The sequence below is a fragment of the Pongo pygmaeus genome, chromosome 16, assembly GCF_028885625.2.
Source record: "Pongo pygmaeus isolate AG05252 chromosome 16, NHGRI_mPonPyg2-v2.0_pri, whole genome shotgun sequence".
NCBI lineage: Eukaryota > Metazoa > Chordata > Mammalia > Primates > Hominidae > Pongo > Pongo pygmaeus.
In genome coordinates this window covers 74,595,136-74,822,038 of record NC_072389.2, presented here as the reverse complement: position 1 = coordinate 74,822,038, position 226,903 = coordinate 74,595,136, and the positions used below count along the sequence as shown (strand labels likewise).

The 226,903-nt window shown below is 40.8% G+C and overlaps 1 protein-coding gene and 1 pseudogene across 2 annotated transcripts; both read right to left on the bottom strand.

The window, feature by feature from the left end:
- Nucleotides 1-7,280: 7,280 nt before the first annotated feature.
- GLCE (glucuronic acid epimerase) lies at nucleotides 7,281-134,219 on the bottom strand. 2 transcript variants are annotated; one of them, XM_063652705.1, is made up of 6 exons: nucleotides 133,993-134,177; nucleotides 100,460-100,549; nucleotides 78,287-78,377; nucleotides 23,085-23,686; nucleotides 18,142-18,387; nucleotides 7,281-11,258 (listed from the first exon to the last, which is right to left on the bottom strand). In XM_063652705.1, exons 4-6 carry the CDS (start codon nucleotides 23,671-23,673, stop codon nucleotides 10,234-10,236), a joined length of 1,860 nt encoding a protein of 619 aa, XP_063508775.1. In that variant the 5' UTR covers nucleotides 23,674-23,686; nucleotides 78,287-78,377; nucleotides 100,460-100,549; nucleotides 133,993-134,177; the 3' UTR covers nucleotides 7,281-10,233. The 2 variants fall into 2 exon arrangements, with proteins under 2 accessions (XP_063508775.1, XP_054307562.1); XM_054451587.2 differs by lacking the exon at nucleotides 100,460-100,549 and having other exon boundaries at nucleotides 133,993-134,219.
- LOC129013861 (histone-lysine N-methyltransferase SETMAR-like) lies at nucleotides 97,487-134,123 on the bottom strand (annotated as a pseudogene).
- Nucleotides 134,220-226,903: the final 92,684 nt, after the last annotated feature.

Sequence of the window (226,903 nt, the reverse complement as noted above, 5' to 3'; positions counted from 1 at the left end):
AGTGTGCAGGCAAGTTTGAGAATCAGTGCTCCAGAGGAGCTTCTTAAACTTCACTGTGCACAGCAATTACCTGGGATCCTGGTGATGTGTTAAATGTTGATTCTGATTCAGCAGGTTTGGGATGGAGCTGGAGATTCTTCATTCCAACAAGCTCCCAGGCCATGCTGATACTGGAGAATGTAAAGAACATGGTCAAAGTGTTGTGAGGAGAACTCTAGCCCCCAGCCCCCTCTCCATTCTGTGGGATCTTTCATCCATCCATCCATCCATTCCCCCACGCATCCGTCCACCCATCCATCCAGTTAACCAACCAATATCTATTGATGTGCCAGGGCCTGTGCTAAGATGCTGGGTATGAGATGGAGACCAAGGAGTCAAGCCCCTGTCTTCAAGGTCACATTCCAGTGGGGGAAGAGAGGCAGTGTGCAGGTAAACCTGCATGGGAACAGGTCCTTAGAGCAAGCTATTATGATAAGGAGCACCTGGGTGTCCACCTTGGCTGGCTGGGCAGAGATGGCCACACCAAGGAGATGACATTGGAGCTGATGACTGAGTGAGGAGAAGCAGCCAGCCCCATGAAAACTCGAGAGCCAGGGTTCCAGGCAGGAGGAGCGTGGCAGTCCATGAAGCCCTCCGAGGGAGCCCAGTGGTGGATTGAGGAGGCTGAGAATGAGGGAGCGTAGGGGCAGGGGACAGCTCACTGAGGGCCTTGCAGGCCTGCTGAGGAATTTCAATTCCATTTTCAGGCATTGGGAAGCTATTGGAGAGTTTTGAACAGCTGATGTTATTTTCCAAAACAATGATTCTGCTGGCTACATGGACACAGGCTCACAGGGAGGGAGGCAGGGGCAGAAATCCCATTGGCAAACAAAGTGGCATCCGAAATGTCATACACACACACACACACACACACACACCCCAAATCCTGTTTCCTCCACATACCTTAAAATGGAAGCAGTGCCCTTGGAAGAAGCACTGCTCTCAGGCTCAGGAGAAGACCCAGTCTTTCAAAGACTCCTTTGGGAATGTCCAGACTTCCCACTTCAGACAGTGGCCCTTCTGCCATCCACAGCTGGACGTCCTTGATTCCCCATTACTCCTCACTCCATACAGCCAGCGCACTGGCTCTGCCGTGTGTCCTAGTCAACCCACCTCTCTCCACCCCTCCTCAGCCCTGGCCCCCCTTCCCTCTCACCACAGCTCCAGCATCCATCTCCTTAGGAGGCTTCCTACTTCCACTCCTGCCCCTGCAATCCTGTGTCCACACAGCTACGGAGTCACCAAGATGTGAAGAGGCAAAGTCACTGGCTCCACACCCCACAGCTGGCCAGCAGGGGGAAGTCGACCCCCGACAAGAAGCGGCTTTTCTCACAGCTACTCGAACGCGAATCGCAGGGAGGCACTCAGGGGTATTCCCCAGGAATAAAACATAACTATCTTAAAGTTTATGAAGTAATTGACACCTTAAGATGGAATATTTTTGGTCAGGTGTGGTGGCTCATGCCTGTAATCTTAGCACTTTGGGAGGCTGATGTGGGTGGATCACTTGAGGTCAGGAGTTCGAGACCTGCCTGGCCAACATGGTGAAACCCCGTCTCTACTGAAAATACAAAAATTAGCTGGGCACAATGGCACATGCCTGTAGTCCCAGCTACTTGGGAAGCATCTGTGTGCTGGTTCTATTGTCAGATCTGATTTTCTATACTTTTTTTTTTTTTTTTTTGAGACACAGTCTCACTTCGTCACCCAGGCTGGAGTGCAGGGGCCCCACCTCCCAAGTTCAAGCAATTCTCCTGCTTCAGCCTCCTGAGCAGCTGGGATTACAGGCTGCGCCACCATACCTGGCTAATTTTTGTATTTTTAGTAGAGATGGGGTTTTGCCATGTTGGCCAGGCTGTTCTCGAACCCCTGACCTCAAGTGATCCACCCGCCTTGGCCTCCCAAAGTGCTGGGATTACAGGCATGAGCCATCACACCCCACAAAAAATGTATTTTTAAAAATTAAAATACAGCTTTAAATAAGACAACCAGGCAACATGTAGACAGGCCTTTGGGTGGGTTCCTGTTGGTGAGAGCTCAAATGTAATGAGACAGAGAAGTGCTGACAGCCAAGGAGAAACAGAAACACAAGAGAATGGCCCCATTTCCCCTCTCCATTCATGCCAAGCCTAGGGCCAAAGAAGGCAAGGCATGGCCCTGCCTAAGTGCACACTGGGAAGCTCTTTTCCAGATTCCCATAGATGTGAAGGCACCAAGATGAAGAGAATCCAACTGCAAGTCTACAGACCTGGGTTTTACTCCAGCTCCATCACCAGGACGTTGACCCCGGACAGTCCTCACACACTCACACCGCTGCTCTGCCACTGAGAGGAGGTGCCCACTCGGCCAGTCTCTTAGGGCCATTCTGAGGATAAAATATTTCATTATTTTCATGAAATGAGCCTGAAAAGTGTAACGTAGGAAGGTTCTTTAGAAACTCATTAATTCAAACTCTAATTTGGAATTTGAAAAATTTTAAACGGTTTCATTTTTCACAGCAAAAAATAAAATTGTGTACCTCCCAAAGCTGTCACTTCATGGACTCACAGAGGGCAGATACTTCATCTCACTCATCACTGCATCCCTTGCAGCCAGCACAGTGCATGATAACTGTTTGCTGTGCATCTGTGTATTCACTTGAGTGTGTGTGTGTGCGTATTTGCATGTATTAAACACATGCTCTGTACATTTTAATTTGTAATAAAGGCAGATTTTTGAAAGTCCACTAGGGAAGACAGCAAATAGCAGGAGAGGGCTGGAGAGAGGCTAGAGGGGTTTTTATGTTGGATTATTCAAAAAATAACGTCAATGGAAGTTGAAGAAATGGGGGCACATGCTAAGAGACTCAATTGCTGAAAAAACTTCCTGTCTCTGCTTTTGGGCTTTTCTAATCATTTAGTGGAGCAAATACCAATTTCAGCAGATCTGATATAGAGTCCACAGATGAAATAGACTAATTTTCTTATCTGGCGAATGTGGGAGAGCTCTGGGGCTGAGATCTGCCTCCCTGGTTGAGCCCACTGTGTAGATGGTGGAGTCAGGAGATAGTGGATTGTAGTTACCGCCTGGGGACGATGGGTCAGAACATGGAATTTGGAGTCAGACATACCTGGGCTTGAGACCTTGTTTATCAAATAACTAAATGGTTTCTGGCAAGTTGTTAACTTCTCCGAGTTTGTTTTTTCATCCGTGAAGTTCACATACTTCCTCCCAAGGTTGTCAAAAGGATTAGAAAGAACACCCGTGGCGTCTTCTAGCAAGAGCCCGGCCCACTGTGGGAGCTTAGACACTCTGGCTCTTCATGTTGGCCCCACTGCTCTGCCGGTGATTTTGGAAAGGAAAGGCCATCCAAAGCTTATCCCAGGGAAGAACACTCCAGGCTAGTCAGCTGTGGACTCTGTTCTTTATGTTGACTGGTTATGACTCATGACAGGGACAGGTCTCATCTTTGCTTTTGGCAGGTAGCACAATCAGTAGGAAGGTGTTCAATAAATACATACTGAAAATAACTGCACGAGCTTCAGCAAGCTCCTTAACCCATTTATGCCAGGGGTTACAATTTTTTGAATTTTTGCATGAATGAAAAATCAGACCTTGGCGATGACCTTGAGCAGTAGGATATAAATAACTCCCACATGCTTAGCGTTCCGATAATGGAACACCAGGCAGCAGTGTTTCTTTTTCTCACCTACCAGGAGTCGGGCTTCCAGAGTCATGGTGAGCAGTTAATGAGAGTTAGTTAGAGGAGCACCTGTAATGGTGCCTATTTCCTCTTCCTATTCCTAAATGCTCGTTAGCAAGAAACACTAACCCAGGGCCATGGTTTCCTGTACCCCAGACACTGAAACCTACTAATTCAAGCTCACAAGAAGTTGCCTAGGTAATTTCTTCTGATGGATATTTCCAGATGGAGAGAGTGCCTCTCTCTGTTGCCTGCAGTAGCTGAGAAGACAGACAGACACTTTCCCTAAGACTACCTTGCCATGCCATTGATAGAGTTTGGGAATCTGTTTGGGGCCTCCCACTGTATTCAATTGAATTGCAGAGATTTAACTTCATTGGTGTTAAAAAGGAAAGATGACAGAATAACAGGCATTAAATTAAGATCATGCATCTTGCTATATGTTTGCTTAAAAACAAGACCTCTTCCTCACCCCACTTCAGAGATTTACTTCCTTTTCTAGTCCCCAGAGAGATGAACTCTCTTTACTAGATTTTCTGAACTGAAATGGAGCAGCCATTCTTATCTCAGTGATTTCACTAGGTGCTGACAGAACAGAGCAAAATCCCAGGGAGACACCAGCTCTTCTGACGTTAAGCTTAGATGCAATGAGCTTTGTGTTGCTTAAGAACATCTTATCTAGACTGTGTATTTAATACGTTGTCCACTGCTCTATTTCTGGTCCTTCACAGGACTTTTTTTCTGCCCCTTTTGCTGTTCTCTTTGCTACTGCTCTTTGATGGCTTGCTTTGCAGTCCTGTCATTTTGTCAAATCCTCCTAGAAAAGGATTAGCAAAATTACACAGTGTTGCTGCTACTTAACATTCAGGAAATGCAGCACACACATGCAAGTTATCAATCATTCTTACCAGATGGTAAATGTATCTCTTTTCACCAGAAATTGAGCAGCAAACATTCAAATTCATCACCAATACAACACTTACATTCACATCCATTTTCAGTTTGACATCCTTAATGAGCTGGTATGATAAAAATCAATATTTTATCCATATATTGTTGACTATTTGTAAGTTACAATAATGCAGACTTGGGATTAAAAAATTATCATCAAACAAAATCTCACCACTACTTGCACTTTTATATACTCTGTATCTATACTTCCCCACGCCCCCAACCCCCAGTACCCCAGAGTTCTGCATTCCAAATGAGCTAATACAATGGCATACAGGTAAGAAAAATAAAAACCTAGAAGTTGTTGTTGTTGTTTTTACCACTGCTTAAATTTAGTGGCTACCTTTTGTTAGTTTATTACAAATTTTGAGAGCAGAGTTCTCTATTTATTGGATTGTACCATGAGGCAACTGAAGTCTATGGAGTGAAAGAGTAAATTCTTCTTTTATTGAGATAGAGTCTCACTCTGTCACCCAGGCTGGAGTGCAGTGGCATGATCTCAGCTCACTGCAACCTCTCCCTGCCGGGTTCAAGTGATTCTCCTGGCTCACCCTCCTGAGTAGCTGGGATTATAGGCGCGCACCACCATGCCTGGCTAAGTTTTGTATTTTTAGTAGAGACGGGGTTTCACCGTGTTGCCCAGGCTGGTCTTGAACTCCTGACCTCAGGTGATCTGCCCACTTCGGCCTCCCAAAGTGCTAGGATTACAGGCATGAGACACCACACCTGGCCTGAGTAAATTCTTGATGCTCTAATGGCTGAGCCAGGGAGCCCTGTATTCTGAGTACCAAGTCTAGATTTCTGCCCAACTAATGTTCCCTAGAGATTTAAGTTTTGTCCTTCAATGATTATCATCAAATTAAATGGCAACCCTTTGAGTGGTTGCTACTGGCTGAATTGTGTCCCCCTCACCACTCACACATTAAGTCCTAACTCCCCAGCATCTCAGAACATGACTGCATTTAGAGACAGGCCTTTAAAGAGGTAATTAAGGTAAAATGAGGTCACATGAGTGGACCCTAGACACAGAGAACACAGTTGGAGAGACAACCTTGAGGATACAGCAAGAAGGCACCATCTGCAAGACATGGTGAGAGGTCTTGGAAGAAACCAAAGCTACCAACATCTTAATCTTGGACTTGAAGCCTCCAGAATTGTGAGAATAATAAATTTCTTGTGTAAGCCACCTGGTCTCTGGTATTTGTTAGAGCAGCTCTAGCAAGCTAATACACCAGGGTCCAGATTGGAGGAAAATGCAGAATTTACACTGTATTTTCCTCTATAATGGAGATACGTTATTAATTAGGGCTCATTTGTTGCAAGTAACAGAAACTAAATCCAGCCAACTTCAGCAAACATAAGAATTTATCCTAAGGATACAGTGGTACCTCGCGGAACCTGAAAGGAATACAGCTGGCCTCAGAAGGGCATTGGATCCAGGGCCTGGAGCATTGTCAAGATTCTGTTTCTCATCTCTGCGTTTCACTGTGTTTCTGCTTTAGTTTTTTAATCCATCCCATTTGGAATTCCTGGGGAAAAGACTGATTGGCCAGCCAGCTTGAGTAAGGGGGACTCGCCCCTCATCTAAGTCATGGCCAGAGAAGGCAGGGTCACATGGCATACAGCGGCCGCCAGAGCCTGAGGCTATGAAGGGAAGGAGCACTCATCAGACTACCAAGTAAGTTCTCTGGAGTATGGAGGGCCTACCCCTTCTCAAGGGCAATGGGGAGATGAATATGAGATGCTCAGTGCGCTAAGGCAGAAGAGCCAACATATTAACAGTTTGGCTACAAGCAGCAAAATCAAAGCAAGAGCAGCTGGAGAGCTCATTCAGCCCAAGACTTCTTGCAACCTTATGGCCATTTCCCAACTGAAGACGGTGGGGAAGGAAAAGCTGCCAAGAATGTTGATTAGTAGCCTGTCAAAATCTGTGCACCCATCAGCTGGAAAAAGTTGATTGGTGATCAGTTGTAATTCCATTATACAAATGGTGCAGAATGTTTATAATCCAAAAAATACTGTGCAATGAAACATAACATGAAGCCAGACTCCGGTCTCTGGTTTTATCTGTTTGGGAGGTTAAATCATTACTGTTTGAGAAGGGAGTAAACATTAAATAATGCTAATTGTTCTGGAGAGGCAAGTAGAGAAAATATATGAGGGACAAACTCAAATAAATCTAAATAAAAAATGGTTACCCAGTCTGAATGAGCATGGGAAAGGCCATCCTCTCACCTGGCATGGACACCTGTTTTTGTTCAGGTTACTCCCTCCTCTTCTTCCACCTGGACTCCACCCCTGGAACACCAGCCTAGGCTCTGTCTCTTCCCTAACACCTTCCCTGAGTACACAATTTAGCATTTTATTTTTCTTAAAGTGTTTAGTATACGTTGTGCTACCCCTTGTAGACTAAGGTTCCTCAGGATTAAAGCCCATGCATACTCTGTTCTCACACATTGTCTGACAGGGCTTGGTATGCCTTTGATGAACAACATTTGTTGCCTGACTTCTGGTCACAGGTTGAACAGGAAATGGTCAGAAATCTGCTTGCTGGGCTCAAATAACCTTAGAATAATTTGAGAAGAAAGAGAAATATCCAGGTATATTCTTTTTAAGAAAAAAACTTTATTTTACAGTTTTATAAAGCGGCTTTACATTAAGCACAAACAATCCATTTACTTTGTATAGAAACAAAATACCTTTCCATCTGCAAAAAATCAAGTTTTGCTGTATATAAAACTAACATGTGCACATTGTGCTTAAACTGCAAAGTCTGTACAGCTTTACAAAGGACTACCCTTCGGAAGGGCATCCTGTAAACACTTTATTGCATATTTAACATATGGTATATAACCCACATGTACGATGGAAGAGAAACAAAAGCAACCACGAGGAGGATGAAAATAGCAGCTTTCAGTGAGAGTCTGCACTGAGAAAGGAGAAGGAGCCACATCTGGAGAGTTGTGCTTGTGTCATTTTTGCATTTGCTTCTGTGCGCTGGATGGTTCTTGGATGAAGCCTTTATGTACAATAACTCCTAAAAGGTCAAACTTGACCTTCATCCAGAAACTTTTGGCTGGTTTTACAACTGAAGTAACATAGATTTAACATCAAAGTGAACTCAAGATAAGTGGAAAAACAAAAACAAACCTAATACCTATAATCTTAAAGCAAAGAAAAATTTAAAGAAACAAAACAATAAAATTTAAAAATACCCTCCCCATTCTCTCCAAGCTCAGAATAAGTAAACATTTCACATAATTTAAAACCCTAGAAAATTCTGTAGTTGTTTAGAGGCAAAAATGCAACGGATAGTCCAGGGCAGTGTTCCTCCCTGTATGCCCCCAGCTCACCTGCATCAGAATCAGTTGAATGCTCATTACAAATGCAGACTATCATACTTCACAGGCAGATTTACTGACTCTGGGATCTGCATTTTAATAAGCTCCCAAGTGATGCTGAGGCATTTTAAAGTTTGAGAACCACTGGTCTGTACTGACAATGCTGCTATAGGTTCAACTCATCCTCTTAGAAAATTCTGGGATCACAAGACAAATCGAGTTGCTGTTGCAATGTGGAAGGCAGTGTAAAACCAACAGCAAGGAAATCACAACGCTATTTCTAGATCAAAAAGTCTTTCCCTCTTCAGTGGAAAAGGACAGCCACATTGTTAAGGCACGATATTTGTCACAGAAGCAGAACCATACTGTTATCATTGAGTCTCATAATCTGAAGACCAGTATGCAAACAAAGCAGACGTATGAACCATTCTAAATAATAACAAATATGGGGAAGTAAAAAAGGTTCCCAGATTGAAGAAAGTTTATTTTGAACATTGGCACTGGGAATAAAAATTAGGGGAGACCAGATATTCTTGCTGAGACATCTAACATATATGAAACGCAAAGGTCAAAAGCTAGGGGTAAGCCTAATAACTCAAAAGTGTTTTTACTGTAAGCAAAATTAAGAAAAGTGTGGTCACATCAACTGGGAGTTCAAGCTTACTTTTCTATGGCCAGTTTAATGTCTTCAGTGCAGATCTGTATCTTCTTTGCTTCTGCCCCCTGTGATGCTAACATATATATGTTTTCCAGTTTCTAAGTAGTGCTTGGTAGTTTGAATTCCATTAAAATATAGTGTGTAAGCAGGTAACCTACCTGGCTCCTAAATGTGTACTTGATATAGGTCACAGATAAATGCATTGTGTTTGTCAGACTCGGTCCCCTGAAAGTGTAGGGTATCATATTTTCAAACTGTATAAGATATAGTATTGATTTAGTGTACTGTCACAGCAAAATCAACAACCCTCGGTTTTATTTAATGCCTGAAGCCCTATAGCAGACACTGCCCATTGTATGGGGCTCTGAAATCTATTTATGTGCAGTATAGGAGGATATGTATACCTAAATAAAGATCTGATTACACATAAGTGCAGTAACATCTCTTCTATCTAATAGCTGGAATAATTTAAAATTAAATTAAAAAAAAACCCAATGATGCACAGACTCACTAGTTTGGGAAGCTGATGATCAAGAATGATCTTGGTAGGAAAAAAAAACTTTGCTATGATTCTTGTATATAGTATTTGATCTAATATTTTTATTTAAAGGGGGAAAAATCCTAAAAAAGCAAAATATGGTGGTGGCCTTAAAGCTACTAGCTCCTTTCCAAATTTAGATTTGTAATAAGTTTCCAAAATAATGTCCCAAAAATATCTCTCTCAAAATATACAAAACTCCAAGGTATAGTCTGAAATAAAATACAAAATTCTAGATAGTGACAAAAAGAAACTGTCACAATGGGGGTTGGGGAGGGATATACTGATTATCAAACTTTTACTGATTGTAGATCAAGTTTCAAAACAGAAACATTTTTGTAATTTCTTGTGCAGTCAACAAGTTTCATTTTAGTTGTGCTTACATTATATAACTGTGAAGCCTGAACACTGATTGTTTTTAATTTACACGTTTCAAGAAAACCATAATTAAATATTCACCATATACAACAAATTGAACAAATGCAACAAATACTCATTTGCTCCCAAGAAATTAATCTATAGAAAGGAAACATCTTTTTTAAAAAGTTGAACACAGTCTGCTATCCAGGCTACAAGTACATATTTACTGTATTACAGCACATTATTTTTTTTAAAGTCCTCTTTCAACATAAATATAAATAATCACATTTTAAAAGAGCTCCATACTAAGTTTTCAGGTAAGTGCTAGACGGTTGGCCAGTAGCAACTACTTACCATTATCTTTCTCACATAGAGTGACTAGACTATCTGCGAAACTGTATAGGGTGATGGGCAAAGCAAAGTGAAGCATCTTTGTTCAGCCCATTGATTAAACATTGTGTTCTAAATGCCACCTACATTTCTAAATACCCAACCCATGGAATGCAATTATTTTAGAAGGCTGGTTTTAAGGATCACTTATCACTTTGATAGAATCCACAAAAACCTAGTACATAACCTTTTAAAATGTGCCTATGCTCTCCTGAGACAGAGCCTGTAGTTTCTGTGTACAGTAGAGGCTGAAGTATAATTTTGGTTGTGAGCTCTAGTTGTGCTTTGCCCTGCTGCCTTTAAGGTAGCTTTTCCACCTCTTGACAAATTCTTTTAAGATTGGGGACTCATCAATGGTACTGAGCAGCTGCAACTGATTGATGTGCGTGGTATGATAGTCCCAGCGAGCCAGGTTAGGAGCGATGCCAAGCATGAAGTGACGGAGGTCATAGATGGTTCCTGAGCCAGTGTCATACAAGGGCAGCATGGCTTTAAGAGATTCCATGCCACGCTCATACAAGGACCTTGCTTCTTTTCCGAGTTTTTCCCCTGCAGTTTCTTTTAAGTCATACAGCCCAATTAAAGCATACATAAAGCCATTTAAAACAAAAGAGCTAGGTGTGGTTGGATATTCTTCATACCAGTCATGTTTATTCATAAACACAGCTTTAACTCCATGCTGCTCAGATAGAAACTTATAAGGGGCTGTTGCCCTTAAAGCTGAATTGAGGAATATATGGTCTTTTGTTAACAGATAGGCCCTGACTAATGTAGAAATGGCTTGCCCTTGGGCCATGGCAGAATACCATCCTGGCTCTAAAGACTTGAACCCTTCCCCTAACTTACGGGTCACCATAATTGGCCAGCCACCTTTCTCATCCTGGTTCCTTACTAGCCAATCACTAGCAGCAAAAAATGCAGCCATGTGGGCTGTAGTAGAGATGGTAATGTTGTCGAGGAATCCCTTACCTTTTGCAATCAACCTAACCACCTTTTTGGGCATTATTTTGGTTGGCTTGACAGCTTTTGTGTTTGAAAGACCCACTCCTTTCCTGAGGTCAGTGACCAGGTCCCTGGTAACTGTGCTCCATGAAGTTCTGGGCCCAATGCCATAGTATATATCTCTTTCTTTAAAAGCAATTAGCTGAGCATTTGAGACATAATGTATAGTGAAGAGCTGATTCTTTTCTGTGGTCTCTAGAACCACGGACACACTTCCATTTGTCAGGAACTTGAGGTCGAATGAAATAATAAAATCTTTTGTGTTTCCCAGTTGCAAGGATACACCTTCACTGGTTTCTGTAGGGGAGAATATACCAACAAAGACTGGTTAGAATAAAAGCACTTTTGTATTTGAAATTGAATTGCAATTCATCCTTGAAAACCCTCACCGCACAAAATTAACACTTAAATATTTTTAGTATCAGATCATTTGTAATTTTATTTTTTACTAAATTAACCAAAAACAAATGACAGAATTGGTGAGTTCACGATGGCTTGTGAGCATCAGGCCAAAGCTCTTACCTTTTGCCCTGTCTAGGTTCTAGTAGAGGATTGAGAGCAAACGGCTAAGGTATTGTTGATCAAAAACTGCCTTTCCTAAATCTAGTACTAGCTGATCAGTAATCAATGACTATTCTAGTATACCCATTCTGCAAACAGGAAAAAAAAAAAAAGCCAAAAGCTGGCTCAGCACATAATATTGCAAGAAAGAGGCTACAAAAAATGGTTATACATATATTTTAAATTATTTAACATTTAATATGTACTTACTATGTTCTAAGGGCTTTACACCTATTTACTCATTTAATCCCCTGAACAATTACAAGGGTAGGTGCTATTACTATTCCTACTTTATGGATGAGGAACTGAGACACAAGGAAGTAACTTGCCCAAGGTACAAGACTTGAACCCAGGTTGCCTGGTCTCGCTCCACAACACATTATTAATTTGATTTTGAAAATGATAGATTTGCTTTCACATACTTGCTAGAAGTACTAATAAAATTTCTGGAAATTAAGCAATGGGCTCATGTATACAACAAAAAGTGAGAGAATGGTGGAGTGGGCAGGGTAAAGCACAGGCTTTGGAGTTTAAAAACCTCAGATTTGAATTTTTGTTCAACCACTAGCTTTGAGAAGTCTGGCAAGATGCACCTCTTTGAGCCTCAGTTTCTTCACATGTTAAATAGAGATAATATTACTTTGCAGGGTAATTGTGAGGATTTTAAAAAAGACAATGGAGTGGAATATAGTAATAAATGATGGTTATTATTCCAAAGCCACTGGCTTCAGAGGCTAAAAAGTTAAAGCTGTTTTATTTGACAAATTATTAAAGAGGAAATTTCTCTTGAATATTTATAGTATTAATGATGGCTAATTCCCAGAAAGATGACTTTTTGAATACTGCTCATCTACATCTACCAAGAAACTGAGCATATTAAAATAGCAGCAGCAAGAATAAGAACAACAAAAATATACGTAGTACAAATTTAAAAATATTAAAGGGAAATCTTCATATCTTGATCTTTTCACAGCTTAAATGTCCAAAACGCATTCACATGTATTATCTCATTTGATACTTAATCTTCTGAAGCTGGTAGGGAAGGAATTATTATATTACATCTCCATTTTAGAGGTGAAGATATGTGGGCTTTGCAAGGTTAAATGGTTTGCCCAATGCCAAAAGCTAATTACTGGTAGAGCAGGGACCAGAATCCAGGTTTCCCGGACTCAGGTTCAGACTGTGAAAAAGACAAATGATATTGGAGATGGTATTCTTACGAGAATATTCAATAGAAAGGTTCTCTTAGATGCAGCCATAGAAGCAGATCTCTGCTTTGCAGAATCCTTGAAAAAATCTTTAGTGTGTCACCAGGAGCAAAGATCAGAAATGTGAACTGGGCCGGGCACAACTGGTCACACTCAGCAGTTTGGGAGGCCAAGGCAGGAGGACCGCTTGAAGCAAGGAGCTTGAGACCAGTCTGGGCAAGAAAGCGAGACCCTAACTCTACAAAAAATACAATACAATAGCCAAGTGCAGTGGCATGTGTAGTCCTAGGTACTTGGGAGGCTAAGGTGGGAGGATTGCTTGAGCCCAGGAGTTTGAGGCTGAAGTAAGCTATGATCACACCACTCTTGCTCTGGGTGACAGAATGAGACTCTGTCTCTTAAAAAAAAAAAAAGAAAGGGAAAAAGAAATGTGAACTGATGATAGTGTATACTTGGAGGGTGTCAGTATGTTGAGTTGATCATTTAACTCTTGCAACACTGGACTCTAGCAGTATGGTTATATTTGTCCCAAGGCTCTTAATTACTTCATTGGATGGAACAGACAATTCTGAAAGTTGTATCAAGAATGAGAACATCCTCATAGACTTCTGCATCAAACAATGCTCTGAGTAATTTAATAGAAAAACTGATTTCAGAAGTAAACTTCTAATACAGTAAAAAATCCATTTTATCTGGCAAAATGTCAACATGTACTCTCTCTCTTAACTAGTATTTTTCTGCATCTATAGTAAAATGGGATGTGAAGTTCAGGACAACATCCCTGAAACATTGCAGGATTCTGAATTGACTTATGAATCACTCAAGATTAAATTATATTCAGTGGAGCAGACTATCTTGAGTGCTACTTATTTTTTCATTCTCATCAGATGGGATTATTAACTATGACATCTATTCTGGCCAAACTGGATAACAATGACCCATCTTTAGAAGTCCAAATGTGAGGAAGCTGGAAAAGTACCCATTTCCTCCCAGAATTTCAGAAGCTGGAAGAGTACCCATTTCCTCCCAGAATTTCAATTTTATTTACACAAATTTAATGAAATGACATGGTTTAATCAGTCACCTTATGTCTTCATATGACAAACCAGTCCAAAGAACTCAGTAATGAACGATGCCAAGGGATGTAACCTTTTAAAAAGCCAATGTATTAATTTCCCTAAGACCTTAACACCAGCAGAGGGGGTTACTGAGTCATCTAGGAGAAGTGACAGAAGTCACAATCCTCAATTTAAATTAACCAACCAACAATTATAATCTTCACAACAATCTTACAAATCGTTTAATTCCCATTTTACAGATATACAGAGGAGGTTAAATAACCTCCTGGCATCATTCACGAGGATCTGAATGGGAGCAAATGGGATGGTGGCAACCAGTTTGGCAATGTACCAGGTAAGGTTCTGAGCTCTACTGGAGGTACTAGGCTATCTGAAGATTCCTCCTTCAAATCTAATAGAAAGTTTTTTTTTTTTTATTGTTTGAAAGCCATGACCCATCCTCTCCTGACCAGTTATTCCCAGGAGTTACTATAACTGTTTATTTTTGGTATATGTGACACATATATATGCACTTTAGGCAATAAAGGATGATCAACATTTAAGAATACTTTTGACATTGGTCTTAGCAATGATTGTTTAGATTTGACATCAAATGTACAAGCAAAAGGGGCACAGACAAACAAGTGGGACTACATCAAACTAAAAAACTTTTGCACAGCAAGGGAAACAATCAACAAAATGAAAAGCAACCTATAGAAGAGGAGAGAATATGTACAAACATATATCTGATAAGAGGTTAATATCCAAAATCTATCAGGAACTTATACAAATAGTAAAAAAAAAAAAATCTGATTAAAAAATAAGCAAATGATCTGAATAGACACTTTTTCAAAGAAGATACATGAGTGGCCAAAAGGTATATAAAAAGGTGCTCAACATCATTAATCACCAGGGAAATAAATGCAAAGCAAAACCATAATGATATATCATCACTTTACACCTGTTGGGATGACTATCATAAAAAAGGGAAGAGATAAGAAGTACTGGTGAGGATATGGAGAAAGGGGTACCCTTGAGCACTTTGGGTGGGAATGTAAATTGGCATAGTCATTAGCAAACAGTATGGAGGTTCCTCAAAAAATTAAAAATAGAACTACCATATGATCCAGCAATCCCACTTCCTGGTATACAACCCAAGGAAATGAAATCAATGACCTCAAAAAGATACCTGCATTCCCATGTTCTTTGCAGCATTATTCACAATAGCCAAGGCATGGGAACAACCTAAGTGTCTAGTATAGATAAAGAAAATATGGTGTATATATATGTGTGTGTGTGTGCACACGTGTCTGTATACACACACACATACCTATAGAATAGAATATTAGCCATAACAAAGAAGGAAATCCTGCCATTTGTGACAACACAGACGAACCTTGAAGGCATTATGCTACATGTGACAAGTGAGAGAAAGATACTGTATGATCTCACTTATATGCGGACCCCAAACAACTGAACTCACAGAAACAGGAGAATGGTGGTTGTCGGGCTGAGGGGTGGGAAAAATGGGGAGATGTTGATCAAAGGGTACAAACTTCAGATATAAGATGAATAAGTTCTAGGGGTCTGATGTACAGCAATGGTGACTACAACTTATAATACTGTATTGTATGCCTGAAATGTGCTAAAATATCTCTTAAATGTTCTCACCACCATACAAAGAAAGGTAACTATGAGGTGATGGATGTGTTAACTAATTTAATTATGGCAATCATTTCACAACATATATGTACATCAAAGCATCACATTGTATACGTTTGCCAGTTATACCTCAATAAAGCTGGGAAAAAAAGAAGAGCCTTTAAATCAATGTTTCACATCCAACAAAAACTGTTATCAGTCCATTCATTTAATCAACAGATTTACTATATAGCATGAGAAGAGGCCCTATGCAAAATCTTAAAAAACACCAAGAGAAAGAAGAATCAGGCAGAAGAAGAGAAGCTCCCAAGAAGCCTGAGCAAGAATGGCTACAGAAATAGGAGAAAGTGAGGTCATGGAAATCAAATGAAGAGTGCTTGGGGAAAGGGAAAGCTAATTTAATTTAATAGAGTAGGACAGGCCTAAAGTTTCAATTCATTCAATTTTAAAATTAGAAAAAGGAATAAAACATTATTCAACAAATAAAACAACAAAAATATGCTGCAGAACCATATTATATGACTCTTTACTCATATTTGATTTTATCCCCTTTCAGAAAAAAAATTCAAGGCCAAGAAAGAAAAAAAAAAAAAGGCCAACAGCATTCAGCTTGTGGTCCTCCAGGGTCTCACCTCACTTGGGCCTATGCTTTTATGTACAAGTTCCAATTTCCTCTTAATGGTGATTCTCTGAATTTATCTCCCATGAGGTCTATATCCTCTAAAAAGCCTCATTTCTCATACCTATGCTTCAATAAAATAGTCTCACCTCTTTGATTCCCTTCTCCTGCTCTGTTCTGAGCAATAACTCCCACGTAACTCCAACTCACCTTCTCTCATACTCTTATAGCATGCAACTGGAGATGCAGCATCCTTAGTTCAAAAATCCGAAATCTGAAATGCTCCAAAATCCAAAACTTTTTCAGTGCTAACATGATGCCACAAGTGGAAAATTCCACATCTTCCCTCATGATGGGTCGCATATATTATTAAAAATATTATAAGAAGTTGCCCTTGGGTTATGTGTATAGCATATGAAATAGAAAAGAATTTTGTGTCTAGACTTGAGTCCCATCCCCAGGATATTTATGTATATGTAAATATTCCAAAATCTGAAACACTTCTAGTCCCAAGCATTTCAGATAAGGGATACTCAACCTGTACACGCACACACAGAATTCCATTCCCAGCTAGCACTCTTCCACCAACAGGGAGTTCCAACTTAGAACAGCTGTGTCCCACTCGCAGAGTGGCTGTTAGAGACAGAGTTCTCTCCTCTATATGCTTAAAACCATCTTAGGAAGTAGTTTTATCTCCAGCTACTGGCTACAGAATGAGGGGCTAAGGCGAGGATCCCTCACTTAAGATGTGGGGACCTATCTTTTGTATTACTCAGAGCACCCAAAAGTGCACAATGAAATCTGTTGCTCTAAACAGGACAGAGTTCAAAAGACTGTCCTAGAAAACCTTCCAAACACTCAAGGAGATCAAGGTGAGGGCTGCTGATTCCACCTAATCCAGACAACCATTATTAACTAGTGCAAAAATAAGTTTCTTGAGTGCACCCAAAAGTTCTTTTGCATAGTCTAATCATTTCCTGTTGCAATAACCTCTTCGGTATCACAAGCTAAATATTCTTAAACATTTAGTTGTACTTTCTCACTCAGCCAAACCTGTTGTTTACAATAAGCAAAGATGCTCTGTGTACCAGAATATCACAGAACGCCACGGGAGAAAAAGAGTTCTAGTGACAGAATAAAAATTAAAGGTCATCTATTATTTGCACTGCATTCAGTACTCATAAATTCATTACTTAAGGCTATCTAGAATGAGTAGGTTTGTATTGTGGCTTTCAGGGTCTGTAAATTACAGTCATCAATGAACAACAAGGAGAGAATACAGAAGAGGCCTTATAACCTTTCCTCTCTTTTTATTTACCAGCTGCAAGATTGGTGGGAGGGTGGAACAAGTTCTGTACTTGACAACATTCCCCCATAGAGAATTAAACCTGAGGTGCTAACTAAAATTATTTCATTGTCTTCTTAAGTAATGGACTCATTAATTCTCATTGATATTGATTAGTGCAGGAAAATGTATTACATTCTAATTAGTAAGACTGTCTTAGTAAAAGGGGAAATGTTGCATAAAGTTAATTTGATTTTGTTAATTATTTTATTAATGAAAATGACTTTACATGAAGTTTGAGATAATCTACTACATTAACAAAATCCAATATGGGAAACAAGCCTCTTTGGTAATGCTCTATTATCCTGAAAAAATTAAAAGCTATTGGCAAAAAATAGGCAAAGGAAAGAATGGCTGTCTCCTTAAAACCATTCTATTTACTGCAAAAGTTTAAAAATTAAACTATACTGTACTGAAATATTAAATGGAGGAACTTCATTCCTATCGGATATAGACCCCTGGAGGCAGGTACACATTGTGCAGTAACCTGGACCTAATTCAATCTATGGCTTGGCTCTTTACATAGTAAATATTCCTTTTTATAACCTTGACTTTTTAGCTGTATCTTTTTTAGAGATTTCATTGGGGTGACACCATTTGTTACTTTATATATGTAATATAAAGGGTCTGCTTATGTGTTTTTTTAAACCATATTAAAATTTTAAGGGAATATCAGGGTCCCATAAATCAACATAAAGTTAGCAGGCACATATAATACATAACTTACCTGGTGCAATAAACTGTTTGACATTGGTGAATCTAGACTTATCAGCCACATTAGCCATAAAGCAGCCCTTTGGCACAGTCCAGTCATTAGGCTTGTTGTTTTTGTCTCTGTCTTCTGCTGTTTCATATACCTCTATGTGAGGAGGTTTCTCAGTTAGATTCTTGCTGTAATGACTTAACCCATACTGTGCAATCTGGATTGGATAGAAATAGCCTTGAGGTCCCCATTGTGTAGATAATGGCACACCTATAAAATAGAGAAACAAAATGAATAATCATATCCAGACGTTACAAGCCTATTCCTAATACCATTCCTCACTGATTTACTTCTGGGGGATCTTACAGGGTTATCAGGAAGTTGTGGGCTTCCTTATAATACTGCTCTCATAATGACCAGATCTAGTACCAAATTAACCAGATGTGAAAAACAAAAATTAAGTATTCTTTCACTCTCATTCATTATTTGTTAACAAATAGTGCAACGCTATAAATTACCTTTTAAGGACTGGCTTTTTATGTGTGTTATTTTTGCTCATGGCTACAGATGTCATGTTTCATACTCCTGTTTCATACATTCAAATTCTGCACAATTTAGATGCATATAGTTAATGTCACCACAGTTTTATTTTCAATATTAATCCTGAAATTTTCTTAAACATTTATACTTAACGATCAAGTTACTACATACTCATCTTTCCCTCCAATGTCAAAGTGTGGTCTACTAATTAGGTATGTCATCTGATGGTTAACGTATTTGCTTTAAAAGCCAGTTGTGGCTGGGCACGGTGGCTCATGCCTGTAATCCTAGCACTTTGGGAGGCCGAGGTGGGTGGATTGCCCGAGCTCAGGATGAGACCAGCCTGGGCAACACGGTGAAACCCTGTCTCTACTAACATACAAAAAGTTAGCTGGGGGTGGTGGCAGGTGCCTGTAATCCCAGCTACTTGGGAGGCTGAGACAGGAGAATCGCTTGAACCCAGGAGGTGGGGGTTGCAGTGAGCCGAGATGGCACCACTGCCCTCCAGCCTGGATGATGGAGCAAGACTCTGTCTCAAAAAAAAAAAAAAAAAAAAAAAGCCAGTTGTGACTTGGCAATTTAAAATATAAACACAGCTTGAAATTCTTTTTCATATCTTTCCTGTTAAAATATAATTCTTAAGAATAAGAAGTGTTTTTTAAAACATGAATTTAGTTTATATATTTCACCACAGATTCTTGAAATAATTCATTAATAGATTACTTTTTGTAAAGTTCTAAGCACAACTTTTAAATGTTTGGTATTAGTGTTTATCTTAGTAATTACTACTTAGGAGCTACAAATCCTACATTTACATAATGTATTGTTGAATCACATATGTATTGAGAGATAAACTACTATCTGTAGTTCTAAAATTAATAAGAATCTGATGAGCACAGCAGAGACTGGGAATCTACAAAATTTCATGTGTTTTGTTGTAGATTCAAAACAATGTTTATGGAATTAGGTAGGCTACAGATAAGCTTTTTAACATTCGTACCTTTCCTCCAAGAGGGGGATCCCCTCTGTATTTCAAATAGAATTATTATCAATTAATAAAAGGTAGTTTATAAAACCTCATTAAACATGAGTGCTGACTACAATAATGTGCAACTGGCACAAGAACTGAGACTGATCAATGAAACCAAGTAGCAGTCCAGAAACACATTCTAGTACTCCTATGAATTTGGTATAATGATGAATATTCCGTCAAACTCAGTGGGAAAAGAGATGATTCAATACATATTGGGGAAAAACGTTTAAAATTAGGCTGTGACCTTGTACCATTTGCCAAAATATAAATCAATTTAGCAGAACTAAAAAAGTTACATGTAAAAAAATGAAACCATAAAACTATCAGAGAAACTAAAAGTGAAAAGCTGATCATAATGTGGTGTGGCAAGTGCCTTTCTAAGCATAAAAAGAAGAGATACAAAGACCAAAAACACCCCATAAGTTTAATAAATGGAACTAAAAACTTCTAAAACCAACAAATCATACGTAAAATGAAAAGACAACCAAAATGAAGAAATATCTTTAGCAAATATGAGTACTGCTACCCTTACTACGTAAGTTCACACAAATACATTTTTTAAAAAACCCACTTATCACATTCGAAAAAGGGGTAAAGAACATGAAAATATGGCAAAAAGCATAAGAAAAAGATATTGACCTCACTAGTTGTTAAAGAGAGAAAATTATAATATCCCTCTGTAACCAACAGACAAAAAAATAATGTTCCATGATGGCAAGAGTTGGGTGACAACGTCGCCCTCATACTCTGCTGCTGGAAGCATAAGCAAGTTCCACCTTTCTGGGAAACAGCTGGCAAAACAGTGCAAAGGTTTGGCAGGTTATTTGACATGGCAGTTAATTATATTCTCAGAACAGGAATACTCTACAATGAGAATAAAATTAAAATAGCAAATAAAGATTAACAATGAAAATCTGTAACATTTATAATAGCAAAAAAATGGAAATGTAGTCACCCTTTGTGCTACCAAATACCAGATTTTATTCACTCGATCTTAATTTATTATACATTTAAAAATAACTAAAAGAATATTACTGGATTGTCTGTAACACAAAGAAAGGATAAATGTTTGAGGTGATGGATACACCATTAACCCTGATGTGATGATTATTATACATTGCATGCCTGTATCAAAATATCTAATATACCCCATAAATACATACACCTATGTACCCACAAAAATTAAATATAAAACATTAATTAAAAAACATAAAAAACCTAGAAATGACCTAAGTGTACAACTAAAGAGAAGGGTCTCATACATTACATATATCATGGCATGTCCTTACTACGAATATTAGTTATTAAAATGTTCAATAAACATTCAGTGAGGGGAAACAGTCAAAACATGTTAAGTAGAAAACATCAGAATAAAAATTGACCGCACAGTATGATCTGAATTTTTTTTTAAAGATGCATTTCTACTAAGCAGCCATAAAAAAGAAAGAGATCACATTCTTTGTAGAAATATGGATGGAGCTAGGGGCCATTATATCCTTAGCAAACCAACACAGGAACAGAAAACCAAATACTGCATGTTCTCACTTCTAAATGGGAGCTAAATGATGAAAACACATGGACACATAGAGGGGAACAACACACACCGGGGCCTACTGGAGGGTGGAGGGTAGGTGGCGGGCGAGGATCAGAAAAATAACTGATGGGTCCTAGGCTTAATACCTGGTGACAAAATAATCTGTAAAACAAATCTCCATGACATGAGGTTACCTATGTAACAAACCTGCACATGTACCCCTGAACTTAAAAGTTAAAAATAAAATAACATAAAATAAAATAAAATAAAAAATATATTTCTACAACAACAAAAAGAATGGCGAAAAAAGTCAAAATATTAACAGAGGTTATGGGTACTTTTTACCTTTTTATTTTAGAATTGAGGTACCTATTAATTTCATGCATTTAAAAAATTGCTGGAAAAAAGGTTTGACTCTGAATATCTTTGAAATCTCTATTACTCTCCTGAATAACTGTATCGTAAACATCAATACGATTATGCTAAAACATATGTCTAAGTACAAAGGCCTCCAGAGAATATATAAAAATCATAATAATTATATTGAGGTGGTAAGAGTATAGGTGAATCTTGTTGCTTCTCTCTTCTAAACATTTGGTAAGGATATTGGCCAGACACAGTGCCTCATGTCTGTAATTCCAGCACTTTGGGAGTATAAGGCGGGAGGACTGCTTGAGTCCAGGAGTTTCAGACAAGCCTGGACAACACAGTGAGACACTGTTTTTACAAAAAATAAATTTTAAAAAATTAGCTGGGCATGGTGGAGCATGCCTATAGTCCCAGCTACTTGGGAGGCTGAGATGGGAGGATCACTTCAGCCTGGGAGATCGAGACTGCAGTGAGCCATGACAGTGTCACTGCACTCCAGGCCTGGGTGACAGAGTGAGATTCTGTCTCAAAATAAGAGAAAAAGATATTATAAAAAATTTATCTAAGTAGTAAAATCAAAGGAAAAAACTCCTGCATCAGATATGTAAACTCCAATTTCCAACTTGATGAATAAACACACCATTAACTTCACAGACATGGGTGGGCTGTAATCCTTCGGTCTGTGGGAGTCTGAAAACATCCACATGGTCACCAAGTGAGCAAAACTTCTTTCCAGAGCAAAAAAAATATATTTAGTTAGTTAAAAGCTTGTTTCAATACAGATTTTAAAATATCAAGATCTTAAAATCACTTTATAACACAATGAGGAAAGTAAAACCCAAAACAAGAAATCTCAAAACATATTAAGCTCTTTCCTCTGTTTAAGTGATATACTTTAAAGTCAAATTCAATTTGGCTTTCTGGTTTGAAAAGCAAATTCCAAAGCATATTAATTGTATCCACGAGGAACTCTTACTGCCCCAGGTTTTAAAGACAATGAAAAATGTAATAGACTAGGAATTCAGTATAAGTCCAGAGAAAAAGCATCTACGTATTGTCTTGTTCTGAAGACTTGAAACCTCCTTCCAGAGATGACACCTGACTAATTAGGTAACCAGACCGCACTGGTACACTGATGGGTCCACTGGATGGTCTCTCTCCTTTTTCCATCTCTCATAGGATTCTAGCTATATATTTTAATGCAAAATTCTGGAGAAGCAGTGCCTTTACCTTACTGGTGAGAATTTTAGATTCCGAGTTAGGTTAATAAAATAATTCTATTTGCCCAGATATGGTCTTACGGCAGCCCTTAAGTCATAGTATCTAGAAAGTTGCCCTAGGTTCAGACTTAACCTGTTCCTCCCTGCTAAATTAGAGTGATGAAAGGCCTTTTGACAGTAAGCTATGTACTTGATGTATAATTAACAACATTTTCTTATTCCTCAACACAATCATGCTTGAAAAATGCAAGTGAAGCAGACAGATACCAACCTTCAACCCCACTTATGCACTTGACTCTGTCTCGGACTTCCACATTGTAGCCTTCAAAAGACATAAACACACCATCGGGGTGATAGGGGGCTCTCTGTGCATAGACTTTGGAATAGCTATGAGAGAATTCAAACCGATCATAGCCATCATACTGAACCACCTTTCCATAAACATCAAAATATTTCTCAACCCAAGTGAATGGAAGAAAGACTTCGTTCCCCTCTCGTCTCCCTTTAATTGTGTGTTCATCATTTATGAGACAGTCAATTTCTTCATATTTGAGCCCTAACACCTTACTTCCCACATTGCTATTGAAGCCCCCAACAACAGGGGGTGCTTTCTGCTGTTCCTGAGGGAATGCTTCCTCAGACTGTTGTTTGGCCACATGGTTCATATAGTTGTTACTCTCAGATGCTGCTGCTGCTCTTTTTTCAAACCCATCCACTCTGAAGCCACTACTCAAACGCCGTGGAAACTGGATTGCTTTGTCACTGGAACACTTATTCCACAAAAGTACTGTGACCAAAGTGAAGAGTGCGCAGATAATAATCAAAGTCTTATAGTTGACCCGAGCTGCCAAGCAACGCATATTCAGACCATACCTACGGAGGCAAGAAGAAAAAAAATCATGCAAAGATGTACTACTGGCATTTCATAGGATAAAGTTTTCTTTGCTTTTTTTTTAATGTTGAACAACTGTATTAGAACAATTTTGGATCAGATTTAAAATTGCAAACTCAAACTTTTCAACACAAAAAAGGCAAGAGGTGCTGCCTCCTTTTGGTGAAATCCTTAGTTAGCACAAGCTTCTAAAGCAGAGATGTTCAAATTTTCTTAGTTTGTGGCTCCCTTGGTATCTCAGTAATTTTTCACAATGCCCCCTAGGCCAAAAGAAATACCTAATACAGTTTGAGTATGCTGTACCCAAAATGCTTGGGACCAGAAGGGTTTTGGATTTTGGATTTTTCTCAGATTTGGGAATATCTGCATTACACTTAACAGTTCAGCACCCCAGATCTAAAATCTGAAAAGCTTCACTGAGTATTTCTTTAGAGCATCATGCTGATGCTCAAAAAGTTCTTGATCTTGAAGCATTTTGTATTTTGGGTTTCTGAACTTGGGATGCTCAACATGCAGCATTTATTAAATAGTTAGGGCCAAATAACTACTTATGTACAAGTATTTATGTCCTAACACCTTAGTAGCTGTCTGAAAAAACATAGTAGACCTTTTCAAGGTAAACACCAACATCCATGTTGCTAAATCCAACAATGAATTTTTAGTGCTCATCCTACTTGACCTCCTAACAGCATAAAATAGGCAATGGCTCTTTCCTTCTTGAAACATTTTCTTCCCATGGTTTCTAGGGCACCATTCTCTTTTGGTTGTCTTAAAATCCCACTGGCTGTTCTTCTCTTCTTTGAGTCTTCCTTTTCATCTCCCTAATTCTTAAATGTTAGAGTACCTTAGGGTCCCAGTCTTTTGACTTTATCTCTATTCACTCTATTTACTTTGATCTCACCCAACCTCATGCCTTTAAATACAAGGCTGACTATCCCCAAATTCTCTTGCCAGGCCAGGCCTTTCTTCAGAGCTGCAGATACATATATCCAAATACACATATCTTTATTTGGAGGTCAAATAAATTTCTGAAATAACATCCAAAACTTAACTCCCAACCTTTTCCTCAGTCTGTTCCACCCTTCCTACTGCTCAGACTGAAAATCTTGATCCTTTCTTATTTACTCAATATCCCATAAGTCAGGAAATTCTGTTGGCTCTACCTTCAAATTATACCCAGAATCTGACCTCTTTTCGCCAACTACATTGTTACTACCATGTCAGAACCACTGTCATCTTTCACCTGGAACACAGCAGTGACATTCAAACTGGTCTCTCTCCTTCTACCCTTACCCTACTACTCCACCCTCAAGTCTATTCTCAACACAGCAGTCAGAATGATGCTCTTAAATTTAAGTCAGATCATGTCATTCCAGTACTGATGGGAGGAAAATGTGATGCTGTTGCTTCTTCTGGCCATATGGTGTATGAGCCTGTTGTGATTGCAATGCAAGTAGTCCTGGGTTACTTTTTGCTGGGATGATTGGGAAACATGGGAAATTATGGATAGTTATATGTATAACGTATGATACACTTCAGCCTGCTGAGAGTAAAGGAAGTAGTTTAACTGCCGTTTGCCGCAGGAGCTCTGTAATTTATTGTATGGTGTGAATCAACAACTAATTTTATTGTTTTTAATCCCCCCTTCTCATTTTCTCCTCAACTCTTTTGGCAGCAATGATATATTAAAAAAAAATCAAATGCTAAACTTCAGTTTCTCAAGAAGTTGATGGTGAATGTGTAATTCATTCATTTCTTTTACTTCCAAGGGAAGGCAAACTTTGTACCCTTCAGTGTCTGAAAACAACTGTATTCTGCTCTCACCCTTGATTAATAGTTTGGCAGGTTGTAGAATCCATGGTTGCATATTATTTTCTCTCTAAATGTTGTAGGCAATACTTTACTGTCTTAAATCATTAAGAGTTATTCATAAGGGGTTTGATTTCAGTCTCTTACTTGTTACTATGTGTGTGGTTTCTTTCTGGATCTTTGTTTATCCTAGGAATTCTGCAGTTTTGAGGTGTGTCACAGTACCATGTTTGATTCTCTATTTCAGCACTTGGTGTGCCCTTTCAATCTAAAAACTTGTGTCCTCCTATTCTTGTTTAATGGATATAGTATCTTCTTGGATCTCTGAATATATTACATGATTTATTCTTCTTTTTTTAAAATAAAGTTCTTTCTTATTAGTTTTACTTTTTCCACTGGCCATGTTCCTGGTTATTTAGTCTTTCATGCCATTAGTTTTTCCCACCATGCCTGGTGATCTTGGGTTACTCATTCACATTTAAGGGAGAATGACTCATTAGCCAACATAGATTTCCTGTGTTATTTTGAAGATAGTCTGATTTTGGCTAGATTGTTCCCCTGGTGGGGATAAAAAGAGGGAGCTCTGTGTGGGCTGGACATGAGCTGACTGGCACTGTTCCCACAGGGTGAGTGGGTGGTGAGCCAGCAGACCTTTCAAATGCCAGAAAGAAGATGGTGCTTTCTCTTTTGTTACACGAACACAGCACACACTTTAGAAGCCTTCGTCTTTCTCATGCTCTCTAAAGAAAATCTGCCTGGTGTTTGCCTGGGATTCTTGCCAGCTATCTGTATTCAAGTGTAGGGGTGAAAGAGGTATGAGGAGGGGAGAAGAGGGTATAGTTGGGCCTACTGGTACTCAACCAGAGATCCAGAAATCTGTTCAACTATCATCCTTGGGTAGTCCTCCTATTTACTGTTACTGCTTCTTCATTTCTCAATTTTAAACATTTTATTTTGGTGGGGCATCAGAAGGGAAAGGAAGTGAATACAGATTTTAAGAACTGGAAACCCAATAATACATTTTTAACCCTATTAACTGAGAATAATTCATTTCATCATCTGCATTATTACTATGAGAAACCAAAGTGTGTAACAAACAAAACTTTAGAAGTCATATAAATTGAGGATTTCCTTATATTGTAGTGGGGGCAAACTGATAACACTAAATGGTGTTTTGTTTTTTTTTAAATCCTTCATTAAAAACACTTATATGTCAACAGTGGAGTAATCTGTCAGCTATGCCTTACATTTTGACCAATTAATATAGAAATATAAAGCTTTTTATCCTATCTTTGAGAAGTGCCCTTCCTCCACTACTCGAATGCCTGTAACCCTGCTTATGGAACAAGGCTACTGATATAGTTTGGGTATTTGTCCCCACCCAAATCTCATGTTGAAATGTAATCTTCAGTGTTGGAGGTGGGGTCTGGGGGGAGGTGTTTGGATCATGGGGGTGCATCCCTCTTTAATGACTTAGCGCCATCCCCTTGATGATGAATGAGTTTGCGTGAGATCTGGTTGCTTAAAAGTATTGCCCACACTCCCTTGGCTCCTGCCCTGGCCATGTGACCTGCCTGCTCCAGTTTTGCCTTCTGCCATGAGTAAAAGCTCCCCGAGGCCTCCCCAGAAGCTGAGTGGATGCTGGCACCATGTTTGTATAGCCTGCAGAATTGTGAGCCAATTTTAAACCTCTTTTTTTTAAAAAAATAAATTACCCAGTCTCAGGTATTCCTTTACAGCAATGCAAGAACAGACTAACACAGCTACCAATATGTTGAAGCACACGATGGGAAAGTAAAGAAAAATCAAATTTAAAAACTTCCAATAATCCTTATGTCCAGGTTTTATTGTCTGATGTCATTCGTTACTAAAGACAATGAGGGCTTCTTAAAGAAATGAGTAATTCCAGGTCTAGGGATGGGATACCTTGCCACACCAGAAAACAAACTTTCAACTACCAATGAGATAAAAATCAAGGGTGTCAAAAAAGCAGCAGGAGACAGATAAAGCTAGAAAATTATTGCTAATTGCTAAAACTGAGAGTGATAGATATATTGGAAGTTCAGTATACCACTCACTATATACTTTTGTTTAAACATTTCCATAAATATATAACATCATGGCAAAAAGACACAGCAATCAGTCTAAAAGGTCCTCTTCCCTATTAGTCAAATTTGTAAGAATTATGACTGAAGTAGACTGAAACACAACGAAGCAATAAAAATCCATGAATCTGCAATAATATTTAAAAAGGAGAAAGCCAGCAAAAAACTTACCTAATCTTCTGAGCTGACAAAAATTGGCAACGGAGTGAAAAAAATTATTTACTTGTCTTTGTAGGAGCAACCATATTTCAGAACAAATCAATAACCCTAGTAAATAAAATACTCTGTTGTACAAAAGGCTATCTAATAATAATAAGTAAATTTTGTAAAAAAAATCAGAAAATTAGCATTATGTAATCCCTCATGATATTACAGATTCAGGCAAGTGTTAAATGCAGGTATATGTTTGCCATGATTCATACTGTGCAAAGTAACACCAAATACATTATTTTCTAGTTGAAAGAAGAAAAAGATTAAACTTGACAGTGAAAGGATCAGATAGTCATCATACCCTAATTCAGCGGTCAACTTTAGTCTCCTTAATTGTGACCCATCCAGAAGCTGTCTCCTGATAAGTCATAATAAGAAATATATCACTTACCATATATTCCAGCCCAAAATGTTTCACTTGGATCTCTCAGGACATAAAATTTAATCTCTGGTTAACAGGAAATACAAGGGATAGAGGAACAAGTTAAAGGAGGAAGCAACCAGACACTTCTGGAAGGTGAGACATCCTGCAGGACAGCTGGTCCTGTCTCCTCAACTCAATTAGTGATGTGAAAAGAAAAAAAGAGGGGGCTGTTTTGTGTGTGTGTGTTTAAGAGACTTAGGGACATAACAACCAGATGTGAAACTTGGTCCTAGACTGGGAAATTCAACAAGAGACTTGATAAAATGGAAAGATACCGAAATGAAGACTGTTAACTGAAAAAAATAGGTTACAAAACAGCACATTTAGTATTATCTTATTTTAAGTAAATAATGCATATATAGGTCTTTATTTTCTAATTTTCCATGATCACGCTTACTGGTTTTTTTTTTTAACTATAAAAAAATGGCATGTGCTTGCAGTCCCAGCTACTTGGGACTGGGGTAGGAGGATCACCTGAGCCCAGGAGTTCTGGGCTAGAGGGTGCTATGCCAATTGGGTGTCCACATTAAGTTTGCCATCAGTATGATGACCTCCTGGGAGTAGAGAACCACCAAGTTGCCTAAGGAGAGATGAACCAGCCCAGGCTGGAAATGGAGTGTGATGATCAGTAGTGGGATTGCGCCTGTGAAGAGCCACTGTATTCCAGCCTGGGCAACACAGTGAGATCCCGTCTCTTAAAAAAAATAATGAAAAACTAAGAAGGGCAAGGTTAACTTTGTTAAAATATTGAAAGAAAAAAATGTAAGTCAGTTAAAAATTTGTAGAAAAATTTAGCTTTCAAACGGGCACGGGGTTTTTTCAGGGGGGCGGGGGATGATAAGGGAGATGGAAGGAAGATGAAGAGAAGGAAATCTCTGAGTGTTGACATACAGTATTAACTAAAAAATAGGCTCATCTAAAGAGAAACTCAGTAATTTCATTATAATGTTGCCAAATTATAGAAAACTGATACAGATACTCTGAAATTTCAAGAAGTAGATTGCACTGACATTCTGCTAGGTATAAATGATGGCAAATTTGAGTGGTGAGAGGCTTCCTACTTATTTTGAAGCTTTTGCCACATCTACAAAATAGATTGATGTTTTAGGTAAAACAAACAAATGAAAAACTCATAAATAAAAAAAAAAATCTTGAAACCTCACCTACTGCTGACCCTAAAGATTTATTTCATTAGAAATAGAATCCAGTAAAAATCAGGTCTTATAATGCTGGAGATCTAAAACAGAAAATGTCATGCAGTAAGTATCATAAAGAAACTGTGAAAAAACTTCTTTGTAGAAATAGTTAAAAATTAGGGAAAGTAAAATATAACTTTTAGGATTTTTTTGGAAAGCAAATTGTTCTATTCTAAAGTGATTTGCAATTCAAATATCTTTTCTGTGATACTTTACTTTTCAGATTTATTTTCCTAGTTACGTCAAGTAACTATTAGAGTAATTCACTAAATATCAGGAACTATGGATAGCATCATGAGCTTTCAAAATATGAAGGTTATATTTCAGTAAAGAACAACCTTTGAATAGGTTTTTTAAATATTCACTTACATCGTTATTGGCTTTTTTTCCTCTGAATAATGTAGGCCAAGGTTTCCCTGCTTATTATTTCTCTTATCTACTTACACATCTATTTATGTTTCCTATAATTCCTTGATTGAGAAGAATGCTTACTCTTATTAAAAAAAATAATTTATTGATACTAAGTAGACGAAATAGTAATTGCTCAACAAATAATCAAACTCACTGATTGTTTTGATCAATATTTGTTCAGCAGCTACTATGTGGCAGGTAAGGCATTATCCATGTCTCTAAAGGACAGATTAGCAGGCAGAAAAAATAATAATGCTAAGATTTAAGAACTGTAAAAAAAAGTTGTGTAGACTATGCTATAAAACACCTTAACCTTTTAAGGTGTTAAGAAAAGCTTCCAGGTAGAATGAATTGAAGATTGACAGTTAAGCATGCTCCCAAGTCAGGGTATTTGCACTTGTCATTCCCCATGCCTAGCACTCTGTTTCCCCAGATATCCATTTGGATGGCTCTCTCACTTCATTCGGGTCACCGCTTAAATGTCAATGTATTAGAAAGGGCTTCCCTGGCCACCTTATCTAAAATACCAGTTCTCGCCCCATCATTCTCTAGGTCCTTACTCAGTTTTATTTTTCTTCATAGCATTTATCACCATTTGACATATTATACATTTAAATTATTCATCCCCAATCCACTAGAATGCAAATTTCATGAGGGCTGGGATTTTGCTTCTCCTGGTCACTGTTTTATCCCCAGTACTTAGAAATGTGCCTAGCTTGCCTCATGCCTGTAATCCCAGCACTTTGGGAGGCCGAGGTGGGAGGATCACTTAACAAGGTCAGGAGTTTGAGACCAGCCTGGTCAACATGGTGAAACCCCATCTCTACTAAAAATACAAAAAATTAGCTGGGCGTGGTGGTGTGCACCTGTTGTCCCAGCTACTTGGGAGGCTGAGGCAGGAGAATTGCTTGAACCTGGGAGGTGGAGGTTGCCGTGAGCTGAGATTGCCGTTGCACTCCAGCCTGGGTGACAGAGTGAGACTCTGTCTCGGGGGGCAAAAAAAAATGTCTACTCTGTGCCTAGCTCAGAGTAGACATTCATTAAAGGTTTGTTGAATAAATGAACATTGTTAAATATTCTTTCTTCTCTGTTGCTCCCTCCTTTCCTTCCTTTCTTGAAAGGAAGCAAGCAAGCAAGCAAGCACTTGGCCTATATAATTAAAAAAAATAAAAAGCAGACATTTGAACCAGACAACTTTGTTTTCTTTCCAATATTTGGGTATTCAGAAATTGTAATCCAAATAAAAATGAATATAACTGACATAACAGAATATGGACTGTGATGCTGTATATTGGCCAATTTTAAAACAGATTTACAATTTAATTACTGCTGTTAGTAATGTTCCATCTGTTTACTGCTTAATAGACCAAGATTTAAATTATACAGTCAAATCGTTAAATATCCAGTGACAGATGTAACTCAAAGGAGAACTGCCTAATATTTTTGGTTGTTAGGATCCTTCTAGTAATATAAACAAGTAGAATTCTCTGGTAGCTACTCACAATAAGGCAAAACAGGAAGGAAATTTTGCAAGTCCCTTTTATTTTTTAGTAACAAAATTGAAATGATCTGTGACACAAGTGCTCATAATACTTCAAATAAGATTGTATTTCTAGGAAAAAATCCCAAAGAAACTGAGTAGGGGATATATATATGGACATGCTTTATGTTACTGAATTCTCACAATATTTCTAATATTTTCTCATAATTATATCTGTTATGGTGATCCGTGATCAGTGATCTTCAATGTTGCTATTGTAATTGTTTTGGGGTACTATTAACTGTACTCATATAAGATGGCAACCTTTATTGATAAATGCTGTGTGTGTTCTGACTGCTCCAATGACCAGCTGTTCCCCGATTCCCTGTTTCTGACCTTCTCCTTGGGCCTTGCTATTTTCTGAGACAAAACAATATGGACATAAGGCCAATTAATAACTCTACAATGACCAGTAACTATTCAAGTGAAAGGAAGAGCCACTGTCTCTCACTTTAAAACAAAAGCTAGAAATGATTAAGCTCAGTGAGGAGGGCATGTCGAAAGCCAAAACAGGCTAAAAGCTAGGTCTCTTGTACCAAACAGCCAAGCTGTGATAGCAATGGAAAAGTTCCTGATGGAAGTTAAAATTGCTACTCCAGTGAACACATGAATGAAAAGAAAGTGAAACAGCCTTATTGCTGATACGGAGAAAATTTTGGTGGTCTTAAGGTCAAACCAGCCCCAATATTCCCTGAAGCCAAAGCCTAATAATCCACAGCAAAGCCCTAACCCTCTTCAATTTTATGAAGGCTGAGAGAGGTGAGGAAGCTGCAGAAGAAAAGTTGGAAGCTAGCAGAGGCTGGTTTATCAGGTACAAGGTAAAGCAGCAAGTGCTGATGTAGAAGCTACAGCAAGTTATTCAGAAGCTCTAGCTAAGATCATTGACGAAAGCAGCCACACTAAACAGATTTTCAATGTAGACAAAGCAGTCTTCTATTAGAAGAAGATGCCATCTAGGACTTTCATAGCTAGAGAGAAGTCAATGCCTGGCTTCAAAGCACCAGCTGACTCTCATTAAGGGCTAATGCAACTGGTGACTTTAAGTTGAGGCCAATGCTCCTTTATAATTCTGAAAATACTAGAGCCCTTAAGAATTATGCTAAATCTACTCTTCCTGCACTCTATAAATGCAACAACAAAGCCTGGATGACAGCACATCTGTTCACGACATGGTTTACTGAATATCTGAAGCCCACTGTTGAGACCTACTGCTCAGAAAAAAAGATTCCTTTCAAAATGTTACTGCCCATTGACGATGCACCTGGTCACCCAAGAGCTCTGATGGAGATGTACAAGGAGATTAATGCTGTACCCATGCCTGCTAACACAACACCCATTCTGCAGCCCATAGATCAAAAAGCAATTTGACTATCATTTTTTTTTTTTTTTTTTTTGAGATGGAGTCTCACTCTATCGCCCAGGCTGGAGTGCAGTGGCATGATCTCGGCTCACTGCAACCTCTGCCTCCCAGATTCAAGCGATTCTTCTGCCTCAGCCTCCTGAGTAGCTGGAATTAGAGGCATGTGCCACTATGGCTGGCTAATTTTTATATTTTTAGTAGAGACAGGGTTTCACTATGTCGGCCAGGCTGGTCTCAAACTCCTGAACTCGTGATCCACCCACCTCGCCTCCCAAAGTGCTGGGATTACAGGCGTGAGCCACCACACCCAGCCAACTTTCAGGTCTTAGTATTTAATAAATACATTTTGTAACGCTATAGCTGGCCACAGATGGTGATTCCTCTGATGGATCTAGGTAAAATAAATTGAAAACATGCTGGAAAGGATCCACCATTCTAGATGCCATTAAGAATATTCATGACTCATGGGAGGAGGTCACAATATCAACATGAACAGAGTTTGTAAGTTGATTCCCACCTTCACGGATGACTCTGAGGGGTTCAAAACTTCAGTGGAGGAAGTAACTACAGATGTGGTGAAAACAGCAAGAGAACCAGAATTAGAAGTAGAGTCTGAAGAGGGGGCTGAATTGTTGCAATCTCATGCATGAGCAAAGAAAGTGGTTTCTTGAGATGGAATCTACACCTGGTGAAGATGCCATGAACATTGTTGAAATGACTGGCCGGGCGCGGTGGCTCACGCCTGTAATCCCAGTACTTTAGGAGGCCGAGGCGGGCAGATTACCTGAGGTAAGGAGTTCGAGAGCAGCCTGGCCAACGTGGTGAAACTCTGTCTCTACTAAAAATATAAAAATTAGCCGGGCGTGGTGGTGGGCACCTGTAATCCCAGCTACTTGGGAGGCTGAGGCAGAAGAATTGCTTGAACCCAGGAGAAGGAGGTTGCAGTGAGCTCACACGGTGCCCCTGCACTCCAGCCTAGATGACAGAGTGAGACTCTGTCTCAAAAAACAAAAAAGAAAAGAAAAATAAATGGCAACAAAGGATTTGGAATATCACATAAACTTAGTCAATAAAGCAACAGCAGGGTTTGGGAGGATTGACTCCAATTTTGAAAGAAGTTCTATTGTGGATAAAATGCTATCAAATGGCATGGAATGATACAGATAAATCTTTCATGAAAGGAAGAGTCATTCTGTGTGGCAAACTTCATCGTTGTCTTATTTTAAGAAATTCCCACCGCTACCACAATCTTCAGCAACCACCACCCTGAGCATTTAGCAGCCATCAACATCAAGGGAAGACCCTCCACCAGTAAAAAGATTATGACTTGCTAAAGGCTCAGATAATCTCTAACAATTTGTAAGCAATAAAGTATTTTTAAATTAAGGTATGTACTTTTTTTTTTTTGAGACGGAGTCTTGCTCTGTCTCCCAGGCTGGAGTGCAGTGACGTGGTCTCGGCTCACTGAAACCTCTACCTCCCGGGTTCAAGCGATTCTTGTGCCTCAGCCTCCCGAGTAGCTGGGATTACGGGCATATGCCACCACGCCTGGCTAATTTTTGCATTTTTAGTAGAGATAGGGTTTCACCATGTTGGCCAGGCTGATCTTGAACTCCTGACCTCAAGTGATCCTCCCCACCTTGGCCTCCCAAAGTGCTGGGATTACAGCCGTGAGTCACTGCACCCGGCCAGGTATGTGTATTTTTTAGACATAATGCTATTCTACACTTAACAGACTACAGTACAGAATAAACATAACTTTTATAAGCACTGGGAAACCAAAAAATGTGTGTGAGTCACTTTATTGTGATATTCACATTACAGAGGTCTGGAACTGAATCTGCAGTATCTCCAATGTATTCCTATAGTAAATTATATTATTTGAATTTCATAGATGAAAAGACTAAGGCATAAGAACCCACAAAAAGATTTACTAAAGGAAAAGGACAGGAACAAAGCCAAGACGAGAACTTAAATCTGATAAAAAATTTTGTGCATTCCCTACTTACAGATGATGAAACTGAGGCATTGTGATGTTAAGTAATTTACCTGAAGCCACATGATTATTTGATGGTTCACATATCTAGAATTAAGAATGGTATTTTAACTCCAGTTTTTCAGTCTGACTCCAAAGCCCGTGCTCTGATATGTCACAGGGTATCTTAGAACAGGTATACAAATATTATATTTCAGAAGCTGAATACTCCCCTTCCCCAGAAGATTTCAACTTGTAACAGGTTACGAGATTGCGAACTGAATTCAGACATTCACAGGTCTTGTTTTGGTTAAAGTTTAATTTTACCATAAATCAACAGTTCACACAGGTAAACATAATTTTAGGAAAAGTTATCTAGTTGTTCTAAAAATGTATTAGCATTTCTGAATGAAGCTACTGAAATTTTTGAATTTTCCTTAAATCTAACAGTATAATTAAATGCCATATTAATACTAGAAAGGGACAGAAATGAGAGTCATGATTGTGAATGTTATGTATATATTCTAAGAAAGCTACCTGGTCCCCAGGTGGTTTAGAATAATTAAGCTCTTGACAACAGGATACTCACTGGCCCCAAAAATCCAGCAATAGCTTACAAATGCATTATAATACCTTATTTCTGTTAATAATTATTATGATGTTCTGGTATAGCTCGTTGAAGCCAAACCTTCTCCATGTTAATCTGAGGCTTTGAAAATGCACTCATGTTCTAAAAGCCCCAAGGTGGCAGTATATATGAGTAACTAACATTAGTACAAGAAATTAGGGTGTAAAAAGGAAGAATCTAAAGATAAAGCTATTTTTTGGGCTGGGCATGGTGGCTCACACCTGTCATCCCAGCACTTTGGGAAACCAAGGTGGGAGGATGACTTGAAACCAGGAGTTCGAGACCAGCCTGGGTGACCTGAGACCCTGTCTTTTTTTTTTTTTTAATTATTTTATTCTATGACTTTTTATTAGCCATAGCAAAAATAAAAATAATTTTTTAAAAAAGGCAAGAAGTCAAGGGGAATAAAAAGCTTTAACTTTTTTTTTCTACTTAGTTTAATTTCCGGCAAGAACATATAATCTTGAATACAGACTGTAATTACCCTTAGAATGAAAATCACCAGTGACACCAAAGGTCAAATCTATTTGCTCGTGTCATGCAACACAAATTGGCTTTTTTTTTTTTTTGAGATGGGGGCGGTCGCATTAGTTACCCAGCCTGGTCTTGAACTCCCGGGCTCAAGTGATCCTTTTAGCCTCCCAAAGTGCTGGGATTACAGGTGTGAGCCACTGAGCCGAGCCAATAAATCGGCTTTGAAGCTATGAAAGGAAAAAGCAAAACAACAAAATAAAAATTTCAACACTATGGAGATAAAGGAGAACCATCTAAGGAAAGCTAATTTTATTAGCCTTTAAAGATAATGTATAAATAAAAATGCAAAACAGAACTAGAAGTTGGGGGAAGACACATTCATGGTTATTGCGCTTTACTCATAAGGAGACCTGAGACCACCTGGTGGCTTCTATTAGCTCAGGTGTGGAAATTCATATTCTAAGCCTACTGGGCCTCCTACCTGACATACTTTTGCAGGAAAATCTTAGTCTTACCCCTAACAGGAAACCAAAGCAATTCCAGTTTTCTTTTTTTCTTTCCTTTCTCCTTTCTTTTCATTTCTTTCTTTTTTTTGGACAGGATCTCTCACTCTGTCACCCAGGCTGGAGTGCAGTGCCATGCTCATAGCGCACTGTAGCTGCAATCTCTCGGGCTCAAGTGATCTTCCTGCCTTAGCCTCCTGGGTAGCTGGGACTACAGGTGCACACCATCATGCTTGGCTAATTTTTATTTTTAGTAGAGATGAAGTCTCACTATGTTTCCCAGACTGGTCTTGAACTTCTGAACTCAAGCAACACCCCCTGCCTTGGCTTCCCAAAGTGCTAGGATTACAGGCATGAGCTACCACACCTAGTTACAGTTTTCTTAACTTCAGCAACCATAAACTAGGCAGAAAGAATAATATGATGAACCTTTAAAAAATAATTTTAAGAAGTACAGATGTTGACTGGTTCCAGACCAACCACATTTTCATACTACTAGAAGGAAAGTTGTTTGCATCAAAGCACTATATTAATGAAATAGAAAAAGAAAATCCTCATCAATTCCTACAATAGTTAATGACAATGAGCTAATGAATAGATTAAATTCAATGAATGAAGCATTTTACTTAGTATTACTATATATGTATAGTATATAGATATATAGATATATAGCTTAGCTTAAGATCTGATACTGAGGAAAATAAAAATATATATAGAAACGATTTCTGCTCTCAAATAACTTAGAACCTTGAAGATACAAGACTTGAACATACAGAAAGCAATTGAAAAAAATCCACATTGAAAAGGTGGTAAAATAAATATAATAATTGAATTTGAAAATCAAATAAAAAGTAGTGTGGCAGGTAGTTAAGTTAGGAAAGGGAAAGATACTAGAAAGAGCTGCATGGGGAGAACACTTTACTGAAGCCCAACACAGATGGTATATACTGGTCTCCAAGAGAATATTAACAACCATTAAGTGAGGCCCTTTTCAAACACAGGATAATGAACTTGTAGCTATGGATTTCCTTAACTACACTGCAAAAGTACTTTTACATTCATTTCTTCATTTAATTTCTGCAACAATCCAATGAAATGGTCAGGAAAATGAGTGCTATTTCACAATAGAAAATACTAAGGCTCAGAAATTGATAAGGTGGTCTTTTGGTTCTAAGCTTTATCAGACCAGTGATTTCCAAATCCAGATAATTAAGTCTCATCCAGACTGGGAAAAGATGTTTCAAAGTCTTACACAAGTGATTCTGATGATTAATTTGGTCTGAGAACCAATACACCTGGCTCTAAATTTCACTGGGCATGAGAATTACCTAGAAGGTTTGTTCAAACACAGATTGCTGTTCCCAAACCCCACAGTTTCTGATTTACTACATCTAGGTAGAGACCTAAAAACCTGCTTTTCTACCAACTTCCAGGTGAAACCTATGCTTCTGGTCAGGGATCACACTTTGAGAACCACTGTAATATACCATATGCATAAAGTAGGTACTATGTGCAAGTGGAAATACGTATGCTGCCCAAACTCAGAACTATCTTAGGCAATTCTGAAAATTAGGGTCACTAGCATATTGATTTTTGCAGAATAATTAGTTTGTGCTCCAGTGAGAATGACTTTAGTTAACTCTTGAATCAATTTACAAAGCAGTGATTCAAGAGTTAGCTAAGCCCTAAAGTCATGCTTGGAAAAAATTTCTAAGTTTTGGCTTTTGCCTGTATGTTGCAGAATCTTCTCAGCTACAGTATGTTTTGAAATAATTCTTTTAGAAGGGTAGGTGGGTGGTATATATTTTGAAGTCTTGCAGAATTGAAAATATGTGTTGCTTCTTCATCAAACAACTTGGCTGAATAAAGAATTTTAGGGTCCAAATTGCCTACAGAACCCTGTATACACTGCTCAACTGTTTAATGGTAAGAACAAGCCAATGTTTAATGATAAGAACAATCAATCTAAAGCTAGTCCACCTTTTCTTTCCTTGTGAACAACTTGTATGTTTTCTTGTTTTTCTCCCTTCCTCGATGCCTGATGATCATGATGATGATGATGACAACGACGATGATGATTTTAACAAGAGAAAGTACAAAGTTTCACCAGAATAGCTTTAGTTGTTAGGCTGTTTTCATTAATTTTTCCTGGTGTTTGGCAACAAGCCTCTTTGAATTGCAGGCTCAGGTCATCCTTCATCTCAGAAAAGTTTTTATCCCATAGTGTGTTTAATAATTGTTCCTGTTGAATTTGTTCTGGTCTCTTCCAAAATGTCAATTGTATATATTGGATCTCTGTACTCTATCCTTTATGTCAGTCATCTTTTTCTTCAAATTTTCTTTTTTCATCTCTTCTCCCCCTTTTCCTCTGCATTTTGGGAGAGCTTCTTAAACTTGTAGTCTGTATCACTAATACAATTTTCTAATCCACTCTCTGTTGCTTCTGGTGCAGTTTAATCTAACACTGCCTATTTAGTTTCTGTTTTATTGTTTCTTATTTGGATACTGCATGTTTTAGTTTCCATCCCATAGGCCTTACTTATTAATATCCAACACCCTTTTAATGTATGCCTCCCCTTTAGCTAGCCCCCATTTTCATCCCAGCCTGCTGCCTTATGAACTTATTTTCTACGTCTCACTCCAAAGACTCCACAATTTAAAAAACTTACAAGCATACAAAAATGTTTTCTACAATTTTCTTGTTACAGAAGTAAACTTTTATATCAAGAGTATGTGCTTTTGCCCTGGTATTGAGTGCAACATTCCTGTATTTTTAAGGTTGCAGAATCTTATTTCAGAGTCTGTCTCCTCAATATTTCTTATATATCAGTTACTAGATATCTAGAGGTTTGATAAAAGTAGGGTTTGATTTTTCACAAGGATACTTCATGATAGAGATGTGAACTTTCATCAGGAAGTATATAATGTTCAATTGTCTCTCTTTTTATGATGTTAAGATTAATCCCTATTTTCAGCCTAATCCATTATAAAGCCATTATATGACCCAAGAAAGCTACTGAAGCCTCAGCCATGTCTGTGTTGTAGCCCAAAAAGAAGAGGAAAGCCATTATAAAGTTATCCTTTAGCAGTTCACCCAATATTACTTTTAGCAATCACTGATGATTGTTTCATTAAAAGTTGCAAAATGGGTGATATTCTATCAGCCCTTCTTAATGTATAGTTAAAATATTTCTATAAAGAAAATCTTGCTCTTGCCAACTACTTGGTTACCCTGAGATACACAGTTTGTATAGGAAGGGCAGAATTAATGATTAAATCTTTATCAATTTTCAAAATAACAAACTGGCACCCTAGTCTCCAAACATAACGAGCTTTAAAAAAAAGTAACATATGAACTCACAGATTTTTAACATATCTGATACATTTCAATCTACTGCAGTTATTTCTTTTTCTTGGGATGTTGGTATTTCAGGTATGTGAACACTTCCTTTTCGGTGTTTTCAATGCTGGTACACTCTATTTAGATATATTTATAGTCATTTTAGTGGTAACTAGATGTGGGGTTAGAAGGAGTCAGATGCTTGTACCACACTGCTATCTGTACCTGTGAGGAACAGGTCTTGCTATTAGTAACAGACACCAGAAATAAACCATCTTATGTTCCAGCTGGGTTTTCACTCATATAAAATATACCTAGAAATAGGCAGTCTGGAGCATACATGCAGCTACGTGCTCATCAAGGACGTAGGTGCTTTCTATCTTTCTACATCACCTTATGCCCCAAGAAAGCTACTGAAGCCTCAGCCATCATGTCTGTGTTGTATCCCAGAAAGAAAAACAAAGGCAGAAGGGCAAAACAGCACATCTCTCAGTAGAACTAATTCACACTAATGAGACTTTCCTCAAGCTTCACACAACATTTCCAACATTTCATTAGTCAAATCTTAGTCACATGGCCACCTCTAGCTGCAAGGGAAGCTAGGAGGCACCTCTGTTCTAGGCAGCCACATGCCAAGTGGAAAAAACAGGGTTCTATTATTAAGGAGAAAACAGACCCAGGGAGGAAACCCACAGTCTCTGTCATACCATCTTACCAGAAAGTTTCTCAATGTACAAATTAATCACTCTCTCCCCATGTAGCCCTTTATCTCAATTACACAAATTCTTCAAGTCTGGTTTGCAAGTAATTATGAATCTGTAGGTATTTTTCTCTAGATTGAATTCCTTGAAGATGCAGGGCATTTTTTATTTATATATATATTTCCCTCTATCAATGCCTATTCAGGCATTCAACTCAAACGTGCCTTATTCAGACACACTGAAGGCATGTATTTTGTCACCATGTTTACAGTTATGTATGTTCATTTTCAAACTATTCTATTGGGTTGTGTTACCTGTATGGCAACCTATTCTTCCCACAATCCAGAGCTTGTGCTGAATAAAAATCATCATCAGCACTCCATAAGTAGGTCAACCCTGCTACTCTCATTTATCCTCAAACCTTAATAAAACATATTTAGGCTAAAAAAAATCTTCATTTCAATGAGAAAGGAAGTTGTTCCTTTTTGGGAGGGTGGGGAAGGACACAGAAAAAGGAAAGGTTTAACGAGAGTTTTACCATATATGCTAAGCATTAGATATACTTTTGGTATTGAAATCAAACCTGAAGAAGATTTTTTTTTTTATCACCCACATATGGTTGAAGAAACTGAGTAGTTCTTAACTCTGCTGAAGAAAAATTAGTAGTGAGCACATAGTGGGATTTAAACCTAGATTAATCTGGCTTTGAAGTGTAAGTTCTTTACATCAGACCATAGTATCATATTATGGCTCCAAGTCACCATATACTTTCACATCAACTAGATAAGAGCAGAAAGATTTACCCTTGGTTGTGCAGACACAATCTTAAACTACTAGCATTATGCATCAGCTTCTGAAACTAAAATATGTTTTTAAAAAGAGCTTTTAAATACATTCAGCTTACTTTTCTCTAGCATTGAAAGCCATAACATAACAAAGTGGGACAGGAATGTTTTTTTAACAGCAAAGAGATGCTTTGTATCCAGAAAAGCTGAACAATTACAGTGTAGCTAAAATGTTCTTTGAAGTACTGTATAGCACTTAACTTTAAAAGCTCTCTGCTTGCTTCTAAGCAATGTGTCAAACTAAGCATATGCTATGTAAATAAATCAGTTCAGAAAGGAGTTCCAGGCTTCTCCAGCTGTGTTAAGATTTCTCCACTCATTAGGAAAGCCAAGAAAAAAGAAAACTTAATGATGTGTTTACTCTGCATGGTCAAACACAGGTTCTATAGAATAGTTGTTGACAATAAGTTTTTATGAAATATCTTTTACCAAGTTTGGTGCCATCCTGCAAACTGAAATGTCTAAAGGAGAAAGGTTCATCAAGAAACCTGCTTATAGTAATTTTAAAAATCATAAGATACAGAGTATTAGCTATGCAGAAGAAATTATATGTGGAAGAAATCAGTGCCCAATTTTTTTTTTTTTTTAATTTTTTTGGAGACAGAGTCTTGTCAGTCACCTGGGCTGGAGTACAGTGGCACAATCTCAGCTCACTGCAACCTCTGCCTCCTGGGTTCAAGTGATTTTCCTGCCTCAGCCTCACAAGGAGCTGGGATTACAGGCGTGCGCCACCATGCTTGGCTGATTTTTTTTGTATTTTTAGTAGAGACGGGGTTTCACCATGTTGACCAGGCTGGTCTCGAACTCCTGACCTCAGGTGATCCACCTGCCTCGGCCTCCCAAAGTGCTGGGATTACAGGCATAAGCCACCGCACCCAGCCCCAAGTTGGTTTTTAAATGAGTTATTATTAGGATAATTTTTTATATAGAATGCAGTTTTGAGCTACTTCACAAAGCAATGCAGAAAGCATGATATCAGAAAAAATGATTGAGAGAATATGCTAATGGAAACATGTGAGGATAATCTGGTAGAATAAACAATACTGCAAATTCTACTTGCAATTTGACGTAATGTTTTTTCTAATGTTTATGATAAAAAGAAACATTTAATATATAGCCTTCAGACACTGCATAATCTTTTGCAATTTTAAAGATACATAATAGTATCCATATTATAAATTTCTCTTACTGATTAATAGTTAACAGAATGGCAGGTCAAGAGACTGGGAAGTGGGGACCTTTATAAAAAGCGGGGTAGAGGTAGAGACTAGCAGCAGTTTTGAGTCCTTATTAATGTAATCCCACTTAATTCTCATAACTACAAAGTGGTATTACCTTCGTTTTTCAGATAAGGAAACTGATATAGAGGCAACTGTTGACTCAATCACTTACTAGCTTTTCTTCCACTGCCAGTTATTTCACTTCTCTGAATCATGGTTTTCTCATTAGTACACTAGCACTAGTACTATCTAGTGCACAGGTACCTCACAGGTGTCTTGAGGACTAAATGAGATAAGTGTATATACTCAAGAATGTGGAAATATAAGTTCCATTTTTCTTTCAGAGAGGTTACTAGTTTTTTCAAGTCTCAACTTGTCCAAAATCTATTAAGAGATACAGCTGGAAAATGAAACCAGATTATAGGCTCAGAACCCAAATTTATCTTAGTCCAGTGTTTGCCATTCTACTACATTTCCCTGCACTTTTCATATTATTTATTTCCTACTACTACTACTACATGCTAATTTTTTTTAAAGGCGTGTCTCAAATGTCATCTCCAAATTTTGAAAGTAATCAACAAATCCATCTCCAATTTCTAACAAAGGGCTCACAGCCTTCAATGATGTATCTCATATCTAAAACTAAGGAATCTATGAACGCATTGGAAGGCCATATGACTCCAGAGAATGCCATAATAATCCAGAAATTTTAAAACTAAACAGGTTATGAACATGTATGGTTACAGCAGTTTATTAATGATAATTCCAAGCTGGAAACAACCTAAATGTCCACCAAATGGTGACTGGATAAACTGTGGTTCATCCATACAATGGAACACAATACAGCAATGCACTGATACTGATACCTGCCACAACATAGATGAATCTCAAAAGCATTTCACTAAGTGAAAGAAGTCAGACACAAAAGCATACTTACTATATAATTTCATTTATGTGACATTCTGGAAAAAGAAAATCATAGGGATAAAAGTTAATCAGCAGTGGCAGGAAGGGAGTGACTTATAATGGGACATAGATGAGGGGCTTTTGAGGATGATGGAAATGTTCTAGAATTTGATTGTTGTGGTGGTAGTTAAATGACTGTATTCATCCGACAAAACTCATCCAACTATAAATTTTAAAGGGGCACATTTTATTTTATGTAAACTATACCTTAGTAAAATTAATCTATAATGGGTTTCTAGAGTTTTGTTTTTGAGCAATAAATGCTATGAAAATATAGAAGAAACTAATTAAATAGGTTATATAAACAAAGGGAGAAGGTATATTTTTGGGACAACCTGAGCTTTTTAGTCTGATAGGCCTAAATTTGAATCCTGGTAAGCTTGACAATCTTGGACAAGTTAGTTGACCTTTCCAAACTTCGGTTTCCTCATCTGTTAAGCTGATATCATACTTCCTGCTTTATAAAGTAGTTTTAAGATTAAGTGAACACTTAATTTAGTGCCTACCACACAGTAGACACTCATAATAGGCAAATAAAGGAAAATGTTTATGGATGAAGTGATATCTAAGTCAATTAGAAAAATAATAATCTTCAGGCTGGGCACAGTGGCTCATACCTGTAATCTCAGCATTTTCGGAGGCTGAGGTGGGCAGATTACATGAGGTCAGGAGTTTGAGACTAGCCTGGCCAACATGGCGAAACCCCGTCTTTACTAAAAATACAAAAATTAGCAGGGCGTGGTGGCATAAGCCTGTAATCTCAGCTACTTGTGAGGCTGAGGCAGGAGAATCGCTTGAACCTAGGAGGCAGAGGTTGCAGTAAGCTGAGATCGTGCCACTGCACTCCAGCCTGGGTGACAAAGCGAGACTCTATCTCAAAAAAAAAAAAAAAAAAAAAAAAGAATAATCTTCATCTATCTGTATCAGTTCATTTAATCAACAAATATTTGTTAAACATCTGTTATAAGGTATGTTAACATTTTCCCAAATAAGCAATCAGTAAAACCAGAGTACATATTCCCCTGAAAAAATCACCTTTCTCTAAGCTTCTGTAATTTTTATTATCTCATAAAAGTTGATAAGAATAGCAATCAAGAAACAAATACAATCTGCCTTTCCACAAAATGATATATTGGTAGGCAACATAAATTTTATCAGCAATAAATGTGAATTAAATAAGATTTAAACTAAGATTTCCCAGCTGCACAATTTTCTAAGCAAATAAGAAGGTTACCAAATTGAATTAACTTCAGCACTGCAAGAACTTTCATTAACCTCCTGCTTAAGACCTTACTTCATGCTGATCAAAGGGTATAGATACTTTCTGTTGGTTTTTAAATTTGAGGTGAATGCAACTTGCAGCACAGAAACAGCATTTACCTAAAAAAATAAGGTGGTGAAGCAGAAATGAAATTTTACCTAAGATTATTTCTTAATGCATATAAATATATTCCATATACATATACACATCTCAATACATTTTCTAAGGGGTGAAACTAAGTTTTCACTGACATTTATATAAATAACCTAAAATCTTGGCACTAGGATTATTTACAAAGGTAAAACCTGAATTACAAATATTTGGCAAGGAGAAAATTATACTTCCTGTCTTTCTTCCCAAATGAAAATCATCTTCTATGGGGTGGCATCCCCACCTCGGCTGTGGGAACGGTGGCCCCAGAAAAAATAAGGTCAAAAAAATTTTTAAAAAATAATCTTCTGGCCGGGAGCGATGGCTCATGCCCGTAATCCCAGCACTTTGGGAGGCTGAGGCGGGCGGATTACCTGAGGTCAGAAGTTCGAGACCAGTCTGGCCAACATGGTAAAACCTCCTCTCTACTAAAAATACAAAAATTAGCCGGGCGTGGTGGCGTGTGCCTGTAATGCCAGCTACTGAGGAGGCTGAGGCAGGAGAATCGCTTGAACCTAGGAGGCGGAGGTTGCAGTGAGCCGAGATCACGCCATTGCACTCCAGCCTGGGCAACAAGAGCAAAACTCTGTTTCAAAAAAAAAAAAAAAAATTCTTCTCCATATATGTATGTATATGTGCATCACATATATTTCATATGTACATATGTATGTGTTTTCTTCCTGCAACAAGCTGTACCGTGTAGCCTACACACTGCTTCATGTTTTAAAAATTGCTTCCTTAAGACAGAATTTAAATTATTACTCACGCATCATAATAAACTCTAGATTTCAAATTGTGGCAAATGTTGATTAAGAAATTAAGATGTTATACAAATCTTTCCTTCTCTATTAAGCCAACCACAAAGTAACTATGGTCTCTAAACAGTCTAATAGGGTACCTGGGTTATAAACTGAGCTTCTTATCATACCCTACAATGCACATACGTAATAAGGATAGAGACTGTTCTTTTTCCTTAGTGCTGAAACTCCACCTCTAGGAAGCAAAGTGACTTTAAACAGAAGTTTAACATATACTGAATTTGAAGACTCATATGACATCAATGTTTCCCCCCATTACTAGTGCCTGGGGTGGGGAGGGAGAAAGCATTCAAGTATGTTATTGATGTCTATTTCTTGACTTAAAATGTAATTTTTCTAGCAGTTTCTTGGTATAAATTTACAGAGCCTGAATGTAGAGATAAAACAAGGGGAATTTATAAACTAAAAACAAACATGAAGTCAATAAAATTTTGATTTCTCTTTTCTCCATGTCAGTCACAAGAAGTGACTGAGGAGGTCAAACTTCAAGACTTTTGGGGGCTTTATGGAATTTTTTACATGTTTTTCACATACTTTACACCTAAATCCTTAGAGGTTATAGAGCACCCAAAAGTTAAATATGTCCACCTTGAACATATTTTTCTGAAAGGAACCCCTTAAGATAACTATGAAATTTTAAGCCAGTATGCCCTCTTTCAGCCTTTCTGGGAAAATGAGAAACTATCCTAAAATGCCCAAATATGAGTATTCTACAGTCTTTAATAATTAATGTCAAGTAAGTCATCTTACATTGTTAGAAAACTGTTTCTCAATTGTGTATTCTTGGCTCCTTTCCTACTGTCTGCTGCTCCTCCCGAAACAGCATATTCTCCACCCAAACAGAAATACTCTCATTTAGTCTATGACATTAGACTAATCAAAAGCTTACTCCCAAGGATAAATGTCTTACACGTCCTTGCTGTTGCATTTATGTCAAAAATAAACTCCTTGAGAGAAGAAGCCATGTGTGAATAGATTTTTCCCCCTTGTTTTCTATTTAATTGTCTAATTGTTTCTAGTATACATATAAACAAATTATGTGAATATAATTCCCCCCTCAAATTCTACTCTGCTATTCTAAACACTTATTTTTTCCCTGTAAGAAGCCGCAGCTAGTTTAGGAAGTATAATGGTTCCAAGCTCTGCAACAATAAAAACTAGAAAGCAATGGGATCTAATTAAACTAAAGAGCTTCTGCACAGCAAAGGAAACTACCATCAGAGTGAACAGGCAACCTACAAAATGGGAGAAAATTTTCGCAACCTACTCATCTGACAAAGGGCTAATATCCAGAATCTACAATGAACTCCAACAAATTTACAAGAAAAAAACAAACAACCCCATCAAAAAGTGGGCGAAGGACATGAACAGACACTTCTCAAAAGAAGACATTTATGCAGCCAAAAGACACATGAAAAAATGCTCACCATCACTGGCCATCAGAGAAATGCAAATCAAAACCACAATGAGATACCATCTCACACCAGTTAGAATGGCGATCATTAAAAAGTCAGGAAACAACAGGTGCTGGAGAGGATGTGGAGAAATAGGAACACTTTTACACTGTTGGTGGGACTGTAAACTAGTTCAACCCTTGTGGAAGTCAGTGTGGCGATTCCTCAGGGATCTAGAACTAGAAATTCCATTCGACCCAGCCATCCCATTACTGGGTATATACCCAAAGGACTATAAATCATGCTGCTATAAAGACACATGCACACGTATGTTTATTGCCGCATTATTCACAATAGCAAAGACTTGGAACCAACCCAAATGTCCAACAATGATAGACTGGATTAAGAAAATGTGGCACATATACACCATGGAATACTATGCAGCCATAAGAAAGGATGAGTTCATGTCCTTTGTAGGGACATGGATGAAATTGGAAATCATCATTCTCAGTAAACTATCGCAAGAACAAAAAACCAAACACCGCATATTCTCACTCATAGGTGGGAATTGAACAATGAGAACACATGGACACAGGAAGGGGAACATCACACTTCAGGGACTGTTGTGGGTTGGGGGGAGGGGGGAGGGATAACATTGGGAGATATACCTAATGCTAGATGACGAGTTGGTGGGTGCAGTGCACCAGCATGGCACATGTATACATATGTAACTTACTGCACATTGGGCACATGTACCATAAAACCTAAAGTATAATAATAATAATAATAATAATAATTACAATAAAAGAAAAAAAAAAAAAAACTAGAAAGCAAAGCATCAATTTTTTAAAAAGTACTTGAAATATTTTAGACAACTGGGAAAATAAAGGCATAACTCAATGATTTCTATTTTCATGACAACTCAGGAGTAAGAACATATGGACATATTAATATACATACACACACACACACGATTCATGTAGTCATATCAATCCCATAAAACCAAGTGACTAATCAAGACTTTTGTTCCTAGGAAGACATTTCGTAATATAACACAATATGTATCTCAGGAGCCATTGCCTGAAGTATCACTGATTACTAAGAACATAATATTAGTCCTAGATTAGCACTAGATGTTAGAAAGGCATTAATGACTATTCTACTATACTCTCCTACCAGACTGACACTATAGCTTCACTCATTAACATACCAGACACAGGAAGTTGTCCATTCTCAAATAATTAAAATTATGTTATTTTCTTGCAAATAAAAGGAAACTACAATCACTCAGACAATAGCCTACTTTACTCCATCCAAACGTATATATAAAAATCTGAGGCCAGGGGTGGTGGCTCGGGCCTGTAATCCCAGCACTTTGGGAGGCCGAGGCAGGTGGATCACAAGGTTAGGAGTTCGAGACCAGCCTGGCCAATATGGTGAAACCCTGTCTGTACTAAAAATATAAAAATTAGCCAGGCGTGGTGGTGTGCACCTGTAATCCCAGCTACTTGGGAGGCTCAGGCAGGAGAATTGCTTGAACCCAAGAGGCGGAGGCTGCAGTGAGCAGAGATCATGCCATTGCACACCAGCCTCAGTGACAGGGCAATACTCCGTCTCAGAAAAAAAAAAAAAAGATAGATATCTGAATCACATGTATATCCTAAATGGGAAAAGCTCATAGGCATATATAAAGATATCAAAAAGTCCTTTAAGATCTAGAGAACAAACAACAACAACAAAATGAAATGAGGGCATTTGCTGAGGATGTTGCCAAGTGCTCAGGGAATAGTCCATCAACTCACTTAACATGTGATTTTTAAGAATGACTGGACAAGGCCGGGTGGCTCACGCCTGTAATCCCAGCACTTTGGGAGGCCGAGGCGGGCGGATCACGAGATCAGGAGATTGAGACCATCCTGGCTAACACGATGAAACCCTGTCTCTACTAAAACAACAAAAAATTCGCCAGGCATGGTGGCAGGCGCCTGTAGTTCCAGCAACTCAGGAGGCTAAGGCAGAAGAATGGCGTGAACCTGGGAGGCGGAGTTTACAGTGAGCCGAGATCAGGCCACTGCACTCCAGCCTGGGCGACAGAGCGAGACTCTGTCTCAAAAAAAAAAAATGACTGGACAAAAAACACTAGGTAGCAAAGGCAAAATCACTGGCTGCTTATAAAAACTTGGTAAAATTAGATATTTTGTCTTCAAAAGTCTAAAGTATAATAAAATCTGTCTCACCCCTGCTTACCCATACCTAAGCAGAGCACCAGGAGAAAAACTGTCGTCAGAATTGCAAAGGGGATTCGAATTGAAAATTTGTTTTCTTTTTCAAAACTTTACTTTCATGGTCTTGTGTCAATAAACCAAAAAAGTGGTTTTATCTACTTGATGGATTACACAGATCAAGTATTCCATCTGAAATACACGCCTTTTTACTTCTTTAGAAGGGAGCCATGAGCCACGGAATGCAGACAGCCTCTAGGAGTTAGAAAATGCAAGGAGCAGATCCCCACCACAGCTTCCAGAAGGAACATAATCCTACTGGCCCCTTGATTTTAGCCCAGTGATATGCATTTTGAACTTCTGATCTCCAGAACTATAAAATAAATCTGTGTTGTTATAAGCAGCTAAGGTTGTGGTAATTTGCTATAATAACAACAGGACACAAATACATCTAGAAATTAGTAAGCCCCAATAAGTATTTGCTATTTTTACTGATCTCTGGTTGTTGATACTTAGAATAGAATGTGCACTTTAACACTACTTTGATAATCAGGGTTAGCAGGAATAATCTTTTGGCTAATGAGAGAGCAGCTTCCAATTAGAATGGAAACATTAAAACTAATGTAACAAGGATAAATCATGCCTCTTGTGGTAGACTACAGTTCAACTGAATCAATTATTGAGAAATAATGTTGCAGATCCCAATTATAATTGTATATTTGTCTATTTCTCCTTTGAATTCTATTAATTTTCCTTCATCTATTTTAATGCTCCATTATTAGGGGCCTACATGTTTAAGACCACTATATACTCTTGGTAAACTGACCCCTTTTATATTATCAAATGTCCTTCATACTTCTTGCTCTAAAATCTACTTTATCTGATACTAATTGTGGAACTCCTGTTTTCTTTTTATTAGTGTCTACATGCTATATCTTTATTCATCTGTTTACGTTTTTTTTTTTTTTTTTTTTAAATCGAGATGGAGTCTCTCTCTGTCACCCAGGCTGGAGTACAGTGGCGTGATCTCGGCTCACCGTAACCTCTGCCTTCTGGGTTCAAGCGATTCTCCTGCCTCAACCTCCTGAGTAGCTGGGATTAAAGGTGCCCACCACCATGCCCAGCTAATTTTAATTTTTCATAAAGATGGGGTTTCACTATGTTGGCCAGGCTAGTCTCAACCTCCTGACCTCAAGTGATCCACCCTCCTCTGCCTCCCAAAGTGCTGGAATTACATACATGAGCCACCGCACCCAGCCTCATCTGTTTACTATTAACCTGTGTTTTTATATTCAATGTGAGTTTTTGTAGACAATATGTAAATGAAATTTTTTTTTAATCAAATTAGATAATCTCCACTTTTTAACGGTATTTAGACCATTTACATTTAATGTCATTATTGCTATGATTGGGTATGTATCTGCTATCTAGCTATTGGTTTACTATGTCTCATCTTTGTCACTTTTTTTTCTTTTTGTCATTGTTCGGTAAGTAATTTTCATAATTCCATTTTATCTCCACTACTGGTATATTAACTATACTGCTTTAAAAAAACAAAAAAACCTCTACTTATGTGAAAAATTCCATAACATATTATTATTCTTGTTTTAAGCAATTATCTTTAAGAAAAAAGTTTCTTAAATGAGAGAAAAAAGACTTTTATATCTATTCATATACACTCACCATTTCCAGGGCTCTTCATTTATTTTTGTAGATGCAAATTTCCATCTGATATAATTTTCATTCCTTGTCATCTCTGAACCCCAAACTCAAACCTGTGTAATTCCTGAGCTGTTTGGGTTCCCCCTCCCTGTGCTATGCCCTGGAAACATTGTGGGCTCACTTCATTTGTTCTAAATCACACAGCTAGACTCTCTGGTTTAGCTTCTAGAGAAATGAAATTTGTGGCCACACTCATTTTAGCTCTGTCATATTTTGCTTTATATCTTTAAAGCCAAATTATTATGAATTTATGAATGAATTTAGAATTATGTCTTTCCAGTGTATGGACCTTTTATATTATTATGAAATGACCTTCTTTATGTCTAGTATTGCTTTTTGCCTTAATGTCTACTTTGCCTGATATTAGCATAGCTTCATCAGCTTTCCTTTAATTAGCATTTGCATGGTATATTTTAATCCTTTTACTTTCAACCTTTTTGTGTTCTTATACGTAACATGTATCCCTTGAAAATGAAATATATTTTCGTTTTAAAGAAATTTATAATCCCAGCACTTTGGGAAGCCAAGGTGGGCAAATCGCTTGAGCTCAGGAGCTTGAGACCAGCCTGGGCAACACGGCAAAACTCTGTCTCTACAAAAAATAAAGAAAATTAGCTAGGTGTGGTGGCATGCATCTGTAGTCCCAGCTACTTGGGAGGCTGAGGTGGGAGGATTGCTTGAGCCGAGGAGGCAGAGGTTGCAGGGAGCCGAGATTGTGCCACTCCAGCAGGGTAACACAGCAAGATTCTGACTCAAAAGAAAAAGAAAGAAATTTAGTCTTCCAAATTTTTCAAACAAATTTGTCTTTTACTAGAATATTTAAACCATTTACATTTTATGTCATTAATATATTTTAAATTTTATCCATTAGCCTATTGTTTCTTCCAATTAACCTGTTTTATATTCTTTCTCTTCTCTCTTGCCTTCTTTTGATTTTATCAAGTAGTTTTCATTATTCAATTTCTTTTGCTAGCTAATAATTCTTTTACTGTCTCAATCATGGTTACCCTAATGATTAAAACCATCCTTGCTAATTACAGTCTAATACAAATCAGTACTTCTATCACTTTATAGCTAACTCTAAGACCTTAAAACACTTCATGTATACCCTTCCCACTTTTTGAGTTGCTAGTATCATGAGTTTTAGTTCCACATACATTTTAGAACTCATAAAAATTGTTTGATACAATTAATATAGTTCATCTATATATTTACCCTTTCTGTCACTCTTCAATCCATACATACTGGTTTTGACAACTTATAGTTTCTCACAGTGCTATAAAATACAAAGAAGATACGTAGAAAATAAAAATGTTATCAGACAGATTATGGGAAGGAAAAGCATAATACTTCAGTACAAAAGAACATAATGCCTTGGAGAAGAAAAACTTTCCTCCTAGCTTTCTCTGCTATTTTAAGAGTAGGCTTAAATGTCAAATGCTAGCTTTCAATGCATCTATTAGCAGATCAACTGAAAATACTTTATGTGACAATTTTCGGTACTCTAATAACTCTTCCTAGATAACATACAACTTACCTATATTTACTTCTACTAGCAGTCATATTCTTACGTATCATTGTTTACCTTACCCAGTTTCCACATAAGCTCATAAAAATAAAAGCAGAATTTTCTCATGTACAAAAATACAAAAGGGATTGATACTACCATACTAAACCTATATTCCTTAATGTGCTTTTATAACCATACAGATTAGTCAGTCATATTTAACTCTATCATGGACAACCAACAAAGGGTGAGAACAAAATTGAAATTATCAGTATAAGGTCAGCATATATGCCCAAGTTTGCTGCACACAAAGACTGTTTTTTAAATGATGGTTTAGCATACTTGCAGATCTTGCTGCTTCTTGCAAGGTTTATGTTTGGCTCACAGCGTTTACTCAGAAAAGATTATCTAATTTTTTTTCTGTCATATGAAAAAAGAAAGTTCATGACTCTCCTGATTTAGTTATCTAACAGTTCATTCTAACAAATACTGTGTTTTTGTGCATACTTAAAAAGCTTTCTCTGACACACCTACTCTAGTATCAGCTCTACATTGAACAAATCATATTTAAGACTAGTGACTTGAGTTATCACAGGGCTTCACTAATACTGATGTTCTCTCTCCAATACAAATAGGGGTCTCTAATGATTATCTAGATACCCTTTCTATAGGGTATTAATTAGTCAGGATAATCTAGGCCTAGGGCTGTAACAAATATTCCCCATAATCTTAGAGACTTAGCAAAAATTTCTCTCTTACACATGGTCCACTGACTCAAATTACATTTAAACAATAAATCATCCTTGATTTAGTTAGGCAATAATTATATATATTTTATACACATACACATTTTTCCCTACTAACATCCGACTCAAGAATATACTAATTAGAAAGCTCACTCTTGGCTGTGCACGGTGGCTCACGACTATAATTCCAGCACTTCGGGAGGCCGAGGTGGGTGGATCATCTGAGGTCAGGAGGTTGAGACCAGCCTGGCCAACATGGCGAAACCCTATCGCTACTAAAAGTACAAAAATTAGCTGAGTGTGGTGGTGGGCGCCTGTAATCCCAGCTACTCAGGAGGCTGAGGCAGGAAAATCGCTTGAACCTGGGAGGCGGAGGTTGCAGTGAGCCGAGATCGCGCCACTGCACTCCAGCCTGGGTGACAAGAGCAAGATTAGGTCTCAAAAAAAAAAAAAAAAAAAAAAGCAAGCAAGCAAGCTCACTCTGGCTGAAGATATGAAATCTATATTAAAAGTCCTGATTTATGGATTAGGGATGTGCATGAACATGAAATTCTTATACTTTCTATAAAATCAAGTTTTGATTTTCCCTAAGAAATTGGAATCCATTTTAGTATAAGCTTTCCTATTTGGCAACTGAGCATTACTCTTAAGACTCCATTATTCCTATGCTGTTTTGCAATAAACACTATGGACAAAGTAAAAACGCTACATTTTAGGAGTGACTAATTGACTATAACATTTCTCAGATTTTGCTATCTTCTACATTTGTACACTTGTAGGACAGACAGGGTTTATACAGACCAGAAGGCTTATCAGATCTTTATAAAAATATTCCTTTGTCAGTATCTATTTAACTTAATAAAGTACTCAGAATTCTATCTAGCCTAACACTTCCAACAACAGCAGTGTTTGGAATATTGCCAAAATCATGTTTATTACTCATGAAATAGAGTTTCGAAATGTTCATAATCTGGAATAGAAGTAATATTTGTGTCAAATACTCAATTCTAACTCAATTCACCTAAAGGTAGGTAGTATAAGTTACAGAAAATGCCATGATCCCAAGATGGTCTAATAACTGTATCTAATAACAAAGGATTAAAATAGGGGTGTGTGTGTGTGTGTGTGTGTGTGTGTGTGTGTGTGTGTGTGTGCGCGTGCGTGTGTGTGTGCACGTGCGTGTGCGTGTGCGTGTGCGTGCGTGCGTGCATGCGCGCGTGCGCGTGCGTATGTGTTTAGAGGAGTGAGGTTTGATGAATTTAGGCCCTTAAGTCCAATAAAAATTGGAAATGTCATATATGTAACACTGGGAGGCAGTATAACATAGAAGTTAAGGATGTAGGCTTTTAGCTGTTTTTTTCTGGGTTTGAATCCTGGCTCTATCACTTATTAACTCTGTGTATTTAAGAAAAAGTTTAACTTGTTTATATCTTAGTTTCCTCATATACCATATGGATTTAAAGAATACTTCATAAGGTAGTATTAAATGAGTTAATGTATGTAAATTGTTTAGATCGATGCCAGGCACAGAGAGAGTACTCAGTAAATGTTAGGAAATACCAGCACTACCACTCTGAAAACAGTAATAGAATCCTTAGTATGCAAGTCAAAGTTCAAATCTATAAATTTACACACAATTCAACAGGAAGTTGTGCATACTTTCAGTCTAATGTCTACTCAAGTTTCAAGACCTTCACTATTCCACAAAAAAATTATTGCTTATACATGATAACCTAATCAACAAGTGTTTACTGAATACCTACCAGGCACTGTGTACAAACAAGAGGCATAACAACTGCCCCTCAAAACCTTATAATTATTAACAAATTATTTAGACTATGATATAAGACCATATTTAATTGAATGCTGAACTCTGTGGTACAGAATATAAGTTCTGGTATATCCTAATGTTTACTGAAGACTAAGAGGACAGGGACTTCTATGACAGCCGACACAAGGATGCCTAGCTTACTGCATACATTCCCAAAACTAAGGGCTTACTCTTTATTATGCCAACTGTAGGGCAGATGAAATAATCTAACCCCTCTCCACCTCTGCCCTGAAAAAAAGAAAGAAAAAAAAAGCTTTAAAATATTTGGCTAATGAAGCTTTTATTTCTAATACCAATAATCATACCTTTTTAGACATATTATATCACTATGGGTATATGTAGCACCATAAGCCATAAAACCACCAGCATAGTTACCTTGGGCTGCCATTCTAAACACAAAAAACAAAAATCTGATTTATTAAGAACCAAAAAACTATATCACTTATGTTGAGTTTACTATTAATATAATTTCTGCCATAAGAAATCACAGAGGGATTCAAGAAAGATGACAAAGTAGGAACCACCAGGAATCTTGTCTCCCAACTTAGACAACAACTGCACTGGCAGAATCTGTCTAAAGTAACTATCTTGGAACTCTGTAGTCCACCAAAGGCTTGCAACTTCCAAGAGAAGGACTAAATGATAAAGTGCATTAATCTGGGTCATTTTCAGCTCTTAACACTGTTGCAGCAAGCCATCCTCCACTCCTAGCTCCCTAGCAGGCAGCTGTGCATGTGCTCCTGGAGCAGTTTGTACTCAGCTTGCAGGAGCCCACGTGGGCAAAAAGGACCTTGTCCTCCAAGTATGGAGATCTGTACTCTGATCACTGATTGTTGCCAAAAATCACATGGGTGTAGTCAAAGAGGCTGCCAGCCATTGTTGTTGCACCTCCTCCCGGTGTTGCAAGAGACCCCCTGCTCCCCTGAAATGACTTCCAGGGAACTTAAAGGGCCAGAGCCAATTTTTCTTCTTGTATTTATTTTTCTCTTTTTCTCCTTTTGGGAGCCAGACATTAAAGACTGGGACATTCAAAAACAACTGTAAATATGGACAAAATTGGAAAACGATCATGCATGCTCAGGAAAAGATGGAAAGAAAATACCTGAGAAGACCCTAAGTTTATATTTCTATCTCTGACATAGGCTGATCCCTGTTTCCTTACCCAGTCTACAAAAACCAAAAACAATAAACAAAAGTAATACTAAAACAACAAGACCTAGTGAAAGGAGAAAATCTGATTTCCAGACTTATCACATTAATAGATTTAAATGTCTAGTTTTCAACAACAACAAAAAAACACAAGGCATACAAAGAAACAGGAAAGTATGGCACATTCAAAGGCAAAAAATAAATCATAGAAATTGTCCTTGAAAAAGACCTGATGGCAAATCTACCATAGCTCTTAAAATGCTGTCTTAAAGATGTGCAAAGAACTAAAGGAAGATGCAGACAGAATCAAGAAAATGATGTATGAAAAACGTGTAAGTATCAATAGAGCTACAGAACCTAAAAAAGAACCAAAGAGAAATTCTGAAGCTGAGAAGTACAAAATGAAAAATTCACTATATAGATTCAAAGGCATATCTGAGCAGGCTGAAGAATCAGCCAACTTCAAGATAGGACAATTGCAACTATTACTCTGAGGAACAGAAAAAAAAAAAAAAGACTGAAGAAAAATGAAGAGAATCTAAGAGATCTGTGGGACACCATCAATTGGATGAGAGTATATACATTGTGGGAGTTTCAAAAGGAGGAGAAAAGAGAAAGAGGCAAAGAGATTACATGAATAATGATGAAGAACTTCCAAAGTTTGATGAAAGACATGAGTATAAACATCCCAGGAGCTCAACAAACTCCAAGTAGCATGAACTCAGAGACCCATACTGGGATATAGTATAATGAAACTATCGAAAGCCAAAGACAAAGTGAGGATCTTAAAATCAGTAAGAAACAGACTTATCATATACAAGGGACTCCCAAGAAGGTTATCATCATGTTTCTCATCAGAAACTTTGGAAGCCAGAGGCAGTGGGTTGACATATTCAATGTGCTAGAAGGAAAACAAACAAACAAAAAAATCTGTCAAACAAGAATCCTATATCCGGCAAAAGTGTTCTTCAAAGGTGAAGGAGACATGAAGATATTCCTAGATAAATAAAAGCTGAAGGAATTCATTACCACTAGACCTGCCCTGTAAGAAATGATCAACGGAAATCTATAAGGTAAAATGAAAGAACACCAGAAATAAATATCTCAATAAAGGTAACTACATGGGCAATTATAAAACCTACTATTATTGTAATAATGGTCTGTAACTTCACTTTTTGTTTTCAATACAACCTAAGAGACTAATGCATTTAAGAGTTTGTTTGTGGGTACATAATGTATAAGGATGTAATTTGTGACACCAACAACTGACAGGTGTGGGAATAAAGCTGTAGATGAGCAGGATTTTTGGATATTATTGAAGTTAAACTTTTATAAGCTCAAATTAGAGTGTTATAACCTAGGATGTTAATTGTAATCCCATGGTAACCACAAAGAAAGTAGCTATAGAAAACACACAAACGGGAATGTGAAATTATTTTAAACCTTTCACTATAAAAAAAAATCAACTATGAATTCAGCAAAGGAGCAGGATATGAACAGAAATCAGTTGCAGAGGACCCAAACAAGATGGCTGACTAATCATAGCCAGAAATAACTTCTCCCATTGAGATAGACCAGAGTATCAACTACACTGGCATAATCCAGACAGATAATCTGAGAAATCACACTGAAAGAGGTTAGAGAGATGACCCAGATGCCAGGACTGAAGGGGGAGGAAACTGGGAACCCCACACAGGGTTGCCAAGTGCCAGGATATGTTCAAGGCCCTAAACAGCTCCTTAGGAAGGGGTGGCTCTGACCTGTGTAAGCTGCCAGACCTGGAGAGAACAGGGCTTTCTTTCCTGTGGGACCAGGGTGAGCCTGATCTGTGCACCCTGCTGTCCACCAGCCCCTTGCATAGTCCCTGCCTGGTCGTGCCTACACACAGCACAGCCTCAACTACCCTGCTGGAGCACTTCCTGCCTGTGGTGCCTCCACCACCCCTGCCTCCCACCCACGGTGCCCCTGCCAGAATGCCTCCCACCTGCAATGCTCCCACAGGAGCACTTAAGCCCATGGACCCGTGCTGCCATACCTCATGGAATGCTGTTGTCAGCAGTCTGGGAGTACCTCAGCCCCTCTAGCCCAGCCTGGGCTCAGCTTCAAGGGACCAGTGGACAAAGCTGTGGACTCAGTCCAGGCCACCCAGAGTTAGAGCATGCAGCCCATGAGTGTAAAGCTGAACCTTGGCCCTTTGAAAGCATTCAGAAACAAAGGCATTCAACCACATGCAACTTGTGCCACAGGCAAACCCTTGGGGCAATAAAGATCATAAAAACAAAAAGTCCCATTTGAAGGACAGCAACTTCAAAGGAAAAAAGAACATCAGCCCTCACCAATGAGAAAGAACCAGCCCAAGAACTCTGGCAACTCTAAAAGCCAGAGCATATTCTTACCTCCAAATGATCATACTTGCTCCCTGGCAATGGTTCTTAACCAGATTGAAATGGCTGAAATGGCAGACAAGGAATTCAGAATCTAGATGGCAAGGAATTTCACCAAGAAATAAGAGAAGGTTGAAACCCAATCCAAGGAAAGCAGTAAAATGATCCCAGAGTTGAAAGATGACATAACCATTTAAGAAAGAACTAAACTGAACTTCCAGAAATGAAAAATTCATTACAGGAATTTCAAAATAAAACTGGAAGCATTAAAAACAGAATAGACCAAGCTGAAGAAAGAATCTCAGAGCTTGAAGACTGCTCCTTTGAAGGAACACAGGCAGACATAAAACACAGAAATAAAAAATACTTTTTAAAAATGACCAAAACCTCCAAGAAATATGGCATTATATAAAGAGACCAACCCTACGACTCGTTGGCATTCCTGAAAGTGGAGAGAGAGCAAGCAACTTGGAAAACACACTTGAGGATATAGTCCAGGAAAATCTCAATCTCACTAGAGAGGCTGACATGCAAATTCAAGAAATTCAGAGAACCTCTGTGAGATTGCTATGCAAGACAATCATCCTCAAGACACACAGTCATCTGATTCTCCAAGGTCCACATGAAATAAACAATTTTAAAGGGAGTTAGAGAGAAGAGGCTGGTCACTTACAAAGGGAACTCCATCAGGCTAACAGCAGACCTTTCAGCAGAAACCTTAGAAGACAGAAGAAATTGGAATTTCATATCCCACTAAACTAAGTTTCATAAGCGAAGAAGAAGTTATTTTCAGACAAGCAAATGCTAAATTCATTACCACTAGACCTGCCTTACAAGAGGTCCTAAAGGAAGTGCTAAACATGGAAATGAAAGAACAATACCTGCCATCACAAAAACACACTTAAGCACATAGCCTACTGACAATATAAAGCAACTATACAATCAGGTCTACATAACAACCAGCTAATAGCACAACAGGATCAAATCTTCACATATCAATATTGACTCTGAACATAAATGGGCCAATTGCTCCACTTAAAAGGCATAGAGTGGCAAGTTGGATAAAGAAGCAGGATCCAACTGTCTGCTGTCTTCAAGAGACCCATCTCACAAGTAACAACACTCACAGGCTCAAAGTAAAGGGGTACAGAAATATCAGGCAAGTGGAAAAAAAAAGAGCAGGGGTTGCTATCCCTATATCATATAAAACAGACTTTAGACCAACAATGATCAAAAAGGACAAAGAAAGAGTATTACATAATGATAAAAGCTCAATACAAGAGGAACACCTAACTGTCCTTAATATATATACACTAAACATTGGAGCACTCAGATTCATAAAACAAGTTCTTAGAGATCTATGAAGAGATTTAGACAACCACACAATAAGACTGGGGGATTTAAAAAAAAAAAACAAACCATTGACAGCATTGGACAGATCCTCAAGGCAGAAAACAAAGATATGCTGGACTTAAACATGATACTTGACCAACTGGACCTAGTAAACATCTACAGAACACTCCATCCAACAACAGAATATACATTCTTCTTATCTGCACACAGCACATACTCTAAAAGATTCACCACATGCTGGACCATAAAGAAAGTCTCAACAAATTCAAAAAAATTGAAATCATGCCAAGCATACTCTCAGACCACAGCACAATACAAACAGAAATCAATACCAAAAAGATCTATCAAAACCATACAATTACATGGAAGTTAAACAACCTGCTCCGAAATGACTTTTGGGTAAAGAACAAAATTAAGGCAGAAATCACAAAGTTAGTTGAAACTAATGAAAACAGAGACACAACACACCAGAATCTTTGGGAAATAGCTAAAGCATTGATTTTTGTTTTTGAGACGGAGTGTCGCTCTGTCACCCGCGCTGGAGTGCAGTGGTGTGATCTCAGCTCACTGCAACCTCCGCCTCCAGGGTTCAAGCGATTCTCCTCCCTCAGCCTCCTGAATAGCTGGGATTACAGGCACCCGCCATCACGCCCGGTTTATTTTTTTGTATTTTTAGTAGAGACGGGGTTTCACCATGTTAGCCAGAATGGCCTTGAACTCCTGACCTCGTGATCCGCCCACCTTGGCCTCCCAAAGTGCTGAGATTACAGGTGTGAACCACCACAACCAGCCAGCTAAAGCATTGTTAAGAGGAAGTTTTAGAGTGACAAATGCCTACATCAAGAAATTACAAAGATCTCAAATTAACAACCTAATGTCACACCTAAAGGAGCTAGAAAAACAAGAGTAAGTGAACACCAAAGCTAGCAGAAGAAAAGAAATAACCAAAATCAGAGCTGAAATGTAAAAATCTATAGAAAAGATCAATGAAACCAAAGTGGGTTTTTCAAAAGATTAAACAAGATTGTTAGACTGCTAGCTAGATTAATAAAGAAAAAAGAAAATCCAAATAAACACAATTAGAAATGACAAAGGTGACATGTCAACTAACCCCACAGAAATACAAAAAACCCTCAGAGACTATTATGAACACCTCTATGCACACAAACTGGAAAACAAAGAATAAATGGATAAGTTCCTGGAAACACACGGGCTTTTAAGATTGAGCCAGGAAGAAGTGAAAATCCTGAGTAGACCAATAATGGGCTCTGAAATTGAATCAGTGATTAAAAACAACAACAACAACAACAAACTACCAATCAAAAGAAGCCCTGGATCAAATAGATTCACAGCTGAATTGTACCAGATGGACAAAGAAGAGCTAGTACCAATCCTACTAAAATTATTCCAAAAAATTGAGGAGAAGGGACTCCTCTCTAACTCATTCTATGAAGCTAGCATCATGCTGATATAAAAGCCCTACAGGGACACAAGGAGAAAAGAAAACTTCAGACCTGTATTCCTGATGAATACAGACACAAAAATCCTCAATGAAATACTAGCAAACTGAACCAGCAGCACATTAAAAAGTTAATTCACCACGATCAAGTAGGCTTTATTCCTGGCATGCAAGGTTGGTTCAACATACGCAAATCAATAAATGTGATTCACCACATAAACCAAATGGACAACAAAAAGAACATGATCATCTCAATAGACACAGAAAAGGCCTTCAATAAAATTCAACATCCTTTCATGTTGAAAACCCTCAACAAATTAGGCACTAAAGGAACATACCTCTAAAGGAAATAAGAGCCATATATGACAAACCCACAACCAACATCATACTGAAAGGGCAAAAGCTGGAAACATTCCCCTGGAGAACTGAAACAGAAAAAGGATGCCCACTCTCACCAATCCTATTCAATACAGTACTGCAAGTCCTAGCCAGAGCAATCAGGCAAGAGAAAGAAATAAAAGGCATCCAAATAGAAAGAGAGGAAGTCAAACTATCTCTCTTCACAGACTATATAATTCTATACCTAGAAAACTCTACAGACTCTACCAGAAGGCTCCTAGAACTGACAAATGACTCCAGTAAAATTTCAGGATATACAATCAATGTACAAATATTAGTAGCATTTCTATACACCCGTAATGTCCAAGCTTAGAGTCAAATTAAGTGCATAATCCCATCTACAATAGCCACAAAAAGAATAAAATACCTAGGAATACAGCTTACCAAGGAAGTGAAAGACCTCTATAATGAGAATTACAGAACACCAAATAAAGAAACGAGATGACACAAACAAATGGAATAACATTCCATGCTCACAGATGAAAGAATGTTAAAACAGCTATATTACCTAAAGCAGTTTACAGTTTTAATGCTATTCCTATCAAATTATCAATGTCATTTTTCACAGAATTAGACAAAAAACTATTTTAAAATTCACATAGAACCATAAAAGACCCCAAATCACCAAAGCAATCCTAAGCAAAAAGAACAAAGCCAGAGGCATCATACTACTTGATTTCAAACTATACTACAAGATTACAGTAACCAAAACAGCACGGTACTGGTACCAAAACAGACACATCAACCAATGGAACAGGATAGAGAACCAAAAATAAACCCAGACAAAGTTGACAAACAATGGGGGAAAGGACTCTCTATAGTCAATAAGAGGTGCTGTGATAACTGGCCAGCCATAGGCACAAGATTAAAACTGGACCCCTTCCCTTCACCATATACAAACATTAACTCAAGATAAAGACTTAGATGTATGACCTAAAACAATAAAAACTCTAGAAGAAAATCTAGGAAGTACCATTCTAGATATTGGTCTTACCAAATAATTTATGACTAAGTCCCCAAAAGCAATTGCAACAGAAACAAAAATTGACAAGTGGGACCTAATTAAACTAAAGAGCTTCTGCACAGCAAAAGAAACTATCAACAAAGTAAACTACAAACTACAGAATGGGAGAAAATATTCACAAGCTATGCATCCAATAAAGGTCTAAATATCCAGAATCTATAATGAACTTAAACAAATCAGCAAGCAAAAACCAAATAACCCCATTGTATTAGTCCATTCTCATGTACTATAAGGACATACTTGAGACTGGGTAATTTATAAAGGAAAGAGGTTTAACTCACAGTTCTGCAGGGCTGGGGAGGCCTCAGGACACTTACAGTCATGGCAGAAGGGAAAGCAAACACGTCCTTCTTCACAAGGCAGCAGGAGAGAAAAGAATGAGTGAAGAGGTGAAAGCCCCTTATAAAATCATTAGATCTCATGAGAACTCACTCACTATCATGAGAACAGCATGGGGGAATCGCCCCCATGATCTAATCACTTCCCCCAAGGGCATTCCCACCACACATGGGGATTATAATTCAGATTACAATTCAAGATGAGATTTCGGGTAGGAACACAACCAAACCATATCATTCTGCCCCTGGCCCCTCCCAAATGTCATGTCCTCACATTTCAAAACACAATCATGCCTTTCCAACAGTCCCCTAAAGTCTTAACTCATTCCAGCATTAACCCAAAAGTCCAAGTCCAAAGTCTCACCTAAGACAAGGCAAGTCCCTTCTGCCTATGAGCCTGTAAAATCAAAAAATAGTTACTTCCTAGATATAATAGGGGTACAAGCACTGGGTAAATACACCCATTCCAAATGGGAGAAATTGGCCAAAACAAAAGGGCTACAGGCCCCATGCAAGTTCAAAATCCAGTAGGGCAGTGATTAAACCTTAAAGTTTCAAAATAATCTCCTTTGACTCCATGTCTCACATCCAGGTCATGCTGATACAAGAGGTGGGCTCCCATGGCCTTGAGTAGCTTCACCCCTGTGGCTTTGCAGTATACAACCCCCTTCCTGATGGATTTCACAGGTTGGCATTGAGTGCCTGCAGCTTTTCCAGATACACAGTGCAAGCTGTTGGTGGACCTACAATTCTCTGGTCAGGAGTACAGTGGCCCTCTTCTCACAGCTCCACTAGGCAGTGCCCCAGTGGGGACTCTGTGTGGGGGCTCTGACCCCCTATTTCTCTTCTGCACTGACCTAGCAGAGGTTCTCCATAAGGGCTCTGTCCCTGCAGCAAACTTCTGCCTGGACATCCAGGCAGTCCCATACATCCTGTGAAATCCAGGGCAGAGGTTCCCAAACCTCAATTATTGACTTCTGTATGTCCACAGGCCCAACATCATGTGTGAGACACCAAGGCTTGGGGCTTGTACCCTCTAAAGCTACGGCCTGAGGCTATATGTTGGCCCCCTTTAGCCACAGGTGGAGCTGAAGCAGCTGGGATGCAGGACACCACGTCCCAAGGCTGCAAAGAGCAGAAGAGCCCTGGGCCCAGCCCATGAAACCATTTTTCCCTCCGAGGCCTCTGGGCCTGTGCTGGGAGGGGCTGCCGTGAAGGTTTCTGACATGCCCTGGAGATATTTTCCCCACTGTCTTGATGGTTAACATTTGGCTCCTGGTTACTTATGCAAATTTCTGCAGCCAGCTACAATTTCTCCCCAGAAAATGGGGTTTTCTTTTCTATTGCATCTTCAGGTTGCAAATTTCCCAAACTTTTATGCTCTGCTTCCTCTTGAATGCTTTGCCACTTAGAAATTTCTTTCACCAGATACCCTAAATCATCTCCCTCAAGTTCAAAGTTCCACATATCTCCAGGACATGGGCAAAATGCCACCAGTCTCTTTGTATAGCAAGAGTGACCTTTACTCCAATTTCTAACAAGTTCCTCATCTCCATCTGAGACTACCTCAGCTATATCACTATCAGCATTTTGGTCAAAAACCATTCAACAAGTCTCTAGGAAGTTCCAAACTTTCCCATATCTTCCTGTCTTCTGAGCCCCAATATGTGGGGATTATAATTCAGAATACAATTCAAGATGAGATTTTGGGTGGAAACACAGCCAAACCATATCACCCATTTAAAAAACGGGCAAAAGACATGAACAAAAACTTCTCAAAAGAAACCATACATGCAGCCAACAAATATATGAAAAAATGACCATCATCACTAATCATTAGAGAAATGCAAATACAAACTGCAATGAGATACCATCTCATAGCAGTCAGAATGGCTATTACTAAAAAGTCAACAAACAACAGATGCTGGTGAGGTTGTGGAGAAAAGGAAACACTTATATGCTGCCAGTGGGAATGTAAATTAGTTCAGCCACTGTGGAAAGCAGTGTGGAGATTTTTCAAATAACTTAAAATAGAACAACCATTCAATCCAGCAATCCCACAGTAAGGTATATACCCAAGGGAAAATAAATTGTTCTAACAAAAAGACTCATGCACTTGTATGTTCATGGCAGTGGTACTTACAATAGCAAAGACAGGAATCAACCACAATGCCCATCAATGGTGGACTGGATAAAGAAGATATGGTATATATACACCATGGAATACTATACAGCCATAAAAAAGAATGAAATCATGTCCTTTACAGCGACATAGATGCAGCTGGAATTCATTATCTTAAGTGAACTAATGCAGGAACAGAAAACCAAATACCACATGTTCTCACTTATAAGTGGGAGCCAGACACTGAATACACATGGACACAAAGATAGGAAAAACAGACACTGGGGACTGCTTAAGAGGAGAGCGTGGAGGGGAAAATGGCTTGGAACGTACCTACTGAGAACTGTGCTCACCACTTGGGTGATGGGATCATTTGTACAACAAGCCTCAGTGACATGCAATTTACCCATGTAACAAATCTGCCCAGGTACTCCCGGAACCTAAAATAAAAGTTAAAAACTAAAATTTTTTTAAAAAGTGATGATGAGAATTTAAAGAAATCGGAATCCTCATTTTTTGCTGGTTGGAATGTAAAACAGTGCAGCCACTTTAGAACACATCTGGTAGTTCCTCTAAAAGTTGAACACATAGCTACCATATAATCTGGCAATTCCACTCTTAGATATATACCCAGAGCAAATGAAAATGCGTCTTCATACCAAAACTTGTACATACATGGCTCATAGCAGCATTATTCAAAATAGTCAAAAACTAGAAGCAACATAATGCCTGTCACTGATGAATGAATAAATAAAATGTGGTATAGCCATACGACGGGATACTATTCAGCCTTAAAAATGAATTTTAAAAGATTATTTGGCTGTTCAAAAATGCTGCAATATGACATGGATAGAGCTGGAGGCCATTATCCTAAGTGAATTAACTCAGAAAAAGAAAATCAATTGCTACATGTTCTCATGTATAAGTGGGAGCTAAACAATGGGTATACATGAACATACAGAAGGGTTTAATAGACACTGGGGACTCCAAAACAGGGCAGAGCAGTAAGGAAGTGAGAGCTGAAAAATTATCTACAAGGTACAACATTCACTATTTGGGTGACAGGTTCAGTAAAAACCGAGACTTCACCACTGCACAAGATAGCCACATAACAGAAGTAAGTGCACATGTACTCCCTGAATCTATAAAAATAAAAATAAATAAAAATGCTGTAATATGAGTGAACCTTGTAAATATTATGTTAAGTGAAAGAATCCTGTCATAAGAGACTGCATATTGTCTGACTGCATTTATGTGAAATGTATAGAACAGGAAAATCCATGGAGACAGAAAGTAGATTTGTAGTGGCCTGGAGCTATAGTGAAGCACAGGGTGAGATGCACAGAAGCAGGAATGAGTGCTAATGTGTACAAGGTTTCTTTCTGAACAGTTGAAAATGTTCTAAAGTTACACTGTGGTATGACTGCATAATTCTATATATTCTAGAAACCACTGAACTGTACATTTTAAATCAGTAAATTTTATGGTATATGAAATACACCTCAATAAAGCCATTTAATTTTTTTTTTTTTGGATGGAGTTTCACTCTTGTCACCCAGGCTGGAATGCAATGGCGTGATCTCGGCTCACTGCAACATCCACCTCCCAGGTTCAAGCGATTCTCCTCCCTCAGCCTCCCAAGTAGCTGGGATTATGGGTGCCCACCACCATATCCAGCTAATGTTTGTATTTTTAGCAGAGATGGGGTTTCGCCATGATGGCCAGGCTGGTCTTGAACTCCTGACCTCAGGTGATCCACCCACCTCAGCCTCCCAAAGTGCTGGGATTACAGGCATGAGCCACCGTGCCCAGCCTAATTTTTTAGTTAATTTCTATATACTAACAATGAACAATCTGACAAAAGTAATTCCATTTATTATAGCATCAAAAAGAATAATATACTTAGAAATTAACCAAGGAGGTGAAAGACATGTAAAATGAAAATTACAAAACACTGCTGAACAAAATTAAAGAAGACATAAATAGAAACATATCCCATGTTCATGGATTGGAAGACATAATATTGTTAAAATGTCAACACTACACAAAGCAATCTACAGATTCAATGCAATCACTATCAAAATCCTGATGACATGTTTTTCACGGAAATAGAAAAACCTATCCAAAAATCCACATGGAATCTCAAAGGACTTCAAATAGCCAAAACAATCTTAAAAAAAAGAAACAAGTTGGAAGACTCACACTTTCTGATTTCAAAAGTTGGAATGATCAAAACAATATGGTACTGGCATAGACATATAGACCAATGGAATACACTAGAGGGCCCAGAAATAAACCCTCAAATATATAATCAAATAAGTTTTGACAAGGGTGGCAAGACCACCCAAAGGGGAATAAAAGCACAGTCTTTTCAACAAATGGTGTTGGGAAAACTGGATCTCCATATGCAAAACAGTGAAGTTGGATCCTTACCATATGCAAAAATAGATGAAAGACTTAAACATAAATTCTAAAACTATAAAATTCTTAGAAGAAAACAGGGCAAAAGCTTCACAATATTGGATTTAGTAATGATTTCCTGGATATTACTCAAAGAGACAAGCAACAAGAGAAAATAGACAATTTGGACTTTATGAAAAACGTAAATGTTGTGCATCAAAAGACAGTATCAGCAGAGTAAAAAGGCAACTCACAGAATAGGAGATAATATTTGCAAATTATATATCTGATAACGGATTAATATCCAGAATATATAGATAACTTTTAAAACTCAACAACAAAAAGCAAACGACACAATTCAAAAATGGGCAACGAACTTGAATAGACATTTCACCAAAGAATATACACATAATTGGCCAAGAAACACATGAAAAGATGCTCAACATCATAAATAATTAAGGAACACAAATCAAAACTACAGTGAGATACTGCCTCATACCCATTATAATGGCTAGTATCAAAAAACAGAAAATAACAAGTGCTGACAAGGATGTAAAGAAAATGGAACTCTTGTGCAGTGTTGATGAGAATGTAAAATGGTACAGCCACTTACATGTGCAGGTTTGTATAAAAGAAAGAAAAATAAATTTAAAAAATAAGAAAAACAAAATGGTACAGCCACTCTGGAAAACAGTATGACAGTTTCTCAAAAAATTAAAAATAGAGTTTACCATACGATCCAACAATTCCACTTCTCAGTATATCCCTAAAGAACTTAAAACAGGCTCTCAAAGAAATATTGGTACACCTGTGTTCACAGCAGCATTATTAACAATAGCCAAAATGTGCAAGCAACCCAAGAGTGTATCAATGGAATGAATAAGTAAAATGTGGTATATACATACAACAAAATATTTTTCAGCCTTAAAAAGAAAGGAAATTATGATATATGTTACAACATAGATGAACCTTGAGGACATTATACTAAGTGAAATAAACTAGTCACCAAAAACACTAATACTATAATTCCATTTGTATGAGGTACTTATTCAAAATCATAAAGACACACAGTAGATTGGTGGTTGCCAGGGAGAGGGGGAAGGGAAAACTGGGGAGTTACTGATTAATCAGTACAGAGTTTCAGGTTTACAAGACTGCAAGAGTAATGGAAATGGATGCACAACATTATGAATATATTTAATACCACTGAACTATATACTTAAAAATAGTTCGGATGGTAAATTTTATATTATGTGTATTTTAACACAATTTAAACAATTGAAAACAAAAAAGAATCACAGAACTGGCAATAATCTTAAAAACCATAATCCAACCAGCTTATTTGTAAACAACAACAACAAAAAAATAAGATCTAGAGTTTAATGACTTGTCCAAAGTCACACAACTAGTTCTGGCTGCACCAACACTAGACCCAAGTCTTGTGATTACTTATAAAGGCTTTGCTTTCCATTGCAGCTTTCTAACTTTGTTGTTCTACCTATAACACTGAAATAAATAAATACACAGACTCAGACACTACTTTTATATATACTACTTAGTATTATAACATACTTTACCCTGGGATGTTATAAAAAAAATATTGAATTATTGGACTTTTTCCTTACCAAATGTCAACTAACATTTATCACTTTTTCAACAGAAAATCTACAGTTTGACTGCTTATATATACTAAAACAACTGTCTATACAATTTCATTATCCTTGAAACATGGTCTGTATTTTATTGATTTGAGAATATTAATATGCTGGAAATAAATACTAAATAATGACTGGACTAGATAAATTTATATTAAGTACACAATAAGACTGCTAATATAACAAAAATGTTAAGAAAAACCCTTACAACTGACAATTCTACATGAAGTTATTAATGTTCACAGTATAACATTACTATATTACTATCAATACCATTAAGATAAAGACAGTTTAATCACTATGCAAATAGAATTTACTGATCTACAATAAAATGAGTTTATTGATGAAACAGTTTAAAAGTATTATTTGCAGCTATATGAGTTTGTTTTGCAAATATTATAGTAAGTATCATTTTAAGAGTTTAATTGGACTATCAGAAAGTTATATTTGCAGTGTTAAATTTTTGAGATGGGTATTTTTACTGCTAACAGCAATGCAGACATGTGAGTTATTTCTGATTCACAGATAATTTGTTTCTAAGAAAACAATTATCAGTAATGTCATTAGATAATCTTTTCCAAGATATCAAATGGATATTTAGCCATATGATTGGCATTAATAGGTATTATACTGACAGTTCTCTTGTATAACACACATAAAACAGGTTTTCCAAAAGTGAAGCCCCGTGAGGTTGAAATTTCAGTCTTGTCTAATTATTAATTAAACATAAGGTTGAAATTTCAGTCTTGTCTAATTATTAGTTTCCCTCCCACAGGCTTAAGTTTAGAGAGATTTTCTAACAATTCTCATCACTTTTCTTTTTCTGTTTGTTTTCTTTTTTGAGACTGGGTCTCACTCCAGCAGCCAAGTTGAAGTGCAATGGCTTGATCTTGGCTCCCTGAAACCTCTGCCTCCCAGGCTCAAGCAATCCTCCAGCCTCAGCCTCCCAAGTAGCTGAGACTACAGGCGTGCACCACTATACCCAGCCAATTTTTTTGTATTTTTTTTGGCAGAGATGGGGTTTCACCATGTTGCCCAGGCTGGTCTTGAACTCCTGAGCTCAAGGAATCCACCCGCCTTGGCTTCCCAAAATGCTGGGATTACAGGAATGAGCCACCGTGCCCGGCCTACGTTTCTAGTCTCAGAAGAAGCAATATAGTATAGTTGATAAAAGTGTGAATTCCCTTTTTTTTGTTGTTGTTGAGACAGTCTCGCTCTGTCACCCAGGATGGAGTGCAATGGCACAATCTCAGCTCACTGCAACCTCCGCCTCCTGAGTTCAAGTGATTCTCCTGCCTTGGCCTCCCAAGCAGCTGCGATTACAGGTGCGCACCACTACGCCCGGCTAATTTTTGTATTTTTAGTAGAGACAGGGTTTCACCATGTTGGTCAGGTTGGTCTCAAACTCCTAACCTTGTGATCTGCCTGCCTCGGCCTCCCAAAATGCTGGGATTACAGGCGTGAGCCACCGTGCCTGGCCTGCTGTGTTCCTTTGAATAAATTTTGTTTGTAAAATGAGTGTAATCACGCCTCCTTTGTAGGCTAATTGTGAAGATTAAATAAATTGTGAGGATTAAATTTAAGAATTAAATAAAATAATAAGGAAACAAAGTGCCTGAGTCAGAATCAACCAAAGAACAGCTGTTCAAAAGAAGTTAAATTCCATCCTTCTTCAGTACCCCAATTTCAGAAGTGCTGATTTCAACAATGAAAGTGAAATTGATAATGTCAACTGTCGTACATGCAAAACTGCTAGCAGGTGCCACTTTATTATGTCTCAGGTTCTAAAGCATACTCAATTGAAGTCACAAAGTTCACCTTCCTAGTCTCCTATAAACAAGGAAGTAGGCTGCTATCAAGGCCTTACAGAACAAATAAAAACCCACATTCTTTCTTTTTTTTTTTTCCTGCTTTTCAGGAGAAGGGAAAAAGGAAATAAAATACATATTTATAATATATGTATATATAGTAATTTTTCTACTTTTACAAGGCTTGGAAAACAGTTTGTCGTATTTACATCTCATTTACATTTCTAGGAATAAGGATCAGTAAAAAACAAAAAATACATCTCATTTACAAATATGGCCCGAGAGGGGACAACAATGTAAGATATATACAATGACTACAGCAGTCATTAATGTAAGTTATATATATACAAGTTACATCCAGTGTAAGTTTTATATATATATGTTTTATAAGTTTTATATTGGAAAGGGCAGACCTTTCTATAACGGCTTTGGTTTAAATCAAAGACTGTCATCATCATCATAATAACAACACTGGGTTTAGCCATTAGAAATATCAGTCATGTGATCACACTATTAAATAGGACATTTAAAGAGGTATGCTTATTCTAAAGCAGAAAAAGTCAACTTCCCATATGTAATGACTTCTAATACTAAAGTTATTTTCAGAATCTGAATATGTAAATAAAACATTGTTTCGTCTGGCTTTCTCCTACTGAAATAGGAAGTAATCTCCTACTGAAATAGGGAACTCACTTAGCTAATTAGAATTATCAACAGAATCAATCATAATTACCTACATAATATGACAGGAATGCTATCCTTTAAGGCATATAGTATTTTCCAAATCTAGGCATATGGTATTTTCCAAATCTAAGCATATTATTTTGTGTAATATAGTAAAGTTCTTAAAAGGGCAAGAACTATACAGCAGTTATACAGTTTGCTGTATAACTTTCTATTTGTCATACAACAAACAAATAGAAAGGCCTAATTAAATAACATGGCATCCCCGCACATATTCTAATGGGTTAAACATAGGTCTTTACAAAAAGAAATAGTAAGTATCAGGCTTAAATAGGGTAGAAAACTACCACTGAAACTTGCTATGTCTTCATTCCATTCTGACAGAAACTAAATATAAGTCCTAAGTATTTTAAGTTGCCAGTTTAAATGTTTATATAAAGTAGCCCAAGTTTAAAAACATTCATTTCTAATCTCTTTCACCTAATATTAACTGATTAGTTGTAAGAACATACCAAAGTTTGTCCATATTGACAGATATCCCAAGAGAGTATCAGGTTTCTTTGTTCATTTGATACTCAAAGGTGAAAAGATCTCACCAAAGACCCTTAAATTTATTTTTCTAAAGTAACATTTGTCAATCCAATACCAATCTTCAGCACTAGCAGTATTTATTACACTTTGTCTTGTTTTACATGTTTTTTCAGTCACAGATGTAATCTTTGGATAGATTCCTACAATGCAATCTAGCTTTAGACAACAACAAAATTATCATTCAAATACTCACCTATATAAAACTATACATACATTCCCTTGGAATAGGTACAGATAACCAAAACTCATATATGAAAATGTGTATTTTATTATAAAGCATAGCCAAATAGGCAGAGATAATAACAGCTAATTTGGTCAAAAAGATATTGGAAAGACTATCTACCTGGCTGACCATAAAAGAAGAAAATACAGAGAAATAACAGAGACCAGCTACCTTTTCACAAACATATAAGGATGACATATAAAAAGGTGCTCAACATTATGCGTCATTAGAAAAACACAAGATGCCACTACACATACATTAGAACAGATAAAAGGCAAAAATATACAGCACAATATCAAGTGCTGACAAGGATGCAGAACAGCAAAAATTCTTACATATTGGTGGCAGGAATGCAAAATTGTACATTCACTTAGAAATAGTTTAACACTTTCTTATAAAGTTAACTATACACTTAAGGTAAGGTCCATAATCCTGCTCCTAGGTATTCACTCAAGTGAAATGAAAACTTATTATTTAATATAAATAATATTAATTATGTAAATGTAGTAGTTTTATTCATGATTGACTGAAACTGCAAACAACCCAGATGTCCCACAACAGATAAATGAATAAGCAAATTGTGTACATATAATAGAATACTACTCAGCAACAAAAAGGTACAAACTAAGGATTTATGCAACAAATGGATGAAACTTAAAATGTATTTTGCTAAATGAAAAAGGCCAGACCTAAGAGGCTACATATTATATGATTCCATGTATACGATATTCTGGAAAAGGCTAATAACTAAAGGGATAGAACACACATTAGGGGTTGCCAGGATTTGGGGCTGGGAAGAGAGGCTGACTACAAAGTGGCAGCACAAAAAAATTAGGGGTAGGGGGGTGGTCATAGAACTGCTGTTGGTAGATATGTGACTCTATGCATTTTTCAAAATTCACAAAACTACAACACAAAGAATGAATTTTACTGTATACAAATTAAATGCAAATAACCAGGATATCAGGGAAACCCAAGATGGAATGTGAACTGTGACAAAATGAATCTAACTGTGGTACAAATGAAATGGCACAGTAGACTGATGGGGATATACAGAAGAAAAGACCTGACAACTAACTTTGGAAAAAAGCATTCTGGCTGGATAATGTGAGAATAAAGATAAAAATAACTGTACACAAACACTGTATTCTATTTGGTAAATTTGTTTCTCACAGGAGTATGGATTAGCAATTTGGAAACTACTATATATGTATAATAAATACATAAATATAGTGTAGAGAATGAGAGTCAGGTTTCTCACTGTGGGAGAAAGAAATTACAAATAAGCAAAGGGGAAATGCTAGAATAATCCCTATGGTGCAAAACTGGAGTTGAAGGTATCAGCATGAATTAATATTTTAAGCGTGTATACAGAAAGTAAACACAAATATATATAGATGTATGTATATATGTAAGTTGGTAGATGTAATTCGTCCGTTTTCACACTACTATAAAGAACTGCCCAAGACTGGGTAATTTATAAAGGAAAGAGGTTTAATTGACTCACAGTTCCACATGGCTGGGGAGGCCACAGGAAACTTACAATCATGGCAGAAGGGAATGTCTTACATGGCAGCAGGCAAGAGGGCAAGTGTGTAAGGGAGGAACTGTCAGACACTTATAAAACCATCAGATCTCGTGAGAACTCACTCACTATTATAAGAAATGCATGAGGACATTGCCCCATGATCCAGTCACCTCCCACCAGGTCTCTCCCTCAACATGTAGGGATTATGGGAATTACAATTCAAGATGAGATATGGGTGGGGACACAAAGCCTAACCATATCAGTATACATTTCCTAACTCTGACCCCTGAGAGGCCTAAAAGCAGTAACTCCTCCGTAGCAATGAACATACCTAGCACCCAGATGCTGGTTTCTAAATACTATTCTCCAATAAGTTGGACCTGGGTTCCTTGGAGATGTAAGTGATTTCAGGGCTAAAGCAGGGAAAATACAAGATGAGCCTGAAGCATCTCATAAAGTCAGAAAGTAAGGAATTGCTTTAAAAAAAAAAAAAAAAAAGAAAAGAAAAAGACAATGACGTGTTGAAAAGCGCTCCCAGTGGCCGAAGCTGGAACAATTTGAGCAACAAAATAAATAACAACAGAATTTTGATTGTAATCCAGAGAATAAAATAAATATCTATGAGTTCACACTGATATAAGTAAATGATTAAGCAAATAAATGTGAGGAGGGACTACTCTGTATTACAGAAGAATTATAATTGATAAATGTAGAGGAAATACGGAGAATAGAAAATCACCACTAAAACACCACAGAAGCTGCAGGCAAGATCCACCTATAAATGCTAAAATTAGTGGCCAAAAATTTAAGGAAAAACAAGATATTTGTGAAGCCTCAAAGCATTTTCCCCCAAATATTTATTAATTAAGGGAAAAGTATTAACTTCTTAATAGAGAAATCTGATAGACACCACCATAATCAAGTGATCAAGGTTAACGTTACCAGTAATAGGACATTCTGACACCACGTAGCCTCTGATATTGTGTGCTGAGAAAGGCACATCACCTCCGTGGTATTCTGTCTCAAAATCTGTAACTTCAATCTAGTTATGAGGAAACATCAGAGAAACTCAACTCTAATTGAATGACATTCTACAAAATACCTGACCAGGAGTCTTTCGAAGTGTGAAAATCATGAGAGACATGGAAAGACTAAGGAACTGTCAGATTGGAGGGGACTAAAGAAAAACACAACTAAATGTAATATCGGATCCTGGAAAAAGAACATTAGTGGAAAAACTGGTGAAATTCTAATAAGGTCTGCAGTTTTAGTAAGTCATTATTGATTATTTAGTTTTGATTATACCATGGTTATGTAAGATGTTAACATGAGGGTAAGCTGAGTAATGAATATTAAAAAAACTCTCTGGACTATATTATCGTTGTAACTTATTTATACATCTATAATTATTTCAAAATAAAATTTTTTTCAAGAGCTTTAAAAAAGAGAAAAAGAGACGTTATTCCTCTCCTTCAAATGCAATATACCTTTCTTGATAGCAAATTATGTGTATAAAATTGATTTTTTAAAATTTATTTGGTAGAAGATAAAATGGGTACAAAAACCAAATTATTCAAAAACATTATTTAACATTTTAAAGAAAACCCCATAGTGGTCAACTAAAGTAAGATTTTTAACACCGTCTCCTATGAGGATAAATCTTGGAGGTTTACTTCCAAACTAGTTTCTTTACTGCCCTGACAGTTATATGAAAATAATACACATGTCCACATCGTTAGCAGTAAAAATACTCACCTCAAAAATTCAACATTGCAAATAGCTACTGTAACTAACAGCTATGCGGTAATATGGACCAGGTTTTACAAAGTTAAAAAGCTGACATTCTCTTTTAGTCTGAATACCTTCAAAGACATGAACAGAGAAAATTCCAAATCAAGTCCATTCAGGTCCTTTCTTATCTAGCCACATACACTTTAAAAGATAAGCAGCATATTCAATTAAAAGAAAAAATTCTATGCCTGTCTTTAAAGTACACATATTTAATTTCAATGATACTATCAAATTAGCAATGACTCAGTATTTGATTTTTATAATGAAATATTTTATGCTGTTAGAAAAATCTAAACAATCTAAGATTATATGAAAGAGAAAATCAAAGTATAAACTTTCCTATGAGTTTATTTCCCCTTGTTTTACTTTTAAGTACCACAACTAGAACACAAATCAGGGAAATTAAAAAAAGATGTCTTAAGATATGATTTTAATAGATGCAAAAAATGTTAGCATTACCTTCTTATATCATCCATCATTTAACAGGAAATTTTACTTATTCATAAGAAATTGATTATTTTATTCATAAGTCTTAGTTTACAAATCAGATACTCTCCATAGCTAAACACACACAATGCTAAGGTGGCCTCATTAACATATTAAAACTATCAAGATTTCCATCCCTTCTGCAGCTTAATTTTATCACCTTTCATAATTCAAATGTATAAGCACTCAAATTCTAAATCCATACTGATTTAAATATAAAATGCATGATGGCACAAAAAGATGCAAAGTATTTTCTTTCTGATAAGTTTCCAGATTCCCTCCTTTAAAAAGTAAATTTTAAAAAGTTTTAAATTGACTTTATGAAAATGCAAGCAAAGATACCTCACACAAGTCTATTAGGAAACCAAATATATTTCAGGTTATGCAGGATATAAAAGAGGCTGTTTTCAAATTAAATAATCGTTCTTTATGAGATGAAGATTTTAGAAGCTTACTTTATTTTCTTAAAATTACATGGAAAATAGCAAAAATATTTTGTTTCTAATTTTGGTTCCCTGAACAGAGAAATTACTTTATGATATTGGTTGGAAATTCTAACTTATATGGCATGTTTTTAAAATATACTTTTTTTTTTTCTCCAGCCAAGAGACTTCTGAGGAGTGTAGCAAAGATTTTATAGACTTTCTAGGTTCCAATTTTATTTTCTCCTTCTATCTTATGTTTATTTAAACACTAATAATTTTAGGAATCACAAACAAGTGTAAGCGTTTCCACTTAAACCTCAGAGAGAAATGTAACTCCAACTTTAGCCACTAAATGTAGTTTTATATTAGCATGTTTTCATTTAAGTTTATATATGCTAAACCACTTGCATTACTAGAACAGATATTAAAAACACACAATCATCACTCTCAAAATATTATTTGTTCAGTTTAAATTTAGTAGGAGAGACAAATATAATCAAATACATTGCGTGAATAGTTTTTAGAATGAGAACAAGCTTGACCTTTATCATATAAACTTTTATTTTTGAAAATCTAAGCAAAATGAAGGCTTCTACTTAAAAAATAAGCACTTAGTATTTAACTGCTAACATTAAGTCTTATTTTAAAAATCAATTACTTCAGAAAACTAGCACCTCCCAAGAAATAATACAGACCCTTCACTTCAAGAAATTAAAGTTCCTGTATCTGCACATATACTTATATGCATATTTAAATCTCTAATAAGTTTTCATACAACAAGCCTTACTGACAACTAAAATCAGTTAGCTACCATTTCATGTATTATAATTACATAGCAGAATAAGATACCCTGCCTCAGTTTTCTAGGCGAAGGGTCAGCAAACTTTCCTAAAAGGGCCAGATTTTAGGCTTGTGGGCCATACAGAGACTGTTCCAACTAAAAACTCTGCCAATGTAGTGCTAAGATGGCCACACACAATATGTATTAAGTGGGTGTGGCTGTGTTCCAATAAAACTTTATTTACCAAAATAGGTGGCTGGCCCGTAGGCCATAGTTTGCTGACTCCTGCTCTAGGCAAACAGATTTGATATCAGTCTACAACACTTCCAGCGAATGTATAATCATGTTTCCCTTGAATCTAGTAGTTGTTACAAGGAACAATAGCTAATTAGTGGTAAAGAAACCATGAAAATATTTCCTGAGGTCAGAATCTCAGATTAGACTGGGAAATTTAAATGTGTTAATCAAATACACATTAAAATATAAGTCTAAAAATGCATAGTAATGGTATAATTAAATTTTATTAAACAATCTTACCTTAACCAAATGAAACAATCTAAATTCTAGCACATCTCTGAAAATGTACAGTAAAAGTATGATTAAATTTTATCAAACAATCTTACCTTAATCAAATGAAAGAATCTAAACTCTAGAACATCTCTGGTTTCAATTCAAAATATATCTGAATCAAAACTTCAGTTTCTTGTAAAATTCCTAGAGAAACAAAATTGAAAACCTTAAGTCAGCTTCCAGTTCCAGATAAGATGGGGTAATCACATGCCAACAAGTTAATGTAGCTATAAGACCTGGACAGAATGCATGCAACAACTACTAGGGAACTTTGAAAAGTAACAGTAGCAGGCAGATTAAAACAATCAGAATTTGATGTACCACTGAAGCAACCACAGGTTTACCATTTATTTCCCCCTCTGCTTTCATCCAGACTGAACATAATACAGCCCAAATGGAAAGCTTCAGGAGAAGCCCTCTACCTCTGGCTTGAGAGAGGGAAAGGGGTCTCTTAAGACTCACAAGAAAGTGTGCAAATCCCCTCGTTTTTTTCTCTCTTCACTCTCTCAAGCCCAGCCACCCATCACAGCTGTGGCAGCAGTGGCAATGGAGGTTATTAAGAACTAAAACTCTGAGAGAGGGAATCTACCTCTCTGATCACAGAAGCTGTGGGTGGTCCCAAGAGGATGTGGTGAATCTCTTTTGCTTCTCTCTCTGTCCTCCTGCCACTTGGCCCTGAATATGGGCACAGCTGCAGGGAGTGAACATTAAAGAGGGATAAAGATCCACTTTCTGATCAGAAAAAGGGAGCCACGCAGAATTAGAAATTACTGGGAGATCACAGACAAGGAACATGGGAGAGCAACACCTCAAAGTTGTTTTATGAACTCCTGGACTCACTCTCGAGTGGCACATGCATACATCTGACCCAAACAAACATACCCAGACTTTGAGAATTATGGAACAGACCACCCCTCAAGTTCCAGACTGGCAATGGGTGGTACACATGTGGGACAGAACCAAGTAATATGGCAAAAGCTTTGAAAATCAAACTGATATTGTAACTACAACCCACAGAAATTTGCAGTGTGACTCTAACTGGGTTGACTGTCTACTAAAACAAATATATCAACATTTTGCATAGTATTTAAACAAGACCCAACGTCTCCTAACATAATAGTCAAATGTCCAGGATATAATCCAAAATTACTTGGTATACAAGGAATCAAAAAAACTCAACTTGCACAGGAAAAATACTAACATCAAGAAAACAAAGATATTGAAACTATCTAAGATATTAAAGATATTTAGAGCCACTATTACAGAATGCTTTAACAAGTAAGTGCAAACATTCTTGAAACAAAGAGATAAACTCAGAAAAAAAAAATAGAAGATAAAAGAAGAACCAAATGGAAATTTTAGAAGTGGAAAAATACCAATAACCAAAATAAAAAGCTCACTAAATGAGCTCAATAGCCGAATGAAGACGACAGAAGAAAAAGTCAGTGAACTTACTACAGATGAATAAAAATGATCCAATCTGAACATAGACAAAGATTGGGGAGAAAAGGTCAACATCAATCACATTTCTGTACATTAATAATGAACAATTTGGAACACTCACATTTAAAAATAATACCGTTCAAAATAGCTCCATAAAAAACAAATACTTGAGCATAAACCTATTAGAACATGTACAAGAGCTATATGCTAACAACAACAAAATGCTGATGTATGCATCAGGAAAATCTGAGTAAGTAGAAAGATATCCTGTGTTCATGGATCAGAAAGCTCAACATTGTAAAGATGTCAATTCTCCCTAAACTGGTCTAGAAATTTAATGCAACTCCAATCAAAATTCCAGGATTTTTTGTAGTTATAGACAAGCTGATTCCAAGATTATTATGGAAAGGCAAAAGAACTAGAGAAGACAAAACTATTTTTAAAATAAATAAAGTTGAAGGAATTATACTACCTAATTTTAAGGCTTTAAGCTACTTACCAAGACAATGTGATATTGCTGAAGGGAGAGATCAATCAATGGAAAAGAATAGAGTGTTCACAAATATATCCACACAAACAGGGTCAACTGATTTTTGTCAAAGGTTCAAAGGCATATAGTGAGGAAAGGATTGTCTTTTCAACAAATGGTGTTGGAACAACTGTGCATCCATATGCAAAGAAAAAAATAAAATTTCACCTAAACCCTCATGTTCTACAAAAATTCACTCAAAATAAACTTAAATGTAAAATATAAAACTGTAAAACTTGTACCTAGAAAATGACAAAGAAGAAAATCTTTGTTACCTGAAATTAAGCAGAGTTCTGAGATATTACACCAAAAACATAATCCATAAAATAAAAGTTATAAATTGGACTTCAACAAAATTAAAAATTTATGCTCTGGAAAGGTATCTTTAACATAACATAAGGACAAGCTACTGACAGGGAGATAATACCTGCAAATCGCTTATGGAACAAAGGACTTCTGTCCAACAAATATATAGAACACTCAAAACTCAATAGTAAGAAAACAATATAATTTAAATATGAGCAAAAGCACATGATTAGAATAGCTTAAAAAACAAACAAACAAAAACAACTGGTAATTCCAAATGCTGCTAAAGATACAGAGCAATAGGAAATCTCATTCATTACTGGTGGAAATAAAAAATGGCACAACCACCTGAAAGACAGTTTGGCAGTTTCTAACAGAGCTAAGTATACATTTATCATATGACACAGCAGTCAAACTCCTAGATACTTACTAAACTGAATTGAAAACTTGTATTCAGACAAAAACCTATACACCAATATTTAATGAAGCTTTATTCATAATCACCAAAACCTGGAAGCAACCAAAATGTCCGGGTGAATGGATAAACAAACTGTGGTATTCCTATACAATAAAATACTATGCAGAAATGAAAAGGAATGAACTATTTGATTCATGAAACAATATGAATAAACCTTAAATGTATTTTTCCAAATGAAAGAAGTCAGATCCAAAAGCAATATATTATACGATTGCATTCAGATGACACAATGGAAAATGCAAAACTACAGGAGATTTTGGTTGTCAGGAGAGGAGCTGGGGTATGGAGTAGTGGCTGACTACAAAGGGGATGCATGGAGAAATTTTTTAGTGTGATGAAGTCGTTCTGTATGACACTGAGGTGGTGTATACATGACGTTGTGCATTTGTCAAAACCCACAGAACTGCACATCACAAAGATTGAACTTTAATGTATGCAAATTTTTAAAAATCAACTAAGATGCTGGGGGAATTTTAAGATAGAATGCAGTCCATGACAAATGAATCTCACTGTATTATAAATGAATGGCATAATCCAACTAAAGGGGGTAGGGTAAATTTATTTCTCACAGGGGTACTGGTTAACAATTGTGAACTTGCTTTATTGAGATGGAACAAACAAGTAAATGGATGATCAAGGCCAGGTTTCTGTTAGAAAGGAAAGTTACAGATAAGCAAAGTGAGGAAGCCTAGAATGAACCCTGTGGTACTGGATAAGTCACAGACATCAGTATGAACTTAATATATATTATATATACAGCATAATATATAATACAAATAGATAGGTAAAGAAACAATTATAGATGTACATAAATACATGATTAATATACAAATGTGTTATTTCCTAGCTCTATCCTCTGCGAAGGCCTTGAAATGGTGATACCCCTGTATCAACAAGTATATCCAGTACCCAGAGAGACAATGGATCTAAACACAATTCTCCAATACAAGAAACCAGGGCTCCTAGTGGAAATGGCTGATTCTAGGGGTAGGGCAGAGAAAATATATGTTAAGCCTGGAGTATCTTGTAGTACCAGAAATTAAGAAAGTATTCAAAAAAGAAAAGGAAGGGACATGTCAAAGGAATACAGGGACCAACACTGGAACAATTTTAGCAACAAAATAACATAGTATTGAATTATAAGCCAATGTATAAAATGAGTATACATATTGATATAAATGACTGAATAAATAAATGGAAGAGAAGGGACAAAGGCTTACTTACAGAAGAAAACTTAATAACATATAGATATACCCTATCCATAAGATGAAACAATCTCCCACCCTTTTGATTGTGGGCTGAAATTAGCAACTCATTTCTAAAAAATATAATACAAAAAGACAAAAATATCAACTTTACAGTGAGGAAATCTGATAAACAGTACCTTAGCCAAGTAATGCTGTCATCGTGCACTTTGGTAAGATGTGAGGAAAAGGGCATTTCCCTCTGTGTATTCTTCCTAAAACTCATAACCTCAGTCTAATCACAAGAAAAGCACCAGACAAACACAAATTGAGAGACACTCTGCAAAATATCTGACTGGTACTAGTACTCAGAACTATCAAGTTTATGAAAAACAAAGAAACGCAGAGAAACTGTCATAGACTATAGGAGATTTAGGGAGAGATGACAAATGTAAGCGTAATCCTGGAATGGATTCAAGAACAGGAGACCCAGTGGAAAATCTGGCAAAATCCCAATTTGGAATCTGGAGTTTGGTTAGTAGTAAGGTACCTGTTGGTTTCTTGGTTTTGAAAAATGCACTTGGTTTTGTAAACTGTTATTATCATGGCAAGCTGTGTTAGGAATATAAAGGAATATAAAACTCTTTGTATTATCTTTGTAACTCTTCTATACACCTAAACTTCTTCCAAAATAAAAAGGTTGTTTTTAATGGTCAAAGGACCTGAATAGATCCTTCACCAAAGAGAATATAACAAAACATACGACAAAATGCACAACATCAGCTACCAGGAAAGTGAAAATGAAACTCATTATCAGGTACCACTACAAATCTATTAGAATGGCTAAAATGAAAAAGATTGAACATACCAAGTGCTGACAACTGTGCAGAACAACTAGAACACTCATACATTGCTGATGGAAATACAAAGTGGAAATAGCCATTTTAGAAAACAGTTTGTCAATTTCTTGATAATAAACACTTACCATATGACCCACCAATCCCATACCTATGTATTTTTACCCAACAGAAATGAGAACTCATTTGCATGAAATCCTATACACAAATGTTTAAAGAAGCTCTATTCAAAATAGCTAAAAATTGGAAACAACTCAAATGTCCTCCAATTAATAAACTTATAAACAAACTGTGGTACATCCATACAACTGAATACTACTCAGTAATAAAAAGGAATAAAATATCAATACAAAGAACAACTTATATGAATCTTATAAGGCATTATGCTGAGTAAATGGATACGTAACAGTCTTAAATGGCTTCATGCTCTATTATTCCACTTCATGACCATTTTTGAAAAGACAAAAGTAAAATGGCAGAGTTACCAGGTATTGAGGGGTAGGGGGGGAGCACAACTACACAGGGATAACACAAGGTAGTTTTTTGAGCTAAGGAAACTATTCTGGATATTGACTGTGATGGTGGTTAGATACATCTATACACGTTGAAATATATCAACTATACACAGGAAAAGTCCGTTTTACTGCATGTTCATTAAAAAAATAAAATTTATGATACTTAAAAGACTTTTAAATCAAAGGCCTTTTCAGGATTATTTAGTTTGGATCTTATAGTCTGTAAAAATCCTCCTGTTTATTCTGCCTACTTTTCAGATAGAGCAAGTGACAAATAACTCAGTCGTGACATGTAAAATCACTAGAGGGATCAATGGTCTAAATGTCAGTTCCCCTAAGCAATGTATCACCTGCAAAGGAGTCTGATCTGCTCATCACCACTATCCCACCTAATTGAAAAGTAAATCCTGACATCTGCTTAGTGGTATCATAAAAGAACTTTCATTAAAGATTTTTTAAAAATACTGATTTACAGTCAGAATTCCACATTGTTGGTCAGGGAGAGGAATATGATTAATTCTGCTTCCATTGCATAATAAGCATTCTGAAAATAAAAAGTAAAACAGGCCAGGCAAGGTGGCTCATGCTTGTAATCCCAGGACTTTGGGAGGCCAAAGTGGGCAGATCACCTGAGGTCAGGAGTTTGAGACCAGCCTGGCCAACATGGTGAAACTCTGTCTCTACCAAAAATACAAAAAAATTAGCTGGGTGTGGTGGCACGTGCCTGTAATCCCAGCTACTTGGGAGACTGAGTCATGAGAATCACTTAAGCCTGGGAGACAGAGGCTGCAGTGAGCTGAGATCGCGCCACTGCACTCCAGCCTGGGTGACAGAGTGAGATACCATCTCAAAAAAAAAAAAAAAAAAAAAAAGTAAAACAATCACTTGTTTCTAACTTTTTTATCAGGGAAAAAAATAGTCACTTTATTTGAATAAGCAGGACGAGGAATGCAAGCTGGAAAACACAGTATTTCAGAAGTATTTCTACTCTTCTGCAAGAATTTCTTTATCGTACTTCAACTAATACAGTACACTACAAGGTTACAGTGAATTACTATACTCTACATGTATGTGGTCACAAAACATAAAAATCTACATAGTACAGGAATTTAAATTTTTTAAAACTAAGTATAAAGGTACTACCTCTTCTGAACACTTTTTATCATGTTATTTAATCTATCTGGTTCCTACATGTACCTTAGGTATTATTTTTAAAAATCATATTTAGCCAACTATTTCCGTTTAACCTAAACTCAATTATTTGTTTTTAAGGATACTGCTGTTCTCAGTTGGGCTAGTAAATTTAACAACACCTTCAGATTATTATATTTAAAAGAATATGAGATTTTTTTTAAAAAGCCGATCAGCAATTGCACTAATTTCAAATGAAAAACAAAAAGCCTCTATAAGGAACAGTTTATGCCTTAAGGCCTTTTGTTGTCATAATATTACATCCAATTATAAGTTAAATGATCTGCTTCAAGAATTTAGGTTATTTTCCCCAGGAACACATTTGGAAAAACTGATGACATTACCTGGTACCATATCCTTTTTAACCGAAGCCATGTGTGTGCAGTAGCTATAATTCACTAAGGTCAGTTTAGTTTTGACACCCATTAAAACCCACTGAATGGAGCACCTATTGCAAATCTGTATGCTTACTGCTCCATGTAATCTTCTCACTTGACGTTCAACTTACTAAACAAAGGCTGTTTTATTAATAATAATCAAAATCTGACTTCCAATGATGCACTGCACCTGTCAAAAGTTTCAGTAGGTTAGTAAATTTCCTGTCTATTCTCTCTGTAGCATTCCACGTGTTTAAGTCACTATTATATTTTAATGTCCATAAACGCAGGAGTCTTTTCCCATCTTTTTCAAAGAATCAAGAAAACTTCAGTTAATTAGTATTACACCATTCACAGTTAAACTTCCAGCTCTCTTCAAAAGTTGCCAATTAATAAGAATTTTTACATATGAACTAAACCCAACAGAATGCTTTACCTTACTGGCCACTGAAATGCTAAGTTCACGAAATCAACATTACCTAGTAACATTTTAAAGATTAAACCACCTATCTCTATAAAAGTAGCTACTACTTTCCTTCACCCAAATTGGTATCATCCAAACTTAAATATCACAATAGCCATCTCTACACTTCAGCAAATCAAACAAACTTTCCACCCATTATTCCAAAAGTTCTTCTTTCAGAAATGAAGTTTTATATAATATATTTAGGCTATTTGTTTAGAAACATTAAAGGTCAGAATAAGAAATTATCCATAAATAATGTTAAATCATCAAAGAATCAAGAAGGGATTTGGGATGGAGAACTTGGTATGTACTGAAATTAAGAAGGCCTCATGTGACACTTAACACTACGTAGCCCAAACCTGTGTTACAAGTATATTTAACCACTTGCTAATAGTTCTGATAAAAAGTTCTATGATTGAAGTCAATGCCTGTGTAGACTATAAATCTCATATACCTATGCTTACTCCAATCCACCATTACTGAAGTTCCCTATTGCTACATTGGGAAACTACATGATACAGAATTGTAACCATGACTATCACTAAGAAAACTACAAATAACTGTCTTTAGAAGGCATTTAACGATTGGTAAGAATACCACAGTTTTTCCATGAAGGGTAGACCCACACTTGGCACACAGTGGGAGCACAAGAGAGAATTGTATATGAGGAAGACAGAAGCTCTAAGAGCAGTGACCAATAGACAGTAAATCTCTTCCATTATTTTAAAAGTCTATCTATCTCAGAAAAGCCATATTGAAAAATTTATTTTAATTTGCTTCTGAGTTGGCAGTTCTTCACTATAGGTGAATACTGGTTTAAAGCAACTGCTGATTTTTTTTTTTTTAATTGGGTAAGTAGTCTCTGACTGTTGCATTTAGGAGGTGAAAGCAAGGCTGGGAACCATGGTTCATGCCTATAATCCCATCATTTTGGGAGGCCAAGGTGTAAGGATAGTTTGAGCCCAGGAGCTCAAGACCAGCCTGGGCAACATAGTGAGACTCCATCTCTACAGAAGATTTAAAAAATAGCCAGATGTGGTACAGTGTGCCTGTAGTCCCAGCTAGTTGGGAGGTTGAGGTAGGAAGACTGTTTGAGCTGAGGAGGTCAAGGCTACAGTGAGCCTGCGCTCATACCAATGCACTCCAGCCTGGGTGACAGAGCCAGACCCTTTCTCAAAAATAATAGTAATAATAATAATAGGAGGAGGAGGAGGAAAAAGCAAAACAGAGCTGCCTTTAGCACTTTAGAGTCTTTACCAAGAAAAGTAAAATGGAGTACATGGTCATTCTTAAGGCCTTTTTAAAAATTCCTCAGTGGGTATCTGATTAAATCTTAAATTGTCCTCTAAGTCTGGATTTTTGAACCCAAAATTCCTCACTGCTTTTGAAGCAGAAAATAGAAAAAAAGAAAGATAAATGAGGTTCCTAACTCAATGCAAAGAAAAAACAAAGTAAGCCTTTGTTAGCAATATCTGTTAAGCATCTAGTATGTAAAACACTGCTGTAGTGATGGGATGAGGAAAGGGCCAAAACAAAGAACACTAGTACTGGCTTTCAAAGAGCTTACATAAATATGGAATACATGAAGAATTCTTTATAAAGCAATGCTATATGTTTTGCTTGTTTTTATAAGTATACTGCTAGACAGGCAAGGGCAGATACTATGTCTGTCTTGTTTACCACACTAGCCCCAGTGCCTACTACAATGACTAGACACAGCAAGCACTAAAAAAAATTTGTTGTATAAATGAAGACTTTCAACAGCTATGTCAATACTGACACTTGGCTTCCTTGACTCCAGTGATCTAGCCCTCTTTGACAGGCAGAACAATGGCCCTCCAAAGATGTCTGTGCCCTTAAGCACTGGAACCTAAGTTACCTTACATGGCAAAAGGGACTTGCAGTTGTAATGAAGGTTAAGGAACTTGAGATGGGAGAGATTACTCTGTATTATCCAGGTAGGCCCAATCTCATCCCATGTGGATTTAAAGTGGAAGAGGAAGACAGAAGGTGGATCAGAGAGTTTAAATCAAAGGAGAAGGAAATACTGGAAGCTTGAGAGGGACTTGATCTTTGTTACTGGCTTTGAAGATGAAGGAGGGCCACATGCCAGGGAACGAGGGTGGAATGTAGGTGCTAGAAAGGGCTCTGATCAAGACAAATGCTACAACCACAAGGAAGTGAATTCTACCAAAACCCCAAATAAGCAAGGAAACTGACCTTGCCCTACAGCCTCCAGAAAGGAACATGGCCATGCTGAAATTTTTATTTTAACCCAGTGAGACCTGGATTGGCCTACTGACTCACAGAACTGTAAGATTAAAAAACTTTCTGTTTAAGCTACCAAGTTTGTATTGATTTATGATGGCAGCAATAGAAAACTAATATGCCCCTTATCGCTTCTACTCTAGCAACCCAAATATATAGTTTTTCTTGTCAACACCCTGATACTGGTTCAATAAAAGATTTAACATTCTGAAATGCTTTGATTTGGTCATAATCTCCTATTCTTACCTCTTCTACTTCATATTCCCTACGTCTGTCATTATCAAGGAAAGACCTGTTTAAAAGAACAATATGTAGAAACAAAATGCCACTTATCAATCACGAATTAGTATTTTCTAGTTAGAATGTTTGGTCAGCTTTATATCCAAAAGTATAAAACGACACAACAGAATAGTTATAACAAACTGCAAATTTCATATGCCTTGCAACACTGCAGTACCAAGGACCCACACTGAAATGTGTAATTAAACAACCCAGTGTGTCAAATTCTGATTTACTTTTAAAGAAACTGTATTTTGTTTTTAAATCTGGAACCATTTCTTTGCCTCTTTGTATTTATGCACTTGCTCTAAAATATTAAAAACAACCTCATAAACAATCTGTTTAACAGTAATTAGAATTTTATCTAGTTAAAACAACAGCAGAGCATGCCACAACACAGATGGCATGAAACTTTCTCCTTGCCTGATTAGTGTCAAAAAATTGTTCTCCAATTTCATGATTAGGAAAAATTTTGTCACAGGCTATCTCACAAAATACTAGTGAAAGGACAGTTTTATTAAGGAAGTCTTTGCTCAGCATATATCTTAATTATTTCTCGATGTAAAAAATTGTCTTACTACTCTGATAAAACCCAGCCAAATAAGTGATTAAGGAATCATAACGGATAGAAGTCTGTACCACTGACTTCACTCTAGTTCCAATTCCTTAAGCACACTAATTCTTTGTGGAGTAGAGGTTCCCAGACTATGATGCATGAATCACCTGGGGAGTGTTTAAAACTTCCAGTGACCAAGTTCTAACCCATACCAATTAAATCAAAAGGTCTGGGGATAAGAGAAGCATAAAAGTTTTTAAACTCCCCAAGTGGCTCCAGTATGGTTTAAGGCATGGTACAGTGCACTGAATGGAGTCAGGAGGCCTGTGATCTGGCACTGGCTGTGCCACCAGAAAGCTTGGTTACGTCACTGGGTAGCCATTTCCTCATCTATAAAAATATAGGATTGGACAAATTATTTCTAATATCTAACATTTTATAAGTCTAGGATGAGATTCCTTAGTTTTCTTCAAAAGATTAAATCACTTCAACATTTAAACTATGCAAAAAAAATTGAAATCCATGATCTGATGATGCTTATTCCTATCTGTTAAAATCTTATTTTTTTTTAACTTTAATGTTTGTATTAATATAACTATGATGTTATATGTTGCAATTTTGAATATAGTTAAGCAAAACAAAATAAAACACAAACTTATGTAATAACTAGATATTACACCATCAACTACTTTGAAAATAATGATATAGAACTCAAAATTCTAATGGTATAAAGTCAAACCATTGGGAAATTTTTTTTTCTTTTAATTTTTTTTTCTATTTTTTATTTTTATTATTATTATTATTATTATTATTATTATACTTTAGGCTCTATGGTACATGTGCGCAACATGCAGGTAAGTTACATATGTATACATGTGCCATGCTGGTGCGCTGCACCCACCAACTCGTCATCTAGCATTAGGTATCTCTCCCAATGCTATCCCTCCCCCTTCCCCCGACCCCACAACAGTCCCCGAAGTGTGATGTTCCCCTTCCTGTGTCCATGTATTCTCATTGTTCAATTCCCACCTATGAGTGAGAATATGCGGTGTTTGGTTTTTTGTTCTTGCGATAGTTTACTGAGAATGATGATTTCCAATTTCATCCATGTCCCTACAAAGGACATGAACTCATCATTTTTTATGGCTGCATAGTATTCCATGGTGTATATGTGCCACATTTTCTTAATGCAGTCTATCATTGTTGGACATTTGGGTTGGTTCCAAGTCTTTGCTATTGTGAATAATGCTGCAATAAACATACGTGTGCATGTGTCTTTATAGCAGCATGATTTATAGTCCTTTGGGTATATACCCAGTAATGGGATGGCTGGGTCAAATGGAATTTCTAGTTCTAGATCCCTGAGGAATCGCCACACTGACTTCCACAAGGGTTGAACTAGTTTACAGTCCCACCAACAGTGTAAAAGTGTTCCTATTTCTCCACATCCTCTCCAGCACCTGTTGTTTCCTGACTTTTTAATGATTGCCATTCTAACTGGTGTGAGATGGTATCTCATTGTGGTTTTGATTTGCATTTCTCTGATGGCCAGTGATGGTGAGCATTTTTTCATGTGTTTTTTGGCTGCATAAATGTCTTCTTTTGAGAAGTGTCTGTTCATGTCCTTCGCCCACTTTTTGATGGGGTTGTTTGTTTTTTTCTTGTAAATTTGTTGGAGTTCATTGTAGATTCTGGATATTAGCCCTTTGTCAGATGAGTAGGTTGCAAAAATTTTCTCCCATTTTGTAGGCTGCCTGTTCACTCTGATGGTAGTTTCCTTTGCTGTGCAGAAGCTCTTGAGTTTAATTAGATCCCATTTGTCAATTTTGGCTTTTGTTGCCATTGCTTTTGGTGTTTTAGACATGAAGTCCTTGCCCATGCCTATGTCCTGAATGGTAATGCCTAGGTTTTCTTCTAGGGTTTTTATGGTTTTAGGTCTAACATTTAAGTCTTTAATCCATCTTGAATTGATTTTTGTATAAGGTGTAAGGAAGGGATCCAGTTTCAGCTTTCTACATATGGCTAGCCAGTTTTCCCAGCACCATTTATTAAATAGGGAATCCTTTCCCCATTTCTTGTTTTTGTCAGGTTTGTCAAAGATCAGATAGTTGTAGATATGTGGCATTATTTCTGACGGCTCTGTTCTGTTCCATTGATCTATATCTCTGTTTTGGTACCAGTACCATGCTGTTTTGGTTACTGTAGCCTTATAGTATAGTTTGAAGTCAGGTAGTGTGATGCCTCCAGCTTTGTTCTTTTGGCTTAGGATTGACTTGGCGATGCGGGCTCTTTTTTGGTTCCATATGAACTTTAAAGTAGTTTTTTCCAATTCTGTGAAGAAAGTCATTGGTAACTTGATGGGGATGGCAATGAATCTGTAAATTACCTTGGGAAGGATGGCCATTTTCATGATATTGATTCTTCCTACCCATGAGCATGGAATGTTCTTCCATTTGTTTGTATCCTCTTTTATTTCCTTGAGCAGTGGTTTGTAGTTCTCCTTGAAGAGGTCCTTCACATCCCTTGTAAGTTGGATTCCTAGGTATTTTATTCTCTTTGAAGCAATTGTGAATGGGAGTTCACTCATGATTTGGCTCTCTGTTTGTCTGTTATTGATGTATAAGAATGCTTGTGATTTTTGTACATTGATTTTGTATCCTGAGACTTTGCTGAAGTTGCTTATCAGCTTAAGGAGATTTTGGGCTGAGACAATGGGGTTTTCTAGATATACTATCATGTCATCTGCAAACAGGGACAATTTGACTTCCTCTTTTCCTACTTGAATACCCTTGATTTCCTTCTCCTGCCTAATTGCCCTGGCCAGAACTTCCAACACTACGTTGAATAGAAGTGGTGAGAGAGGGCATCCCTGTCTTGTGCCAGTTTTCAAAGGGAATGCTTCCAGTTTTTGCCCATTCAGTATGATATTGGCTGTGGGTTTGTCATAAATAGCTCTTATTATTTTGAGATACGTCCCATCAATACCTAATTTATTGAGAGTTTTTAGCATGAAGGGTTGCTGAATTTTGTCAAAGGCCTTTTCTGCATCTATTGAGATAATCATGTGGTTTTTGTCTTTGGTTCTGTTTATATGCTGGATTACATTTATTGATTTGCGTATATTGAACCAGCCTTGCATCCCAGGGATGAAGCCCACTTGATTATGGTGGATAAGCTTTTTGATGTGCTGCTGGATTCGGTTTGCCAGTATTTTATTGAGGATTTTTGCATCAATGTTCATCAAGGATATTGGTCTAAAATTCTCTTTTTTTGTTGTGTCTCTGCGAGGCTTTGGTATCAGGATGATGCTGGCCTCATAAAATGAGTTAGGGAGGATTCCCTCTTTTCCTATTGATTGGAATAGTTTCAGAAGGAATGGTACCAGCTCCTCCTTGTACCTCTGGTAGAATTCGGCTGTGAACCCATCTGGTCCTGGACTTTTTTTGGTTGGTAAGCTATTGATTATTGCCACAATTTCAGCTCCTGTTATTGGTCTATTCAGAGATTCAACTTCTTCCTGGTTTAGTCTTGGGAGGGTGTATGTGTTGAGGAATTTATCCATTTCTTCTAGATTTTCTAGTTTATTTGCGTAGAGGTGTTTGTAATATTCTCTGATGGTAGTTTGTATTTCTGTGGGATCGGTGGTGATATCCCCTTTATCATTTTTTATTGCATCTATTTGATTCTTCTCTTTTTCTTTATTAATCTTGCTAGCGGTCTATCAATTTTGTTGATCCTTTCAAAAAACCAGCTCCTGGATTCATTGATTTTTTGAAGGGTTTTTTGTGTCTCTATTTCCTTCAGTTCTGCTCTGATTTTAGTTATTTCTTGCCTTCTGCTAGCTTTTGAATGTGTTTGCTCTTGCTTTTCTAGTTCTTTTAATTGTGATGTTAGGGTGTCAATTTTGGATCTTTCCTGCTTTCTCTTGTGGGCATTTAGTGCTATAAATTTCCCTCTACACACTGCTTTGAATGCATCCCAGAGATTCTGGTATGTTGTGTCTTGGTTCTCGTTGGTTTCAAAGAACATCTTTATTTCTGCCTTCATTTCGTTATGTACCCAGTAGTCATTCAGGAGCAGGTTGTTCAGTTTCCATGTAGTTGAGTGGTTTTGAGTGAGATTCTTAATCCTGAGTTCTAGCTTGATTGCACTGTGATCTGAGAGATAGTTTGTTATAATTTCTGTTCTTTTACATTTATTGAGGAGAGCTTTACTTCCAAGTATATGGTCAATTTTGGAATAGGTGTGGTGTGGTGCTGAAAAAAATGTATATTCTGTTGATTTGGGGTGGAGAGTTCTGTAGATGTCCATTAGGTCCGCTTGGTGCAGAGCTGAGTTCAATTCCTGGGTATCCTTGTTGACTTTCTGTCTCGTTGATCTGTCTAATGTTGACAGTGGGGTGTTAAAGTCTCCCATTATTAATGTGTGGGAGTCTAAGTCTCTTTGTAGGTCACTCAGGACTTGCTTTATGAATCTGGGTGCTCCTGTATTGGGTGCATATATATTTAGGATAGTTAGCTCTTCTTGTTGAATTAATCCCTTTACCATTATGTAATGGCCTTGTCTCTTTTGACCTTTGTTGGTTTAAAGTCTGTTTTATCAGAGACTAGGATTGCAACCCCTGCTTTTTTTTGTTTTCCATTTGCTTGGTAGATCTTCCTCCATCCTTTTATTTTGAGCCTATATGTGTCTCTGCACGTGAGATGGGTTTCCTGAATACAGCACACTGATGGGTCTTGAGTCTTTATCCAATTTGCCAGTCTGTGTCTTTTAATTGGAGCATTTAGTCCATTTACATTTAAAGTTAATATTGTTATGTGTGAATTTGATCCTGTCATTATGATGTTAGCTGGTTATTTTGCTTGTTAGTTGATGCAGTCTCTTCCTAGTCTCGATGGTCTTTACATTTCGGTATGATTTTGCAGTGGCTGGTACCGGTTGTGCCTTTCTATGTTTAGCGCTTCCTTCAGGAGCTCTTTTAGGGCAGGCCTGGTGGTGACAAAATCTCTCAGCATTTGCTTGTCTGTAAAGTATTTTATTTCTCCTTCACTTATGAAGCTTAGTTTGGCTGGATATGAAATTCTGGGTTGAAAATTCTTTTCTTTAAGAATGTTGAATATTGGCCCCCACTCTCTTCTGGCTTGTAGGGTTTCTGCCGAGAGATCCGCTGTTAGTCTGATGGGCTTCCCTTTGATGGTAACCCGACCTTTCTCTCTGGCTGCCCTTAACGTTTTTTCCTTCATTTCAACTTTGGTGAATCTGACAATTATGTGTCTTGGAGTTGCTCTTCTCGAGGAGTATCCTTGTGGTGTTCTCTGTATTTCCTGAATCTGAATGTTGGCCTGCCTTGCTAGATTGGGGAAGTTCTCCTGGATAATATCCTGCAGAGTGTTTTCCAACTTGGTTCCATTCTCCCCGTCACTTTCAGGTACACCAATCAGACGTAGATTTGGTCTTTTCACATAGTCCCACATTTCTTGGAGGCTTTGCTCGTTTCTTTTTATTCTTTTTTCTCTAAACTTCCCTTCTCGCTTCATTTCATTCATTTCATCTTCCAGGGCTGATACCCTTTCTTCCATTTGATCGCATCGGCTCCTGAGGCTTCTGCATTCTTCACGTAGTTCTCGAGCCTTGGTTTTCAGCTCCATCAGCTCCTTTAAGCACTTCTCTGTATTGGTTATTCTAGTTATACATTCTTCTAAATTTTTTTCAAAGTTTTCAACTTCTTTGCCTTTGGTTTGAATATCCTCCCGTAGCTCGGAGTAATTTGATAGTCTGAAGCCTTCTTCTCTCAGCTCGTCAAAGTCATTCTCCGTCCAGCTTTGTTCCGTTGCTGGTGAGGAACTGCGTTCCTTTGGAGGAGGAGAGGTACTCTGCTTTTTAGAGTTTCCAGTTTTTCTGCTCTGTTTTTTCCCCATCTTTGTGGTTTTATCTACTTTTGGTCTTTGATGATGGTGATGTACAGATGGGTTTTTGGTTTGGGTGTCCTTTCTGTTAGTTTTCCTTCTAACAGACAGGACCCTCAGCTGCAGGTCTGTTGGAGTACCTGGCCGGCCGTGTGAGGTGTCAGTCTGCCCCTGCTGGGGGGTGCCTCCCAGTTAGGCTGCTCGGGGGTCAGGGGTCAGGGACCCACTTGAGGAGGCAGTCAGCCCGTTCTCAGATCTCCAGCTGTGTGCTGGGAGAACCACTGCTCTCCTCAAAGCTGTCAGACAGGGACATTTAAGTCTGCAGAGGTTACTGCTGTCTTTTTGTTTGTCTGTGCCCTGCCCCCAGAGGTGGAGCCTACAGAGGCAGGCAGGCCTCCTTGAGCTGTGGTGGGCTCCACCCAGTTCAAGCTTCCAGGCTGCTTTGTTTACCTAAGCGAGCCTGGGCAATGGCGGGCACCCCTTCCCCAGCCTCGCTGCCGACTTGCTGTTTGATCTCAGACTGCTGTGCTAGCAATCAGCAAGACTCCGTGGGCGTAGGACCCTCTGAGCCAGGTGTGGGCTATATTCTCCTGGGGCACCGTTTCCTAAGCCCGTCGGAAAAGCACAGTATTCGGGTGGGAGTGGCCCGATTTTCCAGGTGCCGTCTGTCACCCCTGGAAAGGGAACTCCCTGACCCCTTGAGCTTCCCGAGTGAGGCAATGCCTCGCCCCTGCTTCGGCTGGCGCACGGTGCACTCACCCACTGACCTGCGCCCACTGTCTGGCACTTCCTAGTGAGATGAACACGGTACCTCAGATGGAAATGCAGAAATCACCCGTCTTCTGCGTCGCTCGCGCTGGGAGCTGTAGACCGGAGCTGTTCCTATTCGGCCATCTTGGCTCCTCCCCCAAAATCTTATTTTTATAAAGATTATTTTATAGTAGAGATCAAATTCAACTACATTTCAATTGCACAGATTTTTATATATCCTTATGCTCATCCATGTCATAAAAGGGTATGTATGTTAGGAATGACTGGAAGCTTGAATTATCTCAAAATACAGCTTGCTATTAGATTATTTCTAGAATTCCTATTAGAATATACTGCATGTATCCTGATTTTCTTGAATAGCATTCCTGGTTTTGCTTAGCTCCTGAAGATACAAAATGACTTGAACTTTTCATTAACATTATTTCATAAAAGCAAATCATTAAGGAAACAAGAAACAGTTGAAATAATCCCTGAGTATCAAGTCATTCTGTATACAGTCTCAAACCGAATTCTTACCCTTGACCAGCCCTCTTACAAATGTACACTACCAGTTATGAGGGTGCTTGGAAAAAGGCTAATTCATTCAACAAGTTAAGCATTCTTGTAGTTCCAGAGTTTGGGGACCGGGTGGCGGACTTCCAATATGTCCCTGCAGTGATCCCTGCCTTCTGATAGTTGCATGTTGTGTAACCCTCTTTAAATGTGGGCTAGACCTAGTAACTTGCTTATAAAGAAGAAAATATTGGCCAAGCATGGTGGTTCATGCCTGTAATCCCAAGACTTTGGGAGGCCAAGGCAGGAGGATCACTTGAGCCCAGGAGTTCAAGACCAGCCTGGGCAACACAGTAAGACTGTCTCAATTTTAAAAAATAAAGAAAATATGGCAACTGTGATGGGAAGTCACTTCTGTGATTAGGTTATAAAAATTGTGATGTGCTTCTTGCTAGCACTCTCTTTTGCTGGCACTTTTTCTTGCCCTCTTGCTTGTTTGCTCTAAGTCAACTGCCATATTGTGAGATGCTCTATGAGGCCCTTTGGCACGAGTCCAAGGGAGGCCTCTGGCCAACAGCCTGAGAAGAAATGAATCCTGCCTTATGAGTGACCTAGAAAATGTATCCTTTCACATCAAGATTTCTGATGAGACTTCAGGCCCTGTCAACACATTGGTTCATAACCTTGTAAGAGGTTCATAACCTTGTTAAGAGGTTCATAACCTTGTAAGAGCGCCTATGCTGTTCCTAGATTCCTGACTCACTGCAATATAATAAATGTGTGTTTTGAGTGGGTATGTTTTAAAGTAATTTGTTATGCAACAATAGGTAACTAATATAGGCATGTAGCAATGAATAAAAACACTGCAGTCAAAGAACCAATAGTTGAGTAATAAGATAGATCAAGGTATCGACAATCCAGTAATGGGTGAGACATGTAAATAAATGTAATAAAGTATTTTAGGGGCTCTGATAAAAGCATACATGTGTTTGAATGCCACATGCAGGGTTTTTTTAAAAAAAAGAAAAAAGTATACATGTGAGGGGTAAGGTACAGACATAAGAAAGGATATGTATATAAAAAGGCTCAGGCACTAATGTTCTTTAAAAGGGAAGAATGTGAATTATAAGCATCAAAGAAATACAGTGGTCACTTTGGAAAACTAAAGGTAATCCCAATTATTTCCCACCTATTCAAGAAAACTGCTGCAGCAATTTTCTCTTCCTTCTACTACATTGTCAAATATTCCCTCTCTACTGGATTATTCCTATCACATTAAACATACAACCAAAAATTTTTTTTAAAGCCCACTCTCTTAACTCTACACACCAAATGTGCATAGTTCCCCCTTTACAATAAAACTCAAAAGTGTTATCTACACTCACTGTCTCCACATCTCCCATTTTCTCCTGAATCCATATCAACCAAGCTTTTCATCCCATCTACCAACTTGCCCTTATTTAAGGTCACCAACATCTTCCACATTGCTAAACACAACAATCGATTCTCCGACTTCCTCTTATTTTACCTATGAGCAGCAGCTGACACAAATAATAATTCCGTCCTTGAAATACATGGCTCTCAAAATACCCACCTCTACTGGTTTTAATCTTACTAGGTTGGCGCAAAAGTAATTGCGGTTTTGGACCGTGAATTTTAAATCATTATAACTAGATTCAAACACATCTTTATTCATCAAAATAGGAAACATTACAATCAACACATTTTTGCCAATGAGAAATAAGTTTATTTATTCCTGTAGTGTAAACATGTGTGATCTGGGATTTGATAAACTCTTGGAAAGCTTTTTCTGCATTCTGGTTGTGGAAACATCTTCCCTGCAAAAAGCTGCTGAGATGCTTGAAGAAGTGGTAGTCAGTTGGCAAGAAGTCAGGTGAATAAGGTGGACGAGGCAAGACTTTGTGCCTAATTCATTCAACTTTTGAAGCGTTGGTTGTGCGATGCATTGTCAGGCATTGTTGTGCCGAAGGACTGGGCCCTTTATGTTGATCAATGCTGGCTGCAGGCGTTGCAGTTTTCCATGCATCTCAGTGATTTGTTGAGCATACTTCTCAGATGTAATGGTTTTGCTGGAACTCAGAAAGCTGTAGTGGATCAGATCGGCAGCAGACCATCAAACAGTGACCATGAACATTTTGGTACAAGTTTGGCTTTGGGAAGCGCTCTGGAGCTTCTTCTCAGTCCAGCCACCAAGCTGGTCATCAGCGGTTGTCGTATAAAATCCACTTACCATCGCACGTCACAATCTGATCGAGAAATGGTTCATCGTTGTTACACAAAGTAAGAGAAGACAACACTTCAAAATGACGATTGTTTTTATTTTCAGTCAGCTCATGAGGCACCCACTTATCGAGCTTTTACACCCTTCTAATTTGCTTCAAATGCTGAATGACCGTATGATGGTTGATGTTGAGTTCCCGGCAACTTCTAGTGTTGTAAGAGGATCAGCTTCGATGATTGCTCTCAATTGGTCGTTGCCAACTTTCGATGGCCGGCCACGACACTCCTCATCTTCATGGCTCTCGTCTCCTTTGCAAAAATTATTGAACCACCACTGCACTGTACCTTTGTTAGCAATTTCTGGGCCAAATGCATTGTTGATGCTGCAAGTTGTCTCTGCTGCTTTATGACCCATTTTGAACTTGAATAAGAAAATCACTTGAATTTGCTTTTTGTCTAACATCATTTCCATAGTCTAAAATAAATATAAAATAAACAGCAAGTAATAAGTCATTAGCAAAACAAAGCAACGAATGCACATTAAAATGATGTATAACATAAACCACATTTATTTAAGAATGTATTCCAATGCCAAACAGCAAATTTAAACAATGCAAAAACCACAATTGTGTCTGCACCAGCCTAACACTCCATGCTCACTCCACTTCAGTCACACTAGCCTCCTCCTTGTTCCTTGAACATACCAGGCACACACTTTCCTCAAATCTGTTACCCTTGCTATACCTTAGAACAGGAATGTTCTTCCCTGAGATATCTGTATAGATTCCTTTTAGGTCTTCACTCAAATGTCACAATCCTTCCCAGGCCTGCCCTCCTCCAATTGCCATGCCTTCCAACACTCCCCCATCCCCTTTCCCTCCTTTATTTTGCTATCTGATACAGTATACATTTTATCTGTTAGTTTCAGTTTCCCTCTCAGCTAGAATGTAAGCTCCATAGAAGCAGGAATTTTTGTCTGTTTTGTTTACTGTTGTATGTGATACAACAGTACCTGGCAATAGTAGGAATGGTATTAATATTTGTTTAATGAATGAATGAACCAACAAAGGGAATTCTCTCACTGATTTAATGTAATATAGGGGAGTAATTTAATAGTTTCAAAGGTACCAAAATATTACATTCATATTTCAATCATTGTGATTTGTGTTCTGACAGATTTAACACCCTTATTATACATACCAGGGCTATATTAAATTAGTTTGCATTCCCCTGAAAACATACCAATCAGGAGAAAACATCCAGAATTGTCTTAGACAACAAGGAGCAACAAGACTGATTTTAAAAAATAGTTTTCCATGGATAATCTAAAGTAGACAATCCACATACAATATGTCACAAAATCTGATACAGACTTTCAAAGTCTAGAGGTGAAAGAGAAGGTAAGTAAAAATTTCAAATTTTGTTAATACACACAAACACACACACACACACAAACTCTAAGGAGATTTTATCAATTCTTTCATAGGTAACTTGTAACCTTTGATGTGTTTTCCATCCATTTTCCAATATACATTTTTTTTACTTCTCTTTTTCTAAGCTATCAGTGATTTAAAAAAAAAAATTTAGCTGAGACTATATTTACAGTGTCCCAAAGATAAAAACAAGACTTGATTGCGCTGAGATACAATACTTATAAATATCATTTTTACATTTGTATGTATATGTTCTTTACACATTTCCCAAGTGCTTTCACATCTTTATTATGATCTTCACACTGACACGAATAAATAGGCAGGCAGATTTTATCACATCCTCCCCCACCTCCCACATACATACACATACTTTGCAGATGGAAAAAAGTGACTCTCAAAGAGATTAACTGGCCTGCTCAAGGTCACAGAGCTACAAGCAGTTCAACCTGAACTATAATTAGGTTTTTTTGAATCCAAATTCACTATTTTCTTTCACAACATATTACCTCACCCAGTAATTGAAGAAAGGTACACTGCATGTATCTATAAAGACTTGACTATATAAGTATCTTCCTTCTGGATTAGAGATTTTTACATTCCAATCCATTATAAAAGTGCTTTGCAGATGGTACAAATATGCTACTCTTCTTATTTTTTAAAAAAGAAAAGCCCAAGAAAATAAAAATAAAGAAAACTGAGTCAAGCAGTAGTAACATGAGATTAATGGTTACTTTCTGCACACAGGATCAATGTTTTAGAACCTCTGAACTATCAAACAGATACCAAATACCACTTCAAGTGCCAGAGGAAGATATTTAACAGACGCCATTCTGGGTAAAATCACCATTTATTACTGCCAGAACCCATACCTACATCACTATCTGAAAAATCCTGGTAATCTGGACTAAAAATAATAAGAATGAATTATTTTTACCCTTCTCTCCTAAGATTTAGCTCAGGTTCAGATAAACAAATGGTTCCATGAGTCACTTCATCTGGACTTCTTCCTGTCTCCTTTAATATTCTAAGAAGAGAGAAAAGAGATTCCTTTATCATTCCAGCTGCAAGAACACTCTAAGACAATCCAAAAGTGGGTCACAAACCAAAGACCTCAAAGAGAGTATATTTTATGTAAGATTAAAAACTTTGTTCTTCCCACCATCAGAGACCAACTGCATGTCTCTGACCCATATTAAAATTCCTTAGTATAAATCTAGATTCATTTTTGAAGCCTAGTCAGGCTTACTTGGGACTCTCAATCTGCAAATACGGCTGCATGCCCAGTGGGCAACAGCCCACATGGAATTAATGGAATCTGGCCTAGGTAGGGAGAGCCACTGTTTTCTAGGGCCAAGGCCGACTAAACTAAAAATAGGTAAGGCTTCAGTATACATGGTTTTGGCTTTGTGGGACAGTATTTGCTACCCTGAATACTCTTTTCTTCTCTCATTTCTCAGCCAATACTAAGGAACTGACATTTTACATCAGACTTTATTACAACTCCTCCAAAAAAACAGATGGTCAGAGAAGTTTAAATAATCTAACTATGAACGTAAAAAAGACACCTACTCCAAAGGAAATATGTGATCTAGTTAATAATGGTTTGAGACTAATGCCCTAGGTAATAAAAGTGATCTTAGTCTGGAATATCCACTGCAAAGCCTGTACTAGACTGAGGCAAACAAGGCATGTAGGGTACAAAATTTAAGGAGACACTTACTCTCCAGGTAGTACAAGCACAGGATTGACACCTGAGAGTGAGTGTCTCCTTAAATTTTGTACTTTAGGTGCCCCCCTTGCCTCACCCTCCTTGGAGCCCAGATCCACAGTAATACCTAGATGTTCATCAAAGGCATAGGAGATTTTTTGTGAATACAAAAATTTGAAACAAAATCTGAGAAAATCTGAAGTTTGAGATCCTGATCACATGCATCATTATTTTCTGAATATAATAAGAAAAAAGTAAAGGCTTGACATTTTCACACATGATGAGGATGAAGTTGCTTCAGAAAAGGGAAACATTTATGGTATAAATGGAGAAGTATGCAATGTTTATAGGGAGATTTCCACTTCTGAATATAAAGGACAAAGAGGGTCTGGAAATATCCTTCTCCCTAACAACGAGAAATTGGACAAAATAGAGGAAACTATTTGCTGGCACTGAACAAAGGCAGCACAAGTCTATGATACCAGACTATTGCCCTAAAAGGGCAATAATAAGAGGGCCCTCCAGCTTCTGCCTGGAGGTAATTTACAAACAATGGCGCAGGGAGAGGTAACCTCATAAGAACCTAGGAACATTGCTGAATTGAAAAGACACATATCAGAGTTTAGGGAGGCCAAAACAGCTAGAATTCAGGGGGAGACGGAGGGGGCAGATGCCTGAGAGAAGAGATCAACACAGAAAGAGATTCCAAAAAATGCACAGCAGTCCTACTGGATCTTTGGCTGAATACAAGTTATACATGTGGAGGGTGAACCCCCAAGAGGCTGGGCAAAATAAAAAATCAACCTTTAGAAAAAGAAAATTACCAGGAGTTGTAAGATAAACAACTGTCAGTGCTGACAAAGGGCCAGGAATTGTTAAAATTTGTATTACCCAAACTGGTGAAATCTTGCTGAATAGCAGGGCAGCCATGAGTGACTCCAGAAGGACCATGCATTAGAAGTGAGGTTAAATTAGTCCTTAAGGCTTCTCCAGATTCTCCCTGAAGCTGCATAAAAATAAGCCTTGAAAGGATCGAACTTATCTGTAAATAACAGTGGCATACTAGAAAAAAACCAACATCCTTTAAAATAATGCAACCAAATCCAGCAAATAACATAAAATTCACAATGATGAGCATTCGATAAAAAACTATTAGACCTATCAAGAAGCAATAAAATGTGACTTGTGAACTAGAAAAACAGTCAATATTAACAGAACAGAAATGAAAGAGATGATCAAATTAAGAGATGAGAACATTAAAATAGCTATAACAAATGTTTCCTCAACAGCATAAGAGAAAACCCAAACACAATGAGGAGACAAAGAAACATAAAAGAATCAAATAAAACTTCTACATATAAAAAAAATACTTGAAATAAAAATATTATTATGTAAGATTTGTAGCAGATTAGCCACTACAAAAGAAAGTATTAGTAAATTGAACACACAGGAATAAAACTATCCAAAAATGAAGACAAAGAGAAACACACACACACGTAACCCCTCCAAAAAATAAAGATGCCATGACCTCTGTAACAATGTCAGCAATCAACATAACCATAATGAAAGCATGAAAACAAAAAGAGTAGGGCAATATTGGAAAAAATAGCTTCAGAAATGTCCACTTTGTTGAAAACTACAAACCCACAGTTCCCAGAAGTTCAAGCAATATCTAACAGGATAAACACAAACACACATTCACACATACATTGCTGAAAATAATGATAAAGAAAACATTTAAAGCAGCCAGAGGTAAAAAGGTACATTACATTCAAAGGAGCAAAGATAAGTCATCACAGGTTTCTCCTTGAAGCTATACAAGTCAGAAGACAATAAATTAAAATCTACAAAGTACAGAAAAGGAAAAAAACAAGGCAACCTAGTATGCAGGAAAAAGGTAACACAGCAGGCTCAGGAGTGCTATCCTTAGAAAGGCTTACTTGTAAGGTTAGGCCTTGGCTGATGTCTAAGAACTTGAACTTCAAAAGGGTTCCTGACATTCCCTAACTAAAAAGGGTGGTTTACTGTGCCTGAAGTATTTATGCAAACAATATTCTGAACATCTGCTTTCCTTCTTGGAAACTGGAATTTTGCTACATGCTAGGCAGAGGACGCTTACCTGACCAGCTCCCAATAAAAACCTTGGGCACTGAGTCTCTAATGAGCTTCCTGTTCAACTGTATTCACATGTGTTGTCACAATTCATTGTTAAATTAAATGTATCCTGCATGATTCCACTGGGAGAAGATTCATGTAAGCTTGTGCCTTGTTTCCTCCAGACTTCACCCATGAACCTTTCCCATTTGCTAATTTAGCTTTGTATCCTTCTGCTGTGATAAGTCATAACCATGAGTTTGACTATATGCTAAGTCCCAAGTCCTCCTAGCCAACCACCAAACCGGAGGTGATACACTACAATTTGGTACCCAGTAAAAATATCTTTCTGAAATGTTGATGTAATTTTTCAGACACACAAAAGCTGAGAAAATCTGTCACCAGTAGAACTGCACAATAAAAAATGTTGAGAAGGATTTTTTGCAGAAGAAAAATGATACTAAACAAAAACATGGAACTATACAAAGACATGAGGTACAGTGGAGTAAATATGTGGGTAACTATAAAAGATATTTCTTATTTTTACAAATCTTTAAAATAAAATGGTTTAAAACAACCATAATTACAATCTACTGTGGGGTTTTTAACAAATATAGAAGTAAAATATAGAAGTTGTATAATATAATGTGTAGGAACACTGTGTAAGTTAAAGATATAGAATGTAATCCTAGGACAACCACTAAAAAAGAAAAGAGGCAAAGTTCCTAAGACAATAGTGCAAGTAAAATAGAACACTAAAAAGTTCTCAATCCAAAAGAATGCCAAGAAAAGAGATAAAAATGCAAAGAAGAGATGGGACAAATAAAAAACAAATAGCACAACAGTAGACAAAAGTCTAATCATACCAGTCATCATATTAAGACTAAATGGTCTAAACTCCTGACTGAAAGGGATAGAGATTGTCAGATTGTATTTAAAAAGAAGTAAGGCCCAACTATATGCTGTCTACAAGAAACCCATTTTAAATATAAAAACACATAAAGGTTAAAGGATTGTAACTGGGCTAACACTAATCAAAGGAGAGCTAGAGTAGCTATATTAATATCAGATAAAGTATATTTTACAATAAAGATTATTACTAAGAATAAAAAGAATAATTTCATAATGATTAAAGGGATGAATTCATCAAGAAGACAAATCCTAAGCTAGTAACAGAGCTTCAAAATGCCTAAAGCAAAACCTGATAAAATTACAAGCACAAATAGACAAATCCACAATTATTGTCAGATATTTCAACAAATCTCTCAATAATGACACAACTAGTAGACAAAAACTTAGTAAGGACATAGTAAACTTGAACACCACTAGCAACCAACTTGATCTAATTAACATTTATAGAATACACCACCAAATTACAGCAGAATACACATCTTTTCAAGTACACATGGAACAACACCCCAACTCAGACCATATTCTGAGCCATAAAACATTCTCACTAAGTTTCAAGGATTTCGAAGCATGCAAAGTATATATTCTCTGATCCCAATAAAATTATATTAGAAATTAAAATCAGAAAAATATCTAAAAAAAAATCTCCAAACATCTGGAAACTAAACAATATACTTCTAAATGTTAGAAAAGAAGGTCTCAAATCAGTGACCTAGGCTTTCACTTTAGGAAATTAGTTGGGGCCTACTGGAGGGTGGAGAATGGGATGAGGGAGAGGATCAGGAAAAATAACTAAAGGGTGCTAGGCTTAATACCTGAGTGACAAAACAATCTGTACAACAAACCTCCATGACACAAGTTTACCTATATAACAAACCTGCACATGTACCCCTGAACTTAAAATAAAAGTTAAAAAAAATTAGAAAGAGAAAAGCAAGCTAATCCTAAGCAGTAAGTGTGTCTTCCTCTTCTGAAGGGAAGTACGCAGGAGAAGCAAGAAAAGATAGATGAGCAGGAATGAAAAACATACACGTACAACAGAAAAGAAATAGAAAAAAGTCAACAAAACCAAAAGCTGGTTCTTTGAGATCAGTACAATGCAAAATGGTAAAGCCACTTTGGAAGACAGTTTGGCAGTTTCTTACAAAACTAAATATACTCTTACCATATGATCCAGCAATCATGCTCCTTGGTAGTGACCCAAATGAGTCGAAAACGTATGTCCTTATGTTTATAGCAGTTTTATTCATAATTGCCCAAACGTGGAAGCCACCAATATGTCCTTCAGTAGGTGAATGGATAAATAAACCGTGGCACATCCAGACAATGGAATATGATTCAGCGCTAAAGAGAAATGAGCAATCATGCCATGCATGAAAAGACATGCAAGAACCTTAAATGTATATATTACTACGTGAAAGAAGCCAATCTGAAAAGGTGACATACTATATGATTTCAACTGTATGAAACTTTGGAAAAGGCAAAGACTATGGAGAGAGTGAAAGATCAGTGGTTGCCAGGGGTTAACTGGGAGGTAGGGATAAACAGGTGGAGCACAGAGGATTTTTAGGAGAGTGGAACTATTTTGTATGATAATATGATAATGGTAGATATAGGCCATTACACATTTGTCAAAACCCACAGAGTGTACAACATCAAGAGTGAACCCCAATGTAAATTATGGACTTTGGGTGATAATGATACATCACTGTAGGTTCAGTTGTAACAAATATACCACTTCTGGTGTGAAATGTTGAAGTGGGAAAGGCTGGTGGGGGGGATATAAGAACTCTGTATTTTCCACTCAATTTTGCTGTGAACCTAAAACTGCTCTAAAACAATAAAGTTTATTTAAAAATTTTTATTAAGTCAATGAAAGCAAATGCTGGCTCTCTGAGATCAATAAAATTAATAAATCACTAGCCAGACTAATGGGGGGGGGGGTGGAGAGAAAATATATAAATTACCAATATCACAAGTGAGAGAGATAAAGACAGACATTAAAAAGGTAAGAGAATGTCATGAGCAACTTGATGTCAATAGATTTAACAATTTAGATGAAACAGACAAATTCGATGAAAGACAAATTATAAAGCTCACTCAAGAAGAAACACATAACCTGAATAACCTTACATATATTAAAGAAATTGAAATTACAGTTAAAAACCACCCCACAAAGAAAACTTCCAGGTCCAACTGACTTCACTGGTCAATTCTAACAAACATTTAAGGAAGAAATAACACTAATTCTAAAAGGCTTATCCAGAAAATTGAAGAAGAGAGAACACTTCTCAAGTCATTCTACAAGGCCACCATGACCCTGTATCAAAACCGAACTAAGATATTATAAGAAAACTATAGACCAATTTTCCTATGAATATAGATGCAAAAATACTTAATATGACATAAATCAAATCCAACAATATGTAAAAAGTACAATACCTCATGACCAAGTTGTATTTTTTGTTTTGTTTTGTTTTGGTTTTTGTTTTGAGACGGAGTCTCACTCTGTCGCCCAAGCTGGAGTGCAGTGGCGATCTTGGCAACCTCCACCTCCCAGTTCAAGTGATACTCTGCCTCAGACTCCTGGGTAGCTAGGACTACAGGCATGCACCACCAGGCCCAGCTAATTTTTTTTGTTTTGTTTTGTTTTTTGAGATGGAGTCTCGCTCTGTCACCCAGGCTGGAGTGCAGTGGGGCGATCTCTGATCACTACAACCTCTGCCTCCCAGGTTCAAGCGATTCTCCTGTCTCAGCCTCCTGAGTAGCTGGGACTACAGGTGCGTGCCACCATGCCTGGCTAATTTTTTGTATTTTTAGTAGAGATGGGGTTTCACCGTGTTGGCCAAGCTGGTCTCGAACTCCTGACTTCAAGCAATCCACCCACCTGGGCCTCCCAAAGTGCTGAGATTGCACAGGTGAGCCACCATGGCCGGCCCCAAGTAGTGTTTATATGAAAAAAAGCAAGGTTAGTTTAACATTTGAGAATCAATCAATGTAAACAAAACCAAACAAAAACCTTTTATATAGGCTTCTATTCCTTAATGTAGTACACATTTTCATTTTCTTATTCTTTAAATTGTACATTCATGTTAATGTTTTTCTTCATCTGCAAAATGATAATAACATCTTCAAAGAGTTGTATAATTAAATGAAAGCAGGTATGAAAAATGCCCACTGAGGGTAAAAGGGAAGGAGAAAGCAGGATTTCTCCATTATCGTAATTTTGTTTACTTAATCTCTATGTTTCAATGTTTCCTTTTGTAAAATGGGGACAATAATACTCTCTCATCAGGTTGAAGGGAGAATTAAATGATACAAATGTTAAATGTTTGGTATGCTTGTACATAGTAACACAGTCAACATACATTAGTATCTTTTCCTTTCAAGGCTTATATATATTAATAGTATCTCTTATGTAAAAGAAAAAAAATATGGTAAGATGAGTCTTTTCATTTAGAAAAAGCTATGGCCCCAAGTCTAACATGACAGATAACAGTGACTAGCTCAAAACAAAAAGGTGAATGTCAACAATTTAAGAAGCATATATATCCAGTTTCAAACCAATAGTAATGAGATACAGAAACTATAGCTAATACAGTTTATTAACATACTCAGATTCACCATGAACATTAACCTAAGACATGAATAGATAAATTAGTTTTTTATAAGTCAAATTCTTTAGTGTCATCTTAATTTCATTCTACTCCAAATATGAAGTCTTGCTCTTGAGGGTTCTCAGCAATGAAATGTGCTGTCTCTTTTGGTAATAACAACCAAACTTCACCCAGTGTGAAACCCTGGGATTCTTCAAAAGAATGATATTCCAAGAAAGGAAAAAAAAAAGTGTATATGAGAAAACAGTCAATAATTTGAATAAATGCATCTGTCATACCTTGTAAGCTACATAAAGCCCTAAAGCTTATGATACCTAGTTGATACTTTTAAAACAGCTTTAGCCAGAAAAGGGGCAAAAATTTAAGTAAAAAAAATTCTAGGGAATACTTGAGAAGTAGCCATTGGATACACTAACTAGTAGCTAACTACTCATTAAGCATCTACTTTCAAAAAAGCTGCACACATCCTTATCTTCTTCTGTTACACCTTAGATACTCAGAAACTAAGATCAACTATTTTTTGGCATCAGAATTTTCTGTGTTATTCAGGTTTCCTCTCTTTAACTGCCTACAGTTTACTATTAGAATATAATAATTCAGGCAATTTAAAATTGTTTGCTACTCTATATTTATCAAATTGCTTTCATATTAGCTTATTTAACTCTGCAGCATTATGATATATATACATTGGTTTTCATTCATGGTTCCTGGCTCCTAACCCCCATAGCCCTTGTTTGTCTTTTGTTACAATGCTGAGGGTGTGAGGCCTCAGAGGCAGGCCTCCGACCTTCTCCTCTTCTCCTTTTACCGGCTCTATAGCAGGACTTTAATCTTCCCAGCCTCTCTGACAGTGGGTCTTAAGACCCTCCAGAGAGGGTCTTGCCTCATACCCTGGAGGAAGGAATGTTGATGTCATGAGGCTTCTTTAAAAACCCAAGAAAACTAGTTCAGAGAGCTTCTGGATAGCTGAACATATGGAGGTTCCCAGGGGGTAGCATACCCAGGGAGGACATGAAAGCTCCGCATCCCTTCCCCCATACTTCACCCTATGCATCGCTTCATCTGTATCCTCTACATATATCCTTTATAATAAACCAGTAAAGGTAAGTAAGTATTTCCCTGAGTTCTGTGCACCACTCCAGCAAATTAATTGAGCCCAAAGAGGAAGTGGGCCCAAAGAGGAACCCAACTTGAAGCCAGTCGGTCAGAAGTTCCAGAGGCCCAGATTTGCAACTGATGTCTGAAGGATGGTGTGGCCCGGACTTGTGACTGGTATCTTAAGGATAGGTTGGCATGTTCTTAAATTCTCCAGGTAGACAGTGCCAGAATTGAACTGGAGGATACCCAGCTGATGTGCACTGCTTGGTGTGTAGGGGAAAACCCCCACACCTTTGGTCACAGAAGTCTTCTTCTGTATTGATGATTATTTTTGTGGTGGTGTGGGAATAGAAAAAAACACAGTTTGAGAGTTTTCGCTACACTAACTCCAATAAAAACAACTTGACGAGAAGACAGGTAGTTCTCTCCAGGCTTACAGAGAAGCAAGCAGAAGGTCTGAGATGAAGTTATCTGCCCATGATCACACAGATCTGGAAAGCAGTGGAGCTAGAATTAGAAACGTAATCACAACCCAGTCCACTTTCCACTTTACCACAATGCTTCAGGCAACCTTTGACAGAGAGAAAGGAAATACAAATCAAATTACTAAAGTTTCTATGTAAATGATAGCTAAGTCAATTACTGGAGGTTGAAAGAGGTTGAAAACTATTGGTTATAAGGAGGTACAGATTCAAATTTGCCAACTATCTTCAATCTTTTCACTATTCCAGCATTTTTCCCTTTTTGCAGAAAGGAATGCTTAATAATGGCCCTACTCTCTATATGACAGAAAGCTCTCAACATGGCAATTAAACCAATAAAGTATGATGAAGCACATTTTAACTCACTATAAAAATGTAACAGGTAAGAATGAATAAAGAACCTCAGAGCATTAGAACACAACCAAGGCAAACACTGTAAGCAGACATTGTGACTGTGTTCTCCAATATCCACGCCACAACTCTGAGTGGCAAAAACTGGGAGAACTAACTTTAGCTCAATGGTGGATCTATCCTCACTGCCAGAAACTGACTCAGATATGAGGAGGAATCATGTCAATCAGATAGGAGAAGAGGTAGAAAAGGTTTGCTGGTGGCCTCTGGTTAAGGTTGTCCTTTCTGTTAGGAGGGAGCCAGAATTTTTCCTCCTTATAGAACATATAGCTCCTTCCTGGTAACCACTGTATGAAGAGAATCTGAGAATCCCACCCTGGAATAAAGCCAGCACTGTGGACAGCAGAGTGGAACAATGGAAATGATCTGAATCTTTGGTGTCTTCATTAAGGTACTAAACTGACTAATCCTAAAGACTGCCTTTCCTCTGGACTTCTAGTTATGTTAAGCTAATAAATTTCTTCATTGTGTAAGGTTGTTTGAATTGGGCTTTCTGATACCTAAAGTTGAAAGACACCTAACTGAAACATATTAGTGATATAATACATGTAGCTGATGGAAAGCAAAAGGTGCTTAAGAACCAACATGGCCTCTTGGATTTCTAAAAATATTTTAAGAACACTGTTATTCTATTAGTGGGTAATTTAAATGTAGTAATATAAACTAGGTGAAAAAATTCTAGAAATACTTTGGGAAAGAGATGAAAGAGCTCTATGCTTATTTTTTATAATTAATATTTTTCTCTGATTTGGGTATTCCTGAAAGACTTGGTGGGAGGTAGGATTCATAACGGAGGAATGTCATTATTCCGCATTGCATGCCCAGACCTACAACTAAATTGAAGAAGTGGCTGGGAAGCTGTAACAAAAATCATTATTAATGGTTCAGGATCAGTATTAAGCCATGTCCTACTGATTTCAATATTGGGATTGATGTTCATTCTATGAAAAATTCCTGGATGTTAAAATATAGAGAATGCCTATAAATTCTACATGATACTAAAAGGGATGTGACTACGAAGACATCAAACTGGAATAAACCTTAAATTCTAAACTGCACTAGAGTTTTTGCTATTCTCCAACATCAAATAATGTACCTTTTGTGACTCTGTTTCTGGTGTTTCCTCTATTTGGGATGTTCTTCACTGGTTCTACTAGTTAAAGTCATTCTTGCTCTAACTACAACTTGGTTCTCTGTTATCAGCATTTCCCCTGAAGCTTTCTCAAGTGTTATGTGTTATCCCTCCTAACTCCTCATACCACAGGGCCTGGATGTGAAGGTAGGTCTTCTTGATCCTATTGACCTAAAGGAAGAAACTGAAGTAAAATTAATATAGAGAATTTATTTGAGCCAAGGTTGAGACCTGCAGCCTAGGACACATTTCCAAGTTGCCTTGGGGAGTGCCCCATTCAGCCTTTGTTACCAGCAGGTTTTTAAAGGCAAAGGGGGACAAGGAGCAGACTGATACACAATTGTTTGGCAGGAGTTCTCATTGGTTTACAGAAATAGCATTGATTAGTGATTGACTATATATTGTCGAACTATAGGGTATGAGTTATGGCGTCTAGCACATGGCATTTTATGGCTACTTGGTATCAGTCTAGAGCCCACACAGCATGTGGCTTCCAGAGGTAATTATTTCATTTCAGTGCCTCTCTAGGCCTGATAATGGTGGCTCAGTTCCTCAGATTAAAAGCTTCTATTCTTTCTCAATCCTAGTTGCCCATTCCAGACAATTCTTCCTAACTGTTCCCTAAAAACATTCAAACTGAAATCTCATCATCAGACTGTAGCCGTTCTTTATTGCAGTTATCTATCAAGCTCTCCACTTTATTTCTTGAAGATTTTAGCTGCTTGCTCATTACACCATCATTATTGTCATAATGCTTGAGAATCTCATCATCCACACAATCCTTTCCAAATTCTTGCTTGTCAGTTTCTTATTATCAGAAAGGAAGTTCTGCCCTTCAGTAGATCTAGGATCTTCCACTGATCCTACCCTCAACCCTATTTTATACTCATTCCCATACAGTCAAACCTTAAACCTTCTCAATTTCAATAAATGCAACCCTTCCAAAATGCCATTTTTTGTTTTGTTTTGTTCTGAGACAGGGTCTCACTCTGTCGCCCAGGCTGGAGTGCAGTGGTGCAATCACAGCTCACTGGACTCAAGTGATCCTCCCACCTCAGTCTCCTGAGTAGCTGGGACTACAGGCACGCACCGCCACACCCGACTAATTTTTGTATTTTTTGGTAGAGACGGGGTTTCACCATGTTGGCCAGGCTGGTCTCAAACTCCTGACCTCAAGTGATCCACCTGCCTCAGCCTCCCGAAGTGCTAGGATTACACGCATGAGCCACCACGCCCAGCCTCAAAATACCATTTTTAAGTATCACACTCTGATACCAGCTCACTACCTCTAATATCCTAACTCCAAAAATCTGCCAACCCAACAGACCTGTAGTCCACTAATCTGACGACTTCTGCACTTCCTTTTACCTTCCCATGTCCTCAATCCCCTTCTTACCCAAATTAAATCCATATTCAATCATTTACTCACTTCCTTCCTTTGCATACACGCTTCACTACTTGTCTTCCTTCTGACTATGTCAATCTTGCTTGGCTAAAGTTGTTACCAATGCAATTTTCTGCCTATTCTATGTTGATACCTACAGAGCTGCATGTGGCTGGATGGACTCTCTCTCTTTCTCTCTCTCTCTCTCTTTCAGTGCAATTTTCTGCCTATTCTGTGTTGATACCTACACAGCTGCATGTGGCTGGATGGACATGCACTCTCTCTCTCTCTCTCTCTCTCTCTCTCTCTCACACACACACACACACACACAAATACACAATGTCTGATAAATTGGTTTCTCTTTAAATTCGTGGCCAGGAACCTCAAATGAGTTTCCTTAATGCTGACTGACAATTATACCTTATTTTCCTGATGCATACATTCTGCCACTCTCTTACATAACTATTTCATACTTTTAGCTCCTCAATCTTCCATCACCTTCCCTCTCATCCTCACTTTTATCTTATGACCCTGTGTCCTATTTTACTAATAAAATACTAGAAGCAATAAGAAAAGAACTTCTACAAACTCTCAAACCACATCTACCTAACTACGTCTGTGCCCACATATTCTGATTCCTCTTTCATTACTAGCGTGAACTATTTCTGCTCTACCCAAGACCTAACCTTTTTACTTATGCACTAGATCTCCATTAACCACCACTACCTCTTCATCTATCCCACCAAATTTTTCATTTTTTTCTCAGCCTCCTACAAACACGTCAAAACAAAAACAAAAAACAAAAAAACTCTTTGAACATCTCTCTTAAGTTACTATTCTATTTCTCTCCCTCCCTCTTCAGCAAAATTCCTCAGAAAAATGATTCTTTCTGCATGTCTCCAATTTCTCACTTCCCTTTCTCTTGAATCCATTCCAATGAGTCTATTTCCCCACCACTCTATCAAACCTGCTCTTGTCAGAATCACTAATGAATTCCACATTGCAAACTAGAATGACCAATTCAATTACCAGTTCTCTTTACTGGAACTATGAGCAGCATCTGACAAGAGGTTCATTACTCCCTCCTCTCAAAACACTTTCTTCATTGGCTTCCAAGATTCCATGTTCTCCTGGTCTTCCTCTTGCCTCAGTGATTTTTCCTTCTAAGTTTCCTTTGCTAGTTCTTCATTTCCCAACCTTTAAATGTTGTAGTGCCCCAAATCTCTGTCCTGGACCTTCGCCTCTTTATGCTTACTCCCTTAGTGAAGTCATCTGATCTGATTTCTTTAAATAGCATCTATACATAATTCCCAAACTTAAACCTCTAGCCCATTCCTTTCCTTTGAACTCTAGACTCAGAGAGTTAGCAGTCGTCTCACTTAGAATACCTAAGATATATCTTAAATTTACTTTGTCCAAGATCCAACTTCTCTCCTCCAAAATCTTCCATCATAGTTTTACCCACAACAGCAAATGGGTAACTAGCCTTCTAGGTGCTCAGACCACAAACTTTTTATCACCCTTAACCTCTGTGCCTCCCTCTTTTTTCTCTCCCTGCTTCCTGGTCCCCCAAATCCTGTTGACCTCAAAATGTCAATTACTCACCACCTCCACTACTACCATTTTGGTCCAAGCCATCACCTCTCACCTGAATTACTGCAACAGTCTCCTAGATGGTTTCACTGCTTCTGCCCTTGTTCTCCTTTAGCCTACTCTCAACAGTTGCCAGACTGATTCTTTAAAAGTCCAATCATGTCACTATTCTGTTCCAACTCATCCAATGTCTTTCTATACCACATATCACTTAGTCTAAAAGCTGAAGTCCTTAAAATGGTCTATAAGACCTTGCTTGACCTGGCACCACAACCAGCCCATCACCAGTGCCATCATTACCTTTCTGACTTCATCCTACATTATCCAGTCCTTTACTCAACTCCAATGACAAGCTTCTTCAAATGTAAATACTGCAGGCATGCTCCAACCTCAGAGACTTGGCATTTGCTATTCCCTGGGCCTAGAATGATTTGTATTTGTGTCATATCTCCTTCACTGACTGTCTTCATGATATTTAAAAGTCACCTTATCAGTGAATTTTCCTGGCCATCCTTTAGAGAAGTGTAACTCCTCCCATACTTTATTCCCCCTTCCCTGGTTTATTTTTCCTCTTTACTACTTATCTTCCAACATGCTGTAAACTTACTTTTTTTTTAATTCTCTTATCTAAAATGTATGTCTTCTCAGGGTAGGGGTAGGGATTTTTACCTGTTTTGTTCACTGAGGTACTTACAGAGTCTAGAGCAGTGCCTAGCATAAAATGGTCAAATATTTGATAAATGAATAAAATCACAGCCCTCCTTCAAGGATGATGCCAAATTATCCACAGTATTAAGACTATACTAAAAGGGATCACTAAAAAAAATCTTTCTTTCAACTTTCTTATTTTATACATCTAGTTAGTTAGTGGTGTTTAAGCAGAATCAGAACTATAGCCAGTTCTCCTTATAACTATACTAATTATTTCCATGAAGATTTTTCTCATCCTTTTTTAATATTTGATCACTCATAACTCTCAAAGCAATAAATACGTTCTTTTGGCACTTGTTATTGTTTTGGTTTTTGAGACAGAGTCTCACTCTGTTGTCCAGGCTGGAGTGCAGTGGCGCATTCACGGCTCACTGCAACCTCCACCTCCCGGGCTCAAGCAATTCTTGTGCCTCAGCCTCCTGAGTAGCTGGGACTACAGGCATGCACCACCACGCCCAGCGAATTTTTGTATTTTTAGTAGAGACAGGGTTTCGCCATGTTAGCCAGGCTGGTCTTGAACTCCTGACCTCTCAAGTGATCCGCCCGCCTTGGCTTCCTGAAGTGCTGGGATTGCAGGCATGAGCCACTGCACACAGCCACTTGTTTTGTTCTTTGTACTGAATTGTTGGTATATCTCTATTATCTCCCCTATAAAACTATATGCTCTTTAAGGCCAGGAGTTACGTTGCCAGTGGTCAGGATGAGAGATATGACTATATAGGGATGGCACAGGGATTTCTGTTGTGATGAAACAGTTCTGTATCTTGACTGTGGTGGTCAAAACTACACATGATAAAACTGCAAACAATTACACACATACAATGAGTACCTGTAAAACTGGTGAAATCTGAATAAAGTCTTTGGATTGTACCAACATCAATTTCATGGTTTTGATAGTGCACTAGGGTTATATAAGATGTTATCAGCAGGGTTTGAAATTGGATGAAGGGTATATGGTACCTCTCTGCACGAATTTTCCAACTTTCTGTGAATCTATAATTACATACTACAATTTTTTTTAATGTAATATTCTCTTGACAAGAAATAAATACTCAAGCAGTATAAAAGTGTACACAACCAAACCCAACCACAGTCACACCGAGATCTGATTTCCAATCTCCTGGTCCCTTCTTTTAGTCCCTCTTCAGAAGGAACTATTCCCTTTCTTGTGTATCCTTCTAGAAAAATCTATGCATTTTGAAGCAAAATATGTTTATTAATGTGTGCATATGCATGTGTATTTACACCAACACATACACAACTTATTTATAGCAATATAAGCGGCATACCATAAACACTGCTCTGCAACTTACTTTTTTTTTAACCCAATAATGTGTCTTAGAGATAAGCTTATGGAGAAGTGCTCCTTCTTTCTTTTTTTATGACTATATGACATCCTATTGTGTGGCTATATCATCATTTATTTAACCAGACCCCTACTAAGAGTCACTTATGTTTTTTGATAATATAATTAATACTATAAAGAGCAAAGATAAATTATTTAAAATTGAATGAAAAAGTATGAACATTTATCATTTTAAGATGTAAAGTCAACTTGTCCTCCAAAGAAATTGCACAATTTGTGTTCCTGCCTACAGTATATAACTGTGATTCTAGATATCTTTGCCAGTGCTGTGTATTATTGAGCTTTTTAATCCTTGTCAATCTGATAATCAAAAAATGTTCTCGTTTAAATTTGCATTTGAATAATAATAAAAATAAACTTTCATAGAGCACTTACTGTGTGTCAGATATTGTTCTGAGAACTTCACATATATTAACTTATCTAATACTCGTAACAGTCCCTTGAGGTAGATGATATTGCTATTATTAGCCACATTTTACTGATGAGAAAACTGAAGCACAGGAAGGTTAGGGAACTTGATCACACTGATTGTTAGAGAACATGCAAACCCAAGCAGACTGACTCTAGAGGTTTAAATTTTAAACAATATATTAAGTTTTTTGTCCAGCTTTCCAAAAATATTTTCTTATGCTTAAAGCCATTTGTATATTTTTTTGATATTAGCTACATGGTTTTGTCCTCTGCCCATTTTTCTGCTGGATTTTTTATCTTACTCTTACCAAGTTACAAGATCTCTTTGTGTATTAAGAAAATTAGCCCTTTATGATAAATATGTTATTTCCAAAAAAGGTAAAACAGATACCTACCCTGTGACCTGGTCATCCTATTTAACCAAAAGAAATGAAAATGTATGTCCGTATAAAGACTCATACACTAATATTCATAACAGCTTTATTTGTAAATAAAACTGTAAATAACCCAAATGCTCATCAGCAAATGAATGATAAATTTTGGTATATCCATATAATGGAATATTACTGCAAAAAATGAATGAATTATTTATACATGCAACAACAGAGAAGAATCTCAAAATAATTATGTTGAGTGAAAAAAGCCAGACTATAAAGAAAAGTACATACTGTGTAATTCCATTTATATAAAACTCTAGAAAATACAAAACAATCAATCTGTATTTACATTAAGTAGATCAATGGTTACTTTGAGATGGTGGAGTGTGGAGGGGCATGAAGTAAAGATAATAAAGGGGCATGAAGAAACTTCTGGAGATGATGGGTATGGTCACTATTTTGAATGTGGTAATGATTTCACAGGTATATACCTACATCAAAACTTACTAAATTGTGTAATTCACTATATGCCAGTTATACTTCAGTGAAGCTGTTAGACAAAGGGACTCATAACATATTGTACTATTGTTTTAAAAATTATCAAGAAATGGTGATGTCTCCTGTTTAACTTCCTTTATATTTATCATAAAGAACACAAGCAAGGCCGGGCGCAGTGGCTCACACCAGTAATCTCAGCACTTTGGGAGACCAAGGCAGATGGATCACCTGAAGTCAGGAGTTTGAGACCAGCCTGGTAACATGGCAAAACTCTGTCTCTACTAAATTAGCTGGGCGTGGTGAAACCCCGTCTCTACTAAAATACAAAAATTAGCTGGGTGTGGTGGCGCATGCCTATAATTCCAGCTACTCGGAAGGCTGAGGCACAAGAATCGCTTGAACCTGGAGGCAAAGGTTGCAGAGAGCCGAGATTGCACCATTGCACTCCAGCCTAGGTGACAGAGAGACTCTGTCTCAAAAAAAAAAAAAAAAAAAGCAAATATGAAATGTTACTGATTCAGCTTTGAAACATTATCCACTTCTTTTTTCAAAGTCATAGTTCAATTTGAGAGTGTCCTGATTCTAGTCTAAGTCTCAAGAACCAACTAAAACAACTCTTCCAGTTGTGGTGGACATTGTACAATCAAAACAAAACAGAAATTTAATGCAGAGATTGAGAAACTACAATCATTATCAGTTATTCAATTTCAAATTCTTGAGTACATCAAAATGGCCTAAGTCATTCATTCATTTATTCCACTAAGATACATTTGAAATCTGCTATGTATGAGGCACTGTTAAATGCTAGGAATAAAGTGGCAATAGAATGTCATGAAGATAAGACAATTTAAGAGCCTACCCTGAATGTCACTGATCTGCTTTATGCTAAGTTAATGTTATAAATATGTACTTAAAGTTATACAAAAATGTTACTTTTTATTTGTATTCTATATTGCGGTGCCATATAGATGTTTGGGGAAAAAAACAAAAATGGGCCAGGGGTGGTGGCTGACGCATGCCTGTAATCCCAGTACTTTGGGTGGCTGAGGTGGGCAGATCACCTGAGGTCAGGAGTTTGAGACCAGCCTGGCCAACATGGTGAAACTCTGTCTCTACTAAAAATACAAAAATTAGCCAGGTGTGGTATTGCCCACCTGCAGTCCAGCTACTTGAGAGGCTGAGGCAGGAGAAGCGCTTGAACCCAGGAGGTGGAGATTGCAGTGAGCCCGAAATCACACCACTGCACTCCAGCCTGGGCAAAAGAATGAGAACCTGTCTCAAAAAAAAAAAAAAAAAACAAGGTTCCACTGAAAACTACTAGACCACAAAATTTAACTCCTTTTAGACTTTAATATGTGGAATGCAAAAACAATCAATCCCATGCCAAATAAAAAGTGGCTCTGAATTATCAATTTTTCATTATTTCAATTATTTGAGAGATATACCATTAGTATATAATGCACATGTAGCTTCTAAAAATGAGTAAGTGAACAGTGTTACATGACAAAGTACAATGTAACATTTGCCAGCCAGTATACTCACCTCCCTAGTTGTGATTTGATGTTTTCCTGCTCAAGGGTTCTAAGGTTATATACTCGGTAAATTCACACATTTCCTGAGTGTCTTCAGAAACTTTATTTGTTTTAATTTAAGTAAAATAACTGGAAAATAGCAATTTACATTGCAGAGATGCCCCCACATGAAGAAGCAGTAAAAGCCTATCACGTAACAGGAAGTCATTAGCTTCAGTGAAGAAGGCAAACAGATCTCTGATATGGACCCAAACTTCCCCTGAGCAAAAGCCAATCAAAACAAAATATGACAATGCTACCTTGATTTTAAAACATGCTAAGTCTGGAACACCCACTGGGTATGACAAGTATTTTGTACGGGGAATGAAGAATATACAAAACGAAGCTGATGACCATAAACTAATTTCATCAACAGCTCAATTAGATGTTGTCACAGACATACTTCTTAAACATGTTAAAATATATTCTATTTTATTCATTAAACTTTTTGGTGCTCATATGAATGTAACAAAGTAAAAAGTACACTACTGAGGTACAGTAAGTACATTTATTAGAATGTATCTCCTGATTTTCTAACAAGAAATTTCATTTTGAAATACACATTTTAAAATTATTTGCCACTTCTGAGGGCTAATGACAAAGACATTGGCATATGCATTGAAAAACAACTAAAGGGAGACTCCAAAATTTAGGAGATGGTGGTATTAAGAATGTGAGGATGATGGAAAAATCTTTTTCTTTTTTTCAGTTTTTAAAGTGGGTATATTACTATTACTTGTAAATTTTACAATACATCAGATGAAGACTAAAGATCATATTGCTAAAGACAAAAAGTAGAAACTAAACATGGAAATTCTGCATAGGCTTTTTCTTATGCTATTAAGAGTTTCAACATTAGCTAAAATTCAACCACTGAGTCTCTAAATTTTAATTTCATTAAGTAGTTTTCAAGCCCCAGTAAAAGAGTCTTCAAGGGGCTTATAATCCTGTTAATTTTTTTAAAAAAACCTTACATATTATAAAGCAATTAGTAACAGTATACGATATAGTACTAATAGATTACCAAACTGTTAGAAAAGAAAGAAAAATATCAGTGTTGGACACAGGAACCTGAGATGACTTTAAAAAAATGGATCAGGGTTAAGTCCTGAAAATTAGACTTTAGATGGGCTTAAAGAAAGAGAGTATTCTCAGGATAAAAAAATATGAAGGTCATGAAGGCCAAAAAAAGCTCTTGATTTGTGTAAGGGATGACAGTGAATAAAATGGTTTACTGTTCCATTTTAGATTTAAACAACTGAATCATTTAGAAGTTAATAACCTTTGGGGTTTTTTTGTTTGTTTTGTTTTGTTTTGTTTTGTTTTTTAGACATAGTTTCACTCCTGTCGCCCAGGCTGGAATACACTGGCATGATCTCAGCACACTGCAACCTCCACCTCCCGGGCTCAAGTGATTCTGCTGCTTCAGCCTCCTGCATAGCTGGGATTACAGGCGCCCACCACCATGCCCAGCTAATTTCTGTATTTTTAGTAGTGATGGGGTTTCACCATGTAGGCCAGGTTGGTCTCAAACTCCTGACCTCAGGTGATCTGCCCACCTTTGCCTCCCAAAGTGCTGGGATTACAGGCATGAGTGGTTTCAGTTTTTGACATTAACATTTTTTTAGATACACAGAAGAGGAACCACAAGCATTTGAATTTAATGATACTTATGCCATCATCTTTAAAAGCAACTTCAATTAGTCTGTGACATTTCTAAAACAAGACTAAAATCTTGTTTCCTTTGGAATTGTGAATAAACTTTTTTAAAAATCATCTAAGGCCAGGTATGGTGGCTCATGCCTATAATCCCATCACTTTGGGAGGCCAAGGCAGGTGGATCACTTTGAGCTCAGGAATTGAAGACCAGCCTGGGCAACATGGCAAAGCCCCATCTCTACAAAAATACAAAAATTAGCTGGGTGTGGTGGCATGAGCCTGTAGTCCCAGCTACCTGGGAGGCTGAGACTGGAGGATCACTTTAGCCCAAGAAGCAGAGGTTGCAGTGAGCCAAGATCACACCACTGCACACCAGCCTGGCTGACAGAGTAAGACTCTGTCTCAAAAAAATATAAAATCTAGTTAAATTATTTCATATTATAATTTCAGATTTTGATTATCAGGAAGGTATCATTCTCCCTAATAGAATCTGATACTATATGAAGCCATAAGTATTATAAGTGTGAATAAGTGCCCAAGAAAATGTTTTGCCAATTGGAATTATAACCAATGAAGAAAATTTAAAAAATTTTTAAAATTGGAAAAGTCCTTAAAGGATAGCTTGATTAAACCCTACTCAATCTATGCTTTAGTGCTTCAGTGAGTGAATGTTTACTCCATTCAAATTGTCACCAGCCTGGGCAACAGAGCAAGACCCCATCTCTTAAAAAAATAAAAAGGCTTCTTCATTATGAACCAATATTTTCCTTCCTCTAACTTTCATTCATTGTTCCTAGTTCCATCCTCCAGACAGCAATGCAAAAGATATGCTTAATCCTTCTTCCATGTGCCATCCCTTCATGTTTCACAGAATCTCAGACTTGAGTCAGGAAGAACATTAAAGATCATCCAGTTACCCAATCTAAAAAGTATTATCATATACCCCAAGTCTTCTTTCTTCCATGCTAAACAACCTCAATGTTTCAACTACTCTGCAACTGTTTCAAGACATGCTTCATCCTGATTACTCTCTTCTCACTACACTGTTTATCAATGCCTACCTCAAAATGTGGCAAACAGAACAGAACTAAGCTAGATGCAGAGTAGAAAAGAATAATCAACTGTTTTGGACAATATGCTTCAAAGTGTAGCTTAAGCAGGTGCTGGCTTTTGGGATAGTTATAATAAACCACTGACCCACCAACTGCAGACAAATAAGGAGACACACCCAGGCACACACCTCTGCTTAAACAAACACACATCTACTGCTGTTAGCCCTCCAAGATTCCTATCTTGTATTTGTGCAGACTTCTGAAAAAAAAATCAATTATAGGCCTGTGTTTATCAAATATTTACACATCAAATATAAAGTCTTATAACATATTTCGTAACATATATTTTCTACATACAGTCTGTCATTTTAACTATTAGAAATAAGGCAGTAAGAGTGAGTGAAGATCCTGATTCTGTATATATACCAGCATTCCCTTACAATTTTGAGAGTAACTGATAAAATCTTAAATAGGACATGATAGCTTCTTGAGGCACACCACTAAGAATGTACTGCAGTTTAATTTTAACACCAGCCCAGTAATCATCAAGCTCTGGATATGGCCATTTAAGCAATTACTAATCCACCTACCTATGTAACTATTCGGACCACATTTTCTATCTAGTCTAAAAAGATATCATAAGAGGATGTCAAATGCTATATGTATAACCTTGAGGGTGGGTCCCTTTCCTCATCTGTAAAACAACTTAATGAGACAACTATGTAAAAGCATTTAATCCAGTGCCCAGCACGTAATTTAAAATCCAATAAATGTAGCAATAATTCTATATATACTATGGCCAGAGTGTCTTCTGATTTATCTACTATTAATAGTTCACTTACCCTATAAAAAAAGAAGTGAAGCTAGGTGTCATTATTTGTTCTTTGTGAACCCATGCTGGCTCCTAGTGATCAGTGCCTTCTTTTGTAAGTACCGACAACACGTGTGTTCAATAATCTGTTTAAGAATTTGTTCAAGGAATGATACCAAGCTCTGATATCAGTCTATTATTGTCTGTAACCTTTACTTGTTTTCCCATATTGTACATACTTCAGCAGCCAAAATACTCTTTTATACATAATAGGTCTTCAAAAAAAATGGTTAATTGAATTCCCTTTTAAAAAATCAGTACGAATTTCTTAGTTTTGATCAATATAACATGATTATATAAGATGTGAACATTAGAGAAAGCTGAGTGAAGGGTATATGGCACATGGAAATCTTCTGGACTATCTTTGCAATTCTCCTATAAAGATATATTTCAAAATTGAACATTTTAAAAAAATCAAGATGATCTCTTCCCTCTGACAAATTCTTTCTTCAAATTCCCCAAATATTACCAATCACAATTAGGTGTAAATTCTTTCAGCGGCCCTTAGAGCTTTATAATCTATCCTCAGTAGGAGACATGAATTCCAGTAAACAGGAAATCTTTTAATACCCCTAACTTATCCTGGGCTACATCAATGAGTTAGTATTCAGTAAACAATAGTCATTCCCAAATTTTAGTTTCTGAAATAAGGGCCTTAAAAAGAATCTATCCCAGAGCCGGGCGCGGTGGCTCACGCCTGTAATCCCAGCACTTTGGGAGGTCAAGGTGGGTAGATCACGAGGTCAGGAGTTTGAGATCAGCCTGGCCAACATAGTGAAACCCTGTCTCTACTAAAAATACAAAAAATTGGCCGGGCATGGTGGCAGGCGCCTGTAATCTCAGCTACTCAGGAGGCTAAGGCAAGAGAATTGCTTGAACCTGGGAGGCCGAGGTTGCAGTGAGCCAAGATCATGCCATTGCACTCCAGCCCGGGCGACAGTGCGAGACTCCATCTCAAAAAAAAAAAAAAAAAAAAGAATCTATCCCAAAAGCAAATATCTTTTCCCTAAACCATTAAAATCCTGCAGAAACCAATTAAAATTTCTGACTCTTGTTGCTCAAACCATTTATTTAACAGCGACATTCAAGTCAAGCTCAGAAATATCTTTTATGTATGAGACAAATTACTACTATATATTATCATGAAAAACTGTCTTAAAATATTTTTAAAATATGTTTCTATTGAGGATGATTGGTTTTTAAATTAGGTAAATAAAAGTTTAAGTAAATGAATAATTTTATTTGCAATTATTCAAACTCAAATTTTCACTGTTAAACAGTAGTCACAGGAATTCTGTAAAAACTGTAACTGTCAAGCAAATGAATCCTAAAATGCTTAAGAATAAAGTATCTTTCCCCTAAATGTTTTCCTAAATACCTCCAAATAGCTTTCGTACATTTAAAGAGCTTCTTTCAGGTATCATCGGTCTAATTTTCAAAAACTTGGCTTTTCACTTTGGAACAGTACTACAGAATCAGTACTATAAACAGAAGTGCTATTGTCAAAGAACTGATCCAATAATAAGGAGAGCTAAGGCCACTTGTCTTATAGAAAATTACTGCCAAATGCTGTCAGACCCTGCTTTTCTTCCTTCTGGGCCAGTAGCCAGATACGAATCATAGCCAGACCCTTTCTAATTTTTAATACACAAAACGGTACACAATAACATATCCAAACCAGAAAGTATTTTAATGAATGGTTTCCATAATTCATCTAATGTTTTGGCATATATACACACACATTACACACATGCATGCACACACACAAATACATATACATACACTTACAAACATATACATATACACATATTTATACATATACATATATATGCATAGTCTATAATATCTTTAGAAGTATACATAAAAAACTGTTAACAATGGCTGCCTCTGGGACAACTGTTTCTGTCTCTGAATTTTGTTATGTTTTTGTAATAACTATTCAAAATTTATCTATTAAAAGGAGAAACAACAATAAAGAACATTAATTCTAGTTAAAATATATTTTACCTTACAAGACAATATCTGAGGCATTCTTTTAAAAATTGTTTTATTATAAATATTTTAATATCTAATTGTTTATGAAACAATTTAGTGTTTCAACTTCACTTATAACCAAAGAAATACAAATTAAGTAAGATATTTTGCTTATCAAATTGCAAAAGTTTTTTTAAAACTAATGTTTCATATTGGCATATAAGTTAGCATCTTTCTAGAAAGCAATATGGCAATGTCTAATTTTTTTAAGGTCTTATCTTTTGACTTAATGTTTTTATTCCTATTCTTTAAACAAATCAGGTATGGAGAAAGATTATGTACTAAGATTTTCATAAATGTTATTAGCAGAGAGAAAAAATTATTTTAATACATTTGAAATAATCTTATAATAAAAGATTAGTTAATTCATCTTTAATCATTTAATGATCATCTAGCGTGTGAGAGGAACCATGTGAGCTTAAGAATTACGTGTGTACGTATGTTTATTGCAGCACTATTCACAATAGCAAAGACTTGGAACCAACCCAAATGTCCATCAATGATAGGCTGGATTAAGAAAATGTGGCACATACACACCATGGAACACTATGCAGCAATAAAAAAGGATGAGTTCATGTCCTTTGTAGGGACATGAATGAAGCTGGAAACCATCATTCTCAGCAAACTATCGCAGGGACAAAAAACCAAACACCACATGTTATCATTCATAGGTGAGAATTGAACAATGAGAACACTTGGACACAGGAAGGGGAACATCACACACGAGGGCCTGTTGTGGGGTGTGGGGAGGGATAGCATTAGGAGATATACCTAATGTAAATGACGAGTTATGGATGCAGCACACCAACATGGCACATGTATACACATGTAACAAACCTGCACGTTGTGCATATGTACCCCAGAACTTAAAGTATAATTAAAAAAAAAAGAATTATGTGTGTATATGTGTGTATATATATGGAGATATGTTTTATTATATATTTAAATGAAGCGCTTTGCCAAAACACGAATTTTTATGGCCACCAAAACACATGCACAAAATTGTTTATGGTAGCTTTGTTTCTAAGAACTAAACACTGGAAACAGCCCAAATGTCTGTCAACAGAAGACGCAAATAGACACTCATTCAATGAAATAATACAGAGCAATGAAAAATAATTACTACTACTAACTCAAAAAACATGGATCTCACAGATGTAATATTCAACATAGGAAATTAGACATAAAAGAATGATTTGATTGCATTTATATGAATTTCAGGAATAAGCACAACTAATCTATAGTGATGGGTATCAGAAAAGTGGTAACTTTTGTTAAGCAATGACTAAGAGAGTACAGGAGGGAAGCTTTCAAGGTCCTGGAAATGTTCTCTATCTTGATCTGATTGTTGGTTACATGTTTACATATGTAATTCATTGAGCTGTATACTTATGATTTGTGTACTTTTTGTATATATTTTTTTCTTTGAGTCCTATCAAATTTTTTAAAAAACAGAATGGATGGGCCAGGCGCAGTGGCTCACGCCTGTAATCCAAGCACTTTGGGAGGCCGAGGCAGGCGGATCACCTGAGGTCGGGAGTTTGAGACCAGCCTGACCAACATGGAGAAATCCCATCTCTACTAAAAATACAAAATTAGCCAGGCGTGGTGGCACATGCCTGTAATCCCAGCTACTCAGGAGGCTGAGGCAGGAGAATCGCTTGAACCCGGGAGGCGGAGGTTGCGGTGAGCCAGATCAGGCCATTGCACTCCAGCCTACGCAACAGAACCGAAACTCCGTCTCAAAAAAAAAAAAGGAATAGATGGAATGGAAAGTTCCTCTTCCTCCATGCCTGCCAACAAGAAAGAAAGAAAAGAAGAGATGAGAGGCTTAGATCAAATGATCTTTTAACCTCCTGCTTTAAAGTTCCACTGTCTTATTAATTCAACAAAAATTTGAGCACCTACTTTGTAAAAGGCACTGTTCTATATGTTGGGGATATAATATTGACTAAAATGGGTAAAAATCCCTATCCTGGAGGGTCTTATGTTTTTTAATTTTTCACTTAATTTAACTCTTTTTTTTTGAGACTGGGTCTTACTTTTTTGCCCAGGCTGATCTCAAACTCCTGGGCTCAAGCAATCCTCCAACCTCGGCCTCCCAGGTAGGTGGGACTACAGGCGTGCATCACTGTGTCCGGCTCTTACACTTTTTTTAGTAGGGGTAGAAAGACAATAAAAATCTAGAGTATGCTGGATAGTGAAAAGCACAAAAAAGAAACAAAGCAGGCAAGAAGGATAGGAAGAGTACGTGTGGAAGAGATATTGTCATTTTAAACAAGGTGACCAGTAAAGTTCTCAGATAAAGGATAATACTTTAATTAAGAACTGAAGGAAGTGAGGGAAGGAGACATTTGGATATCTGAAAGAACATGTTAAAGACCTCATGAAACAGTGAGGAGTGTGGCTGAAGGAAAGTAAGCAAGGTAAGATTAGTAAAAGCTGAGATTTAAAAAAAAAAAAAAAACTTTTCCCAAGTCTTTTTCTCCTTCCACACCATTCCAACTCTTCATTTAAAGACTTAAGTAGAAACTTTTCTATATAGAAATTTCTGTAACAACTAGCCCAGCCCACATTTATCTAATCTTCTGAGCTGCTAAAGTTATACTACTCATGGTTATCTTTATACACTACCTTGCAATTAGATATAAACTGCCTTCCACTCCCAAACAGACCAAGCTTCTTCATGGCAGTGACTAGATTTTATGCATTTCTGTATTCCTATTAGTTGGCCCATGGTTGGCACTTAAATGATAACTGGTAAGACTGATGCTAATAACTCAGCAGGCATAAGATCAGTAAACTGTGGACAAATTTTAAGAAAGAAAAAGAGGACGGAAAGGAGCCAAGATTAGGGAACCATGTGCTTCAGACACTGGCATGTCTCCATGTGTCATGATCCAAAGTCAGGATTTTCTCTGATTGTCCTTAAGACTCTCAGATCCTCAACATTACTTTTATAAAAAGTCATTCTAGGCTTTTGTTTCTTCCCCTTTAGGGGGAAAATCAGGCATCTGGTATCCCTTTCAAGCAATAGTTTTTGTTTTGTTTTGTTTTGTTTTTGAGATGAGTCTTGCTCTGTCACCCAGGCTGGAGAGCAGTAGCGCGATCTCAGCTCCTTGCAACCTCTGCATCCTGGGTTCAAGCGATTCTCCTGCCTCGGCCTCCCGAGTAGCTGGGATTTCAGGTGTGCACCACCACACCTGGCTAATTTTTGTATTTTTAGTAGAGACGGGGTTTCACCATGTTGGCCAGGCTGGTCTCGAACTCCTGACCTCAAGTGATCCATCGGCCTCAGCCTCCCAAAGTGCTGGGATCACAAGTGTGAGCCATCGCACCCGGCCTTTTTTTTTTTTTTTTTTTTTGAGACAGAGTCTAGGTCTGTCGGCCAGGCTGGACAATCTCGGCTCACTGCCACCTCCGTCTCCCAGGCTCAAGCAATTTTCCTGCCTCAGCCTCTTGAATAGCTGGGACTACAGGCATATGCCACCACGCCCGGCTAATTTTTGTATTTTTAGTAGAGACGGGGTTTCACCATGTTAGCCAGGCTGGTCTTGAACTCCTGACTTTAGGTAATCCACCTGCCTCGGCCTCCCAAAGTGCTGGGATTAGAGGCGTGAGCCACCGCGCCTGGCCTCGAGTAATAGTTTTATAACATCAGTGTTCACAACCAGCTTAACAAAGAAAATCTTATAGACCAACTAACTGGGTGATCTTCAGCACGCCATTCCACCACTCTTGCATATGTGCTTCCTCATATGCTAAAGGAAGGATTGGATTAAATGGTCTCTAAAGTCCAATCAATCTCAAATTGTCTACTTTAGCTTTTTTGGAAGAACTGAATGGATAAACCTTACAACCTACTTCTTCAATTTACAAAATGAATTAAATATCTGTTAATAATTTTAAACACTGAATAAGCAGTCATATTCAGAAAACAGTGTAGTATTAGAAAAAGCATAGTCTGGAGACAGTCAGACCTACATGTAGTCATAGTCTGCATCTTAGTAGATAATGATGCTGAGCAAATTATTAAATGTTTAGGATTTATTTTGAAAATTAATGGCAATGTATGTAAAGCAATTACTAAAGCCTATATAAAAACCTGCATACATCAGCTACTATCATTTTCCAAGTAAAAAGCAGCCAAGGTAAAATATCTACCAAATAATATGTCCAAGATTTAAAACACCCAAACTAGTTAATATCTCTTCTAGCAATTTTAGAGATAAGGATTAGTAGTTGCCTCAAAATTCTACAAGACTTTTCTGCAAGTTTAACAGTGTAACCGTTACCTCTTAAAGTGCGAGAAGTCTTATTTCTTAAACACAAAGCTAAGAACTACCATTCTCATATCAGCTTATGGTCACAGGGCAAGAGAATAAGATACTTTAGAAACTCCCAAATTTTAGGAAAACAGGAAAAGACTGAGATTTGAGTTTAACTCATTTCTGACATCATGAACACATCAATCTTGGTATTGAGAGTTCAAACATGTAATGACAGCCAACTATGTGTAAACAAGCAACAGGAAGTCAAAAAGTAATAAGACAAATGTAAACCTGCCTTTGAGTCCAGGAAGAAAGAGAGACGTAATTACAACACATTAGTAAACACAAGAGAAAGAATGAACATGATACAGTGAGTATATAACACCTAGGGTTGGGAAGAGGGAGGACCAGAAGACAAAAAGCAGACAGTAAAGAAAGAAAAAAAGAAAAAATGGTAACTAAAAAAGAACTAAAAAAAAAAAAAAGCAGACAGTGCTTACGTTGTATCTTAAAAAATCAGTAGACTTTGCCAGCACGACAAGAGAAGGAAAGACATCCTAAACAGTGGAGAGAACATATGTGAAGGCTCTGAGTCAGGAAACAGTATGGCTCATTCAGTAAACTGCTCGTATTAGTACAAGTGCAGCTTTAGATTTATGGTGGGGGAAATGCATAAGATTAGCCAGATGATGAAAGGCCTTGTAACGATAGAGAGTTGGGCTGATAAAGTATGGGCCTTAAGAAAGAAGGGCAGGGAGAGAGAGCATCAGGAAGAGAAGAATAGCTAGTGGATGCTGGGCTTTATACCTGGGTGATGGGATGATCTGTGCAGTAAATCACCATGGCACATGTTTACCTGTGTCACAAACCTGCCCATTCTGCACATGTGCCCCTGAACTTAAAAGAAAAGTTGAAAGATAAAGAAATAAATCTCAGTAACATTTCTAAGAAAGAAAGAAAGAGAAAGAAAAGAGAAAAGAAACAAGAAAAGAAGCAATGAATAGATCTGCACTTCAGAAAAATCACCTTGGCAGTAATGTAAGGATGGATTAAAGGGGGTCAAGTCTGGAGGCAACCACTAGAGACCTCATTCTATATCCAGAGTTAAGTAAGGACATATTATTATATAGATAATCTACTACAGAACCAGGGATCGGAACTAAAAATAATAATGCTTTAACAGATAAAGCTAAATTATCCAAAGAAAATCATTCACCTTCATGAATCTATATTCTGGAATTAAATACTTGCCATGTATCTTTAAAAAGAGGCTTCTAAAATTAGGTATAATATGTAAAAATTACACGGAACTAGTTGTATCTTGAGAACTAGCTACTCTTAAGGTATCTCTTCCTTTTTGTACATATAATACTTCAGACTTGCAACTAAAAACTGTGTGTGTATATGTATATCTTTTTATACACATATTTTATATATTATACATATTATATACATATACGACTATGTATATAACAACATACACATATGTCGTATACGTATATATTAAAGCAAAAGTATATATTATATATAAAATGTATGTAAGTATAATTCATATATGTATATATGAAAACTGGGGCCCTGAAAGATTAAGGAATTATCCAAGGACACACCATGAGTAGCACAGTGAAGACTGGAATTCATGTCTTACGATTTCCTTTCTAGAAACTGCTTTAGTATATCATATTTATGATTCTAGAACTCTGAATGATAATTCAAAAGACACTTTGGTACTGTCATTTTCAGCAGTGTAATAATGAAACTATAAAATTACTTGTATGGTTCGTATGCTTCACAAGCAAAATATATCTATCAGATGTGTATATGTTTCACAAAAAGAAACTTCCTGAAGTCTGTACCACAATAAGAATACCTATTCCCCCACCCTATTCTCCTCTAGGAAATCTAAAAACTTCCTTTTTCAAACTCAGGAAACAATTAAATTTGATAAAACAAAGTCCTAAAATTAATTTATCTTTACATAATTAAATATCCAACAACCTTAACATGTTTTAACATTTTACTTAGGTCTATGTCTTTTCTTACTTTGTTATGCTACCCACCCCACCCTGCACACCCTTATAATTTTCAGATACTTGAAACACCCTTTTCCTTCATTAGTATACACGGGTGCAAGTGGCAACACTGACAAAAGCCTTATAAATACTGTACATTTCACCATTTGCATAGTGACTGAAATGTTTTAATTTTGGGGTTTCTCTAACTTGTACTTAAAAGTAATATCTGCTCATTGAAATAGATTCAAGTAATATGAAACTATAAAACTAAACCGCTCTCTTCTATGCCTCTGCAACTCCCTCCTTAAGTCTGATGTGTATCCTTACAGACTTTTGTATGCTTACGTAGCACAAGCATCTACAAAGAGTCAACATACATTTAACACCTAAAACTCTACTGATCGTAATTTAATCTTTCTTTACTAATTCAGAAGGCAGTTAACTATTTTGCTTGGTTTCTGATTATCACAACACACATCAATTGTATCATCATTCAGGGGTTACTAAAAAAAAAGAGAGCTGAATCTTAAGTTCCTTGTGTATTTCTTCCTTAGCAGTATCACAATTTTTAACTGTATTTATTTGTTTTCTTCCTCTCTCTGGACTTAAAGGGGAAAGTCACATGACAGCTTTAATCAGTGTACCTCCAGAGCTGTGACACCTAGCAGATAATCAAATATGTGTTGACTTATCAGTCTATGCCTTACTTAGAAATGATGAAAGCTGCTTTTCAGAAAAAAAAAAAAAAGTTTCTGAAATCTGCTTAATTTGTTCTTTGTCTTTCTCTCAAAAATAGGAAAAATAAGATCTGCTTACAGGTTTGGGGGCTGTCATTACAACCAAATATCTGCTCAAGCAATCAGTTGTGATAGCTGTAAATGTCAACTAGGTATTCTGGTCTGAATAACAACAACAACAAAACTTATTTTAACCCCTTCAAAGTGTTAAATGTTGCTGTGCGGGATTCCTTTGTTTTTCAAAATGATGTAAAATTCCAAAATTAAGTACATTATCCCTAATCTGTCTGGTTCTAAGATCAGAAAAAATGACATCTTTTAAAAAAAATTGTATCTAAGAGGCCTGGCATGGTGACTCACGCCTCTAAATCCCAGTACTTTGGGAGGCTGAGGCTGAAGGATCACTTCAGGCCAGGAGTTCAAGACCAGACTGGGCAACAGTGCAAGACCTTGTCTTTAATTAATTGAATAAATAAATAAATAAAATTAGTGAGGCGTGGTGGCACATGCATGTAGTTCCAGCTACTCTACTGGGGGTGGGGATGCGAAGCTGAACAGGGAGGGCTGCTTGAGCTTTGGAGGTCGAGGCTGCAGTGAGCCATGGTAGCGATGCTACAATCCAGCCTGGAAGGCGGAATAAGTCCCTGTTTCAAAAGAAACAAACCAAAAAACAAGAAAAAAAAAAAAACTGACACGAAGAAAAAGACTAAGGCAGGCAAAATTATTTGCTTTGGTATACTCAAATTTGTCTGTTAACCTCAGATTACATATTTACAGAACAGCTCTGAGTACGGACTTCACTGCCTGCCCCATTAAATTTCATATACAGGCCTCTGTGATAGCGTAACTAACCAAAAGAAATGTCAGGCAAACACATAGGCTTTCTGACCTATACGCTGTTGTTTTTTTTTTAACCAATACACATACATACAAGTCATTTTATTTAAATCCCACCTACGCCTACGCTAGTTACCAAAACCTCTGTAATATCCAAGGCTAAATACACTTTTACAATACAATGAAATTGTTAAGCAGAATTCTCTAAAAAAGCTCAATTAACCATCCTTACAGGTCACAGAAAACGCTTTTGCAGAGTTCTAGCTTTGGGATTTCAAATTCCATTGTTTTCTGGAGGCTGAATTTGACGTGATCCCTCTCTACAAATGCTTTTCAAAGGACAGAAAGAAGCCAGAGACAGAACACGCTTCCCAGCACTATCCGACTGCCTAATACTCACTCAGGCAAGACTTCAGAACAGATCTAATAATGCAGGATGAGCAAAGCAGACCACCACCTAGGAAAGCAAGCCAAAATCACAGTCTTCCCCACCCTCAACAGATTCCAGTTGCTCAGGAGCTGTATCCACGCTCAACATGCGGACACTGGCCTCCTAAAGAACCTGCAGACCAAACGCCCACCTAAGGTGCTGCCACTCTAGCTCCCGGAGCTCCAGCGAGACCAGCGCGCCCCCACAGGGATCCCGGGGCAGAGAAAAGAAAACTGCAGAACAAACGCACTGCTTCTTCAACTAGGCAACAACACCGATCAATCCTCCAACTAAGCATTGAGTAAATCTCATCCAGAGAGAAGGAGACCTTAACAAAAACGTTTCAGGATGCTGCCCAGCCTGCGCGGTAGCACTAAAGCCCTCTCCCGCCCTCAGCGGACCCAGCGCCCGCGGAGCCGCGCCCACTCCGAGAGATTGCCCGGGGGCCAGCTAACTCGCCCCGTCGCCCCCAAAAGACTGGAGACCATGCCAAGTTACCGCCCCGCTCCGGGCAAAGCAGAAACCCTGGCACAGACGCTGGTCGCCGCTGTACACCCTCAGCCCCCAACAATCCCCCAAGGCAGCCCCGGCCCCAGAGGAACGGATACATCGCTCTCTCACCCGGAGACACCGATGAACAGACCCCTCTCCCGGACACACTGCTTCTTCATCCCAGCAATGCGAAACGGACGCCCACGCCCGCTCAAAGAACCCCCAAGACCCTGATGATCTGCCTCCAGAGACAAGGTTTACACCGGTGTAAACCCTGCTAAACCGCATTCTCTGCCCCAAAGAGCTCGGGACCCGGATAAAAAGACCCCTTGTCCCGGAACCCCGCTACACCACCTCAAAGAAGCTCAAGACCCTGATAAATCTCCCTCGACGTCAAAGACCTAGGACTCCGTGTGCCGCCACCCACCCCCACCCCAAGCCGGAAGAGCCCCCAGGATCCCTAATACATTGCCCCCTCACCTCGGGAGCTCCGGCACCCGCTACACCGCCCTTGGGCGCCCGCGCCCGGATCCCACTGCACCGCCTCCTCGCCCCCCACACTCCCAAACCCCGCCAAGCCTCGCGCCCACCAGGCAGCGCCACGCAGCCCCCGGAGCCGCCCCCGTCAGGAGCCCGCCTGCTCCGGCTGCTCCGTGTCCCCGCTCCCCGACCGCTCCTCAGCGGAGACGCGCTCCGGGCTTTCTAACCTGAGCAGCGTCGGAGGGCGAGCAGACACGGGAGCCCTGAGGAAGAGAAGGAGACAGCAGAGAAGGGGTAGCTCAGGCCTGCGGTACCGCAGCTCCAGCCTCTCGGCAAGGAAGCGCTTGTGTGAGGAGAGCCCTCCCGCTCCGCGCGCAGCCGGGAGACCCAGCCACCGCCGTGCCCGCAGCTCTTCCCGCGAGATCCCAGCCACGGCAAGGGGCGGGGCCACGGCGGGGGGCGGTAGCGGTAGCTCCTCGAGTGACAGTCCTGGCAGCCTGTCGGCGGCAGGACGGGCGGCAGGACTCGGAGTCTACTACGACCAGTTGTAAAAAAGGAAAGGTGATTCTCCCCGCCCCTTCTCCGCCCCGCCCCTCCTCTTCTCAGCTCCTCTTTAATAAACTGTGAGCAAAGGTAGTAGTGACCAGAAGTAGTAGGAGGCAGTGGACGTTCGCAGTAAGGTAGCTCGAATGACGTGACGTGCTTGGCTTGTGTCTGGTCCTGCTAGGCCGCCGTAGATACACCTGGTTTGGGGAAGAGGCTGGTCTTCACACCGGTGTAAACCGAGGTGCGGTTACCCTTGGTTACAGCGCTTCCCGAAGTGCGCAGGGGATTCCCATCTTCCAGGTTGAAGGCCCACCTACTCCGGTTACCCGCGTCTAAACCTCCATTTAATTCCTTTTCCCGATTTGGGCCTCTCCTCCCTCTCCACCTCAAACAGGGCACCATTGTTAAGATGCCCATGTTTTCCAAACCCCAACCCAGGACATCTGGTCTGACAAAGGACTCGTCTGATGACTATTTATTTCTACGTACAGCCTTCCGGAGGAGTGAAAAGCAAATCTCGAGTTACCAACATAACAAATTCCAAAATTAATGAAAAGTCGTACCTTTATAGACCCCAGTGCCCAGTAGTATTTGGCACACCCAGGGCACTGAATAATGTGAAAGGAATGAATTAAGTCTGTTATACTTAAATATATGCAAATCTCGAGTTACCAACATAACAAATTCCAAAATTACATGACAAGTCGTACCTTTGTAGACCCCAGTGCCCAGTAGTGTTTGGCACACCCGGGGCACTGAATAAGGTGAAAGGAATGAATCAAGACTGTTATACTTAAATATATGAAATCTGGACCTGGCCCCAGAAAACTCGGCTTTCCTAGCCTTTCCTCTATAATGGGAGCCAGTGGCTTCACACTTAAATCCAGTCTCTTCATTATTATGCCTATCCTGTACCTTCATTCATCTTACCCTCTTCACTCCCTTACCCACAGCAAGAAGTGCCCTTTCTCCTCAAGGTTAAATCTTGCACCTGTGCCCTGGATCCCAGCCATTCCCAGATTTTATTCAGCTATTCTTTCTTTCCCCATTATTAATTTCTTCCTCTAACCTAAATCTTTCTCCCACAAACATAGTCTCGCCCATCCTTTGAACAGAACAAAGCCACCCAATCTCTTCCACCCAAACTACCTTCTCCTTTCTCCTAGGAATCACACTTCTTGAGAAACATTATGTTTGCTGCTGGGCACTGTGGCTCATGCCTGTAATCCCAGCACCTTGGGAGGCCAAGGTGGGAGGATTGCTTGAGGCCAGGAGTTTGAAACCAGTCTGGGAACGTAATGAGACTCCCCTATCTGCAAAAAATAAAAATAAAAAATTAGCCGGGTGTGGTGGCACACACCTATACTCCCAGCTATTCGCAGTGGGGGAGGCGGGGTGCTGAGATGGGATGATCGCTTGAGTGTGGGAGGTTGAGGCTGCAGCGTACTGTGACCAAGCCACTGCACTCCAGCCTGGGCCACAGATTGAGGCCCTGTCTCTAAATAAATAAATAAAAGTATATTTGCTGTCTCCACTTTCTCATCTCTTATTTTTCCCACTACAGCGTTGCTTTTGCTCACACAATCTGCTATTCTCTCAATGGTTACAAAAGACCTCTTTCCTCCTAGAAGAATGGTCTATTTTGGGGTGTCTTTCTCATGACCTCTCTCAGCTTATTGACAATGCTGACATCTCTTCCCTTAGTAGCTGCTTAACTACATTCTCCTGATTCTTTGGCAACTCTTCTTTTTTTTTTTCCCTGTCCCTTGTCCTGGTTTGAAAACTTGCATATTTGTGTCTCCTTATCTTATAGCCACACCTTGTGCATAATATGAAAAATGGCCACACACAGTTGCACACTTTGAGTGCCAATAAGTGGCTGAGACAAAAGCTGTTAGAAGAGTCCAGAGGAGGAGACATGGCTGTGAGGCTTGAGCTGGGTCATAATGAAACACTACGTTGGCCATATAAATGCAAGGCAGAAACGGAGAGCTTTCAGAGGAGAAAAATAATGTGAAACTGAGCACAGAGAAAAGGATGTGGGCTGAGCCTGGGCTGTAGGTCTACAGGTTTGACAGATAGAAGATTCCTGCAGAAGAGTAGCGAGAGGTAAGATTAGAGAACAATCAAATAGTAAAAGGCCTTAAAAATCAGGCCAAGCCGATTTGACTTGGATTCCATATTAAGTGGGGAGCCGGGACCAATTTTAATATTTGTAGGGACCATGAGAAGGCTACACATGGAGACCCACATACCAAATGTCTAAATATGTAAAAGTTAAAAAGCTAACAAATGGAGTACTAAAAGCATTCTGTCCTTTCACCTTGACAAATAAACTTTCATAACAACTTGGAAGACCCAGTTTGAATTGAGAATTCTGAGACTTCTCAGAGCTCCTTGCTGGAACAAGGCAGGTCAGAGAGAGCTGTTCCCCACATGGAGCAGCCTTTACCCTTTGCTTCCCATGGCCCCTTCAGCCCTACAGTGCCAGGTACCCTCCACTCCATGGACACACTAGCCCACATGTCCAAGCTCTGTCTTCACTTTCCCCCCTCCAAAACAGTCATTTCTTGGCTATTCCACAGGTCCAGGGGTGCATATCTCAGGATCTAGGGGAGAAGCCCATGCATGCTCTGGAAGTGGCTCAGGGCCATTTGGGCAGGGAATACTGGCTCCTGGGTACCTGATGTGAGGTCTGAAGGGGTACAGTCACCTCCAGGTGGACATATTTCTTGGCTTAATGGACTCCTCAGATGTAGGAGCACAGCTGAGGAAGAGCCAGAGCAGAGCCTTTAAAGGGAAGCCCTACCTGTCTGCATCTAAAGGTGGTAGCAGCAGAGCCACTGAATTTCTTGGTAGCGTAATGACATGTAGAGTTGATCTATATCTTGAAGTATAGATATGTGCATTTTCTATGTTTCCCACCCCCTCTGCCCTTGCACGGGTGTCTTAATAGCAAGAATGTACTGGAAAGATTCTATCCTTTTCTCCAATGCTCAGTTTCATAAATTACACCATTTTATGATTCCCTTGTTAATAAGTACATCAGAAACCTGGTAGTCTCTAAATGTGAGAAAATAGAAAAGCTATGAAGTGCTCTCAGCCTGGAATCAAGCTTGAAACACTTACATTTGACTTCTAGATAAAAATGCTTTGGAAGTAGAAGCTTTTGGAGAGGCCCATTTGAAGGGTACACAGGCAGTAAGAGTACTCAAAAGGCAGTGAGCCGCCACGGAGGGGGGCACCCCTCTCGCCATCTGTCTTTATGGTGCGATGTTTCACTCTGTGGTCTGACAGTCATGCTCTGTTCCCGCAACCTCTCCATCTGGTACCAAGCGCTCCCTTCCTCATGTTTTGCACTTAGAGCCACCAAGGGGCCAGAACCACTATGGTCTCTGTTTTAGCTATCCAAGCCTAGAATTCTGCCTATGGATCCTGCACGTCTCTCAGCAGTGCTGCAGATAATTTTAGTGTGAGGCTTTGGCACTCGCTTGATCCCAGAACTGGGATCTACTTGTAGCCTCACTGTCGCCATCTGTGACTGGCCTTTGCCAACCTGCAGAACAGAACTAGCTAGCTTCTTACTCAGGTCTTACCATCTGCTGCCTGCATTCTGACCTATTAGTCTAAGTGAGCACAGCCAAGCAGTTCTATCCCTGTTCAGAAGCCTTCCTGGTGTCCCATTCTCTGAGCACTCCCAGAGTAAAGCTACCTCCTGGCCACTGCATATTCACAAGGGCACAGAAGCCAGTATTGTTTGAAAATCTGGCTCTGTCAGACCGAATTTCCACTTCATCTTTTTAGAGCTTTGGGGACCACCTATTTTGTTAGGTTGGAAGCATGAAATTCTGTGTAAATTACCCCAAGACTGAGGGAACAGTACTTATCTGTCCATTTGCTGACTCCAGACTAAACCCCTGACCTTGGTTGGTTTGTTCATCTGTTTGTGTTTTGCAGATAGCCAATCATAAAGGAGGGAAATCAAAAGAACAGTGGCAGTTTAAAAATATGTCCCCAAATTATTTGATATACCATCTCTCAAAAAGTAGGCCTCAATTCCCCTCACCCTGAGTATGGGCTACACCTAGTGACTCACTTCTAGCAAGTAGAATATGGACAAAGTGACTGCTTTTGAGGCAAGGCCATAAGAGGCATTGCAGCTTCTTCCTTGGTCTCTCTCTTTGATCACTCATTCTGGAGGAAGCCAGCTGCCATGCCTTCAAGCAGGGGTCTCCATGAGCAAGAAACTTAGGCTTCCAGCCAATACCCATGTGAATGAGCCATCTTGAAAACCCCAGTCCAGCCCCAGCAAAGCCTTCGGATGACTACAGCCCCAGGCCAACACTTTAACATAACTTCATGAGACATCCTGAGCCAGAACCACCCAGCTAAACCTCTCCCGGATTCCACACAGAAAATGTGTGAGATAATACATGTTTATTGTTGAACACGTTTATTATGAAGCTACTTCATGTTGGAATCACTTTTTACATAGCAATAGATAGCTAATACAAGTGTTGAGCGTAGTTCAGTCTACTCTTACTCCTGCACAAAAGAGGTAAAAACTTACATCCTTCTAATCATCAGGCCCTAACATTATGTAAAGAGCAAGGGACAATGGCTCTGTAGCCATAACTCTTTACATCGGAAACTCAAGTGGAACTGCACCAAAAGTAAGTAGAAGAAACCATTTCTTGGTGGAAACGATTCCAGTGCCTTCAGACTCTTCAAAGCATCACAGCAATTAGAGATAACAATAACCGTGGAGCCATTTGGAGATAGTTAACAGTAGGTCTTGAGGAGCAGAGAAAACTTTCTCTCTCCAAAGCTTAGAATGCTTCACAACCAGACTATTTTCATCTAGTCTTGTGGGAAAGTATGTTTTTATGAAAACAGAGGAGAAAACTCAAACATCCTCTTACCCACCCATATTAGCTAAGAATAAAAAGTTGAAAATTCCATCTATAAGGACTCTGTCAAAATATAATTTACATCCTGACAACATTAAAGTGCCCATGTGAGAGCAAGAGGTGTTTGACAGCAAGAAGATTGAAATTCTTTCTGAATATAATACTATATTTCTGAAGTCTTATCATTGTGAATTAAAATTCAGTGAAAGAATGATTTCTTTATTAAATTAAAAATGAGGAAAATCCCCATAAAAAGGAGACCAGCTGGCTGAGTTATGTACATTGCCTGTATAACTTCATTTTACATATATAAGAGCCATATAGATGGCCATACATACAAAGAGTTGAATGATTTCCAAATTGACCAGGAGATAACTTATAGCTAAGAAAATACATTTGAGATACATTTGGATCTCCATGATTCAAATGCCATAACACAGATGTGTTGACCCTCGATTTCCTTTAGCAGTGAGGGCAAATTTAAGTTTTTGAACTACACAATCCCAGAGAAAATCTGAGTCTTCCACCCTTCCCTCAACCCCTCATTCTGAAATACAATGAACAAATACTTATTGGATGACTCCTACGTGTAAGAATGCAAGTATAAGCTACAGATCGTGCCAGAAGCTGTAGGAAGAAGGAAGCAGATGGAGAGAGGACTTCCCCCAGAGATAGAAAAAACTTCCACTCCTGGAGTCCATGGGTGGGGTCAGCCTCATGGAACTGCATGAATGGAGCATGAGACGTGGGTGGTTCCACAAAGGAAAACTGAGATACTGTTATCATAGGAATAGGTAAAATATCTCCATTTTCCTTTGTGGGGGTTGGGGGAGAACTCATGCAGACTAAAGGAAAATTCGAAATACACAGTACCCTGCATGTATTAACAGTAAGTTCTCTTTTTTACTTAGAGCAATTTGAGATCAGTCTCACCACTTGCACCTGAAAGAGTCCTAACACTAGTGGCCTGAGACTATTGCACAGAGAAGATGGAATATGAGTTGTTCTCTCAGAATATGAGTTGTTCTCTCAGAAGATGGAATATGAGTTTTATAAACAGAAGGACAGGAGGTGCTTCTGGGTAGAGAAAATAATGTAAACAAAAGCTTAAAGTCAGTGAGTAAAAATGTCTGATGGAAGGAACAATTCATCTTAGAAAGGAAGTTAATATAGAAATAGAGGTCAGGATCAACATATAAAAGGGCTTAAAGAAGGCCAGGTGGAGTCTGAACTTTATTCTGTAGAGTCTGAACTTTATTCTGTAGCCAACTCCAATCCATCAGAGGCTTTTGAGCAGAAGAATGACCTGGTCAAACCAGAGTTTAGGGGAAGATTAATCTGGTATGATCTCACGAGCTGAAGTGGGGAAATCCTAGACATGAGACAATGAGGGCACAACCCGAGTACAGATTCTGTCCAAGATGGAATTACCTTCACAGTAGGTGACCACTCAGCAAGGCAGAGCTAATCAGCTTATTACCAAACTGCAAGGGGACTCTTGATGAAGTTTTGACTTAGAGATTTAGTATTTAAGATTGGTTATGTATACATTCCACAGATATTTACCATAAGCCCAGCACTCTGATAGATGTTTGATACAAAATAATAGACAAGACAGTGTGAAGACTAAAATTAATGAAGTATACTTCTGTGAAATAAATAACTAAGCACAACTATGAGAAGTGCTATGAAAATTACTGGTGCTCAAATGCCCATCAATGATAGACTGGATGAAGAAAATGTGGCACATGTACACCATGGAATACTATGTAGCCATTAAAAAGGATGAGTTCATGTCCTTGGCAGAGACGTGGATGAAGCTGGAAGCCATCATTCTCAGCAAACTAACACAAGAACAGAAAACCAAACACCACAGGTTCTCACTCAAGTGGGAGTTGAACAATGAGAACACATGGACACAGGGAGGGGAACATCACACACCAGGGCCTGTCAGGGGGTGGGGGGCTAGGGGAGGGATAGCATTAGGAGAAATACCTAATGTAGATGACAGGTTGATGGGTGCAGCAAACCACCATGGCACATGTATACCTGTGTAACAAACCTGCACATTCTGCACATGTATCCCAGAACTTAAAGTATAATTTTTTAAAAAAAGAAAAAATGATAAAATTATGATGCTATCAGATCATGTATCAGGGGGCCTAATCCCAGTCTCATTAGATCCCTGAGAGTCAGTGAATGCTTGTCAGAAGAAGTAACATCCAAGATGAGACGTGAAGCAGGAGTAGGAGTTAGCATGGTGAAGGAAGTTGACAAGCAGAACACTCCAAGCAGAAGCATGCTAAGATTAGATGGTATTTTGATCAAAGATCTGACAAAATTCCAATGTGGCTTTCCTCCAATGACAAAGAAAGAGTCTAAAGAGTTAGGTAGGAGGCAGGATTATGCAGGGTCTTGTGTGCTATGGAAAAGGCTTTGGGACTTTATCCTAATAGCAATGTCGGCATGTTTTTCTGAGGTTGATCAATTCCATTATCTGTTCTGATTATACGAGAAAGCCAAGGAAAGGACCAATCTCGTGCATATTCCAAGTAGGTGGTCAACAGATGGTGTGACTCTGAGGTTTTGGAGAAGGGCTTCTACTTTGAAAATATCTCCCCTGCTTGCAAACTGATGTCTAAAATTTCTTGAACAGGGAATCATTTGATACAACAACAGAAGATTAAATTAAAGCAACTTACATTCGCACCAAAGTGCAAACAACTCACAGCTCAACTTTCCTGAGAATAGGTTTTGAGGTCACAGGGAAGTGGAGGACAGGAGGAAATATTATACCTAAAGTAGGAAGAAGAAAAGCTACGGAGAGGGAAAAGATGCACGCAAAAGAAATACTAGTGGCACCAGAGAGAATACCTAATACATAGTACGTGCTCATCAAATATTTGTAGGAAGAAATGGGAGAAAGGAAGAAATAGAGCTCATAATTTTATCAAGACTTGCCTTCTATTTCACATAAGCACACTGGGCTCTTTTCTCCCTCAGCCCACACATATCATGTACTGAGAAGACTAAGGCCAAGGAAAATAGAGAACAGAGCACAAATCCATTTTCCAAGCCAAGGATGGTGGTTCATACCTGCAATTCCAGCTACTGAGGAGGCTGAGGCGGGAGGATCACAGGAGTTCAAGGCTGCAGTGAGCTATGATTGTGCCACTGCACTCCAACCTGGGTGACAAAGTGAGACCCTGTCTCTAACATATACACTATACATATAAATTTTCCAAAAGGCCTCAGAATGCATAGTTTGTAACTTGCTATCCTGGAACTATCCAATAAAACTCTGGCCTTGCCTTCCAATGAGAAAGACATCCTTGCTTTCAAAGTGTATAACAAGAGAGAGAGAGAAACTTTTCCCCAGAAAGACTGGGAACCTGGAGAATGAACAGGGATGAAGCCCCATGAGACTGGTGGGCAGATAACCATGGGCAGACACTACATTTCTGTGCCTGCAAGGTGGAAGCCCAGCACCTAGATGGTGGTGACCCTCCATCTCTGAGGTCTCCTTGCAAAAGCCACTGCTTTTCTTCTGACATTTCTTTAGGAGCCCCTGGAACAAACTGTTCATTAGCAACACCCAAAGGTTTTGTTTAAATGGCCATATTGAATCATTATTATTGACCAACAGTCATCCATACCTGTAGACTTTTTCACATATATTAGGGCAGAAAATTGTAAGAAAAACTGCTTTTGAGTAACTAAGAATGGTTTCTCTTTTTCTTACCATGCCATACAAAAGACAAACCTCCTATTTTCCTTGTTCGCATTTCAACTAAATATTTTTGCCATATTCTTATAAGCTTCTGCTGTCAGAATAAAAATACTTCTAAAATAGCTTAGCAAACTCACTGTGTTAATGGTAACTTGACCTTTCATTGATTTCAAATTAAACAATGGGGAAACAGTAAGTTGCCTTAATTAAAGCATTATCTTCATTAAAGGTTTTTAGATGAGTAAGAGGAGGGATCCCAGAAAATCAGCATGTTCTGTGGTCATAAAAACCCTGGCATTTTGAAGGCAGCATGATTGAAAGGTCTAAAATTGAATTTGGTGATTGGATATCTCTGCAAAATATGAACCATGTTAACAATGATTTCTTTTCCTCAGTGTGTTCTAAAGATTGTTTCCATGGTGATCTACCTTGTTTTGTCTAAATTTTTTCTCATGCCATTTTCCCCCTCCATCTAGATATTTGCAAAGCACCTATCACTTGAGTATCTCTTCTCTGAACAAGTCCCCAGGAGAGGAAAAAGAATATTTCTTGGAAGAAATGAAAGGCTGCCACTTGTCAAAAAGATCCCAATTTGCAAGATTATGTAGGGCTGGAGGTTCTCCCTAGGGGGGCTTCCCCCTGGGATCCACCTTCTGCTCAGGTGGTAGGAAGGCAAAAACCCTGGTCCCCATTTTCTGTGACTTCTGAAATGTCTTCTCAGGAGTCCAGTCATTTCCAGACTTTGGACTGAATGATAAGCTGGAGGGGGAGAAATAGGCCGGGTTGGAAAGAGATAGCACTTAGAAAACAGATGTTCCACTGCGTAGCAGAGACAATGCTACTTGTACACTAGATTTTTTCATTTTCCCCTGGCACTCAGGAAGACTTCATTTTCTAGGTGAGGTTAGGTACTAGTTTTAACCAGTGATGATGAAGTCAGAGCAATGAATACCACTTCTTGGTCAGCCCCTAAAAAATCTCCTGTTATCTCCTTTGCTGTCTTGCCTCTCTCATCCACTGGCTGGCTGGATACAAAGGAACCAGTTAAAGATTCCAAGGTCCTAGAAGATGGAGGGCCCACTGGATGGAAGGAGCATGTCCACGAATCATCTTGTGGTAGACTGTCGAACTCTTGGACTGATATGAGAATAAACCTGTTACTGTGTTAAGCTACTGAGACGTGGGGTTGTTTGTCACAGCAGTTGGCCTATTCTGGCATTAATCAGTGAGACATGGCAGATTTCTGGTCAGACCCAGCAACAGATGGCAGCAGGAAGTCCATGCAGGGAAACAAAGTCCAGTGACCAGAGATGAGATGGACAGGCAAGGGATCAGAGCCCAGATTGGAAGTCAAAGATGGTCCTAGCAGCCATAACTTGGCATTAGCTGGGCATGACAGCAGGGAGTCTTGGACTCCAAGGACTGGGGCTCCCACAAGACTCCAGTCCCTGGGAACACAGTTTTCACACTGAGGACAAGACAGAGTCTCTATTCTAAATGATACAACAGGAACACTTAGAAAGGAATCAGGCAGGGCCGGGGCTCAAGCAAAACGATGAGATATAGATCTGGCAACTTGGATCATGGCACAGGCAGAGGGTCAGCACACAGGGGAACAAGACGAGAACCTCTTTCCTGGTGCAGGGACCAAGTCCGAGGAACAGAAGTGACAGCCACAGCACAACTGACTCAATGTCAATCCTCCGGGGTAATAATACTGGAGAAGGGATTGGATAGAGTTGTATATAGGAGGAAACAAAGTAGCCTTGGCAACCACAGAGGACAGTAAGGCGTAGAACAAAGTCCATTAGTGCAGTGGGAGATCAGGAAACCAGAGCTTAGGAGGTGAGACAAGTCAAGAGGCCATCTATGGGGATGGACCTGAGAGATGGCAGAAAGAAGAGGTTAAAAGAGTAATTGAGACAAATCAGTGAGAATGGAGTTTAACGATCAGCCAAGTGCCTTCTAATACCAAGTCAGGTAGACTTCAAGGATGGCAGCAAGTGGGAGACGAGAATGGCACTTATGAGTTAAGAGATCAGGCAGTACCTAACACCAATCAACAATGAAAGGAGGACCAGGCATGGTGGTACACACCTGTAGTCCCAGCTCTTTGGGAGGCTAAGGTGGGACGATTGATTCAGCCCAGGAGCTGAGTGCAGTGAGCCATGATCATGCCACTAAACTCCAGCCTGGGTGACACAGCGAGACCCTGTCTCTAAAAAAAAAAAGGAAAGAAAACCCTAAGGAAACGTTCTTCTCCCTCCCTTGCAGAACTGTAAATGAACTGTGTCCATATGTTAGTAAGATCTGGCTTTCCCCGAACATCACTGTAACCCACATGTTCTCACATAGACAATCAATACTCATCTCTTTCAGGAAAGAGGAGCTGGAATTATCACTCTAGCTGTAGGCAGTGGACAATCACCTGTTACTTAGGCACACATTAAAGAGTTTTTATAGGCAGTGAGCTATGAGATTGTTAACATTTACATTCTGCCCCATGCCAAGGAGTTTGGCTTGCTGATGTGAAGGATAAGAGTTCTGCAGGTTGATCATTATGGGGCATGTATTGTATTTTATTGGGAGAAGTGGTTAGCAGCTCTTGGGATAGTTAAGTTCCTATCCAGAGACCAAGAGAGCTCAAAATAACCAAGGATGATGCAGGTACATTGAGTTGGACACATGATTAGTTTGGCCCAGGATTCTGTCTCTGGTACAGAGTGGTGGATGTTTCCCTACAAGACTCTCACTTTGGGCTGGGATTTCACTGGCCATAAGAAGAATCTCCACAACATTCTTTCAAACAGGAAAGACATAGCCTTTTGTTTAATAAACTGAAATAAAATTTCTAATTAAAAAAATGTTCCAAGAAATAACACATTGGCTTATAGTCTATATATAATATCATTTATACTATAGTGTAAATGACTGATATCCAACACTCTCCAGAGCAGGTTTTAATTGTGGAGAGGTAGAGAGCAAGATCTCAGAAGCAGGGGTAAGGTGGGACTATGAGAAAGATAAAGTTCACAGAAAGGGAGTATCTAGGGATGCTACTGGCACTCCTTTATGATCTGACCTCAATTTTCCAGACTGCTTCCCTGCTTGTTTGCCCATCCTTCACATCTACCCTCCCACACTGACCAGATGTCTATCTTTCTCAAGACACATCATGACCTTTCATGTTTCTGTGTCTCCCCATGCTCAGGATTATTGTCCCACCTCGCTCCCTCTGCCTGGACAGCTCTTAGCTCTCCCTCCAGGTCCAGGTTAAACATTATCGCCTCTGTGAAGCAGCCAGTCTCCCAGCCAGTGCCCACAGCTGCTTCCTCTGTGTTCTGTCAGTGCTTTGTTCAGGCCGTCTTTCAGCAACGATTATATTGGATAACCTAGACTTCTCTCCTAGACTGTGAGGCTCTCCATGGCAAGGACCATTGTCACCTTGCCTTTGGATTCTGTGCTGAACGTATGACTGGGCATTGACACTTCCCAACTGATGGCTACTGAATCAATAACAAAAAATCCTACTTCATAACTTCCTTCAAATTCCAACTCTTTTCTCAGACTTTACCTTGTGTCCTTGGCTCTCTTTTTGTCTCTCGGCTTTCATTTTTCTTGTTGGTAAATTGGAAATAAATACACTTAGGTGTTGTCAGAATGGATGAAGATAAAAGTAAACTCCAGGTAGGAACCATCAAAGAATCAAAACAACCTTAAAGAATTGTTTATATGGCTTTGACTTTGGAAAGGATTTAAAAGCAAATGTTGATATATAAAAAACAAAAACACACACAAAGAGCCCAATCCTTTACTAAGTACCAATTATATTCCTGATGCTGGACTGGAAGCTAGAAAGAGACATGAATAGCCTTGCCTTTTACCTTAATTTTAATGGAATTTATGTACATTTTTCACTCCAATTTTCTGAGAACAGATGAGAAAAGTGTTCCATCCACAAGAAGATACAGCTCTCCTGGGCTGGTCATGCATCGCCATAATAAGGATTCATATTTTAATGAGTCTATCCACTGAATTAATAAAGAGTTAACTCAGAAAGATGAAATGAAGAACCCAAAGCAGCATGACAAAGAAAGGGCTCAAATCTGAAGTAACTGGCTCTAGTCCCAGCTCTGCTCTTACTAAATGTGTATGAATTCTCCCCTGTCTGTTTCCTCATCTTTCACATGAAGAGGGCTTGGCAGATTGTATATTCTCAAGATAATAACACTATCTCCCATTCCACATGCTCTTCCTCCACTGTGACATTGATTCTTCTCCCATCTTGTCCCTCCTTTGATCCTGGGTGAAATTTTGGGACTGCCTCAACCAATAGGGTGTGGCAGAAGCAACACTATGTAACTTCTGAGTTCAGATGATAAAAATAAAGTGCAATTCTGCCTTGTTCTTGGGACATCAGCCCTTGGAGTTCAGCTGCCATTGTGTGAGGAAGCCCAAGCTATCCCATGTGACAACCCCAGAGAAAGGCTGTGTGTCAGTGTTCCAGTCAATATCTCAGCTGACGTGAGTAAGGATAAATCCAGATGAGTCTAGCCCCCAGCTGTTTAGTCACCATCAGCCTTTGGTCTTTCCAGCCGAGGTCTCAGACATTATGGAACAGAGAAGAGCGTTTCCTGTTGTGCCCACCCGAATTCTGGAGTCAAAGAATCCATGAACATAATAAAATGGTTGTCTTGTGCTATAAAGTCTTGAGGTGGTTTGTAACACAGCAATAGTTACTGGAATAGTTAGTCATATCTGTCCTAATTACCTTACAAATTGTGAGGACCAAATGAAATTAGAATGTAAGACCACGTTCTGCACAAAATGTGACACATATACACCATGGAATACTATGCAACCATAAAAAAGGATGAGTTCATGTCCTTTGCAGGGACATGGTTGAAGCTGGAAACCATCATGCTCAGCAAACTATCACAAGATCAGAAAACCAAACGCCGCATGTGCTCACTCATAAATGCAAGTTGAACAATGAGAACACATGGACACAGGGATGGGAACATCACACACTAGGGCCTGTTGGGGGGTTGGGGGCTATGGGAGGGATAGCATTAGGAGAAATACCTAATGTAAATGCCAAGTTGAGGGGTGCAGCAAACCACCATAGCACGTGTAAACCTATGTGACAAACCTGCACGTTCTGCACATGTACGCTAGAACTTAAAGTATAATAAAAGAAAAAAAAAGTAGTCTACTAATAAAATTCAATGAGTCAACATGGAGCAGCCATGCCTGGAATTTACTAACCTCCTCACCTCTGCCCATGCAGGAAGCATGCCCTTGCAGGGTCTGAGGTGCCTCTATGAACCCTAACACTCTGAGGAACCTGGTTTGAAAATCACTGTCCTCATTCACTCCTTCATTCTACGGATGAGAAAACTAAGGCCCAGAGTGATTTGACCAAAATCACACAGCTGGCTATGTGCTTGCTCCAATTTGTCATGCTGCCTCCAAAAAGAGAACTATTTAAGGTAGGACCATCCTTGTCTGAGAGCCAGAAAGTTGCAAGCAGGAACAAGCAAGATCATTATGCGATATTTCTCTTCAAGTCTCAAACAGACACTTTGAGCTGTTGCCCAACCATGCCAAAGACAAGCCTATTTCATTTCCCTCGTTCCCTCCCCTGCTCCTCTCCCACTCAGTCCTGGTAGCATAGATCATTTCACTGGGTAAAACAAAGACAGAGCCGTATACTCAACATTGAGCTCTGCAAGCTGTCAGCTCAGTGATGAATGGAGAGCTGAGCTAATGCAGAAGTGCGCCTGGTTTGGGTGAAGCTCTGTTTGATCACCAGTCATTGGCATTCATGGAGAGTTCCTAATTGTCACTTGGTGATGGGGTGCTGCACTGTGGTTAAGTGCGTGGGGGCCTCTCTCAGTTATTAACCTTTATGTTGCCCCTATTGCAGTGAGGGCGAAGACAGCCTGGGATGCTGATCAAGTTATATTTAATGCACTGCCTCTCTTACTCAGCTCATATCCCAGCTATTTCAGTGGAAGAAAGAAAAATAAATAAACCCCCAATGCAAAGCAAGCAGGACGGATAAAGGTGAAAGCTATTGACCCGAGTAGAGTAATGTCTTTCCATCAGATGTGAGATGTTCCTATACCTGGGAAGGCCCTGTGGATGTTGATGAAGGACCACTGACATTCTGCAAGCCACAGATACATAAATCATCAAGCTTGAAAGACGCTTTGGTACTTGTCCCTGAAATAAGGGTGTCATTCATTTAGGATTTATAGCTCTGGGGAAGACAATATATCTAAACGGCTCCAGAGAACATTAATGGGAGACTTTAATGTTTCCAGTCCCATGGGAGCCATGCAGCTGGGAGCATTACATGGGAACCCAGGAAAACCCAGTTTAAATGAACTTTCAAAAAAAATCTATGGATTCAGCAATTACTGAATAATCATTTGGTTGGAATATTTGTGTCTGCATACTGAAGGCAGAGACAATGAATTTTCTTTGAAGACAAAGCGAGAGGTTTATAAATACTGCTTTATGGCAGAGGACGAGCATTTTAAATTTAAAAAATTTTAAATTAACATTTTTATTACTATAAAAGTGTGTGCTCACTGAACATAACTTAGTAAATATAGAAAAGGAAAACTCTAAAGCAAAAACTTCCTCACGTTCTTACTCTGTGATGATAAGCATGCTAAATATGCTGTCTTTCCTTCAGTCTTTTTTTCTGTGTGTGTACACTCACATATGATTTTACATAATATATACATACATATAATTTAAAATGACGAACTGTGGTACTACAGTTTTTTGCATTCTGCTTCTTTGTTTTGTTTTGGTGGGGGGAGGGTTGTTTTGTTTTGTTTTTGAGACAGGGACTCCCTCTGTCACCCAGGCTGGAGTGCAGTGGTGTGATCACGGCTTACCCCAGCCTCAACCTCCCAGGATCAAGCGATCCTCCAGCTCAGCCTCTCAAGTACTGGGACTACAGGCATATACCACCACACTGGCTAATTTCTGTGGGGTTTTTTGTTTGTTTGTTTTTTGTAGAGACAGGTTTTCACCATGTTGTCCAGGCTGGTCTCAAACTCCTGGGCTCAGGTGATCCACCTTCCTTGGCCTCCCAAAGTGCTGGGATTACAGGTGTGAACCACTGCGCCTGGCCCACATTCTGCTTCTTGACATTATGTGAAATCATTACACATTTTTCAAAAGTACATTCTGTAAAAGCTACATAACATTTGACCACGTATATTGTCATAATATATTGAAGAATTCTCCTATTATTTAGACATTTGTTTTCAGTTTTCACTCTGTCTCTCAAATTTTTGTTAGTTTAAACCCTAGAAGACAGATTACTGGATGAAAAGATATATATTTTTTTATAAGTCACTTGACACAATTGTCTTTAGAGTTTTTCAAGTCATTTTCTTTCCTCTTTTCTTTTGCAGCAGGCCTCATGTGAGCTAAGGGACTTCAGTTGACCTTTTATCCCTTTTCCAAGAATGACCATTGGGGTGTTTCATTGCCCCCACCACTCCCTAGCCTCACAATTCCACAGCTTGGATGTTTGCCCTTGGATTTAATTACTCCCATGCTTTACTAGGGAATTTTTTAACTCAGTGTCCCCTGTACCTGTGTTGCCTTTGCCATCTACACTCACTTTCCCTCTTTCTCACCTCCTTCACATCCCACCTACCCTCAGAATCCTGTTTAACTCTCCTCCTTCACAGAGCTTTCCCAGACCACTCCATCCTCAGGCTTCTCTCTTTCTGAACTGCTCCATAATTTATGTTCTTCACACCACTCCTCTGACAATTAATCACCACTTACCAGCTGTATGACCTTCAGTAATCCCAGAAGCTTGTCGTGAGGATTTAATGAGATCAAGCCTATAAAATAAATACCTATCACAGTGTGGGGCACACATTGCAGTTGGGCAATAAATGGAAGCTGTTATTATTATTACAGCCAGTTTGCCTTGTGACATTTCTTCTGTTTAATGTTACGTACGCCCTCCTCTACTGCTATTTAACTGTGTGTGACCTGGATTCCAAATTCCCTGAGGGCAGCTGCTCCACAACACCTGGAGCTGTGTCATCTCCTAAGAAGCTCACAGGGAATATTACTGCTTGTGACCAGAGAGTGGGGTCACCCAAGTATCTCTCCTTTGCTTTCTCCACCCAGTTTACTTCTTAGATGACGCTGGAACCCAAAGCACTGAACTGAACCTCTTGAGTGTCTGTCTAAGCTGCTGAAGTACATAGCAAGATCCAGCAGGATGCAGTGGTTGAGTGCTTGGAAATTATCCCACTTTTATACTTAATTTGAGCAAGGGGTACAAATGTGACTGCGTATGTGGCTCAGAGTTTCTGAATTGGAAGGAAGTTTAAAGATAACGTTATCCCTTGTACTTATTTTCTGGGTATGGGAAGACACCTTAGTGCTGTCCTTGGGTTGGTGTCTAGGAGACCTGGTCTCTGGCTCTTCTATTTATAAAGCTTTGTGTCCTGGACAAGTCACTATTCTTTCTGGTTTTCAGCTTCCTCATCTACAAAATGAGAGGATTGCACTAGATAATATCGAAAGTGACTTTCAACTAAATTTTATGATTCTATGAAACTAAAGCCCAGAGAGGTTAAGAAACTTGTGCTAAATTGTAGAAAACAAGGACTAAAATAAAAGTTAAATTCCAGAGCTTTGTCAGTCACTCTAGTCTATCTTGCCAACCAGTGGTACTGATCTAGTGCCCTCCTAGAAGGATCACAAACAGGTGTAAGTCAGGGGCCTAGTTCTCACGGAGCTTTTATAGTCTAGCTGGAAACACAGACACAAACCGAAAATTACAATCCCAAGTAGAAGTTGAGTCTGCTAGGTTGTTCCCCAATACCCATTCTCCCCATCCAGTAGCACAATTAACAGAACCCGCCATTTTTACTGGGTATGTAGTGATGCAAAATAAAGTTAAATCTCTCAACCTTGGTTGCAGCTAAGTGTGGCTATGTGATCAAATTCTGGACAGTGGAAGATGATCCTAATTGTTGTGTGCAATTCTTTGTCATTGCTCTTCCTTACTCCATTTTCCCTTTTTCCAATGTCTGGTTATGGACATGGTGATGAGCCGTTTTGGGCTATGAGAACAAAGGCACCATGCTAGGGATGAGCAACAAGACTGCAGGAGCCTGGGTCCCTGAGGGACTGATTATTCTGTACCGTGAGAGAAGACTGGGATATATTTATAGGTGTTAAATGAGGAAAAACTGCTATTTTGGGTCTCTCGGACTGCTTCTAAACTCACATCCTGACTAATATATATCAGTTTAGAGCCAAAGGTGTTAATGGAATACAGATGATGGAGCATTCCTGGAAGCTCTGGGAGCCAAGATCCTTACAGAGGTGATGGAGTGTGAGCTGGATGAGAACAATGGGTGGGAGTAGAAAAAAGCCAATCTAAGTGAAGTCCATAGAACTGAGCAAAGTCACACAAATGGGAATATGAATGGGAATTTGGAAGTGACTTTCTGCATAAGATGATAGTTTCCAAACCAACTGATGATCACAATCACTCGGAAGGCTTAAAAATACAAATAATTGGTCCCAGTACCGATTATTTGGATTACAGTAAACCGAGGATGGATTCCAACAATCTGTATTTTAAAGCTTCCAGGTGATTCTGATGATGACAAACATTGTGTCTGATAAGAAGAATCTAGAATGAGATCAGATCACAAAGGGCCCTAAAGACCATACAAAGAATCCATTGTGCCCTGAGACTGGGCCTGGCACCATCTGCACTTCCCAGATTATGCTTTTAAATGTGATTGTCAGGAAAGAGGAATTCTAAAAGAAATAGCACATGGTATCTTAGAAATGTCAGACCTGGATCTCGTTCCAGCTCTACACTTTGCCAACTGTATAACCTGAAACATAAGCTTCACTTTCTTTATCAGGAAAAATATGAAAAATAAAGATTGTTTTGGAGATGAAATGGGAAATTGTATGCACAAATAGTTAGCTTGGTGTAAACACCCAATAATGTCACTGAAATGTTAGTTGCCCTCCAGGCACTGTGCTAGAGCTCTGCCTGCTGTACATGGGGTGGGATGATGGCAGGGCGGGGGGTAGGGGGTGTGTGCACTGGTGCTCCAGAGGCTAGGACTGCAGTCCTCCCTCTGGCAGCCACTCACCTTAGACTTGGGACCCTGGCACTCTTCTAGAAGTGGACCGTGCCTCATGAGTCATTGGCCTCTGTATAAATAATTCAACCCTATTATTATTTAGCACTCTGTGGTCACTGCTGGAGACCTGCCAAAGTCAGGCCAGGCCTCTGTGGCACTGAAGGGCTCTTGTGGACTCCCCGGCAGGCTCAGCCTTCAGCCTTGATTTCCATTAGTTCAGGATGGAGGAGAAAGGGCACATCCTCGAAGCTCCCAGGGTTTTGCATTGTGACTTCGAGAAAATCAAAGGGCATAATTACTTTGGGCTAAAGTACACAGGCATTTTGACATTTTGAAAAATAGTTTTGTGACATCTCTTTGATAGGTCTGGACCGAAGGCAGCTGCTTATACTTTAGGGAGGTGACAGAAAAGAAGAAGGAGAAAGAAAGCAAGTGAGGAACCTAAGTATTTTAACAATTCCCCCTTATGTTTACAGAGTACTTTATACTTTTCAAAGCAGCTTTACATTCATTACTAAATTATTTGATTTTTACAGTAACTCAGCAAGGGAGGGCAGAGGGTAAAGAAACTCTGCCACTTACTAGCTGGATAAGCCTTGGCAAATTAACTTCTCTGAGGTCAGTTTTCTCTTCTTTGAAATGGGGATATCATCTGCAGGCTTGTGTTGACAGTTAAAAGTAAACGTAAAGGCAAACTTAAATGAAGCCCCTGGCATAGCTGCTAGCACAGGGCAGATGCTTACTAGTCCTGAGTTTCTGTCTCCTCCCATTATATAGATGAGAAAACTAAGGAGAGAATCGTAATGTGAGTCCATAAAGGGACAGGAAACATGTCTGAGTATGCTTGGTTCAGGGATTTTTTTTTTTTTCTACAACAGGTAGATTCTCAAGAAAGGCTATTTCACAAAATAAAACAAAACCCTGCTTGGCACGTTTGCCCCTAAGTTCCACGCTGGTGGTACAGTTGGGATGGATTTGTGAGGCTCCTACCTAACAAGCAGGACAGGTGGCAAGTGGGAAGAGAGAGACTCATGTGGAAGACATCCGCCAGGCAGACAGGCGAGGGGAGAAGGAAGCCCGCGGTGCATCTGGCTTCAGACAGTGCGTCTCCTCTGCCAGGTTTGCAGTGGAACACGCTGGCACAGGGCACAGAATGAAAAGCATCCAGAGCTCGAGAAAATTCCATACGTCAGCCTGACACAAGCCTGGGAGGACCTGCCACAGCAATGCCTCACAAAATCAGGCTGGAAATTATCTCAACAGATTGCATGAAATGAGTAAGACGAAATCCCAAAGGGCTAAACCCGGGGTCATGTGTTGGGTTCCAACATCCAACAGCAGAAAACACTGCATGAGAAAGACTGATCTGAAACTAGAAGACGCGTTCTATTTACCCCCGAAATGGCTGCCAATCAGGAGGCAGCCTGGTGTCTTAGAAAGAGCACTGGATCAGGAGTTAGGAGACCCCGCTGTGCCCTACTCCACACAAGCTATGAGCCTTTTCACAGTCCCTTGATCTCTCTGGGCCTCAGTTTCCTTTCCCGTAAAATTAGTAGATTGGACTAGCAGATAATCCTAGTGGGTTATTTTAACCTTAACATATAACGCTATTTTATTTTACTCATGTCAAGAAGACTTGGTAGTTTTAGTTGGCTCTAAGTTCAATAAGAGCTAGTAGTATGTAAATCATAGTTAATGAAAACTTAGGGTGCACAAGTAAGAATAGAGTGGTCACTTAAAACCAGGCAATAACCCAGCTGACCTCAATTGCTGGGCAGCGCTCTTTGTAGTAGTCAGTTTAGGGGAATGGGGCACATTTTGAGGGGTCTCTAGAAAAACTAGAGGCTGTCCAGAGAAACATCTTCAGGATTGTGAAAGGTCATATTTGAATTTGGAAAAGCTGAGAAACTGGAAATATTTAGCCTCAGGAAAATCCTGAAAAGGAACATAATAGCTATAATTCTAAAATCTGAAAGGCTGCAGCTCAAAAGATGAATCAGGATTATCCTGAGCTCTAACTTATGCAGTCCAGACAAAGTGGGTCAACTTGAGCTGAACATATGAATATGCCTTCGTGGAGCAGGACAGGAGGCTCATGAAGCAGAGAGAGCAGGCTGTTGCTGGAGGTGAGGGCCACGGTGAGGGACCAGCTTCTGAGATGCTGTGGATGGGACACCCATGCTGGGCTCTGGATAACCAGAAGCACCCCAAGATCTCTTCTAATTCTGAGTTCTGAGGATTCAGATGAGGGGAAGGAGCAGGGGAGACTGAAGATGAGGCAAGAAGCAGGGTGAAGGGAGGTAGCGAGCAGAGAGTGCCTGTCTCTGCAAATGCCATATTAATTATGTGGCCACTGCAGGCAACCTGTTAGACCAATTAACAAAGAGCAAGAGGTAAAACAACATGGGGTTTGGAGGTGGGTTGACCTTCACAACCTGAAGGTGGGGCTACTGATCATGGTGGGAGCAATGGGTCAGCAGAGCTCAGTGTTTGCTGGCTTCTGTCCGCTTTGTCATTTAGATGTTGGACCCCAGAGAGCAGGGATCTTGCTTAGATCTTTGTGTTTCCCCATCAGTTAGCTTCTGGCACCACATCAGACACACCACCGGTGCTCAATAAGCATCTTGTCAAGTGACTGCATGAATAGACAAAGGAACAGCTGGAGCTCAATAAACAGTTATTGACTCAATTAATTAATGAATTAATTAATGGAAAATTGACCCAGCTTTTCATTCTGATCTCAAGAGAGTGAAATTATGAGAAAGGAAGCTCACAATGGAGCCAAAGATGGGGTTGATGAGAACTAAGGAAGCAAAAAATATTTGAAGGAAGGAAAAGAGAGAGGGTGGGGAAGAAACAAAATGCAAATAGCAATCAGTAATACAGGACCATCAATGCTGGCTTGCAGGGTGGCACACCATCCATCCATTCATTTACCCACCTATCCATCTGTCCCTCCTTCCTTCTGTTAATTCATTCTTTTGACCAAACTTTTTTGAGGAACTACCATCATACCAGCCTGTACTAGACACCATGGAGGACACAATGAGACATAAAATCCAAGTACTGCTTCTAGGGTCTATATCTTCTAGATATAGAGGAGAAACCAAAGTGTGTTTTTCCTATTCTCTACTCACCACAACACAGCACAGAATGCTTCTGTGACCCCAGATGTGTGGAGGTATTTCTCCATACACCAAGCCATCTGTAGCAGACACCAGCTGGGTGTCCTCTAATTCAATTCAGTGCCACACTATTACCTGGAGATAGTGCCAGATCCCATAAGACTGCCCCCTATTTCAGACACCAGTCACAAGCCCCAGGCTGTTTGCCTGTGCTTCTGATGAACCTACTGTAAATCCAGGTTCCCATGACTCCCTCCTTGGGTTTGATTAATTTGCTAAAGAGGATCACAGAACTCAGGGAAAGACTTTACTTACATTTATCAATTTTTATAAAGGATGTTACAAAGCCAGATGGAAGAGATGCTTAGGGAGAGGTATGGCTGAAGGGGCATGAAACCTCTATGCCTTTTCTGGGTAGACCACCCCTCAGGAGCCTCCACATGTTCAGCTATCTGGAAGTTTCCTGAACCCTGTCCTTTTGGGCTTGTATGGAAGTTTCATTACACAGGCATGAATGATTACATCATCGGCCATTGATGATCAATTTAACCTTCAGCTCCTCTCCCCTAGTGGAGGTTGGGGGATGGGGCTGAAAATCCTAACCAGAGGGACTTTCCTGTGATCAGTCCCCATTCTGAAGCCATCTAGGGGCTGCCAGCCACCAGTCATCTCATTAGCATACAAAAGACACTCTTCTCACTTCAGAGATTCCGGAGGTGACTTATAAATATTTGAAAAATGACATAAGATGCATAATGGCTCAAGATTACATACTAACTCTGGTTTCCTAGGCCACCAGGGGCTGGATTGGAGGGAGCTCAAGGAATACTATTTTAAAATCTTTCTCTGGCTGCTTCCTATCCATTCTTTGGCACCTTAAATTCCCTCCCAGGTTGCTCTGGGGGCTCCCAATGGGTGACTTACTGTGCTTGTGGAGGACTCAGAGCACCTGACACCAGCCCACTCATTTGTTCTGCCTCACTGAACTGAAATCTTTGGTCACCACCAATAGCACAAGAAGCAGCCATTGTGGTATCTGCCACAATGGTATCTGTGGTATCAGAGAGGGTATCTGCCAATGCCTGGTGCATTGGGGGTGCCATGAAGGGCCCTGCTGTGGCTGGTGCTCTCTGGTGTGTATGCTGAAGCTGCCCATGCTCAACACCTGCCCATGCCCACCACTTGCCGAGTCCAAAACCTGGCATGGGAATCTAGGCTGGACATACTATGTCTGCTCCCGTAGTGGAAGTGGTTGCTGACCCCAAAGCAGCAGCTGTGCTAGACCATCACTATCTATAGAGAAACTATTGAGTTTCTGCTCCTTTATAATTGAGCACTCCACTATTGAGAAACTGCTCCTTTATAATTTTTTTGTAGCCCTTCCTCTAAAAAAGGGCTCAGGCATCTCTCCTGTAGGGATAGGCAGAGGTCATCCTAAGTGACAGATTCTACATCCCCACCTCCTGCACCATGGACCATTACCTTGAACCTAACTTCTTTGGCTCTCTTCTCTTAGGATAAATTCTTCCCCAGGAAGCTCCTTGGTTCCTGGGAAATAGACCCTAGTGGGCCTGCCCCAACAGTCTATAGAATATTCTGGATCCTACTGGGATCATAGCTTAGGTTCAACTGAGATTCCTCCACCACGAAGGGATGAACTGAAAGAGCTCTGCAGACACTGGTATAGGTCCTAGCAGGTTGTGCAGCCTGGAACACCATGTTGAAGATTCTGGGGCCTCATTTAAGCTTAGCAGAACAGAGTACAGTGCAGTGATTGATTACTGATGCCTACCACAGGCACTGGAAGAGAGAGGAGCAGCATGTGTGCCACATCTATGCCCTCCCTTGCCTAGGTTACTGTTTGTCTTTGGAGACTGATATGGTTTGGCTGCGTCCCTACCCAAATCTCATCTTGAATTGTAGCTCCCATAATTCTCATGTGTTGTGGGAGAGACCCAGTGGGAGATAACTGAATCATGGGGGCATTTTCCCCCATACTGTTCTCATGGTAGTGAATAAGATCTGATGATTTTATAAGTGAATGAGATCTGATGGTTTTATAAGTGGAAACCTTTTCAGTTGGCTCTCATTCTCTCTCTTGCCTGCTCCCATATAAGACGTGCCTTTTGCCTTCCACCATGATTGTGAGGCCTCCTCATGCGGAACTGTGGGTCCATTAAACCTCTTTTTCCTAATATATTAACCCAGTCTTGAGTATGTCTTTATTAGCAGTGTGAAAATGGACTAATACAGAGACTAATGGTGGACAGGAAGGGAAGGGACTTAAAATTTGCTTATACAAATATTTAATAGTGGCTATCACATTATATTTCACAACAACCCTGAGAAAGAGGTATTATTAGCAATCCTTTTTATAGATGAAAATCTGAGACTCAGAGAAGGTGAGTAATTTGCTTAAGACTGGACAGCTACTAAGTGGCAGAGTCAGGATCCAGACCTAGGTTCCAGATTCCAGAGGCCACGCTTTGTTCTACCACCTCATCCAGTCTCCTAGTGCATAGAGTGGAATGCTTTGGATCACAAGACTATTGAGGGCAGCAGTGAGGCTTGTCCTAGACAGAGCTTTATCTAAGTACCATATGTAAGCAGGCTTTTCAGGAACTCATGCTGGCAACCATGAAGGCTGATAATGATGATAAACCCTGTGGTAATGATGCCTAGGAGCCCCTTCTCATAAGGGGTTGAACTTCACAGGAGCAAAGAAAGGGTTAGTTGCTCCCAAAGGCATCTTTACATGTGATGGATTATCAGGCTGACTCCTGATCATTTCAAAATGCACATATTCATCAGCATTATCCAAGCCCCACAGGAGCACTCAGCCAGGAGGTTCACCTAAATGCTTTTTCTAAAAGCAGACACTGTCTTTATCCTCCTTGCTAACACCAACCACAGAGGGCCAGTCACCTCTGACTGCTGGCTGCTCTTGATCATTGAGATATCTGTATGCAGATCTACAGCTTTCCTGTGGCATTTTCCAACCTAACAAAATATGACACATATATGCTTCATTTCCATACGTATCCATCTCCAAATCCAACCTCTTTAATTAAGGAGCATCAAGGTTTTCAAGGGAGACAAACAGGCTATGTTCCAAGGCCTTCCTACTCCATGGACACATACCTGACAACCTCCTCCCCCGCATCCTTTCCATGCCCCTCTGGGTGAAGGAAGCAAAGTTACAGCCTAAGTGAGTTACTTTCTTTCAATCAACGATGAATCATCACCGATACACTGAGCATTCAGCCCTGTGGGGAAGACAGAAAAAAATGGAATTCACCGACCTTGCCCTCAAAAAGATGAGAAGACCACTGAGGCATAACAACACCATGTAGCATATAATTAAGTGCTGGATTTCAAAGTCAAAAAAAAATTGGAAAAGTCAGAGGTAAATGTAGACTTTCATTCTCAGGGAAGACTTCATGAAAGGTGATAGGGGTCAGGGGATTAAACCTGGATCTTAAAGGAGGTTAGGATTAGAACTTGGAGATAAATCTGGATTTGGGTGTGGGCTCTGCTCTTCACTAACTGGGTAACCTCGGCCATATGCCTGCTCTGAGTCTCAGTTTCCTAACCTACCAAATAGATCATCACACCCCCTCAGAAGACTGTAGTTCCTCTGCTCCAGTGCCCAATAAAGCATCAGTATGACAACACAGTTCCTTAGCAACAATTCTGATACCCCTAATGCTCTGAGATCCAAAACTGATTTTCATAACTCATTTTGCAGCCACATCTGACCTAACCTGAACACATTAGGTGGTAGAGCCTGGCTTGCATTGATGGGAACATATCTGTGGTCTTATTTATCTTATGTAGAGGGAATAGTTCTACATTTCACTATAGAAAAATGAATGTATTTGATTATGGTATGTTGTCCCAGGCCCTACCATAGGTGATGTCTAATAGTACCGTATATGCAGTGCACATACACTGAAATCCAAGCAGTTCTGAGCTCTGAAACACACCTGGCCACAAGAGACTTGTATTATTACACAGCCTTGGCTAAAAGGAGAGCAGCAGGCAATTCCATAACCCCTGTGACTGTGAGAATAGCTATGAAGAGCAGGGCTGAGTAGGCTTTTTCAGTAACGGTCCAGATAGTAAATATTTTAGGTTTTGTGGGCCACATATGGTCTCTGTTGTAAATATTCAACACTGTAGCATGAAAGCAGCTACAACAAACGGGCATGGCAATGTTCCAATAAAACTTTATTGGCTAGATTTGGCCTGTGGGCTGTGGTGTGTCAACCCTGATGTACAGGAATAGGTTTAAGATCTGAAAAGACCACCCAGAGGTCACCTACTCCATTCCACCTCTATTTCCTAATCTGATCTCTAAGAGAGGTAGGAAAAAGTAGAACCAAGTTCGGAGTCCAAGCCTGCGACTATCTCAATACCCACCTCTTGCTATATCTCCCCGGCTCCCTGAAGTGGAGTCCACCCTGCAGCATAGACTTTCTGACTAATGGGAGCAGGGCAGAGGGCCAGTGAGCCTCTTTTGACCCTGATCCAGGGTCAGAGAGCATTGGAAGCAGACGAGGATCTGAATTTCCTCATCCAACAAAATGATTGCCAACCCTGAAATCAAAAGCAATGAGAAGTAAAAAACCAAGTCTCAGAGCTCCTTGTCTGTACAGGCCATTTGGATGACTAGCTGGGCTGCAGGGTGAGTGCTGCCAACCAAGCAAGACTGCAGCCAGAGTGAGGGTGGCAGGTGATGGGCCCCCCAGGTCTAGGGCAAGGACAGTTCTGCTCACCATCTGCCACGCTCCTTCCCTGTCCTCAGCCAGATGGGGAAGAACCTGGCCTTTTGGCCAGGCCCCACAGGGTGCCACTCTTCCCCCAAACTTCACAACAAGAAGCAGGAAGAAGTGACAGATGCTTACTGAAGGCCCTGGGGCAAGTTGGGAAGGCAAAGCTTTGGATGGAAGCCATAGCCTATGCCTGCTAGTAAAGGGACAGCTGGGGGCAGGAGCTGAGCAGCCAGGCTGTGTCCAGGAAGCCAATGAAAATATGAGGTCCTGGGAACAGTATTGGAATCCTAGAGCCTTAGCAGAAAGGAGCTTTAGTGATTCTGCACTCCAACCCCGCTCCTATTTTACGGATGAGAAGACTGAGACCCATCACACACTTGTAAGCTGCAAAGTAGGAGCTACAAGCCAGGTGTCCTGATTCTCAGCCCAGGCTCTTTCCACCAACAAATGTTTATCTTATCTTAAAGACTTTTGTACACAGGGAATGTGTCAATGTGTAAAAATGACCATAATAATAGTATCTACCTCAAGGGTTATTTTGAAGGTTAAATGAATAACTACACAGTATAACCTTTCTTGGAATGGGGTTTCATCAGTTGGGCCATCCTGTTGCTCCTCTTTGTTGGTTCAGACTGACTAATTGATTTTTGTGTGTGTGGACGAAAAGAATGCCCTGACTGGGCATTGATCAGCTCAGCATAAAGACTTCTGCCTGTGTGTTAGCCGAGAGAATGGATGATATGCTGCTGACTATGTGTGTGTGTGTGTGTGTGTGTGTGTGTGTACATTTTAATATATATTTAACCTTGTCCTGGAGACCAGCTCACTGACAAACAAAACAAAATGGTCAATTTCCAGTGCCCTCTCTGCCCTACCCAAGGACAGGAAGAGTATGGGCAGGTATTATAGCATTCTCAAGCACTCCACCCTCTGCAGTAGCCCTTGCTCTCAATTGCCTGGTAGATGCATCCACCTCAAAGCAACAAGTCCCAAATTGCAAGCATCACCTTCCTCATGCTCTGGCTCCCTTTCCTGATAATACTGATGGAGACAGGATAGCCTAGTGGCTAAGGATTCAAGGCCTGTGATGCAGACTGCTGGGTTCACATTCCAGTTCTATCATTTACTTGCTGAGTGACCTTGGGCTAGTTACTTAAGTCTCTCTGTACCTCAGTTTGCCTATCTGCCTAATGGGGAGAATAGTGGTACCTGCCTCATGGAACTATTCTGAGGATTACATTCGTTAATACACTGCATATACAGATTAAGCACCATACAAATATGAGCTATTAGCATTCCCATGGTTCTGCACACAGGGCCCTTCTGACTCTTCCCAGGCCCAAAATGTTGGGCAGGCTTGACTCCAGTCACACTAGTTCATGACTCTGGGCCCCAACTACGCTTTATACTTCTGGTCTTGCCTTTGCTTATGCCATAGCCTCCTCTGAGAATGTTTCCCACCCCTTCCCCTATCCTTCATCTTCTCTTCCATTCTTCTCTCCCTGAGTGGCCCCCGTGGACCCCTGCTGAGGGGGACTTTCCCTCTTCGGAAGTCTTAAAGCAACACCTCCTCCGTCTTTTGCAGGGTTCACTCCCAGGCATGGCCTTGTGCTGCCGATTGCCTTCTGTTTTTCATGAAGAAGAAGGGTTCACTTTTCAAAAGTTTAATTTTAGGAGCCTTGAATTTAGCTTCCTACCACTGGGTCGGCTCTCCTAATAGAGTCAGTCGCCGCAGATAGTAACACCCTGTTCCTCTTTCCTTCCTTCAATGTTTAAAGTTACTGATTCACTTTCAAGAGTGGCTCTTTTTAAACTGTGTGATGACATTTTCTTTTCTCCCTAGCAAAGGCCTTGAGGGCATTGTTCAAGCACCTCTCCAGGGTACCTTGAGAAGTGCTCAATAAAGATGGCTCTATTGGTTAATCGAGTGACTGGCTGATCAAAAGGCCTTCCAACAATCTGTGTGCAGGGCTCTAGAGCCAGCTCACGGGGCAGGGAGCCTGGTCGCAGGGCTGCAGTATTCTGGTCCCAGAGAGGAAGTGAATCTCAACTTCTGTAAGCCCTCCACCCTAGTGTCTCTCATCTTACTGCAGTTTCCCCTTTCCTTGGGGCACACTTAGGTCCCAACTGGGTCCTGCAAGCAACCTGCTGGGCTCCTGCTCCATCAGGGCCAGAAAAACCATCTCCTATAAGTGCTGGTGCTGCCTTGATGAATTCTGCCTGGCAGGAGGACTGTGGCCCAGTTGTCCAATCAATAATGCCCAGCAGAGGCCTTTTGAGAACAGAGCCAAAGAAAAATAGCAAGCGTTGTTTGCTTAGTAAATGAAACTTTGCTAGGGACACTATTTTCCTTCTCTTTTTTCTCTTAGCAACTTGTCAGTTATTCTTGCTTCTCTTTCCTCTTCTTTTGCCCCTCCTCTGCCTCTTCTCTCCCTCAACTCTGTCCTACAGCAGCAAGGCAATAGCTTTTAGCATTGTTACTTCTGCCTCAAATAATTTTTGGAAGAAGATGAAATATAAAATAAATGAATGGATGAGGCCAGGTGTGGTGGCTCACGCCTGTAATCCCAGCACTTTGGGAGGCTGAGGCAGGTGGATCACCTGAGGTCAGGAGTTCAAGACCAGCCTGGCCAATATGGCAAAACCCTGTCTCTACTAAAAATACAAAAATTAGCAAGGCATGGTGGCAGGTGCCTGTAATCCCAGCTACTCAGGAGGCTGAGGCAGGAAAATCGCTTGAACCCAGAAGGCGGAGGTTGTGGTGAGCCAAGATCGCAACACTGTACTCTTGCCTAGGTGACAGAGCAAGACTCTGTGTAAAAAAAAAAAAAAAAAGAAAGAGAAAAGAAAAAAAAGAAAAGAATGGATGAATGGATGGATTAATGCATCACAGCAAGCTGAGCACATGTCACTTGAACTTGTCTGCCCATTCTTTAAAGGGACTCTTTTTTCACCTGGTTTTCCAAAGTCATGAGGATAGAGACAAATTAAATGCTGGACAAACCTTCCTAACAATGCTGTTTTCTTTAAATTAGGGATTTCCTCACTCATGTTTGTGGGTTGAGTTTGTCAGGCTATTGTGTCCTTCCTGGGTAATTTATCTGTAATCTAGGTATGCGGTCACCAGGAGGTGGGTCGGTGGTGCTCCCCTGTGGCCTGCTATTCAAATGTCTAGGGTTTCCATAGTCAACGCTAAGAAACACAAAGTTAACTTACTTTGTTCAATTCCCTTGTTTAACAGTTGGGGAAACTAAGAGTTAGTGGGATTAGGGGACTGGCCCACAGTCATGCAGTGAGTTAGCAAGAGCCAAGGCTAAGGAAGACAAACAGCATGAGTTTCCTGGAGCCTGGAGCAGGGTTATTTGGGATTGGAATCCATCGAGGGCTGTCTTTGCCTGGAAGGGTAAAGAAAATCCCGATGATCAAAATCTCAAAGAAGCCCCCAAACTTAGGCCACCTTCCTCTCCTAATGTCTAATTTCTAGCTTGCTAACATTTGGTTGAACAGGAGAGTGGAGGTTTCTCCTCCTTCAGATGCATTTTTTAAAGGCAAAAAGAAAAATAAAACAGAAGAGAAAAGGGGCAGCGAAAATCTTCAGACACTGTCTAGAGGGAAAAGAAGCTGGTTTGTAGAAACTGGAAGAAAAAGAGGCTGACATTGTTGGACAGCCCAGGCAACCACTGGGCTAAGAGAGTGTCTAAGTCTGAGTTGCTAAGGAATGAGTCTAGGTGCTGCTCTGGGCCTAAGCCCTGGGCCTTCCTGGCTTCACAGTAACCACTTCCTCCAGTAGAAGGCACCTATGTGTGGCCTCAGTTCTTTCTGTTTATCTTAGTAGCCCTCTGCTTGCCCAGCCCCTAAATGATCTCTCAGAGCATGACAGGCTGTTTGAGGAGTCACAGAAAAGAACATCCCTAAAGCTGCCATGAGTTCTGAAAATTGCCCCATTAGAGGTTCAATCTTTTGCCTAAAGCAAACTTTAGAGCGCATGGGAATCACCTGGATTCCTGTTAAAACGCACATTGCTGCCCCCTCTCGCCTGTCTAGGTGGGAGCCTGAGAATTTGCATTTCTAACGAGTTCATAGATGATGTGGATGCTGGAAGTCCTCATGCTGAAAATCCCTGGCCTGAAGTATTGTCCTCACGGGCTGCATCCTTCAGGAGAAGGGGTGTGCTTAGATGGCAAGAAGATTCAGATGGAGTTAGACATGCGAGGTTTCTCTCTGGTTAGGTGTCCTTGGGCAAGTCATTTCACCCTCTAGTCTCAGTTTTCTCACCTGTAAAATGAATACATGGAATATTCTTTCTGAATTTTGTCTTAGACACATTGTGAAATTTATGTGGATTTTTTTCAGGGCTGTTATCCCCCTGAATTGGACTCACCCAAGCGCTTATTAGAAATACATAATCTTTATTCAACCATCGTTTTGACTAGAGACTCAGTTTTTCTTCCAAAACCCATTCTCCCCATTTCCTTTACTAGCAGACTTGCTGAACTTACCTGGTCACATAGCACTCAGAATAAAGCCAGTGTCCTTTGCAGTCAAATGTGACCAAGTGACTAATTTTGGCTACTAAGATGTGAGTGGATACAATGTTTGCAGCTTCCGGGTTATATCCATACAGGGAAAGAGTGTGGGCTACACTGCGGCTTTGCCCTGTCCCCGCCAGTCCAAAAAGTAGTGAGACAACTTCATTCAATCAATCTCTTTCTCTCTCTCTGTCTCTCTTGCTCTCTCTTGATTGTGTGCCCAGCCAGTCAGCCAAATGGCCTGTACAGACAAGGAGCTCTGAGACTTGGTTTTCTACTTCTCATCACTTCTGATTTCAGAGTTGGCATTTTCGTTTTGCTGGATGAGGAAATTCAGATTCTCTTCTGCTTCCAATGCTCTCTGGTCCTGGATCAGGGTCAAAAGAGGCTCACTGGCCCTCTGCCCTGCTCCCATTAGTCAGAAGGGCTGTGCTGCAGGGCGGAATCCACTTCAGGGGGCAGGGGAGGTCTAGCAAGAGGCAGGTAGTGAGAGAGTCACAGGCCTGGACTCTGAACCTGGTTCTGCCTTTTCCTGCCCCTCTCAGAGATCAGATTAGGAAATAGAGGTGGAATGGAGTGGGGGCGGGGAGAGAGAAAAAGAGAGAGAGAAAGAGAGAGAGGGTCTGGCTCACCCAGGCTAGAGTGCAGTGGCACGATTATAGCTCACTACAGCCTTGAGCTCCTGGGCTCAAGCCTCTTGAGTAGCTGGAACTACAGGTGTGGGCCACCACACTTGGCTAATTTTTAATTTTATTTATGTATTTATTTATTGAGGCAGAGTCTCGGTCTGTCACCCAGGCTGGCGTGCAATGGTGCAATCTTGGCCCACTGCAACCGGCTTCTGGGTTCAAGCGATTCTCCTGCCTCAGCCTCCGCAGTAGCTGGGATTACAGGTGCCCACCACTGAGCCCAGCTAATTTTTGTATTTCTGGTAGAGACGGGGTTTCACCATGTTGGCTGTGGTTGGCCAGGCTGCTCTCAAACTCCTGAGCTCAGATGATCTGCCTGCCTCGGCCTCCCAAAGTGCTGAGATTACAGGTGTGAGCCACCGCGCCTGGCCTAATTTTTAAAAAGAAATGTTTTGTAGAGATGGGGTCTCATTATGTTACCCAGGCTGGTCTCAAACTCCTTGCCTCAAGCTATCCTCCCTCCTCAGCATCTCAAAGCAAAAAAAAAAAAAAAAAAATTATCATTGAGCATCAGGCATTTGTCTGGAGCTGTTCTAGGCACTTGGGATACACTAGTGAATAAGCAAGACAAAAATCCCTGCCCCAGTGGAGTTTACAGCCCAACAGGTGGAGACATATAATAAACAATAAACATGATACAAACAACCTATATTGTACATTAAAAGATGTGCTATGGGGAAAAAGAAAGAACTGGGGCACAGATACACTGCAGGGGGCAGGGGAGGGGCAGGTTGCTATATTAAATCAGTCAAACACAAGGCTGACCGTCATTTGAGGTGACGGTGGAGGCCAGGCCCCTGACACCTGGGAGCCACCTTATCAGCCCTCACTGCTTATGCTCAGACTCTTACGTGAGACAGAAATAAACTTCCATTGTGTTTAAGCTGTCTATTGCTATCTGGGGTTTTTGCTGTAGCAGCGGCTCCTGTATCCTAACTCACCCTTGTTTACTGAGTCTGAGCCAATCAGCATGTTAGGCTCTGTGTTAGTTTTCTGTGGCTGATGTAACAAAGTACTACAATCTTGGTGACTTAAAACAACAAAAATTGATTCTCTCACAGCTCTAAAAGCCAGAAGTCTGAAATCTAGGTGTCCAGAGGGCACATTTCCTCTGGAGGCTCTAGGGGTAAATACTTCCTTGCCTCTTCTAGCTTCTAGCAGCTGTCAGCATTCCTTGTAGCTGTGCCATTCCAATCTCAGCCTCCATTAGCACATGGCCTTTTCCCTGTGTCTTTCCTGTTTATCTTTTCTTTCTTTCTTTTCTTTTTTTCTTTTTCTTTTCTTTTTTTTTTTTTTTTTTTTTTTTTTGAGACAGGGTCTATCTAGCTCTATTATCCAGGCTGAAGTGCAGTAGTGCAATCTCTGCCTCACTGCAACCTCTGCCTCCCAGGCTCAGACAGTCCTCTCAACTCAGCCTTCCAAGTAGCTGGGACTACAGGCACACACCACCATGCCTGGCTAATTTTTGCTTTTCTTTTTTTTTGGTACAGTTGGAGTTTCACCATGTTGCCCAGGCTGCTCTCGAACTCCTGAGCTCAAGTGATCCGCCCTCCTCGGCCTCCCAAAGTGTTGGGATTTCAGGGGTAAGCCACCACGCTTGACCCTGTGTTTCTCTTTTAATGGTACCAGTTATTGGATTTAGAGCCCACAAAAAAAATCCAGGATGACCTTATCTTGAGATCCTAAACTTAATAACATCTGCAAAGAACCTGCTTCCAAATAAGGTCACATCAATAGGTCCTTGGGGTTAGGACATGGACATACCTTTCAGGGCCCACCATTCAGCCAGCGACAGGCACCAAGAAGCATGGAGTATATCACTTCAAAGTGTGTACTTGGCCACAGGGCTCAGCAAGTCAAATGAAGAGCTGATTCTGTCAGTCTGCAGGGTGGGCTTCTGTGAAGTGGGCCAGCCAGCTTTGACAGCTTAACGTACAATGGGGGATGAACCCCAGGGCTGTGTGTGTGCCAGTGTAGACAAATGGCTAGGAATAGCCCCTCCCGCACCACTCACCTTTTTACAAAATGGGCTCACCTCTTTTCACCTTATCACATCTGAAGTCAGCCCACAAACAAAATAGGCATAAAACCACATGGAGACCTAAGAACATTTAGAAAGTACACAAAAACCAGGTCCCAACCTCAATGTCTCAGCTCTCAGTAAAGGAAACAAGGGGTGAAATGGAAAGGTGAAGGAGGATAAATTGTAGCTGGACTTTAACAGGAAAACAAACATGGGAGGCCCCATGCTGTGAAGTATGAGGATTATGAAAGTTATTCTTCCTCTGGTGTTCCAGGAACTGAAGTGCTGGGTGCTTCATGTACGTAATCTTGCATCACCATGGTCAAGGGTAATACTACAATATTTAACAACCAGTAAGGCCCAGACACCAACCTGTCAGAACTGACCTTGGTTATAGCACTAGAGCTGGGTCTGCAGGTTCCTCCCGGGTCAGGCATGACCCGTAGGCTGCTGATTCTGTGGATGTCTGTGGGCCTCCCAGGGGGAAGCTGGAGTGTTTAGGGTGAGGCAAACTCAGGGTCTTAGAGTCCTGGCTTTTCACCAACCAGTATGGATGTATTTGAATACTGTAGTACAAATACAGCATTTGTACTGGAATACCTACACGGATGTGGACGGGCTGAATAGTAGGTGTTGATGTCTGCGATTTAGAGATGAGGGTGCCAAGGCTCAGAGGGGTGAGGTTACCCTGAAGTCCACGGCCAGCAAGCACAATGCTTGGTTGGGAAGAAAACGATGTCAGGGTTGCTGAAGGGTGTGGGAGTGTCTGCGCCACATTCGTGGAGGGAGTAAAGGATTTCAGCCAGGAAATCTCCCCTGACAGTTTTCATCCAAGGAGCTTAGGGAAAGGCAGCCACTCATCGGAGAGCTTATGAGGGGGATCTCAAAGCAGCTTCTTCCTCCCTAGGGCGCCGAAGTCTCATATTAAATATGAGTGAAAACTCATCAGCCGTGCCCAGGTGCTGAGCCTCCCTCCCTGTGGGGGACAGTGCAGTATTCCCAGCTGGGCAGCCCCGTGTGCTAAAAACAGAGTAGAATGGAATGTCCAGATACCGCCAGGTGGAGGGACGTGGAACAGAGCATTTCAATGTGGCAGCAGGAAAGGCCTGGCAGAAATTAAAACAATTGACTGGTCCTGACTGTTTATGAAATGCATGGCATGTGGAGCATTCGAGGACAGAAGGGTCAGCCGGGAGTCCTTTCAATGGGCTTCAAATCATGCAGCCAGAGGAGAAGGAGGACGCTGAGGCTCCCTCTGCTTCTGCCACTGCACTCTCTTTCATCTGGTTTATCTATTAGGGTGCTGATTCTAATCAAAGAAAAGGAAAAAGAAAACAATGGCATATCACTGACTTCATTCACTTGCTACATTTTATGAATGAGGAAACTGAGGCACCGAATGGGAGTGACTGTCACACAGTGAAAGTGGACGTGGTCTCTTAATGACCAATCAAATACTCTATGTTCACTTGGCCTTACCATGTGCCCAGCACTCTGCTAAGCCAGGGGTGGGGGAATAAAAAGAAAAACTATATATAAATAAAGTATGAGCATGGTTGTGAGATATATATATGGCCACCAGGATTGCTTGTGTAGTCATCCAAGCCACGGCCACTAGACTACTTTTATAAACTCCAAACTGGCCTCTATTTCAACATTTGTCCCTGAATTCATTCTCCACATTGAGCCATAGTGATCTTTTAAATATATAACTCAGATCACTTCATTGTTCTGCTTGAGACTCTTCAGTGGCTCCCTATCATCCTTAGGATAACATCTAAACTCTCTGCACGGCCTGCAAGGTTCCTTGTCACCCAGCCCCTGCCTGCTCCTCTGACATCACCTTCCTCATGCTACCCTTCAGTTACTGACTGCTGTTTACAATTCTTACCTCTTTAGCGTCTCTCCCCTCCCACTCCCCTGGAAGGTAATCTCCAGGAAAAGAGGGATCTTGTCTCTCTTTTTATGGGTGTACCCTGAGTAGGGTACCATGAGGGTCTGATGCTTGCTTGATAGGTGCTCGAACACTGTTTATTGAAGGAACGAATACAAACATTCCAGTAGACAGCCTCCAAGATGACCTCCAAGGATCCCTGGCTCCTAGTATTCATGCTGTGGTATAGTCCCCTCCCATACTGAGTAGGGCCAACTTGTATAATCAATAGAATCAAATATTGCAGAAGTGACAGAGTGTGACTTCTGAGGCTAGGTCATGGAAGACATTGCAATCTTTGTCTTGTTTTCTGGGATCACTGGCTGTACGGGAAGCCAGCTGCCACGCCCCAAGAATACTCAAGTAGTTCTACCGAGAGGTCCATGTGGTGAGAAACTGAGGCCTCCTGCCCGCAGCCATGTGAGTGAGCCATCTTGGAAGCAGCCCCTCCAGCCCAGGCAAGCTTCAGGAGACTGCCGCCGCAGCTGACATTTTAACGACGACCTCAGGATGGTCCATGAGCCAGAAGATACTTCTGAATTCCTGACTCACAGAAACTATGAGGTAATGTTTGTTATTTTAAGGTGAAAAGTTTGGGGTAATTTGTTATACAGCAATAGATAACTGATAGGCTTATTTCTTTTTTCTTTTCTTTTTTTCTTTTCCTTATCCTGTGTTAGGATCATAACACACGTAATGTTCAGAAACCAACTTTTTTCACTTAAACAGTATATCATGAACCTCTTCCATGTCAGTAAATCCATATCTATAATCATTTTTAATTAGCATTCAGAATTTCATTGAATAAATGTACCACTTTTTTTTTTTCGAGACCGAGACTTACTCTGTCACTCAGACTGGAGTGCAGTGGTGCCATCTCGGCCCACTGCAACCTCCACCTCCTGGATTCAAGCCATCCTTGTGCCTAAGCCTCCAGAGTAGCTGGGATTACAGGCGTGCACAACCATGGCTGGCTAATTTTTTTTTTTTCCGGTAGAGACGGAGTTTCACCATGTTGCCCAGGCTGGTTTAGAACTCCTGGCCTCAAGAGATCCACCCGCCTTGGCCTCTCAAAGTGCTGGGATTACAAACACGAGCCACTATATCTGACCAAATGTACCACAATTTAGTTAACCACTTCTCTCTAAGTCTCAAACTTTTCACTATTATAACCAAAATCACAATTTTAGTTGTAATAATTCTGGTATTATTTTGGTGGGTAATTCTGAATGGCATGCATGATTTCTTAGGATAAATTCTCAAAAGTGGAATTGCTGGGTCCGAGAATATATATTGGGTTATGTATTTCCAAATTGTGTCTTCAGAAAGATTGTGTGATTTTTTTCCAGTAGGATTTGAGAGCACCTGTTTAGTAGCCAACTCTTAGAAACCTTTTACTATTTTGCCCATCTGATAAGGTTAAAAAATGGTCTTTGATTATTTGAAGGTACATTTCTTTGATTCTTAATTACAGCAGCTTTGAGGTCAGGGGTTGGGAGGTCTGAGAGGTAGAGAGGGCTCGGCCAGCCCTTTCTTTTATCCAGCCCACCACTCCACCCTAGTCTTAGATTTCCTTTCCTTTCCTTTCCTTTTCTTTTCTTTTCTTTTCTTTTTCTTTTTGTGAGATAGAGTCTCGCTCTATGGCCCAGGGTGGAGTGCAGTGGTGCCATCTTGGCTCACCACGACCTCTGCCTCCTGGCTTCAAGTGATTCTCCTCCCTCAGCCTCCCGAGTAGCTGGGATTATAGGCACATGCCACCATGCCCAGCCAATTTTTGTATTTTTAGTAGAGACAGGCTTTCACCATGTTGGCCAGGCTGGTCTCGAATTCCTGCCCTCAAGTGATCTGCCTGTCTCAGGCTCCCAAAGTGCTGGGATTACAGAGGTGAGCCACTGCGCCCAGCCTATTTTCCTCTTTCTAGACCACTCCCTTCTTTTTCTCTCCCAGCAGGATGTGCAGAGCAGGGGTCAGGAGTTTTCTTTCTGAGGCCAGGCCAGGTCCTTGGTTTGTTCCTACAGATGAAGGTGCTGGTATTGTCAGGCCTCAGCCTTCTGTCCCTCCCCTGTAGGCTGGCAGGGTAGGGTCCCGCTGTCTGACTGCTCCACAGCTAGGTGGGGATGGCCACTTAGACCCCAGTCCTCACAGACTGAGGGAAAGCACTGCCTCCATTGCTCTACACCTAGTCCATCCTATAGAAGTACAAGGAAAATAAAAGCAATGATATTTAAATCACTGATGCCACTGGCAAAATCCGTGTTGCATCACAGTCAGACTAAGCCATTTAGAGCTCCATTCATCAAAAAGATGATGGATGGTGATGCAGCTGTCCTCAGGAGGCTTCCAAACCCTGTGAGCTTGGGGTCCCCACAGTTAGGAGACCTCCAATGGGCACACTTTTCTCCGCTTTCCAGAGGTGAAGAGGAAGAAGAGGAAAAGAGAGGGAAGGGGGAGAGGGAAGGTGAGAGAGAGAGAAAGAGGGAAAGGAGGGAGAGAGAGAGAGGGGAAGAGGAGAAAGAGGAAAGGCCAGAGGGGAGAAAAAAGGGAAAGGGAAATAGAAGGGAGAGAGGAGGGAAGGAGAAGAGAAGTAAAGAAGGAGGAAGCAGAAGAGCATGAGGCAGGTGGGTTATCGGCACACACGCCAGACTTGCTGGCTGTTAGCAGCATCTCCAAAACATGAACTCAACTCCCAAGAGCTGTGGTGATGTTGATTTTATGGCAATTCCTTGGGGAGATGGAGGCAGTTGCATCACACCGCAGACCAGCAGATTGTAATCAAACTTTCCTTTGTCTTATTCCCTAACTCTCCCATAGCCTATTTTTGAAAAGTCCCTTCATTTCCAGATTGTTTCAGTTCTTCATCTCAGCTTAGGTACTCACTGAGTAGGACAAGCTCCTGGTCTGCAGACTGGCCGTGTCTCTCACACCTAGTGTCTCTCTGGCCCCCCTCTCCCTCCCTGCCTCCCCTGGGTCATTCTAGAAGCCTGCTCAGCACTCCGGCCAGAGCTGTGTGATTCTCTGAAGGCTCCAGTTTCCCTGGAGCCCCCATAACCCCCCAAAGGCCCAGTTCACTCATCCAGCCTTTTCCTAACTGATTTTTTTCTTAGGAATGGGACAGATGGTGGTTGCCTGGTAGATGTTAGGGTGTCATGGCAACATTCACCCCCACTCTGGGGCCATCCATTCCTGGAGTATATGGGTCTCCTCTTCCCTCCAGATAATAAGGATTCTGACCTTTAATATACCTGTTGCATGTTTACACATGTTCAGACACTTTACAGCTATTATCTCCTTAGAGCCTAGGACTGAGAAAAGGAGGGGAGGGGAGAACTCAGTCCTCTCCTGCACTTGTAGGACACTGGACCACAGAGAAAACTGCAACCCCAAATGGATGATTTGCCGAAAGTCATGGGGTCAATAGGGCCTGAGGTAGGGCCACAGCTTTGTCTTCAGACCCCATTCAAATCTTTTCCAATCCCATGCTTAGGACTGACTGCATTATGACTTCCTTCAGCCCTAGGCACTTTTGCCTTTGGGGGCCCCTTCTGCCATAACAAAATATTAAAAGTTATATTTTATGATTGCATTGGTACAAAGACAAGTATAATGTATGCTGGATTTATTCTTCTATATCATTATTATTATATTCATTTTTTCTTCTGATTTTAAAAGAAGCCACAATTAAAACAACTTCATGGCCCCTGAAAGTCCTATCGGCCCTAGGCACAAAGCCTGCTGTGCTTAATGGAAACGTGGGCCCTGCCCTGCCCCTTCCATTAAACACTGGATGTATGCACTGCTGCCTGTTTTTTCAAAGGGCTTTCACAGGTGTGGAAGGAGGCTAGATTATTAAGAAGAAAAAAGATCTAGCTGATTAATAATGTAAAACACCTGCGAGCCTCACAGACTTCCAGCTGGGAAACACACAAAAGCAGCAATTGATATCCAAAGTGGCCACGGAGTTAGAGCTCAGGCTCCCCTGGGGTGCTTGATTCCTTTAAGTCCCACCTACCCTGGGCCCCACCCTGATGAAACCATCTTCAAGATCTTTCTGGTTCACAGTGTGTCACAGCACTGTGTCTGGTGCTACTACAGAGGGAGTTCTCTTCTCCCTCCTGGAGAGTACACTATTATCAGATCAAGAAGGCTGTGCCTTATGACTGGGGACAGCTCCAACGTTCCAGAATGATACTGGGAGGCTGTGTTCAATTAAGAGGCTAAGTTACTCTTTCTGTGGGAGCCTTTGAAGATCCCAGGTAACGGCTTCTATAATTCTACTCAGGTAATTGCAAGAGTCACAGCCTGTCTTTTTGCCTTCAGGTGGGAAGCAACTAGAGCAGAGATGGCAAATGTGGCTTGCACATGCTTTCAGGACCCTGCCCACATTGGAGCAGACATTTCCACACTGTCACATGCTGTCTGCCAAGACTGCAGTCAGCTGCCTTGGAATTCTTCACAAACTGACAATGCAGTGTACCAGGGGCACCTCCGAGTCCACCCACATTCATAGTTGAGACCTATTAGCCATCCCTGATCTCAACCATTCCCTTCAGTCTTTACTCCTCCCACTCTTTTTGTAGCTTTAAAGAAATATATTCATGAGAAATCCAAATAGCACTGTACATGTTTAACCCTTGAAATAATGAGCATATATATGTATATGTGTGTCTGTGCATGTGTGTGTGTATAAAACACTGTCCCTATTTTACAAAGGCAGAAAGTGAGGCTCAAAGAGTTTAAATATTTAACCCAGAATATAACAACTAACAAATGGTAGAGCTGGGATTTGAATCCAGACTGACTAACCCAAGCCCAGAACACAGCTTAATGGAGATGAAAATTCTCATAGGTATTAAACCCTTACATAAATGATGAAACATTGACTCTGAAATTCCTGGCAATGGAGAGATAGGGAAATGGGGGTAGAATCGCCCCAGAGCCATATCATGTGAGCCTTCCTAGTGAGACTGAGGTCTTAATTTGCTCTCCCATCAAAGGCTCAAGACATTGTGTGAAGGCTTTAAAAGAAAGAGAAGCATGCTGTTCTGGGGCACACACATCTGTTTCTCCTTCTCTTAAGACGCTGTCTGCTGCCTGCCTGTTGGCTGGCTGGGAGACCCTGGCAGTGTCTGAGCAAGGGTCAGGTCACCATGGTGGCCTCTGCACCAACTGTTGGCTCTCTTCTTAACCCTACAGATCCTGAGTTGCCATAAAGCTCACCATTTGCATATTTCCACCAGTCATCTCCCTGCAGGAAACTTCAGACCTTTAAGTCATGCACCCGAAAAGGTTAGAATGAGGTAGGGGGAAGACAAGCAAAGAATCAGCCCCACCCACCACCTGGAAAGGGTGGTGTGAGACAGGGCCACAGGTTATGAGACCCTGGCCTTAGGACCATCCCCTGCAAAATGGAAGAAACCAGATGAGTAGAGTCTAGGGGAGCTCCTTATTCTCATTTCTCCTCCCTGTTCTGTGTCTTGACACCTCATCCATTTCTAGCCCCTTTCTTTCCTGGTCCATGCATTTATGATACATGAATCCCCACCTCTGGTACCTTCCTTTCTACCATATGCCAATCAGCACAGACCTCTTCTCTATCAGAGAGGATGTGGGGGTGAGTTGGAGAGAGCAACTGCTCACTCTTTAAGCATCTATTATGTGCAAAGTACTTTCTATATCTCATTTCATCTTCAGCCGTGTGAGTTGGTTGCACAAGCTGAATTTTGCAGTGGAGCAAAGGAAAGCTGAAAAGATGAAGTAATTTGCCCAGGGGCACAGAGGAAGAAGGAGGAGCTAGGAGTTGATGCCAGGTCTGTCTGACTGCTCTACACCAGACAAGACATCCCCTCCCCTCCCCTGTCCCTGTCCCTGTCCCTGTCTGCACCTCCTCACAGTCCATCAAGCTGAGCAGTAAATCAGAGCTATAATGCTGATGAGTTTCCCCCTCCTGGGTGACGTGCCCTTCAGTGGGGTTACTAAGGCGTCAGAATCACCCACAGGGCCAGTTAAACACAGATACTCCCTCCTCCAGATTCTGATTCAAGGGGTCTGCGGCGGGGGCCCAAGAATTTGCATTTCTAATAAACTCCCAAGTCCTGTGGATGCTGCTGGGGATGGGATGGGGCGGAGACAGACCTCACTTTGAGAACCACTGCTCCAAATGTAAAAAGATTGAGTCTCCAATGATGGAGTTCTCAGGTTTATAGCAGGAAAATATTTGGAGCTCAAGAGATTTTTCCAGAGACCCTGAAATTACATCAAGCAGGCAGCTGCCTCCTAGTCCCCAGGCAGGCTGCTTTTCTCAAGTCTTTGTTCTTCAAGGTGAGCCAGAGAATGTGTTCTGTAACTTGATCTTTGGAGAAGGGAACCTCAGTGCTTCTGTGTCTAGTGCTGGTCTTGCTGTGCCGAGGGCCAGAACTGCCAAGCACAAAGGAAAAGGAAAAAGAAAACAGAGACAGCAGCTGCGGAGCTACCCCAGAGGCTGTGGCTCTGGGCTTTTCATTAGCTGGGACCCTATCTGCCCTCAGGGTCGAGTCTGACACAGGCTGACAAGCCACAGCAGATGCGCCCACTCACAGCAACTGCCCCCACCTGCCCAGTCATCAACACGGAACAGGGAGGGGGTTAAAAGGCAGAGTGACTGCTCATCTCGCAGCACCCCGCCCAGGATGGGGAAGCTGCCTCCCTGTCTGACACGTTCAGGGTGCAAGAGGCAGCATCATGCTCATGCGGAGTTCCCAGGAACACTATCCTACAGAGAGTGGCAAACCCAGGCAGGTATGCGAAGAGTTAGGTAAGGAGGGCTCTGTCAGAATAACCGTGAAAACTCAAGTCCCAGCCACTGCTCATGCTAATAAGAGCCCACATATTAGTGTTGAGGACTGTAGTTTATGGTTGGCTCCTCACAAGGGACTTGGTGCGTATCACAAAGACTTGGAAGAACCTTTTCAGTAAAATAATGGTAGCAACAACAATGACCATTTTTGAGCTCTTACTAAGTGCTGGGCCAGGCCAAACATGACTCCTTTAATCCTCACACCAAATTCAAGAGGAAAGCATTATTATTTCAATTTAATGGTGAGGAAATAGAGGCCCAGAGAGGCTACCCAGCCAATAATGGGCAGAACCAGGATTTGAACCCACATTCCAAAGCCTTTTCCACCGGATGAACAGCTTTCACTGAGTATAAGAAGGGAGTCACTGACATGGTAAAGAGACTTTAGCCTAAAATTCAAGGGGGATGAAAGGAGGCCAGATAAAATGGCCAAACCAGATTCAGTGGAAGCATCCTTTGCTCTTCCACTAATTTTTCTATTTCGTCATTAAATGTGTTAAATAACACCTCCCATCTTTAAAGAGCCCTCCCTTGACTCCGCTACTCCCTTCAATTACTGCTCCATTTCTCTGCAAACCTCCACAAAGTTGTCTGTACTAGTGCAAGAAGATGTACGCAGTGAGCTGAGGAGGAGGGGAGAGGCATCCTCCACGGTGTCCTTAAAGGCAGCAGCGTAGTGGGTGGGGCTAGTCTTGCTTCCCTCTCCCATTGCTCTCTCTGCTTCCCTAGGAAGGGTGCTGTCTATCCTGAGGCTGAGGAAGAGCTCTGATAATAGGAAAATGAGCTAAGAGCCCAGACACGGGCCTGGGTCCTGCTCACCTGGAGTTCGGGCATGCAGTCTGAGGTGTGTGTGTTGTTCAGACTTCATTCTCCAGTTCCAGTTACACTTAATCTGAAAGAAACCAATATTTGTGGAAAACTCACAGTATGCTAGATATTGTGCTAGATGTTTAATATTCTTTATCTCATTTGCTTCTCAGATAATGTAATAGGCTGTCTTTATTCTACAGAGGAGAAAACTGAGGCACAAAGAGGTTAAAGTCCTTTACTAAGGCACCCAGCACGTGTGAAGCCAGAACTTAAATCCAAGAAAGGGACTGGGAAGAGCTTGCCCTGCTGACTTTATCTCAAAGGTATCCCAAAGAGTATATGGGATGCGGGAAAGGCAACACAGCAGCCACAATGACCTAAAACCCACCTAGACCCTCATTTTAAGTCTTGACACCCTGAAGAGAGTCTAGCCAGCCAGGCTTGGAGGTGGACAACCTGGTTCCTGCCCAGATACTTAGTTCATGGGAAACATGGCATGGTGATCCCAGATCCACACATTTTCGTAGCCCACATGTCAGGAGGAGCACCTGATGCCATCATTTTATAACAGGCCAGAAAGAAACGAGTGAATGATGTTGTCAGCAATCCCATGATTTAGGCAGCCTGAAGGTGGGGGCCTTCCCAGAGGAGATGGGATTCTGGACCTGTTGGGTTAGGAGGCAGGTTGTGTGGTGGTTGAAAGAGGGGATCTGGCCCAGGCGCAGTGGCTTACACCTGTAATCCCAGCACTTTGGGAGCCCAAGGCAGGAGGATTGTTTGAGCCCAGGAGTTCACCTTTGGAGCGGCTGCCCACTCTTCGTGTCTTCCAGCAGTGGCGACAGCTCTGGAGAAGTACTGGGGTGGTCTGTAACAGTCAGGGATGTAGTTCAGGCTACCATGCCTGGGCAACATGATGAGACCCTACCTCTACAAAAAAATAAAAAAATTAGCTGGGCATGGTGGCATGTGCCTGTAGTCCTGACTACTTAGGAGGCTGAGGTGGGAAGATCAAGTAAACCGAGGAAGTCAAGGCTGCAGTGGGCTGTGTTCATGCTGCTGCACTTCCAGCCAGGGCAACAGAGAGAGACCCTGTCTCAAAAAGAGAAAAAAAGAAAGAGGAAATCTGGACGCGGCTCTGCTGACCAGCTGTGTTTGCTAACTGCCCCCAGCCTAAGAATTCCCATCTCTAAAACGAGAACAACTTTTCTTTGTAGGGTGTTGTGAAAATTCGATGAGATAAAATATGTGATGCACTTGGCATGGCTCCTGGCACATAAACGGTGGCTTCATAAATGGCAGCTAGCTAGTACCGAGGAGAACTGGGTTGGCTTTTGGAAGCTAAGGGAAGGGAGCTACCGCTCAGAGAGGAGTGAGGCTGTTTCTTTCTATCCTCAGACCTAAGAAGGAACAGGTTCAACATCCGGGCCACATCTCCACTGGGTTCTTAGGGATGAATCCCAAGAATTCATGGAGATTCTCCTTGGACCCATAAAGAACTCTGCTGCCAGGCTGCTGAAGGATGGAGGCTTCTTAATGTCTAAGTGTGACTTATTTCCCTGCAGCTCCTCGTGAAGACGGGATAAGAAACTGCCTCTATCTGCAGACCCTTGGCACAGCTAACTACTCCTTTGTCTCCCAGCAGTGGCAGCAGCTCTGGAGAGATAATGGGTGATCTGGAATAGCCAGGGATGTGGTTCAGAACCAAGATTATCTCAGCCAGTGCAGCTGACAAGAGACAGTTTTACAGCATGAGCACCGTGTCCACATGTTGTGATTGCTCCTTGAGGCTGCCTGCCTCACCGTAACCCCGGCCAGCCCACCCACCGCACCCTGCTCCAATGCATAGGCTTCCTGGTTCTCACCACAACTGAGCTGTCCCCCTCAAGACAGCCCTGAACACAGTAGATGAAAGAGATTGGTGCCGTCCTGTTTCAAAAAAGGCTTAGAAACGCTGTTGCCCATTAAGCAAGACTGTCGGCAAGAAGCAGGAACCACAAGGCGTGTCCCTACCTTCAAAGAATGTACGATTCAGCTGAGAGTGCAGAGGAAAATCACAAAGCATGTTATTAAAGATCAAAAGGAATGTCCCAGGCAATAAGTTGTTGAACCGTTTGAAGCTGACGGATCACTGGAGCCTGGGGTGTGGCAGGGAAGGCTTCCTGGCAGATGAACTTCCTGGCAGGTTTGAGCTGGGCATTGGGTAAGAAGGATTTTACTAAGAGAGAGAAATGGAAGGTGTTTTCTTTCCAGGTGAGAGGCTGGCATGAACAAAGGTGTGAGGGCAGGAAAGCACGCAACAGGTTTTGGGCTAAGAAGGAGGCTAATTTGAAGTGGGCAACCTGTACTCGAGGGGCACAGAGGCAGAGGAAGTGGGGGAGGCCACGCCCCACAGGCGGTGAGGGGTGGCCTTTGAAGGGAGGCTTGGGCTCAGTCACAGAGGCAGCAGGGAGCCGTGGCGGGGTCTTGAGTCTGGGAGTGGTCTGTTAAAGCTTGGCAGAAGCGTGCAGGGTGGATTGTGGGGTAGAGGTGAGGTTGCCACAATGCAATGCTGCAACAAAGCAAGTGGCGATGAGGACCCAGACCACTGTGGCTGCCACAGACACAAGCAGGAAGAGTGGCCGGGTTTGACTGGAAGAAGACTTGAAGAGGTGGCACTGCCTGTGGGAGCTGAGAAGGAGCTGGAGTCTGATGGGACACTCCAGCTCTCCAGCCAGACCAATTGAATAAAAGGTGTCAGAGAATCACGAAAGGAAATAAGGTAGTGAGAGAAGGGGCCGAGTTTTCTGGGAAGTTGACAGGAAATGTAGAATACAAATCATTTTGTGTGAAATAGGGAGCAAGGAATCTGGAGCAGGAGATGGTCCTGAGAAGGTTTCTCCAAGAATCTAGAGACAATAGCAGCAATACCAGACACCAATGGGGGAAGCCTCAGCTCAAACAACATTCGTTTCCCCCTCCTGGGCCCCTCTTATTCCCCAGCCCTTCAGTCATGAGGAGAAGCCCCACTCCACTGCCCTCGTCCTGACTCATCATTTAATCCTTTCACTCCCCAACAATAGGAGCCATGTAACAATGATATTGTTGCACCCAACAGCAATTTAACAGTAAAAAGGTTAATTACATTTTTTTAAAATCAATGCAAAAGGAAGACGTTCAAACAGTTGGGCAGACTAATTGAAAGCTAATGTTGTCACTAAATTGAATTTCAAATGAATTTTACATTCATAGTTCATTTTGCTAATTTCATTCTCTGCATCCTGTAATTTGTTGACAGTGATTGATTATTTAAGTGAATAATCTGTGTACTAGGATCATTTAGTAATAGAAAATGCCACACATGATCATAATGTTAATGAATACTATTTACTTAAATTTCCACTGCCTATTTTGTTTGTAGGACATATTGGACCAACAGACGTAGTAGTCCCAAGATTCGGGGGATTAGAGTGATCCATAGCCACTGGGGTCACTTTCACAGCATAGGGGTGGATAGGTCCCTGTACCTTTAAGACACTAGGCCACATTTGTACTTTATTCATGGATCAACTATCATTATGTTTTTTTGTTTTTGTTCTTTCAGCGAAGAGAAAACAGAAACAATATCACCCCCCGCCCATATTTCCGGGATGTGAGATCCAGGAATCTCTTTTGGAGAGATTATTGATTATGCTAGTCTTGAGAAGTACATGACTTGTGTCAGGGGAGTAAGGAGGAAGGGTGAAAAGAAGCTTATGATGGAGCTAAAGTCGTGCTATCTGGATGGAGCTACAGTTAAAAATTTTAAATATATATATTTTCTAGAGCCTACATTTCCGAAATTTCAATGCGTATCAGAATCACCTGGATGCTGGTTTAAAATGTAGATTCCCATGCTCTGTTCCCTAGGAAATCTAGGAAGGGACCCTGAAATCTGCATGTTAAATAAACATCCAAAGCGATGTTAATGTGGGTTCCCCTGGTTAGCATTTTCAGAAACACTGATCATCTCTGAACACTCACTGTGACCTGTCTCAGACTCTTTTCCCAACTGGTTCTGATTCACCCTATTCCCTGCTGCTTTTTCACCTACCTTCAAAACAACTTTATGAACTCATTGGCATTATTTCCCCCTGTTATGGATGAAGAAACTGAGGCACAGAGAGGTTAAGTATGTCGTGATTAAAGTCAAGATTCTGGTAAAGACCTGGAAAAGAGTCTTGCTTTTGATTCTTACCAACTGTGATAACCCTGGGCAAGTAAGTTACTTAACCCCTCTGAGCTTCAGTTTTTTAAAGTGTAAATGGTAATACTAATCTCTCCCTGATAGAGGGATTAAGTGGGATTAAACAAAGTACATTGCATAATGCCAAGTGCCCAGTAAGCATCCAATGAACTACTGCGATTGCTCTTAGCTGACTCTGTAAGTCAATCTCACCCAGAATGAGACCAAGAGAAACAGAGAACGCCAAGAATGAGGTGGCCAGCCCCTGCTGGGGGTTAGCGGGTGAGGGGGACTTGAACCACATAAACAAATGATCTGACCCAAAGTTTATTAAAAATTTCATTTGAAAAGTTCAGTTATCTTAAAAATGTACTATTCCACAGTGATACATTCAAACGTGTGAAAATAATCTATCTAAAAGTTTCCAAGGGCCGGGCACGGTGGCTCACGCCTGTAATCCCAGCACTTTGGGAGGCTGAAGTGGGCGGATCACGAGGTCAGGAGATAGAGACCATCCTGGCTAACATGGTGAAACCCTGCCTCTACTAAAAATACAAAAAATTAGCCGGGCGTGGTGGCAGGCACCTGTAGTCCCAGCTACTCGGGAGGCTGAGGCAGGAGAATGGCATGAACCCAGGAGGCAGAGCTTGCAGTAAGCTGAGATTGCTACACTGCACTCCAGCCTGGGAGACAGAGCGAGACTCCGTCTCAAAAAAAAAAAAAATAAAGTTTCCAGCATTGGCACCTAAATATCAAGGAATTTAAAACAACCTAAATGCCCATTATTAAATCATTTTAAGGTTTATGCATACCATGAAAATCTACGCTGCTAGAAAAAGGAATGAGGGACTTTTTATGTGCGGATATGAAAGACCTTCAAGTTTCAGTGTTAATTAAAATAAGCAGAGATAGATAAGTGGATAAAGAAAGTCCAGAAGGAAAGAAAAGAAACTGATTATCAGTTGCCACTGAGCAGAGTAACAGAAGTGGGGCTGGATGGATGGCGTGGGAGGAAGACCTTTTGCTGTAAATCTCTTGTGCACTTATAAATTTTGTACAATGTGAATATATGACAGTCAGAAAATAATAATCAAATAAAATACAAAAAGTTTACTAATAGCTGTTTATTTATTCGTTCGCACCACAAATATTTATTGAGCCACTGCTATATGCTCGACCCTCTTCTAACTCAACAATTAACAAACAGGCAAGAATCCCTGCCCTATAGGTTTATATTCTTTTTTTTTTTTTCTTTTTTTTGACAGAGTTTCGCTCTGTCGCCAGGCTGGAGTGTAGCGGCGTGATCGTGGCTCACTGCAACCTCTGCCTACCAGGTTCAAGTAATTCTCGTGCCTCAGCGTCCCAAGTAGCTGTGATTACAGGAACCCACCACCACGCCTGGCTCATTTTTGTATTTTTAGTAGAGACGGGATTTCACCATGTTGGCCAGGCTGGTCTCAAACTCCTGACCTCAAGTCATCCACCCGCCTCGGCCTCCCAAAGTGCTGGGATTAAAGATGTGAGCCACCATGCCCGGCCTGTGGTATTATATCCTGATGGGAGAGAAACAATAAACATAATAAGTGAATGACATGTAAAGCACACTAGAAATAACAGATTCTGAGACTGGGCTGGGGAGTAAAGCCAAGTAAGAAAAGTGGGGGATGCTGAGGGTTCCCATGTTTAAGAGGGTGGCCAGGGGAGGACTCTCTGAGATGATGCGGTTTCTACAAACTTAATGGAGGAAAAGGTGTGAGACCTGCAGATACCTGGGGGAAGAACCTTCCAGACAGAGGGAGCAGCCAGTGCATGGCTCTAAGGGAGACAGCACTCCGCATGTTCAAAGAACAGAGGGGAGGCTATTGTGGTTAGACTGGGGCAGGCAAGATGGAGAGAGGTGGGAAAGAAAGAGACAGAGGGAGTGGGAAAGGAGGGGGCAGTTCAGACAGGGCCTTTCAAACTATGCAAAGAATTTAGCTTTTATTTTGAGTTAAACTGAGAGCCACTGGAAGCCTTTGAGTTGAGTACAGTGGTCTGACATGTTCTAATAGGATTGCTCTAGCTTAGGTATTGAGAAAGGGCCATAGGGAGGTAAGGGTGAAAACAGGACCAATTAAGAGGCTATTACAGTAATCCAGGTGAATGATCACCGTGACTATATTTGTTTCCTAGGGCTGCTGTAACAGATTACCACAAACTGTGTGGGTTGAAACAACTGAAATATATTTTCTCATAGTTCTGGGGACCAGAAATCCCAATCAAGGTGCCAACAGGGCTGTGCTCCTCCCAAAGGCTCTAGGGGGAATCCTTCCTTGCCTCCAGCTTCTGGTGGTTCTAGGCATCTGTAACCTGGGGCTTCACCTCTTTAATCTCTGCCTCTGTCTTCACATGGCCTTCTCCCTGTGTCCCCGTGTTTCTAATCTCCCTCTGCCTTTCTTTTACAAGGGTACCTGCCATTGGAGTTAAGGTCCATTATGAATCCAGGATGATCTCATCTAGAAGTCCTTAATTATACCTGTAAAGGCCCCTTTTCCAAATTAGGTCCTATTCATATGTTCCTGGGGTTAGAACTCGGAGATATCTTTCTGGGGCCCACAATTCAACCCACCACAGTGGCTAAGAATCAGGATGATAGCATGAAAAGATTCTTGATACATTTTAAAGGTGAAGCCAACAGGATTTGAGAAATAAGAGAATGAAAGGAGTCAAGAATGACTCCAAGGTTTTTGTCTGAGCAGCTACAAGGATGGAGTTGTCAGCAATTGAGATTAGGAAGTTGCAGGTGGATCAGACTGGGGAGAAGTGTAAATCCAAGTTTCAGTTTTAAAGATCTTAAGTTTGAGATGATTATTAGGCCTCCAAGGGGAGATGGCAGTGGACAGATGGATAAATAAATGCTGGAGTCAAGGACTGAATTCTAGGCTGGACATATGAATCTGGTCATCAGCATATAGATGATATTTAAAGCTATAAAGCAGGATGAGATCTTCTTAGCAGTGACTGTGTCAGAAGGCAAGAAGAAGATTTGTGTCCAGGTCCTGTGTTGGGCTGTAGGCTTAGATGAATTTGATGATCGCTGCTCCCAAGTAGCCCATGGTCCAGAGTGGAAGCTCACAAATTAATGCTCAGACGTGTCTGATTGCCAGCCTCCCTTCTTCCCAAAGCAGCTCCCTGGCCACCATTAGTGATAAACACTCTTCCTCAACACATCTTCCAAGTGGCTGATAGGTCATGACTTCCTTTAATGATTAGTTCGTCTGGACATCCTCATGGACATCCTCATGTATAAAAGAGTAAGAGCAAGAGAAGAGGGAAGGCAAAGCCCCTTATGGTTTGGGTAAATTCCTTGCACTCTTGAGGAAGGACCTGGGCTGTGGTATCCCCAAGTTCATCTCCACCACAGCAGAGGGTTCCCATTTCTGATTTTGCTTTCCAAACAAAAGGCCAGTCAGATTCATCTCCTCAGATGAGGATAATGGCCTTTCTGAGTGGCATTGTCAGCTTCTCTTCACTTCAGCAGTCTTCAATCTCCATTCTTATTTGTTGAAAGATAAGAAAACAAATATATTGGCAGGTTGTCATGAAATATTTTCTTCCCAAATCCAATATACTATGTGTGATTCAAATCTATTTATACTCTTAAAAAATTAACATCAATGCTTCTATTTGCAGCATGGCCATTTGTTGTTATCAGGTTTGCCTTTCCAATGAAGAGTCTGGTGAGAGCTTTCTCTATTCAGGAAGGTTGTGTGTTCTCTCAGGTGGCTGATGGGGCCAAGGTCCTGGCATAGGCAGGGGTGGTCAGTACAAGCAAAGCCAAGGTCAAGAGGGTCAGACTTTTTTGGACTGTCAATTTCACTATATTTTAATGGCCACAGAATATAAGTCCTTGAAATTATGCTTTGGCAGGTATAGAAAGGCAGGAATTTGCCTGCACTACTGGAGTTTCCATTGGTACAGCAAATTCATACATCATTTAAAATGTGCATATCCTCCAACCCAGTCATTCCTTGTATGGGAACAGAACCTACAAATATCCTCACATATGTACACAAAGTATATTGCAAAGATATTTCTTGCAGCACTCTTAGTAATAAACATAAAACTGGAAAAAACATTAGCGTCCACAACACATTTTATGTACCATCTATAAAATGGAATACTCTGGTTCTTAAGAAAGGATGGATGCATTTGCTTGTTAGGGATGCCATAACAAATACCATAAACTGGGTGGCTTACACATCAGAAATTTACTTCCTCACAGCTCTGGAGTCTACAAGTCCAAGATCAAGGTATTAGCAGGGTTGGTTTCTTCTGAGGGCCCTCTCCTTGGTTTGCAGATGGCAGCCTTCCCACTGTGTCTTCACATAGTCATCTTCTGTGTGAGCATGTCTGGTGTTTCTTTCTATTTGTGTCCTGATCTCTTTTTTTTTTTTTTTTTTTTTTTTTTTTTTTTGAGGCAGAGTCTTGCTCTGTCACCCAGGCTGGAAGTGTAGTGGCATGATCTCGGCTCACTGCAACCTCCGTCTCCTGGGTTCAAGCAATTCTCCTGCCTCAGCCTCCTGAGTAGTTGTGATTACAGGTGCCTGCCACCAAGCCCAGCTAAATTTTTGTAATTTTAGTAGAGATGGGGTTTCGCCATGTTGTCCAGGCTGGTCTTGAACTCCTGACCTCAAGCGATCACCTGCCTCAGCCTCCTAAAGTGCTGGGATTATAGGTGTGAGCCACTGCACCCAGTCCTGATCTCCTTTTCTTATAAGGACACTGGTCATACTGGATTAGGGTCCACCCTAATAATCCCATTTTAACTTAATTACCTCTTTAAAGGTCCTATTTCCACACAGAGTTGCATGCTAAAGTACTGTGGGGTTAGGGCTTCAGCATCTGAATTTGTGGGTGGGACACAATTCAGCCGATAGCACTGGATTAGCTCCATGTACTCTCACTTGGAAAAGTGGCCATGACACCTGCTTCAAGAAAGAAGCAAGGTGCAGAACAATATGCATAGTATGATCCCAATGTTGCTTTAAAATTGTGTGTGTGTGTGTGTGTGTGTGTGTGTGTGTGCGCGCGCATGTAGGAAAACATCAGCAAGGGCATGAACCAAACAGTTAACAGTGGCTCTTTCTGAAGAGTAGAATGGGAGTGAGGAGGACTCCAATTTTTATTTTAGTTTATAAATGCCTGTATTGTGTTTTCTTTTAAAAATAACGACCATGCAATAAGTTTGTAATTTAATTTTTGCAAATCTGACAGGACAAAAAAAGAAGGCTGCTTTTGATCACTGGGAAGATTCACTGACAATACATGTGTCTGGGTATTTTCATTATCACCATGATCATCATTACTATATCAAGTGCCTACTATGTTCCAGGTGTTTTACTCTCAATCTCATTTGGCTCTCACCATAATTCTGTAAGCTATATATTAGTATTTGCTTTTTGTGGATGAAGAACTCGGGCCCAGAGAGGTTAAGCAATTGATCCAAAGCCACAGAGTAAGGTGATTGACCATCCTGGGTCTTCCATTGGCTATCAATTGGGCTACACAGATGGCTTGAACCAAATCTTTCCCTTTGACAGAAAAACAACTTGGGGTGCCTGCTGCTGAGCTTGTTGATGGTAGGAGATTGGTGACATTTCCTTATAAAGAGGCGTTCCCTCTGGCTACTGGGGGCTAGTCCAGGAGATGACCATGACTAGTTCTTCAACTGCTTCTCCTTCAAGCTAACATTCATGAGTGCCCACTACATACCCAGTTTTGTTATAACTGCCTAATACCTACTAATGGGCCCCTCACAACAATCTCATTTATCAATGAAAATAATGAGGCACAAAGAGCTCAAAAAAGGGAGGGAATTTGAGTGAGCATGTGCTGCTGTCTTTATGCAAGCTGCTAAACAGCTTGGTGCTCTGCTCTCAGTTACAATAACAGGGAGGCAGGAAGAGCATCAATAATACAGGTTCCTTGATAAATCAAAGGCTCAATTGAAAAACATGGGCCAGATGGCAGTGGAAGTAAATGTGTAAATGGGTAAGTAAATGGGTTCATCATTAAGTGAAATAATGAATGTTGCAGTGACATGGACAGTGCCTGGCACAGTGTATATCCTTCTGGACAAGCAGGAGCTGTCTCAGACCACAGGCAAATGGCTAGCTGCCTGGGCTGGACACTGGGCAGGGGTCAGTGATCCTGGGGCTGCAGAGTGTGGGCCTATACCCAGGGGTGAACCTGAGACCTAGAACCAAATATACAGTTCAATCAGGAATCATTCTTGGAATTCCAGACCAGAGTGGAGAGTTCAGACTTATCTGGAGGACAGCCTGGGGTTTCTTCCTTGGTCACTGGGGCAGAGCTGCTGAAAGGGTCTCTGCATTAGATGGGAAGTGAAAATGAGGGAACTGGGCAGTCTTGAGCTCATAGCAGGTGCTGAACATAAGCTAGTTTCTTTTTACTCTGAAGGTAAGGGGTGTTCATTAGTGCATTGGTGACATTTGGGGTACCTTGGAGCATCACATTTCTAACCAAGTTTTTTTGAGACTAGGTTTTAGCTCTGTTGCCCAGGCTGGAGTGCAGTGGCATGATCACAGCTCACTGTAGCCTCAACCTTCTGGGCTCAGGTGATCCTCCCACCTCAGCTTCTCGAGTAGCTGGGACTACAGGCATGTGCCACCCTGCCCTGCTAATTTTAAAAAAATGTTTTTCTAGAGATAGGGGTCACACTATGTTGTCCAGGCTTAATCAAAACTTTTATTAATGCCTTTAGGACTTGTCAGACTTCATTGAGTTACTGAATCCAGCTGATGATTTCATGTAAGAGGTAATGTTCAAAGCTGTGCCAAAAGCAGGTTGGGGAAAAATAGCACAAACTCTGTAAGACAGAATGGGGACCAACAGAGATAAATGCAAAGCCATGCAGGTAGGTTCAACATATCATTGCACAAGATGGCTTGAGAGGTCAGGCTGGACAACACTCACATGAAAACTTGGAGGTCCTTAGCCACCAGTTTCATGTGAATTTAAAGTATAATGTGACACAACTGCTGGAAAAATGATTGCAAATTTAGTCTGCATTCCTAGAAGCATGGTGTGTAGGTCTAGTGAAGGGCAAGTTCCATTGGCCTTAGACTTCATCAGGGGAGTGAGTCCAGCTGGTGACCAGCAACATCAGTTGTCAAGCAGCAGCCCAGGGGCTGGATCCAGCCTGTAGAATATTGTTCGGGCCACATGATGCTGTAAAAAAATGAAAAACTGAAAAAAAAAATCTGATAAGGATGAAAAGTTTGCAAATGAAAACCCAGAGTTCCAGTAGCTTTGGAAAAGCTCAGAGAAGCTGTCACCCTCCTTTACTAGCAACACCTGGCAGGCTCCGAGTAGCGCCAGTGTCCTTTAGATCAAGCATCTGCTGCCAGTTTGCCACAGTGCTCACCACTCCCTCTTGTCCCACAGTAGCAAGATTGAGTGCTCGTTGCCTTTTATCTTTGCATTTGTAGAGGAAAGCATCTCTATATCCATGTCTCTAAGAAAAGTGGGAGAATGAAAGAGTGAGGCAGCCATATGATTTTATCATACCTACCCTGCTCTATTTATTTTCATTACTATCCTGATGTCTGCAGAACTTTGAATTTGTAGTCCTTGAATACAGTATGCATAGAAGAAGAAACACAGCATTTAAGAAGGGAATGGTTAGCATGGCTGTAGATGTTTAGCATAGAGAAGAAAAAGCTCAGAGGATGCATTATTGGAAGGACTATCGTAGGTCAGAGGGATCAGCCTGTGTTGCTCCAGAGGGTAGACCAGATGATGAGAGATTCAGAAAAGCAGACTTCAACTTAATAGGATGGGTTTTTCAAATAGGAATGAGTTGTCTGGAGGAATGGAGACCTGGAAGAGGTGAGCAGAGATTGTTACGGGATGGAGTCAAAAGAAGTAAGGAGAGACAATACACATAGCCAGGAAATCTGGTCCCCCCATTTATTTACCATGGCCTTGAACAAGTTACTTAACTTGATGTCTGTAAAGTGGACATTAAAATCATACTACCCTTTAGAGACGTGGTGCAGGTAAAATCAAAGATTGCCAGTAAATTATTTTGCATAACGCTTAGCATGTGATAAACACTCAATAAATTCTAGCTACTATTATTTGCAATTCAGTGAAAGGCTGGATAATTTATCTCTGAGAGCATTGCCAAGTCTAAGTTCTGTGATATTATGTCTCATTCATCTCCATTTCCTCTCTCTAAGAAGTTGCTAAAAAGAAAGAAAATGAGTGAATTTCAATCTCATTTTCTTTTATTGCTTCTCCCCCGACCCCCGCCAAGGTGCTTCTAATTCTTGAAATGGCCACAGGCTAACTATAAGAACTGCAAACTTTATATTTAGCTTCTTCTATGACCTCTTCTCTTGTACCAACCATCCTGGAAGTCTGCTAAGTTTTGCAGAAGATATGCTCATTTGAAAATGTTTGCTCATCTCCTTTGCTTCCAATTTAAAGTTGATTGCCCTGAAACCTTTTATTAGTAGTGATGGTATCAATGGGCTGCATCAAGTTCAAGATCAATCAGCTCCTTATGAAATGAACCTGGAAGAAGCAGGCAGACAAATACAAAATGCTGAGCCATTAAATCAAGACGAGACCTCTTCCTTCAAACATGGGATGAATGTGTGCTGGCTGTAGGGGTTGCTGGGCTTGTGGTTTTATGACTAAATTTGGTACAGAAGGGAAAAATCATGAGAGAAACACGTTTGTTCCTTTTTTAGTAAGATGGCTGTGGCAGACACTGCAAAATATACACCTATTCCTCCCTCTTCCTTACTAGTCAAAAACCTTGTTTTGTTCAGAATACCATTGTCCCCAGTTAATCACACTTCCTCAGTCCCCCTTGGTGCAGCTGGTTCTGACCAATGAAACTAAAGCAGACTTCTTGTTGCATGAGAATAAGCCTCTTACTTGCTCAAGTCACTATTTATCAGGTGTTCTGTTACTTCTAACCAAACAGGATCCTATCTGATTCATAGGCCAGCTACTTACTAGGTGTTTCCATTAATTTTCACTGCTTAACAAACTATTCCAAAGCTTAGGGACTTAAGGCAATCTTTTTATTATGATGATTCTACGGGTTGACTGAGGCTGGGCTAGACAATTCTGCTGGTCTCTCTTGGGTTGTCATGTAGTTAAAACCAGGATCCAAGCTGGCTTTGCTTACATGCCTGGCACCTTTTTTTTTTTTTTTTTTTTTTGAGACGGAGTTTCACTCTTGTCACCCAGGCTGGAGTGCAATGGTGCGATCTCGGCTCACCACAACCTCCGCCTCCCAGGTTCAAGCGATTCTCCTGCCTCAGCCTCCCGAGTAGCTGGGATTACAGGCATGCGCCATCATGCCCGACTAATTTTGTATTTTTAGTAGAGATGGGGTTTCTCCATGTTGGTCAGGCTGGTCTCGAACTCCCGACCTTAGGTGATCTGCCCGCCTTGGCCCCTCCCAAAGTGCTGGGATTACAGGCGTGAGCCACCGTGCCCAGCCACATGCCTGGCGCTTTGACAGGTGTAGTTGAAAGGCTGGGACCTCTCTTTCCTCCGTACGTTTCCTCATGGCATTTCCACACAGCAGCTGGATCCCAAGTGAGATGTCCAACAGCGTGCATTTCAGGGTGCAAGTCTTTGACAAGCTTTGTGGGCATCATACCTGCTAATGTCCTGCTGGCCAAGCCCAGTCACTGCGAGAGGGGACTCCACAATGGTCACCAAACTAATAGTTTGGCACACCAGGAATGTTGTAGAGTGATATATTCTTTACACAGAGGAGAAGAGAGCACTGTGTAAACCTCCAAGCTCCTCCTGAGTAGTGGAGTCTTTTCTACCATGTTTTCCATGATTTCATCCTCCTTCCCCATCTTACTCATTTTTTTTCCTCTCCTTATAAACTACCTGCCCTTTCCTCCTTAAAAAAAAAAGGCAAAAAATGTTGGTCTATTCCCAGTTCCAAAATAACATCCCTGTGAATTAGGATTTAAAACTTTTAAACTATTATTGTAAACCGATAGCCTACAGACATGTTTTGATTGGGGCAGAGGTTTTTAAAATAGGGAAATTTTATCTTAGAATCCACATTCCAAGCTTCTTTTGAAAATATGGAAGGGCAAGCACTCCTGGGCCCACATTCTTCCATGGCAACAACTGGGAAGAGGTGACTTGAGGCCTCCGCTTGTTAGAGGGCCCAGGACTGTCCAGTTTACCACAGTCCTCACCATTCCACGTAGTCTCATTCAGATTGGAGCCATGGGTTTTAATGGTGGTCTGGCTTGTCTGCCTGATGCATTTCTGTGATCTGCCTAGCCTTTGAGTTACAACCCTTTCTTTTTACTTACTCTGAATTTTCTCCCTTTCACCATTCCCCGCATCCACAATTCACCACAATTCATCTCCTCTCCATCAAATGTGCTTATTGTTATTCTCAACTCACCATAATTCTATCATTGTGTATTATCTAAAGCCTTTCCCAGCTTGAGGCCAGCTCATCAAATAATGCCTTGCCCTTTGTTTAAGTGGTGCCTGAAATCCCATGTCCTTTTAAAATCCTTGCTTTACTTAATAATGGTAAAATGGCAGTGGATTTATCTGCATTTAACTGTGTTTAAATCCAAAACCCCAGGCTCTACTCCGCCTTTATAATATCTCAAGTCAAAGCTTGATTGATGACAAATGCCACTGTTTCTGGATTATAGAAAGATGCTCAAGACACAAGGATGGAGTCTTCACGTAGAGCAGTGTTATAATGCGAGGACTGAGAAACAAAACTGAGTCCTTTTCAAAGAGACACATTTAGTCCAGATTTCAGATTTGGAGAATCACCAAAGGCGATGGTTCTCAAAGTGTGGTCCTTAGAGCAGCACCACCTGCAAGCTTGTTAGAAATGCAAAGTCCTAGGCCCTACCCTTGATCTAAGGAATTAGAGACTGTGGGAAGTAGGGCCCAGCAACTTGTGTTTTAGCAAGTTCTCCAGGGCATTCTGATGCACACTTCGATTTGAAAAGCACTGACTTAGAGCCATCTCATATCATTAGGCCTTGTGGCTCCAATTTGAGCTAAGCTGAGTAGGTGGACCCCTCCCCAAGAAGCAGCTGGTTCTGCTGTCTTTTTTACATTGCCGAAGTCCCTTCTTTCCGCAGGTAAGGGATTCCCGAAGTGGCTCAGCATAAGTGTGTCACCTGAGGAGTGACTTTCAGCCTCCCTCCCTACTCTGAATCCATAGGTCTGGGCTGGAGCCTGGAAATGTGCAGCTCTAAGAATCTCCCCAGGTAATACTAGTGATCAGTTGGGTTTGGAAACCATTTGTGGAAAGTACCTGCTAATGGGTTCACTTCTTTTCACCGCCCACTAAGCACAAGTTGGGCAATTTGGTGTGTTCCTAGAAAATGCCTTGAAAGCCTGTCAATTCTGCTGCAGGTTTTGGAGGTCCACTGAGAGGCCACTGGGCGTCTAAGGAGTGACACAACTTTTTGCACACTGACCCACTTCCACGTGCAAAGTGCAGCTCTCCCCACCGAACCTCCCCCACCCTAATGCCCACACGGCCACACTCTTTGGTCTGCCAACCCTTTGGGGCTTTCTGTAATGGCATTTGACCTATAATATGCTTTCCGCCTGGCCACAGGGGATGTTTGCAGACCTTCAGGTGGGTTAATAAATAAATGATGGGCTTCTTTCTGGCCACAGGAAACCATCTCAAGGTCAATGATATTGCAGAGTAGGGTTTTACAGGGCTTGCTAAGATTTAAAAATCATCAGTTCCCACTAACCACATCCCCTCTCTTCTGAAACTTTGAAGCTTCGCCGCAGCAAAAAGGAGCACAATTAAGCCTCGATAAAATTTTAATAGCAGGAATTATGCACTCTGCAACCAGCCTACAATTAGCCGTTGCTATGCTACGGGCAGAACCTAATCATGATAATGAGGCAAACAAAGGGAGGGAATTAATCAGGGCTATAAGGTTAGTGCACAGCCGGTTCCATCTCAGAGCTCTGATTTCTGAAACACAGCAGTTGGGCCCCTGGGAAATCTCAGTCCTATGCAAGGTTAGATTAGCTGGTGTGTGTATGCAGTGTGTGTGTGATCTTCTGAGCAAAGAAGGCTATGTGCAATACCATCCCTATCATCATCAAAACGAGGCATTCATTTAAAAAAATGGTGGTGTCCCTACTCTGTGCAGGAAACCATGCTAGATCCTGCAAGAGAGATATTGCTACACTAGACACAAGCCCTGCTCTTTAGGACTTTGCTATTCCAAGTGTAATCCTTGGACCAGCAGCATCAGCACCACCTGGGAGCTAGTTGGAAATGCAGAATCTCAGGCCCATCCCAGACCTCCTGAATCACATTGGATTTTAACCAGACCCCCAGGTGATTTGTGTGCATGCTGAAGTTGAGGCACCCTGCTCTAGGAGATTTCAACCTAGCAATAATAACTATTCTTATTGTAATTATAATAACTATTATTTCTGCCACATTCTGTGCAAGGCATTCAACACTTGTGATTATCTCATGTACTTCTCACCATAACCCTATCAGGCTCCCCTCATTGTGAATGAGAAGAAGTTGAGGTTCAAAAATGTTAAGAGACTTGCCCAAGATCACTGAACTAGTTAACAGGAGGGAACAGGATTACAATCCCAGGGTTTCCTGATTCCAAAGCCTAGATTCTTACCTACTGGTATGGAATGGCTCCCATCCCACATAGATCAAAGGGGAATAAAGATAGTCACAATTCAGGTTAACATGTGAAAAGGGTCACAAGTGAATTTTTTGTTTGTTTGTTTGTTTGTTTTTTAAAGAGGATAGTTTTAGATCACAAAGGGGCAGCAGTCCCTTTTAGTAGGGGTGGAGGAAGTAGCATTGGAGCTGGCATTTGAACGGTGAGCAGGCTTTATACAGACATAATGATGGAAGGGCATTTCATGTAGCAGGCCCAGCAGAAGCAAAGCACAATGATTTGAGGGCATGAAGGATGTCCATGGGGCTACTAGGTATAACCTTTAAATATGATACGTGTGTGAGGTAGGGCTGGATTATGGAAGGCCTTAAATGTCAAGACAAGGGTTTGGACTTTATTAGGGGGTGATGAGGATCCATGAGGGGTATCTGAGCCAGAGGCATGACATGGTCAGGCCAATATCTAGACAGATCTCTTCTGGCCATGGTGAGCTCACAGAGAAGACCAGAGAGCCTGGAGCTACTAAGTGGACTCAGAAAGGAAGGGGTGCCAAGAGGTCCTGCCTGAAGAGGGAAGCAGGGCCTGGGGCTGATGGGAGACATGGTCAGGGCGATGGGATGAATCAGAGCCTCCAGTGCCAGGAGAACACTGGAGCCAGAGGGAAAAATAGTTTGGGGAGAAAATGATGGCGTGGTTTGAGACATATTATATTTTTCATTCAACAAATGCTTATTGAGAGGGACAGCAGAGTGAATAAGTCATAGAAGCCAACAACAATGACTGGGCACCATGGGCCAGGTCCCGAACTCAGTGATTTAGAGGCATTGCCCTCTGACCCTCACCAGAGATCCCTAAAGCGACTTGTTCCCCACGGACTCCCAACACAGGTTGCCTGTTAAAATTACCTACAGAGCTTTAAAATGTACCAGTGCCTGAGGCCCACCCCTCCACGATATGTGAACTGTTACTGAGTCAGCGTCCTGGTTAAAACTACGAAAGTCTCAGGTGAATCTTGGTGGGACCTCCAATTTTGTCATTGTCCTGTAATTTACCAAAGACCGCCAGGAACACAGTTAAACCAGTTGGGTTTATCACTTACTGCAGAGAGGGAGAGGGCATAGCATGGGAAACCATGGAATGTGTTCTCTCCAAGAGAGGATATGAGAATTGATTATAGAATCTCGGCTTTGATGGGACAACTTGGGAGGGGGTCCATGGAAGTGAAGGTTACTCTAGATTGGATGCTGTCAGCAAGCAGCGGCAATTCTATGATTGGGTATCTCAATAAATCTCATCTCTAGGGACTATGGGAAAGACTAGAATGACGATAAAGTTAAAATTAGAAAAGAAGTAGCAGCCATTCATCTTGGCCAAGAGAGGGGCTACTTGGTATTTTGTGGGTGGCAGAGTGACCTCATTCTTGTCTGACCTTAGGTAAAATTATGAAGTCACCTTGCTTCATTTCATTTTATCTTGGCCTTGGAATTAATCTGTCTGAGGCTGGTATGCTGTGAGATTGTTTAGATCCAAGAGGAGAACAGCATGGCTTAGCTGCAAGGGTCAGGCCAGCTTCTAAATGTCAGGGGCTGCTTTTCTTTTTTCCCATCACTCATAGTCCCCTCATCGTCCCCATTCCTCCCCCAGCCAAAGGAAAGAGAAGATGGAGTAGAGGAGAAAGAGAAGAGTGAATGGAGGTTGAAAATTGAGAAAGTGAAAAGAAGAGGGAAAATAAAAACGTGTGAGAGAGTAAACCTTACGCACTTTGCTTCTCAGCTCCAGGCTGAACCATCTTTCAGCTGAATCTGGGGCAGAAAGGCGATGAGAGGGAAGTGATCCATTGATTTTTCACTGCCCTGCAGCCCAGCCCCTCACGCATCAGCAGTGACCTTGCCGCCATCCCCACTCAGAGCAAGGACTCTTTCCCGCCATCTGTTTGGCATCAGGTGATTGGTGGTGCTCAGCTTGGTGTGAAGGGGAACCTGCTCATGGAAGGGCAGGAGGGTGGCAGTGAGAGGGTCCAGGGAGCTGTGCCCGCAGCTTCTGTGTGTGTGTGTGTATGTGTGTGTGTGTATGTGCGTGCATTCGCATGCTTACTCTTGGCCAGACTGTGCTAGAAGTAGGTTGTCACCCAAGATGTGTGTGCCAAGGGCTCTCCCTGAATCTGGAGTGCTGGCCTCAGTCCAGGTGTCTTGTGGCCTCCCCACCTCCACTCCAACCTATCTAGAAGAGGAGGGGCATGTGTCCGAGCCCTTGAGCGCTCCCATCTGGCTCAAGGGGCTGACATCTGAGGGGGCAGAGCCATCCTCCCCTTTGGGGCTGGCTCTATGAAACTCTGATGATTCGAGGGCCTTGGAAACAGCAGGGCCCAGGTGGCATGGAACATGCCATGTCTTTTGTGCCTTTCTTTACTTGGCTTAGGCTTTTCCCATACCTGGAATCACTGTGCCTACCCTGCCCTATTCAGCTTTCAAGACTGAATGCAAATGCCTACCTCTCCCAGTTGAATCAGTATTCCCTCCTCCCTGCTCCCAGAGAGAGGTCTTTGCTCCTGCATCTATGGAAAAACTTCTCACACTGTATTTATTACTATATGTTTCTTACTGGAGTGTCTCTCCTACTGGACAGGGAGCAGGTTTATTTATTGCTCAGTCTTCAGCCCCTGGACTTAGGCAGACTCATAGTAGACATTTGGGAAATGCTTGGGAAAGGAAAGGAGGGGAGGAGAGAGGAAGGACTCCATGGCCATGTCTAAATGCCCAGCAATGTCATAGAGGCTATGGGGGTGCAGGAGAAGACATGGCCCTCCCTCTGGCAGCTAGGATACAGCCTAGCTGCCATTAAAGACAGGCAGCTCATTCCTCACCTGGGCCAAGCTGCAGCTGGTCATCTTTGCCCCTTTCTCTTTCCATCTTATGGGAGCTTTTATGGAGTCAGAAGTGAGCGAGGCAGACCTGGGAGAGCCCTACACTCAGGAAGAATGTAGGCCGCAGAAAGGAGCAGGTGTCCTGGAGTTAGCTCAGGAAGATCTTGAAGGAAGGGGTTAACTAGCAGATGGCAACCCAGTGACAGTGACTTTTGTTGCTCTCTGAAGCCACAGAGGAAAACAACAACAACAACAACAACAACAAAATAAAATAAAATAAAATAAAAAATAAGAAAACAAAAGCAAAGTTCCCAAGGAAATAAGATAAGGGAATTGAGAATTAAGAAACATATTACTCACGGCCTGAGCTCCCCTGGGCAAAAGCAGAACTACTTCAGCACTCATCTGGTGCAGCTGGGTCCCCGGGCAGATGCAGGCTGTCATCTCCTGGCTGTTGTCTAGGCCCCAGCAGGGGAGACCTGCACACTGTGATGTTCAGAGGAGCTGAGCCTCCTCTTTGCAAATTTAAATCGTGGAGCTTTTCAATTATGCACTTCAGCGCCTGGAGCTTCAGTGGAGATGCTAAATGAAAGTGATGATCCACACATGCATAATGATTCATAGCGTTTGTAACTGGCGAAACGCATAAAGAGAATAGGGAGAGGCAATTAAGGTAGGAGAGATTTCTTTATTTTATTATTTCAGCTTGAGATGAGCATGTTGGTCAGCACCTCGGGACTTGACAACTTGTCAAATCCTACCTCAAGGCCACAGCAGGAACCACAGAGAGGCCTTGTTTCAGAAGTTCAGGGATTCAGCCAAGGGGAGCAGGGAGAGATTTGGGAATAACATCTGAAATGTTGCCCTGAGTCCACCCTCATGGGGGCATCAAAGGGCACAAGGGGCAAGATCGTGGCAGTTGCAATTTCAAAGCATCTCAGCATAGGGGAGTGGCGTACTGGAAGCCACATAGACCAGGGTTCAAATACCAGCTCCACCAGCTCCACCACCTGCTAATTCTGTGATCTTAGACAAGGTTCTTAAGCTCCCCAAACTTCTATTCCATCACTGCAATGAAGAGATCGTGGTTGTTGTGTGAGGCTGGTGGGATCTGGATTAAATTAAAGGATATGCCATATGGAAAGGGAGGGAGCACAAGGCCTGGCATATTAGAGGTGCCCACAAATGGAAGTCCCCTTCCTCCACTCCCATCCCCCTCCCTTCACAAGACAAGAACGTGCCTTCCTGGACCCTCCCTGCCAACATACTCAGACATCACAGTTTCTCATCAGAATGAGTTATTCAGGTCTTCACCTGTATCTAGACACTCAGTGAGTGTGTCCTTGGCAAAGGGGAAGCACTTGGCTGGAAGTGATGGTCAGTGGGTTCTAAGTATTGACTTTCTTATGTGTGAAGCAGAACTTCTTCTAATTTGTCCCAAAGAATATCTGTCCAACTGTGGGTTGGGCCTCAAGCTGGAGCAGGCTGGGATTGGATATGAGTCTCTCCTTCCCCGTCATGATTTTATCGTCTCTAATCGCCTCTCTGTCCAGACTGCCAGACTCCAAGTTTTCAGCTTCAAGTGATTCATCTCAAAGGCCACCCCCATGGGCCCCTCATCTGCTGTTTAATTGGAGAAGGGGGTGATAGAGGCCCAGGTGCCTTAATTGCATTTGTTAATGGGTAGGTGCAATTATCCCTGCCACACTCCTGCACGCTGCCAGGCAGACAGAGATGATTGAGGGGGTCTTTACAACTCCAGCTCCCTGCAGCTCTCTCCACTAATTGAGCAGTGGAGGAAGCGATATTGAGCTCCCCTACTCCTTTCTTTAAATTAACTCCTGGCTCCAAAGTCTTCCTTGGAGCAGTGCATTGGCCACATGGCTTAGAGCGTTTAGTTCCAACCCCATCCATCACCTGTCATTTAGGCCCAGGGCCTAGCCAGACCATGAGTTGGTCTATCCATCACCCACAGGCTGGGAGTGGGCTGGTAAGGGGGGTGCCTTTGTGGCCCCTGGAGGGTGATACCATCCAGCCTGATGATAGCACCTGTCATGGAGACTATAACTGAGAAGTGACTCAAAGGTTTCCACTGTCTTCTGAGCCTCGGCCACCTGAGTTCAGTCCCAGTCTGGACCACCACAGTTGCCTACGAACTGGTCCCCTACTCCCTGGCTCCATGCATTCTCCACCCAGTAGCCAGAATGATCACCCTGAAATGCAAATGGGGTCAAGCACGAATGTTAAAAAGCATCTGATAGCTTCCCAATGTATCCAGAATGTCATCCAAGCTCCACGCCATCGCCTGTAAGGGGCTGTCAACCCAGCACCTGGCACACTCTCCATCCTCAGCCTGTAGGCCTCTAGCCCTTGCTTACTAAGCTCCAACCACACTGGCCTTCACAGTCCAGCTCCTCAGACATACCAAGTTATTTCCAGCCTCAAGGCCTTTGTACATACTCTTTCCTCTGCCTGGAAGAAGCGGCCCTCACACTTTTCATGGTCAGCACCTTCTCACTCTTCAGGTCTCCATTTAAATGTTGCTTGAGAGAGGCCTTTTGTCCTTCTGTGACTGCCATATCTTAAGTAGTTTCCTACCCTCTTAGTTCTGTTTTTTAAAACCTTTGTGTGTTTCCTTCAAAATATATATCACAATTTTTCATTATTTTAGTTTTGTTCTTTTGCTACATGTTTTTGTAATTGTTTCTGTCTCACTGAAGTCGTGGAAGCTATAAATTCCATGAGGTCAGGATCTGTCTTCTGGTTCATCATTGCATCCCAAATGATGTTGTTGAATCCCAACGCCTGTTGAAGAGATTGGTACCTCCTCATTCATTCAGCAAATATTTATTGAGCACCTGCTCTGTGCCAGTCACTTCTTTTAGGCATTGGGGAGACAGTAGAAAACAAACAGGAGAAAATCGCTGCCCTCCTGGATCTTACACTCTAAAGGGGACAGGGGAGTCACGCAATAAACAACTAACATGGGCTAGGCATGGTGGCTCACACCTTGAACGGCAGCACTTTGGGAAGCTGGGGTAGGAGGATCGCTTGAGAACAGGAGTTTGAGATCAGCCTGGGCAACATAGTGAGACCCATCTACACAAAAAAAGAATGATTAACAAAAGTAAATGGTATAGAATATTAGAAGGTGACTAGGACTCTACCAATCAAGGCTGGTGATTAATAATTCTCTGGGATCCTGGGAATTCAATATTGGGTAAAGAGAAAAGGAGAGAGATAGTAATGGGATGTGAGAGGTCAGTTAACAGGGTGGATAACATTGAGATGTAAATGCATTTTGTTCCCATGAAAACAAAGACCGTCACTTCCAGCTTCCTTCTTCCCAGTACCCATCTTCTAACCACTGCTGCCTCCTGAGTGGGTCTAGTTCCATTAGAGAGAGCCATAGAAACTGTCCCACCCTGCAGCCCATCACAGCATGGTGCAGTCAGGTGAGCTTGGGATTCTGCCTGCCTAGGATTCATTCCCCTTTCTTCTGGAAACAGCATCCCAATTTGGAGGGAGGGGCAGTCCCTATCCCATTAAATATAGGCTTGGTAGGACTGTCAATTACAGCAGTCTGTCCTCTTCCAGCCAACAAGTGGCACTGGGCCCAGCTTCCTCCCCAAACCTGAATCCTAAATGGAGAGACAAAAGAATTTAAAAATAGAAGTTTATTTATTCCAATGAAACGATGATCCATTCCTGGCACCCAGATCCTGATGCTGCCCTGCTTCCTGTCCTTTCCAATCATGTATCTTCAGCTTTTCCTTTCCTTCTGGTGTGGCACCACAATTCTTCAGCAAATTTTTTGTTTGTGATAGTGGGAGCTGTTTTCTGTTGCTTGCAACCAGAGATCCCTGGCTGATCCTGACGGATACTAACTGCATCAGTACAAACTGATAAGGTGGCAGACCAGTTCTCTTGTTTGTTACCTGGGTGAACTTGGGTTACATGTCTTTGGGCCTCAATTTCCTTTTCAGTACCACAAGGATAATAATAGCATATTTCTTAGAGTTATTGTGAGGATTAAGAGACTGGGTGTTTGTGTATGAAAGTGCCTGGCAGTCCTGTCCTTGCCCCTCCCCTCCTCTTCCTAACCTCTCTCAAAAGTCCAAAAGGAGATGTGGGGAAGCAGGGATGGCAGGTCTCCACAGAGGTTCCTATGGGAACCCTAGCCACATGTGCAGCATCCCTGGGGGTGTCTGGGAGGGGCTAGGCAGCTTCTGGGTGGCTGGCTGAAATAACTCTGCCTTTTGGAGCAGAAAGGCTCAGCTGTTCCCGTCCCTCCAGGTCCTAACTTAGCTCAGCACATAGAACTCCAAACAGAGCAGATGTTCAGCTTCTGGAGCATGGAAGAGGAGTGATCTCTGTACGGCTCTCGGCTTTCAGTCTCAGGGGAGGCTGGGAGGGAGGAAGAACAGTACTCAGCTCAGAGTTCTCAGGCTGGAAACAAGCCTTAAGAAGCCATTCAGCCGATCAATCCGACAACGCACCTTCAATGAGCTGGTTCCGGGAGTCCAGCACTGAACTGGATAGGCAGTGAGGGAGATGGAGAATTAATAAACATGAGTGGAAAGACTTCAGTGGAAATAAAAATAGAAGTTAAAGACAGCAACTATGGCTGTCATCCGTGGAGCACCCACCATGTTAGCCACTCAGCTCAGTTATTTATATACATCTCCATGGTCTGAACCATAGATTCTGCCAGGAGGTAGAGAGCCCTTTTTACCTATGTGGAGGCTGAGATCATATGAGTTACATACAGGACATGCCCAGGTTCTGTTGCCAGAACAATCACCTAGTGTGATCCTGTCTTACAGACTAATTCATTCATTCACTCATACCCAGAAATTTGTTGAGTACCCAATATGTTTTGAGCTCTCTATTTGATGTGCTTGGAGTTGAGTGGCGGAGGCTCATGAGCACACAGGTGACAACGATACCATTGAGAGCCCAAGAAAGGGCTGTGACAGCCATGGGACAGGTCAGTGGCTGTGCCTGGGTTGTCAGGAGGAAGTGGGGAGGTGTTGGCTTCGCTGGCCACGGAGGATGGAGGAGTGGCAGTTCAGCATAGGGAAGGTGGAAGGAGGGAGGAGGGAATTTCACACAGTGAGCCCAGCAACAGCAGAAGTGTGAGGCTTTGCACAGGGCATCTTCATCCTGGAGGCCCTCAGCCGGAGCACTGAGTCCAGGGGACTCCATGCCAGGGCCTGAGGCCAGACTACGGCTGATGCCAGACAGTCAAGCGCCTTATATGGGATGTCAAGTGATTTAAACTTCATCCTGTAGGAAAGGGTTTTAAGCAGTGGGGAGGTGATGTGGTCAGATTTGCCTGATACCCAGATAACTCCTGCTCTTGCATGTAGGATGGGCTTAAGGGTCGGGTAGAGGCGGAGCAGGAATCCTGTCCTGACTTTGCTATTTCCCAGGGGTCTCGGTGGGAGTTTCAGGGATTAGGGATGTGGCACAGGTGAAGAAGAGGGACAATAAGTAGAGACATTTCAGAGATGGAGTCAGTAGACTCTCGCTGGCAGAAAATTGAGGACAAAATAGTGCTCCTTGCCAGACACTTTAGCGTGTGTCTCTGCAGTGTTTGTGGGCATAGACATGTGTCCATCTATGTACATATCACATGTGTGCATGCACGTGCACGCATGTGGGGCTGTCTGGATACACACTGGTGATCATGCACATATTTGTGCATGTGAGAGTCTGTGCTCTCAGGCATCCTGCAATCTGCATGACTGTCTTTATATGTCTGTGCCTACGGCCTGTATGTCTGCTGCTCCCAGTCCAGCTGTGAACCCACCCCGCCAGCCCGCTCCCATTGGGCTCCGGGCTCAGCACAAGATTCTGTGTGCCAGGCACCCTCCAGGGCTTCAGCTGCTTTCCAGGCTCCTGCTGCTAAAGCAAGATGCATCTTCCATCCCTGTTTGATGCTGCAACATGAACCCCAAGGCAGTTCTTCAAAGGGAGCCACTAGGAATGGAAAGAAAGTAAACATCAGGATTAAAACTGTGAACTAAGCCTGCCCCCTGCTCTAGATCTGGCCCATGAACCTGCTCCCACAGGCAGGCTTTGATTTGACAACTGCATTTCACCAGGCCAGGATCCCAGGGAGAGCAAGAGGTTCTGGAAACAGAGAGATGGGTAGGGCTCAGGGAGGGGCTGGGGGACTGCCCTCTCCCACTCAGCAGCTTGCCATAGTTTCATGAGTCCCTCTTCAAATGTGAAACAGCCGCCAATGGGCCTGTCCCCAGGGCCATGGACAGAAAGCCCTACCTCCTTTCCTTCCTTCTTTCCTTCCTTCCTCCCCTCCTTCCTTCTTTCCTTCTTTCCTTCCTTCCTTTTCTTCCTTCCTTCCTCCCCTCCTTCCTTCTTTCCTTCCTTTTTTCCCTCCCTCCCTCCCTTCCTCTCTTCTTCCCTCGCTCCTTCTTCCTTCCTTTTTCCTTCTCTTTCCTTCCCCACCCCTCCCTTCCCTTTTCTCCCCTCCTTCCCCAACCACCATTTCCAGAGGATACCAGGACTTCAAACTGACTCCCACATGTGTGCTAACTCTGATAGTTAGTGGTTGTGTGATTGTAGGCAAGCATGTCTGCTTTATAAGGTAGCTACTCTGACCTCACAGGGTTGCTTGGTTGTTGGGATTTAGTAAATTCAGGCATGGATGTGCACAGCAAATGCCAGCCTGGCTGGAAAAGCTCAGTTCATGGTAGCCATCAGAATTGTTGTCACGGTTGTGCAGTGTCAGTGATCAGGAGAGACAAGGCATCTCTTGATCTCAGTCTGCTTCTACCAGCAGGTAAACAGAGTGTGATGAGAGTTTTATAAAAGGCAGGGTGCTAGGGTGCTTGGAGGGGGCTCAGAAGAGCAAGGGCCCAGCCTTCCTGGGAGAAGGGGCAAGATCTGGGAGAGCTTCCTGGAGGAGGTGACTCTCAAGTCTTACAGGACAGCTGGATTTCACCGAGTCTAGGCCAAGGAGAGGCTTTGGCTGAGGTGTGAGAGGCAAACTGCAAAGACCTCTGGTGTGTCCAGGCATTAGATCCTATGTGGGAAGCCTGTCTGCAGGCCATGATGCAAAGCAGGTCCTATGGGTACTGGGCACCACTGGACAAATTTAACCAGACTAGGAGTGCTGGGACTGAGGGATCTGAAAAAAAAATCTTTACAGTCCAACAGATCTTCTAAACTCAGGTGGCAGTCTTCCTGTGGTGGTCGCCCAGATCCCCTTCAAGGAGGGACACGCTGGGAGAGCTGTAGTCAGCCCAGCCCCTTCCAGATGGCCTCAGCTGCAGAGCGCAGCCAGGCCTGAGATCCCCCCTCTTCCTGGGCAGCACACGTTCAGTGACTGACCAGTGCTGGGGTATAAAGGTGTGGCCATCACAGCCCAAGTCAGGATGACTCTGAGGAACTCATCTAGCTCCAGGACTCCTGCAAGGGATTGCGGGACTGGGGAGGCTGTGGCTGGCCTGCACCACCTGCTTCCTTCCCCTCCATTCTCTCCCAGACGCTATCTCTAAATTCCAGTAAACACAGTCGCAGAGTCTCCTACTCACCCCTTTGGGCTGAGCATTGTCTTTCCATACTGCTCTCCCCCTACTCTCCTCTTTTTAATTTAATTTCTTTTAAACACAGGGTCTCCATCTGTCGCCCAGGCTGGAGGCAGCGGTGCGATCACAGCTCACTGCACCCTCTACCTGGGCTCAAGCGATCCTCTCACCTCAGCTTCTGACTAGCTGGGACTAGAGGCGCACACTACTGTACACAGGTAATTTTCTTTAAAAATATATTTTTATGTTGCCCAGACTAGTCTCAAACTCCTGGGCTCAAGTGATCCTCCTGCCTCAGCCTCCCAAAGTGTTAGGATTACAGGTGTGAGCCACAAAGCCCAGCTCTACTTGCCTCTTTTTAAAGTAAACTTCTTTTTTGTTGAAGTATAACATGCATACAGAAAGATGCAAAACTTAACCAATTATGTACAACATAAATCTCTGCAAAGTGAACATAACCTATAACTGTCACCAGATCAGGAAACAGAATTTTACCAGCACTCCCAGAGTCCCTTTTTGCCCCACTCCTTCTCAAAGGCAACCCCTGTCCTGACTTCTTAACACCATAGACTTAAGGCTTACGTTTTCGAACTTGAAATTAATGGAATCAGAGCGTGCTGTCTTACATATCTGGCTTCTTTCACTCAACATCACATTTGTGAGATTTGTTCATGTTGTTGCAGGTGGCAGTTCTCTATTCATTCTCATTGCTATACACATTTTCATTGTCTAAATTACCCCCACTTTATTTATCTACTCACCACTGATGGGCATTTGGGTGGTTTCCAGTTTATGACTAATACAGATGGCTCTACTATGAACATTCTTGTATCTTGTATAATTGACTTTTGGTGCCTTTATAAACAAACTTCTGTTAGATATATGCCTGGGCTCAGCATTTCCGGAGTAGGCATGAATATGTTCAGCTTTAGCGATGCTTCTGAACTGTTCTTCCAAAGGGGCGGTATTAATTTACCTCTTCCCCAGCGCGTAGGAGAGTTCCAGTTGTTCTGCATCCTCACCAGCCCTTGATATTGTCAGTCTTTGCACTTTCAGCCATCCTGGTGTAGTTCTAATTTGAATTCCCTGGTAGCTAATGAGACTGAACATCTTTTCATATGCTTCTTGGCCATTTGGAGGTCCTCCTTTGTGATGTGGCTCTTCTAAGGTTTTTGCCTATGTATCTAATGAGGTTTTTGCCTTGTTGATTTGGAGGAGTTCTTTATATATGCAAGTGCTTTGTCAGATCCCCATGCTCCCTTTTTGAGATTCAAATATCCCCAGGGTAGGGTGAGGCCTGGCATCACCAATACTTGGGTGGTTCCAAATTACTTTCTCCCTTCTCTGGGCCTGGGAAGCCCTTCCAGAATGGAGGCCTCCTCACTGAGGCTGCATTTCCCTTCCTCTTACCAGTTTTCTTCTTTCGGCTGGGAGAAGCTGAAATACAAAAGGGTACACACTAAAAAAAATCAGGAGCAAAGATCTGGAGTTTTCACAGAGGAGAAAGTAGGCCCTGGGAAGAGTTTGACCTCTCCCCTCCACCTGGGCAATCACAAGTGTGAGCATCTCAGTCTGGGCTTTAAGTGAGGAGGTAACTGCAGACCATGCTCTGAGGAGCTCTCAGGCTCAGGATACCTGGCAGGGGACCGGAGGAGGTTGGAATCCCCTCCCTGCTTCCAGAGAGACAGTGCAGAGGAGGTGCCCCAGCCCAGAGGGGATTGGAGGAGGAGATGAGAAGAAAGAAACAGGGGGTCAGAATGTTTTATGGAAAGACGTGAACCCCTCGGTGGACAAGACTCTGTCTTCACCTCCAGATCCCTGGTCCTTAGCACGGTACGTGCCCCCGAATGTGCCTACCAGAAAGTAAGGGACATGTAGAACTTTCTGAAGGTAAGCCCTGTGGAAGGAGGGCCTGTGGCTGCTCATCAGTATGGGTTGAATGAATGAAGTTCAAATTATGATGTAAATAATAATAGCTCCATTTCTTCAGCAGCAACTAGGCATGTGCACCTACTAGCATCACATTTAATCCAACAAGCACTAAACTGAAATTTATATCCAGTTCCATCTGATTCCAGAGCTCACAGGCTTTTTCCCTAAGCTGCACACCTTCTCATGACAGGAACCATAAAGTGTTTACCAAGGTGTTCTCTAGGCAGGAAGTCCACTCTTCTCCCTTCCAGGTGAGGAATCACAGGCCCAAGAAGAGGGGCTCTGAGAAAAGGAGGGGGAGAAAGGTGAAATTACAGATGCTCCTCTTATACTGCCCATCACCTCCTTCAAACTATGTTTCACTTCCCTTCCTCCCCTCCCTCCCTCTCTCCTTCCCTCCTTCTCCCTTCCCTTCCCCTCCCCTCCCCTCCCCTCCCCTCCCCTCTCCTTCTCTCCCTTCCCTTCCCTTCCTTTCTCTTCCCCTCCCTTCCTTTCCCTTCCCTTCCCTTCTTCCTTCCTTCCTTTCTTCCTTCCCTCCCTCCTCCACAAACATTTCTTGAGCACCTACTGTGTGCTGGACTCTGTACTAGGGCCACAGTGACCAGAACAGACACAAAACCCTGTCTTCGTACAGTTTACACTCAGTGGTGAATGCAGAAGACAGTCATTAATCAAATGCAGATGTCATTACACATGGGATGGGGAAACCTGGAGGCAATTGCATGCGGTTTGCTCTTCCAGCCGCAGACACTCCCCTCCCCAGTGTGGGAGGGAGCCCAGCCTCTGTGAGTTCTGTTCTCAGAGGATTTTGTGTTGCTGGGTGAGCCACATCATCTAGCCAAGCCGCTGGCTGCACAGGCTGCTGTTGCCAAGCACCCCAGTACACACCTCCTCCCCTTCCTGGCTTTTGTTTTGTAAAAACACGTTTTCAGGGGAATTATGCTGAATTGTCTGAGAGAGGGAGGGCTTGGAGCAGGTGAGAGGGAAGTAGCTGAAGAAGGGATTTGGGGAGCTTCTCCTCACCAGAAAAAGGGGCAGACAGGCAATAGGGATGGGCGGCAGTGGGGAGACCTTGGAGGGAAGTGGACAGTGAGGACCCTAGGGTGGTCACGCCTACTTGGCACACAAGGTTCCCAACCTCAGCAAAGGTGCAAATAATCCCCCCTATAAACACACACACACACACACACAAACACAAACACACACACTCAGGTAAGCCTGGCAGGGACATTGCAGAGCCTCCAGTCTTCAGGGACTAGGAAATCCTGGACAACAGCCATTATCTATGGTGTCCAGGGCAGCTCGCAGTCCAGAGGACCTAGCCTGAGCTATGTGGGTTCCTTAAGCCCCCAGACCCTTGCTTGAGTGGAGAGGAGCCCCAATGTCAACTGAGATGGAGCTGCCCAGCCTTGCAACACAGCCCGAGTTCGTCACCTAGTTTTCTTCCCTTCATCTTCAAACTCCTTCCTGGCCTCTAGACTATCATATTTCCTCTGACCTTTTTCATTTGATCCTTCACTCCCTAACTCCAGTGGGAGACCTCAACCCAGAACTCCTATGTGCTTCTCTAGCATATTCACCCAAATCTGAGTTGTTTAGCCAGAGTGTCACTGTGGCAGGGTGGAGGGGGTGATACCAGTACTACCTCATCAGGAAGTTGTGAGGATTAAACAAGATAATCCACCTGCAGCCTCTAGTGGAGCACCTGAAACATAGGATGTGCCCCCCCACCCCCCCGGCCCCGTCAGTGTGAGCTATTGTTGTGAATTACCTTTCCAAGCAGAGGGGAGATGGGAACGCAGGCCCAGAGGCCTGGAGGGGCATGCCACATTCGCACAGCTGGAGTTTACACAGCGGTGCTGTCTGAGGATCATAGGAGGGCTGCTGACACAGGAAGGCCACCCAGGATCTAGAACATGTGCGTGATTATATATGCCATCCTAAGGGGTCTGTGATCTCTTCCTGCAGGCCATGGGAAGTATAAGTGTTTTTTTTTTAATTTTTAATTTTTTTTATTTTTTGGAGACAGGGTCTCACTCTGTTGCCCGGGCTGGAGTACAGTGGCTCAATCACAGCTCACTGCAGCCTCCATTTCCCGATCTCAGGTGATCCTCCCACCTCAGCCTCCCGAGTAGCTGGGACTACAGGTGTGCACCACTATGCCTGGCTCAGTTTTGTAAGTATGAGTGTTTTTTAAGCAGAGATGTGCATTTTAGAGAGCCCACTTGGCCATGGTATGGAAGATGGATCTGAATAGGGAGAGACACGCCATTGCATACCATTGACCCTGGTGTATAAAGACAGCCCTTCAGCATCTGGGCAGGCAACATAAGGAGAAGGGGAGGATAACCTGTTTTCCAACTACATCTCATTTTTAGTGAGTAAGCAACTTTAGAATCATGTTAATTGTATTGCCAGAGAGGTGATACCGCAGGAGAAGAAAAACACTGTAAAGAGATCGCAAAATCGAAAACCTGTTGTGGCTCTGCAGGTGACAGTGATTCAGGGACACAGATGTGTCAAAGTTTCTTAAATCCTGACACCTCCCCTCCCACCCCCTGTTCTGCCCACTGACCCCAGGAGGTCTCTTCTTCAGGTTGTGCATTTATTAGGACTCTATTGCGAGTAGCAAAACAAACAAAACCTCAGCTGAGACCAGTTTAAACGGGAAAGGGAAGTTATTGACTTGCATAACTGAAAAGCCTAGAGGGAGGTTTGGCTTCAGGTGAAGCTTGATCTTGTGGCTCAAACAATATTATCTAAGACCTGATTTCCCTCTGTCCTGCCGTCTACAATACAGACCTCACCTGCAGGCTTCACTTAGAGGACCCCCAGTAACTCCAAGCTTTCCCTCACAATTATAAATGGCTGTGTTGGTGCCTGACTTCACATCTCTACCTTACTCTCTCCCACCTGAGGGGGAGTCTCTCTTTCCCACAACAGCCTGCCTTTCCTCCCCTCACTCACATCCATGCCTCCTCACTGCACATTGGCTCTGAGGGGTCATACAGCCATCCCAAAACCAATGAAGGGGGCGTGGGGCTGGGATCCACAACTGGCTAAGGATCCACCATCCTCATCCACACGGAAGGCAAGGGAGGAAGGCTGCTTTCCCAGAGGAAATTGCCCTGAGAACATGGGATCTGGACAAGGGTGAATCCGATGCCACACCGTGTGTGCATTCTCCTTACTCTCTAGGATTCGTCCTCTAGATTTAGAGGCTCCTCTTCTGTCCCCATCCTTTAAGGATAGGGCCTTCACAGTGCTGTCCTGGTCTCCCTCCTGAGCCATCATCTCACCCTCTTCTGGCCTCCTTGACCACTCATGCATTGCTGACTCCTGAACTCATGTCTCCAGTCCCGATGTTTCTCCTGTACCATGAAACCATATATCTACTGCCTGCAGGACTTTCCATTCTGACCTCCCACAGGGGCCTGACACCCAACATGTCTAAAGCCTGATTCATTCTCACTCCTCCCAACGACCCTGCTGTAAAATTGCTTCCCCTTCTATATTGTCACCATTGCCCCTGAGCTGGAAATCTGATCACCCTTGATCCCTTCCTCTCTCACTCCCCCAAATTTAATCAAGCCCCAGGCCATAAATCCCTGGAATCCATCTACTTCTTTCTCTTCGTTCCCCCAGACTCTGTTAGGTGCTTGGTGAAGTTCTGCTTGACTGATGGTTTCTATTTTAGCCAAGGCCCCCTCCCCTGTGCTGCAGAGCCTCTTAACTGCTCCCCTGGCCACCAGAGTGGCCTGGCCCTGAGGGCAGGGTCGATATCCTCATCACTGCCACACTGACTAGAGCTCAGGACAGCACCTGGTGCTTAAAGGCTCCCACAGCAATGTGCAGATGAACAAATCAACCTGTGAATGAGAGGGGAAAGGGCAAGAAGATTCTTCTTGGGAAAAAGTCAACATCTCCGAAGGCCTCGGGAAGCAGGAGCTTCCTCAGACGACTGGCGCTGGCCTGGCAGAGACTGGTCCTTCCTCATTCAAAACTCATCGGGCAGAGGGCTGCCCAGCTCCGGCCAGGGGTGCAGGACAGCTCCTGACAGGCACTGTCCATCAGAGGAAAGGATTCTTAAATAGCCTTTGAATCTCCAAATTTTGGGATTCGAAATGTTCAGCTTTTCCCTTAAGCTCAGTACATTTAGCCCCAGTTACCACCTGGAGCAGCTAAAAGTCCAACTGCTCCATTTCTTTTTTAAAGTCATCAGAAAACCAGCACATCATAACTCGGGCTTCGGGAACAAAGCGTTCTTGTTCTTCCCCGACCCTGGTCACAAGAGGTAGGCACGTGGGTTAACGACACCTAAGACTTCAGCTACTGCAGTGACATTAAAATGTCTGTCGGGGAGAAGGGAAAATGTGCCTGTTTGGCTTTAAAGGGCTCACAAACTTTAATATCCTTCTGTGACTTGGTAGAGAGGGCAAACCGGTGGCAAACGCACATATGTGGGAATAGACCTGTGACTGTGTGTTTTTGGTCTTCTGTATCAGGCTTCTGCATTTTTATAGACAAAAGCTTGCTCTTACCTCTCTTCTGCTGAACAAGGGCCTCCTTCAGTCCTTGACAGGCTTAGAAATAAACATAAGAAAGGAGGAGGAGAAGACTTGGTTTTGTCATGTTCTGGCTTGGGACCGTGGCCATGCTGGGTGTCCCACAGCATGATCTTATTTAAGCCTCATAGTAACCCTGAGAACAAACAGCCTCACCACTCCCATTTTGCCAGATGCAGACAAAAGCCTAGAAAAGTCCCTACTTACCCAACGTTGAATGGTTGGTGAGTGACAAACCCCTTTTCCCCTCCTGATGCAGATCTGTTCTCCCCAAAGCCCTAGAGGTACCAGGCTGATGACACAATCATCTTTAACTCCTAGGGCCTTGGTAACCATCCTGAGAGAAACCAGGACTATAGAGGGCTGGGGATTTATCATACTTCTTTTGACACTGGCCCCCAGTGAGACACTTGAGTAGTAACCTCACAGGACAGCCCAGTCTTCCTGTTTGCAAGAATTTTAGTGCATATAGTATATGCCATGGTAGACTCTGGAAGATTTCTCCCTATGTGGCCCACCTTATATAATTGGATTTTTTTTTAAGACAAGAGGTACCAAAACAAACAAACAAAAAAAATGAGTCAAAATCTCCCTGATCAGATAGCTTTTGTTGACATTAACAAACCCAAGTACAAGGTTAAAAAATTCAAACAGCAGCAAAGTTTTAAAAATTAAATACTATTCTCCTCTATTCCTCTCCCAAAGGCAATCTTTGCTAATATTTTCTTGTGATTCTTTCCAGCAAAAACGAGCGTGTAAAATCCTATAGATATGACTCTATTTTGTTTTTGACACGAATGGAGAGAGTACCCCCTGGGTATTCTGCAGCTCGCTCCTTTCACTCTAACATGTCTGAGAGAAGCTTCCCATTTTAGCACAGAGCAATCCACTGTTCTTTTCCCGAACTCTATGTGTTCATATTCTTTGCTCATTTAAAAATTTGGCATTTGGTTGTTTTCTTATCAAACTTCTTGTAAATTAATAAGTTTGTGGTCAAGTTTATATGTTAGAAATACGTTTTCTCTGTTTTTCACTGCTGTAACTTCTAATAAATATTAGTATTTCTCCTTTTTAGCCACACAAGGATCACAGAGAGGAGAAGAGAGGACTGTATGAGCTATCTACTGCTACTGTGACAAATCACCACAAACTTAGTGGCTTTAAACAACTCATTTATTGTCTTACAGTTCAGGAGGCCAGAGCTCCAAAGTGGGTGGGCAGGGCTGCGTTCCCCTGGTGACTCTGGGGAGCCTTTTCCAGCTTATGCAGACCACCTTGGTTTGTGGTCACCTCCTCTGTCTTCAAAAGCAGCAGCAAAGTGGCCTTTTCTTCCCTGTGTGACCTCTGTTTCCACCCTCATGTCTTCTCTCTCTATCTGAGCCTCCTAGCTCCCTCTTATAAGGACCCTTGTGATTACACTGGGCCCACCCAGATAATCCAGGGCAACCTCCCCATCTCAACACCTTTAATTTAATCACAATAGCAAAGACCCTTTTGGCATGTAAGTTATCATATTCATAAATTCCAGGGATTAGGACATGGACACATTTGGGGATCATTTTTCAGGGTAGAAGGGGAGAAGGGTATGTTGGGGGAAGGGTTGGTAGTATTGCTGCAAATTGTAGCTATCCCCTCACCTCTGAAAGTCTGGAACCTTCTACACTTGGTGTGATTTAAGCCTCCTAAAAAGTGACATCCCTGCTCTTCAAGGCTATCACATCACAAGGTTTGTTTCTTATCCCCTCCCTGCCCCCCAACACATATATCTGGCATGAGGGCAATTTATGAAAATCAAGCACCTATGCCAGAAAATTAACTCTCCCAGCTGGGTGGTACCTCCTCACCAGGCTATAGGCTCCTGGAAGCCAGAGACCACATCTCAAGCTTTGTTCTTGTTCTATCTTACACAATCTGCCTGGCACAGAACTTCATATTTGATTAGAGAGGGAAAGAGGAAGGAAGGAAGGAGAGAGAAAGAAGGAAGGAAGGAGAGAGAAAGAAGGAAGGAAGGAGAAAGGAAGGAAGGAAGAAGGGAGGGAAGGAAGGAAAGGGAAAGAAGGAAGGAAGGAAGGAAGGAAGGAAGGAAGGAAGGAAGGAAGGAAGGAATGAAGGGGAAAGAAGGAAGGAAGGAAAAAAGAAGACAAGGAGTCAGTGCTTCTCTGTAGGCCCCAGCTCTCCTTGCACATTCCCGTAGAAATGCTCTCCTGTTCTTCCTCTTCCCCGAGGTCCTCTTCCCCAAGGTCTCCCCCTCCCTGGGACTCAGCTTGACTTCTCTTTCCTTGGATGACTGGGCTTTCCAAGAGAACACTGGCTATAGGCAGGTGGTTGAGGAAAGATTTTGTGGGAAGATAATGCCCTATTTTCCATCCAGCCATCAGTGCCCTATTTTCTATTTAGCAGAACACTGAAAGCAGGAAAGCAGTAAGAATAATTAGCATGAAGTCGAAACTCTTTTGGCATTCTGCTGGGAGTGGAAGGGCAAGGAAGGCAAGGAGCAGTTCTGACATGGTGGGGGGGGAGAGGGTTCAGATATTAGTCTTATTCAGATACATCCGGAAGGCAGGAGGATAGGCTAGATTACCTCTCAAGGTCCCATCCAGTCTAAGATGTTCACTCCACTGTGTCCTCACCCCTGTGAATCTGCCTCTGGCCTCTTACTCTGAAACCTCCAGCCTTATGTCCTCCCTGAGTTGGCCAGGGAACCTTTTCCCCTCCTGATTATAAAAATAGCACATACTTCCTATTACCGAAAGTTTGACAATTTAAAGAAGCAGGAAAATATGATATCCACAATTCAGCTATCCAGAGGGAAGCATGCTTAACATTTTAGACTATTTTTCTCCTAGTCTTTGTTCTATGCATATATATTTGCAACTCCTGCAGTAGGCTTCTTTCTGCGGTCTTCTGAGGAGGATGTGTCAGGAGATCAGCCTCCCTACCTCCAGGGAGCTTGTCCCCAATGGATGGCTGCTTCCCATACCCAGTGGCTGCCAATGACGGAGCTGCTTTGGCTCACCCCCAACCAAGGAGGTAGCTGGAAAGCCTTCCTCTGCAGTAACTCAGACCTTAAGGGAGGTTTCACTTTGTCATTGAATGAAAACAGGAGACTGGGCCAGGTGTGGTGGCTCATACCTGTAATCTCAGCACTTTGGGAGGCCAAGGTGGGCAGATCACTTGAGGCCAGGAGTTTGAGACCAGCCTGGTCAACATGGTGAAACCCTGTTTCTACTAAAAATACAAAAATTAGCTGGGCGTGGTGGTGGGTGCCTGTAATTCCAGCTACTTGAGAGTCTGAGGCAGGAGAATCACTTGAACCCAGGAGGCCGAGGTTGCAGTGAGCCGAGATTGTGCCATTGCACTCTAGCCTGAGCAACAAAGTGAGACTCCGTCAAAAAAAAAAAAAAAAAAAAAGAAGAAGAAGAAAGAAAAGAAAGGAAAGGAAAGGAAGAGAAAGAGAAACAGGAGACTGTCTTCAGGCCTCACAGAATTGGAGTCCTATTGGGGGAAATGGGAGGGTGGAGGCAGGTATCTCACGAAGTCCCACGGACACACACAAGGTCTCCTGCATGGATCTCTTCCCCGTCTCCCCTCTTCCTGTTGCCTCTCTAGCTTTTTACCTCTTCTTCCTCAGTAGCTACTGCTTCAGGAGAGAAGAGGTGAGATCTCTGAGAAGAAAGGTGTGGGGAGGAGGGGCTCCCTGAGGTGCAAGGCAGGAGGTGGGGAAAGGAGGACTTCTGCTTAAACTGTAGCTGCTTCACTCAATGGTGCATCTAAAATAAAACGTATCTCATTCTCTAAAAACTCATCTTTTCCAGGAAAGAAAATACAACCACAGAAATAATATTTGGCCCACATAAGAAACTGATATTCCTCCTATTACTCTACTCATAACTCTATTTCCTGTGAGCAAACACTCTGACCTTATTAGCCCAAGAAAACATTTACATCCTCTCTGTCCAAGGTCAGATGACAAGATATCCTTTATTAACTTGACAAAACAGCATATTGTACTCAAGTTACCGACTCCTGTAATCACTCAGAAGGGAAATAGTGGTGGGTGTGGAATCCTGGGGAAGGCAGGGTAAGAAGTCTCTTTTCACTTGATCACACATATTTTTAACGTACATGAAATTACACAGTTTTTGTGTTTGTTTTTCACAATATCATAAGCACTGCCCCCCAAGTTTTTTTAAAACTCCCTAAAGACTCTATCTTATCTGAGCACGCTTGCAAAGGAATTCATACTATTCCATTGCAGAGCACAGCCGTGGTTCTGTGATTTTAGGAACAGAGGTCCTTACCGACCAGAAGACCTCATATTATTCTTGCTAAAATAAATCCTTAAGATTTCCCAATAGCTAGCTTAGTAATTGCTGGTAACTTTCCAAAGACATCACTGATAAGGAGCAGCTTCTGTTAGATGATTAGAAATATTGCCCTGGTTTTCAAAACTGTGTGTAGAAGGCACTGAGGCCAGGTTTGGCAGTAACCACATAAGCGGAGTCAAGAAACATATCCTAGGAGGAGACACAGTATCTGGGTCATTGTTTCCACAGCTGTCAGTCTATCCCAGGGAACAGAACTGAAGACATTTCATCCTGGACACAGGCAGGCAGCTGTGTTACTGCACAAGAATGGACAGACGTGGAGCCAGCACATTCCTAACTTTGAATTCTGATCACCTCTGAGATTGTGTAGCCCTCAGTTCTCAACCCTGGTTGTACATTAAGTGGGGAAAAAGCCAGTACTCAGGACTTATTGCAGACTGATTAAAGAAAAGAATCTGAGTTTCTCCCCTCTGGAGAATCTGAGAGAGAAAGCTCCCTGTTCAATTTTCATAGTTTGGATGACTTGGAAAGCCTCTGTGGAGGCAGGGAGTGGGTTCTATGACCTCTGTTAGGTCACCTTTCCCTCCCTGTGTTCCTTAGCCAGGACTTCGCAGGAAACACTGGGATATCAACAGTTCCACAGAGCGTTTTGAGCCCAGTTTTCTTGTTTTTGTTTTATCTTGAGATCTCATCATCAGGGAGACTTGGAGAATAGGCCAGTAATTTTGAAACCACAACTTGGCTTCTGACTGCCTCAGGCCTTCTTGAAAGTTTCCACCAGCCAAGAATTTCATCCAGATATCTGCAGGGGACCTTCAAGGGAACAGCTGGGAAGCTCATTGTCCCATTAGGACTCCCTATGACCTTCCCAGAGGGCCCAGCCACACAGATGCAGCCTGGAATGTGGCAGGAAGCTGCAGAACAGGCAGGAAGCCCAGCTCCACATTACATCGCAAGCAGCCTCCAGCAGCCAGCTCTGAAATATCCTATTTCTTCCTGAACCACCCCCACTCCCAAACACACATCTAACCAGCCAGTAAGATTCAGCAGTTACCTCTGAAATGCGTCTTGGATCTTCTGTCCTAACACCAGCTCCCCAGTGCAGGAGCGATCTCCTAACTGGACTTCCAGCCGCCAGTCTCTCCACCTCCAGCCCATTCTCCATGCCGTGGCCAACATGATCTTACTAATCTAAGATCTTCTGGTTTGAAGATGGCATAAAGTTAGTAATCCTCCCTTCATTTTCTGGAAGTAATCCAAAAGCAAAAAGGACTGGAGAGATAAAAACACAAATTCCATTTTTAGTAAAAGTAGGAGACACCTAAACCACAAAATAGACGAAAGAGTTGCCAAAAGCAATGGAGCTTCAGCAGAGACGTTGCAGGAAGAAACAGAGCAAGGATGATATGCTGCAAAGTCTCTGGGACAGCCTGAAAAAGAATCCTCCAGAATGGGAGGGGCACACCTGGATGAGGAATGCACAGAGCCCTTGTGTGCCGCAGCAGAAAACGGGTGCAGGTGCTGTGGCCTGAGCTCTGCTGGCTCAGGACTCAGACAAGCCATAGTTGTAGGAAATGGTCTGTTTCTGTGGCAACAGGGGAGGAGAGACTTTGCCTTGGGGAATCTTCGCCATTGGTTGGAAAGAATTCAAGGCTCAGTGAATTTACATCAACCCTGGGTCATAAGGAAAATTTAGCCAACCTGGAAGACAATCTTGGCCTCTCTCACACCTGAGGTCCACAGGGAAGAAAAAACATCACCTGCTTCAATAATGAGTAATATATACAAAGTTTTGACAAGAAACAAAGGAGGAAGAAAAGAAAAAAAGCAAACAGCAGGTAAAGAAGATTCATCAAAAAACATTGCCATGGAGCAGATGACAATTTTAACGAGAAAATTAAGAAAACATAGCAAAGTAATTTCCCCCACAAAGAAAACACACACATGAGAGATGAGGGAAGAGGTAATGAAACAGTAGGAGGAAATGAATCCTGAGCTGCCAGAGCTCAGGGAAGAAGTGAAAGAAAAAAAGAAAACTATCCAACCTTCACTCTTAAAAAATGAAGCCTCAAATCTGAAGCACTAAAAGGGGAACACATACTGTGGAAACTCAATGAGAGATAGTGAGAAGAATAAGAAAAGGAGGCAAATTAAATGAAAATAAAGAATTAGAAAACAATAGGTACATTAAAGAAGAATTAATTTTATATGCATTAAATATGTCTGAAAGGGGCCGGGCACGGTGGCTCATGCCTGTATTCCCAGCACTCTGGGAGGCCGAGGCAGGCGGATCACTAGAAGTCAGGAGTTCAAGACCAGCCTGGCCAACATGGTGAAACCCCGTCTCTACTAAAAATACAAAAATTAGCTGGCGCACTGACGCACACCTGTAGTCCCAGCTACGGGGAGGCTGAGGCAGGAAAATCACTTGAATCTGGGAGGTGGAGGTTGCAGTGAGCCGAAATCGCGCCCCTGTACTCCAGCTTGGGCAACAGAGTGAGACTCCATCTCAAAGAAAAGGAAAACAAAATTCTGAAAGGGCACACAAGAAATTGATAGTATCAGTTGCTTCTAGGGAAGAAAATTGGGTTGGCCGTGAGGTAGGGTGGAAGGGGTGGAAGGGGTGGAAGGACGGCCGGGGTGGAAGGGAGATTTTTCACTTTTGTGTTTTTTAAAGTTTTGACTTGTATGAACATATTAGCTCATCAAAAACATTCAAATTAAGCAATACACACCCTGCCTCCAACACACACACACTTTCACAATCTGATTATGTTACTGTCTGTTTAAAACCCTTCCATTGTTCTCATTTCTCTTAAGATAAAAAGCACACATCTAAAAATGGCTTATTAGTAGGGTGATCATAAATTTATTGTCCAACATGGCACTTAAGATCAAAAAGACGCACTACAGATGTAAACTGGGACTAAGGCCATCTACTTATAAGGCAGGCCATGATCTGGCCCTTGTTTCCATCTCTAGCCTCATCTGTCACCTTCCAGCCCACAGGCTCTAACTCCAGTCTTACTGAGCTATAAGCAGCCACCCTCTTCCCTCCAGACCTCTCAGCACAAGCTGTCCCCTCTGCACAGTACTTTCCTTCTTCCAAGTCTCCCTATACCCTACACCCTACTCTTTGGCTTATTCTGTATATCCTTCGGGTCTGATTTACCTTACGTATTTAATCAGTTCTAAAATGCATGTTCTGGTCAGGCACAGTAGCTCATGCCTATAATCGCAGCACTTTGGGAGGTCACAGTGGAAGGACTGCATGAGCCCAAGAGTTCGAGACTAGCCTGGGCAACATTATGAGACATCGTCTTTACAAAAAGTTAAAAAAAAATTATGGTTGAATGCAGTGACTCATGTCTGTAATCCTAGTACTTTAGGAGGCCGAGGCAGGTGGATCGCTTGAGCTCAGGAGTTTGAGGCCAGCCTGGGCAACATGGCGAAACCCTGTCTCTACCAAAAAAAAAAAAAAAAAAAAAAAAAAAATTAGCTGCATGTGATGGCATGTACCTGTAGTCCCAGCTACTTGGGAGGTCGAGATAAGAGGATTGCTTGAGCTTGGCAGGCAGAGGTTGCAGTGAGCTGAGATCGAGCCACTGCACTCCAGCCTGGGCAGCAACAGAATGAGACCTTGTCTCAACAACAACAACAAAAAGTTAAAAAAAAAAAAAAAAATCCGGGCATGGTGGCTCATGCCTATAGTCCCATCTACTCAGGAGGTGGGAGGATCACTTGAGCCCATGAGGTTGAGGCCAAAGTGAGCTGAGATTGCGCCACTACACTCCAGCCTGAGTGAGTGACAAAGAGAGACCCTGTCTCTCAAAATAAATAAAATAAAATGCACATTCCTCACCTCCCTACCACCCCATTACATTTTCACATCTCTGAAATTAGAACAGGTCCTGATAAAATCCACGACATGTCATGGTTCAATTGGCAGCATTTTTCTTAGTGGTGCATAAATTAATGACGCATCTTACAACAGAAGGATCTTGGGTTTGATGACTGGCGTTATCACACTGTACTGTTACTGCCTAGTTCCATGGCTAGCTTTCCACTCGCTGGGAAAGCTAGTCATTGAGGGCAGGACCGTGTGTTATTTTTCACTGGGCTCCCACTGGCCCTTACTGGAAAAATGGTAGTTCCACAATAAACATTTTCTGAATGTGCATAAATAAAAGCATGCAGTTTAATCAGCTTTTCTGAAAATACTTTGTATCTTTTCTATCTAGGCCCTATAGCTTAATTGGTGACATAAAACACAATGAAGCAGAAAATTTCAGAAGTAAAATTTGTTTAAGGGTAGGGGGTTTACTCTCAGACATTTCTGCACATTTTTCCTCGTCGACATTTCTGGTTTGCTCTGGGTCTTCAGATCTCCTGAAGACTCTTGATGACTGAATGAAGGCAATCAAGTTCCACATAGAAGAAATCTTTATGTTTTTAAAAGCAGGACTTTAGATCTATAAAGGGAAGTGAAATAAAATTATTGTATATATTTGTATTTTCTTTCAAAGTTTCAGTCTCACTCTTAACTTGGTTCATAAAGAACTTGGTTCACAAAGCAGAAGTGACAAATACAAAACAGAAATTCATTTATTTATTCAACAAATATCCGCAGAATTCCCACTACTTGCTTGCATTCTTTTCCATACTGAGAACATCCCAGTGAATAAGACAAGGTCCTTTCCCTCTTGGAGCTCACAATCAAATGATGGTTGAGATACAATGATGCACATACAAATTAAAAACATAATATGTCAGAAGCTGTGACTGCAATGATGATATGCGAATATACCATTTTACTACACTTGTGGGTCCCCAAGCTTATCTGATCATAACAACTACCAGGGAGCTTGTTAAAAATACAGATTCTTGGGCCCCTGCCAGCCCCACTGAATCAAGATCTACCGCAGAGAGGCTGGGGCAAAACTATTCTAGGGAGTGCTCCAGTAATTCTCGCGATCACTGGACACCTAGGCTTTGTCAGAAATTTTGAATTTTGGCTGCAAGCTAGAATCACATGGAGAGCTGTGAAGATATGTGACACTGGATCCCTTTCCCATCACTTCTGATTTCACCCATCTGGGATGAGTCCTGCATCTGTATTTCAAAGCTCACCAGATGATGCTAGTGGGCAGCCAGGGTTGAGAACCAAGGGCTACACTGCCTCAGGGACGGTTGGAGGTCAGAATTAGCGACTTGCTGCCCACTCCTGCTCAGGAATCAGGAATCAGGATCTTGTATGCAGCTGCTTGCCTGTCCAAGATTAAATGTCTTTAGCCTACACCCAGGGACAGATGGGCAGCTAACCCAGGTACTGTGTCTTCTGCATCAGGCTTTATACCTTTGACTTGGATGTAGCTCCTCCTTGGATATGTTTCCTGTACAGAGCCAAGTCTGAGAGGTGACCCCTACTGTAACATTTCAGCTGGGCCTGGCCTCAATACCCAGCTGTGATAATCTGATGCAACACTTCCAGTCACCTAGCACAAGCAATTACTCTTAGCAGTTTCTTTGGAATGTCCCCGGTGTATAATTTCCATTAGTAACTTCATTTTGAAATCCCATCAAGCCTACCAGCTTCTATGCCAGGAACCCAAAATGCAAACACTCCAACAGTTCCCCTTTTAAAAAAAGAAGAAAATGTTTTCCTTTTTCAGCTCCAAAATTTCCAAAATCATTATGTCACTACACCTGGCCTCTGAGGGGAGAAGGTAAGGAAAACAAGAAGATGAAAGCCCCAGGAAACCCTGGCATGAGAAGCATTGTCATTCTCTGTTCCTGCGACCAACCCTGAAGTCCCTACCACTCTAAGACAGTGTATCCTAACTGGGCACAATAGTAGTTTTTTTTCCCCCAGAGGTAGTAGAGTGCTATGGAAAAAACTCAAGTTCAGGCCTTAGTTGGAGATGTGTGACTTCTGTAAGCCTCAGTTTCCCCATTTGTCAGTTTTGTTGTGAGGATTGGAGGAAACACAACTAAAGTAGTAAGCGCGACACCTGCACATAGTAGGTAGCTATGATTGTTATTGCATCCTCTCTGCTTTTTGGTATTTTTCTCCTAGAGAAATGATTATGCTGGGATTTTTTTATGTCATTGCTCAATGAGCTGGAAAAGGCAGCCCTGCTGATTAGAATGCTGGTTTGCAGGAAACAGAGTGGTAGTGTTGACATTTGCAAAAAGCTTTCTTGCTAAACTTTAAACACTTGGCAGATCTAATCCTGCTGGCATTGCCTGTTAGTGATATTTCTATGGCTATAACGGACACGCTGAGTTCAATCAGACACCCAGGGAAAGGGCAGGATAATTGGTTTCCCTCAAGTTTCCAGCAAAGTTACGTGGACGCAAAGTCCATTTTAGCATGGAAGGAACTAATGTGTATTGAGTATTACCTGTCTAGCACATTTGGAGGTGCTCAATAAATGCTGAGAAGCTGAATATACTGTGATGGAATGAATGTGCTGCATAGGCCAGAATGGACTATGCATTTTTATTCTGTGCTATGTGTCTTGCTATGGGTAAATGGTTAATTTCAAATATTGATGTATTTTTTTGAGCAAAGTGTGTGTCAGTCCACATGCTAGGTTGTGGGACCATACCTGTAAGCAAAACAGAAAAGGTGTCTCTGCCTTCTGAGCCCTCAGCACAGAGACGGTGACAGGGAAGAAACGGGAATATTCTCCTACTCTGTGTGCTAAGTCCTGTGATGGAGAAAGCACTGAAGGCATCTAACCCAGCCTGGACTGAAAGCTAGGGAAGTGGAAATATATGCTGGCTCTGGAGGGCAATGGGAAACTCAGGGAAGGACTGAGCCTCAGAGGAGCTGGAAACAGGTTAGCCGGCCGGTGCAGGAAGAGGAGAGAGGCAAGGTGAGGAGATCCCAACTGGCTTTGCAAACCTTACTGGATCTTCTGTTGGGCAGGCCAGTGTGCTGCAAGGCAAGGGCTTGTCGTTGCTATTAAAATAATTTTATAGAGGAAAATCGGCTTTTTGGTAAAGTTCCATTTAAAGTTTCTTTTTTTTTAATTACATTGATGGGGATAGTGGGTCTTATAATTTTAGGGCCTCCAAAGGTCTTAATCAGGCTCTTATGGTGAGCTCATTAGGGCAATGGGGAGTTATTGAAGCATTAGCAAGAGGGTGGCGGAAAACGCCCTCCTTTCTCTTTGTCTCACCATGTTCCTGAGGACCTCCGTTCAATAAGCGCAAACGGGCAGGCGTGGCTGCGGAGATACAGCCCATCCACTTCCTGGTTTTCTGCTCAGCCTGCGGGAAGGGCAGGGAAAGAGTTGGGGACTTGGTTGCTCCCTGGGCTTGGCACACCAGTTCAGCCTTGGCTTCGGGTCCAGGGTCCCCCACCCAAGCTCCCGTCTCTGGGGAGGCCCAGGCAGGGCGAGGACTAGCGCGGTGATCGGGAGGCTGGATCGTGGAGAGACAGGAGCCTGCTTTCCTGCCCCGAGCGGCCACGACCTCGTGGGGTTGCAAACCGAATCAATCCTCTCCGTGCCACCACCTCCAGTATCTTGTTTGTGCCCTGGACTCGATTCCTCCCTGGGGATTCCTCCCTTTATGCAAAATATGCTGGGACTTCCCGCGCCTGGAGACTCCCGGGGCGGCGTGCTGTCCCCACTGGGCGTGCAGCGCAGAGCGCCCCGGGCAGCGAGAGCGCTCCCTGCACCCAGCCCTGCTCCGGGCTCCCCACCGCGGCCCTTTTCTTAGGTTGTAGACACTCCCGCCCCTGCACGTTCCGAAAGCTGCACATCCAGCGGGAAAAGGCGAGAATGGGGTCGGGCAGTTCCCAACGTCCCCCTCCACAGCCCATCTCCGAGCACCCTAGGGGCAATGCATAGCAAGCAAAAGGCCACAGCGAGGGGTTTCCTGGCTGTTACTTTAAAACAAAGTGTATGTTTTCTATGTTGGGATGTTAAGGAAAAATCAACAGGTAAAATAAGATGCCTGTAGTCACGACTCAGTGGGTAAAATGCTGTTTCTATTTATCCCCTCTGCCTTCCATCTCTGCTATCTGCCTGCCTCTCTCTCTTTTTATGATTTTCTTTGTTTTACCACACAGTGAATACGCAAATGCATTTTCATTGTAAGAGGTTGAAACAATGCAGGAGATTACAAAGTAAAATGTGAACACCATATTGCAACTCGCCACTCCCATTCCGCTTCCCTCCTCCCCGGTAAAACCACTGCCTGCCATTTGGTATGCGACATTCACTCCTATTCCATGCATTTACACATATGTGAAAGTACACATTCGGATATACAAAAATATAACATTATTGCATATATGCACATATGTACATGCACACATAACTTTTTTGCAGTTTTATGTCATGGAGACCATACAGTAAGTGTTCTTCAGATTGTCATTTTCATGTACTAATATGTCTTAAGGAGCTGTCAATGACAGAACACACAGGTCTTTTACGCCATAGCTCTGTTTCTAATAGCTGCAAATTCCAAACTGTGGATTTCTCATGGGTTATTTAACCTCCGATTATTTACATTTCTGGTGTTTCTTTTTTAAAATTTTTTATTTTCTTTCTCTTTTTTGTCATTACGAACAGGAAGCAATGATTATTGTATTAGTTATTTACTGCTGCCTAACACAGTACTCCAAAAAGTAGTGGCTTAAAAGTATAATAAATATTTATAATCTCTCACATTTTCTGCCAGTCAGGAATTCGCAGCTTCTTGGGTGGGTGGTTTCTGGCTCAGTGTTTTGCATGGGCTTGCAGTCAAGATGTTGACTGAGGCGTCAGTCAAATGAGGCTTCACTAGGCCTGCAGGATCTATTTGCTCTCAGAGCTGGCAAGTGGATGTGGGCTGTTGGCGGCAGCCCTTAGTTTCTCGCCCATGTGGGTCTCTCCACAAGGCTAATTGAGTGTCCTCCCAACATGGTGGCTGTTTCCATCATTACTAGTCATTCGAGAGAGCAAAGTAGAAGCATAGGGCCTTTTATGACCTAGCCTCTGAAGTCACACATTGTCACTTTGGCCACATTCTATTCATTAGGAGTAAGTCATTAAGTGTAGCCCTTTTGTGAAGGGAAGGGTATCAAAGAATTTGTGACCATATTTTAAAACCACTAGTATTACCTTATACATAATCTTTGTGTAGTTGTGTGACTATTTCCTTAGAATACATTTCTAGAACTGGAATTGCTGGGTCTAGTGATATATGCACTTTTAACTTTGATAATTCCTCCTGTTTGTGTTAGAAACTGTTCATTGTCCCCCTAATATCCCTTTTCTCTTTTCTTCCTTTTAGCAATCAATCTCCTGAATTTCAGGTGGGTATGAGTTGAGAATACATTTTCCACGCCCCTTGCTGCTACATGGGGACATGTAACTAAGTTATGACTGATGGGAAGCATTGTGTGCAATTTCTGAATCAGGTCCTTAAAATACGCTGTTTATTGTACTTCTGCTTTCCCCATGGAGAAATCTATTCAGAGAACAGATGTGGTGGTGGGAGTCAGCTTCCACCAGGTGATGCAGGTAACACCCCTGGGGATGGTGGTACAACGTATAGAAAGAACCTGTGTCCTTGCATAACCTTGTGGAGCCGAGCCAGCCTTCTTTCCAGGACTTTCTACTAGCTTAGACTTTTGTATGAGAAAAAAATAAAATAAAGCTTTTATCTTGTTTCAGCCACTGTTACTTACTGATGATTTGCCTCCTCGAAAGCCTCCCCAACAATGTATGAGTATCCATTTCCTCCATCCTTGCCCACACTAGATATTATCAATCTTCAAAAAGTTATCAATCTGATGCCCCCCAACTTATGACTTTATAATCTCCTTCATGTGCTACTGCTAGGGGCAGGGTGAAGGATATTGATATAAAATTCAAGAAAAAAACCTACCACAATCTGTATTAATAGAAAACACAAAGATATAATCTTGCTTTTGAGAAAGAAACTACAATTTCAAAAGGACTCATACATCCCCCCATAGACTCTGCAGGAATGCTGTGCCTTCCCTCAAAGGCATTACAGCCTAACTGAGAAAAGGTATCTGGACATAGACAACTAGCAGTACAGAGTGGAGCAGTCTGGCTGGCTAATTCCTGGTACTGACCCAGGGAGATTGAGGTGGGAGCTGTGATGGAGGACATTTAGCCTCCCAAAGTCAGTGGTTCATGAATTCGGTATGCTATTCGGGTGAGAAGCAGGGAGAACAGAGTGGACTATCTGGGAGAAAGTTGTGGCAAATGCTAAGGGTACAGGCTCTGGAGTTAGACTGTCTACATTCATGTCCCATCCCTGCCACTTCACTCTGTTGGCACATACTTACTGAGTGCCTTCTGCAAGCAAGGTGCTGTTGGTGAGGCCAGGTGTTCCATAAGAAACTCTGCTGTAACTGGAGCTTCCTTTCAGAGTGCTGAGACAGACGACAACGGGCTGGGCTTCAGTTCCCTCACCTGGAGAGTGATGAGAACACCAGCACAAAACTCCAGGGCCGTTGGGAAGATGGAATGAAACAGTACATGTAATGGCTCGCATCCATAGTGCCTGGAACATAACAAATGTTCGTAAAGGTAGGTGTTACAATTAAGAAAAGCCATGAAGGAGAAAGTCCCTAGAGCCCCCAAGGTTCCTTTCTGTGCCTTCACTGGTGACTCCCATAAACTTTGTTTTAATGCCCCCTGATACAGTGTGGATATTTCTCCCCTCCAAATCTCATGCTGAAGTGTTCCCAGTGCTGGAGGCGGGGGCTGGTGGGAGGTGTTAGGTCACGGGAGTGGGTCCCTCATGAATGGCTTGGTGCCCTCCTTGTGGTAATGAGTGAGCTTTTGCTCTATTAGTTAGAGTGAGATCTCATTGTATAAAAGAGCCTGGCACCTCTTCCTCCCTCTCTTGCTCCCTCTCCTGCCATGTGACCTGCCTG

Coding starts and splice junctions, on each gene's coding strand:
- GLCE (XM_054451587.2), bottom strand. CDS start 23,673: ATGCGTTGCTTGGCAGCTCGGGTCAACTATAAGACTTTGATTATTATC. Junction 18,388..23,084: donor GTGCATAAGTGGGGTTGAAG/GTTGGTATCTGT, acceptor TCTATTTTATAG/GTGTGCCATTATCTACACAA. Junction 11,259..18,141: donor CAAACAGTTTATTGCACCAG/GTAAGTTATGTA, acceptor TCTCCCCTACAG/AAACCAGTGAAGGTGTATCC.